The sequence below is a fragment of the Rhamphochromis sp. 'chilingali' genome (genome assembly GCF_963969265.1).
Source record: "Rhamphochromis sp. 'chilingali' genome assembly, chromosome: 14".
Classification (NCBI taxonomy): domain Eukaryota; kingdom Metazoa; phylum Chordata; class Actinopteri; order Cichliformes; family Cichlidae; genus Rhamphochromis; species Rhamphochromis sp. 'chilingali'.
The window spans coordinates 29,178,281-29,466,638 of NC_137941.1; the positions used below are offsets into that span (position 1 = coordinate 29,178,281).

Here is a 288,358-nt window from a genome sequence, read left to right on the forward strand (position 1 = left end):
CATATGAGGATTGCTGTTTACTTGGAATAACCTGAAATTCATTTGTGGTCTGAAATAGCCTCACAGCCAGCTAACTTTACTAACTTCAACTAAGTTAAAGCAAAGTTAGCTATTATACCAATATGACTGTTCTACAAAGAGTATGTAGTGGGATAATTTAATTTAGAGACAGTATAACTGAGTCAACTGTAGAAACAATTAAAACCAACAGTGACAGTAAGTGATGAATAAAATAAGATTGAAAATGACTAGAACAGAGACATGAAAGGCACACATGGGCAAACATTATGAGACACAGAACATGAGCCTGCAAATTAAAGCAGGATCTGGTGCTTAACAATATAATTTCAGATTTAGCGCTCGGTTTTCATGGTTACTTCTTGATTTAGTCGTTCGTTTTTAGGAACTGCACTAAAGAGTATGAATGGCACGCAGATCGTCAGCAGAGCAATACGATCCTAAAAGAAAAAGGCTCCAGAGTCTTGCAATTTTTGAGTTTGTGTGAGCTGATGACAGTTGTGTATTTTTTTCTTTATTTTTTTCAGACCATTGATATCTATCAATGCCTGAACAGTGGAGCAGTGATAATGAAGAGCCTTACATCTACGGCTTAAGACCTATTAAGCTACAACGTCATGATATACTTAAGTATCTTTGGGAGTATTAGTATAGTATTGTGTATATAGTATTATAGTATTGTGAAAAAACTTGTGGATGAAGTTGTGGAATTATTCTTCCTGTCTGCTTCTTAATAGGCTTCGCCTAGAATTGTTCTAAACCGCACAAAAAATAAGAAATAAAATAAGAGCATGTAAAATTACCATCAGATTTATGAAATGTGTTTATTGGTCAGTTTTTTCAATCTGTATAAATCCACAGACTACACTCCCTTCCTACAGTCTGCATAAAGCCACACCTCCATTTGTCTGTATTAGGAGACACGCTGACATCCAGGTGAAGTGATGTCTGGCTGAATCAAACAGGAGGTGAAAGCCAGAAAAGACACATCTTTCTAAAATGTGTTGAAATGTTTAAAGACAGACAGTCCTTCATTATGTGTTTTTATGGTCTAAAGCACTTCTGAATTTGCTAATAGAGTATCCACAAATTCAGGGGTTAATACTGATGAATTAAACCTTCATAAGTATTGTTTATACACACATATGTGTGTTTCAGTGTTTGTGAGGGCCTACCTCTCTCTTTCACACACACACACACACACACACACACACACACACACACACGCACGCACGCACGCACGCACGCACACACACACACACCAGTGTAGGTGAGTTTTCAACATTGAATCACTGCAAATGTGCTGTCAGCATTTCGACTCTGTGACAGCTTTAATTGGCTGAGTGCTCATATTTGTACATATATGTTTATGAGGGAAAAAGATTGAACTGGGGGATGAAACTACAGCAGAGAATCCAGAGATGAGAACTAGAAGCGAGCTGGAGCGCTCCTGTTGCGGTCAAACTAAGACGGAGTATTGATCTTTATAAGTCCCCACTCATAAATGGTAAAAGAACTTAAATGTTTAAAACTGAATATTTTTGACTCGGACCTGATTAGATAATCAAATCATTTCATTAACTTTAATTAAATTAGTATCTGATATCCTAAAATAGTGGCTGGAACACCTGAAAATGGACCAAGACTGTCAGCTACAGATAAGATATCCCACTCTGATGCATCCTCAGTTTTCTATAATAGACTCATATACGCTATCAAACACATTATTTTTATTTCTGTCGTTGTATCTGTGCGAGGAAGTCACGGTTTGACAGTGTTCTTGAACATCTTTAGGCGGTGATGTCTTTTCTATTGTTCAGATAATTGTGTTTCAGATTGTGTCATAAAACCCTGCAGGCTTTATGTGGCAAAAAGTAATTCTTCACTCCAAGTTGTCAGTGTGATGCTGACGAAATAAACAGCCCGTAATGTAAAACGTATTCCACTCAATGAATTAATGACTTCCTTTTCTAAATGTAAACTTGACATGAAATTCTGAATTTTATGAATCCAAACTTGCCGTGGAACTTATATACACATTGAACTTGCTGTGTTTTTGTGGAAAATTTGTCCTCAAAAAACACAATGTGTAAAAAATGAAGTTGACATGAAGTGATTATGAACTGGTCTTCCTGCTCCTAAAGGAGAAAAGGAAAAAAGAGGAGACTCTGGGTTCATCCATCTCTCATGGGAAAGCAGCAGCAGGGAGAATACCATGGTTTGATCTAGGAGTTGAAGCTTTCATACATATGAAAGGATGTGAGTGGGACAGTTTGAACTCTTGTTATTCCCCTATTATTGTACATTTACTGTAGTACTGGTGCAATATTTGAGCTATGAATGCACTTGTTACCAAAAGCAGTGATCTGATTGGTCAAATCTTGGTTCAAATAAATAAATGCCACAAATTCGTCCAGTGAAAATACACTGGACGAATTTGTGGCAGCTGTGTTAAGAGTAAAAATATTTCAAATGCACTAAATATTTTTATTGATTTTACAGGTCAGGTGTGTAAAGGCCTTGAGAGTCTTGGATGGTCACTGTAAACTGGCCTGTCTGAGTTCATTTTAACCAAATCAAAAAGCTAATGGGTAAAATATATAGTGCACATTTATACGCTAAACCGATTAACTTTTTGTGCCACACCTGGCAGCAAGAACTGCAATCAAACATTTCCTATAACTGACAATATGTTTTTCACATCTCTGTGGAGGAATTTTGGCCCAGTCCTCTTTGCAGAATTATTTTAAATCGGAGGGTCTTCAGGCATGAACGGCCTGTTTTAGGTGATGTCAGCACAGTTGATTCCAATTCCTGACTTTGACTAGGCCACTTCAAAACCTTTCTTTTGTTTTTCTTTTTGGAGCTATTCAGAGGTAAACAATCAAATTGAAGAAATATAAACATTTTGTAATTTTACTTGATGTTTTGTCATTGATTTACTATTCTACTGTGGTACGAAAGACCACAATATTCCCGCTTGTTCATGTTGACTGTACTAAACTATATAATCACTTAATTGATTCAATTAAATAGCCCTTGTTTTGAACAGCTTTAATTTGACAGTTTCAAGCTGTCACTCTTTGTCAGTAGGTTGTTTAAAGCTCATCGGCAGCTTCCAAACACAGGAAACAACTGGTGAAATGCTAACAGTGCAATTACAGATGGTGAAAACTGCTTTGCCTGCTCAGATCAGATCTGCTTTTATCACTTTACCTCAGTGTGCACATCAGATGAGCGGTCAGACTGGGCAGCATCACCTCATCCTCCATCACACTGAACACTGGTGCTCCACAGGGGTGTGTACTGAGCCCTCTCCTATACTCACTCTACACCTACGACTGCACGGCCACTAGAAACTCCAACATCATTGTAAAGTTTGTGGACGACACTACAGTGGTGGGTCTTATCACCAACTGTGATGAGACGGCCTACAGGGAGGAGGTCAGCGCCCTGACCCACTGGTGTCAAGACAACCATCTCACCCTCAACGTCACAAAGACAAAGGAGTTGATAGTGGACTTCCGGAGGTGCAGAGAAGTACACACCCCCATCACCATCAACGGCGCTGCTGTGGAGAGAGTGAGCAGCTTCCGCTTCCTTGCTGTACATCTGGCTGAGGATCTTACGTGGTCAGTACACACAAACAAAACAGTGAAGAAGGCGCAGCAGCGCCTCTTCTTTCTCAGGAGACTGAAAAGATTCGGCATGAGCCCCCGCATCCTCAGGACCTTCTATCGCTGTGCCATTGAGAGCATCCTCACTGGATGCATCACCACCTGGTACGGCAACAGCACCGCCTACAACTGCAAAGCTCTCCAGAGAGTAGTGCGGTGCTCTGAACGGATAATTGGAGGTGAGCTTCCCTCCCTCCAGGACATCTACAGGAAGCGGTGCCTGAGGAAAGCGGGGAGGATCATCAAGGACTCCAGTCACCCCAGCCAGAAACTGTTCAGACTGCTTCCATCAGGAAGGAGGTTCTGCAGCATCCGGTCCCGTACCAGCAGACTGAGAGACAGCTTTTTCCACCAGGCCGTCAGTCTGCTGAACACGTCATAGACACCTCACCTTCACTACTGGAACTTCAACATTATGCACTCCATACTGTATATAAATGCCACTTGTTTTGCACAATATCCAACTACCAACCTCTGTATATTTTATATATTTACTTTATTTTTACTCTATTTAATTTGTAAAATATGTATATACACACACACACACACACACACATATATACACACGTAGACATACATATTTAGTATACACATTCAGTAATATGCATACACTCTTATATTGTATATATATTTAGTCATATCATTCTCAGACTTAGCCATTCTTATATTTGCTTGTTCTTTTGTTATTGTACTTTGCACACCTCTGTTGCTTGTGAAGCTCGCACACAAGAATTTCACTCACATGTACTGTACCAGTGTACCTGCACATGTGATGTGACAATAAAAGTGATTTGATTTGAGATGAATAAAAGTCATATCAGTAAAATGTCATAAAATGTCTCAGGATCCTGGAAAAACAAACTTTCCTTTTGCATTTGTCATTTAATCCATTGAGGCTTTGAAAGAACTTGGTGTGCCCGGACAGCTATAGAATTTCTTCACCAAAGAGGGCATGTAGTCCTTCACATCAAGTTTAAATATATCAGCTAAATCAGAGCTGAAAGGATAGAACTCCAAAACTGTCATGCCTGGTGTGTCCCTCCCACGTTTCTTGTCATAGCGGTTTTCACCTTTGCTGTTATTGAAAGAACGCTACAGAAATATCAAACTTGCTCACAGGATCACCAGACACTGAATGGAAGGTACAAAACGTGTATTTTTGTGTTTTATTGTGGGATTTGTTTTCTCTGCATGAGTGCTCATCTGGAGGATTTTGTTATTTATATGTGAAGGATAACAGGTGATCCTCTGGTCCTCTTCATCCCTCTTTATCTCCTTCCTACCACAATGACTCCATCCATGACTTCATGACTTATCCCTGCTGTCCATCTCTCTCTGCTTCTCTTATTGCTATAAAGGCATTTCACTGTGTGTGTCACATTTATTTTCTATATGTTCTACAGCTCTATTCACAGTTTTTCAATTTTAATACTGTTTTTGGTCATGATTTTTTTCACCAATGCACATCCACTCAAAATGTGTGTTTTGATGTGTCAGCAGGAGTGTCTGGTCTCTCCTAACTTGTCTTTTGCCTGCAGTCAAGGGTGTGTTGTAACCCAAACCTCTATCTTTTCCTAAACCAAACCAAGAACCTTTTAGTGCTAAAACCTAAAAAAGTTGTTTTTAAAGCATAAACCCAACCACCCACCAAAGGTGACTGAACGGATGGAAAACACTAGGGTTCGACAGGGATGCAAGCCCCTTCCCCTTTCACATCTGTAAAACAGGGCCATTCAGTCCTGTGCATCAGAGCACTAATGCTAAAGGACTCCTTGCACTTAATGGGAGGATGCAGCAGGGATCTGACAAAGTTGCAGCACACACACATATTTGTTGTATAAAAAGTTGCATATTAAATAGTGAAATGCCACATGCATTTTCTTTTCTCGCTTTTCTAGCAAACATGTACAGTATTATATGAATCAAAATGCACATTGCTTTGTATCTTGGTCTCCCTGACAACACTAATGATGTTTTGGTTTCTGTCACTTCTGCAGCTGATCCATAACCAGGGTGGTCCGCAGGTGCGCATGGGCTGTCAAAATAAAAGATAAGAAGTTGCAACGCGCGTTTGCGTACATAAGATTTTCTGGAGGAGGACAGACATTTGTTTAGAACTCTTAAAGATGTCGAAGAAGCAAGCTCCTTTAAGCAATTACTTTGGTGTTCCTCCACCTCCAAAGAAATGTCAGAAGGAGTCCGAACCACAAAAGAAGCACGTATTCTCGGAAAAGTGGAGAAGGTGAGCTGGCTTCAAACAACTACTGGTTCTTTTTAGAGAACCGGCTCTTTCGGCTCCGAACCGGCTCTTCAGGTTGTTTTGTTGCTTTAATTAATTTATTATTAACAATAATATAAAATTATGCACAAAAAGGAATTACTAATGTAAAAAAAAAGTGGTTTTATTTATATATGTTTATATATAAATATTTACGGTGGCCCCTAGAGACAAAGCACGTACAAACTCCAAAACACATTTCTAGCATGAACTGAACTTCCAAAACAGAGCTACCTAAATCACTTAAATTACACAATTGAAAGCATGAAAGCATATGTGTATTGTTTGTGTATTTATGCACAAGCATTCATATATAGTCAAATAATAAAAAAAATATATGTTCATTTACCTGTTACTACCACACACCAAATCCGGTCGTTGGTACTTGCTGGCTTGTGTAGCCACTAGGTAACAAAAGCTCAACACTGCCCCTATCATCCTGGAGCACTTCTGTTGTCTTTTGTACGTATTTTGAGTTTTTACGTGTTTTTTTATGTGTTTTGGAGTCTGTACGTTTGTACGTGCTTCAGGGTTCATACGTGATTTGAAGTTTGTACGTGCTTTGTCTGTAGGGGCCACCGTAAATATACTTTTATTTATTCACTCCACATAAAATGTAATAAATAAATCGTATAATACATAAATCAACTATTCACATTTCAACTTTTAACTATTTAAATTTTCAGCTTTTTCCTTTTACAAATTTAAAGTGAAACAACACAAAACACTGCAAACCACAACACAAATTAAATTAAAATATGAAAACAAAAAGAACATGCATATTCTCTGTCATGCATGAATAAACTTTCAAAATCCTTTATCATCCGCAACTGAAAATAGTTGTGGATGATTACTAGACCTTTCTAATGTGATATTGTTGTCCCTGGCTCTCTTTCCCTCTCTCTCCCTCCCGCTCTGTTCCTGTGCTACTGAGTGTAACTACCGCCCCTCACCCCTCTGCCCAGCGTAAAGCACAAGGCTCGCATGCTGAGTGAAGCGGAAAAAAGTACGAGAGAGAGGGTGAGAGAAAGAAAAAAAAAAAAAACGGCTCGCGTCGTTCACGTCAAAGACCCGGCTCTAAGAGCCATTTCGTTCGCGACCGACCCATCACTAATGCACAGAGATGTGGTGCAGAATATGCCGTGAAAATCCCACTCTAGCGGACAAAAACGGTGCCTTTTATATGTACGCAAACACACGTTGCAACTTCTTATCTGGCACCCCTGTCCATAACATTATTATGTCCTTAAAAATCTTCTATTGTTTTATTCAACTTCTGTTGTGTTTTGTGTGTTTTTCTATTTGATGGGGTTTTCTTAAGTTTCTTAAGTCTGTTTGATCTTTCAGGGCAAACATAATTGTTATCAGTTTGACCTTCAGATCAATTTACCTTAAAGGAGAGGTCAGAGGTCAAATGCCACAATAATTTAAATATATGTAATTTCTATATGTTGGGAATACATATCACACTTGAACCGAGCCTGAAGACCTTGGTGAATATAAGGGAAATATCAATGTGTTGTTAACATGACCCCACTCAAGACCCTTACAAAGGTTTTATCAGAATTCATTCAAAACTATGGTGTTTACAGACAGAATGATGATACGCACGCACACAAACACTAACAAAAGGAAGTACCACCTTGGCAGAGGTAATGAGAAATTGGGCAAAAAGTGTTTTGTGCTTTGTTGAACTATAAACCTTAGTGTACTGATAAAGTGTTGCAAGGTGCAATTAAATGTGATGTGAAATGGTGAGAGTTAAAATAAAATCAAGAGAAAGTCACATTCTAAAGTTTTGGTGGACATGTGCAAATACACACACACACACACACACACACACACACACACACACACACACACACACACAGTGTCAAACACTGTAAGTCTTTTGGCCAAGGCTTTAGCTGATTGATCTGTCAATACAGGGTTTCTGTTTTTTTGAAAGGCTCTGTGAGGCTGTAATTCCTGCTGTCGCTGCAAAAAAGGGACAGGAAACAAATTAGAAAATGAAAGTGCAGAGCGATGGTTCTGCGGAGAGGTTGACACACAAGCCAGCTAGAAAGAGAATGAAACTGAGTAAATGAAAAAAAAGTGCAAGAGACACTTGGAAACTCAGTGAGTGAACGAGGGAGACAGTAATTACCCTTCTGACTGAGAAGGACCATAAGGTTGAAAGTGAAGATGAGTTAATGTGAGAGACTAGCTGAAAAGGAGGGTACTTTATCTAAGACTCACTGCACCCTTAAAGCCTCTGATGCGGTTTCAAATTAGAAAATTATCCTCAGTGGAAAAAAGTCAACATTTGTTCAAATTACTGTTGTTGAAAAAAGCTGAAACTGACTAAAAACAAACAAAAATCACATCAAACACACCTTTGGTCCACTAATCAAAACCAGTGCTTGAATCAGACTAGAACACATGTATGGCTTGTTTTTCTGTTGAACTGAGGATGGAAAGCTCCCTGGAGAAAACCTTAAGAACATAAAATCTGTGGTATAGGCTCAAAGTTCTGAACAATTAAAGGGAAAAATCATTATCAGTTCAATTCAATTCAGTTTTATTTATATAGCGCCAAATCACAACAAAAGTTGCCTCAAGGCGCTTTGTATTGTACAGTAGATACAGAGAGAAGCCCAACAATCATATGACCCCCTATGAGCAAGCACTTTGGCGACAATGGGAAGGAAAAAATCCCTTTTAACAGGAAGAAACCTCCGGCAGAACCAGGCTCAGGGAGGCCATCTGCTGCGACCGGTTGGGGTGAGAGAAGGAAAACAGCATAAAGACATGCTGTGGAAGAGAGACAGAGATTAATAACAGATATGATTCAATGCAGAGAGGTCTATTAACACATAGTGAGTGAGAAAGGCGACTGGAAAGGAAAAACAATGCATCATGGGAATCCCTATCTCTATTGCAGCATAACTAAGGGAGGATTCAGGGTCACCTGATCCAGCCCTAACTATATGCTTTAGCAAAAAGGAAAGTTTTAAGCCTAATCTTAAAAGTAGAGATAGTGTCTGTCTCCCAAATCCAAACTGGAAGCTGGTTCCACAGAAGAGGGGCCTGAAAACTGAAGGCTCTCCCTCCCATTCTACTTTTAAATACTCTAGGAACAACAAGTAGGCCTGCAGAGCGAGAGCGAAGTGCTCTAATAGGGTGATATGGTACTACAAGGTCATTAAGATAAGATGGGGCCTGATTATTTAAGACCTTGTATGTGAGGAGCAGGATTTTGAATTCAATTCTGGATTTAACAGGAAGCCAAAACAGGAGAAATATGCTCTCTCTTTCTAGTCCCTGTCAGGACTCTTGCTGCAGCATTTTGGATTAGCTGAAGGCTTTTCAGTGAGTTTTTTGAACATCCTGATAATAATGAATTACAGTAGTCCAGCCTGGAAGTAATAAAAGCATGAACTAGTTTTTCAGCATCACTCTGAGACAGGATATTTCTAATTTTAGAGATACTGGGCAAATGGAAGAAAGCAGTCTTACATATTTGTATAACATGTGCATTGAAGGACATATCCTGGTCAAAAATGACTCCAAGTTTCCTCACAGCGTTACTGAAGGCCAAGGTAATGCCATCCAGAATAAGAATCTGGTTAGATACCATATTTCTAAGATTTTCAGGGCAGAGTACAATAACCTCAGTTTTATCTGAATTAAGAAGCAGAAAGTTTGCGGCTTTATGTCTTTAAGACATTCCTGCAGTTTAACTAATTGGTGTGTGTTATCTGGCTTCATAGATAGATAGAGCTGCGTGTCATCTGCATAGCAGTGAAAATTTATGCTATGTCTTCTAATGATACTGCCTAAGGGAAGCATGTATAATGTAAACAGAATTGGTCCCAGCACTGAACCCTGTGGAACTCCATAATTAACCTCAGTGTGTGAAGAGGACTCTCTATTTACATGTACAAACTGGAGTCTGTTAGATAGATATGATACAAACCACTGCAGTGCAGTACCTGTAATACCTACAGCATGTTCTAATCGCTCTAATAGGATATTATGGTCGACAGTATCGAATGCTGCACTAAGGTCTAGCAGGACAAGCACAGAGATGAGTCCACTGTCAGAGGCCATAAGAAGATCATTTGTAACCTTCACTAAAGCTGTTTCTGTGCTGTGATGAGCTCTGAAACCTGACTGAAACTCTTCAAATAAACCATTCCTCTGCAGATGATCTGTTAGCTGTTTGACAACTACTCTTTCAAGGATTTTTGATATGAAAGGAAGATTGGAGATTGGCCTATAATTAGCTAAGGCTGCTGGGTCTAGAGATGGCTTTTTGAGTAAAGGTTTAACTACAGCCAGCTTGAAGGCCTGTGGTACATAGCCGATTATTAGAGATAGGTTGATCATATTTAAGATCGAAGAATTAATTAATGGCAGGACTTCTTTGAGCAGTTTTGTAGGAATGGGGTCTAAAAGACACGTTGATGGTTTGCAGGAAGTGATTATTGAAGTTAACTCAGAAAGATCAATTGGAGAAAAAGAGTCTAACTTAACATCAATGGTACTAAGAGTAGCTCTGGATAATATTACATCTGTGGGATGATTATTGGTAATTTTTTTCTCTAATGATTAAAATTTTATTTGTGAAGAAGTTCATGAAGTCATTACTAGTTAACATTAAAGGGATGGTTGGCTCAGTAGAGCTCTGACTTTTTGTCAGCCTGGCTACAGTGCTGAAGAGAAACCTGGGGTTGTTCTTATTTTCTTCAATCAGTGATGAATAGTAAGATGTTCTGGCTTTGCGGTGGGCTTGCTCATAAAGCAACAAACTATTTCTCCAGGCTAAATGATGATCCTCTAAATTTGTGACATGCCATTTTCTCTCCAGCTTACGAGTCATCTGCTTTAGGCTACTTGTTTGAGAATTATACCACGGAGTCAGGTACTTCTGATTTGACGCCTTAGTTTTCACCGGAGCTACAGTATCCAGAGTCATACGTAGTGAGGAGGTAAAATTATTAACAAGATAATCGACCTCTGTTGGGGTGACGTTCAGATAGCTGCTCTGCTCTATGAGCATTGAAGATGATAACAGTGGGTGGATTAGTGATGCGCGAATCATGAACGAATCGTTCAATACTCGAGAATCACTTTACTGACTCATGAATCATGATTCACAAGCCCAACTGACTCACTAACTCATCCCTGTTGCTGTTAGCAGCGATTTATCTAGCTTATAATTAAAATTGTGGAGAAAAACACAACATCCAGTATCTTAACAAAAAAATTTCTGCTCTGAACTGGAAGAAAAAACCCTGAGTAGAAGCTCACATCAAGACAATAGCTCCTCGGTTCACAGTAGCATCGCTCTGCTAACATGCTAACAGCACATGTGAGCTACTCACCCCCTCCCTTCCTGTGCTGAATCATAGAGCGAACGAATCACTCAGGACTCACTAACCCCCTCCCTCCAAGAGGACCTGGCTGCAGCCACTGTGGAGCTCCACAGTAACCGGAAACACGCGACCTCCACAGTAACCGGAAACACGTAACTTCAGTTAAATCGACTTTGACAGCGAAAACTAAATTGCGTTTTTGTTACTATTGATGCTGCTGAGAAATAAAAATGGTTTTAAGTGGGGGTTTTTAACACTCTGGGTTTGTTCAAAAAAAATTCACCATCCCCTAAATTATTCGTGGCCAAAAGTGACACATTTATGTTTTTTTTTTTACAGTACATCGCGTTGTGCGTTCTGATTGCTGTAGACCATTGTCAATCAATCTAGTCCAGTGTCTCCTGTACTGGAGCGGTCCCTAATAGGCCCACGGACCGGTCCCGGTCCGTGAGTCTTTTGGTACCGTTCCGCGAGAGTTGATCCTCCGGTGTGAAATGTATGGTTGTAGTTGTGTGTCTTATTTTGAAAGAACTATTTACGCGTTACCATAGCGACCAGAGAGCATTAAAAAGCAGAGAGGAGAATGTCACTGTCATTGTTGTTGGCGTACAGCTCAAGTCACGTTTATTATTATATTTACAAAATACCACAGTTTCTTTTTTTTATTCTTTTGTTGTATTTATCCGCGACACCTTAAAGCTCGTTCCCTGAAAATATTGTCTGACATTAAAGTGGTCTGTGGTGCAAAAAGCTTGGGGACTCCTGCTGTACAGTACAGAATGCGTTTAGCTTGTCGAATTTACATAGCAGTGTAACTCTGAAGTGCTGTACTGTATGTTTGTAAGTTTTCTCCCAAACAAACACAACAATGCCGACGAAACGTTTTGCACTGGACTTATGTTTCTACGAAGGTTTGAACTCTAAGAGTGTTTAAACAAAAAAGAAAAGTGTGAAAATATTCATGCCTGTCTGAGAAAAGTGTAAAAAGCATGTAGTGAGGGGTTTTACAGTCTTAACATCTATAATAATTGTAAAAAAAATAAAGTTGGCTACTTCATGGATTTCACCTACCACGGGTTATTTTTTGAACGTAACACCAGCGATAAACGAGGGGCTGCTGTATTAGTAATAGTAGAGTCTGGGACATTTAATTGATTAACATAAACATTGATTATTATGCACTATTATTTTTGTTCAAGGAGAGACAAAAATATAAAACTCTCTCTCAGCTTGTTTGTTGCCAAAAATGGCCACTTTTTGTGTATGTTCACAAAATGCTATAAAATGTATATTTCTTAAAACATTTATCTACTTTTACCGACGTGACTCTTTAAATTAGTACCAGTCCTTTTCATCAAAATCAAAATTGTATATACATTTTTTACTCTTTATAGCCAGTTAGGTTATATATTACCATTAACTTTGAAGATAAAACGGTGATAAAGTCCTAATGTTTTCATGAAACTTCCTTTTTTTCCCCATCTGAGCATCGGGGAAAAGGCTGTCTTGCAATTGTTGAGGTCACTAGTGTGTGCCCCATTTCTTCCAGGATCACTCTCTTTATAGGTTTTAGTGGACTCCTAGTACTGCGAAGTGGTTTCATGGTACAAAGGGATTGTATTCCAAGATCTGGGAGACTGTAGAAATGAGCAGTGATGGCCTTCCTACCATCTTTCCAGAAAAATAAGTGATCTGGAAGCTGTTAGGCTGACTTACAGCAGCAGCACTTTCTGCACCTGCATAAACTCCAGGACACATTTAATAACGGTGTTTGTTGCTGTATGTGCTGCAGCTTTTAAATTTTTAATAATACATATTTTGTTAATATTTTGGCTATGGTGTCTTGTTATGAAATGTACAAGAGTAAAAGTGTTTTTAGCAGGTGCTTCAAAGCTAAGTTTGACTGGGAAACTCAAAGCTCAATAGTCTGTATCAACAGAAATTCTCTGTTTGTTTGTTTTTTTTGTTTGTTTTTTTTTTTTCTCCATACAGGTGACCCAGGAGTTCTTTTTTTTTTCTCTCTCTCTTCCCCCCCCTTCTCACCGTCTCTTCTCCCCTTTGGTTTTCTTTCTTTCTCTCCCCCTCTTTCTCTCATTCATTCCCCCTGTCCTATTTATTAAAAAAAAAAAAAAAAAAAAAAAAAAAAAAGACAAAGGATGAACTGAAGCTCTGCCATCACGTAATGTCGCATACTGCTGTTTCTGATGTCATTTAAAAAAAAAAAAAAAAAAAAAAAGAAATTCCCTGCAGCCTATGTAATATTTCATGCGTCATAATTTATTCTACTCTATCTTGCAAATACATATTTGTGTGGCAATGTCATGCACAACACACACAACTATTAGATCCTTAAGATCAAACCCGTGTCATTCTTTTGGTCCACTGCAGTGCAGTAGTCAAAAAAAAGAATAAGTGAAGTGTCCACAGATGGCCAGGATAGAGCCCAGAGTGTTAATGTTTAAAATGTATAAAAATATTATTGATTACAATTCTTTACTGTTAATATCAACAATAAGCTTTTTATTTTGAAATTACAAGTTTAAAAAAAATGCTGTTACATTTACATTTAGTGCGCATGCGCCAACCAGCGTGCAGCCTGTTACAGTCGCTCCTGCTTTTCTCTTAGTTTAGCTTTTTTTTTTCTACGTATTCTTTTTTTTCCTGACTTGTATTTTCCTCCGTTTTCTATCTCTTACTCAATCATGTGGATTGAGAGAGTTTTTGTTCTTCTGGTGGCCGTGGAACTGTTACTTTTATCAAGGAACGGGACCGCGGCACATCTCCTACACGCACGGACTGTTTACTCCAGAGATCAGCTGATCGCCCTGATGCCGGCCGGCTCGCTGGCCAGGCCCGCAGAAGTACCAGCTGAAATTTGGAGGAAAACACATCGGGGATGCAGAGGTCAAGGACAGAAGAGAAGAAAAAAGGTGACGGTGAGACAGCGGAGGCTCGAAGCGAGGAGGAGGAGGTTTAAACCGTGTCTGCCATCTATCGTGATGGGTAATGTGCGATCGTTGGCAATTAAAATTGACGAGCTCTCAGCACTGGTACGGAGTCAGAGGGAATACCGAGAGTGTAGCCTGATGTGTTTCACCGAATCATGGATGCACCAGGACATTCCCGATGAGAATGCTTCCGTGGAAGGCTTCCACACTGTTCAGGCGGACAGGGACAGCATCGCTAGCGGTAAGCGGAAAGGAGGTGGGCTTGCTGTTTTAGTTAACAACCAGTGGTGTAACCCTGCCAACATAACAATCAAAGAAAGGATTTGTTGCCCGGACACTGAACTGTGTGCTGTTGGACTCAGGCCGTATTATTTACCCAGGGAATTCTCTCACGTCATCTTGGTGGCTGTTTATGTACCCCCCTCTGCTAACCCCACAGCTGCATGTGACACTATCCACTCTGCCATAGCTCGGCTACAGACTCAGCACCCGAGTGCCTTTATTGTGATCTCGGGTGACTTCAACCATGTATCACTGGACAATACACTACCAACATTCAAACAATATGTGGACTGTCCCACCAGGGGAGAGAAAACTTTAGACTTACTGTATGCTAACGTCAAGGATGCATACAGCTCCTCCTCCCTCCCCCCACTTGGTAGGTCAGATCATAACCTGATTCACCTCACCCCCCGCTATGTGCCAATTGTGAGGAGGGAACCTGTGACCACCAGGACTGTCAGGAGGTGGTCAGAGGAGGCCTTAGCAGAACTACAGGGCTGTTTCGAGGTGACCGACTGGGAAACACTCTGTGAGCCTCACGCCGAGGACATCAATGGGCTTACTGAGTGTATCACAGACTACATAACTTTCTGCACCGACTCCATTGTTCCAGCTCAGACTGTTCATTGTTACCCAAATAACAAGCCGTGGGTGACTAAGGACATCAAAGCCCTCCTCAACAACAAGAAGAGGGCTTTCAGAGGGGGCAACAAAGAGGAGGTGAGGAAGATCCAGGTGTTACTAAAGGACAAGATCAGAGAGGCTAAGGACAATTACAGGAGGAAACTGGAGTGGAAACTCCAGCAGAACAGCATGAGAGAGGTGTGGAGGGGCATGAAGACCATCACTGGATTCAGGCCAACCAACAGCAGGGGAACTGAGGGAGGTGAGAATAGAGCCGACGAGTTGAATCTGTTTTTCAATAGATTCGACACCACAGTGTCTGCTCCTACCCCCACAACCTCACCTGTAGTCAGCCTGGAATCCAGAGCCACACCACTGTGCCAGCCTCTCTCTTCACATGGCGCTGTTGCCTCCTGTGAGATTCCTGACACCCCTCCCCCATCCATCACCTTCACTCAATACCAGGTTGAGATGCAAATGAGGAGACTTCACTCAGGCAAGTCTGCTGGACCAGACGGAGTGAGTCCCCTTGTCCTCAAGACCTGTGCCCCCCAGCTGTGTGGAGTCTTTCATAAACTGTTTATGCTGAGTCTGAGTCTGCAGAGGGTCCCGGTGATGTGGAAGACATCATGCCTCGTCCCTGTACCAAAGACGCCACGTCCCAGTGGCCCCCAGGATTACAGGCCCGTGGCATTGACCTCCCACATCATGAAGACCCTGGAAAGGCTCATCCTGGACCAGCTGCGACCCATAGTAAGACCACATCTGGATCCCCTTCAGTTCGCTTATCAGCCTCGTCTCGGAACTGAGGACGCCATCATCTACCTGCTCAATCGTGTCTACACCCATCTGGACCAGCCGGCGAGCACTGTGAGGGTCATGTTTTTTGACTTTTCCAGTGCTTTCAACACCATCAGGCCGACCCTCCTGGGTGATAAGTTAGCAGCGATGCAGGTGGATGCTTCTCTGGTGTCCTGGATTGTTGATTACCTGACAGGAAGACCACAATATGTACGTCTCCCACAGTGTGTGTCTGACAAGGTGATCAGCAACACAGGGGCACCACAGGGGACTGTCCTCTCCCCCTTCCTCTTCACCCTCTACACCACAGACTTCAGCCACTGCACAGAGACCTGCCATTTTCAGAAGTTTTCTGATGACTCTGCGGTGGTTGGATGCATCAGCAGGGATGATGAGACAGAGTACCGGGCTGTGGTCGACTCTTTTGTCACGTGGTGTGAGCAGAATCATCTGCAGCTCAACGTGGCAAAGACCAAGGAACTGATCGTGGACTTCAGGAAGACCAGGAAACACTTGACCCCTGTTTCAATCCAGGGGGTCAGTGTTGACATTGTGGAGGACTATAAATACCTTGGAGTACACATTGACAATAAACTGGACTGGGCTAAAAACACCACAGGAAGGGCCAGAGTCGTCTCTATTTTTTGAGGCGACATGCTGGGGAAGCAGGCTGAGGGTCGCAGATGCCAACAGACTTAATAAACTGATCCGTAAGGCCAGCAATGTTGTGGGGATGGAGCTGGACTCCCTCAAGGTGGTGTCGGAGAGGCGGATGCTGTCCAAGATAAAGACAATGTTGGATAACACCTCCCACCCACTCCATGACATGCTGGTCAGTCACAGGAGCACGTTCAGTGAGAGACTGAGATTACCGAAAAGCACCACTGAACGACACAGGAAATCATTCCTGCCTGTGGCCATCTCCCTGTACAACGCATCCACTTAACACACTGTTTGCTGCTACAACTACACGTTTCTTTTCCAACTATTTATTTATGAGTGACTTATGTATGTATGTATGTATATATATGTATATATTGTACTATTCTTAGTTAGTGTATTGTCTGTCTTGTCTTAATGTTGGTTTAAAATGGAGCACTGTAACAAAAAATAATTTCCCCCAGGGATCAATAAAGTATTCTGATTCTGATTCTGATTTAATGCTGTTACACTGTAATCCTTTATTATAAGTATGGACACAGAATCAAGTGAACAACATTTTGAAATAAGTTTAATTGGAATTTTGTACTACGCAAAACAACAACAACAACATATTAAACAAACAAACAAACAAACACAGCCAGTGCCTTCATTTGTCCATCACATGTCAAACATAGCACTGACCCTTAGTCCCTGCTCATCAGCACATGCTTTCAAAAAGAGCTCCATGTCCTCTGCAAACTGAAAAACAAAGAGGAACAAGTCCCTTGCTCCAGTGTCTTCTTCCTCTGACATGTCTCTTAAGACCCTCTGCTGGTCCCCTTGATTTAAGGACACATATTTGGGCATTGTTACGTGTCCACGGAAAAGTGCCTTATTTTGGACAACCCACTGCACAGCAGGACGCAGATCTTCAACAACTGCTGGCTCCTGTGTCAGGTAAACGGGGATAAAAACATAGTTATTTCTCTGTTGCAGAACAGTTTTTTAACAGTTATTCAAATGTCACTAACCATGTAATTACACTACTGGTTAAAGTGAATACTGACCTGACCGACTTCCTGGAACTTGCGCTTTTTCAGTCTGAAAATGGGCACGTGTTGTCCTTCAAGCACAGCTTTGGCTTCCTCTCTCCAGTGTGCAAATAGCTTGCCAGAGCTTAACAGAAAATGTTGATATTGTTAAGGTGTGTAAACTTTGACACAACATAGAACAGAAGTCAAAATATAAATACCTCCTGAGATCAAAGTTCTCCATCAACAGCAAGCACCACCATTTACGCAAGTAGGGCATGTCTGACTGTAAAATATTAATATGAAACATATTTAACAGCTTTCAAAAGATTCAAGACTCCATTGCTGTGAAAGTAAATAGAATACTTACTATAGTATAGTCAAATGAAGCATCCAGTGCCACGTACAGAGCAGACTATTTGGAAGAAAAAATAAAAATGTCATTTTTTTTACAAGCTTAAATTAGCTTCTGAATCTCAAGAAGAGAAGAGAAAAATTACCATCAGCATGAAGATCCCACAGTCAACTCCATAGTCTTGGCTTGGAAAACCCTGTATTACATTGAAAATAAAGGCTCGTTAATAAAATCCCTTAAAAGAAGACTAGTGTAATTCATATTATTCACCATACACTTAAACTAGCACATACCTTCAAGTCAAAGCTCTTTTTTTCTGACCACTGCCCGGGAATGATCTTCACTGCAAGATTCCTTTTTTTTTTAAAGACAGTTACATTCACAAGTTAACAGATGTCATCATGATGGGTGTGAAATGTTTATTGCTAATAGCACCAACTGTAACTACAGGCCTTAGGAACACAACCTCAAAAAAACAGCATAACAAAATGAAAAAGTACAGTCACATGCTCACAGTTGGTCAAAATAAAGCATTAACAGCTTTAAGTTAAGGTTGGCATATTTTATAAACTAATTTTTAATGGTGTTTTATGTTAAAATAGAACACTGGAAGACCCTATTTATGTCTGAAACTCATCTAAAGACAGTATCACTGACTTGATCATAATTTGAAGATGAGAATAAAATGTTGAAGCATCATGCTGATATATCCATCCATCCATTCGCTTCCGCTTATCCTTTTCAGGGTCACGGGGGGAGCTGGAGCCTATCCCAGCTGTCATAGGGCGACAGACTGGACAGGTCGCCAGTCTGTCGCAGGGCTAACACACAGGGACAGACAACCATTCGCACTCACATTCATTCACACAGTTACACCTAGTGGCAATTTGGATTATCCAATCAACCTATCCCCACAAGCTGCATGTCTTTGGACGGTGGGAGGAAGCCGGAGTACCCGGAGGGAACCCACGCAAACACGGGGAGAACATGCAAACTCCACACAGAAACTTGCTGATATAGTTTATAGAAAAAGCATGTGAGTGTACTGTATGTGTGAACACTCAAGATCAGCAGAACATGATCTGGGATGCACTTAACCTGGAACACTGAACAGGTTCCTGAAAACTCCGGAACAAACCAAAAATGCTTATAAAAATGTGACCTCAAAAGTGAAACATATTGTTGGTCACCAAATCCTGCCTTGGTGTATAATGGGTCAAGAAAGAGGATTTCTCTTTTAGGTGGCTTCAGTACCTAAAAGACAGTTAGCCATGACTTCAAACCTAAAAACAATGTCATTGCAAGCGATCACAATCAAAGACTTTTGAAACTGCGTCATAAAAGCTTGAATACATCTCAGACACATAGCAAAATTCTAACAGTTTGTACGTGTCAAAAAACAAGACTTACACACAACTGGAAATGACCAGGTGTCCAGAGAGGGAGAACTATGATGTCCATCCTCTGAGCATCAGTCTGAAACAGAATTGTATTTTTAAGTATCCTGTATATGAACTCGCACCAAAGTTATAAAAAAAAATCATTTTGATTACTTGCTTGTTTCTTTAAAGGACGGTACACTTATAGGAAAGGACTGCAGTGGATCACAGCCATAGGGTGCAAGCCAAGTCCGGGTGACATACAGATTTTCTATGTAAATGCTTATCCCCTAGAATGTTAAAAAAAAAAAAAAACATTTAAAACAACAACTCTTTCAATTAAAGCTTGACAATCATCATATACAACATACAGTACCTTTGACTGAACAATTTTAGTGATAAGCTCGAAACAGCCATTTCCAATCTGAAACAGAAAAAATCATGATAACAATGAATGTACACTTTATTTTTTCATATTCGTAGAAAAAAAATACTTACAGTCGATTCCATTTCTTTGTTTAAACCCAGTGTCCAAAAATCTGACCGCGTGAGGCATCCAGAAGACGTTTCAACAATCAGCTCATCTTTGGGTCTGCTGATGTCCAGAACATAGTTGAGCTAAAAAAAACAGATAGGTGTCATAGACTGTGGATGACCAAATCAGATAAGCACTAAAAGTTGCACTTTGCGACATCTGAAAACTTTAACATACAAGCTGTTGTTGGTCAGGGTGCGGTACAAAACACCATGATGAACGGCTGGCCAAAATGTTCTCAGGCTTTGTCAGAGCTTCGCACGGTGGTCCACACAGGTCAGGAAAAGTTGCATCTGTTGACCTTCTATTGGCTTTCTTGTTGTCAACTCTTTCCTGAGGTTCTATAGGGATTTCTATAAGGAAATTCATTTGAAACAGCATGTAACAAATTCTTTTATGAGCCATCAACTACAACAAGATAATGAATGCAAGATTATTATTTCACCTATATATGAGAATCACTATTCAAAATAAGAAATTTTACCAGTGTCACCAGACGCTGAAGGTGCTGGGTTCAACACCGTTTCTGTGATTTCTCTGGGTTTATTGCACACCAGTGGGGCTAGGTACACAAAGAAAAGAATATACACACAGATAGGAACAAACCTAACATGTAAACAATGGTAGCGTTCTGGTCATGACACAATGCATGTACTTACCTACGACAGCTTGACCCAGTGCCGACAATGAGATATTGATCTTTCCAAGTCGACCATGTCTTAGCTGCCTCTCCAGAAGTTTCTTGTTGGTGACAGTGTTATAATGATGATTTATATTTCTCATCAGAAACACATGTGTGGATGGACTCATATTACTTAAAAAGTAATTGCTTTTCCTCATGTTTGCAAAGAACTGTTCAACAACTTGACTGTTCAGCCAGCCTTTCAGCTCCGGGACAAGTTGAATTCTGCGTAATATGTCCTTGGGATCTTTTGTATTTCCCTCATGAAATCTGTCATACAGGACATAATGGTCAGATGATCCAGTGACAGGATGAGGATTTTCATTTACACTATCCATCCTTTCATGTAGCCATGGAAGATTCACTTTCAGGCTTCCATCCTGTGCAGCCTTGACATTTTCCTCAGTGGGCTCAGCAAGTCGACCTTCATGTGGATGAAATGGCAGTTTATCAGGAACCCGCAAATTGGTGTGTGCTGCCAAACCCCTCGCAAAATCGTAAACACAGACGTTTGGCATGTGCTTCCAGGACAGGAGAAGGTCAGCAAAATCCCGGGGACTTTCAGCACGAAGATTAAATTTAACACTGTATACAATGCCATGTGGACATAGTATTACAGACCATCCTCCTGCAAGCAAAGATTTAAAAAGTTGTTTGTAATTGTAATTACATTTTTTAATGCTACTTCTAATAATCGCTAAGTGATGCTTACCAGAGGCACCCCATATGCTTTGAAAGACCTTATCATATGTCTGCCTGCTCTTCATCTTCTCCCTCAGTCTGGTGATGAGATCAAAGCGGGAGCCTTTGGAGTCGATGTTGCATGCTTTACACAATTTTCTTACCACTCCAACCTGACAGCAATTAGGGAAAACTGTAAATGGAACAACCCCAGAACTTTATGTCACATATTCTGAAAACTTCAAAGCAATGTTACCTTTTGTTTGGCAAGTTCATCCAACAGACGGTCTTCTGTGACACTGCTATGCTTTGCTACATGTGAAGAGCTTGTTCCTACTTTTTTAAACTCTGTGTTAAGCACAATGTCACTTGTTCGAGTTTCACTCCCGATCCATCGTGCCCAGTGCGTGTAACTTGGTGGAACGGAAAATGGATTCTTCACACCGCCTACAGAAAATGGCATGTTTTTAATTACAATCTAAATTACTTTAAAACACTGAATGACTTTCAAAAAGTTTTTGCCATCACTCACTTGGAAAAAACCCACGGCTTATCATTTCCAGGTGAATAGAGTTCCAAAAACCTTCAATGTCATGTTCACCATTGAAGTCTTCCGGGGCTTTGAGGTCACTCACTATAATAAATTGACTCATAAAAACATGCACATAATGTACACAATGAACTATATACACAAATGTACATTAAACTTACCTGCTAACTTGAACACCCCTTTTCTGTGTAAGTCCATAACTACCACAGGGGGGTGAAACCCACAGTTTATGCAGGAGTACATGTATTCTGCGTCAGTCAAAGCCTCAAAATGGCAATAAGCATGGAAAATGGTATCCCGAGAAGGAAACTTCACTCTTCTTAAGCCCTCCAATGAGTCAATGACCCTTGAAGCAGATACATGGTTCTGTAATATGACAATAGGGTGAAGAAGACTATGATTACACAGATATTTAAATTTGGGCACCAAAATATCATAATGACACAAACACATTTTTAAAGCAATCTTCAGATGAGTATATTTTATTTTTGTGATCCTCACCTGCAGATTTTCTCTCAAAAGAAGGCAAAGTTCAAGAGACAAAACAACATGGTTGTCAAAGTTGTGAAGCCCATCTGTCCACTCCTGGTACCTGTAGACCATGTGGCACCGAGGACACGATCTATGGTGTGTTGAAACATCTGTTAAAGACAAATCACATTAATGTCAAAACATTAGTATAGGAACAATTATAACTAATTATTTCACACTGATGTTTAATCTTATTCATTAAAACTTACTCTCAATCACTCCCATCATGCTGACAATCCTCGCTTTATTGGTAACTAGAACAGCCTCATCAAGTTTTGGGTGCTCTGGGCACACCTGGCACAACGTTTCACATGGAAAGAGCTGTTTCTGATGATCCATTTTCTGTGAGATGACATTTTCTGGAAGAGATCCAGGTATTTTTTTCTCTTTAAAAATATAGCGTATACTCCTTTCGACGGCAGCATTGTCCTCAAAGGAAGAACTCTCCTGAGTCATCTGTGATGGGGTGCCTGATGATAGTGGTACAGTTGATTTGAAGATGTCTCTCTGTGTCTGGAAGAGATGCCATTTAGCTATGTTTTTATGAGGACATGATATTCGAGGCTTTGCACAAGCACAATGCCAGGTGTTCCTCAGAGCATTGTAAGTCACAAATATTCTGCCAAGACGGCAGAAACTGTGTATTTCCGGCTCAAATACAGACAAACAGATCTGTGTTGAGGATCCACCAAAATCCACCCTCACACAAAGTGGAGCATGTGCCATCTGGGCAGCTTTCTGTCTCTTTATGCATGTAGCAGCTTTGGCCTCTCCAAAAAATTTAAGGTCCACCATTTCCATCACGATGTGCTCTTGAAGAAAAACCTCCTTTACAGTTTCTTGGCAGTAATCTAGTGAGCGAAGGTGCTCACATAAACTGAAGCCTAGTCCGCTCCGCTGGGCCAGCAACTGGTATTGCTGACATTCCTCCAGCTCACATCTAATATTGTGAGACATCCCCCATGTTTTCCTCTGAACGTGAACTGGCACAGAAAACCCATGGCCAGTTCTCTGCACAGCAAATAACCCTGTAGTTTCATCTACACAAACACACTGCAGATGACTGGCCAGGCAAACATCTATTGATTGGTTGGAGTGCTTCCTCATCATGTGAGCCTTGTAGTTTTTGGTACGAAGAGCAAGGCCACAGTGAGGGCATGTCATTTTCATGGACTTTCCATCAGCTGCAGTTTTATTGAACACAGAGGGTAGAGCATATGAATGTTCTAACAAAGACTCAGAAAATGGTTCAGATCCCAAAGACAAAACCTTGGGGGGGAGACGGGGCTCCTCGAAGAGTACTGCCGGAGGAATATGGGTCTCCTCGGAGAGTTCAGCGGGAAGCAGTCCTGATAATGGTGGCTGACTTGGTATTGAAGAATGCTGACAAGACAATAAATGCCTTGCCATATCCCCACGCCGTATGATTGTAATCTTACAGACAGGGCAGTGAAAGTGTCCTATTGTCCTACAAGGCAGCCTGCACCGGCATATCATTTTATCTGTAAGAGAAAAAAACAAACAAATAAACAAACAGATGTAATTTAAATGTAGTTGTATAGAATGCAATCAATTTGTCTAACAATCAGATTGTACATGTTAACAAAAACATCCAAGCCAACCTCAATAATGAAAGTTAAATGGTATGGATCACAAAAGTTATGTCTAGGAAAGTGGTGAAAAGTAAATAAAAATATATTTTATAAAAACACTATTTTTGTTGCAGATGAATGAACTGAACTGTACAATATCAACAGCAACTTTTAAGTCAACAAAGATACTGCAGAAGTGCTTAAAAAAGTGCATATTTATAACTATAAAGTATATTTAATACAAACATACCTTTGAAAGGCAAAGCATTTTTTATATGCACACTTAGATGCTCCTCAATCTTTGCCCTGACAGTAGGGCTGAAAGTGGGGCACAGAGGGCAGTGAAAGAGTCCTCTGCAACACGTGTTGCATTCCTGCAATTCTGGCTTTAAGCCCGAATTCCAGATTGATAAGTGCATCTAAAACAGAGAGAGAAACAGATAAACACCATATATACATTTAAGTTAAGGTTTTAGCAGAAATAACAATTTACAGTTGGCATGTAATAGATTTGGGAAGAAAATCCTTGAAAAAAACCCCACAAATATTTTACAAGACACTTTAATTTGTGAGACATGTTTCTATTGACATATAACAGTCAATTGAACAGAAGCTAACTAAAATCTGGGCAATAAAAAAGCTGTACAGAATAGAATGACGAATAGAAGTATTGATAAATATATAAATCTGTTTGTGACGAAATTTACAGTGTTGACGCTAACCAAAGGTGTCACAACAAGTACACACGTTCCTTACTACAGTTTAGATACCTCTGTTTAAAAAGCACCGACTCGACTTTTTAGTCAAGTCGAAGTAAGAAGTACAGGGTCTAAAATATAATTTATGTACAAAATTTTGAAGTAATCTTGCGTCCAAAGCACGCGTGCGGGGGGCTGATTTACAAATGTACGGATTACAAAGTACAGATACGCGTGCTAAAATGTGAGAAGTAGAAGTATAAAGAAGTATACAGTAGGCACAAAAAAGTACAGGAGTAAAGTAAAGATACCAGAAAATTCTACTTAAGTACAGTATTGAAGTATTCGTTATTTCGCATCTCTGACGCCAACAATAAATCATACTCTAATGCAAAATGTGTTTTTTGCTTCTTCTCGCCCACAGAAGCCGTTAATCCAGCTCTCTTACTGAAACCAGGCCCAGGAAAAAGCATATCTGTGTGTTTCTCTGCCATGGAGCACGATGAAAAAACATTAAAATAAGGGGGAATGTTGTTGTAACGCAAAAAAAGTGGCAACATGATCATTGTAAGAAAACTAGACGATTCCTAGAATTATGAAATCACTAACGGCAAATTTATTTAAGAAAGACTTAACCAACCTTTGCGATCAACTTGCAAGACTTCCACGGTATCCATGCGTGTTTACGGCTACTGTGGAGGTCACGTGCTTCCGGCTACTGTGGAGGTCACGTGCTTCCGGCTACTGTGGAGGTCACGTGTTTCCGGTTAGTGTGGAGGTCACGTGTTTCCGGTTAGTGTGGAGCTCCACAGTGGCTGCAGCCAGACCCTTCTCCCTCCCTCCTGTGCTGAATCATAAAGCGAACGAATCACTCAGGACTCGCTCACCCCCTCCCTCCTGTCTCACAGCTTCTTCTTCTTGGTTGGCAAACAATGTTAAGGCGCATTACCGCCCCCTGGCTCACAGCTCAGTGGACATTTAGATGAGAAAATATATATTTAACACATTTAAGGAAAATACTAATAAAATAAAAATAAACAAAATAAATGTTTATTAAGCAATTTTGATAGGAAATTGCTTAATTTTAGAAATGTTTTTGCTCTATAAAATAGTTGTTTTCTTTTAGAATCATTCATCTAAGCAGTAGGATTTACATGAAAAGAGAAACAAATTAAGTTTGAGTGAAAATGTACATTTTCTGCACTCTCTGGTCAACTGACTCAGTGAATCAAATGACTCAAAAAACCCGATTCACTTTGGTGAGTGACTCATTAAAACTCGATTCAGTAAAAAGAATCAAATTTACCATCATTAGGGTGGATTACATTCTTAAACATAGTTAAGGCGCTTTCAGAAAGACATCTACTGTGATAAAGTCTACTCTCCACTGCTGTGTAATCAATTATTGTAAATGTAAATGTTATCAGGAAATGATCAGACAGGAGAGGGTTTTCAGGAAACACTGTTAAATGTTCAGTTTCTATGCCATATGTTAACACAAGATCTAGAGTGTGATTAAAGTGGTGGGTGGGTTCTTTTACATTTTGAGAGAAGCCAGTTGAGCAATTTTAGCATCTACATGGATGTTAAAATCACCCACAATAATTATTTTATCTGAGCTCAGAACTAAATTAGATATAAAGTCTGAGAAATCAGACAGAAACTCTATGTAAGGCCCAGGTGGACGATATATGATAACAAGTAAGACTGGTTTCTGAGTTTTACAGCTGGGGTGGACAAGGCTAAGCATCAGGCTTTCAAATGAATTAAAAGTCTGTCTTGGTCTTTCATTAATTAATAGGCTGGTGTGAAAAATTGCTGCCATTGTGCTTCCAGATTTCTGGTAGTTAGAATGACTCGGGGGTGTTGATTCATTTAAACTAACATAATCATTCTGCTGCAACCAGGTTTCTCCTCCAAGTCTTGTACTAACAGAGACTTGGAGGAGAGAGACCTAATATTTAATAATCCACATTTCACTGTTTTACTCTTTGGTTCAGATGTGGATACTGTATTGTTCTTTCTTTGTAATTGTTTATGTTTAAGTTGTTTGTTGCTGGTTTTTAGTTTGTTTTTTGTCTTTTTGGAAGCTGACACAGTCTCTATGGTGATGGGTTTTTGCAGTGAAATTATTATAAAATTTGTGTGCGCCTAACTTTTGTGCCGGTATGTCTAACTTTTTAAAGTTAGGCGTACCGGTACGCCCATGGCAAAAAGTTAGTCTAGAGCCCTGAATGTGATGGCAGAGGCTGTATCAAGACTAATGTGATCTATTAGATGGTTTTTATATAGGTTAGAATTAAGATTATTTTTATTTTTCCAGTTAATGAGGACCATTTTCTGAAAAGTGCTTGAATTTCAGATGTGGTGCTTAAAAGTGCTTGAAAGTGTAACTGTATTTCATTCACCATAAATAACTATCTAATTGAATAGTTTTCTTATCAGATAGAGAAATAAAACGAGTCGCAAAATGTAGAGGCAAATTTTCCCGCCTGGGCTGCCTTGCGTTTCAACGTGTGACCCCGCCCCTTCCTCGGACAGTCGGGGATGAGTGCGCTAACATACCTGTAGGTTGCCGTTTTAATGAGTGTTTGATGGAAAACAACAATGGCGGAGTTTGCGCTCTCCAGTCGCATGATAGGTGAGTCCTAGTAAATAATTTTCCAGTACGTGTACGTTACACATGCTATTTTTAAAAAATTATGATTATTATTTTGCTATCTGTCAAACTTGCTGGAGAAATGATTGAAATGTACTGAGTGTGATGCAGTATGGCAGCGCTATTATGGAATATGCTGTGAACTTAGCTAACATTACTTAGCAGTAATATGAGTTAATTTACTCAAGTGAAAGCTTTAAACATTAGCCTGATACATAACTAGCTAACTTAAGGCTTTCTGGTTAGCCCTCTGGGGTCAACGGACCCAGAATCTCCATTTCAACTTGGGTCGAACGTGTGGACTTCAAACTATATACCAGTTTTTAAATTGTGTTGATAGGCCACGTAAAACTGGTGTTTTTTGTGTTTAATAAAACAGTGGCGTTTCCTCCGGGAAGAAACGGTAAAAATGGCGTTTTCTAAGGAAAGCGCTGGCAGACACGCTTTGCTTGTGAGTGAAAAACAACAGTTATTGGTGAAAAAAGAAAAAACACTCCTTCCCTATTGTTGGAAAAATGTACCATGTCAACCAATCAAAAAATGATATGGCAACATGTGGCATTTGGTTGTTTGGGAAGAGGGGGAAGTTTTAGGAGTGAGCGAAAGAGAGAGAAAGACAGTTTTGATATATGAGAGATTTGTGACGTTTACCGTGTTTGGAAAAAGCCATCAAAGACAGATTACAGTGTAAACGCTGAGTGACACACCTGCTGATTTATCCCTGTGCTGTTCTCATTAGAGTGGACACAAACTATTTTTTGGCGTTGCATAAATAATTTGTGTGCCTTCTTATTTGATGCAGAACACCTGATTGTTCTGCAAATAGATTTAAATGGTTATATAAAAAAAGTCTGAGCCTTGGCTGCATTTTTAGGTAAATAGTACCATATAACTTTGTTGTTTACAGAACTTGTGCATATTTTTAAAAATGTCTATTTGCATTTCAAGTTATGAAAATGATTCGTTAAACATGCTTGTGGTTTTTACAGTTAAAAATTTCACTTTCTACTTAAATATATCTAAATATTGTCTGAATTTAGATAAATTGTGCTGATACAGTTTGTCAAAATGAGAAATTAACAGATTGGCAAGATAAAGGTGAAATATAGAGGCCAAATCAAAAGTAAGGCAAGGCAAGGCAAGGCAAATTTATTTGTATAGCACAATTCAACAACAAGGTGATTCAAAGTGCTTTACAGAGACATTAGAAACAAAAACAAATAAAAAGCATGATTTAAAATTGATTAAAACAAGTCAAAAACGGCCAATTATACCCTGGACCCCAGATTTTTTGAGTATTTGAAATAATGGTAATATGAGTGATCCATATGGTCACAAAGAATAGCCACTTGTTTCTGTGCTACCAAAGTTCCCCGGCTTTCATTCAAAATGTGTTTATCGTCATCTGCACATTAAACTACTTAAACATTATAAATGTCTTCAAGCTCACACTGAGGCCTGTGGGGCACTATCAGCCACACATTTATGTGTTTTTGTATATGAATATTTCATACTTTAAGGCTGCCTGTTTATTTAAGGGAGATGAACAAAATACATTGGATTTGTACATAATAATATCACAGATGATAAATTAAATAGATTTTAAGTAGATGCTTGTGCATTCTTAAAGTCTTATATGTTGAATTGAACTATGTGATCTGTTCAAAGCCTCCCAGTCAGTGCTGTTCTCTGTGCCTGTCTGACTGTACATGATGTTATTAGCACAAACACTTTAAAGGTGATCATTTAGGACTTCAGCAATAATACAGACAGCAATGTAGTTAGCAATAAAACCGTTTTATTGGGAATTAACTTAAAAAACAAACAAACAACAAACAAATGCCTGTCTCCTATTTTTTGTCACACAGGAAAGAAGCATCAATTTCTGATGAGAAGACTTATGTATTTCTTTATTTTTTTTTTTTTTTTTTGGGGGGGGGGGGGGGGGGGTCAACAGGAGATGAATATCTCTAACAAGTTGATTTGTTCACATTTTCACATCTTAATTTTTAAGTGAAATGTGCATTTTGAGTTTGTACACTATGTATATAAGGTGACAGTTTCCTTTTGCAGTATTTTTGTGTGGTTTGTTTTTCTATTTCTTAACAAAAGGTGAACAAAGGTATTTAAGTTCACCTAGGATGATTTGTTTTAATTTTCACATGGTTTTACTGAGGTGATGTGAATTGAAACATGCATTCTTTTTGGGGGTCGGCAGTGGCAGCATGTGCTGGAAAAGCTTGAAAAGGGACACTGAAAGTGTTTAAAAAGTGCTTGAATTTGACCCTGAAAAAGGCGTATGAACCCTGACTTGCTCATCAGAGGTTATATGATGTTGGGGTTTTCTCAGTTTTTTGTGGGTTCTTCGCCTTAAACCATAAATCACCTTGAGGCAACTTTTGTTACATTGTACAACTTTCCTCTTTATCATTAACCCCATGTTACCATTTTACATAAAATGATCTTGTGCCTTTTCCCCCTAATGTCCCATGTTCTCTTTTCTGTCATTTCCTGTCAGCGAAATTTGGACTTACTGCAAGCAGTGTAAAAACAACTAATGCAATATGATAATTCCAAATGTCACCTAAAAAGTGTAACATATTTCTTTCTAATAAACTTGTTTCACATACATGTGGGCTATTTCTTTAAGATTTTTGTGGCACTGATAAAGTAAATAAACTGATAAACAGCTCGCCTATTTTCCAAAGAATAACAAAGGTGCAGTCCCTCTGCTGTGAAACGTAAACAGTTAATGTGGACAGTAAATCATTCTTCATAATGGATCTGTTCTCTCACACAAAGAGCAGTAATAATGAGTCTGAGCCTGGCTTTGTGGCGTGCTCGGTGTGGTGAGGAGGAAGAGAAAAGAAATCAAGTCCTCGCCCTTAATTCATTTTACGGATGTGCCGCTGTATAGAGTGCAAAATGGACCAATACAAAATGAAGAATACACACTATTTGTTACAATTAGTGAGAAGCATGTAGCACAAAAACACAATTAACACAAATCGAAAGCTGCGTTCACTGCTGTTGTCAACGGGCTTTTCTTTGCCTACAAAGGCTAAACAAAGCATATTGATGAAAAAGAGATGGTTGTTAGATCTGACAGTCATTACGCGCATGAGTCGGAGACAGAAAGAGGCAGTGCAGGAGAAAATGAGGCAAATCGTCGGAGAAAGAAAGCAAATGGTTTATGCTCTTCATTATGATTTTCTGTTAACAGCTTCTGCTTCATTGAAGAGCGTCTGTGTGGTGACGGCCTTTTGTTTCACCAGCTGTTTTGGAGCGTAAAAACACCTTTTTACCTCACCTAAAGGGAAGTGAAAGGAGAGTGTCAGCAGCACAGAGAAATTACACAGAGTCAGATTCAAACATCGCATAAGTGGTATCGCTGAAAAACACACCTGCTGTCGCCCGACACCTATATTACAAGCAGTTGCATGTACCATAAAATCTCAAGTGAAAGCTGGAATTTAAAGTTAAACTGACATGAACAATTTTAAAATGAAAGTTTACAGTATAAACATTCATATTCCCACCTGGTTAATGCACTTTCCAGACTTTAATCGAGACACAGGCTGTTCTGTTATCTTGGTCACTTTAAGTTTAAGCAAATGACAATAAACCTTTTACTTCCTCATATAGTTGCCTGCTGCTCTGTGCAGAAGTCCTATGTACGTTACACACTTCACCTTGTTGAATTCTCCCAATTCTTTGAATCTTTGGGCTGAAGGAAGGACAATACTCGGTGTATAAATGCTCAATCAACAATCATTTATTTCCATACAATTCAACAGTCAGAGCATTACAACGTCCGGACGGGAGAGATGCTACCAGAGGGTCAGGCACATGTCTCAAAATGGTGACGGGTTGCTCAGCTTTTTATAGTCTCTAGTGGCCCCCAGCTAGTCGTAAAAGCCAAAACATCACATTTTTCTCTGTTACAGCGCCTAAGTTATGACCTCGGCAGTTGTTTCTCTGCTTTCTGTAAGGTGGGGGTGTGGAATGTGGTCTATCTATCTCCCCTGTCTTTAGACACAGAGTCTCCTGCTTACAACCTTCTCTTCATGATTCAACAATTAAGCATGTCAAGAAAACAGTGTAACACATTCCCAGCAGATCAAGGATACAGAGTGATGCACATTTATCTAATGAACTAATATGTGAATATGTTCTGTTAACTCAAAAGTATAATGAGAACTAAACTACATACAGCTCACACACTCTATATTAAAGGGTATAATGTGATCTACAGCAGTATTCTAATTCAACTACTTTGATTACATATATAAGGTAACATATAATAACAGAATAATCTAATAACCTACAGCAGGCCTTGTAAGCATTAATAAAATATAACCTGCAGCACAGCTTTCCAGCAGAAACAAAAGAAGAAAAACTGCATGGAAATATCCACAAAGATACACCCTGAGATGTAAATACACGTGTGTGTTAACCAGCTGTCATTTCCAAGGCACTGACGCTCCAAATGAAATCATTATCTCATGATCAAAACATCATCTGACAAAGGAAGAAAAACACAGGTTAATAAGAGCAGCCGTGCTGTGGGATCCGCCATGCTGACATTTAAAATGAGTGATGACAGAAAGTTAGTGGGTTGTCATGTTCAAGTACAGATGTGAAGCATCTCAATGGGCCCCTTGCAAAATGTTTTTATAGCATCATTGAAAACATGGGTTTTAGAAAGTGTATTTAAGCAGTGACTCTGTCCCCAGTGTTCACAAAAAAGGCACTAATTGCACTGCTATCTCTAGCAGCTTATTTACTTGTGAATTTGTAGCACTTAAGTCTTGATGGAAATTTTATTTGATTTTATCATCTTACAAGAGAAGAATACTGCATTTGTGCATGATTATTTTCCTTACTGACAGTATGCACTGTATGTATGCCTGATCTGTTACAGTGAGCGTTATGAGTGACTTGCTTTTGTTTTTTTCGATTTCCTTATCCTTCATCAGAAGTTCTTCAATTGAGATATGAAAAATAGTGAGAGTGTTTTTGTTGTTTCTTTTGTTTTTAGTGAATGAAAATTTCTAAGAATGATTTGGTGATTATGAAGGTGAGTTTCTGATTTCTTCCTCCAACACAGCAAAAAAAAACACTAGAGAAAAAGCCTCTCTGAGTCTCCAGCTGAGGGATAATCTTAATTGTTCCCCTGCCCAGGAGTGAGACTATTTCCTTCTCCTGCAGTGTTGAATTGTGGGATTGTGGAAGCTCAAGCATAAACCCTCCACAGTCCATATGCATTTTTTCCCTATAATTCAGTCACCCTTTTCTGTTATTTTCATTTTGTTGGGCATACTTGTCACTCACTTGCAGCAAACTCAATGTTTTGTTACTGAAAAAAAATCTGTATCCAAGGGTCATTAGTCAACCATAATCATTATGTTACTATCAGGCAGACTTTTTCTGTAGAATAGTCATCAAAAATGGGAATTGTGCAAGTTTTCCTTTTATATCACACAGCAGAAAACTTGAAGAATGGTGTGTGAGTTTGTGGCTTGACATTTCCCTCTTGTATCCAGCCTAGTATACGCCCCAACTGTGTCTTTGTTAATTTGAAAGTTCACACTATGATGGATAACACCAGGAACTCCATTTTTTCATTGTTGTTAGTTTTTACCTCTCTTTGTATTTACGTGTAATTCACATTTCAAATCTGCCGTGTCCGAGCCAACACAACAATCAAATGTTGTTGTGATGACTGAGATACAACAAATTCAGTTTTATCTACATAGCACCAAATCACAACAGTCACTCCAAGGCGCTTTATATTGTAAGTTAAACAAAGACCCATTTGAGCAAACACTTGGAAACAGTGGGAAAGAAAAACAGGAAGAAACCACTGGCTGAACAAGGCTCAAAGATGGCAGCCATGATCTGAATGATGGGATAAATGATTATGTGGCAGTGGTATAGAGCCCCAAATTATTAGCTGTGTGCTGTTGTACAGTATTTATGTCCAGACTTTTATTTCAGTCATTTATGTATTTGTCTGATGACTAGTCAAAGTGGTGGACCCAACACAGACACAAAACACTCACTGATAGTGGTTACAGGCTGAGCTCCTGATTGGAGGTGTTAATAGAAGGGATGTACCAATCTGATATACAGTCCGATCCTGGCCCAAATTACTGGATCGGATATTGGGATGAAATAAGAAATGTAACCTGACCCATTAAATGTCAAAAAAGCGCTTCACAAAACTTGCAACATCGCATGGTCTCACACATGTTGTTGTGTTTGAGACCTGTTGGCATGTCAGCGGTGTGGAGTTACTTCAGAAAAAAAAGAGCAAGACCGCAGAGTCTGACTTATGCAATGCAAATGTTTCATGATGGCAGCAGTGTTGGGAACTTTAACACCACTAACATAATTAAACACTTGCAGAAACACTAAGGAAAGGAATACATGGAATTTATCCAGGCCTCCAATGCTGAGAACAAAAAAGGTACTGTATCAACAAGCACTTTTGGAAACCATTCAGAAGCGTGAGAAACTCCCTCCAGAAAGCAACAAAGCAAAGCTGATAACAGAGAAAATTGTTGATTTTATAGTGCTTGATGACCATACCCTTTCTGCTATGGAAAATGCTGGTTTTCAAGGCTTAATGGAGCATTTGGTGTTGCCAAACTGCCATTTCATCTCCAAGCAAGCTATCCCAGAGATGTACAAGCAGTTGTCTAATTTCCTCTCTGAATGTTTGGAAAGTATTCCCACGTTAAACTTAACAACTGATATTGGGATCTTGGACGTCTGTCCATCGTCATTTCTAAGTCTGACCACACAATTGACAGACTCAAGTTTTACTTTTACACTATAAAAAAGCAGTGTTGCAGACTAAACAGTTTCATGGTTAGCACTCAGGAGAGTCCATCTCTACAGCTATGGAGGAAATGTTGGAAAGAAAAAATTCGAAGAATTAAATCTACGTTATTTTGCAAGACAATGCCAGCAAAGGTAATGGATCAGCAAGGAGTTACAAGTTTGGGATGCTTTGAGCACACGTTGCAAGTCGTGGTGAATGAGGGACTGCTAGCACCAATGTAGTGGATGTGACGCTGTGGTAGTTGGAAGAAAAATAGTGGGTCACCCTCAACACAAGCATATTCACGTTTAGAGGACATTTGAATGGAGCTGAATATGCCACCAAGAGGAGAGTGTGTGTGTCAGAAACGGTGACGTCATTCTAGATTAGATAGACTTGTCGTTCAGTAGATACACCACCAGTGCATATTAGAAAATATGCTGCCTGTGTCATGAACCGAAGTTCCGTGCGCAAGCTGGACCCAGAAGCAGAACACACACACCAGGGTAGGAGGTAATAAAGAAAGCAAATTTATTATAACTAAAGGTGTCCCGTGAGGGTAGCCGAAAAAATAACGTATGGAACCAGAAGAAACCGAGGGACTGGGGAGGTGAACTGCGCAGGGAACGCCGAGAGCGGGGCTGTGAGAAGGGAGGTAGCCGGGCTGAGTGAACCAGAGGGGGGAGGGCTCCAAAAGGGTCGAGACGGCGAGGCTGATAGTGCTTCCGAATCTCAGGCGGACAGGTGGACAGGCAGGTGGCTCGCAAAAACGCCGAGTTGTGATCTGAGTACACAGGGTAAAACAGAGTCAGTTCCAATGGACAATTTGTCATAAGGGGTTTTTTCCCGCAGGTGTACGTTACCGCTGAGAGGCGACTACGGACTGGCGTGGAGCAGCAGGTAGGGCAGGATTAAATAGTCCACCTGGTGATCGCCTGGGATGGGATGCAGGTGTGGGGTTAGCAGCCACGCCCGTGGGCGTGGGCATCCCAACAGCACCCCGTACGCCGGGCCGCGGACCATGACAGCCTGGCTCAAAATAGTACAGCAAAGTATGTTGAGATCCATAAAATGGACATGGAATAAAGAGCAAGAATGAGGGCCCAAGTTTAATCACCCTACCTGATGATACATTTAATATTATCATTTGGCTATTTTTATAATTTCAGGGACTTCACAAGTGCAGAAACCTCAAAACAATCAAAAGCTACTTTAATGGTAGAGGTATGGAACATGGACGAGGTTTTGAGGAGAACTACTCATGAAAGAATAAAGTTACGTTGAAACCAAGCACACCATTGTTTTTCTTGTGACATTACCAATAAGTTTGATGTGTCACATGGCCCTCTTTCTATTGAAAAAACAAAAGTTGTATCCAAGATGGCCGACTTCTAAATGGCCACCATGGTCACCACCCATCTTGAGGAGTTTGCCCCCTCACATATACTAATGTGCCACAAACAGGACTTTAATATCACCAACCATTCCCATTTTATTACGGTGTATCCATATAAATGGCCCACCCTGTACATTAGATTCATCAGAGTGACATAATGTTTGGCATTCTTGGAGTCAGCAAAGAAGACTCCTCGGGTAGAATCTACAAGCCCAAGAGACTTGAAAGTGTTTTGGATAAAATCCCGAAGGAAAACACTGTAAATCCTGTGCCTCAGTGAGCCAACCATTCAGCGTTCAGACAATCCACTGCTGTACTGGAAAGTCAACCAACCTCGATTGCCCACTCTGGTTTCTACAGCAGCTAAATTTCTCTGTGCACCTACAACAAGTGTGGAGAGTGAGAGACTCTTCAGTACAGCCTCTATTGTTATTGATGAAAGGAGAAGCAGCCTGACAGCTGAGAAGGCTGAAATGCAGATCTTTCTAAAGAAAAACCTCCCTCTCATGTTAAAGTGGACACGTTACAAAAGGGTTATTAAAAGAATGAGCTTTTTTTTTCATTCGAGTTTGGGCAGCTAACGTTTTATCATAAAAAAGTGGTATCGTGCCATTCCTAGTTAATAGCATAGGGACTGGGCAGGTAGTGAGCTGAAGAGTGGACAGACGGAAATCGGCCGAAAGGGGAAGAGGAATCAAGAGGGTGTTCTCAAATAAACAGAAGCCTGAGACACATACCAGAGGAACCAGTACAAGGTTGAAATCACCAGAATGCTAAAGACAACTTAAACTAAACTGTCAAAGGCGCTTGCAAAGAAAAGTGTCTGGACTTCTTTAAGTTACTTGAAGACGTTTCACCTCCCATCCGAGAAGCTTCTTCAGTTCTGAGGTCAAATGGTGGAGAGTCCCAGATATAAACCTAGTGGGAGTAACCCCCCACAGAGGGACAAAAGGACCCCCTGATGATCCTCTAATCGCCTGAGCCAAGGTGTGAAACTGGGTGTGGGTCCCAATCAGCCAGAGTATCGGGTGCGTTCATTGTGAAACCTGGCCCCACCTTATCATGCGAATTCCTGAGATCAGATTGCCCAGGATGTGAGTGGGCGTTAAGGCGTCTGGGAAGGGATCTTAAAACTGGATTATAGATGGCAGAGAGTTGGTGTCGTAAACCACCGCCTCTGTTCAAAGATGGTCGCTCACAGTGGACATAGATGGCTTCTTTCACTCCTCTTTCAAACCATCTGTCCTCTCTGTCCAAAATGTGAACATTGGCATCCTCGAAAGAGTGTCCTTTATCCTTAAGATGCAGATGGACTGCTGAGTCTTGTCCTGTGGAGGTGGCTCTTCTGTGTTGTGCCATGCGCTTGTGAAGTGGCTGGTTGGTCTCTCCAATGTAGAGGTCTGGGCATTCCTCGCTGCACTGTACAGCATACACCACATTGTTAAGTCTGTGTTTTGGCGTTTTGTCTTTTGGGTGAACCAGTTTTTGTCTGATTTTTTCTCAATGGGCCCCTTGCAAAATGTTTTTATACCTTTCCACTTCCTCCATGTAAAGGTTGGCTACAATAGGTGACACCTATTGTAGCCAACCTTTACATGGAGGAAGTGGAAAGGAAGGCTCTTGGCTCTTTCAAAGGAAGAGTACCCAGCCACTGGTACAGATATGTGGACGACACCTGGGTCAAAATCAAGACACAAGAAGTGGAATCCTTCACTGCGCACATTAACGCTGTGGATAAAAACATCAAGTTCACCAGGGAAGACACAAAGGACGACTGTTTGCCTTTCCTGGACTGCACTGTGCACATTGAAGAGAATGGCAACCTCAACATTGAAGTTTACCGGAAGCCCACACACACGGACCAGTACCTCCTCTTTGACTCCCATCACCCTCTGGAACACAAACTTGGAGTAATTAGGACCCTACACCACCAGGCAGAACATGTTCCCTCTAAGCCTGAAGGAAAAAAGAAGGAACACACACGTGTAAAGGAAGCACTCAAAACGTGCGGCTATCCTAAATGGGCGTTCTTAAAGTCAGCAAAGAGGCACAGAAAAGAAGACCAGACACCAGCGAGGGAGGATAAGAAGGACAGACGCAACAACATTGTCATCCCCTATGTAGCCGGTGTATCGGAAAAAAAAAACTCAGGAGAGTTTTCTCCAAGCATGACATCCCGGTGCATTTCAGACCAAGCAACACACTCAGACAAAAACTGGTTCACCCGAAAGACAAAACGCCAAAACACAGACTTAACAATGTGGTGTATGCTGTACAGTGCAGCGAGGAATGCCCAGACCTCTACATTGGAGAGACCAAACAGCTACTTCACAAGCGCATGGCACAACACAGAAGAGCCACCTCCACAGGACAAGACTCAGCAGTCCATCTGCATCTTAAGGATAAAGGACACTCTTTCAAGGATGCCAATGTTCACATTTTGGACAGAGAGGACAGATGGTTTGAAAGAGGAGTGAAAGAAGCCATCTATGTCCACTGTGAGCGACCATCTTTGAACAGAGGCGGTGGTTTACGACACCAACTCTCTGCCATCTACAATCCAGTTTTGAGATCCCTTCCCAGACGCCTTAACGCCCACTCACATCCTGGGCCATCTGATCTCAGGAATTCGCATGATAAGGTGGGGCCAGGTTTCACAATGAGCTCACCCGAAACCCTGGCTGATTGGGACCCACACCCAGTTTCACACCTTGGCTCAGGCGATTAGAGGATCATCAGGGGGTCCTTTTGTCCCTCTGTGGGGGGTTACTCCCACTAGGTTTATATCTGGGACTCTCCACCATTTGACCTCAGAACTGAAGAAGCTTCTCGGATGAGAGGTGAAACGTCTTCAAGTAACTTAAAGAAGTCCAGACGCTTTTCTTTGCAAGCTCCTTTGACTACGATGACCTGGATGACTGGGAACCTTCACAGACTTAAACTAAACTGGTTACCACATCACTACAATGTAATAATCTGGCAATCAATGAATGAGTCCTTTTATTCAGGCAGTGATCAATGGATGTTGCAGGTGTGCCAGCGAGAGGCCAGACTGGATAGAGAGCACTCCCTCCTGGAGGACATCACACAGCTGGAAAGACCTGTCTGTATTCACATGCTCACAAAAAATGGGTAAAAGGGGGAGAGAAAGACAAGATGAGAAAGAGGAAGAAAATAAAGAAGAAAGGAGAAGGATAGTCCTGTTAGAGGAGGATAAAAGGGGGAAATCTAGGAGCTGACAGGCACTGATTGACAGCCTGGCTCTAATGGATATCTACTCCCTTTTCAGAGCACAATCAGATGAGGAGAGTGTGAATCATGCAGAACCCAGAGGTTCAGAGGCTACCTTCAGGTCCTGAACACAGGTACTTTCATGCAACAGAGCACAAAAGCAATGTTGGAGGGAATGAAACTTGTCCATTACAAGTCATGGTTGTACATAAGGCATTGTAAAAGGTACCTTTTAAAGTGAGCTGAATGGTTCCTAGTATTCCTGGGTTTTAGTCAGACTTCTACACAGAGATCAGTCCAGAAAAGCAATACTGCAACATCACAAATCATGCTCATGACTTCTTTTTTGGTTAGACTTCCTACTAGTATTAGATATTTAACACAAGGTATTAAAATCTAGGTCGATATGTAATCATTGATGTCACTCATGTATCTGAAATGAGTTTTAAAAATATCTGAATTGTCTGAGTCATGTCCACTTTTGAATAACTAATGTGTTCTTGTACAATCTAACAGGTCCAATTGTACACATAAGTGGGTCTGTATGGAAGACTTTTGTTGTAATGAAGAATTCCTTCTCTGCGCTCCACCTAGGCTGTCAGATGTATCCAGAGAACAGTTGCCTTTCCTCCAAGACCTCACAGTGCCCATCAATTTCTAACAGAAGAGTTTGCCCTGATGTCACAACATCGATTTTCCTTGAGCTCTCTCTCTTTGATCTGAACTGCCATGTTGCTCTCAGAAACAAACACTTGAATAATACCTGCATTTTTATATTGGATTATGTTGGTTAGTATGTTACCCACTCCCTCAAGAGGTGTGCTTATTTTTGATCACCTAATTTGCACTGCTTATGGTGGATGGCTTGCATTCATACATTTATGGATTTAAAAAAAATAGCATCCCAATAGCAGTGTGCTTGTGGCCTCTGTAATATGTACATGACTGAAAAAAATGTGGACAGTTTTAACACAGACTTTCTGTATAGTACAAAGCACTATGAGCTGCTTCCAGATATGAATTTACTTTTTAGATGAATGCCTAATGTGTTTGGAAATGTGAGATTGCTTGTAATGTGTTTATATGAGTTACACTACAGTCTCCTCAGTCAAAGGAGCTTGGAAAGAAAAGCGTCTGGACTTCTTTAAGTTACTTGAAGATGTTTCACCTCTCATCCGAGAAGCTTCTTCAGTTCTAAGGTCAAATGGTGGAGAGTCCCAGATATAAACCTAGTGGGAGTAACCCCCCACAGAGGGACAAAAGGACCCCCTGATGATCCTCTAATCGCCTGAGCCAAGGTGTGAAACTGGGCGTGGGTCCCAATCAGCCAGAGTTTCGGGTGAGTTCATTGTGAAACCTGGCCCCACCTTATCATGCGAATTCCTGAGGTCAGATGGCCCAGGATGTGAGTGGGCGTTAAGGCGTCTGGGAAGGGATCTCAAAACTGGATTGTAGATGGCAGAGAGTTGGTGTCGTAAACCCCCGCCTCTGTTCAAAGATGGTCGCTCACAGTGGACATAGATGGCTTCTTTCACTCCTCCTTCGAACCATCTGTCCTCTCTGTCCAAAATGTGAACATTGGCATCCTCGAAAGAGTGTCCTTTATCCTTAAGATGCAGATGGACTGCTGAGTCTTGTCCTGTGGAGGTGGCTCTTCTGTGTTGTGCCATGCGCTTGTGAAGTGGCTGTTTGGTCTCTCCAATGTAGAGGTCTGGGCATTCCTCGCTGCACTGTACAGCATACACCACATTGTTAAGTTTGTGTTTTGGTGTTTTGTCTTTCGGGTGAACCAGTTTCTGTCTGAGCGTGTTGCTGGGTCTGAAATACACTGGGATGTCATGCTTGGAGAAAACTCTCCTGAGTTTCTCTGATACACCGGCTACATAGGGGATGACAATGTTGTTGCGTCTGTCCTTCTTATCCTCCCTCGCTGGTGTCTGGTCTTCTTTTTTGTGCCTCTTTGCTGACTTTAAGAACGCCCATTTAGGATAGCCGCACGTTTTGAGTGCTTCCTTTACATGTGTGTGTTCCTTCTTTTTCCCTTCAGGCTTAGAGGGAACATGTTCTGCCCGGTGGTGTAGGGTCCTAATTACTCCAAGTTTGTGTTCCAGAGGGTGATGGGAGTCAAAGAGGAGGTACTGTGTGTGGGCTTCCGGTAAACTTCAATGTTGAGTTTGCCGTTCTCTTCAATGTGCACGGCGCAGTCCAGGAAAGGCAGACAGTTGTCCTTTGTGTCTTCCCTGGTGAACTTGATGTTTTTATCCACAGCGTTAATGTGCGCAGTGAAGGATTCCACTTCTTGTGTCTTGATTTTGACCCAGGTGTCGTCCACATATCTGTACCAGTGGCTGGGTACTCTTCCTTTGAAAGAGCCAAGAGCCTTCCTTTCCACTTCCTCCATGTAAAGGTTGGCTACAATAGGTGACACGGGGGAGCCCATGGCACAGCCATGTTTTTGTCTGTAAAAGCCTTCGTTGTACTTGAAATATGTAGTGGTGAGGCAGAGGTCTAACAGTGTGCAGATCTGATCGGGTGTGAAGTTGGTCCTGTCCTCCAAGGAGCTGTCTTCTTGTAGTCGTTTTCTGACAGTCTCCACCGCCTCCGTGGTGGGTATGCAAGTGAAAAGGGAGACTACATCAAAGGACACCATGGTTTCATCTAGATCCAGGGTAAGTTTCTGGACCTTGTCGGTGAAGTCGGTGGAGTTCTTGATGTGGTGTGGGGTGTTCCCCACGAGAGGCGCAAGGATGGTAGCAAGGTGTTTAGCAATGTTATAAGTGGCGGAGTTTATGCTACTGACTATGGGTCTGAGTGGGACAGCTTCCTTGTGGATCTTGGGAAGTCCATAGATGCAGGGTATGGCATCCCCTGGGTAAAGGCGGTGATATGTAAGGCGGTCAATAATTTTGTCCAAACAGTCTCCACAGTTCTCCTGCTTAATATGAAGCTTTGTGTCTTCATTTAGAGTAGACTAGAGGATGGAAACCTGCAGTAAATCTGTAATTGACTACAGATTAAATAAAGTGTAACCTTTCATACACATGCATTTCAGGCTTTAGCACTCTTGGCTCAGCATTCATTTTTTGATGAGTTGATGTCATCCATTGACCAGTTGAAATTGTGAATGCTTTGCTTTACTTGTGATTACGAGCTGAGTGTCCAAACACCAGCACAGATGGCAGCAAACTAAAATGCATCTGTTCAAATGTATCTGCACATTCCGCCAGCCAACCAAATCATGTCGTGATTGGCAGCCATCAAAAATCTTCTGGTATAATTCTGGCTGGATGTTTGACCATTTTTCTTGTCAGAGTTCCTTTAAATTGCTTTGTTTCCTGTCATTTACCCAGCTTTTCAGTGTAGTCCACATATTTTCAACATGATTAAAATCAGGGCTTTGGGAAAGCCTTTCAAGAAGCCTAAGGTTCTCAGTCATCCAGGTCATCATAGTCCAAGTCTAACATTTCACCTCTCATCTGAGAAGCTTCTTTAGTGGTAAGAGCAATTTGTGGAGAGTCCCAGATTTTAAGTCCTATGGAAGTGTCCCCAAGAGGGTCATGGACCCCCTATTGATCTTCTACCTAATCACACAAGCCAAGGTGTGAAAAGGGGTGTGGGTCACAATCAGCCAAGGTTTCGGGTGAACCCATTGTGAAGCCTAGCCCCACCCTATCATGTGATTTCTTGAGGTCAGATGGCCCAGGATGTGAGTGAGCGTTAAGGTGTCTGTGGATGGATTTCAAAACTGGATTATAGGTGGCAGACAGTTTGCGTCATAAACCACCGCCTCTGTTCAAAGATGGTCGCTCACAGCGGACATACATTGCTTCTTTCACTCCTCTTACAAACCATCTGTCTTCTCTGTCCAAAATGTGAACATTGGCATCCTTGAAAGATTGACCTTTGTTCTTTAGGTACAGATGGACTGCTGAGTCTTGTCACATCGAGGTGGCTCTTCTGTGTTGTGCCATGCGTTTATGAAGTCCACTTCAAAAATGTCTTCAAGGAAACTTAAAGAAGTTCAGATGCTTTTCTTTCCAAGGTCCTTAGACCTTTCCAGAAGCCAAATGATAGCCTGCTTTATCCATTTAAAACATAGTTTTGATGTGTGTTTGGGATAACCGTCCTGTTCGAAAACTGAGCTGTGTCAAGTTTCAACCGTCTAGCTGTAGATTTGAGGGTAAGTTGAATCATTTGTAGGTAGTCCTCATTATTCAATCCACTTTGTGCAGTACTACTAGCAGCAAAACAGCCCCAGAGGTTTGATCCCATGATGATTGACAGCTGGCAAAATGGCCATAAAGCTCAATCTTTGACTCATGTGACCAAAATTTTTCTCCAGAAGGCATTTAGCTTGTCCATGTAAACAGTTGGAGCAGGTCCTTCTTTGTTGGTTGGCACCTTCTCATTTCATAAAAATGTAAAACACCTCACTGTGGACAATGATGCTGGTGTTCCAGTGGTTTTCAGGCTTGAGTCCTGGTGGTTCCTGGGTTGATCCTGAATAATTCTCTCATCTGAGGGTGACAACTGATGTTGTTTAGAACATCAGTTGTTTAGAAATGACCCAAAAAGCTCTGACCTCAACCCTATTGAGAATGTGTGTTCTACACTTAAAAGCCCGCTCTGTGCCAGGACATTTTACAAAATATTAGCACAAATGTATGTATACTTTTGACCCCTGTGTGGATTAGAAAAGATCAAAAATAAATTCAAACTTGTGCACCCAATTCTTGTTTTTCTAAGTCATTAAACATGTATGCAATACAATCATTCCACCAAAGAAATCACCCATGATGAGTATCTATCTATCTATCTATCTATCTATCTATCTATCTATCTATCTATCTATATATATATATATATATATATATATATATATATATATATATATATATATATATATATATATATATATATATATATGAGAGAGAGGGCTTTGGCATATTGCTGAATATGGTAATGCTAGTAAAGTGAATTGAGAGAGATGCAGGTTTAACTTGAGTGAGAGAAACACAGAGAGAGTGTGAGAGAGCGACTGAAGGAGGGACAACAGGACTTCCAGATTCAGGAATAAGAAGAGGAAAGAGAAAGCGGCACAATAAATAGAAGAGAACGCTTGAGAAAGAGAGAGAGAGACCGAGAGAGGGAGCATACCAAAATGGTATGCGGGGGAGAGACCCTGGGTAAAAAGGGAGAGAAAGGGAGAGAGCGAGAGCAGGAGATCCAAGTGAGAGAGCTGCAGAGAGAGAGGGAGGGAGAGACAGGCTGCATGTGAGAAGCAGCGTGAGCGAGTAGAAGCAGAATAGCATTCAGCTCCTGTTCACCACAGAAGACGACTCAACAACTTAATGGCACTCTCCTGGAAAGCTGAAAACACACGGAACCTCTTCAGTCTGCTGATGGGAGAGAGAGAAGAAGTTTGCTTTCCTCCTCCTCCTTCTCTTCCTTCTGCTTCTTTTTTAGTTTTTTTTCCTTTTTGGAAAGTGACAAGATATGGAAATGTGCAGAATGAATGATCAAGGTCTGTGAAGGAAGGAGATCTGTGTTTATTCATGAAGGATTTGAAGAGTGACTGACATTTTCCACTGAGGGCTTATGCAAGTACAAGGAGGAAAAATGTAAGGAATATTTAATTCTCTGGAGGTCTGACATTGTTCTTAGTTACAGTGAACAAGGAATACTTTCTTACTATGAGTCAAGAAATGCGAGTGAAGGAAGGAGACTGGAAAGTTAGTGACACATACTCACACATGTCAGATATCATCATGTTCATCATCCATGTCTGTCGGCTGCCGACGCACTCTCACAGGTGCAGGGATGAGTTGAGACGAGAGAGCGAGGACGCTTGAAGATTTCCACACACATTAGGAAACACGCACGTACAGCATAATGACATCTGTGCAGGAGTGTCAGCTAGGATAAACAAATTCTGAACATTCACACGTAAGTCAGGGTTTGTGTAAAACTGATAACACCAGTGTGTCATTATACTGTTTAAGAATGACCATTTCAAGGCTAGAGGATTTTTTTTATTTGTTTGTGTTCTCATACTCCTTAAAGATCATACATTAAAGACTGACTGAAAAGAAACAAAGTTACTGAATAACTGCTTCAACCAGGCCATGAAATTCTGATTTGTAACATTCCCGACTTCACATGGACCTGATATTTTTAACATGAACACAGCCTTGACTTCAAACTCCAAGGAGGAGAAACCTGCAACTGCCATCGCGCCAGCTTTGAGTGGATTCTATAATCAGAAGAGATTTTTTCTTTCCTAAATCACTGAAGACATGGGACCTAAAACAACTCTGTTCTGTTTGGGATATTTTGGGCAACGGAATACTTTTGTTTCTTTGTTTTCACAGAGCCAGATGACGGACTGTTGGCACAGTGAGGTTATTAACCAAGCGAGATATCATTTTTAAGCGTTTGGCATTGTCCTGTGAGATCAAACAGCTGCTCTTCTGGTTGCGCTGAATTCAGCAGAATGCTATTTTTGTTTCCCCGTTGTGGAGATGATTTTTTGATCCTCTGACAGTCAATCCGGGGACTTTTCTTCTTTTTTTTTATTTGACATGATGGAGCAAAGAAGTGGTAAACCATATTGAATTACAGGTTAATTGCTCGAGTGATGAACGGTGTTGTATTTATAATATTCAGAGCAACGGGAATGGAAAACAAGTGAGCGATGAACAGACTTTCCTCTTTTCTCCGCCACTCTGACCCACTTTCCAGGCAGCGGTCCTGAGCATTTATCGAGCTGACACCATGAATCTGCATGGTGGCAATGTGTCAGAGTTGATCTCTAACACTGTCACAGCCGTTACCACTCTGGGGTCTAACCCCTGGCCTCCACGCGAGGAAGGTGGCCTCCAAAGCAGCAATGCCACAAACCTGGGCTGCCAGAGGAACAACGTGGTTCATAATGGCAATGACGCACAGCTGGGGAACTGGTCTCACCATAACGTGGTGGGAGTCTACGGGTCTCAGTGTCCTCCCTTGGAGCAGCTGATGCAGAAAAACTGGGCAGCCCTGCTGATTTTAGTGGTCATCGCTGTCACGGTCATGGGCAACATCCTGGTGATCTTGGCCGTCTCCCTGGAGAAGAAGCTGCAGAACGCCACAAACTATTTCTTGATGTCACTGGCAGTAGCTGACATGCTTCTCGGCATCTTGGTCATGCCGGTTTCCATGGTGACCATTCTCTATGGTAAGCATTGAGTGACACTCATATCGGGCTTCATTAAGTTGACATTTGGTGTGTTGCTGACTCGAGTCCAGCAGGCACAGTGCTTTGTTGTTGTTGATGTGGGCTTTTTTTCTCCTCAAAGAATGAATGGTTACATGACTAATGACTAAACAAACTCCACCTGCCTGCATGTGTAAAGCTTTGTTGAACTGCAAATCATTTCTGAGACATTGGTGAGAGCAGGAAGTGAAGAAATCACATTAAATCTGACGTTTTTCTTTGCATTTTGAAAAACGTATATTTGGTTTTTAGAGAACTGCTCTTGAAAATATGTCTTATGAGGCAATCCCAGTCTGTGCATGTTAGAATTCATGCATGGCTGTGGCTTGAGGACAGATGGAGAGCAGCAGTGATGGAGGTGTTTGGTGCTGTTGTTGTGAGTGAAGTGTTTACTCCAAGTGCTACTTCAGCACGACAAGAAAGGGGCACACAGAGGTGGTGCAGAGACCAAGTTACTGCAGTCCTTCAAATCACTGTTTCACAAAAATACGGTAGCATGCAAAAGTTTGGACGTCTTCAGATTTCTGTTACTGTGATGAACATAGCATGAAGTGATCTTTAAAAGGCATAAAGTTATAGATTAAAAACTTTCCTTTTTTTTTAGAAAAAAAAAGGGAGAGTGACAGTAAATACGAAGAATGTGATTCAGAAGTTTGGGGGACTCTTTAATAGAAATGACCAACTATTACCAAGTTGTGTCAGATTTACTTGTTGTGCTTGGTCACACAGTAGTCATCAGGAAAGTATTGCAGTTTTCAAATCTAACAGATCCCCATTTTCCAAGAGAATGCTATAAGAACAAAACAAAGATGTAGCTGGTCTGAGCTTGGAAAGAAAATCCTGTGTCTGGACTTCTTTAAGTTGCTTGAAGATGCATTTTGGAAACAAGTATTGTAGACTAATATAGTTAAAAGAGAACTTACTGAAAGCCATGAGAAAAATGTGGGGGAAAAACAATGCAGAATTGTTAAATATAGGGCTGATCAGTCACACTTATATATCTGTTCCAACCAGTAACACTATGAGTGAGCAAGAATGAATTTCATTAAATATCAGTGAACAGTAAGATAAATAATAAATAAAACTAAAGATTAAATTAAAATATTTTCTATAATCCATAGGTGGAAGCTGAAGGTTTTACTATGGCCCTCATAGTCACCCTGATCAAAATTTTAGAAATCTGGGGCTTTATTTCAAGACAGCTGCACATGCAAAGCCACCAAGAAATTTAAAAGAACTACAAATCTTTTGCAGGAAGGAAGAAAAGGCAAAAATCCTCCCAAACAAGAACTGAACAAATCTTAGCTGCTACAAAGCTGCAATGATTACTGAAGAGTGAGCTTCTAAGTTCCCAAAGCTTTTCTTCAGACTCCTTTACTTATTTGTTACTTTAAAACTGTTCTGGAAACAGAAAGTTGTTTTCTTTAAATCAGGTATAACATGTTAATCACTGACAGGTGCAGTAGATAACACTTATTATCTCTTCACCATGGCACCTGTTAGTGGCTGAGATAAGTGAACATTGATGGTGAGGGGTGATGTGTTAGAAGCAGGAGAAATAGGCCACATTGTGACAGTTAGATGACTGGGTCAGAGCATCTTCGTTTTCCTTTATATCATATGGAAGGCTGGGTGCATGCGCATCACTTATTTGGAGGACACCTGGCACCATTATGTACTATGGGACGAAAGAAAGCAGGTGGAGGCAGTGTGAGGCTTTGGGCAATGCTCTACTGGGAAACCTTGGGTACTTCCATCCGTGTGGATGTTATTTGACATCCACCACCATCCATTTGAGATCTCAAATCTAATTTAAGCATCTGTGGGGTGTGCTTGACAAATAATTCCGATCCTTGGAGGCCCCAACTCACGTTTTCAATGGAACAAGCAACATGGGGACCAACACAATATTAGGCAGGTGGTTATAATTTTGTGCCTGAACAATGTATATACTACCAGCAATCACATAAAGCCATAGTACTATTAGGTCAGATTCAGTTCAATTTAATTCAGTTCAGCTTTATTAATATAGCACCAAATCACTGTGGCACAGCCAAATAAAGATGTCGAGATGTGAAATGACCACAGTGAAACTCACAGTGGCTGCATGCCTGTTGTGTACTCCCAGCTCCTATTGTCTCATAACCCAAAATGAGGTTATTCAGAATTCAGAGACTGCCATTTAGCACAGCCTCTGGGTGTCTCTAGAAGTGCCTTTAAAGAAAAATGGAGACCACATAAAGGATGAGGGAGGGATGATTATCACAAAAAAAGAAGTCCAATGGCCCAATCAAGCTTTCATATTTGGGGTAAGTAGAGATGGCCTCTCTCTCCATTGTATGTAAGCTCTGCTGTCATTTCTGGTGTTTCATGTGCTGCTGATTAATGCCGCAGGAAGCTGAGAGTTTCCTCTACCCTCCTTCATTTTCTTTGTTGATTTGCCTCTCACTGTCCCACCATACCCAGATAACCTCTCCAAGACATACACACATACACCCACCTTCCACCGTCCTTCACTGTTGCCCATTTCCTGCTGATCCATTCTCATCTTCCTTGAGCTTCCCCGTGTCTCTGTAAATGTCACGAGCTGCTGCTCACATAAGAAGCTTTAAGCCCTAAGTAGCAAATTCATTTGCGTGAGAAGAAGTGCAGCAAATTAGTCAAAAGGAAGAGTGCTTCCAAAAGAACGACCTCCAGTGCCTATTACTCGCCTTCCCTGGTCTTTAATGAGAAGACAAAGGAACTCATTAGCCACACTGATGCAAAACAAACACACACAAAGCAATTATTTTCTCATGTTGTTACACCGTTGCAGTGATTGTGATTTGTTTACCGATTCACTGAGCAAACGCAGCTTTGTTTCAGGGTGAGAAGGCATAATGATGATATTACAAGTGATCTTATGAAATGTGATAGTGACCATGAGTGAGATTTTAAGAGGTTATTATTGATGTCAAAAAGAAGATTATAGGCGAAATCAAGTGGCGAGGTTATGGATGGTTATTAACGAGGTCACGGATGAGTTTGTGCTGCTGAACTTGTCAAGATTATATTTGTAATGGGGTCAGTAATGAAGCTAGGAAAGCCCACATTTTATGCATAATAATAAGTGAGATCACTGATAAAGCTGAACCAGTTGAGAGGCCCTTGGGCAAAAATTTATTGCGCAAGTGCCAAATTACCATTCCAGCCAAACCTCCTGTGCTGAGTCATAAACTTCTAACAGCTAAAACGGTGCAATTAATTAGAGAAAGTGTAGAAGTGAAAGAAGCCAGCTCAAGTTAAAAATGTGGGCTACTTAATTACTTTTGGCAAGTTAGACCTTTCATCAATTAGATGTGTTGCAGAAAACTCATCTAGCTAGCACCTGCTCCACCTGAATTTCACTCTACAATCTGAGAAGGTGCGGAGGTTTTCTATACATACATTGGGAAAGACATGAATTTCTCCTTGAATACTCTACATTTATTCTCCGAGATGTGCTAAAACTTGAGTAAGTGGAATACAAATGGAGATGGCGAACATTCACCGATAAAGTTGCAGCAAACTATAGGTTACTGTGACAACCAGACACAAAGGGAAGGAAGTTTTTGATACAGCACTGTATACCTCGTTACAACCAATTTCTTGCTTGCAACTGCCAGCAACCATTCACAACCCCTAGCGTAGTGGTTGAGGACATTGTACTTTGCTCTAGTGGCTGGTAGTTACCAAGATATCACTGACCAGTGTCTAGGGCTGTGCAAATGTGGCTTTAGCAATCACTTCATATTGACTTCCACCAACGATTTGTAGCCAACTGGGGAATAAAGTTACCAGGGTTCACCAATTGGTCCCTAGGCCTGTGTGACAGTGGCCTAAGATGGTAAGCATGGTAAATAGTATACTGGCCAAGTCAGCTACTATGAGACAGAAAATGACAACAATTAGACACTTAAATACTTCAGAACGATGCATAATAGCAATAAAAAGTCAACATGACTACAGAGAGATACGTCAAAAGACACATAAACAAAAGTGATTACAGAGGTGTGAGCATGCCTAGGCATGCTCACACTGTCACTGTATATGTGTTGACACTCATAGCATGGTGTCTCACAGAGATGCCAGCATAGCTGTTATTTGCCTTGATTTTGGGAGAATCGGATGTACCCAACATGAAAATGCTTTGTCTTTAAAAAAGGCCTCCGGAAGCTTTGTGGAGCAAAAATACGTTTCTTCACTTTTTACACTGTTTTGAAATTGCATTCCTTGAATGAGCCTTGCTGAAGCAGTCAGGTTTCTCTTCAAATATACGGTTATATTACTCAGACAGGAAGCATGGCCATATATCTTATTAGGGAGTATGTTAAACATGCCACGTGCATATCAGCTTACCAGCCAAATGCTAATACTTTGTGGCTTTGGCTGGTGTGCCTGTCTTGTCTGGTCATGTTGGCAAGTGGCCAGGTGATGATTTAGAGATCCAGTTTTGCTCTACAAATCTATTTGGCTAAAACAAACACCCCAAGTGTCTTGGGAAATTGAGGATTAACATAACATTGTGGCTGTGTGAAAACTGTGGACACAGAGCTTGTTTCTCATCCATTTTACATAAAACCACAGGGGGCAAATACAGTTCTTACTGTGCAGTGCTGGTTTGCTTCTCCCCTCTTCCATGCCTTGTTTTTGTCACACGGTCCCTGGAGATGAGCTGTCAAAATATACTTGACAGACTGAAGTGCTCTCACACCTTATAAAACCCTCCTGACACTCCTCTTTAATGCTTTAAAGAGCTTGAATAACTTGGGTTTCACTTGACTAGAATTTGCACCCATGATAGTTGAAGATGTACAGTCATACATCACCTAAAACAGAAAAATAACTGTTGTTTCCTTTTAACAGATGTCTCCACCAAGTTTTAGAGATTTCTTTGGAGACATTCAGGGACTATGTTTACTCTCCCTTCAGAGATTGACTGTGTTTTGTAATATAACTTTATTTCAAAGTGAAGGTGAAAGTGTGGTTTGTTAGACTACATTGGAACTCTTTTGCTGTTCTTCACTACAAAAAGAAGCATTGGAAAACTTGCCATTGGAAAATGTCAATATTTCAAAGTGACCAAGTGTTAAAAGTTTAGGAAGCACAGAACTGGCAGCATCCTCGAGAGAGAAACTTGACTAATTGGCAAGCCTGAACACTAGACAAGGAACTTATATAAATAGAAGTAGTTGTCATGTTATTCTTTGGCCATTGTGTTCGAAGGCCAGTGTGCTCAGTTAGCAGCAGTAAAGTGCAATTCCTCCGAGACCTAATGTGGGTTCGTTAGAAGTCACATTACTTTCTCATTTTGACATCACTTGGAGTTGCAAAAAGAGCATAACTAGAGTTGTTTGACCACGTATACTTTAAGTAGGGACATGATTGCAGTCTGTCGTTATGTCCAGACTGAGATCTCTTGACAGCTACTGGATAGATTATAAAGATCTAAATACTAATCAGCGTCAGTTTCTAGCTGTTATTCTACAAACTGCATTAATTTCTCCAGCATGCTGCCATATACTTGAATCTTCAGAGCTTATATCCATATTTCATTATGTTTTGAGACTGTGTGTGCCAGGAATTTGAAAACATGATACGGAAAAAATGAGCAGTTACTAAGAAACACATGACGAATGAATACGAAACAACCTGATAATTAATGAATTCATATTAAGTGGTTCCTGAGCAACACAAAATTGCAGGGAACTACAGATAATGATGAGTTACCATGGCCCAAATTTTGAAATACTTTAACAATGCATCATGAGGTAGCCTTACTTCTGTAAAACAAAGACAAAAAAGTCAGTTTTGTGTGGCACAAACCACAATCCCTCATTCATTAACTAACAGTTAAATTACTTGTTGTGACTTCCCCAGAAAGAACTCCGTGGCTGTTTGCCATATTCAAATAATGAAAGACTACTTAGTAACTACCCTGTAGAGAAGGGAAACAAGGCTTTCCTGAAGAAACTAGGCTTTATGGGAAAGTTCTCACAGGACTCACGAATTCATTCATTAAACAGCATTCAATGGCCGCTGTCATTACACAAATACCTAAATGTTGGTTTTCCATTGACATTCAATAAGGGTGTCTTCATGCATTTCCATAATCATTATTAAGTGCCACCGACATCATCTGCTGTGACATTCGTAAATAAAGGAAAAAGGACAGACGGCATCAGGAAGAAGATAGGGAAAAAGTTTCTAATACAGAAGGTGAATGGTTAGTAGGGAAATTAAATAATTACTTTTGGCTGAGTAAAACCAAAGCTTTGTCATTATCTGTAACATTGCCTCACATGTAAAGCATTATTATGAAACATGTATTTGGACTGCAGTAAATGGATTACATACTGTGGTCCTGCTGTTGTGGTCAAAACACAAGTTATACAACATCATTCAGAGGATTAGGATAGAGATATAACTGTGCAAGGCAGTTGCACATGGAGACAACATGAAGCATACCATCAGTCTGATATCATTAAGATTTGATTCGTGAACAGTTTATTGAAAGTAAAGATTATGGTTTACATCTGAAGTCATGTGTTTTTGGTGGTATGGCTCTGTTCTGGCACCTGAGCAAGCAGCAAGACCACAGATATGACATTCACTAAGTCAAATACAGCATGAACAGAGGAGCTGTGGTGAAGGTAGGTTCCAAAGTGGTTTGCAGATGTGCAGAAGAGTAGGCACCACAAATAGTGCATTCATTGAGTATCAGCTGATTCAGGTTGGCATTGAGATCAGCTGATCTCCTGGGATTGTGGCTGAGTGTCACTATATGGACTGCCAGAGGTAAGGATAGGCTTGATTTGTGAAATTATTAGTTGTATTGTATACTAAGCTAAAATCAAAATAATTATGAGCTTGCTAAGAGTTAAATTGGGCTGCAGCCCTGGATCAACCTCTCTTGCTGAACTTAAATCCATTCCTGATGGACTTTTAGAAAACTTAGTTTAACTTCTCCTGGTTCTAAATCCTGCAAAGGAGGAATTAGCCATACCATCTGGCATTCACTCTTGCCTTTGACCCAAATTCCAAAAAGAAGAGATTCAGTGTAATAAATAAAAACAGAATGCAATGATTTGCAAATCCCATTGATGCTAGTTTTATTTACTATAGAACAAAGAAAATTTATAAACAATAAAGAAAGAGGTAACATCTGGGGATTGAGGAGAGCAGCTGCCAAACTTCTGGGAGAGAAATATTGTCCTGTTCTTATCCGACAGGATTCTAGCTGCTCAGCAGTCCTGGGTCTTATTTATCTGTGAATACAATCTGCAGTTTGCTGCTGTCTTGCTGAAATGGGCAAGGCTTTTTCCTGAGGTAGGATCTATATGGGAGCACTTGTTGCTCTAAAACCTGAATAAACCTTTTATCAGATAAGATAAGATAAGATAAGATAAGATAAGATAAGATAAGATAAGATAACCTTTATTAGTCCCACACGTGGGAAATTTGTTTTGTCACAGCAGGAAGTGGACAGTGCAAAAGTTATGAGGCAAAAATTAGAATACAATAAGAATAAATACAGTACACAACTGTACAGAATAGAATAAAATAAAATACTATATACAGTAGAATAAAATAAAATAAATATACAATAAGATAAAAATAGAATACAAATACAAATACTATATACAACTGAGTAAAAATACAACGATGACAGAAAGGATTATTGCACTTAGTATTATTGCATATGTATGGATGTGTGTGCTTGATCAGTTAAAGTCTTTATTATGGAGTCTGACAGCAGTGGGGAGGAAAGACCTGCGAAATCTCTCCGTCCCACACCGTGGGTGCCGCAGTCTCCCACTGAAGGAGCTGCTCAGTGCTGTCACAGTCTGCTGCATGGGGTGGGAGATGTTGTCCATCAGGGATGACAGCTTAGCCGCCGTTCTCCTGTCACTCACCACCTCCACTGGGTCCAGAGGGCATCCTAGAACAGAGCTGGCCCTTCGGATCACCCTGTTCAGTCTCTTCCTGTCCCCAGCAGAGATGCTGCCGCCCCAGCAGACCACACCATAAAAGATAGCAGAAGCCACAACAGAGTCATAGAAGGTCTTCAGGAGTGGGCCCTCCACTCCAAACGACCTGAGTCTCCGCAGCAGGTACAGCCTGCTCTGCCCTTTCCTGTAGAGGGCGTCTGAGTTATGAGTCCAGTCCAGTCTATTGTTCAGATGAACACCAAGGTACCTGTAGCTGTCCACAGCCTCAATGTCCATACCTTGGATGTTCAGTGGTTGCAGTGGAGAATGCTTGTGCCTGCGGAAGTCTACCACCAGTTCCTTGGTTTTACTGGTGTTGATCTGGAGGTAGTTCAGCTGGCACCAGTCCACAAAGTCTTGGGTCAGACCTCTGTACTCCTTGTCGTCCCCATCAGTGATGAGGCCGACTATTGCAGAGTCATCAGAGAACTTCTGCAGGAAGCACTGGGTGGAATTGTGGGAGAAGTCTGCAGTGTAGATGGTGAAGAGGAACGGAGCCAGAACCGTTCCCTGTGGGGCCCCCGTACTGCAGACGACCCTGTCCGACACACAGCCCTGAGTCCTCACATACTGTGGTCGGTCGGTGAGGTAGTCCAGGATCCAGGTAGTGAGGTGATGGTCCACTCCAGAGTTCACCAGCTTGTCCTTTAGAACCGAGGGAAGAATGGTGTTGAAGGCACTGGAGAAATCAAAGAACATGATTCTCACAGTGCTTCCAGCGGTCTCCAGGTGAGCGAGGGAACGATGTAGGAGGTGAATGACGGCATCATCCGCTCCAATGCCAGGCTGGTAGGCAAACTGAAGTGGGTCCAGTGATGAGCTTATTAGGCGCCGAAGCTGAGCCAGAACCAACCGCTCCAGGGTCTTCATCAGGTGGGATGTCAGAGCCACCGGCCTGTAGCTGTTGAGGTCCTTGGGGCGTGAAGTCTTTGGCACTGGTACAACACAGGAGGTTTTCCAGAGCTGTGGAACTCTTCCCAACCTCAGGCTCAGGTTGAAGAGGTGCTCCATCACCCCACACAGTTGGTCCGCGCAGGACCTGACGACGTAGATGTATAAGCTGCCAGTTCTTTTTTTTAATAAATAGGACAGGGGGAATGAATGAGAGAAAGAGGGGGAGAGAAAGAAAGAAAACCAAAGGGGAGAAGAGACGGTGAGAAGGGGGGGAAGAGAGAGAAAAAAAAAAAAGAACTCCTGGGTCACCTGTATGGAGAAAAAAAAAAAACAAACAAAAAAAACAAACAGAGGAGACAGCAAACAACAAAGAGTAACATAATAATAGAGAAAACAAAGCACCATCACAATAAACTAGCTAGTCATAGATATCAATATTTACTAAATAATAAACGATATTGTGCAGCACGCAAGATAGACAGCGCACAGTGTGCTTTGAGGCAGCAGCCAAGAAAGCTTTAGTCCGCGTCTGTGAATACCCATGTGTGCATACCTGTGTGGATCAGCATGCTTGCATTCCAAAGGTTTCTCCATGTAATGATCTGCTAGGGAGTGTGGGGGGGCCACAGCCCCGTCCTCCAGGGTGTGAAGCGGGTATGGAGGAGATCAAAACTCCAGACATCCAGAGGCCCCCAGAACACAAGAGACCATGGAAGACCAACAGAGGGGCAGCCGCGCCACTGTTCCAGTAAGAGCTGAGGAGAGTCCCAGATGAGGGCTCGCCCAGCAGCCGCGGAGCAGAAGTCAGGGGGAGTTGCAGTGACGCGCCCGTGAGCTCCGCCATAAGCTGCCAGTTCTATAGGCACTGATGATGCACTGCCATGCCATCAGAGATGCAGGCTGATAATAAGTTGGATATCCCTTCTCTTCTTTAGTCTGGAAGATGCACTCAGTGAAGTTTTCCACGTTCAATCGTCCGTCCACAGAACAGTTTTCCATTTTGCTTCAGTCCATTTTAAATGAGCTTTGGCCCAGACAGGAAAGCAGCATTTCTGGATTATGTTCCGGTATGGCTTCTTCTTCAGAACTGTAACCTGCATTTGTGGACAGCACAGTGAACTGAGCCCACGCAGGGATTTCAATGACAGAATCATACCTGTTTTTAATCAACTGCCTTCTGAGTGCCTAAAGATCACAGGCATCCAATACTGTTTCTTGGCTTTGTCAGTATTAGATGATATTATGTATATGATATTCGAAGTTTTAGGATTTTATGTTGAGCAACATTATTCTGAAACGCTACCTCTCTAAGATGCTCTTTTTTTTTTTATATCCAATCATGTTACTCACATGTCGCCAGTGAATGTATTATTTGCAAAATGTTACATTTTAACAATTCTTATTTTCCAGCCTTTTGTTACTGCATGTTGGTAATATTTTTTTATGAAATAGTGAAATGTCTCATTTTAGACATCCGATATGCTTTCTAGGTTCTATTGTGAATAAAATCTGGGTTTATGAGATTTTCAAATGATTTGCTTTCTCTGTATTCTCTGTCTTCATTTTTATATCACATTTCCCATATACTGTTTCCTACCTCATAATAAATCAGAATTTATGGAACAAACTGATCACCCCAGGGCAAGTACATATCATTCGTCAATCAGCCTGTGCTGACTGATATCAAAAGATGTTGTCTGTAGAAGCATGTGTGTTTAAATGATTTAGGTGTGTTTCTGTTCAGTGTGGACTAACAAAGCTGTCCACACACTCAAACAACTTCTCAAATGGAAGCAGTGTCTCTTCTTAGCATAAAAGGCCAGCCTTCTTTCCAATTCAGTTGGTTGGTAATCAGTGCTTGTTGGTGCTAAAACACTAGTCACTGGTCATTTGGTAAATAGAGACAATAGTGAAAAACAGGCTCTGTGGGAACAGAATTTTCCAGCTTCAAGTCAATGAATGCTTGCCAGGTACTCCAGTTTGCCAACTTCTGCTCCTGCTCCTGTCTCAGTCCAACCTCTGCTGTCTGGATAATTTAATATCATATAGATTTTTTAAATTTTTTTTTTACATTTTAGCTTCAAATGCTCATTTTCTCCCTCTCATCCCTCCCTCCCACTGGGCTTTTGGGCTTGTTGATGTCTTTCCTCTTGCTTTGCAGACTTTAACGCCGCTATTCATTCATCACTTGCAGTGTTTGTTTCCTGTGTTTCTGATTTAAAAAGTTTACCTCTTAGAAGGTCTCTGGTAGAAAGAAAAACAAGCACTTCTGTATCAAAGCCACTGGATTTTGCCCGCTTGTCTTGGATGGGCAGCTGTGTAGAATGAGATTTACTTAAAAGATTAGGCTGTGTTTCTCCTGTGGATTCCCCTGTGATTCTCTGCCAAACCAAGCACTGACTCCAGATCTTGTGCATGTTACATAATTCAATGACGGAAAAACTATAAAGCTAAAAAAGGGAATTCTTTTTTTATTTACTGTCTAGTTTTGGTAATAGAAGTCTGATGTAATATCAAATGTCACTAATATTTTTATTTATTTATTTTTTTGTTAATATGTATTAACCATTCCCACTCATGCTAACTATTAGGGGTGTTATTATATACTGATTCTGATACAGCTAAATATGCTGATTATGAAGGACAGGGAGGTAACAATACAAAAATAAAACCACGCTTAAGAATTGCAAGTAAACATATAAATAAATAAATAAAAGGTTAGCTACAAAGCATGTGCAATGCAAGTGAGAATGGAGCGTGAAATTCTCCAGGTAGATTTGCTTTCATGGTAATGTGGGAAAGCTAGCAGAATGTTGAACAGGAAGCAGAGGCAAAGGCAAATCTTTGATCTTCTTTCCAATGCTCCCCTGTGTTCATGAACTTTGAGGAGCAAACTAAAGGAATGAGAGTGTGAATACAAGAAATGAGTTTCTTCTTTAGGATGTCTCGATTCACCCTTCAAGACAAGGTGAAAAGCTCATACATTAAGTTTAGAGTCAAGCTCATGCTTCTTTAGATTGGAAGGATGCGGTTGGAGACCCAGGAGTAGATCCCGAGTGGGATAAAGAGATAATATAATTCATCCAGCCTGGCATTTCCCAGGATCCCCAAGGAGGAGCTGCAAGATCTGGAACCTGGACTAGCTTTCTTTTCTGATAGCGACCCAATCTTTAGGTCTTAATTAAGTCCTGCTTTGAAGCCTCGAGCTGAGCATTGACAGAGAAATCATGGGGTACTTCACATTGAAACAGTACCAATGGTACTGTTGTGGTTCTTTTCTTTCTTTCTGACTCAAATGAATTCCAAAATGTAAAATAAGACTTGAAACGTGTGACTCAAATAATAAACTCATGAGCAAAGTGTTGTCTGCAATCCCAGTGAAATGAAGCTGGTGTCCATTTTCACAATGACTCTTATGGTCTAATGGCGCCCCCTGTGTGCCATTAGAAAGAATGCAGGTTTAAAGTACTTCAGATTCGTAGAAATCCGTAGGAATACAGCTAGAAAACAGCTAGCTTAAAAACAGGCCTAAGTAAAGAATGAGCCTTTGATGCATAATATTTTTGAAAAAAATGACATAGAACATAGAATTTTCCTTTTTTTCTCTGCTACTGTGGTTAATAACAGAAGATTAGATGTTTGGACAAGCACATTAATGAACATAATGCAGGTTTTTTTTCTTGGCTATAAACCAGTTTACAGACTTTTTAGTCCATGCAGATTTGAACCATTTGACTGGGCATTCACTCTTCTGCAATAAATTGTAGCTCCCCACATTATCCTTTGTTCCTGTGTTTAAAGAACACAAACCTTATAAAAATTCATAGTTTTCCCAGAACCTTGAACTTAACCCTGTCCAGCTCCTCTGGGATGTACTAAAACACAGACTGTGAGCCAGACCCAATTGGATGTTACATTTATTAGCTACCGGAAAGGGTGAAACTAGAATAGTGCATGTCTTTACAGCAGCATAGTGATAATATTGTGATTTGTAATGATTCCCATTCAGGGAACACTTATGGCTATTGTCTTTCTTGCCTATGTTTTCGGTCTTGACTGTGTGATATTATTTCAGCAGCCTCCATATTTTTGTTCGGTTCATTGTTTTATACTTCAGCAGAGTGAGTTCATGATTCATGCAGTAAACAGTCTTATCAAGCAACAGATGAGAATACAGCTGAAGTCATTACAGGCCGGGCTGTTTGTTCTTTCACCTCATCAGGTTTTGTACCATCTACTGAAATAACACTGCAAGAGCAGCTGGGTTCTACACCATCCCGGCCCCCACACATTCAGAATCAAATGGTCCCCAAGTGTAAAAATTGAGCACTGTTATATTCTAAAAATTCTAAATCATAATAGAGGCCTCTAAAGGATGCATTGTTTATTACGTTTATGTAATGTTCAAGTGACATAAAGAACAACATTGTAACTATGACACTTAAAATAAAATAAAAATCACATTGGTCCAGATTAATCTCTAAGGGAAGTGTTGTGTTGCCCTCATAATCCATCATTTTATGCCAACCAAAGATTACTTGATTAATTGCTTAGTTAATTCACCATCTTTGTTTTACTCACTTTTTAGGCACAAATGCCCTAAAAATATGCTTATCCCAGCCTCTCATTATAAATATTTTCTTTCGGTGCAACCAGCTCACACAACCCTGAAGAGATTTGTGTCTCCTCATGGGCTCAAACCTGGCACATGTGTAAATCACTACACTACACTGAAAGTCCAAATACAAATAAAGTTAACAGCTACAACCAACATGATCACATCAACACATTATCCATTATACATACAATTATAAAATACCCTTGCTATATAAAAAGAAATCTGCTATGGAGACGATACCCAGCTTTATTTATCCATGACGCTAGATGATGCAAATCAATTAGTTAAACTGCAAGAATGTTTTAAAGACATAAAGTCCTGGACTTCCTCTAATTTCCTGCTTCTAAATTCAGACAAAACTGAGGTTATTGCTCTCCGCCCTAAATATCTCATAAAGATGTTGTCTAGCGATAATCTAAACATGTACTGGACAAAAGAACAGAATGGAATACAGGTGTACAAGAACAATGAGCAAGCGATAGATAAAGTACAGTGGGGCAAAATAGTATTTAGTCAGCCACCGATTGTGCAAGTTCCCCCACCTAAAATGATGACAGAGGTCAGTAATTTGCACCAGAGGTGCACTTCAACTGTGAGAGACAGAATGTGAAAAAAAAATCCATGAATTCACATGGTAGGATTTGTAAAGAATTTATTCATAAATTAGGGTGGAAAATAAGTATTTGGTCACCTCAAACAAGGAAAATCTCTGGCTCTCACAGACCTGTAACGTCTCCTGTAAGAAGCTTTTCTGTCCCCCACTCGTTACCTGTATGAATGGCACCTGTTTGAACTCATCATCTGTATAAAAGACACCTGTCCACAGCCTCAAACAGTCAGACTCCAAACTCCGCCATGGCCAAGACCAAGGAGCTTTCAAAGGACACCAGGAAAAGTATTGTAGACCTGCACCAGACTGGGAAGAGTGAATCTACAATAGGCAAGCAGCTTGGTGTGAAAAAAATCAACTGTGGGAGCAATCATCAGAAAATGGAAGACATACAAGACCACTGATAATCTCCCTCGATCTGGGGCTCCACGCAAGATCTCATCCCGTGGGGTCAAAATGATCATGAGAACGGTGAGCAAAGATCCCAGAACCACACGGGGGAACCTGGTGAATGACCTGCAGAGAGCTGGGACCAAAGTAACAAAGGTCACCATCAGTAACACACTACAACGGCAGGGAATCAAATCCCGCAGTGCCGGACGTGTTCCGCTGCTGAAGCCAGTGCATGTCCAGGCCCGTCTGAAGTTTGCCAGAGAGCACATGGATGATACAGCAGAGGATTGGGAGAATGTCATGTGGTCAGATGAAACCAAAGTAGAACTTTTTGGTATAAACTCAACTCGTCGTGTTTGGAGGAAGAAGAATACTGAGTTGCATCCCAAGAACACCATACCTACTGTGAAGCATGGGGGTGGAAACATCATGCTATGGGGCTGTTTTTCTGCCAAGGGGACAGGACGACTGATCCGTGTTAAGGACAGAATGAATGGGGCCATGTATCGTGAGATTTGGAGCCAAAACCTCCTTCCATCAGTGAGAACTTTGAAGATGAAACGAGGCTGGGTCTTCCAACATGACAATGATCCAAAACACACCGCCCGGGCAACAAAGGAGTGGCTCCGTAAGAAGCATTTGAAAGTCCTGGAGTGGCCTAGCCAGTCTCCAGACCTCAACCCCATAGAAAATCTGTGGCGGGAGTTGAAAGTCAGTGTTGCTCGGCGACAGCCCCAAAACATCACTGCTCTCGAGAAGATCTGCATGGAGGAATGGGCCAAAATACCAGCTACTGTGTGTGCAAACCTGGTAAAGACCTATAGTAAACGTTTGACCTCTGTTATTGCCAACAAAGGTTATGTTACAAAGTATTGAGTTGTATTTTTGTTATTGACCAAATGCTTATTTTCCACCCTGATTTACGAATAAATTCTTTACAAATCCTACCATGTGGATTCATGGATTTTTTTTTCACATTCTGTCTCTCACAGTTGAAGTGTACCTCTGGTGCAAATTACTGACCTCTGTCATCATTTTAGGTGGGGGAACTTGCACAATCGGTGGCTGACTAAATACTTTTTTGCCCCACTGTAGCCATCCTGAGCCTGTTCGTATCCGACACTGGAGGAGAGGACTTTGGTGGTTTTAGTGCGCAGGAAGATGGTGGTGAATGACTGACTTTTCTTCTTGTTAAAGCCGTGTCACTGCACCTGAGTCTAAAAGGTAGTCCGAATCTATTTTCTGGTGTGCTGTAGGTTATTGTTATGTACTACATTTGTTACTCATTTATGAAGCACAGTACATGTTTCGTAATTGTAATTACCGCTACTTGTACATATACCTAAAAAGTTATGCAAATATGTACCCATAACTTGTTTTTCAAAATATTAATAAAAGTGATGTCTCCAAACAGCCATCTCTTTCCTGACAATTCCCTTTGTGCATATTCTCTTACATATGATAAGTCAACATTGAAACACCTGCGGCTTTTGGTCAGGTGCGGCTAATGTATGTACAAAACAGGATTTTCCCCTGATTTTAGCTTGTGCGGCTAATATTCAGGTGCGCTTTGTAGTCCGGGAAATACGGTATATCTTTTCCATATGGGTAGCCTTCTTTTACAAATTGCAGTCTTGTAGGTGGCGGTGCAGAAGTGAACCTTCAACATAAAGCCTTCATATAGAAAACTAATTCAAATGCCTTTTTAAAGGAATTTCTCAAAAGATATGAATGTATAGCACTACAGCATCTTCCAGCATCCCTTTATGTCAACTTCTTAAGTGCCGAGACCAAATAAAAACCACCTAAGAACAAAAGGCAGAAAAGGTTAAGCAGATCAAACATGGAAATTCTGTTTTATGGTGCTCTGGGGTTCTTTCCTTTTAGAGATAAGGACTTCTGACAGGCTGTGGACACAGTTTGAGCTTTAATATCCTGAGCTCACATTTTACACTGCAAAGTAGGGCGGGTGTAACAAGTCTTATACAACAGCTAAAAAGTCTTCAGACGCTGGTTTTGTGGTAGCATTGATTGATGAGGCTACGCAAAAATACTCTCTAATTCCTCTCTTGATAGAAGTGGGGATAAGGAAGGGATGTAAGCAGAATGTGACTGAAAGTCAGCTGAGATACAACGTCCCATGTGGAAAATATCCTCTGTTGCGCTCATCCATTTGTGCTCAACTGCTCGAGATGGAGGAGATTTTTCTTTTTGTGTCTCTGAGCCGTAGAGCGAAGCACAAAGCAGCCTGAACAAAAACAGAGCAGCAGGCAAGCGTTCAAATCATCCAACATCCTCCTTCTCCTGCTCGCTCGCATGACCAGATGGAACAAAGTGAAACAGATGCAAACAAAAGGGCAGACCCATTATAAGGTTCTGCTTCCCAGATGTGAAACCACAGGGCAAAAGGTAAAGATGTGAAAAACAAAAACAAAAATATGATCATGGGTGGAGGGTAGTGAATAGGTTAACAGATAAACAGAGATACTGTATAGCGAGATGAGAGGAGAGGGGGCAGGAGATGAATGCAGCCTCTGAAGTCATTTAGGGCAAATACAATGGCTGATATCTTATATAACACACTTTATTTACATAGAAAACCCGGAGGCAAAATTCTGCCAAAAAAGATGAGATAACGCTTCATTGTCTGTTAACACGAGAATCTGCCGTGGATCATATGTTCCAACAGTCACCAGAATAATGATGGTAGAACATAAAAGAAGCTCTAAAAATACTGTATAAGAACATAAGCCGAGTGAGCAGAGCAGTCTGCAAGTGCCATAAACAAAGTCACGAAGAAAGAGAGACAGAGTATGTTTAGCAAAATTATCTCAATTTCAAATTTTATTCTACATGAAAAATAATCTCTCCACCAAGCCAAATTTCTGAGATGCATTCAAATATATAGGCTAACAAACAAAAATGATTTTATTATTAATTAAAAATGTCAAAAAAGGTTTCAGGAAAAACAAACAAAAACACTCTAAACTTGTATAAAATGTTCAAATGCAAGAATAAAATGTCCATCCATCTCTAAAAATGTTGGGACAGAAGCAGCACAGGTTGGAAAAGTGAGTGATGCTAAAAAGAGAAAGCTAAAGTAACATTTAACTAGTTAATAAAACTAACTAGTCAAATGTAACATTTAACTAGTAAAAATTATTAGTTAGTAAAACTAGCTAGTTAAATGTTACGGTTTGCCGCAAACCGTCAGGCATCTCAGGAGGGCAAAGCGGTGCTCTACCTGCACTGTGTACAGTGCTGTCAATGCTCTTGTCACATCTCGTCTGGATTACTGTAATTCTCTTCTCTATGGTCTACCTCATAAATCCCTCCATGAATTGCAATTGGTTAAAAATACAGCTGCTCATATTATTTCCAGAACTAGAGCCACTGAACATATAACACCTGTTCTTAAAAAGCTCCACTGGCTCCCAATTCACCTCAGTGTCAATTTCAAGATCCTGCTTCTCACTTTCAAAGCGCTTCATAACCTTGCTCCTCCATATCTATCCGATCTTCTCCATACATACTCACCCCTTCGTACACTCCACTCTTCCTCAGCTTCCCTTATGTCAGTTCCACCTGCTCGCCTGACTACCATGGGACTCAGAGCCTTTAGTTGTTCTGCCCCAAGACTTTGGAATGCACTTCCACTTGCTCTATGGACCACACACTGTCTCACCACTTTTAAATCACTACTCAAAACTCATCTATTTAGAATTGCATTTTTACCTTGCTCAGTTTTTATATTTGCTTTTATACTTTTATGACTGTTTATGTCTAAATTTTATCTACCATGTTTGCTATATATGCATTTTTCTTATGTTTTTTATGATATTGTTTACGTGTTACTGTAAGGTGACCTTGAGGGTCTGAAAGGCACCTATAAATAAAATGTATTATTACTATTATTATTAATGTGGTTTTCGTCCTGGTCGCGGAACATTGGACCAGCTCTTTATCCTCTCGAGGATACTTGAGGGTGCATGGGAGTTTGCCCAACCAGTCTACATGTGTTTTGTGGACTTGGAGAAGGCATTGGACCGTGTCCCTCATGGTGTCCTGTGGGAGGTGCTACAGGAGTATGGGGTGTCTGGCCCATCACTACGGGCCATTTGATCCCTATACAACCGTTGCAAGTGCTTGGTTCGCATTAATAAGTCGGACTTGTTCCTGGTGGGTGATGGGCTCCGCCAGGGCTGCCCTTTGTCACCGATTCTGTTCATAATTTTTATGGACAGGATTTCCAGGCGCAGCCAAGTGGCTTTCACTTCGGTGGCCTCAGAATCTCGTCTCTGCTTTTTGTGGATGATGTGGTTCTGTTGGCTTCATCAGGTGATGGCCTCCAGCTCGCACTGGAATGGTTCGCAGCCGAGTGTGAAGCAGCGGGAATGAGGACCAGCACCTCCAAATCTGAGGCCATGGTTCTCAGCCGGAAAAGGGTGGAGTGCCCACTCCGGGTCGGGGATGAGTTCCTGCCCCAAGTGGAGGAGTTCAAGTATCTCGGGGTCTTGTTCGCGAGTGATGGGAGAAGGGAGCCGGAGATCGACAGACGGATTGGTGCTGCACCAGTCCGTCGTGGTGAAGAGAGAGCTGAGTATAAAAGCGAAGCTCTCAATTTAATGGTCGATCTACATCCCTACCCTCACCCATGGCCACGAGCTGTGGATAGTGACGAAAGAACGAGATTGCGGATACAAGCAGCGGAAATGAGCTTCCTCCGAAGGGTGGCTGGCCTCTCCTTAAGAGATAGGGTGAGAAGTTCAGCCATCCAGGATGGGCTCTTCCACAGCGAAAGGAGCCAGCTGAGGTGGTTCGCGCATCTGACAAGGATGCCTCCTGGGTAAGGTGTTCCGGGCATGTCCCACCGGGAGGAGGCCCCGGGGCAGACCCAGGACACGCTGGAGAGATTATATCTCTCGGCTGGCCTGGGAACACCTTGGTGTTCCCCCGGATAAGCTAGAGGAGGTGGCTGGGGAAAGGGAGGTCTGGGCTTCTCTGCTTAGGCTGCTGCCCCCGCGACCTGGCCCCGGATAAAGAGGAAGAAGATGGATGGATGGATAGTTAGTTTTACTGATTTACAAAAAGCATCTTAGAAAGACAGAGGTTTTTCTGCAAAAAAACCCCAACACAAAAATGCAAAAGAAAAAAAAATTAGTGGAATAACGTTAGAATAATGTTACTCAATATAACATTTTGTGAAGACTTTGAATATCTCAGATTTAGTACATTGTCAAAATCTGGAGAAATCTTTGTGCGTGGGGATAAGACTGGGAATCACTGTTGAATACATTTGATTTTTAGGCTCTCAGGTGGCACTACATTAAAAATAGACATAATTCTGTCATTGAAATCAATGCATGGGCTCAGGAATACCAGAAATCACTATGAGCATAGTGCTATGCTAGCCACAAATGCAGGTTAAACCTCTATCAAATGAAGAAAACACCACATGTAAACATGATACAGAATAAGCTGTCATCTTTTAATTGCCACAGCTCATTTAAAGTGAACTGAGGCAAAGTGGAAAACTGTTCTGTGGTCAGATGAATTTAAATTTTAAAATGTTTTTAGGGAAAAAATGGACACCGCATTCTCTAAACGAAAAAGGCCATCAAGCTTGTTGTCAACGCTCAGTTCAAAACCTGCATCTCTTATTGTATGTGGGTACACCAGTGACTATGGAATTGGCAGCTTGTGCTTCTGAAAAATCACCATCAGTGCTGAAAGGTACGTATATACAGGTTTTAGAGCAACATGTGCTCAAATCTAGATGACACCTTTGTCAGGGAAGCCCTTGCATATTTCAGCAAGACAATGCTAAACTGCATACTGCATCTATTACAACAGTGTGGCTTCATAATAGAAGAGCCAGCCCTGATTGCAGTGCAGACTTTTTACCAACTGAAAACAATTGACATTATAAAATGAAATAAATGCCAAAGAAAAACCAGGACTACTGAGCAGTATTGTTAAAATGACAAATTTTCACATCCTAAACATTTCATACATTAGCTATATTCTATTTAGAGATGGCACGATACCACTTTTTTATGTCCGATACCGATATCATAAATTTGGATATTTGCCGATATGAATCCGATATAGTGTTTTTTAATCAACAAAACAGTTTTTTTAAATATCTTGCTGCATTTTATATAAGTTCATACTCAAGTTTAAAACAACAACTACACTAAAGCTATTCTGTTATACCTGTATGCAAAAAAAAAAAAAAAATTCATAGTTCAGCAATACTGATCAATCTAATAAACTTAAACCTACACCATCCTCCCTATTCTGGTATTTTAAAGAGTACTTAGCGTAAATATTAAGCAACCTAACTAATAGGGTTCCAACTCCCAGCAACAATAAAAATAAATAAATAAAAAATAGGGAACCACCCCTCACGCTCCACCTCATGATGCTTAATCGACGTAATCAACCTTAATTTGATGCAGTGTGAAAAAAAATGCACAGAAATCAATTATTTTTCAAGAAATATTAAATAGATTCAACATCTTTCTTCAACAGAACTGCAGACTGCACAGATGGTACCTTCCCAAAGGAAAAAGTACTATAGCTTACTAGGGTATATATATTAGACTTAATAGTCACTATATACAGTAATTGACTTCTATTCATTTTACATCAAATTAAAACTTTGGGTGTCAGATAATTATTTATTAAAAGCTAGACATTTTAAATGAGAATAAGAAAGAAAAGTATGTCTTTGTGCCCCCTTTTCCCTGTTAATGCCCTATCGGCCCACCTGGCTAAACTTTGCTAGATGCGCCTCTGCACAGTTACCAGCGTCAGCTACGTAGAAAAAGATCCTCGAGTAGAAAGTAATATTAAATAAATTCTAACAACAGCTTATCAAGCTTAAATGTGCTGCTGTTGTTGATCCACTGGTTTCCTCTTTCTGGTGCAAAGTGGGCCAAAAACAAACAAGAGAGATGGAGTCGTGACAGAAAAGCCGATCAGCTGATCATTGATCAGTTTCATGATTGAAGTAGCAGCAAGAAGAGGCAGTCGCTTGTTAAGCGTAATGCAGGAATGCTTTACAAACATTCAGAGATGGACTTACACACTTGCTTTACTTCTCTCGGGATAACTTTGTCGGAGATGAAATGCCGGGTTGCTAGCGAAGCTCCAAATGCTATCCAGACCACCGACAGGTCCCGCATGCCACAGCCGCTCTATCACATGATGCATACTGCTCCGACGTGCTAACGTTCTGAGGCAAGTTACGGCGTGTTGCAAGTTTTGTGAGGTGCTTTTGTGATATTTAATGGATCGGATTACATTTTTTATTTTTCTCCGATATCCGATCCAGTAATTTAGGTCAGTATCGGACCGATACCGATATGTAATATCGGATCGGTCCATATCTAGTTCTATTGTGAATAAATTATGAGTTTATGAGATGTGCAAATTGGGGTTGCACTGCAGGACTGACACAGAGAGACAGACAACTATTCCCAATCACACGAGAGCCAATTTGGAATCAATCGGGCCTAAGAAACAGGTCTTTGGGAGAAACTCTGAGTACCCAGGTAGAGGCGATGCAGGCACAGAGAGAACACGCAAACTCCGCAAAGAAAGGTCCCGGCTGGCCGGTGGATTCACTGGCCAGCCACAGTGATTAGCAATGTCACATTCTTCCTGTGAGGTGACAACATTAATTACCTCAAAAAAATGCTAATTTTGTCAATATTGCAACATAAGTGAAAGTGTCTTGTGAACTGATTCCAGTGTCTATACTACCTTTTAATTTCAATGATAATCTCTATAACAACAGATATTCAAAAAAAGGCACGTCTTTTAAAGTCGTGAACCAAACCTTACATTATTGCAACTTATTGCAAAATAATCAAGAGAGAATCAAACACTCTTATTTAAGCTAGTCGATAGTTGTGGACGTTCACTTCTAAACACTTTTCTCCTGAGTCCTGAGAGCAGCATATAATTAATGTTGAGTAATTAGGGCTTATGATGACACACTGAGGCAGAATGTTGTAATTTGGACTGAGCACGTTCGTTTCTCAGGGGAGGAAAACTCACGTTTCTTTCCAAGTCCACTGAAGATGAAACTCATCAGCTGCCTTCTCACACGTGTAGCCATCTCAGTGCTGTTATGTCACATACCTGTTATAGCGTACATGTGCTCTATAACAGGTAAGTGACACAATCTATAACTCAGACACATATATGCATATGTTGACCTAAATTTCTGTCTTGTTGTTGATTCTGTCACGATCTGCGGAGGCAGACCGTGCGGTGGTGTGTGTGGTGGACCCAGGTGTGAACACACGAGAGTAGACTGGAGTAAACTTAACTGAAAGCGAGCCTTTATTGTGGCTGGTGACAAGGAGTGCAGACAAGGCAGAAACGCAGTGACAAACTAAACTATGACTAAACTGGGAAAGTAAAACTAGGAAAAACTATGAAGACACAGGAAACCATAACTATGAATACTAAGACTGGCTGTGACAACATGGAGGGTGGGAACACAGACGACGCGACACAGACTGCATGAAACACAGAGACTAAATACACATGAGGGATGATCAGGGGAAGTGGCCACACATGGGAGCACAGCTGACACACATGAACCTAACGACAGGACAGGAGAAGTGAAACTGAATACGCTGACAATGAATACAGACTTTCAAAGTAAAACGGGAAACATGGAGATTAGACATGACAAGAACTAAACATAACCACGCAGACATGACACATGAACCAGGGAGACTTAGTACAGGGGGAGATGACATAAACAACTAAGGAACAAAACTAAACTGCAATCTAGAAATTAACTAGGTGAACTAAGCTAGGTGCAAATGAATACAAAAGATACATGAAACTCAAATGCTGGGTCGCTTGACCCAGGACCATGACAGATTCTACTGAAATATGAAAACAACAGTGTTGCATCTGCCAAAGCTGCCCTCTTTATCCCTTCACCTTACTCTTCCTTTAAATAACTTCAAATTGTATTTTGAACGTATATATTGAAACTATATTTTTATACAAATATACTTTTACCAATTCTATATGTATTTTTGCACTCACTTACTGCTTTACATTGTATTGTGAAAAAGCTCAGTCTCCAACACAGACATAATTTCCTTCATTGACTTAAAAACATCTTTTCCGCTGTTATTGGTACTGAAGCTAAAGCCTCACTGTTCATTGTTAACAGTTTTTCATTAAGAAGTTAAGTATTATGTCATATGGTGCATGAGGGCTGAGTCTTCAGCTGATGTAATGTGTATTAAATAAAAGCATTCACTGCTCATATAATTTCTTTAGAAGTATTCATGCTCACATCCACTGGAAACTGTTACTGCTTTCATGATGTTGCATTAGACAATGTTGCATCTTGGAGCTTATGGATGTGTTAGCTGGTCTAAACTGTGGCTGGAAAAATCCATTCAGATAACAGTAGTATTGATTCTTATTTTCTAAGATTCACTGCCTATTGAAAACCCCCCACATTTTTGTAACACCTGAATATAGGCCTTGAGAAAATTACTGCTATATTGACTGGGATCAGCTTTGCTTTAGAGCACAAAGCCTCACAATTCAAACACTGAAACCGTTTAAAATAACCAGCACCACAACAACATCAGGAATGGTCTCCTAAGAGTGTGTCCAACACAAAACTCTACTGTTTAGTCTGTTGAGGTAAATATGTGGAATGTGGGTGATCTTGACATAAAGAAAACTTTCATTGTGGCTTACAGTGGGGCAAAAAAGTATTTAGTCAGCCACCGATTGTGCAAGTTCCCCCACCTAAAATGATGACAGAGGTCAGTAATTTGCACCAGAGGTACACTTCAACTGTGAGAGACAGAATGTGAAAAAAAAGTCCATGAATCCACATGGTAGGATTTGTAAAGAACTTATTCGTAAATCAGGGTGGAAAATAAGTATTTGGTCAATAACAAAAATACAACTCAATATTTTGTAACATAACCTTTGTTGGCAATAACAGAGGTCAAACGTTTACTATAGGTCTTTACCAGGTTTGCACACACAGTAGCTGGTATTTTGGCCCATTCCTCCATGCAGATCTTCTCAAGAGCAGTGATGTTTTGGGGCTGTCGCCAAGCAACACGGACTTTCAACTCCTGCCACAGATTTTCTATGGGGTTGAGGTCTGGAGACTGGCTAGGCCACTCCAGGACTTTCAAATGCTTCTTACGGAGCCACTCCTTTGTTTCCCGGGCGGTGTGTTTTGGATCATTGTCATGTTGGAAGACCCAGCCTCGTTTCATCTTCAAAGTTCTCACTGATGGAAGGAGGTTTTGGCTCAAAATCTCACGATACATGGCCCCATTCATTCTGTCCTTAACACGGATCAGTCGTCCTGTCCCCTTGGCAGAAAAACAGCCCCATAGCATGATGTTTCCACCCCCATGCTTCACAGTAGGTATGGTGTTCTTGGGATGCAACTCAGTATTCTTCGTCCTCCAAACACGACGAGTTGAGTTTATACCAAAAAGTTCTACTTTGGTTTCATCTGACCACATGACATTCTCCCAATCCTCTGCTGTATCATCCATGTGCTCTCTGGCAAACTTCAGACGGGCCTGGACATGCACTGGCTTCAGCAGCGGAACACGTCTGGCACTGCGGGATTTGATTCCCTGCCGTTGTAGTGTGTTACTGATGGTGACCTTTGTTACTTTGGTCCCAGCTCTCTGCAGGTCATTCACCAGGTCCCCCCGTGTGGTTCTGGGATCTTTGCTCACCGTTCTCATGATCAGTTTGACCCCACGGGATGAGATCTTGCGTGGAGCCCCAGATGGAGGGAGATTATCAGTGGTCTTGTATGTCTTCCATTTTCTGATGATTGCTCCCACAGTTGATTTTTTCACACCAAGCTGCTTGCCTATTGTAGATTCACTCTTCCCAGTCTGGTGCAGGTCTACAATACTTTTCCTGGTGTCCTTCGAAAGCTCTTTGGTCTTGGCCATGGCGGAGTTTGGAGTCTGACTGTTTGAGGCTGTGGACAGGTGTCTTTTATACAGATGATGAGTTCAAACAGGTGCCATTCATACAGGTAACGAGTGGGGGACAGAAAAGCTTCTTACAGAAGACGTTACAGGCCTGTGAGAGCCAGAGATTTTCCTTGTTTGAGGTGACCAAATACTTATTTTCCACCCTGATTTACAAATAAATTCTTTACAAATCCTACCATGTGAATTCATGGATTTTTTTTTCACATTCTGTCTCTCACAGTTGAAGTGTACCTCTGGTGCAAATTACTGACCTCTGTCATCATTTTAAGTGGGGGAACTTGCACAATCGGTGGCTGACTAAATACTTTTTTGCCCCACTGTATGTTCACAATTAAACACAAACATGAGGAGCTACGGTATCTTCTGGACAACAGAGCAGCACAACACAAGTGTTCATAGTATATATACGGGTGGCTGATTGGGGATAAGAAATGGAAACGTGAAAGTAATCATACATGGGTGAGGACAATCAGAGAAAAATGAAGGGAGACAGGAATTAAAAACAAGAAAACAAATCACATAAGGAAAACAACTATCAAAGTAAAGTAGGGAACAAACCAAAAAGGCAGATGATTAACAGGAAGAACATGATTAGAAGGAAGACCATAGTCTGGATTTGGTAACTTAATAATTAGCTTCACAAGGTTTGAAAAATTTGTACTCCGTTGACACAGATTAATGTCTGCATCCAACTTCAGAACATCTGACCACACTGAAGCAATTTACAAGTATTTAGCTAATATCTGCAAGCATTAAATATATCCAGCATACAAACACATTTCTTAATGGCAGCAGTGCATTTGGTCATAATTTGGTTGCATAATTTTGTAGCAAAATTGCCAAATGCTAAGCAAACTAGACAGAGGCTTTTCTATAGATGTGGATGTGTTTTACTAATCTAAGTGTGATGTTAGATGAAACTTGGAGTAATGCTATTATAATGCTATTATCAGCATGTTGGGGCCTGTTTGCTGGTCACATCAATGTGGGCAGAGACCCTGAGGCATAACCAGAACATACTAGAGGGATTATATCCCATCTGGCTTCAGTGTCCTGCGCAGTGGGGGCAGGGGGCTTATCCTGATGTCACCCTGAGTTTGGCCTAGTTGGATGGATGGACTTTAAATGCCATTCTTTGTTAGAGTAAGAAAATGAAAAGAATGAAACCTGGACACTCAGGGATCTGTGTCCTGAGGTTTCACAAGCCGTCATCCACGTGTGTGGAAATGAGATCACTTCTGAAAGATTTAATCAAGTTCAGCCTCATGAAACACTGCTTTTCAATGTAGCCATGTACCATGAGTTAACCATTGAGAGTTTGAAATTTATTTTCTGTTATTATCAGTTTAATGAAACAGGATGTTTGAATGGTAATTATCCCTTTTTTGATTTACCTCTGTTTTCATGTGGTAGTGTTTAACTGTGTACATGTCCACTCTGTCTGATCTCACCATGTGCTCATTGCAAAAGCTTTTCATGTGCAAAACAGAGTCTGTCCCAGCTAATTAAATGTCTGTTTAATTCTTTACTCTTTTGCTCTGAACAGTTTGACAGAAAAGACAATTAAGATGCTGACAAAGTTCCCTGCAGCAACAGAAACACACAAATGCAGATAAACTCAGACACACACAGGAAGGTGGTCGATGAGGATTAAATAAATCGCGGTGGGGGTCCCGTTGGTTTATTTACATGCTTTATCTTGTTTGCTCGCAAGCTAGTCACTAGCTAATTAACTGTGTGTTGACAGTAATAAAGCATGGAAAGGTGTGTTGTCAGAGCCCATTCATAAACGGAGATAATTTCCAACACGAGGGAAGTATTGAATGGGCCTACCTAGCAACTCCCCAAGGGGCCTAAACGTTTAGAGCAAAATGTCTTCAAACCAGTTTCACAAAAGAAGCTCTTCAAAGAAGTCATATTTAATGTTTGCATAAAATGATGCAAAAAAAAGGAAAAGAAATCATCAAGAATGTTTCAATTTAAACTCTTCACAAAAATATGCGGCAGTAGCCCTGCTATTTGAAATCTGCTAATATTTCATCCCTTCTAGTGGAATCTTAACTAATCGTTGACGTAAAGCAGAGGTTAAGTCAAGTCAAATTTTTATTTCTACAGCACAATTCTAAACAATGTCAGGTGCTGACCAAAGTGCTGTTCAGGTTGTACATAACAGACACCAAATAATATTACATACAATGCAAATAAAATAAATAAGACTGCATGTTAAAGACAGAGAAGTCTGCTCAATTTAACCTGAGAGCAAGCACACCACTGAGACATTTAAGAACAAGTAACACAATTTTAAACTGGATCCTGAAGTGGACTGGAAGCCAGTATAAGGAGGTCAATATGGGTGCAATGAGACCATGCTGTTTCTTTCCTGTCAAAAGGCGAGCTGCTGCACTTTGAACAGTTTGCAGTCAAAAAAGTAATGACTGATCAGAGCCAACATATACAGAGCTAATCTGTTTTTCAAGAGTCACACCAAGGTTCCTTGTAACTGGATGATAGTAAGAGACCAATGACTCTGTCATGCCAATCTAACAGGCAGTGTTGGGAAGGTTACTTTTAAAATGTATTCCATTACAGATTACAGAATACATGCCCCAAAATGTATTCTGTAACGTATTCCGTTACGTTACTCAATGACAGTAACGTATTCTGAATACTTTGGATTACTTAATATATTATCATGCTTTTTACAACAACGTGAATGTACTATTGCTGTGTGATTTATTACTATTACTGAAGGTCCGCGACTCCGAACTGTAGTAAAGGGACCTCTGGCTAATACGTCAGGTTCCGTGTTGGGCTCGTAGCCGAAAAATAGCTTTACTTTGTTGTCTATGTCAACTTTTCTTGCGACAGACAGAGAGAGGCGTTGAAAGACTGCTCCAACGGAACTTATTGTTTTTGGAGGAAAACACGAACACAGCGTACAGTCGAGTCTTAATAGCTTACTTACAACTGGGCTCGTCAGGCACTCTTCTTGGCTGAAGTGGTTATTATTATATTTACATGCTTCCAGCTCCCGTTTTTCCTCGATGACAACTCGTACCTTTCCACTCCCCTTTTTCTCCCTCCTTGCGCTCACAGACCTATAACGTGTATGGCAGTCCATTCTCCCTGCAACACGGACTACACTGCCCATGATGCTACATTCTTTAGAGCTATGCTTGTAGCATTCTGCCTGTTAGCTTAGCACAACAACAACAACAACGAAAAGGCGCTCTCTCGCCCAGGAAACACACAGTCGCAGAGAGAGAGAGAGAGAGCGTCGCCCTGTAACCATGGCAACCGTAACGCTGCCGCCTGGAACAACAGAACGTAGCTGTCAAACAAAACCCAAACAGTCCTGACCCGCGACAAAATGAAAGAGGAAAGTACCGCCGTGTAATCCATTTATTTCAACAAAGTAACTGTATTCTGAATACCACCTTTTTAAACGGTAACTGTAACGGAATACAGTTACTCATATTTTATATTTTAAATACGTAACGGAGGTACATGTATTCCGTTACTCCCCAACACTGCTAACAGGCTGGGTTGCCCAATAATTTCTGTCTTACTTTTGTTCAGACTGAAGTCGTTTATATCTACAATCATGACATCTCTAAGTATGTCTCTAAGACAAGTCACCAGTACCTGAATAGAAACATGGATGCTGCTTTGTCAGGGCAAATATATCTGTAGGTCATCCAAAAAAACAACAAAAATAAGAAATGGACCCTAATGGAACTCTACAAAAAGAACAAGGAACAGGACCCAAAAGAGAACCATGAGGTACCCCACAAGAAACAGATGACAAATACAACTGGAACTATTTAAAAGCTGTACCTTTAATATCTACATTCAATTCAAGCTGTGACAGAGACAAGCTCTGATCTATATTGTCAAATGTTGCAGTCAGGTCCAAGACCACGAGGACAGCAGAATTACTGGCAACAAAACTTAAAAGCAAGCCATTAAAGACTCTTAGAAGGACAGTTTCTGTGCTATGAGGTTGCCACAGATGTCAACAACGAAACAAAAAAGGCACACATGCAAACAAACAAGAAGGACCACAGGCCTTTGTCAGAGGCCATCGTCAGCTTGCGATAACTGTCTGACTTTTTCTTTCAGGTTACCTGATATCAATCACTATCGACATTTTTGGTTTACAGGTACAAATGTTAATCTCACGCTCTTTCTTTTCTCACTCTCCAACTTACACATATTACACAAGTCTATATACTGTAAATGTATGTGAATCCGTTTTTTTAGAAAGAGAACAGAAGTTACATGGCCACTGCAGCTGTGTGACTCATGGACGCAGGGATGAGGGCTGTGCGCACACATCTCATGTCGATGCCGTTACCATGGGTGATTGTAAAGCCCATCGTGTTGCTAAGTGGAAATGCAGTTGTTAGTCGTCAGACACACATAGAAAGAACAAAAATATATTTAAAAAAAATCCTTGATTATAGCCCACACAAAAGACCTGTCCATATATAACTGCAGGTTTTTGAGCAGCACATCAAAAATGACATAATCATGTGTATACCGTGATAGATACATTTCAGATGTATGTTTAACGTTATATTTCTTTAAGTAACAAGAACATGACAAATTTTTAGTAAACCTGTTTTTGTTTTCTTAAAACTGCTAGAATTTTTCAGTGTGCTTCACTTACTGACTGATTTTAAACAATATCTAAACATGGGGCCTTACAGTACTGCAGTAGTTTGGACTGTTTCACTGCAAGACGCTCCTGGATTCAAGTCCACGGTCCAGCTGTGTGGAGTTTGCTTCTTCTTGTGTCAGCATGGACATGAACTCAGATTCCTCAGTCCAAAAACGTGCATAGGGTAAATCGCCGATTCTAAATTGGCAGTAGGTGTGAATGTGAGCATGAATGGTTGTGTGTTTTTCTGTGATAGACTGGCATCTCTCCAGTCGGTATCATACTTTTTGGACTGGACTGGATAAGCACAAGAAGTTGCATGGATAGAATATGAACTTAAAATTTTACTGTAGTTGGAAACTTCAATAAAATTCATATGCCGCCAAATCACTACACGAGTTACCTCACGGCACTTTGCATATTTTGACCAGCCCAAAAAGAAAAAGTCAGCTTTAAGCTATTATATGGACCTAGAGCTTATCTTTGACAAGAGAATAAAATGCATCAATATATTTAAACTCTGTAATGATAATCTAAGCATATACATTAATTAATAACTGAAGGCTTTAAATGAATGTAGACATGTCCCTGCATGCTGCAGGTATTGTTGCTAGAAAGAGAGCGAGTACTGTTTCTGTCAACCTCAAATAAAAGTCACAGAATTTTAATGGCAAATTTGAAGATTTTTTTTAACAAAGGTAGGACTTTGGCTGTGTTTAGACAATTTTTTTTTTGTAGTGCTGGAGGGAGGGGGGAGGTAAAAAGGCAACATTTTCTATGTTCAGGCTTATTGAAAGATTGGTTTGATAATGGGCATTTAGTAGCCCACGTATGCTTTGGTTGCACTCAGAATAACGAGCATTGCTGTGGTCACTTCTGAGTCATCGAGTCCCCGGTTCTTTTGAACACCAGAGTAATAAAGATATGTTTTTGAGCATCTTTAGACTTAAGCGACTTTGAAATTGTCTTTTGGCTCGTTTGTCTACACTCAACAAAGCCAGAGGAAACTGATGTGATTAGATGAGACAGCTCCTTGACAGACAAATGACTCGGCCTTTTATCAAGGCAGTATAATGTAATCAAAGGAGCAGATTATGTGCTGTCAGAACGTCTCAGAGACTAGAACAACTCTTTAGTGCGACAAGATGAAACCACACATGCATGTCGGCTCTGGTCTATATAGACTGCAAGGCCATTCATTGAGTTACTCTCCTGATCCTAATTTGAAATATTTTCACTTAATTTCACAGATTTATTGTTTTTGCCTCAGGTTTCAGTGCGTGCTACCATAAAGTTCCACTCTGCTGTTGAACGTGTACATTAAGGTCATTGTGGGTGGAAAACGTTAATCACAGAAGCTCGCAGCTCTCATTGTAGAGTTGCTACCACGTCTTTGTTGTGGCTGCACTGACAGATCACTGTTTACTGATTACAGTGATCAGAGCTGTTATTTGTGCAATTACATTAACACCGAGAGAGTGCACAGTGAACTTTGAACACGAGAAGCTTGAACTTCAAATACAGAGCAAAAGAAGGGACAAAATACTAAATTGCAAGTGTTTGACACAGGACTAATCACTGTATGTCTGCTGTATGTAGCTTCCAAACACATCCACTGGAAATTATGTTGAAAAAACACATATTCAAGGAGCTAGTTCATCAGTATAGGGACAGATCATTTGTCACTGCTCTTGTTTTGAAAACTGTAAACATGCTGTCTTTATCATAAAGCTGTGTTTCCTGAATACTCATGATTAACAGAAGGAAAGAGAAAAAACTAAATCAGATTTTCTTTTTAAATTTATTTTGTGAAACTATGCAGTGCAACGGCCTAGGAATCATGCTCCAGGTGAGGCTGCTGGATACTTTATGGTGTTTTGACAGAAATCTTTTGAACTGTACTTGGGGCAGACTGGAGCAGGAGATTGACGGATGAATTTTTACAATCTCTACGGCAGGGGTGTCAAACTTATGGCCCACTGCCCATGATACAATTATATCCAGACTATGAGATAATTTCATACATCAATAATTAATGGCCCATTGGTATGTTGGAGTCAAATCTTCAGTCCTTCTGAGAATCCATGCAGGCAGGGGTGGGACTTTATTTTGATGGGCACACTATGCGGCCAATCACATGCAAAAACAGACTGGATACCAAATTATAAAATTAGGAGCTGGCTAAAGTGATATCTGTTTTTATTTTCAGCCATTTTCCATTGTGGAGGACAAAAGGTTTCTAACTTGTCCAGGCCTTAAACCTGATGTATGTTCTCCCTAGTAAGTGCACAAAAATAAGGCTTTTATGAAAACACTAAATACTGAAATAACACTGATATAATAATAACAATTATTATTATTATTAACTTGTTTGATCTGCTGCTCACCACAAACAAGCGCAAGTACAAAATTTGGAAAAAAATTTCATTCGTTTTACAGCTTTACATACTGATAAAAACCTCCTTTATGGTCGTTCATACTACACAAAATAACTAAGCAAATGACAGAAAAGTTTCTGATTTTTACTTTCTACTATAGAAATTTCATTTTTTTTTCTACTGCAGTCCTAATATAATTATTATAAATGTGTATATATATATATATATTATACTTATAATTTAGTCCAAAGAGTTGTACTGACGGATTTCTTTGTCACAACAGTTTTTCATTATGCTGTACAAAAACAGTTAAATATGTAACTTCTTTACACTGACAGGAGTTTCACTGGTCTGGAATGTAAAATGAGTTTGACACCCCTGCTCTACAGTGATGTTATGGTAAAGAGAGAGCTGAGCAGTAAGTAAGTTGATGCGGGTAGTGATTGATAAAATAAGTCTTGAAGAACAAAAATGAGCTTCCTGTGGTCAGCTTTAAAGATAAGATGAGTTCAGTTTTTCAGAAGGGCTTCAGTGTAGACACACAGTCATACACATTGTAAGGAGTCTCTTGAGGTAGGTTAAGCATCTGTCGAAGCTATGTCCTGCATGCATCCTAGGAGGGGTTTTTGTGTGTGTGATATATTTAACCAAGTGGAAGCGCACACAGGAGTTTAAATCTCTTGTCTGTAGGGCTGCTCAATTAATCGAATTTTAATCACGATTACGATCTGGGCTTTCAACGATTATTAAAAATGACTGAGCCGATTATTAGCCCCTCCCTCGTGCTTTACTCTCACGCTGCTCCGTGTGACAAATCGAGCGCACCTCTCTGCATTTGAACACACCTCACAACAATTAAGAGGACCCGAGGGAAGCTCGGAAAGCTAAGCAGAAGTTATTTGGAGAGGAGAGTGACTGCCGTTGGTTGAAAAGAGAGGTAAAAAAAACTTCAGTGGTGTGGAAACATTATGGGTTTGCGGAGTCAGACGTGGATCAAGTAGACATAGTGTGTAAACTTTGCTATGGTGTCATAGCTGCACCACAGAGCAACACTGCAAAGTTCACTAAACATAGATGTTTACATTTTTTATTTATTTTTTATATTGAAAACATTTGCACTGTTATCAGTATTTGCACACTATTTTATATTGTTTTTTAAAGTCATTATTCAATACATTTTTATTGTTAACCCTTTAAATCCCTGTAGAACCGGAACCGTGTAAGCTAGCGCAATAATTTGTTTTGCATATGAAACCGGAGGAGTTGTACTTACATCTTATGCTATCAGCTTGTCCTCGGTCACGGTTTCCTTCCACATAAAGCTTTGCAAAAATTGCATAAAAAGCGCTTACAGCAACAAAAACATAATATTCCAGAAACACGCTTTGCCGATCCGATCATCTGTTCATAACACTTCCCACATTGAAAAAGATGTCAACTCGAACTATCGCATGTCCGCCATTTCCTGTCCGAAACCAGAAGTGACATCATTTTCACGGAAAATGTAGTTTTTTACTTGTAGGCCTTAAAAGCCTATACTGGTGTTTTTATAAGTCATGTTTGACTTTTCTGAATAGTTTCTGGGATGCTTAGAACTCGAATTGCACTGCTGGAAATAGTTTATTTTGATGCACATGCTGTTTTCTTTGCAAATTTGCATCATAGGATTTGTTTTTCCTGCAGTATATAAAAATTGCTGTATCTCCAAAATAAAACTGTGAAGACACTCAAAATAAATTTCCTGTTGTTGTAAACTATTTTTTGCAACTTTTTTGTATTTAAAGTTTTGAGGGATAAGCCTCTTAAATTTCCCCAAGTAGAAATATATGTAAAAAAAAGCAAAAACGATTTTCAATTTTTTTGTAGTTTATTGCACTTTTTTGCAATTAATGTAATTACTATGGACTTAATGCATACATATTATTAAAATATGGGCTATAACAGTTGTATTGATGTATAGCAACTTGAAATGCTCCCAAAAATGGCACTACAACATGTAAAAAAAATAATATAAGCTCTGGCAGACTTGGTTCTATGGTAGGTCTTAAAGGGTTAAATAAATATCGTCAAATAATCGAGATCTCAATTTCAGTGAAAATAATGGTGATTATCATTTTTGCCATAATCGAGCAGCCCTACTTGTCTGGCTTGGAAATGCCTCAGTATGAGTGACATTTTAATCAATTTAGTAATTTCGGGACAGTTTTGGTCCACTGAAAGGGTTGTTTTGTAACGCCATGGTGCTTCTTTTTTTCTACTTCTACTGAATGTCCAGTGTTGATGTCTGTAGGACCTCCATGTACGAGCTATTTATAATCCAAATGTGGTCGTTGTGGATGTCTTTTCAATGTCAAAAACAAGACTCATTTAAATGTTGTTGTTATACTGCTTCTATAGGCTCTGTAGTCCCGTGTTTTCAGAGGGTGGAGGGCATGTTTTCTATACAGAAACAGTTAAGTGTGAAGGAATGCAAAACATCTGCATGACGGAGCAGACTGTTGATGCTAAAACAAAAAGGAGCAGCTGCACCGTGGATTTGGAGCAGAAATGTCCCCAGCCTCTCTCAGGCAGATAGTCCAGTTCATACATGCACACTCGCACAAACTTCTTGTATTTTCTGTCGCAACTTCTCTCAATCCTGCTACAACACAACCACATTCACTTCCTCTTACAATCAGCTCTCAGTAAAAAAGGTCACTTGTAAAAATGAACCATATATAATGCAAATTCCATTTTTTTTCCAAATGCTTTAGCCATTATTATTTTACATTTTAATATGAATTTCAACGTTTTTACTATTTCAACACATTTTAATAAATGACAGTTTTAATCCAGCTACAAACAATTTTTTTTCCTGTCCCGTTTGGCTCTTTTGCCATCAGAATTATTGTCTAAAGGCAAAGAAAGATGCCCAACGGATTTACTTTACCAAATTGACCATCCCAGCCTTGCCATAATGGTCCATTTGATTCACCTTTTATTGTTTATTTTATTTTCACTTACTGAATACGGGACAGACTTGACTGGGGGAAAGAAGGGGAGAAAGAAAGAGGGAAAGAGAAACAGCTGAGAAGAGGGACAGGGGAGAAGGGCAAAAAACAAAAACCAACAGAATAAGCAGAGAAAAAAATGCATATATCAATCACCTGGATCACCTGCTGAGAAAGAAAAAAGAAAACAAGCAGAAAAAAACGAGAGTAATAGAATAAACAACATCACGATGAGCTATGGGAATGTAACAGTAAATACTAAATGTTAAACATTATTGTGCAGCACGTAAGATCGACAGCACACAGTGTGCTTTGAGGTAGGAGCCAAAAAGGGTGTAGTTTGTGTGTGTGAGCACCCGTGTGTACACCTGTGAGCATGGACGCGTTTGTTTTTAAAAGGTTCCTTCATGTAATGATCTGCTAGAGGGTGTGGGGGGGCCACAGCCCCGTCCTCCAGGGCATGAAGCAGGTATGGAGGAGATCAAAACTCCAGACATCCAGAGGCCCCCAGAACACAAGAAACCAAGGAAGACCAACAGAGGGGCAGCTGCGCCACTGTCCCAGAAAGAGCTGAGGAGAGTCCCAGATGAGGGGTCACTCAGCAGCCGCGGAGCAGAAGCCAGGGGGGGTTGCAGTGACGCGCCCGTGAGCTCCGCCGGCAGCCAGCTGTGCCTGAGTGACCGAGCCCCAGGCCGAGAGGCCGAGGGCACCCCACCTCCGAAGTGGCCCGAGCGAGCCCCAGGCTCCAGGCCCCGATAAGCTGCCACCAAGGAGTGAGCCGGTGTGTACCTGGACGCCCATCCCCGGACACAAAGAACCACCAACACACCGACACCTGAGGGGGTCCGCCACCGGCAGGGGAAGTGTTGGTGGGGGGAGATAGGCCTCCAAACCTTGGAGGGCCTAAGATGTCCCCAGAGAGGTGGCGCCTGACACCCAACCTGACATATAGACACAGACATACAGGCACGCACAGATACAAACATCCATTCCCACCCTCATGCTCTCATATGCACTTACTCCACACTCAACCAACGTGGAGACAGACATAAAGAGACGCTGTACGCAGCAGCAGGGAGGCCCCACATTCCAGACCCCAGTCGGACGGCCAACTCCTCCTCCTAGCCCCCCACTCCAGCAGGCCGCAGTGAATGGGGATGAGAGAAGACTCCAAACCTCCCTCCACCCGCTCATTGTAGTGTTGATGCATGTGTGTTCTAAGGTGCATTTAAAACCCAGGAGGGCATGGAGCTACCTGCCAGAGAGCAGCAGGTAAGCGCATAGCCCCTCCTGCTAGCCCTCAATGTCTACGTGTATTTAAAATTGAGAGGTGGGCAACGACGCCAGGGGTGAGGTTGTACACTCTGATGGTCTTTTGGATTCCGTGTAGCGTGCCCACCCCCAAGATCCTATATGAATGTGTAATGAGAGTGTGAGTAATGTGAATGTCTAAGTTGTGAGATAAAATTGAGACACAGGCAGCCAGAAGGGGACAGAGGGGGGGGGGGGGGTAGCCTCCCCTGCACCCTGGTGACACACCTTTACTCCAAGGCCCTGCATGTGTGGGTGGTTGTGGTGGAGCGGGAAGAGGGAGGCAGCTGGAGATGGGGAGGGAAGGAAGGGAGGGGCAAGTGACCCCTCCCTGGGGCCAGCTCCCCCGCTGACCCCAGTAGGCACCCCCATACTCCGCGACCCGCCAGGGAAAGGGGGCCCAGGCCCATCCAGACCTTCCGAAATATAGAAAAACAAATAAGTCAATAAAATGAGTCAACAACAACTAAAGCAGTTAAAACCAAAATGTTTGGGTCAAAGTGTGTTAAAAGCCAAACCGCAAAAATGTGTCTTCAGTAACAATTTAAAATGTTCAATTGTTTGTGCAGATCTAATATTAAGAGGAAGACTGTTCCAGAGTCTGGACCTGCCATAGAGAAGGCTTTGTCACCACGAGACTTAAGTTTAGTCCGTGGAATAGTTAAGGATAGTTTTGACATAGCTCTGACTTCCGTTTAGTGCCGGTTAGTAAACGAGCAGCTGCATTTTGGACCAACTGGAGATGATGAAGAGAGGCCTGGTCCAAACCAAAGTACAGAGAATTGCAGTAGTCGAGTCTGCGAGTAATGAACAGATGAATAACACGTTCAAAGACATTAGCTGGATGGTATGGCTTAACCTTGGCAAGCTATCTTAAATGAAAAAAGCTGGATTTGACTAATACGTTCACCTGCCTACACAGTTTGAAGGAACCATCAAGGTACACACTGAGGATTTAACATTTGACTTACAATCGGGAGATAAGGGGCCCGGAGGTGTCAGTGTGTTTATTAACGAAGTTCCCAAAAATGACAACTTCTGTTTTGTTTTCATTTAATTTAAAAAATATATAAAGACATCCACTATTTAACGTCAACAAGGTAGCGTAATAACAGCTGAAGTGAGTCGGTCCCTGCTATTAAAGATCTGCAAGTCATCTGCAAAACAGTGAAATGAAAGGTTGTACCGCGAGAAAATCGACACCGGTGGCAACATATACAGTGCAAATAAAACAGCAAGGTGGTCATTACCCAGGTTTTGTTCTTCTCATTCAGCTGACTGCTCAAGAAATGCGTTACTGTTGCCTCCACCCTCCATTGGTACTTCTCTAGCTTCTCATGTTCTTTCCTCCTCATGTTGTGTCATTCTGTATTGCTACGTCTATCATTACGGGTGCCCGGCTCTGCTTGTCTACCACCACTATGTTTGGCTGGTTAGCCTTCACCATTTTGTCTTTCTGTATCTGGAAGTCCCACAGGATCTTAGCTCAGTCATTCTTGACCATCCTAGGGTCCCATTTTGACCTCAGGATTTCCAGGCCATACTCGGCACAGATGTTTCTGTATAGAATGGCGACCACTTATTTATGGCGTTCCATGTATGCCCTGCACTGCCACTGCTGTTATGTGCTGGACTGTCTCAGGGGCATCTTTACACCTGGTGTGGTAGACCCCGAACTCTATGCATCTTGTGCTCAGAGCTTGTTCCTGTGCAGCCATGATTAACCATTTCACTCTTCAAAAGTAAGTTAAAAAAAATAAAATATTTGAACTCCTAAAATCTGTACCTTATCACCAATGGAGTCAAATCTGAGAACGGGGAATGAGAACTTCCAAAATAGTTTTGGGACAGGAGTTGAGGAAATATAGTGCATGCTAAAAAGGAAAACTTTTCTCTCAATGACTTAGAGATCATGAATCCATTCAGTCCTGATTCATTTCTTAAGCTTATGCCTACTAAGTTCTGTCACAGCTTTGGTGATCAGTGTGTAGGTGCTCTTATTTGATAAAGTGAAGCAGAAAGTTTGAAAGCGTAATATGTGATGGAGATGTAGTGCTGCCTCAGTTTCTTGTGATTTTCTTCAATTACCAGGAAAGTATGGGTGTGTCTTGCTGCCTTTCTAGATTTGTTCAGTCACCTCAAACACAATTGTTCTCAGTTTGTCCTTCATCTATTAAATCATGCCACTTTCTCATGAGACCTTGTGTTTAGTATTCAGGAACTGGTTTTATCTCAAGCTGTAAGTCAGAGAGAACCCTCCCGCTGACCTCTTCAGTCTCTCCTGACTTCATATTCACACTGACCTCCTGTCTGCATGCTGAAACACAGACAGCTGGTGTGATGCATTAATGTCAGCTCCTGCAACACAATTCAGTTCCTCAGATATCAAAAGGCAGTAAAAACGAGGGAAGTAGTTCAACCATTTTACGAAGGACAGTGTTCAATATGTGTGAAGGATAAATCTCTTTAACATACAGTGGAGTACAAAAGCCTGAGACCACTTATGAACAGACTTCTCTTTTACATTCATTTCAAATTAAAAACTTAAAATATTTAATTAATTAATTACAAATGATAATGTTCCATTCAATTTTATTTATGTAGCACCAAATAAAAACAACAGGTGCCTCAGGGAGCTTTATATTATAACCCTACAATAATACAGAGAAAAGCCTGCAATTAGAAAACCCCCTATGAGTAAGGACTTGGCAACAGTGGGAAGGAAAACCTTCGTTTGAGCAGGAAGAAACCTTTGACAGATCCAGGCTCAGGAGGGGCAGCACTCTGCCATGATCAGTTGGGGGTGTGGAGGAAGAATATCAGTTTAATAACATGACTGAAAAAATACGTATACATTTCAAAATATCATTATAGGTGGTTTGACCACCTTTTGCTTTACTGACATGACACTGATACCACAAGTATGAAACCTGATAAAAATATCAAGATCCCCTTGTGCATCGGTCTAATGAAAGTTATGAAATAGTCACAAAATTTTATCTGATTTGCTGTGATGAACACATATTTTTCACTTTTAAAACTTTTTTATGTTCCGGAAATGAAATTTATGGTGTCTATCAACATTTATTTATTTATGAACTGCAACCATAACTGCCCAGAGCTGTTACCAAGATAGCTAACAAGTTACAAGACATGAAGGACTTTGATAACTTGCTTTTTTCTGTATTTTGTGTCTCTATATTTGCTGAATGTACAGCTCTTCAGCCCCTGAGGGAGTAGAAGGAGCACATCAAATACTACCCAGAACCAGGCAGAATGTAGGTTTTGATACACCCAATAAAACACCTAGCTGTCATCAGAATCCACCCACCATCCATCTTCTGCTCACAATGAGGGTTGCAGCAGGGCTGGAGCCTTTCCCAGCAGTCACAGGGCAAGAAACACTGCACACTTTAGACAGTTTGCCAGTCTGCTGCAGGGTAAAGTGAATACAGCAGTTCACACTATCCTTCTTTGATTTATGCTTGATATAAATAATGTAAATATCCCTATATAAAAATATTTTAACTTCTAACAGCTGATTAGTCTGAACAGATGTATGGGGATTTGATCCTTGGTTTAAGACAACTTATCTACAGTCAAACAGCTACCGTGGAACAAGTTCAGTATTACAGAATTAACTGAGATTTGCACCACTGCAGTTTGTTAAAGTCAACTTTGAAAAAGCTGTGCGAGATGTTCAGCCAGCACTTTCCCAAAATCAAGGGTGTTTTATTGCAGCAGCACTGCTTTGCTTTAAAGAAATTTGCATACTGGAATTCATTAGCATTCAGCTACAACACATCCCACGAGTGTCAATCGATGGTGCACTGTCACAGCTGCTGAGGTCGAGAGCAAGGAAATACATATTGTGCTTTGGGCACAAAGAGATTTTCCAGCAGCTTCACGCGAAAGAAAAGAAAATAGATAAAAAGTTGAGCTGACAAGCGAAAACGCCGGGTCACAGAAATGAAAACACCATCAACACCCATCACTGAGGAAAATGAAAGGAAAACACAATGAAGAAGTGACAAAAGCCTGACAGCCTCATCTGGATGTACTGTGGGATTCATATTGTAAAGGAGCAGCACAGCAGTGATTAGCCTGACCAGCTCTGGCTGTTTTTGATTGCCAGTGGCAACCTTTCACTTTCAAGGATGACTCAAGGCACAATTTTGTTTGTTCTGGCTTTTTCTTCAATGTTATGGTCTATTTCCACACTCAGTCTGATTCTAATGCTGTAGTGACCCAAGTATGGGATGGTCCTAAATACCATTTGACCCATTTTCCAATATCTGTTTTTCACGGTGAGGAAACACTATGAACCTCTCTCTGAAAGTTCTGCAGAGGTACTATTAATTCAAGAAGTCCTTCATTTTCTAACTGAGACATAAAATGGTAAAAGCCAAGCTACTGTATATTTTCTATAATACATACACTCTCCTTGTATTCTATTATACTCTTGAACCTTAGTGAAAGGAGAGCGTGTGAAAGACGTAATGTGAAAAGGTTTAAATTAGTAACTTCCAGTGCAATCAGCACTTTCATTTTGAGAGCTTTCACATCTTGGAGTTTTGTTTATACTAGTGGGAATAATGATGCTGTCTATGGATTTAACAGAGCGTGATGAATATTTTTCAGCCAGTGATGAACACACAAAAAAAGAATACCACCACCACATTTTGCATGATATCATGATGTTTGCCTTGCTTTGTTCTCAGCTTCCCTTTTTTTTATCATACACTGAGTCACACAAAGTTTGATCTGCTGGAACCCATAATCCTTGATTCTCACCTGCTGCACCATCTCAGGTTTGTTTATTAATGATTTTTCCCACTTTTTCTTGTTTTTTGTCTCCTTGTTTGACGATTTAGAGTTTGATAATACAGGTAGTTGTCTCCATGACTCCTGCTGCTTCCATGATTAACAATCCTCTCAGAGTCACCTGCAGATGAATATGTTGCTGATTCTAGCAGCTTATGGTATAGCTGCAGAAAAAAGTCAGCCAGCTGGAGTTTTCTATATTTTTGCATAAATATGACCTACTTGCATAACATCATGTTATTATCACAGAGCTTTTCAAAGTAGAAAAAGGAACCCAGTAATCCAAATGAAATGAAAATATTGAACCTGATCATCTTTTTAATGAGGGAAATTTTTATACATGATCTTATATATCTGATCACTTTGTTGTTATCGCCTTACGGAGCAGCAAATACAAGCAGGGGCTCTCAGTAACTGACAGCCAGTTGTAGGTATTAGCTTGGGGAGGCTTCAGGCAATCCCTCCATCCAGAACTGGTGGTTTCCTCACATTTAAGGTTTATATTTAAGATGCTTCATTTGTCATTGTAGAAAGATACAACACAATTTCATCTGGTGACTCTATTAACCAAAAAACTTAAAAAGCTAAAGGACATAAACGAATACAAGCTATATATACAAACAACAAGAATATGTACAAACATTGTCTTGATTTTCTTTTTTGAGGTTTTAACTAGACTGTTCCAATAAATTGCCTTTATTTTGCTTTTTTTATACAGCAGCATTTTCACATTTGTATCCCTACCATGCAAACACAACTTAGAGGACTTGTGAACACGGTTCAGTGTGAAGTTAAGGCCTTTACATACCAGGGCCCTATTTCAGGAAGCCGGTTTAGAAAACTCAGAATGAAAAACGATACTCAGGGTTGAGTAACCCCGAACTGTCCAACTCGGAATATTCGGTTTCAGAAAGGCTGATAACAATTAGTTCAATCAACGCGGAGTTGCTTTAACCCCAAATTAAGCGCGCGCACGAGGATACATAAAGCCCTGATTAGTGGAGCACAGATTAAGCGAGTCACCATGGAGACGGAGGGAAAGAAGGCGCGGTCAATGTATTTTACAGCGCTTGAGGCCGAAATTCTGATGGCAGTATATGCCGATAACATGCAAATTTTGCAGAAAAAAAGTAACACAGCCTCAGCTGCAAAAGAAAGGGAGCATGCATGGCAAAACATAGCCGACAGAGTCAATGCGTGAGTGTTAATTTAAACATTGATCTAGGGATTTCCACCCATTTAACACGTTATTTTATTATATTTTATTTTATTTTTTATTTTATACATTTTATTTTGTGATGTGATGTGAGCGCAGGTGCAACCCAACAGGCCCCAAACGTTCCTGGCAGCAAGTAAAAATGAAATATAAAAATATAGTCCAAACAGGTAAGGTGCAATTGTATCATGAGCCATAGTGCTTGGTCTGTTTGTCCCATGTAAATCAATTGCAGTTAGAGGCTACATTAATTTTCTTTCTGTAAGCACTTATTGAAATTATCTGAGCACATTACAAGTACATATTTGCTTACTCTGTATGCTCAAATGTGACCCGTTATGGCCACTAGAAAAAAAGCGGAGGCCCGAAAAACAGGTGGGGGTCCTCCACCACCACCACTCACAGAGCCTGGCCACTTGGCTTCCACATTTGTGATAATGTTGGCAGCATCACATATGATCTTCACAGTGCAGAGAACACAAATTAGCATCCATTACTATGATGAAATAATTTGTTAGTTTGACATGCTACAGGGAACTATGTACCTGTACATTAATGCTGTGGAAAGACTTCCTGTTCACATAGTCTCCTTCATTTACTGAAGGAGCAATGATTGGAATGTGAGTGCCATCTGTACAGCCAATCACGCCTGGGAACCGTGAGAATAAATGTAAAATTTAAGTAGTAGTCCAAGTATCACCACATCATGAATTAAGTTTCGTTCATCCTGATACCTGCAATTTTGTGGCATCCCTCTTTGATGAATCTTGTGGGTCTATGACCGGGGAACACCACAAACGAGTACAGGAGACGTTTCAGTGCAACTGTAACATTCCTGACTGCCCGACAGACGGTAGCCTTGGAAACGTGCTCAGCGTCACCAATATTATACAGAAAGCTCCCGTTTTCAAAAAAACCGAAGTGCAATACAAATAATATGTACAGAACTGAGAGAATGTCCGCGATGTGTCACATGAGCAATATTAGGCCTGAGGATGTTATTCAAATAAATTGTAGATTGTGCTGAAAAACGGTAACGTTCACACAGGAAATCATCAGGAAATGATAAAATGTCCAAACGCGCTCTAATCACTCTCCGGAGAGCTCTGCGGAGAATTTGGGCTTCAACATCTACTGGCTCTTCAAGGAAGGGACACGCCATGTCTGATACTTCCTACAGTCAGGTTTCTGACAAAGAGGCGGAGAACGTCAGGGTTAGTTGAAGTAAACCTGCTAGGGGGCAGGTTAGCTTCACGGAGTGTGTCGTCATAGTAACTCACTCAGAATTAATCTAAACTCGCTTTGTGAAACCGAAAACCCAGAGTTTTCGTTAACTCAGGGTATAGTTACTCAGAGTTTGCACTAAACCGGCTTTCTGAAACAGGGCCCAGATGCGTAAAATTGGTGTGAATGCATTTTGTGCATTAAAAATATTTCTCGACTCACCTGTTCTTAATGCAGCCGTTCACACTGCGTAATTTCACAGGATGACTTTGCAACATTTATTTTTCAGATTTAATCTTGTTTTAAAAAAAAATTATGCAGATAAACAGATCTGACCAATCACAGGGTCATTTAGTGACGATACTATCAAAACATTGTAAACATTCATTCATTCTAGACACAATACTGATTCTAGGCGATGCCCCTTGGTCACTCACCTCTCTGAAATAATTTCTCTGCTTCCTCAGATGTCCTAACTGTCGTAATCATCACCGACATCCTGAAATCTGCATGAAAGCAGTCATGACACAACTTCAACTACTGGATCAAACCATGAAACTCTCCCTGCTGCTGCCTTCTGTTGAGAATTGGATGAACTCAGAATCTCCATTTCTTTAACTTCTTCTTAAACATCAGCACTGACTCATCATTGCTCGATGTCAACTCCATTTTCTTTTTTGTAGTACATCTGGTGTGTATGTACGTACGTTAAAAAGGAAAGGAAAAAAAAGAAACATCGTGAATTTGATGACATTCTTTCGTAACGCTTTTATTTATCACAATACCCCTGATCCTGAGTTGTTTTGAGCCCAGGCAGCTGATCTTTGTTGGCTGATCACTACTGGTGTTCAGTTTCCTTCATATGTCAAGTTAATATTTTCTAAGTCTAGTTAATATTTTTTAATCTCACATGCATTATCAGTGGGCAGGGATAGCTCAGTAGGTAGAGTGGTGGCCCCATGATCGGAAGGTCGGGGGTTCAACTCCACTGAACGGCTACCCTGAGGTACCCCTGAGCAAGGTACCGTCCCTACACACTGCTCCCCGGGCGCTGCATTGGTGGCTGCCCACTGCTTCACTGGGTGAATGGGTTAAATGCAGAGGAACTATTTCCCTATGGGGACTAACACATACACATTAACAACCAGTTTTTAGGTCCTCTGGAATCTCTCTTGCACTCTTTATGTTTTTTCTGAATATTATTTTTTCAATTTTCTTTCCATGACTCGCTTCTTGGAACATACTATGAAAGTTCAGATGTAGAGCCCTCCTCCTCCTCCTCCTCCTCCTCCTCTTCTTCTTCTGGTTGCTCCGTGTAGGGACCTTCAGCTCCTCTTCATGTCTTTGTGACATAGATCCCTGTTGAATTGAAAAATCCCATATGGATAATAAATAGTAAAAATTTATAAAAGACTTGCATAAGATATGGCTACTTACTTCATACAGTGAATCATAGAAGGCTTATATGATTTACTCATGAAAGTGGCCACTTTCATATATTGTTTTAGTAAGTATCCAAAACACACAAGTTTCAAGGGCTCTTATATCTGTTTTCACTCTTGTATGCTTTTCATACAAGTTTCACACAAGACAGATACACACACAAGACAGATACAAACTTTATAAGATTTATATATATCTGGGATACTGTTACTTCCCCCTCACCGCCTAGACCCCTCAGGGGAACGTAACAAGTGTTGTTCTTGATATTTGTACATATTTGCCCCTTTTTGTTATGTAGTATTTACCTGGGGGCTCTTCTTCTACTTTTAGGACTTGAGTGACCAGAGGTGTGGACTCGAGTCACATGACTTGGACTCGAGTCAGACTCGAGTCATTAATTTTATGACTTTAGACTTGACTTGAAAAAATGTTCTAAGACTTGTGACTTGACTTGGACTTTTACACCAATGACTTGGGACTTGAATTGGACTTGAACCGGTTTACTTGAAAAGACTTGATATTTTACCCCAAATATAAAATTTAACATGCATATTATATAGAGATTGAAAATGTGACGTCATTCAGGGGTAGAACCGCAAAGGATTCTGGGAACTCGTGGCAAGCGGTACTAGCGCACGCAGGCTTTCAATTAAAATCAGTTACACAGCGATAAAAAGAAACACAAAAATGGCAAGAAGCTGTTGTATTATTAACTGCAATAGCCGGTCGCATGACAGCCACGGGAAGCCGACGGGTAAAGAGATCGGTTGTTATCGGATTACGTCGTTGAAGAGAAATTGTTCTAGCCATGTTTCCGAAGTAACAAAGACGCGACGGATGGCCTGGATTGCAGCCATTCAAAGATCAAATACAACGTCCCAGAACACTCCAGCTCACAGGTTAGTCTGCTCCAAGCATTTACACGAAGGTCAGTGTTTTTTAGTAGTTAATACGTCATTTTCATAACATAATTAGTGATATAGGTTACAAGCAAGTCTGGCGCTGAACAGAAATTGTCGCGCTATGCTCCTTTATTTATTGTGCATAAATAGTAAATTGTCCTGACACAATATTGCGTTTCGCTTCTGTTATTATGGTACATTGACAGAAACATGTACTTTTATTCACAGGATAAAACAGGTTTTTTGTATCACTAATTGCCCAGTACGATTACAGCATACAGTATTATTGTCACTACTACATTTCTGTGATGGGTACCAGAAATTATTTCCACTACTAATTAATTACCGTTGAGCTCAAAGGTCCTATTAATAAACGGTTAAGGAATGTGTATTTATGACGACAATTTGTGAGACTGGTAAACTTATGATATGTACGATGGTCTTTCGTTCTACACGGTGCATTTCAAGGTCCTGCACCCATCCGTCGGTAAACTGTACCTGGGCTTGTTGCAGTGACCTGAAGTTACTAAACTTCATGAGTGTGTGCACTCACTCCAAGAACCGTATGCTTATAAATATGCATATAAATATGCTAAGATGAGATAGCTGACTTCATCTAACTAGCAAATGTTGTACAGGCTACGTTGGTGATGCAGTTTTTTTTAATATGTATGATATTTTTGTCATGCGATTTTAAAGCCAGTCCTACAACCGCATCCAAGAATAACATGCAGCTTATCTCAGAACTGTCGGTGAAAATTATTCTTGGAGCTAGGTTTAATTGAGCTGCATTTTAAAGAGGTGCAATTTCACAATTTGTGTATATTTTCTAAGTTCACTATTTTGTCATGTGTTGAGAAAAACACAGATTTAAAAACTACATGGTCTAATATTTACATTTAGCATATAACTGCAACATTATTTTTTCGTTGTTTTTTTTTAAAGACTCGAAAGGACTTGAAATTCAAAGTTTCAGACTTGTGACTTGACTCGGACTTTTACACCAGTGACTTGAGACTCGACTCTGACTTGCCTGACATTACTTGAGACTTGACTTGAGACTTGAGGATAAAGACTTGAGACTTACTTGAGACTTGCAAAACAATGACTTGGTCCCACCTCTGTGAGTGACAATCTGATACAGGAGTAAAACCAGTAATAAGTCAGTAATGAAAATAAAATTTAAGACCTCAGTGGAAAAAATAGAAATCTCAGGTGGTTCACCGTCTTTTACTACAAGTGTAGCTAATTTTGTGCTTTATTTCTATTTATACAGTTGTGAGCATTTCCATCTCTCTGCTTCTGATCCTTTCGGTCTCATGCCTCACTCACTTCATTTTTGTTCAACATTGTCTCTTCCTTTTCGTGGCTCTTGTCATCATTATGTTATTTGAGTTTTGACTCCTTTTCTGTGCCTCCATGCAAACCTCCTGCCTCTTTCTCCGCATGCTTCACTAGTGTCTCTGCTCTCTGTTGTTCAGCTGCTGGCTTTCCTCACGTTTCATCTCCCGTGCTGTCATTCTGCTCTTCAAAACTAGCACAATCAACTTATTTTATCACCACAAACATGCTTTAGATGGAGCACTGGAATAATTACTGGCTGAGGCTTTCTCTCAGCTCCGCTGGGTGCTGTGGTTCTCTGGGGGAACAATTTCATTTGCAGCTGAGCATTTTCCACCCTGATTTCTGGAATAAAAAGCAGCATCTGAATATACAGCTCTTTAGACCTCAAGGCAGCGGGAGGGCTGAGTAGAAACCCCGAATTAATGGTTTATAGTCCCAATTTGGGAATTTAACATGATTACCATTATAATTCTCTTCACATTTTCCAGGAGAGTATACATTTCAACTGTTGATGTTAAACCCCTCCAGTGCCGAAGGAAATGATACTTAACCTTTAACCATTGTGTTGATGCTTCCCTAGGTTTGGCATTAAACATTTCAGTGTTGACAGCATGTTTGTCACTAATAAACAACACGTGAGAGTTCTTTTCTAGTTTGAGAAAGAATATATTGTTGGTTTTTAGACATTAAAAGCTGTTCTAGTGGAAGGACATGGTCACTTTACTTGGCATGGATGGCGAGTTGCAAATTCTTCAATGTTGCAAGACCTGTGTCTGAATTTGCCTGTGAAAATGTAACCTGTCAGGACATGAACTCAAAGCCTGTCACATTAATAGATTTTTATATATGTTCTAATTGTGATAATCAACTGTTGCATGGATCAAGAGTTCTGACAGCGGGGCAGTTCACTGCAGAAGGTCCAGGTCACAAGCCTAGACACCAATGGCAGCCATATGAACTTCCTCGTAGAGGTTTGAGTGTTTGGGTTTCTTTGTATTACTGTAGGGCAGGGGTGGCCAACCAGTCAGAGACCAAGAGCCACTTTTTTTTTACTGTGTTACCGCAAAGAGCCACATCATACGCATGGGCACACATGAACATCACCCATCCTTTCCTCCCTCTCTCTCTCTCTCTCTCTCTCTCTCTCTCTCACACACACACACACACACACACACACATCTCTGCTCAGCCAGATTTATTGTAAATGTCACACACCAACATGATAATGACAGAAATGGACTCCTACAGTACTAAAACCACAGGCCAGTCATTTTCAACAATGAACATTGTGTGCACTGTCTCACACACACAAACTCTCAGTTCAACCAAGTCCACAAACAAGAATATAATAATCTACAATAGCATTTACTTTTATAATGCATGTTGTTTAGTGGGACTTCTGGCATTCCTTGCCTTGAACAATCCTCTTTAAATCTGGCTTGTATTCCGTTGTTGTCACTCGAAGCAATTCTTTCACATGAGTGTCAGTCAGAACAGATCGATGCTTTGATTTCACATTTTTTAGGGTAGAAAACACAGACTCGCAGACGTATGTTGACCCAAACATTGACAGTATCTTAAGCGCAGCCCGTTTGACATTGGGGTATTTTTCCATTGGCACACTTTTCCAGAACTCAATGGTCCCTTCCCTTAAAGCAGGTTTCAATTGGTCCTCTTCACAAAGATCGATCATCTCCAACTCAGCCGCAGCTTCATCTGTGACTAGCGGGACTTTCAAACAGCCGGTCTCTGCATTAAATGGGTCGACGAGGAACGTAATCTGTGGCCTTTTCAATTGTAGATCATGGAACCGGGTCACGAAGCTTTCGTGCAAGTTTTCAATCAGCGTTGCATATCTGGCTCTTTGCTTACTCAGGGCAGCACTGGCGACTTGCCCGCTGGCTTTTAGCAGAGTGGGAAAATGCGTTAAATCTCCCTTTTGAATATGTGTCTTGAACAGCTTCAGTTTGTTGACAAACGCAAACACACTTTGCACTAGGTCAGGGAGCATTTTTAACTTACCCTGCAGGGTCAGGTTCAGTCTGTCCAAGTGACACAGCATGTCGACCAAAAAGGCCAGATCCATAATCCACTTGAGGTCCGAGAGCTCGGGATAGTCCTTGTCCTTCTTTTCCATAAACAGTTTCACGGCATCCAAAAGCTCAAAGAAGCGAGAGAGTACCTGGCCTTTTGACAGCCACCTCACAGTGCAGTGCAGCGGCAGGTCACCTGGAAGCCCTTGGTCCAGCTCAGCGATGAGATTCTTGAATTGCCTGTGGTTAAGCGCATGTGTGCTTCATTGTATGGCTTTTTAGCCCGTGCAATGTTCCAAGCCAGCTGATAGGATGCGAGCGTTATGGTCTCTGACCGCTTCGTAAATTTTTGGAAAAACTGTATCTGCTTTTCTGCCTGACTTTTCAAAGTGGCCAACTCGTGCTTGCGAAGTTCAGTCCCTTTTGGAAATTCCTGGTCGATGTTAGCATGGAGTGAGCTGAAGTGGCGCTGAAGATTTGAAGCTTTGAAATGCGCTAATGACGTCTGACATATAAGGCAGAATGGCTTACCATTGCGTTCAACAAAAAAATATAAACTCTCCCACTCTGTTAAAAACGTCCTGTGTTCATCTTCATATTTTCTTTTTGCTGTGCATTTTTTTCCTGCCATTTTAAGGGCGAACTTGCTCCTACTGGGAAACTTTGCGGTATTTTCATCTCACACACATGCGCATTTGATGAAAATACCGTATTGAACTCAAGCGAAGCGAACGCGCACATTTTAAAACAACAACATAAAAAAAATCAAAACACAAACATAAACTTTGATATGAACGTAAGAGCCGCATGAAACCAGGCAAAGAGCCGCATGCGGCTCGAGAGCCGCGGGTTGGCCACCCCTGCTGTAGGGTCTTTACCTTACAGTATAAAAAGCCCTGAAGTGACTGTTGTTGTGATATAGAGCTATAAAAATACAATTGAAATAAACTGAATATGTCAACCACTGGTCATGAAAAATGGGTATTCCAAGACCATTTGCAACAGGTTTGGATGTCGCTAGCTGCTTTGAAGTTCTTTGCCAAAGCATCATTAAAACAGGCCTATTGACCGGTCAGTTACCACCTGCCAATCGGCAGCCAGAAAAGGTTGTCTGTGATAAGTTGAAGGGTGGTGGCAGCTGCTAACAGGAAATTGTTCACAAAGTAGTATGTAGTGCTCTGTGATTACTTTGGTTGGTCACAGGCAGTGTTGGGAAGGTTACTTTTAAAATGTATTCCATTACAGAATACAGAATACATGCCCCAAAATGTATTCTGTAACGTATTCCGTTACGTTACTCAATGACAGTAACGTATTCTGAATACTTTGGATTACTTAATATATTATCATGCTTTTTACAACAACGTGAATGTACTATTGCTGTGTCATTTATAACTATTACTGAAGGTCCGCGACTCCGAACTGTAGTAAAGGGACCTCTGACTAATACGGCGGGGTCCCTGTCGGCTCGTAGCCGAAAAATAGCTTTACTTTGTTGTGTGGGTCAACTTTTCTTGCGAGAGACAGAGAGAGGCGTTGAAAGGCTGCTCCAACGGAACTTATTGTTTCGGAGGAAAACACGAACACGGTGTACAGTCGAGTCTTAATAGCTTACTTACATCTGGGCTCGTCAGGCACTCTTCTTGGCTGCAGTGGTTATTATTATATTTACATGCTTCCAGCTCCCGTTTTTCCTCGACGACAACTCGTACCTTTCCACTCCCCTTTTTCTCCCTCCTCGCGCTCACAGACACATAACGTGTATGGCAGTCCATTCTCCCTGCAGCACGGACTACACTGCTCATGATGCTACATTCTTTAGAGCTATGCTTGTAGCATTCTGCCTGTTAGCTTAGCACAACAACAACAACGAAAAGGCGCTCTCTCACCCAGGAAACACACAGTCACAGAGAGAGAGAGCGTCGCCCTGTAACCATGGCAACCGTAACGCTGCCGCCTGGAACAAAAGAACGTAGCTGTCAAACAAAACCCAAACAGTCCTGACCCGCGACAAAATGAAACAGGAAAGTACCGCAGTGTAATCCATTTATTTCAACAAAGTAACTGTATTCTGAATACCACCTTTTTAAACGGTAACTGTAATGGAATACAGTTACTCATATTTTGTATTTTAAATACGTAACGGCGGTACATGTATTCCGTTACTCCCCAACACTGGTCACAGGTTCCCTGTATGGAAGACGATGACTTGTCTGCAAACACATGCAGGCTGCAGAGAAACTGGAAACAGACTGTTCACCTTCAAAGTAAAAGTTTTTCCTTTTGAAATGTTTGCAGAAGTAAGATACAACTTCCACTCCCTGCTTTCAGTTTGTGTTGCACTTTTTCAGGTTTCACTGCTGCTCAGAGAGTTAATGACAACTGTTTGCAGTCAAGTCAGCATCTTCTAAACTACAGCAGACTGTAGCAGTCAGCTAGCAACCAAAGCAATCACAAAATGGACAGGGCAGTACCGTCTTTTGTGACCAGTTTCAACAAAACAACCAGCCAACTTCAGCAACCACTGACCAATTGCTTAAGGAATGCACTTTTTTACCCTAATGATGGGAGATTGCCAGGGGGTCACCAACCTGTTAGGCCTAAAACAGAGAACCAAACTGTTAGTCGATGTACAGGGCACAGGCACACTAAGCAGATGAAACACTCTGAAAGCAGATAAAAGAGGAGCAGCAGCATTAAAAGCAGCTATTAGATTAAAAATGAAGTCCCCATTAGCTTTTCTAGCATGTGTGTGAGTGACTCAGTCTAACTTGAGTTGCAGCAGTCACAGAAAAGTGAAGCTGTCTGTTTTGCTACCTTGTCTTACATGTTACAGTGGGGCAAAAAAGTATTTAGTCAGCCACCGATTGTGCAAGTTCCCCCACTTAAAATGATGACAGAGGTCAGTAATTTGCACCAGAGGTACACTTCAACTGTGAGAGACAGAATGTGAAAAAAAAATCCATGAATCCACATGGTAGGATTTGTAAAGAATTTATTCGTAAATCAGGGTGGAAAATAAGTATTTGGTCACCTCGAACAAGGAAAATCTCTGGCTCTCACAGACCTGTAACGTCTTCTGTAAGAAGCTTTTCTGTCCCCCACTCGTTACCTGTATGAATGGCACCTGTTTGAACTCATCATCTGTATAAAAGACACCTGTCCACAGCCTCAAACAGTCAGACTCCAAACTCCGCCATGGCCAAGACTAAAGAGCTTTCAAAGGACACCAGGAAAAGTATTGTAGACCTGCACCAGACTGGGAAGAGTGAATCTACAATAGGCAAGCAGCTTGGTGTGAAAAAATCAACTGTGGGAGCAATCATCAGAAAATGGAAGACATACAAGACCACTGATAATCTCCCTCGATCTGGGGCTCCACGCAAGATCTCATCCCGTGGGGTCAAAATGATCATGAGAACGGTGAGCAAAGATCCCAGAACCACACGGGGGGACCTGGTGAATGACCTGCAGAGAGCTGGGACCAAAGTAACAAAGGTCACCATCAGTAACACACTACAACGGCAGGGAATCAAATCCCGCAGTGCCAGACGTGTTCCGCTGCTGAAGCCAGTGCATGTCCAGGCCCGTCTGAAGTTTGCCAGAGAGCACATGGATGATACAGCAGAGGATTGGGAGAATGTCATGTGGTCAGATGAAACCAAAGTAGAACTTTTTGGTATAAACTCAACTCGTCGTGTTTGGAGGAAGAAGAATACTGAGTTGCATCCCAAGAACACCATACCTACTGTGAAGCATGGGGGTGGAAACATCATGCTATGGGGCTGTTTTTCTGCCAAGGGGACAGGACGACTGATCCGTGTTAAGGACAGAATGAATGGGGCCATGTATCGTGAGATTTTGAGCCAAAACCTCCTTCCATCAGTGAGAACTTTGAAGATGAAACGAGGCTGGGTCTTCCAACATGACAATGATCCAAAACACACCGCCCGGGCAACAAAGGAGTGGCTCCGTAAGAAGCATTTGAAAGTCCTGGAGTGGCCTAGCCAGTCTCCAGACCTCAACCCCATAGAAAATCTGTGGCGGGAGTTGAAAGTCCGTGTTGCTCGGCGACAGCCCCAAAACATCACTGCTCTCGAGAAGATCTGCATGGAGGAATGGGCCAAAATACCAGCTACTGTGTGTGCAAACCTGGTAAAGACCTATAGTAAACGTTTGACCTCTGTTATTGCCAACAAAGGTTATGTTACAAAGTATTGAGTTGTATTTTTGTTATTGACCAAATACTTATTTTCCACCCTGATTTACGAATAAATTCTTTACAAATCCTACCATGTGAATTCATGGATTTTTTTTTTCACATTCTGTCTCTCACAGTTGAAGTGTACCTCTGGTGCAAATTACTGACCTCTGTCATCATTTTAAGTGGGGGAACTTGCACAATCGGTGGCTGACTAAATACTTTTTTGCCCCACTGTATTTTGTTAAGTAACGTTAATTAGATGCGATATTGATGCTACAGCCAGTTTCTGGCCACTTATGGAAAACTCTATTAGTCAAAAGGGAGATGTTCCACTATACTGAAATATGGTGGGGGAACATGGCAGTTTTCACAAACTGGTGCCCTGTCCTATATATTTTTAAAAGATTAGTCATACATTCATGAGAATTTAATCATTTGCGCATTTACAATAGCCTCAAAACTTTACTGACTGTATCTTTAACTCTTTACTAACATCATTAAGTTTACGTCTTCAGGAAATTAATGTAGATCAGTGTGAAGTTTTCTAAAATCAAAGACTGTGTGTGTGTGTGTGTGTGTGTGTGTGTGTGTGTGTGTGTGTGTGTGTGTGTGTGTGTGTGTGTGTGAGTGAGTGAGAGAGAGAGAGAGAGAACATGAGTCAGTGTGAAGAATTCATGCTGAGTGTGTTTGTACGTGATCATCTGTCTTCATCTTTCCTGCACAAACTCTCCTCCTTCCTCTCCTCCTCTTTCTTTTCAGCAGATTTCTGTATCTGTCTTTTCTCTCTGCTCTTCTTTCATCAAATCAACCTTTCTGTTTGCAACTCTGCCCTTGTGGGAGCTCATTTTCCCGCTCTCCATTTCCTGTCGCTCTTCTTCTATCAATTATTTTCATATTGCTTCGCTTTTGAAAGCACACAAACCTGGCCAAGAACAAGGTCTTGACTGAGCCTTTGCACTGTTCTTCGCTGTTTGCTCTTGTTGTTGAGATGAAATCCCACCCTCTTAATGATGACAATGTTCTGTTTCTTCTCATCTGCGATCCTTTTCGAATCAAAACCCAGACAACCTTGCACCCTGCCACTCCAAGCCTCTTCTTTGTCTTTACTTTAAAAATCTGCATCTGTTTGCAAATGTTGGCTCTGCATAGAGAAAGTCTGAAAGCGTGTTTGTCTCTTTTCTTCATCTGCACTGATCCAGTTTTATGAGTTACATCACAAATCTCTAAGCTTCAGTATCTGGCTCCATTGCGTTCTGAGTGCTTCGGATTCATTCATTTTCTAGCCAGGGTTTAGATTCAAAACTTAGTAACTGAGTTAGAAATGCATATATACTGTATAAGTAGCCACATATTGCAAGGTTAGATAAAAGTGCTGCAGTTTTTTTCATGTAATTTGCATTTGAATTCCAAAAATCTGATCTGCCTGAACAGAATGATACCTTTCAAAGGAGAATGATGTGAGGACAGCCAGATCTGTCACGAAGACTTCTGAATACAATTTAACCCCATCTATAATGGAGTCAACTCAAAAAGACCCTTACAGACACAAAACTCTAACAGCAACAGTGTCAGGATGGACTATCCATTATCTGTCCATTCTGTATACCCATTTGATCATTTAATAGGAAACTGAAGAGGTAAAGAAGAGGGGTGGAATAATAACATGTAAATAATAAATGTGCATGTAACATAATGGTAATAAAATAATGTCCCTGTCTAGTGAGATAATAGTGCTCAAAATCAGGCCCATTTGAGACCATTTGACCCAAGGACACAACTAGTACAACCAGTACTTTCTCAAGTACTAGAACTTCTGAACTGAGGCCTTTGCTGGTGACTTTTAAGGCGGTGCGTCCTCTAAAGCAGTAAAAAAAAGTCTGGGGGAAAATGTTGACCTAAAGTGGACTTACCATGTTTTTGCCCTATTTTCTGTTATATTATTACTGTTAATTCTATTAATGTCTATAAAACATCACTGCCAGAAATGATCTTTTCTACCCTAATGCTGAACTGAACCGTGAATCAGAACATGGAAGAAAGAAAATAGCGATTCTAAATTTCACACGCAAAAAACTATTTCCATATTTATCTTTTTTTGATACCCCAGAGGCTCGAGTCCATACTAGATCATACTTGACCCAAACAAATATGATTGTAATCTCCTCAAGTAGCCAGGACCTGTGATAGTAAATGTAATGGTTCTTAAATAACGCTTTTCAAACCGACGTGAGAACTCGAGGCACTTTATACAGCATGTCACTTTCTTACAAGCACTTTTTTCCTCCTACATGTAAGTGCTTTCTATCTAACATTCTCGCTTCATCGAACACATCTGGAGCAACCAGGGAATCAACCATCAACCTTCTGATTAGTAGATGACCTGCTCTACCTGCTGAGCCCCATCCATTTGTGGTGCTGTATTGTGCAGACTTTTGTACCCTGACTACAATCTTAAAACTCAAATTGCCTTACAATATAACACACCATGGGGTCACTGCTGTGAGCTGGCGCTATATAAATAAAACTAAACTGAAATAAATAGAAATGTCTGGGGAGAAGCAAGCAAATGTCCCACATCCTGGTGCACATCAACCTGCAAGCTTCATATCTCACAGTTACAGTTACAGAGACACACATCAGTGCATCTTTAAACTTTTTCTAAAATAAAAGCATGTCTGCCAACAGTGGGATTAGTGCGTGCTATGGGGCGAGTTTCCACATAACGTCAGAATCACACTAGCAGACACAGAAGGGCATGTTTAAGTGGCAGAGGAAGCAATAAATTATTAAATATCGGCTTGATTATTTCATTTAGGACAGTGAAGGATCAAATGTTTAATAATTTATCTTCTGGTTTCCCATTTTCACTTTTAATATTCTTTCCTGGTGGATTTATTCCCATGAAGATTACACTGCTGCGAGCTATGAGTCAGACTCCATCATTTTTGTTTTGTCATTCAAGTCTAAAATTTAACAAGCTTAAAAATGCATGAGTTCAGCTTTTGTGTGTGTATGAAAAAGGCATCTGTTAACCAGCAGTTGGCAGATGTTACTCGTAAAACTTCCTGTAACTCGAGCAGTGCACTTAAACAAAAACCTCATAACGAAACACACAAATAAACCCTCCAGAAACATCTGAGACCTGCAGTTAACACAGAGCTAAAAAAAAATGAAAAATAAAATCTTTCACTTATGTTTGTTGTTCTTCCTCAGGGCTCCGACCTGCTGAAGACCTCCAGCTTGACAGCTTAACTGTAGGTTATGTCACATTAAACCGTGCGCTGTGCTTAACGGTCTGAAGGATTCACGCAGCGCAGTCACCCAGATTTAACCTCCCTGAGAGACGACTGAAGTGATCCAATCTATTTACGTCTGTGTCCATCGGCAAATCAATACTTTGCGCTCGGTTCTCCTGCTGTTCAGCTCTCCAGACAAACCACATCAAAACCCCAAAGAAGATTTAAAAGCCTGACCCACTGTTCACCCTAATGGTTTCACAATGAAAACACCCCAACTCATCCCACTATACCTGCTGGCTCTCCAGCTCCACGGTCTCACCCTGTAACCACAGTAAATGTGTCACAAAAGCTTTCATCAAAGTAAAACAAAGACTTGCTGATATTTCTGTCATAAATCTCATTACACTGTGGGTTTTTTGGTGGTCACAGCAGAGAAAGGCAGGAAATATGAGGAAAGATAAGGGGCAAGGTCCCACAATTAAACTGGAGACTCACTGCCGGATGCGTTTGAACCCATGTGGTATGTGCCCTAACTCTGAGCTGGAGGATCTTTTTTGAAAGATGCAGTTCTGTACATGCAAAAGTTTCAGGCCAACACCATCTCTTTATATTTCCAAGCAGACAGACTTTCTTCTATTTTTTTTTTTTACGTGCTCTTAAGTGATAGATATCCAGGGTTTCTGAACCTTTGTCTTTGGACATTGGCTGCTTTTTCACTTATTTTCCATTCAGTCCTTCTACCTGACCTTTTTTTGTCTGCACGTAACAGACAGGTGAACAAGGAACCATGTTTAAATTACATCTTTAGGCACTTTGTTACAAGCAGCATGTCAAAAAAGACATCACTTGTTCCAATTTCTGTAGTCTAATCAACAAAAGATTGCCAACGATAATGAATGTTTGACATTGATAACACTGTATTTTTGCACCAACAAGCCATTCTCAAAGAACTCTTAGCTGAAAACTTGACATATCTCAGCCTAGTCTTGTGTGTCCTTAAAAATTGCGATGATTTTCCAATTTCCCATGATCCCTACAGCCCTCCCCCCTCTTTTTCAGGATTGTCACAAAGTTATTGTGCTGCAAGCCTGAAGTTACAAACAAACAGTGAATCTGAGCAGTGGACGCTGCACATTGATATGGTACTATGGTTTTTAGAGAGCCAAGTAGGCTTTCCCCAAAACACACCCTGTTTTATCCCACTTTGTGACTCCAACAGGGGATCGTAATTTACAAGATGAACAACATGTTTTATTCTATAGGAAACTGGGGATGACAAAGCCCGAAGAACACAACGGTTCTTTGGTCTTTGAACTGTGCTGTGTCACCTGAACAGGCAGAAAATCCATTGTTTTCCCACTGATTGAACCATGGTACAGAGCTGACTGGGTCTAATTGGTGTCAGGCACTGAGAAATAATGTCACAGTCTCCTGCGGTCTGACACCTCTGAAGCTGTTGAGGCTTTACAAGCTGGGGAAACAGCAACATCAAACTACTGGTGGCTCTTTGAGAAAAAGAAGGGTGAGGTGACAATGCCGGAACATGTTGGGTATAACGCGACAGCAGCAGTTTCATGAGGACAGCTCTCTGTGCATCAGCAGGAGGGGGAGCAAACAGCTGCATCTTGGTGGGTCCTAAGAGATTTTTTTTTTAACTTATCCTCTTTTTTTAGGTACATGTGGGGAAGTCTCTCAGAGAGGGATAATTCAATGTGGTTCCAGGTCATTGCTATCAGAAGTTATGGAGCCAGTAATAATGTGATACTTTATAGATCCCTGAGGGGGATTGTCTTTGTGTTGCTCTGTGGGAAAGTGAGAATGGAGGATAAGCCACAGCACAACATCCTTGTTTAAACATAAGATCCAGTGTTAATGCAGGTTTTTCTTCAGTGTATGCAACCCTTTAATTCAGCTCATCTTATGGACATATATGTGCACCTGACAAGAAAAACCGCTTGGTCATCAGAAAAACTATTAATTTGAATGAAACTTGCCCTTATTACCCACTGAGTGTATTTCAGCACAGCTGCCATTTAAAGTTTCATTATCTCATTCAGAAATTAAAAAACAGTTCACTAAATGTTCAATGAATCATCAAATTAAGTTATTAGGAAACACTGTTTGCTTATTCAGCCACACAAATGCTCTGCAATACGGGAAAGATTCACCTTGTGAAAACAAGACATGATAGAGGCCTTTTTCATATCTCTGTATAGGTAATGTGTTTAAAAAAACAGAGCTCTGTCTCATCAAAATGAAAGCTGTGTATACCAGCTGTGTAGAATGACAGCAGGTCTCCACACTGACTTATTTCAAGCTGATGTTCATTACTTGGGTGCCAAGGGCCAAGTAAGGGCCTTTTAGGGACGTTTTGTCAGAGCCTCCAGCATCTGATAGGAACACAAGGTGTCCTGGGGTGACGTAACTGGTTTCCAACTCTTCCCATGTAAAAGCTTGGAATCACACTGAAACACACCCTTAAGCCAAATTTAATTTTTCAGTGTGCATGGTTAATGTTTTGAATTGGCAAAGCAAAGCAATGTGAAAAACGCAGACCTGCTAAATACAAAACAAATGACACTGGATCAATAACTGACGTACAATTTGGGAAGATGTGCTATTCTAATGGGCTGAAAAAAAGCGACAGGCTGAAATAACAGGGTGTTGAAAATAATTTGATCACCTGATCGTTCGGCCTGGAGATGAGAAAAAAATCCAAATTCTCCAGGACCAGGACATTAGACACAAAGGGAATACATTCAGCAGAAACTGAAGTTTTTAATGAATGATAACATGAAGACGGTAGGTCTATTGAAATATATGTTTACATTAAAAGCTTACAGCTTTTCATTTAGTATCTTGTTTTCTTTACATGCCATTCATTTATTTTTATTTTTATTTTTTGACTAATCCTGATTTGGAAAACTGTATATAATAACCAAAAGGAATTTGGTTTAGGAATTATTATCTGTTATTACTATAGTAAATTAAATATATCATAACAATCGCAGCATACATATGTATATATACTATATTGCCAAAAGCATTTGCTCGTCTGGCTTCACACACATATGGACTTGAGTGAGATCACATTCTTAATACACAGGTTTCAATAAGCTTCCTATGAGGTTTACCGATGTGTTTATGTAAACTTTTTAAAATTCTTCCAGAAGTGTATTTGTGAGGTCAGGTACTGATGTTGGACGAGATGCCTGGCTCGCAGTCTTCATTCTAATACATCACAAAGTTGTTCTGTTGGGTTGAAGTTCTTCCACATCAAACTCACTCATCCATGTCTTTGATATAACATTTGGATGCTGCTGCTCAGGCATGGAAACTCATTCTATGACGCACACTATGCACTGTTCTTGAGCTAATCTGAAGGCCACGTGAAGTTTGGAGGTCTGTAACGACTGGCTATGCAGAAAATTGACAATCTCTGTGCATTATGGCCCCAAGTATCTACTGGTATGGCTCTGTTATTGTACGTGGTCTACCACTTAATGGCTGAGTTGCTTATCACTTCCACTTTGTTAGAATACCACCAACAGCTGACTGTAGAAAGGCGAGGAAATTTCATGACTGGACTATTTACACAGGTGGCATCCTATTACGACACCACACAGGAATTGACTGAGCCCCTGAGAGTGACCCATTCTTTTGTATGAATTAAATAATTTGGGTGTTTGAGGGAATACTTTTGGCAACACAGTGTAGGTCTGTAGGTGCCCCGTCACCTCCTTAAAAGGTGGGCCAGTCTGAACTGTTGCGCCTGTGCATTTGCAGAGACATTTGTTTATATCATTTCCTTAACTGTGTATGGGAAAAATTGTATAAAAAGTACAGGAGAGACAGATAAGATATATTTTTTAAAACTAGAACATATAATTGAACTGTAGGTCTAAGGTAAATAAGCAACTAACCAGCAAGTGCTATTAAGAAATATTTCACAACTTCTAACCATTCAATTGATATCCACTTAGTGTATGTTGGTTAATTAGTCAGTTAGACAGAAGATTTGTTTAGGCTTAAAGTGAGAAATGCAATGTTATTGGCCATCAGTAACCTAACACTGGGACAATAGGACAACTATTATCCAGTGGTTATTAGAATTTCATTGATCAAAATTCATGCAAAATCATTTTCATACAGTTGCCACGAGTAGGAAAATAAATAGACACTAAAACTGAATAAGACACAAGGCTGTAAAACCCCTGAGAGTTCTCCTCAAATCTAATACAGCATGAATTATACACATTCAATATTAGTACTGATAATATCAGTAACTTCAAGCATTTATGGTATTCAGAGGACAAAGTTGAAAGCTTTTGGGAAGCTGCTAACTTCTCATGTTGTCGTGTTGCCTCATTAGCTTGCTCTTTAAATCTAATTTGGAAATTGTTTTCATTTATTTAAAATCTCATCTGATAAAATGCAGAATCTGCCCACCTGAAACACAGGACAGCACAAGTGCAGGCCATAAAAGAGAGAAAAGAAAACGGTTTGTGATCAGTGCTGGAGTATAATGGGCCTGATTGAGAGAGAGAGAAGGAGAGCGCAAAAGAGATTCACAAATGTAAAACAAGGTCAGAGAGACAGAAAAGGACATATAGGCAGACAGAGGACAGAAATAACTGTTCAACATGACCATCAGACAGAGACGATGACATAAGCAGCGCGATTAAAATAAAAAATCTACGGGAAAAGAGGAAAGTAGTGAAGTGATGAAGTGATGATGATGGTGAGGAGAAGGCGGTAGAAGAGAGTCTGGCGGTGACCATGGCGACATCGAGCAACGTGGATGAGTCATCTCCTTCCAAATAATAAAAGCCTGGATCAGGTTGTCTCTCACCTGTCGCATGGTGGGAACAACAGAGAATGGAGGTGATGAGGAGGAGGGTGCGTAAACACTCCACCATGATCTGGAATATGATGGTGCTCACGATGATCTGGCTCTAATCCCCTCAGCTATGGATCTATTTTTGTCAACACCCTTGGGATGAGATCCTGGGGGAGGTGGTGACAACTTGGCCACAAAAAATCTCCCAGATACTGACAGGGACTTTTTGTCTACATATTCTATATGGGCTGATGTTAAATTCACATGGATGAGCTGATTTATTCAATCAAGGGCTGGTTTCTGTATGCGTACATTCATTCCGTTTTTCATGATTATGCAAAATTAAGGTCCCAATTGTCCTTAAAGATCTGCATCAAATCCTCAGTGCCATTGTTGACATCTCTTAAAAAAGCAGACATGGTAGATGCATTTATTCTTGCTTTTCTTATGGTCTTTACAAAGAGTAGGAGGGGGCCTGGCTGCAGATGCATGGAGGATTACATTTTGTGAGGACTGAAACTCACCATAATGTCAGCAATTTAGCTGTGAAAATCAGTTTTAAGCAAGCACTTGGCAACAGTGGGAAAGAAAAACTCACATTTAACAGGAAGAAATCTCATGGTTCACAGAGGGGCAGCCATCTGCCGTGAGTGGTTGAGGTTTAGGCAGAGCAAGACAGGACAAAAGGCACACATGAGAAGAATCAGCAATGGTTAAATGCAATACTGGGGTGTAAACACAGAGTGAAAAAGAAGTGAATTAAGAGGAAACACTTATCATGGGAGGCCCCCAGGATCCTAGGGCTATGGCAACTTAACTAAGGGAGGATTCAGAGTAATTAGATTCAGCCTTATAAGCTTCGTCAAAACGGAAAGTTTCAAGCCTAATCTTAAAACTAGAGACGGTGTCGTTGTAGTTCCACAGAAGAGGGCCCTTTCACCCACATTCAGTTTATTAAAACTCCTATTGTGATAATATGGTTCTATGATGTCTTTAACATGAGAAGGAGAAGTTGAGGAGAAGGATATTGAATTCAGTTCTTCATTTAACAGGAACCAACAATGAGAAGGCATTATGGGAGAAATATGGTTGCTTGTTCTATTCTCTGTCAGCATTCTTACTGGAGTGCTCTGGATCGACAAAATCTTTTTAAACAACTTTTACAACCTGATGATAATGAAATAATCCAGGCTAGGAGTAAAAAAATGCAGTAGTTTTAGTTTTTCAGTGTAACTCTGAAAATATTTTTTCTAATTTTAGAGATATTGCACAATATCATATTAGGATATATTTTGGTCAAGAATGAGCCCAAGATTTGTCACAGTGTTACTGGAGAGCAAGTTTATGCCATCTAGAGTAAACATCTGGTTATACACTATGTTGTACGCAAGAAACCACGTTTATCCATAGCCAGCGTGTCAAATTCCTTTCAGTGTCACTTGCTTTGGTGCCTGGAATGCTATCAGCTAAAGTCACTGGAATCTTTAGCTTCGTAAATCTAAGATTGGTCTTGCCAATAACCAGAGTTTGTTTGTTTTTTTTATTTGAGAGATGTGTCTTTGAAGGTTCTCAGTCATCCAGGTCGTTGTAGTCAAAGGAGCTTGCAAAGAAAAGTGTCTGGACTTCTTTAAGTTGCTTGAAGACGTTTCACCTCTCTTCCAAGAAGCTTCTTCAGTTCTAAGGTCAAATGGTGGAGAGTCCCATTTGACCTTAGAACTGAAGAAGCTTCTCGGATGAGAGGTGAGACGTCTTCAAGCAACTTAAAGAAGTCCAGACGCTTTTCTTTGCAAGCTCCTTTGACCATTTGAGAGGTATGTTGCTCTGTGGGGAAAGGGGCTTGGTGGAGTACTGGGTGCTTGCTCATCATAGCCACACAGCTGGCCAGATTTCCCAGCTTCTGGGGTAATATACCAGGACTAGCTACCTTTGTTCCCGCAGGCTACTTGGGCCTGGCTATCTACAGGGTTGTTTAAGGGGGGTTTATGGTGTGGATTAAGTTATCCAAATAAATTAGTCTGATCTCCAAAGCAACCCAATAACATTTATTTTAAGTGCCATTAATGCTAAAAGAGGGCAAAGAGTGAATAAACATTTGACAAACTGAGCAGGAAAGTGCTGCTGCTAATGGTGCAAGAGTATTGATCTAAGCTAGCAGAAGCTAACCTAGCTAATCACTAAAGACACAAGAGTGAGTACCATTCAAAAATTGTTGAGATCTCTTCGAAAAGTGTTTATTGAATGGGACATTACCACATTTTCATCTACAGATGCCATTTATCGATTTATAGACATCTCCTGATGTATTGGGATTGGTGCAATGGAACTAGCGAGCTGCTTGGGGTGACACCCCCAAAGTGGCCAGTGATAAAGAATTATGATAACGTTTGCAATTTCAGTTTTTTAACCCTTTCAGTGACAAAGACTCAATAGTAATCTTCGCTGTTTTTTTTTTTTTTTTACTTTCCGTGTCTGCCATGTAATAGAATTTCTCTCTTGGAAATGAGATTTTTAATCTCAATGAGATTTTTTACCTGGATAAATAAAGGATTAATAAAAAAATTAAAAAAAATAGGTACTGCTGAATTTGCTTTGTAAATAAACAATTTTCTGCAGTCAAAATGTGAGGCTTTTATTTGTTTTTAGTTTTTCACTATTTCTCATTTCATTCCATTTTGATTTTATAGTTTTGATTTTCACTGCTCTGTTTCTGTGTTATGCAGTTTGAACTGCCCTGTGCAGAAACAACCTCTATAAATAAACTAACCTTGATCTATAGAACATAAAAAGCATATCTGCTTCCATTCGTGATAATATTCATAATATAATATAATTTACATCAGCAGCTGAGTAGTTTCAGGACCAATTTAGAGGGCTATATTTAGAAATGACTGCTGCAGGAGCAGCACGACAGCCATGAGGGAGACATGCTGTGGTTGTGTGTGTGTAATTTGAAGATACGTGCATGTGTGTAGAAACATATATTTCCAGCCTGTGCACCTGCAGTTTAGTCAGTGGTGGATGTATCTGGAGCACATTCTCAGTTTGAGGCGGGTCTAAAAGCCTTCGGCCTTGTTCCATCTGTATGACTCATTCCATTTATCACTCTGCAGTGACTGTGTGATCAGCTTTTTAGAGGCTAACAACACACAAGTCCATGAAAACCACCACTACAGCACAGCTAATGTTCTTTATCACAGACACAAGTTAAATTAAATCAAATATGCAGTCTAGAACAAAAACAAATATTGTCCCTGTGTATCATTACTATTCATATTAGAAAGACCAGCTGCAAAAACCTACGAAATTAGCCACGGGTTATCATGAAGCCACCTCCCTTCATGGGAAAATTTCCTGGAGATATAAAAGGAGAAGAGAGACTTCTCTGCTTTTATGTGAACTATGAAATACATTGCTAAGTTTTGAGGGACATAGACATACTTTCAGTACATGAGGTATAGTGACTGTATTTGTCAGGTTCGACGGTGCCCCGACCAGCGACCTGTGTGTGTGTGTTTGTTCTCCCGCTCTGTTTTTGTCTCCGTTGTAGTTGTTACGCGGTTGCGTAGCAACGGGAGATGTCCGACCCGGAAGTTCCGCCACTCTGAGTGGTCCCACCTGCAACTGATTCCTCGCCAGCTGCTGCCAATCATCCACCATTGTGACAGAACTATTTAATGGTGTGGCTGAGTGACAGACAGCGCTGGAGTATTCCACCAAGCCGGGTAGTGACTCGAATTCAGCGAGTGTTAGACAAACGTTTGATAGCGGAGGGAGGCTAACCGCATCTGTTTGCCTTTTTTCCAGGCTACGAGTGAGACGGAGATACGAGAGGAGAGACGTCACTGTTCACGAAAGTCGTATGGACACACGAGGGGAGCACGGAAGGGACTTAGCACTATGGATTACTTTGGATTTGCTTCACTGTAAATAAAGACACTGTTCAATCTTAACGAGCGATCCGCGTCTGGGTTCTCTTACTCATCACCCCCGTAACAGAATACTCCAGCCACTTACATGGACCCAGCGGACGCCGCTCCGGTTCTGCGAGAACTCTCGATTCAAGGTGAGATGTTGGAACGCCATGAAAAAATGATGAAACATGTTGTTGAAGAACAAACTGTGTTACGGCAGCTGGTTGCTGAATTAAAAGGGATTTTGCTAACTCCCCCTGGGGCTGCAGCTGATGCTCCGTCGCCCGGGCCGTCTCTCAGCACAGCCGCGTCTTCTCCTCTGCCTCCTTCCCCTCCCACACTGCAGCGCGAGCACCCGCTGCCGGCCCCTGAGAAGTTTAGTGGGGATCTGGATAAGAGCCGCGGGTTCTTAACACAATGTTCGTTCATTTTTAGAGAACAGCCTCGGTCTTATTTCTCAGATGGAGCCAAGGTGGGGTTAATGGTGGAATCAATGACTGGACGCGCTTTACAATGGGCCCAGGCCGTGGTAAGCATGCAACCTGCTATCTCTTATGAAGATTTTTTGTGCAAATTTCGTTGTGTTTTTGACAAAGGCTCCAGCGCCGACAGCGCAGCACATCGCATGTTTTCCCTGAAACAAGGATGGAGGAGTGTAGCGGACTTCTCGATTGACTTCTGGATTTTGGCCGAGGAGACCGGCTGGCAAGAAAATGCACTACGAGGGGCTTTCATAAACGGCCTGAACGAAAATCTAAAACGTGAGTTGGCCTCAAGAGAACTGCCTAAGTCGCTCAGTGCTTTGGTGAATGTGTGCATTCAGTTGGATGAGCATAGGCGTGAGTTTGGACGGTGACCAGCGGGCGGCAGCAAAACCTCGGCAGGGCCCTCTCTCGAGTGGAGACGGGAGTGGGAGGAACAGCCGTTGGAGGAGGAGCAGCCCATGCAGATCGGTCGAGCCAGCTTTAGGTCTGTGGCCCGACGGAGAAGACCTCAGGGGGGTGAGTGTTTCACTTGCGGAAAGAGAGGACACTTTTCTGATAAATGCCCAGAGTCGGGAAAAGACGCTGCTCGTCAGTAGCCGTGGGCATACTGACGGGCGTTACCGCAAACATCTTGCCCCACCTCAGCTGTCCTGCCAAATTGATTTTCCAGTCCTGTATTCACCCATGTAGTGCTTTAATCGATTCGGGGGCCGAACAAAGTTTTATTGACGAAGCCCTGGCCCAGACGTTGGGCATACCTGTTGAACCCTTACCTGAGGTCCTCCAGGTGGCGGCGCTGAATGGTGCCCCCTTGGCCAGTATAACCCATCGCACTACTGATTTGACTCTTTCTCTTTCCGGAAACCATGTTGAACAAATCAGCCTGTTTCTGTTCAAGGCTCCTCACACTCCGCTAGTTTTGGGCTACCCCTGGCTCGAACGCCATAACCCGCAGATCGATTGGGAGAACAGCAGGATAACTGGGTGGAGTCCTAAGTGTCATGAACAGTGTTTACGTTCTGCTACAGTTAGCCAGACGTCCACTAGCCCATCTTCACCTGACGCTCCTCCCGATTTGACTGCAGTTCCAGCTGAATATCACGACCTAGCCCAGGTGTTCAGTAAAGAAAAGGCCCAGTCTCTTCCCCCCCATCGTCCGTACGATTGTGGGATAGACTTGCTACCCGGCGCTCCCTTGCCCACAAGCCGTCTATACAGTATTTCGAAATCAGAGCGAGAGGTAATGGAGGGCTACATCACCGACTCGCTGGCGGCCGGGATAATCCGGCAGTCCACCTCTCCTCTCGCGGCAGGTTTCTTCTTCGTTGAGAAGAAAGACAAAACGCTCCGCCCCTGCATTGACTTTTGAGGTCTTAACAAGATAACCATTAAGAACAAATACCCGCTTCCTTTACTCACCTCTGCTTTTGAACTCCTTCAGGGGGCTGCCATCTTTTCTAAACTGGACCTCCGCAGTGCTTATCATCTGGTGAGAATCCGCCAGGGGGATGAGTGGAAGACGGCGTTCAACACGCATCGTGGGCACTTTGAATATTTGGTGATGCCTTTCGGGCTCACGAATGCTCCGGCGGTCTTCCAAGCCATGATAAATGATGTTTTACGGGACTTCATTAATCATTGTGTTTTCGTTTATCTAGACGACATCCTTGTGTTTTCTCGGAACCCAGCTGACCATGTCAAGCACGTGAGAATGGTGTTGCAGCGCGTGTTGGAGAACCGGCTGTTTGTAAAGGCAGAGAAGTGTGAGTTTCACGTGCAGACAGTCTCCTTTTTGGGGTTCATCATCGAGGAGGGACGGCTGCGGGCAGATCCGGCCAAAGTGAGGGCAGTGGTGGAATGGCCTGAACCCAAGAACCGTAAGCAGCTGCAGAAGTTTCTGGGATTTGCCAACTTCTATCGACGGTTTATCCGCAATTTCAGTCAGGTCGCCCTGCCTCTCACCAACCTAACCTCTCCTAAGCAGCCATTCCAGTGGTCTCCCGGCGCTGAACGGGCTTTTGTGAGACTCAAGCACCTCTTTTCCTCAGCTCCGGTGTTGGTACAGGCAGACATCAGTCAACCTTTTTTTGTGGAGGTGGATGCTTCAGACGCAGGTGTGGGGGCAATACTATCCCAACGAGTGAATGCAAAATTACACCCATGTGCCTTTTTCTCACGTCGCTTATCTCCTGCAGAGTGCAATTACGACGTTGGAGACCGGGAGCTCCTCGCCATTAAGTTGGCGCTTGAAGAGTGGTGACATTGGCTCGAAGGCAGCGAGCATCCGGTGGTTATCTGGACAGACCACAAGAACTTGACCTACCTCCAAGCGGCCAAAAGACTGAATGCCCGGCAGGCCAGGTGGGCTCTGTTTTTCACTCGGTTTAACTTGACCATCTCTTACAGACCTGGCTCCCGCAATCTTAAAGCAGATGCTTTATCGCGCCAATTTTCCCCGGATCTCGACCCAGACGAGAAGGAGAGACCCATTCTGCCATCCTCGTGCTTCGTGGGGGCTCTGACCTGGGACATAGAGCGGGTTATTAAGGCTGCCCAGTGGTCGGAACCTGATCCGGGCACTGGGCCCGATGGGAGGATGTTTGTTCCCGCGGCGGTCCGAAGTAAGGTCCTTCACTGGGTCCATACGGCCAAGTTTGCCTGCCACCCGGGTAAAAACCGCACTATCGCCTTTCTGCAACGTTTGTTTTGGTGGCCGACTCTAGGGAAGGACGCTCGGGAGTATGTGGCCGCTTGCCCCGTTTGTGCCCGAAACAAGGTCTCCTGTTCACCCCCTGCTGGCCTCCTTCGTCCGTTGCCTGTGCCCAGCCGCCCGTGGTCTCATATTGCACTGGACTTTGTTACCGGTCTTCCCCCCTCCTCGGGTCACACAGTCATCTTGACCGTGATCGATCGCTTCTCAAAGGCTGTTCATTTCGTTGCTCTGCCGAAACTCCCTTCGGCCCTGGATACTGCCAAGATTCTCACGCAGCAGGTGTTCCGTCTCCATGGGGTTCCCCAAGATATCGTGTCCGATCGGGGTCCCCAATTCACGTCGCGAGTGTGGAAGGAGTTTTGTAAGGAACTGGGGGCCCAGGCCAGCTTGTCGTCCGGCTTCCACCCTCAAACCAACGGGCAAGCGGAACGGGCTAATCAAGAGCTCGAAGCGATGCTGCGTTGTGTGGTCTCTTCGAACCAGTCATCATGGAGCGATCAACTGGCGTGGGTCGAATATGCCCATAATGCTAGCACGTCGGTGGCTACTGGGGTTTCCCCGTTTGAGGCCTCCCTGGGGTATCAGCCCCCGCTTCTCTCTGTGTCGGAGGGGGAATTGTCGGTTCCTTCAGTCCAGCACCACCTGCGGCGCTGCCAGCGGGCATGGCGCGCCACCCGGACCGCCCTCTTGAGGACCGCTGAGCAGAACAAGAGACTTGCGGATCGCCGCCGTGCTCCGGCCCCTGCATACCAGGTCGGGCAACAGGTATGGCTGTCTGCGAAATATGTTCCTCTGAGGGTCGAGTCTAGGAAACTGGCTCCACGCTTTATCGGGCCCTTCCCCATCCTGGCCGTGTTGAATCCTGTGACTGTACGTTTGTCTCTTCCCCGTTCCATGAGAATTCACAATGTCTTTCATGTGTCCCAGGTGAGGCCTGTCCGGACCAGCCCTTTGTGCCCGCCCTCCGGGCCCCCGCCACCCGCCCGGATTATCGACGGCTCGCCGGCGTATTCCGTATCACGGATATTGGATGCCCGGCGCCGCGGTAGGGGCTTTCAGTTTTTGGTGGACTGGGAGGGGTACGGTCCGGAAGAGCGTTCTTGGGTGCCGCGGTCCGCGGTTCTCGATGCTGCCATGGTGAGAGACTTCCGCCGCAGGCACCCTGATAAGTTTGCTGGGTCGCCGGGAGGCTCCCATTAGAGGGGGGGTACTGTCAGGTTCGACGGTGCCCCGACCGGCGACCTGTGTGTGTGTGTTTGTTCTCCCGCTCTGTTTTTGTCTCCGTTGTAGTTGTTACGCGGTTGCGTAGCAACGGGAGATGTCCGACCCGGAAGTTCCGCCACTCTGAGTGGTCCCACCTGCAACTGATTCCTCGCCAGCTGCTGCCAATCATCCACCATTGTGACAGAACTATTTAATGGTGTGGCTGAGTGACAGACAGCGCTGGAGTATTCCACCAAGCCGGGTAGTGACTCGAATTCAGCGAGTGTTAGACAAACGTTTGATAGCGGAGGGAGGCTAACCGCATCTGTTTGCCTTTTTTCCAGGCTACGAGTGAGACGGAGATACGAGAGGAGAGACGTCACTGTTCACGAAAGTCGTATGGACACACGAGGGGAGCACGGAAGGGACTTAGCACTATGGATTACTTTGGATTTGCTTCACTGTAAATAAAGACACTGTTCAATCTTAACGAGCGATCCGCGTCTGGGTTCTCTTACTCATCACCCCCGTAACAGTATTTTTCCAGTTAGTCCTCATGTTTCATCTTCTGTGGTGTCATGCCTCCTGCTTTTTCTTGTTCTTGCAGTTATGCACCATGGTTCCATACTTTCCGTGTAGATGCCCGAGCCACATCAGCAGGCTCCAATCTGTGTTAAAAAGCAGAAAATCCATTTCCTCACCCATGTCTCTGAGTCCTGTATGATACAGTAGGAAACAAATTTTAATGCCTCCTTTATCCTCGGTCTGATTCTTTCAAACAGTACATAAAGCTTGCAAAGACGAGAATGCAAACATACCGTTCACTTTGAGGCTCAGCTAATTCTTCAAAGCAGCATACTGGTAAAGCATTAACATTACTTCACTTGGGACAGCAAATTAAATATATCAACAAGAAGCACAAATACCACCTTTTAAGGTATCTTGTGGGCATATTTCTTGCTAAAAAAATACCCAAGCATGAGGTCATTTTACACATATTACAATACTATATTATTCTTAAGATTCCAATGCAGCAGTTGAGGTTTAAACTACCTACATTTCTAAACTGGATTGAGCCATGAAGAAGTAAAACAGTGAGGTCATGACCAGGTTAGGCTTTGTTCCACTAGCTTAAATGCAAGCTCTTGTGGGAATTTCAATGGTCTTTGTGAAAAAGGATAAGCATTCTATTGAGTGTTACTTTGTACTGCTGCTCAGACACATTTTATAACAAAATTAAACCTGGATTCTTGTTTGATAATAATCCAAGAAAAATAGTTTAATTTCATATCATGATCTCTTCTAATGTCAGTTCTCTGAGGACCTTTCAGAGTAAATAAAATAAGATTATTATTCAGTGACAATAATTTATGTTTGGAAGTGGGACTCTGTTCTGAGACCTTCCTGGCCTGCCACTCACAAATGTGCAAAGTCAAAAGGCAGCGAGAGCAGCTGCAGATTTGTCTTATCAGTAACAATGACATGACTTTAATTAAGTGAGAAAGAACATGAATAGCATGATATGGAAGAAATGAGGGTGGAGGTGGCTTTGTGAAGGAGCATGAGCCTGCATACAGTGACAGCTCCCACTGTATGCAGGCTGAAGCAGGTTGTGAGATTTGTGAGATTTGCCAATAGGATGTTCATCTGAGTATCCGCAGAGCAATCAGCTGATGATTTTGAAAACAACTGATCTGCCAAGATTGCTGGCTAAGCTTCAGGCTACGGCCTGCCAGAAACAATGCTATGCAGAGATTTTTCAACATTTTCAGCAGCTCGCACAGTGTTTTTCTCCTCTGTGATTTTGTTAATTCCAAATTTTGTGCACCCAAACTCATTCATGGATTCACCTCATTGGTCAAGCGCTGACAGTTAAGATCAAGAGTGATTTTAAATGAAAGTTGCTTAAAAACATCAGTATTTGAAAAAGTACCATTTCTGAGTGATTTTGAAACACGTTTTTAAGTGGCATGTTCTCAATAAATGGTCTCTACTGAATTTTAATTTTAAGTCTGTGAATATCAGTCAGGTGTAAATAAAGCTTAACTTCGGGGAAAACCTGAAAAATGCAGTTTTAAATAATTGAAGAAAGATATTTATCAGTCAAGTAGCAGAAGATGTAATGTTGACACCACACAGCACTAAAATGCATCACTGTTGATACAATGCAGTGAAATTGCCTTTTGGAAGATATCATCCGGAACACTGAGACTAAAGCACCATTGTTCATCCAGGTAAAGCTATTTTCACAGATTCAACAAATATGTACTCTCTGCCCTTCTGCAGATTACGGTTGGCCCCTGCCCTCTGATCTTTGCCCCATCTGGATCTATCTGGACGTCCTGTTCTCCACAGCATCCATCATGCACCTTTGTGCCATTTCTCTGGATAGATACATTGCCATACGCAACCCAATCCACCACAGCCGCTTCAATTCTCACACCAAGGCCCGCATCAAGATCATGGCAGTGTGGACCATTTCAGTGGGTAAGTACACACATGCAGACCTAAACACCAACTATCTACGGTCTATATATCTGTCAGTAAATTGTGGGATACTGAAGTCTTCACAGGCCAAAAATGCTGCATTAGATTGAATTTGAGATGCCTTCAACACTAACAGAGAGAAAACACCAACTGGTAGCAGCATGCAGTATGTCAGTGAACAGAGCAACAAGGATATGATGGGATGACAGTGTGGGACATTTTGAGTCTTGGCAGAAGAAGCTACGACAAGCAATGAGAATGGACAAGAAATGTTGGAAGTGCAGGTGGATCAAGAATGGATATTGCACTTCACATTGATTTAAAACAGGGAGAATACAACTTTGAAATCTAACCAAAAAATAAAATGGTTCAGAAAAGTGTTATGAATCAAATAATACCACAAAAAATCAAAGCACATTCTTCTGAAACACTGCTTGAAAAGCCTTTAATTTCCTCCAGTATTGATTATTCCCCGGTGAATAAAAAGCCTTCATGTCATAATGCTTACATTATGATTTTATGGCTCTCATTTTCAAGCAAGTCAACAAAACCTGGAGGTGTCCATAGTTTATTTTTTTAGGTTTCTTATAGAAAAACTTGTCTTGTACTGTAGGTATTAAGCATCAGACAGAGAAATGCAAAATCTGTAAAAAATGGCAGCACGGCATAAAATTCAAAACAAAAGACATGTCATGTGAAAAGATCTTGGATCACGTTTGTTTATGTGTACTTAAGACCTGAAAAGATGTTAAGCGGATCTTTAAGGTCGTGATGCTCAAATTTTCTCATTTACAGAGAGGCGACCCTTCTTACTCATGGTCCTAAGTATGTGATAGAGTTAAGACACCAGTTAACAATCCATAAGTAACTCAAAGAGCAAACCTTGTGGGACACAACAATTATTGAAACACAGATTATTTAAAGATTGCCAATTTGTAAATTTAAGCTGCCAAACATCATCCTGGGTAATGCTAGCTTGCCAGGTACAATAAGGCCTCAGTCACACAGGCCTATGTGACCCCCTGACAGCCTCCAGTTGCTAGAGAAAAATGTGTATTCCCTGAAGAGGAGCTGCTGGGTGCTCCTGGCTCTTGCTAAGTTTAAAGAAAAGCAGAAAGCACCCAACATCCCTTTATGGTTGCTTTGGTTGCTGGCACATTGCAGTTTTCACTCTCAGTTTGCATGAAAGATGCACTTGCCAATCATTCTTTGAGCTGTAGTGAAACTTTAAAAAAAATCTGTGATGCAATAAAGAAAGAGAGACTGTTTACAAGTAAACATTTTGTCTGCAATTAACTCATTTGCAAAGGAACATCTTTTACTTTGAAGGCATATGGTTTCTGATTTACATCACACATTTCACAGTTTCAGTACAGCTCTTGGGTAGTTTATTAGTGTTTGCAGGGAAACACAAAAACTACTGGCAACCACGGCAACCTGCTACAGACCAAATTGATTGCAAAGAGGTTGTCAATGCAACACTGTGTATTTCTTTGTAACCAGTTTCTCATTAGGGACTGACAGCAACTACTTGCATTGTAGAATTTACACTTTTCCTTTCCAACTGGTAGTTGGCCTCTTTATATGACTGGGGTCTAACCATGTATATAGCCATCTACTAGGTCATCAAGGTGTGGTCCTTACCAGTATCTACAGAGGATTCAGGCCCGGCTCCTGTCAGAGCGAGAGAGGGTTTTTGAAACCTCTGCTTTGTGCTTGATTTCAAAGGCAATTAATTGAACATTTAAGTTCACTTTGTATCTTATTCTGTTTTCATAGACTGTGGGCTAGCAGTCTTGTGTGGCTTGCCTAAAGCAGCATTCATACAAGGAGTCACTTTTATTGACTTCATTAAAGTATAGAAAAGGTGAAATGAGGATAATGTGCTTCTTGAGGCTAAGAGCCATTTCCCCCAAAGTTTCCCAGCCACACTGTCGAAACAGTAATGGGAATAAGTCAGTACACTGAGGTTTTAAAACAGTGGAACTACACCAAACCTAAATCACTCGCAGAAGCCTTGGTCTACATATTTTACATCTATTATTTCAGTTCAGGATTCTTTTACTTTATTGTTTATGCTGCTGAAATTAAAAGAAGTCTCTGTAAAAATGTAGCCATGTACATGTAAAATGTTGCCTCTCTTAATTCTAAGATGTTATGTGCAAGAGCATCATAAAAATGACCGTATATTTAGCGGGTCTTAAAACTACTTACATAAAAATGAACAGCAAAGCAAGAAGGTCTTTTTTTATTGACCAAAAATGAAGTCAAAATGCAGAAGCAATGTTTGAAAAACGAATTCCATCCTTACTACTTCCACAGGAAATAACAAGGTAAGTAGCAGCCATGTCCTGCTAATCAAATTACTGGATTAACTGATCATCAGCAAATATGAGCACATCTATAAAAATATAGTTTTCGCTGTTAAAACAATGTCAAAGAGGAAATACATCACCAACCTTAGAGAAGCAACTGTTGCTGCCCATAAGTCTAGAAAATATGTGATTTCTTTATCATGTGACTATACTATATATTAACAACACTGTCTTCACCAGATTTACATAAAAAATTAAATATTCACTCAAATATTTGCTAATTTTTCAATAATTTACTGTTGAACTCATCATGTAAACTAAACTTAGAGGACAATTTGGTGTTTGATTTGACACAAGGGTTGAGGCAGTACATCAGTGCTGTATTTTATTTGACATGTGCTCTTTGTAAATATCGGATCTCTAATAAAGGCCAGGATTCTTTTGCTATGATTTACTTGGATAAAACAGCAGAAATTAAAGTTCTCTGAGTTCATAAACAGTTAAACCGAAGTTACCTAAGAGAGAATATAGTGAAGAGGAATAAAAAGAGTACAATCCTATTCATCAAAAGTATTGCAGCCAGCTCCTCATAAGATGCAATTTTCCACAAGACGTTTATGGCTTCATATAATTTTTTGGAAAGGACGGGGAACAATCAAGTCTTGATAATTGGTTTCTGCTAGTCTGGCTGGTCTCCAGCTGTTCAGTTCAATGGACATAGATGAGCAGGAAATGTAATGATGGGACCGTAGTCAAAGACCTGCAACCATAGTGGTGGTTGGATGGGAGTGCATATTAGCTTTAATTATTTACTAAGAAAAACAAGAAACATAAAGATGAAATCAAAGATCTCAGCTTCACGTGATTGCATGTAACTGGCAGTGTGCAAAAATATCATCAGATGTTGGTGAAGTTTGCACTTTTTCTGCTTCAGTTTTTCTGTCCCTCACAGCAAAATCTCCAGTGTTAATTTAACACTGGAGAGTGTCTATATGGGTCCACACCTCTGAGTGTTAAATACAACACTGTTGAGTGTTAAATTAACACTTTTGACAGTGTTATATGTTTAAAAGTAACCTAGTCAGTTTTGAAGATTAACAATGGCTAACACTGAGCAGTGCTGATTTTCTAACACTGGAAAATAACTCAAAATGTTAGAAATATTCCAGGGTTAGAAAATCAGCACTGCTCAGTGCCAGTCCTACTGATTGCCAATACTTTGGGGTGATCAGAACAAGAAGAACCAGAAGATCCCAAAGAGTTAGTGACGTTTTCACAGAGTTACTTACAGAAACCTTTTGCAACGTTTGCATCTCATTGACCTTGTTTACTAAATGAACTCAATTATAATAAATTCATTATGTTGGCTGCAGCCAAATTAATCCGTGAGTGAGTTTGGACCTTTAGGGAGGGTAAGAACTGCAACACCGAAACAAACCAGTGAAAAAAATTTTCCCTGAAAGAAATTCTGATTGTGAATGTAATAATGATTAAGTCTAAAAATCAAGATTAGAAATCAGCATGGTGCTTAGTTAAAAGAAAATAATGTCCGACCTGTGTTACCCTCTTGTGCTTCTATGTTAGTTATGAAAATGGAAATTACTCACACATTATGTTCTTTAAATACAGGGACGATTTAGACAATATAATATTAATATTTCATCAACTGGAGAAACTGTCAGGTTAGCTCTGACCATTTTCTGACCTTGTAGCTGTGACAGATGCAGCAAAAATCACTGATAAGATCTTTTTTCCTCAAAATACTACTGTCAGTAAACACAACATCCACAAAGAAATGTGACATACAAACACATCAGTCCAATCTTCAACACACAGTTAAACAAAAAAAGGTAAGAGGAAAGATCTCGATGAGCTTTAATGAAGCATCTCAGCCTCAAATAAGCACCAGCGTGAAAGACATTAGACTTTCTAATGGTAGAGGTAAAGGGCCTGCATTTGTATAGCGCTTTTCTAGTCCATAGGACCCCAAAGCGCTTCACACTACATTCAGTCATTCACCCATTCACACACACATTCACACACTGGCGATAGCAAGCTACATTGTAGCCACAGCTGCCCTGGGGCGCACTGACAGAGGCGAGGCTGCCGGACACAGGCGCCACCGGGCCCTCTGACCACCACCAGTAGGCAAACATGGGGTTAGTATCTTGCCCAAGGATATTTGACATGCAGCCAGGATGCAGCCTGGGATCGAACCACCGACCTTCTGATTAGTGGCTGACCTGCTCTGCCACCTGAGCTACAGCCACATAAAGGGCACTGGAGGAAACCGCACTACGAATGCATTAATGGTTTTGGTTATTATCCCGCTTTTTATACAAAAAGCATGGTGTACTGCTTTTAAAGAATGACAAAAAGACCATTTTTATCTTCGTCTAATTTATTTCAGTGATCTCAGGGTCTAGTTGCATCTATACCACAGTCTGTATATAAAGAAAAAACTTTTCATCACAACAAGAACTTGAAATATATTACATATATTGCAGTCGTAGCTGGGAGATACAGATGTGTTATTAAGGTCCCACCTAATTAACAGTGTAAAAAGTGTTGTTTTTAGCACATGCTGTAACTCTGTGGAATTCCAGCTCCAAGTGTCAGGAAGAGTCAGTGAAAAAACTGCATTCTGTATAATATGTTTTAACCATTGCTTTAATGCCAGCAGCATTTATCCAGCCTCTCTTATGACGACTTTCCCCAGTGCTGTTTCTGTGAATCTTTCAAATAAAAATATAGTTACATAGTTTGAAGGATTATGAACGCTAGTTTGGTCCCAGGTCTGCAGTTTGTTACATCGCCTGGATCAGTAGAAGGGTTTCTAATCAACTTCAATCAGCAGCTTAAAAAGACTGGTGCATAGCCATTCAATAAAGGTCAGATCTAATGTAGGTGTGTTAATTAGTGCTTCGGTATCCTTGAACACTTTAACTGGCATGGTGTCTAAAAGACATTTGGCATTAAAAGACATAAAGACATTTCCTGTAGTTAACTCCTTAATAGTTAACTCCTTAACAGCCTTAATATGAATTAATCAGGTCTTTCAGATGATTTCAAAGATGCTGCTCTGGATGGTTAAACATGCAGCTTGGAGAGGCCACAAATTTGGACTCTGGAACTTCGGGGAAAAAAAGGTGAAGATATACAAAGTAAATGATAAGCACTAACTCAACAGGCACAAGCCGATGATTGTGTCATGACCTAAACCTAAACACGAAGACAAATCAGTGGAGAGACGTTAAAAGAAAAGTGCATGCAAGCCAAAGCATCATAAAAGCATCCTATGGGATTCTATGATGAAAGACGTCAGTTTCTTGATGCTGTAGTGCGGATGAACTGAAGGGTACTGATGCTTCCAGGCCCAGGTGATAAAAGCACTCCTGCTAGCTAAAGGATAAAACAAAACTGTAACTGTGATCCTAAAAGCTACTGTTGAGTGTGATTTAAAATCTGACAAACTTCCTTTTTGTAACTTTTTGCTGCCTTTTATTCAAATACATTTGATTTGACATTTGTACATTTTCAAATAAGGCTTAGGTGTCCAGATATTTGTTTCAAGGCTAGCGAAGCGATCTAAAGGGAATCTGTACACCTTTATGCTCATCTATAAAAGAACCTTCCTTGCAGTTTGATTCATTGTTGGTCAAGTAGTTGCAATCAAATTCAAGAAGTGATTTATTTCGGTGGAAGAAACTAGCCACAGTTGTTTGTATAATAGCAAATCTAAAGGTCTTAAAGGCCTCACAACATTTACAGATAAAGAAAAAATGAGAAAGGAGTTCAAAGGAGTGAACGTCCTTCCTTTGATGGCTGAGGAGGCAATAAGAGCTGTAAGACGGGAAAAGGTGGATTACAACAATTTAATATTGTTACAGTGTGTTGTTGAGAAATACACAATTCAGCGCTGAAATTATAATAAATTGACAAAGTCTGTTGCTATGACAGGACCATCATAATGAGTCAAATTAAACAGTTCAAAGAAATGATTGTGAATGAATGAATTCAATAGCAGCCTTCACATTTGATGAAGGAGGTGGGGTGGAGAAAAGAATTAAAGAAGCAAAAACAACCATAAAAAAACATTTATTTATTGGAAAACTGAAACAAGAGATAACTTCCCTCCAAATGCTTTGTCCATTAAACCAAATAACATTTTGTCCAGTCATTATATTGTCTCCAAACTTTATTGACCAAAAGCAAAGACACTGATTTATTTAGAGCTGTCAGCCTCCCCTAATGCCTCCGAACTCCCGAATGACCCTGAGTTCCGTGTTTGCATCCTGTTGGCTCCACTTCATTTACTCTGTCCTTCTGCACCGTGGCTGCTAATGACTGACTCATGCCACAGTAGCTGACTAATAATTTAGCCTTCCATCCTAGCCCAGCTCCACAGCACGAAAGCTAAGATTCACTCATCATTTACTGTATAGTCCAAATAAACTGACGCAGGTACGTAATTTCCATAAGATCCAGTTTCAGGTGGAGTTAAGTTTGACTGCTATAAGTGTGCTGTTATACATTTAATGGTAGTGATGTGCAATACCACTGATGTCCTTTTCTAATCTGATACCACACATGACTCTGCTTACAATCAGCCATTAGTGTGAGCTGATTGACTGAGCGCATGTCTGTGTTTTATTGCAATAAAAATAAAATAAATGTTCATATCTCCACTACTCAGAAATTGTAGATGCACCACCAGTTTTCACCTCGCTGCACATTAATTAAAATCAGCTGACTGAAGCTCAGTAGCTCGGTTTGAAAAGGAAAAGCTAAGTAGATGTTGACCGGTTAATTAGTGGATGGCCCACTCTTCTTCCTGTGCTGCATCTCTCCAGTAGTTATTTTGTGTATATTATTCATTTTTCTTAAGCCTACACATTGTCAGTGTAATTTAGTAGCACAATGTAACTCAGTAATAACAAATGCCAAATAATGCAAAAACACAAAACCAACCAAAGAAGAAGAAAAAAAGCCTAATTGCTAAAAAGAAATTCTGCTATTTAAAAAAAAAAAAGTAAAACAAAGAAGCAGTGTACAAATGTTGCTAAGGAGGCACACCTGATTGTCCACTAATGAAGACTTTGTCCACATATTCACATTTTTTGTTGTGTGACTGTGTGTGTGCGACATCACTGTATGAACATGCATGCAGAAAAATACCATAAAATGACAATTTAAGTGAAACATTACAGCAGAAAAAACCTAAATAAAGGACTAAATCTACTTAAAATGGACAGATATATTTACAAAACAGATACAGTGTGAACACAAGATGCAAAAAAGACCACAGACACACAAACAACTAAAAACAAATGTAACCAAAAAACTGAGGTGTGAACTCAACAGAAACGCATAGAGAATGACTTTAAAATCACCCTGAAAAATCAGAAAGGGGTTCAAAGAAAGAGCCACTACTAACGAGAAAGAGGTTAAACTGAAAGCTAAAAGGATAATACACACAGATGTAAAGTAACCACAAAAAGACATGACTGAGAGACTCGACACGACCAGGAAAAGGGGAAAAGAATGAAAACAAATATGTGCAAAATGACCAGAGAGATCAATCAAAATGAAAGAATGAGTGACAAATCAGCCACAAAGAGATTCACAACACATCTCAGTGTCTCGTGTCTATGAGGGGAGAGTGGGAGGGCTTTTTCACATCTGTGCCCAGGAGCTTTTTTCTGATTTTGATCATTTCACCTGTCCTGCTCAGTTTCATTTCCACACTGTTTCCCGAAAGCGTCTCTTGTGCTTGGTTTCTGACAGGAGACATGTTTTCTGTCCTCCAGCCTTGAGGGGCTACATGACTCACAGACATTAAAGTTTGTTTTGGTGATGCAACCTGCACTGGTTAACGTTCGGCTGAGAACTTTTCTTCATTACTCTCGGTTATTTCACGCATGCAGGAACAGTTCTGCCCGTGATTAGTTTTAGCTGGAGAACAAACTTGTCTTTCCAAACATCCTCATTTAAACTATCACCTCACATCTCTTCAGGCCGCTGGTTATTTCCATTAGTTGTATTTCCTGGCTAAAACAGTTTACCTCTTACTTAATATCTTAACATCCACCAGTGAGCATGATGGTGGTTAGCACTGTTGCATGGGTTAAATTTACTGGTCACCCGGGGTCTTTTTGTGTGGACTTTTCTCCTTTTCCCGTGTTGGTGCCCCCCAGGTGCACTGGCTAAAGCTTTAATTATACTTTTGTCCACATGCTAAGGTCTGCTTCGGTCCAACTAACATAAAGTTCATCATCAGACCATGAGCGCAAGAGTCCACGCCAACGTTTGAGTGCCTTCCTGTTTTTTGTGAATGCACAGACTCAAAACAAGACTTACAATATGCCATGCACCCCAGGCAGCAGACCTCAAAGTATAACAGGAATAACTACCCATTGTGTTGGTAGCACCAGAGTGTAATTTCACTAGCTGGGCCCACGTCCTCATTTTAGGTTTGACAGCGTTTTAGTAGGTAAAAGTGAATGCTTTGACATGAATTGAGCTGCGGTTTGGGGAAGGCATCGAAGGGGACTGGTGATGGTTCCTGGGCCTGGCAGATCCCCGTGTACTAAATAGAAGTGAAGAAGTTAAAGAATAGAGAACAAGGAGGGAGGGAGGGTGGGGGAACCTATTTAGATGACAACCCGAAGGAGCGTGTTTGGAGGCGTGGTCCTGCTCCTGAAATTCCAATACATTATCTCCAATAAATATAGTATATTCAAAGTTTATCTCAACAGTCCAACAGTCCAAAAGCAAGCCTGAAGGGTGTAGATGGGAGAGTTTGTGGCTCTACGTCTCTTTGTTTGCCCTGTGGTTGGAGGGCTCTCTCCTTCGCTCCTTGTTGACAAAGCAATTGAGAGTATTAATGGACACCCATCAGGTTACCTACAGCACTCTAAGAGGAATTATGCCAAAGCTGCATTTTCAGCACATGCTAATCAAGAATCATTACAGGAGCTAGAACACGTTCCTGGAAAGTCCATAGAACGTGGATGTTAACAGGTTAATGTCTCTAAATAGTTAATATAATCTGCTCCTGGGACTCTGGGAAGCATTAATCCCCTGCAGCAGAGGGAACTCTTGCTCTTTCTTGGGGCCATCCTCATGTGAGAGTTTCATCACAGTGTTTGATGGTCTTTGCAACTGCACTTTAAACTTTCAAAGTTGTTAAAAACTTTCCAGATGTGTTGGAGTTATTTCTTTTTTTTCTTATTTTGGTCTTCATTATTCTTCCACACTGTAAAATGTAAAACAAAGGGGAAAAAATATTGAAAAATTTGGCTGACTGGAAGGTTCGACATCAGTCTAAAAGCTAAAGGTATTTTTTTAAATTGCTGAGTGGTGACGTGCTGGTAAAGTGCACCGCTGCATATAATGGATAAAACCAGCAGTGTGCTCTTTAATAGCGCTCAGTTTCGATGTTCTTGGTTCCTTTTAAGAGACCGACCCAAGTCTACCTGACATTTTCGTTTTATTTTCTTCCTTCGTTACTCTCGTCTTTCTTTCAAAACATTACTACATTGCATTGACATTGCACTGACTCTTTCTTCAACATGGTTTTTCTAATTCACATTTTAAACTGCACTGACACTGGGTTAAGAACTCAACTCCCTGATCTTCAATGAACTTTTCAGTTTGTTAACTAAAACGAAGCTGCTTGCTGATGAATCGGTCAGTATGTGAAAATGTCGAGATGCAGGGAAACAATCGGCCTTTGCATTAAGTTTGCTCTAAAAGCCACAGACACGTGACTAGTAGGCAGTATGCAAGACAAAATGTGAAATGCACTAAAAATATTTCTATAAATTGTTTAAACAAGTCGGTTTAATTACACAAGTGCAGCCAGCAATCCAACATATGTGAGGAAATGTGAGGAAAGAGATCACAGCATTTAAGTATTATTTGATAAATAGAAACTGTTCCCTGCAGTATATTTGAAAGCCTCCTGTAAGTGCTTAGAACTTTTATGTGTGTAATACACTATGCATGCAAAAACCTCAGGGCTAAAACCTACCAACTAAGCGGAGGATCCACAGAGTCAACATCACGATGAGTTGAATAATGCGATGTCAGTGGGGCAGGCAGCCAGTCCTGCCTTCAGGCACATTGGAGCACCCCGAACACGCCTCAGTGGCACACTACCCCGCCTCGGCGCCTCCTAGGGATTGAGTTTGTCTGAGAAAGGAGGAGAGCGGAGCCCGGTGGCTTCCTTGTCAGAGTGTTGTGGTTGTTGTTAACTCACACCTGCTCAAGCTACTGCAGTGAGCTGAGGTTATAGTCTGATCTGATTGGACCTAGCATCAGGACTTACAGATTCCTGCACAGAGGAGGATAGGAGGGTGTAGATGCTCACACTGACATGCATGAATGCATGCTGATGATGTGCGAGTGTGTGAGATAGTGAGAACATCTCTAGAGTTACATAACTGAAATGTTCATGTATTTCTTTACAGATGCGTTACGCTGCACTCACAAACCACACACACACAGGCCTCAAAAGCACCCTGAAAAGGATTTTAGAATGCGGCAAATGATAAACTAAAAATTATAAACATCCTTCAAGTGTTCTCTGAAAACATCATAAGAACTTGTAGATAAATGTTGCCATTGTTATAAAAATGAGGACCTGAATTTTTAAATTTTTTAGATGTGTTATTTTGACGCAGACCTCTGCATGTGGTGAAGTCGCTGTGCTGACTTAATCCTGAGAGCAGCCATTGAATTGGGCATGAACAGTTTTTTTGAAGAGTTAATGTTAAAACTGAATCACCACATAATCGTTCCTCCTTGATGTAAAAAACCTTAATAATAAATGCATCAGTATTATGTACAGAGGAGAGAGGAGGAGACAGTGTTGGGGAGTAACGGAATACATGTAGAGCCGTTACGTATTTAAAATACAAAATATGAGTAACTGTATTCCGTTACAGTTACCGTTTAAAAAGGTGGTATTTAGAATACAGTTACTTTGTTGAAATAAATGGATTACACTGCGGTACTTTCCTGTTTCATTTTGTCGTGGGTCAGGACTGTTTGGGTTTTGTTTGACAGCTACGTTCTGTTGTTCCAGGTGGCAGCGTTACAGTTGCCATGGTTACTGGGTGACGCTCTCTCTCTGCGTGTTTCCTGGGTGAGAGAGCGCCTTTTTGTTGTTGTTGTTGTGCTAAGCTAACAGGCAGAATGCTACAAGCATAGCTCTAAAGAATGTAGCATCATGGGCAGTATAGTCCGTGCTGCAGGGAGAATGGACTGCCATACCCGTTATGTGTCTGTGAGCGCGAAAAGGGAGAAAAAGGCGAGTGGAAAAGTACGAGTTGTCATCGAGCAGAAACGGGAGCTGGAAGCATGTAAATATAATAATAACCACTGCAGCCAAGAAGAGTGCCTGACGAGCCCAGTTGTAAGTAAGCTATTAAGACTCGACTGTAGGCTGTGTTCGTGTTTTCCTCTGAAACAATAAGTTCCGTTGGAGCAGCCTTTCAACGCCTCTCTCTGTCTCTCGCAAGTAAAGTTGACCCACACAACAAAGTAAAGCTAGTTTTCGGCTACGAGCCGATAGGGACCCCGCCATATTAGTCAGAGGTCCCTTTACTACAGTTCGGAGCCGCGGACCTTCAGTAATAGTAATAAATCACAGCAATAGTACATTCACGTTGTTGTAAAAAGCATGATAACATATTAAGTAATCCAAAGTATTCCGTTACGTTACTTTCATCGAGTAACGTAACGGAATACGTTACAGAATACATTTTGGGGCATGCATTCTGTAATCTGTAATGGAATACATTTTAAAAGTAACCTTCCCAACACTGGGAGGAGAGAGGTACAACACTGAGCATCTACAGCCATCTGTAAAACACCTCGAAGCTCTGTCATAATTTGGGACTGACTTTCAGCCAGTGGTGTTGGACATCTTGTTAAAATTGATAGAATTACAAGTGCAGAGAAGTACTGCCAGATCCACCATGCAATACTGTCTGCAAAGTGTCTGATTGGAATCGGCTTCATTTTTCACCATGACAATAATCCCAAACGCGCTGCCAATCCAATAAAAGCATCACCTGGTTAGAAAAACACACAGTGGGACACTCAGTCATGGCCTAAATCAGGGGTGGTTTAAAACATTTGTACAGCGCTACATATATTTTGCTTGGGAAATTCCTTATATAAGGTAAAATTATTCAAGCTCTATTTTATGAGTGCATAGTTATCTATTTATACCAGAGAGTATCTTGAAGTGGAATCAGAACCTTTTAGAACAAAGTGCCTAGTGTTCTAATTTATGTTTGTCTAACATTTCATTTTCTGTCTGTGAATGGCTACCCAAGCAATATGGGCTATGTAGGTCAGCTGCTAAGCTTGCCAGGGAGAAGGGGAAGCTTCCCTTTATGTGTCACTTACATGGTTCACGAGCATAATATATTCACTCAGTCTGATTTCATTGTACTTTGTCAAAACACTGTATTTAACCAAGCCTGAAAGATTATTAGAATTTGAAATGAAAATACTTTCAGAATCTCAGCATCAGGGTTTGAACTCAAAATGCACCTGAAAACTGGATAGAAAGAGTATTGATATGATGTATAAGCAGGTTACCTTATGCAGATGAGCTACTGCATAACAATCAGCACATTGTTTGTAAGTAAGTAAAAAGTAAAATTTTATTTATATAGCACATTTCTAGATAAAAGATCACAAAGTGCTTTACAAGGTATAAAACAAAAACAGTCAAAAGTTAACAAAATGCAATTACAAAAAGATTTGTGCAATAACAAACAATTTAGGTGCCACAGTCTGTAACATGGCTATTATAATGAAAGTGGAGATTATATCAAAGAGGAGAAATGTATAGAAAAAAGTGTTAGGTGACAAAACAGAAATGAGAAGTGAGACAGGGATGTTGGAAACAGGCCAGATGTATCTCCTTGTAACAGCAGTTGATGTGTGAGACATTCGTAAAAGTGAGACTCCATCTGCTTGTGTGGGACAAACAACTTTAAAGACTCATGAATTTCTAGCATTGCCTGTTAAGCATGAACACCACAAATATTGATTCACTGGGGTGGAAACATATTTTGACACAAACCACATTTATTACAGACCATTTCCTGAGAGGCTTGTTTTCCCTTTTCCGCTCAGTGAAGTCAGAGAGAAGACATCTGCGTCACTCAGTACTGAAGTCTTCTTTTGTTTTTGCTGCTTTACCTCCTGCTGGGGCTCTTACCTGATATTATGTGAATAAATGATCACGAGGCAGAAAGCTTCAGAGTGAGCGGAAGAGACTGCATTTCAAGTAAACAACATACAGTTAAATGCAAAACATTTACATCACTTATAAACAGTTGCTAGTGTCCAAGTGCTCAGCAACTTGGCACAAACTAATTGCATATAGATGGTTAAGATCAGGCAGAGCATCAGAATAGGGGAACGGAGGGGATTTAGGTGACTCTGATTGTGGAATTCAGAGTTACTTAAGAATGTCATAAATTGTTTCAGAAACTGTTGAGCTACTGAAAGTTTCCTGCACAATTATCCGTAGGGTTTACACAGACTGGCCTAATAAAGAAAATATCCTGTGAGAGGCAGTTGTCTTGGCACAAACGCCCTATTGTTACCAGAGCTCAGAGGAGAATTTGGGCTGACAGGAAGGCAAAAGTAATTCAAATAACCACTTGTTGTTTGGAAGAGCATCTCTCAATGCACAACAGCAGAAGACCACACCGGGTCCTTCTCTTTTTATCTAAGAACAAAAAACTGAGCCTACAGTTTGCATAATTTCACCAAAACAGGACATATGCATCTTTGTTTAATCAGTGAGCTTTACTCATGTTAATTTTGTCAAATTTCAAAACCTGCTGCAAAAGAACTGGGACAAAGCAATCACTGAACTGTGGAGAACCTGAAAACCTTTCATCTGTTAAATAGAAAACAATAGAATTTTCAAATTTTCGTTTTTGTAACATTCATGAAAACATTACCCAAGAACTTAGACTTACACTAAGCTCAAATAAGTGACATTTATCTCATTCTCAGTTTGAAAGGGAAAAGCCTCAGTATACTTCCTCCATACCCTTCAACTTTTCCTTTAAGTGCAGTTTACTGTTGTCTTTGTCATATTGCAGCTTACTGTACCAATAGTAAAATTAATTTCATTAAAAAGAGATTATGATCCAGGGCGCTGCAGAAAGATCCAAAATAAACATTCACGTCTGGAGACATGAATGGCACAGTCCCGTGCATGAAGATAGAAAACAGGCCCATTCAAAGGTCAGAATTAAAATGGATTTAACAGAAGAATAACATGACTTGGATGCTGCCAGCTCTTTGTGAAAAATTGACTAATTAAAGCCAACAGCAAAGACCAGAGTCTTTGTCACCACGTCATGTTTGCCAATTTTGTAGCCACTTGTCATCCTGGTGTCTTCCAGTACTGAATGTCAACATATTTACAGCAGGAAATAAGACTCTAATCCATCTAGAGCTGCTGCTGTGATGTGAACAAACCCTCATCTAACTAACAGAGTCTGCTGGCTACAACACAGAGCTGACGGCTGGCAGGAAGAAAAAAACCCTCATGTGGTTGTGGTTGCATTATTTTTCAGTCTCAAGATAATATCTATATTTGTATAGGTTTACAATCTACAGTGGGGCAAAAAAGTATTTAGTCAGCCACCGATTGTGCAAGTTCCCCCACTTAAAATGATGACAGAGGTCAGTAATTTGCACCAGAGGTACACTTCAACTGTGAGAGACAGAATGTGAAAAAAAAAAATCCATGAATTCACCTGGTAGGATTTGTAAAGAATTTATTCGTAAATCAGGGTGGAAAATAAGTATTTGATCACCTCAAACAAGGAAAATCTCTGGCTCTCACAGACCTGTAACGTCTTCTGTAAGAAGCTTTTCTGTCCCCCACTCGTTACCTGTATGAATGGCACCTGTTTGAACTCATCATCTGTATAAAAGACACCTGTCCACAGCCTCAAACAGTCAGACTCCAAACTCCGCCATGGCCAAGACCAAAGAGCTTTCGAAGGACACCAGGAAAAGTATTGTAGACCTGCACCAGACTGGGAAGAGTGAATCTACAATAGGCAAGCAGCTTGGTGTGAAAAAAATCAACTGTGGGAGCAATCATCAGAAAATGGAAGACATACAAGACCACTGATAATCTCCCTCCATCTGGGGCTCCACGCAAGATCTCATCCCGTGGGGTCAAAATGATCATTAGAACGGTGAGCAAAGATCCCAGAACCACACGGGGGGACCTGGTGAATGACCTGCAGAGAGCTGGGACCAAAGTAACAAAGGTCACCATCAGTAACACACTACAACGGCAGGGAATCAAATCCCGCAGTGCCAGACGTGTTCCGCTGCTGAAGCCAGTGCATGTCCAGGCCCGTCTGAAGTTTGCCAGAGAGCACATGGATGATACAGCAGAGGATTGGGAGAATGTCATGTGGTCAGATGAAACCAAAGTAGAACTTTTTGGTATAAACTCAACTCGTCGTGTTTGGAGGAAGAAGAATACTGAGTTGCATCCCAAGAACACCATACCTACTGTGAAGCATGGGGGTGGAAACATCATGCTATGGGGCTGTTTTTCTGCCAAGGGGACAGGACGACTGATCCGTGTTAAGGACAGAATGAATGGGGCCATGTATCGTGAGATTTTGAGCCAAAACCTCCTTCCATCAGTGAGAACTTTGAAGATGAAACGAGGCTGGGTCTTCCAACATGACAATGATCCAAAACACACCGCCCGGGCAACAAAGGAGTGGCTCCGTAAGAAGCATTTGAAAGTCCTGGAGTGGCCTAGCCAGTCTCCAGACCTCAACCCCATAGAAAATCTGTGGCGGGAGTTGAAAGTCCGTGTTGCTCGGCGACAGCCCCAAAACATCACTGCTCTCGAGAGGATCTGCATGGAGGAATGGGCCAAAATACCAGCTACTGTGTGTGCAAACCTGGTAAAGACCTATAGTAAACGTTTGACCTCTGTTATTGCCAACAAAGGTTATGTTACAAAGTACTGAGTTGTTTTTTTGTTATTGACCAAATACTTATTTTCCACCCTGATTTACGAATAAATTCTTTACAAATCCTACCATGTGGATTCATGGATTTTTTTTTCACATTCTGTCTCTCACAGTTGAAGTGTACCTCTGGTGCAAATTACTGACCTCTGTCATCATTTTAAGTGGGGGAACTTGCACAATCGGTGGCTGGCTAAATACTTTTTTACCCCACTGTACTTTATCTACTCCTCTTTTATATGATTGAGAACCTGATCTTCTTCTTTGGCCCAGAAACAGCATTTATTGAACTAGTTGGTTCTGGGTTAACTTCAGGATCACAACTTTCTTGAAATTTCTCAAACTGAAGAAAATTTCGTAAGAAGTCCAAAATAACAAAGGAAAGAAATGTCATGTGCTTTTGATTTGAATGTGTGAGTGTATGTTCATGCCTACAGTAAAACTACACATTAAAGTACTTTTGACTCTATTGTGGATAGTGTGATCAAAATCTATTTTAACTGTGTATTTCAGACCAAAATTAAGGTCAAGTATAAAGATGGGTGAGGTCTGGCCCATGAGTACTCATGTGGTAATGACTACTGATACTACTCATGGCTTTGACTATCACCAGTGATGAATCACTGATTTCATATTCATCACTATATCCTCAGTGGCTCTGATAGAGCAGAGCACTGGATTTTCTCCATTTGAATCATCTCATAGCAGCACTTTAGCCAAAAACAGACACAAACAGCTCAAACGGACGACACATCTGCAAACCTCTATGGCAAACAAATCAAGACTCACAGATCAAAGAAACCAGCAGTAAAAAGGTTGTGTGAGTGTCTTTGAATTCAGCTCTCTGAAGGTTGATCATTTTCACAAGAGAAGAGAAACCCAATATCTTCCTTAGTAGCCCATTTGCGTCGAGGCTGAATGTGTGCTACAGTAGCCTTTCTTTCAGCTCCAGACAGAAAACTAACAAAAGTTTTTTCCATCTGTAGAACTGCAGCTCTATGGACTGCTTTGTAAACACACAAAAACAGTAGAAAATTCACCGAGTTCACTCAGATCACATTCTCTACATTCTCATGATATGAACATAGACTGCAGCTCCTGACCTGCATCTGCAGGATTGTATGCACTGCACTTAATTTGTTTTTCAATGCAAAAATTTCTACATCGTAGGATCAATAAAGTCTTATCTTATCTTATGATTCCCTACTTAGATGAACAAGCAGGTGTTTCAAAAACAGCTGCATGTTGACTGGAGTTAGAGCTTATCCTTGTAAATTTACCCAAGCATTGAGTGAAGATAAATATGCTATCATAATTCAAAATATATTATCCTACAACACAAGTTTGTGGAACATCTGGTATCAAATAATAGAGATAAAACGCATGCAAGTTATTAAATGGTTGTAAATCTGCTACATTTCTTCAGCTCTTTCAGTTCTGATTGTAGTATTCCTGTAGTTTCATCTGTGGTCCTTTTGACGTCTCATCAACAATAGATACTGCCATTCAAAGTTGCCGGCTTTAACCAGAGGTTAGCCAACAGTCAGCCAACAGGGATTCTCCCCTTCATTCCTTGGGGCGTATCTGCTTTCCACTATAAACACACCCCTTTCACTCAACTGCAGAGTGTAACCAAGAAATGCCGCATTCTTCAAAAAACCTTTGACTTGGATTGTCAGCTATAGATGATTTTCTCTGTATTATTGTACGGTGTCTTTGCCTAATAACATAAAGCATTGAGGCCACAGTTTTGATTTGATGCTATATAAATAAAACTGAAATGAATTTCACATTCTGCAATAGCTTTCATTGTGAACCTCTACACCCATTAAAATATTTTTTTTTAAAAACCCTTAAATCAAATGGATAAAACTTTACAGTTAGTTTGACCATTCAGACATTTACTCGCCTCTGTCAGTGCGCCCCAGGGTGGCTGTGGCTACAATGTAGCTTGCCATCACCAGTGTGTGAATGGGTGGATGACTGGTTGTGTAAAGCGCTTCGGGGTCCTTAGGGATTAGAAAAGTGCTATACAAATACAGGCCATTTACCATTTTACTCTGCAAATCACCAAAACTATTTCCAGTAAACAGTTCCTCATTCATAGATACAATTTAAAAGTAAATTAAATACAGAAAAATAATATTCTTGCACACAAGCCTCCTCATAGATCCCAAACCAGATGTGGAGTTTATTTCTGAGACTGGTAGAACTTCATTTTTTATTGAGCCTAAATTGTTGTTTACAATAAATGCAGTCTACTACTATGTGACTTCCATAAATATTAAGGTTTTCCTTCCTGTTATTTAGTGGTGGTTTTTAAATTGATATTACGCTCATCTATCAGCCGGTAATCGGTCAGGACTACATCAGGCATCCATCATTGTCCTGTCAGGGATGAGCCATTTTAAGCGGCTGCATCTGTTAATTCATATAATGATGTTCATATTATGTAAGCAGCTATTAATGGGAATAATTCAAGCAATGAAAAAACTGATTTTTTTTTTTTTAATTTTGTGCTATTTTGTCTTTTCTGTATTTGCAGTCTGTTCACGCTGCTTCCTAAATCCCTCTTCTTCGTTGGTAAATTGATGATTTTTCCTTTTTTGTGTGTATTTGCACCAAACAGATATTATACAATATAACAACACGTAAGAAAGTGCCCCAAGCAAGTTTCCTGTAAGCTTCTTTGTGTCTTTCTATTTCTACAGATCTCAGTTTCCTAATCCCCAGTGACAAATTTCTTATAAAATCTTTTTATCAGTTATGTAGGCCCATATAAATTCTAATGCACATCTAAGCAAAGTTGTTTCTTGGCAGGAAAAATAGTCCCCTGTTCCTTAATCTAACAGCTCATTCCACCTCCACACCTCGCAGTTAAAGCAGGTACAGAGAACTAAAAGAAATCACTGCTTTTATCAGATGAATGCAGTACAATAAAAAGCTTATAGTCATCGTTTTTTTGCTTTCAGAGTTCTAAGCACAAACCAGCTGTTTGAAGCATTTTCCAATCAGATTTCAGGCTGCACTGATTCTCCTAAATGTCTTGATTTATACTTCCAGACTGAAGCATTCTCCATCATCTCTCTCTTCTTCTTCATCTCCTTTGTGTCTCCCTCCCCTCTGTTTTCTCCCACTTGATCGTCTTTCATCTTCTTTTCCACCTCTGATATATTATTTCCTGACCGATTTGTTTCATGTCCTCAGTGTTGAGTTTTCCATCAGGGACAAGAGAAGGAGGCCAAAAAACACAAAAAACAACAACTAGCTTTTGATTTCTGTGATTCTGTGTGATGGATGCTTGAGGGACTTATCTGAAGAACAAAATTAATCCAGGGACTTGTATCACCGTCACCTCGACAAATAACGTTTGATCGGCTGGATATGAAGCAGACAGCAATTTAAAGTTACTAATGATATTTCCTTTCTCTTTGAATCCAGCTCTGTTTTTGAGTGTTTCTTTTTCTTTGACACCTTCAGTCCGTCAGCTGCCTAACCGCTCCACAGTAATGATGAAAAATACGTCTGTGCCTAATCACCTGCTTTTTAAAAACATACAAAGCCACATATCCACAGCAGACAGCCTCTACTCACCTACAAAACGTAATTTTGTAATGAGGAGCTTGATAGCACATCGACATTTAGCCCGAATGTTATCACCATGGAGTTTAATAACGGCACAGCAGATGCCATATCATGCTTGTCTGTGAGCCTCGAGTCTAAAAGCACTCTTCAGCTCTCAATCAAACATTGTGAGCGTGTCTGAGTTTGCATTTGTCACGGAGGGACAGGCCTGCTACGTAAGAGTCTTGGGCCCAAAGTGTCAGGGCGGCTCTGGGTAAAATCCATCTTTAATGTTTCTCATTAGAAGGTTAATCAAGCAATAAGACATGCCAGAAATGACCAAAAGTTAAAGACTCTGACAAACTCAACCTAAACTACATAAAAATTATATGAAGAGATTAAATGGCAAAGAGATCAAAATCAACCACAATAAGACATGACGAGAGTCCAAAACTCCTTTTAAGAGAACAATATCATATTTTATATAGATAGTCTTCATTCTTTTTAAACGTACTTTAAGATGTTTGTAGAGAAGTAAAAGTGAGATAATGGAAGCAAGATTTACTTACTTACTTTACTTTCATTAACCAAACTTTTATGGGAGTAGGCAATGGATAATGGGTATTAATTTGTTAATACCTGGACATGAGTAACTTTATTTGATTATATAGAATAGAATAGAATAGAATAGAATTCAACTTTATTGTCATTGCACATGCACAGGTACAGGGCAACGAAATGCAGTTTGCATCCATCCAGAAGTGCTTTAGTGATATAGGTATATTACAATATATATTAGCAATAATATAGATATGTAAATATATTACAGAAATGGGTCTATTATGGTATGTTATAATGTACACGGTATGAAGTATGTTGTGAATATTCTATAACTATAGGTATGTACAGGCTATGAACAGGATATAAATATGAAAAACTATACAGAATATGAAATAAATAACTTTACAGAATCTGAGATATACTGTTATACAGAAATGGGAACTGTGCAAGTTGTAAACAGTTGTAGGGTTAAAAATTATCATATGTACAGAATGATTATTACAGAGCTATACAGTAGTGCAGTTAAGATAAGTGAGGGTGTAGATAATTTCTACAGAGGCTATATAAAGTGCTAGTGGTTGTGAGTGGTGGTTCAGTCCATGTTATTATTGTGCGTTTGAGGGTACAGTTGTCCATTGTGGGTGTGTGTATGTTCTGTCTATGAGTTTAACGTGGGTCAGATGTCAGGAGGCAGAGTTCAGGAGTCTGACAGCTGTGGGGAAGAAGCTGTTCCGGTACCTGGTGGTCTTAGTCCGGAGGCTCCTGTAGCGCCTCCCAGAGGGCAGGAGGGTGAAGAGTCCATGTGATGGGTGACTGGGGTCTTTGATGATTTTCCCAGCCCTTTTCAGACACCGCTTCCTGTAGATGTCTTTTATGGCAGGAAGTGGTGCTCCGGCGATGCGCTGGGCAGTTTTCACGACCCTCTGCAACGCCTTCCGGTCCGAGGCAGAGCAGTTCCCGTACCAGACTGTTATACAGTTGGTCAGGATGCTCTCTCACTATGGCAACGATAGAAGTTCTCCAGGATGTCTGAGGACAGGTGGTTCTTCCTCAGAGTCCTCAAGAAGAAGAGGCGCTGGTGAGCCTTCTTGACCAGCTTGGAGCAGTTGGTCGTCCAGGTGAGATCCTCGGAGATGTGGACTCCCAGGAACTTGAAGCTGCTCACACGCTCCACAGCCGTCCCCTTAATGTGGATGGGTGGATGTGGGTCAGCATTCCTCCTGTAGTCCACGATGAGCTCCTTGGTCTTCTCGGTGTTAAGCAGCAGGTTGTTTCTGTCACACCACTCAGCCAGACGATCCACCTCCTCCCTGTAGGCGGCCTCATCGTTGTCACTGATGATAATACTACACCACAGTATATTTCCAAATAACTGGTCAGCTTTTGTTTTTAGTGTTTTAGTGTTGTTTTAGTGACGTTGCAAGAATTTCAACATTACATTGTAACAAGTTCAAAAGTTCAAAACAAGGAATCAAAAGCATCATAGTAAAGTCCAGGTGGAAAGAGACAAAAAGGCTGCAAAAAGGCACAACGTCCTGTTGTATTATCATCATAATCACGCTCAGGTTATCACAACCTCTAAAGCTGCCTATTAGACTGCACACTCTTCAAAGATCTTCAAAGCTGTTCAGTCAAAAAACAAACAAACTTTAGTATCTGAAGCAGCTGTAAAAACAGATTTTTTTTTTCATTTCAGATTTTACACAAATAAAACATAAACACTCATGAAATATGTACAGCTCTTTGGACTGTCACCAAATCTTTTACAGTCCTTTGTGCTTTCTAGAGGACCAACAGAGCCAGCAACAGCTCAAAGTTACTACAACTGCTTTAATACAATTCCCAGATGATGTATCTTACTGATTTTGCTGTTGTCATTGTTGTGTTTTGTAATGCAGAGCACCTTCTGAAACTGTACTACAGCATTTGCAGCTTTAAATACAATACCATCGATACTTTTAAAGTAGAAGGATGACAGTCCACCCACCCACGCTCCCTGAAGCAGGCAGCTGTATGTTCCTCTATGTTCCAGAAACACTGTTGTCATGGTGTTTCTGTTTCACGTTTCAAAATTATACATTCATGACTGTTGTCAATAAACTGATTAACTGGCTGATCATTTCTGCACCATCTTTCTCTTGAGAATAAAGCAAGACGAAGGCCGACTGGGATGGGAGTAAATATCTCTTTTATGAGGGCTGCAAAGCTTCACAGTGAAGCACCGAAACCAGTTTTCTGTCAAACCAGCCAAACTTAATGAGAATTATCCATCTTTGACCCTCCTGCTCCTAATGTGCAGCAACAATTTCAGTCTACCTTCGCTGCGCCCGTCCATCTCCAACCATCTCGCCCTCCTCCTCTCCCCGCTCTGTTTCTTTCTGTCACTTTCCTTCTATTTGTTATGAGCCGGTAATGAGAACATGGCGTGTGGGAGATTGCTCAGTTTATCTCCTTCTACCCAGTTCCTGCTAGTATCATCCAAAACCTTTTTTAGACATTTTCTTATTACATTTATCACAACGTGTGACTGCCAAAGCCCCTGCAGACAATTAAAAAGAACAAATAACCCAAAACAATAAAGGAAGTTCACCGTTAAACGTTTTAAAGCCGATGTATATCGGGTAATAAAATGGGCAAGTATGCAAGGTGAACTGCTACTGTCAGCCACAGAGGGAGAAGGAAACACTGTCAAACCTCAGATTCAGCCCACAGGAGTAAGGTGGAGGCAAACCTGCACTTTCCTCCCACACTGTGACAGACAGAAAAATGGAAAAAATTGTTTTAGCTGCAAACTTAATGGAAAATTTGACGCCTTTATTTGGGAACAGATACGGTCCAACTGTTGTGTCCGTGCGGTGAAATAGAGCAGACTGGTGAGCTCCACTCAAAAGAAATATTTAAGCTCAAAGATCTGACTTAAAGTAATTTGATTACATTTAAATGTAATCCATGTAATTTTGTTACATAATTGCAACGTGAAATGTTAAAGTTAATGGAATCTGGTCAAATAAGTGTGTTTGATTGGTATACATTCAGTCTATATTTTACTTAACAAACAATTATTTGACTACATAAACCTTTGATTTAATATATGTGAAATATATGTACACACTGTTTGTGTGTATACAGTACTTCTGCTAAATCAGTGGTTTCAAACTGTGGGGCAGGGTCCTGGAGTGAGACAAGGAGCCACCACAGGTGTAGTTCTATGACGTGAAGTTGGATGTCATTTTCTTAAGGAAAAAAAAGCTGAGCTTTAACCTCCTAGGACCTGGCGTCCACATATGTGGACATCACATTTTTGGATGTCTGGATGAAAATACTTAATTTTTCTCTACAAGGGCCTGATATCCACTTACCAGGACATTATACTGCCACTGTTCTATCAAGATTTAAAACCAATGTCCTCATATGTGGATCTCATTTGTCTCAGAAATAAAAATTAGGTAATAAAACAAAAAATCTGGTAATTCTTTGTTTTTACATTCATCAGGTCCCAATCAACCCAAATAGCAAAGAAAAAATTAAAATGCATGCCATGAAAGAGTTCGGGTCTTAGGAGGTTAAGTAACTTGGATCTTTGTTTTATTGTTAATGAGTGATAGAAACCGTGGGCTGTGGGACGTGAACTTTTTTCAGCGTCTCTATGCCAAAAAAGTTTTGCTTGTTTACACAGATAAAGCCTGCAAATCAGTGTGCTCCGATAATAGTTTTGATTTATGACTATAAAACTTAAACTCATGTGAAAATCCATCCACTGCTGCACAAAGCCAGGTTTCCTCTCACCAGCCGACCCTAATCTCCTCTGGTACAGACACAAACACTAATATCTACATGAATCATAGAGGTTGTTATCTAATTGTAATATTCTCCTCATGTCTCTGCTGTTGTCTTTCTCTGTAGGGATCTCAATGCCGATTCCTGTGCTGGGTCTCAGAGACCACTCCAAGGTCTTCAAAGATGGCAGCTGTCTGCTGACAGATAACAATTTCGTGCTGGTCGGCTCCTTCGTGGCCTTCTTTATCCCCCTCACCATCATGGTCGTCACCTATTTCCTGACCATCAACGCCCTGCAGAACGAAGCCACCCTCTGCTTGGACCAGCTGGTCCCACGGCCCAAATGGAGCACTACCTTCACCTTGAGCTTCTTTCCACAAACATCTTTGTCCTCCGAGAAACTCCTCAGGCGATCGATAAGCCGTGACGCCACAGGCAGAGGGAGCACCGGCGGGCTGGGTGGTGCCCGCGGGAGCATATCTGGCTCTCTCTTTGGGCGCCGCACCATGCAGTCGATCAGCAACGAGCAGAAGGCTTCAAAGGTCCTTGGGGTGGTGTTTTTTCTCTTTGTGGTTATGTGGTGCCCGTTTTTCATCACCAATGTGCTGGTGGTGGTGTGTGAACCTGACGTTTGTGACCCGGGAGTCATGGGAGGTCTGCTGAATGTTTTCGTCTGGGTAGGCTACTTGTCCTCTGCAGTCAACCCACTGGTCTACACGTTATTCAATAAGACGTACCGCGCCGCGTTTCTGCGATACGTTCGCTGCCAGTACCAGCCAGAGAAGAAACCTCTTCAGCTTATACTGGTGAACACCATCCCCCCACTGGCTTACAGCTCCACCCAGCTACCTTTGGGAGACATCGGGAAGTTAGGAAATGGAGTGGCGCATTGTAGCAGTGGAGCAAAAGAGTTCTCTTCTCCTGGGCAGGAGATGAAAAAATCCAGGCAGAACAAAAGCCAGGGAGACAAAGACGAGAGCTGTGTGTAAGAAACTGAAACAAAATCCTGGTTAAAGGCCAATCCAGTGCAAGCAATTTCAGTTTCCCCCCTCTGTGGTTACAGTGTAGGGTCTGAGATTTTAAGTGCCAAAGACAATGTGCCTCAAAGTCAGGGGTTCAGAAATACAGAGGTCACTGAAAAAGCAGAAGAAGCCTTTAAATGCTCAACATTTCCACAACAGTTTCCTCAGATTCACACAGCTTCATCAACAGATCAGGTGAACAAGGTCTGTGATTGCTCCTCAAAAATGTTGTAAACAAGCATGTGCATCACAGATCATCATCCCCATCTTCAGGCTCGCTGCTCTTTCAGAATCTTTTGTACACTGCCGCAAAAGACAAAATTACTCTTGACAAACATATCAATTAATTTTTTTTCACCAAACAATCTTTGAACGTTATCTTCCAGTCTGAGAGCCAAATCAGAGAGATGAAAAGACGGTACCGTCCGTGTGGATGATGTGAAACACAGTTGGGCACATCCCAACAAAACAGTTCTATTTTGTTACAACACTTTGGACAACAAGGGTGAAAAAGTCAGACATTGTTCACATAACTACATTTTCCATGGATGCTCAGCTGCTCTAACCTCAGCTGCCCCTTCATTTTGCCAGCTCCCTGGCATCAGTCATGTGGTGTCTACCTTCTATCATACCTTTGGGTGGATCAGTGGGGATTAGACTGGATTTCCTGCCACCTTATCAGATGATAGTGTTGGGAGGAGGAAGAACCAGGACGAGCCTAAATACACCAGAACTCCAGACACTTGCAGAGGTCAGATGAAGCTGTCAAAAGGGGACGAAAAAAAAACTTCTGCTGCTTCTGTATTTTATGTTGAAAACAACAAAAGGAAGAACATGTCTGAGGCAGACATTCAGTAATTAGAGAGAATCCATAAATGAATCTATATTTGTATTTTGTGCACATTTGTGAATAAATGTATATGACTGTTGAGGTTAAATAGATTTTATATGCAAATGAGAGGATGATTACTGAAGCTGACATGGTGCAGGATGAGTACAGCAGAGTAGGAGACATTTGATTGGCAGGAAAAAGTGTATTTAAGTGCAGTTGTATCCACTGTAAAGGTCATAGTTTATATTATGTTCAAGCCAAACTATCCGTGCACACTGGCATTTTTATGATGACATTTCCAAAAAAAAAAAAATGCTTATATACTATCTAGTGTGTTTTGTTTTTTGTTTTTTACTGTTTTTGCTAATATGAGGAGAAGGATGTGAAAGGAGGAAAGTAGCTGGAACAGTGCATGAAGGTGAGCTTGCACCATGGATTTATTGCCAGGAAATATTTGGAGCGGCGTTTCAGACTCAGTCTCAGTGCCTGACACTTGCATGGGCTTGGTCTAAAATTGTAAAAAATCACTGTCTGCACTATGAATGCACACACCAACCTTGTCTCACCCTTAACTCATCACATAGTGATGTTTGGTCTGGACCACATGGATTCCGATTTTGACACCCTGGATATCCCTTTAATGTTGCTTTTGCAAAGTGCCACCTGGTACGGTTTACCCGGAGTCCATCAATGTATGGATCAGGCAATAATGAGCCTGAAGGTAAAAGTAATCCTGTGGTGTTTAGTCCATTTAAATCCAACTGAAAATGAAGATAAGATGGTGCACCCACTATTAGAATTAGAGTAGAAGAAGTTTCTGACCAAGCATCACTATGTAAGGAGTAAGGAATCAGTTTAAGGTGCCCTGTGGAGTTGTGTTTAAAACAAACACCAGTTATGTTCAGCAGTTCTTACCAAACCCACTCTGTTTATGAGCTTGTTTCAAAGAGGCCAGAATGACACAGTATTAGCAGAACCCAACTTTTCAGTTAGTGCAGGTCCCAATGAGCCTCAGCAGCAGTCACTGTGAGAGCTAAATAATTTCACCTACTGGTTAAAAACCTAGAATATGGGAACTCCCACTGATAGCACGACCATCAGTGTCGTATTACATAGTTATGTATTACTTTACCATGAGCCAAAATCTTTGCAGGGTACCTTTAAGTAAGTCACTGTCTTTTAATACTGCACCCAACATCCCACCAAAAGTCACTAACCAAGTGTAAGGAAAGGACAAAAGGAAAGTAAATAAATGGAATTCGCATGATAAGGTGGGGCCAGGTTTCACTATGAGCTCACCCGAAACCCTGACTGATTAGGACCCACACCCAGTTTCACACCTTGGCTCAGGCGATTAGAGGATCATCAGGGGGTCCTTTTGTCCCTCTGCGGGGGATACTCCCACTAGGTTTAAATCTGGGACTCTCCACCATTTGACCTTAGAACTGAAGAAGCTTCTCGGATGTGAAGTGAAACGTCTTCAAGCAACTTAAAGAAGTCCAGACGCTTTTCTTTGCAAGCTCCATTGACTAAATAAATGGTGTTGCATATGTTATGCAGTTAAAACACACACCTACTCAACAATTTAAATTAGACTAGATGAAACAGATGGCATCGTCATGGCAAAGATTCAATGAATAATGAGAGCAAAAAGAATGCACCTTTTTTAACACATTGCTGTTTCAGTGGTTTTATACACTGAGAGGATGTTGAAAAAACAGCTGTTTAACAAAAATTAAGTCCTTGGAGTTGAGAAGTCATCATCAAAGTAATGAATCAGTTGCAGTTTAACATGTCAGGTGTTTTGTGGACACCTATCTATGCCTCATATGAAAAGCATTATTTTAACCCCTTTGTGGAGCAGATCTTCTGCATCAGACAGCTTCTCTGGTTCTGCTCTGCATTGTGACTAAACAGCCAGTGATTTTTAAAGTGTTAGAAAACCATCAATACCTGCTCATATGAAAACAGCATCATTATACTCAGTGGTTGAAATTTAATTTTAAAGATTACTAAATCTCTATAAAGACAGAGGATATTGAATTTTCTTAGAAGCCCCTGCACAGATGTACAATTCACTTCGTTGTAATAAAATGAAATATGGTGTTGGATGATGTTTTTCTGTGGTACAAAGCCACAGTGAAACAATAAATTTGTTATTAGGCTAAACATGCTCAGCGTTGTGGGACCTGTATGAGACATTGATGTTATCAGCATTCATAAGCAACAACTTTTTTCCTTGTAGACAAATTGTTGAGACCAATCAAATAACAGGAGATGCTGCAGAACAGGGTTAACAAGAGTGCTGGAAAGCAAAGGCAACCCGAAGCAGAGGTGGGAGTAAAAGCTGAATGTATCTGAACTTATTAAAGTTTAATATTAATAGTTCCTCCAAATATTAGCTTGGCTTTTGTAAGTGGACTGTAATAGAAAGTTACAAAATGGTATTGGCTTGTAATTTTACAAGCTAATACGTTTTGTTTGTTGGTTGGTTCATTTAAATTTTCTTCTCTAAGTCATTCCATTCTGAAGAACTGGCAATATCATACTGATGTAGAATTCTTCACATCCACCAAGAAAGTTAAAGGGAGCTCAGAGAAAGAAAAAAAGGTTAAAGATGTGATAGCTGTTGTTCTACATATCACACAGAGTGACTGTCAGGTCTGCTGTTTGAAAGAGGGAAATGATTTTTCTACTAAAGGATGTAGCCGGGTTAGTTACTGTTTGCCTCACCTGTTTTTCCAACAGCAGATGTAAGAGAACCGATAAAAGATTTAGGATCAGAGCAGCGAGGCTGCTTGTAAACAACAGTAATGAAATAAGAGAAGTATGAGCTCTGGAACTGTCAGTTTTGGGCCCCGTGGGAGAGAATAGCTAAGTGGCTAATTAAGCCAACAATAATACAGAAACAATGAATTCCTGACTAAATTCAGTTTGTTTTAAACCCAGGTCTTAATTTAAATTGTTTTGTGGATTCTATCCCAATCATTGTGAAATTATGTTTTCTTTTTATTTGCTAAGGTTAGAGTGCAAAATCAACTGTAGGTACTCAGATGTTAATTATGGTTTAAAAAAGAAAGGTTGGGTAATAATTTCAATATTTTCTTTTCTTTTCTTTTGTTTTGGTGAAAACCTGTTTTAACAAGATTTAATGTAATTTTAATTTGGAAAGACTTGGTAGTATTTTACAAAATTATGTCCCTCCTACAGTATCTCTAACTAGGTTATGTTTAGCAGGTTTTGTTGATGATTTAGGCACAAGAAACGAAGCAGAGGTGTAGTAAGACTAGAGCCACTGACTAAGTAACTTTTCTCTTTGTTCCATTTTAATTTCATGTGAAGGAATAATTTTGTATTCTGTTGTATTTCATTGTTTTATACATGCAACACGTATCGTCCATCTCTCTCTATACACAGAGTTGATGGCTAGGTGGAATATAACAGTCATTTATTTTATCAGGCCAAATAAAAAAAATGGATTTAATTTTGTGATAATAGTTATTAAAGTTTTCTCTGCGTACTTATTTGGTCAGATTGATCAGGCTGCTGTTGGACTATGTTGTGATCATTCACTTTGCAAAAATCCTCATAAAGTTTTAGGAATTTTGGACAAAAGTATCAAAAATAAAAGCCAGGATATATATAAAGAGAATTTTCCTAAAATGCCAAAGTTTTCAGAATCAACTGTCTTTGTATTTTTTGTAAGTGCAGCCATGGTGTGTAAAGGACTCTGTGGTTTGACCATATTGTTTGCCTGTTGTGTTACACATTGTGGTAGCACTCCTGGTTTTGACTTTTTTCAAATCTGGAGTCACTAAAGTAGCTGCTGTCTGTGTAATTCTGTTACTGTTGCAGTGATGTAAAGACCATCGACAAACTTATGCAGACAAACCTGGATCCAGATGTAACTCTGATTTTGAGACGTTTTTATGTTTTATAAACTAGTGTCAGTTTTGGAATTCGATGTTTGACGGTAACAATCACATTTCTTTAATATGTCAACTGTATGGATCTATTTTGTTTGTTTGCTCTTGTTTTTAATTCAAAGTAAAGAGAATAATTGGAGATAATGTCAGAGAGTCATTTTTTTTCTTTAAGACTTCAGTGGGTGAGATAAAGTGGGAACAAGTCCATCCATCTATCTGTTACCTATGCTTGACCCACCCGGGCTCAGTGGCCATTGACAGGAAGTAATACAAAAGTATTTCATATAAATACCACAGAAATAGTTAATAAAGATTATTTCTTTAAGCAGCAGGTGTCCTGAGGCCTGGTTCTGGTCTACAGCCTGGTGCCTCTGAACATTTGCTGCCTGTACTCTGAATCCAAAAACCCTCACAGCACATCTCCCCGACACAGCTCGCTGCGATATGATACAGCATCACATACCAACAGCCAAAGACGCTCCACATTTACATTCACAGAATAAACTGGGTCAGGAAAGAAATGGGGCTAAGGTAAAAAAAAAATAAAAACCATGTTTACATGTGATGCTGGAACATGATTACTATAAAAACCCAGGAAAGGGAATACTCTGCAAACCTCCATGCTTCACTTCTTTTTTTAAACTAAAACTAGTATATTTGCGGGTTATTAATAATGTATGATGCATCAGCCATAAATCAGCCATTTTTCTTTCATCTCTCTTGTTTGTTTTTTATATATCTTGGATGGATCGACAGCTTGGTGAGAGAAAAACTTTAATGTCATTCAAACATTAAAAAAAACAAAAACAAAAACTTTTGGTTTTGTTTTTATGGTTCAAATTTGAAATAACTGACTTTACCAATACATGACCAAGTGAGAGGGGAGGGCCTTCTGCAGTGATGTGCATCCATACCAGCCTATTGTGGGTCTAACTGTGGGTGGTGACCGCAAGAACAAGACCAGCAGAAAAAAGCTTCCTGTTGGGGAAGGAACTCAGTTATTTGGTGGCTGTACGAGCAACAGAAATATATGAATAGCCATATTCATAATCAACAGCTGAGTAATTGATCAAAAAAATCATTTCATTGGCTGTAGCTCAGGTGGCAGAGCAGGTCAGCCACTAATCAGAAGGTCGGTGGTTCGATCCCAGGCTGCATGCCAAATATCCTTGGGCAAGATACTAACCCCATGTTTGCCTACTGGTGGTGGTCAGAGGGCCCGGTGGCGCCAGTGTCCGACAGCCTCGCCTCTGTCAGTGCGCCCCAGGTCAGCTGTGGCTACAACGTAGCTTGCCATTGCCAATGTGTGAATGTAGTGTAAAGTGCTTTGGGGTCCTTAGGGACTGAGTAAAGCACTATACAAATGCAGGCCATTTTTACCATTTCACAGGAAGTAGAACTAACTTTTTCGTTTTTTTTCCAATGTCAGTTTTTATTAGTAGCAGGGACAGCCTAGGGGGATCCGCATGAGTTAATAGCACAAAATATTGAATTTTCTCTTAATTATGGGTCTCCCATCTATCTTCAGAGGGCGACTGAACCGAAAAAAGTCAAAATTAGAAAACAGCTTCAGAAATTTCAGCTTCGTTGGAGAAGATAAATTAGATCAGTTAGAGATCTAACAAAACAAAGTCAGAAATATTTCTCATTGAAGGACCTGTAACAGCTGTAACCGTGGTTACCCCAATCTTACCACAAAAAAGTCAAGCTCTGGTTTTACATAAAACAATTCTCAAACTTTAGCAGTGACTTGATCCCTCTAGTTAACAGTAAACAGTATTCCCGCTGAGGCTAAGCTATCTGTCCAGGAAATCTTTTCATATTTGCTGAGTGTAAGCAGAGTCCTGCTGCTTGTGTACGGTAGCAGCCTTAGAGCGCTGCTCTTTGCTGTCCTTCTTCTGTTAACCAAGCAGCTGCGGCTATTTACAATGCTGCAGTGTGTTCAGTGTGACTCCCACAATTAAAGGCATGTAGGAAGCCACTTTTTGTGTGATGTAGGTCTTTGGGATTGTGTGGTCGCTAATAAAGCAGTATCTTCACATCATAGTTTTCCTTATTTCTCTCTGTGGTGCCACCTCGTCTCCTGTGTCCTTTAAGCCTCAATTCCTAAAACCCTTGTAAAAGAAAGAAGATTGATGACAGAGGAGGCTTGATGAGGAGTTATAATCAAGCAGATACTAGCGACTCCTGGACCTACAAGAAGAGCTAGGGCACACTGCCAATTTACAAACCAGGCCTGAGCAAAAGTCTACAAATAATCCTTCCTTAGCATTAACAGGTTTTGTTAGTAATTTAAGTTGATCATCTGTGTGATTAAACTTTTTGGTCTTCACTATTTGTGTCTGATGGCATCTCAGATCATAAAATAAAGCAACAGGCTGTAACATAACAATGACCAGACAATGCAACCGTGTCACATATTTAAATGACTTCCTAACAAAATGAAGGCTGCAAAGCAAGGATGTTTCATTTTACCAAATACCCGTCATCTGCACTGCTGGAACATCGCTTCTTCTGAATAGATCCACTTGCCTTGACTTCATTATAATATAATTCAGCACCTAATTATAATGATCACAGTGTATGGATGTGAATTGTGTGGATTTGACTGTGAAGTGCAGACCCATCTACATACCTCGCGAGTTTACTGTTGTCATGGTAACGGCCGTGTATGTACCACCCGATGCTAATGCTAACTCGGCCATGGAGGAGCTGCACAAGACAATAAGCAACCAGCAGAACTCCCATCCAAACGCAGTGCACATTATAGCTGGGGACTTCAACCATGCTGATTTAAGGTCAGTATTCCCCAGATTTGAACAGCATATTAAATGTGCAACGAGGGGGAAAAAACACATTGGATAAAGCCTACAGCAACATCCAAAAAGGCTACAGAGCAACCCCTCTACCACATCTAGGTTTGTCAGACCACATGTCCATGCTGCTGATCCCTGCATACACTCCCATTAGGAGAAGAGCCCCCCCAGTCACAAAAACTGTGAAAACCTGGCCAGAAGGTGCATCACATCAGCTGGAGCGTGTTCGAACATCAGGACCTTGAAGAGCACACAACATCAGTGCTCTCCTATATTAACTTCTGTGTCAACAGTGTCACTGTGGACAAACGTCTCCGGGTGTATTCCAACCAGAAACCCTGGATGACTAAAGAGGTCCAGGTCCTGCTGAAGCAACGTGACGCCACTTTTAGATCCGGTGATAGTATGCAGTACAGTGCAGCCAGATCTGAGTTGAAAAGAGGCATCAGAGAGGCCAAGGCAGCGTACAAGAGAAGGATCGAAGACCACTTCAGCACCAACAACTCACGACAGGTATGGTAGGGAGTTCAGCACTTAACCAACTACAAACCTTGCAATACCACGTTGACTGAGCTTGCGGAGGAGCTGAACCACTTCTTCGCACGCTTTGAGGTGAAGGGACCAGAGGCAGCAGCAGCAGCCCAAGCCTCATAGTGCAGGAAAATGAGGTGAGGCGCACACTGAGGGCAGTGAACCCCAGGAAGGCCGCCGGACCAGATGGGGTAACCACAAAGGTCCTAAAAGAGTGTGCAAACCAGCTGGCTGGGGTCTTCACTAAGATCTTCAACACTTCACTGTCCCAGTCCTGCATCCCGCCGTGCCTAAAGTCAGCCACAATTGTCCCACTGCCAAAGCGTACTAACATTAGCAGCCTCAACGACTACCGACCAGTTGCTCTAACACCTGTTATAATGAAGTGCTTTGAGAAACTGGTCCGACGTCACATCATGTCCTGCTTGCCACCCACACTCGACCCGCTCCAGTTCGCATGCAGAGCTAACAGATCAACTGAAGATGCCATTGCTACAACGCTCCACACCACCATCTCTCACCTGGAAGTGCAGGGCCGTTACGCCAGGCTGCTCTTTGTTGACTTTAGCTCTGCTTTCAATACGATACTCCCGGACAGACTAATAGTTAAACTGCTGGAAATCGGACTTCCTTCTACCACCTGCCGCTGGATCAGAGACTTCCTCTCAGACCGTGTACAGAGAGTTAGAGTGGGGCCTCATCTTTCCTCAGCCCTCAGCCTCAACACCGGCTCTCCACAAGGCTGTGTACTGAGTCCCCTACTGTACACTCTGTACACACATGACTGTGTTAGTTCCCACCCAGACAACAAAGTCATCAAGTTTGCAGATGATACCACCGTGGTGGGGCTCATCTCTGGGGGAGATGAGACTGCGTACAGAGCTGAAGTTCAGAGGCTGTCAGATTGGTGTGTAGATAACAACCTGGACCTCAATACCACCAAGACAAAAGAACTGGTAGTTGACTTCAGAAGGAGGAAGTCCGAGCTGCAGCCTGTCAGCATCAACGGGGAGTGCGTGGAAAGGGTCTCCAGTTTCAAGTTTCTGGGTGTGCACATAGACACAGACCTCCAATGGAGCTCTAACACCTCTGCGGTCTTAAAGAAGGCCCAACAGCGTCTCCACTTTCTGAGAATCCTCAGAAAAATGGACCTGAAGAGGGAGCTGCTGACCGTCTTCTACCGCTGCTCCATTGAAAGTGTGCTGACATATTGCATCGGTGTGTGGTTCTCCAGCTGCACCACTGCACACAGAAAGGCACTCCAGAGGGTCATCAATATGGCCCAAAAAATCATTGGACATCCTCTTCCCTCCCTGAAGGACCTGTACAGCACTCGCTGTCTCAAGAGGGCATCCTACGGGACTGCACACACCCAGGACACCAGGTGTTTAAGCTGCTGCCGTCTGGCAGGAGGTTCAGGCTGCTGAGGTCCCGAACAAATAGACTCAAGGACAGCTTTTACAACAGGGCAATAGCCCTGATCAATGTAAATAGCTGACCTGACTGGCTACCTACCTGGACTTTTTTAGGGGGAGGTAACAATGTTTAAAACAATAACAATAATAATATTTATATTTATAACAAGGTGCAATAATAATTAGTGTGCAATACACATACACTTATTCTTCTTTTTTTATACTAAGTTAATATACTGTGTTGTGTTGTTTGTGTTGCGTTGTGATGTGTCATATCGTGTCGTGTTGTGTTATATGTAGTGCCGACGTAGGACAGTTTTCCAATTTCATTGTACTACTGTACCATGTATGACGCCCCTCATGAAGCCATCAGCTGCAGCTGGTGAGGGCTAATGGGCGGCAGGTGCGGCAGTCCCCAGTGCGGGAACACTTCCGGGTCGCAGTCCCCTCAGCGACCCCAAAACATCCGGGAGCACCCAGGGAGAAAGGACAAAAAGGGAGAGAAAACCACCATAACATATGGAAAAACATATACAAGAAATACATGAGCTCTGGGTCATCAGACCCAGACCATGACAATAAATAAAATATACGAAGGGGATAAATAGAATAAATAGGAATAAAAAATAAAAATACAAGTGAATTTCACATTTCAAGTATTGTCTATTGCACTGTTGACTATTTACAAAAGTATTGCACAAAAGGTCCAGAGAAGGTCCACTGCCAGTTCAGATAGAGGGGGAGGAGGTGGAGGTGGTCAACAAGTACAAGTACCTCGGGCTGTGGGTGGACAATAAACTGGACTGGTCATGCAACACAGAGCACCTGTATAAAAAAGCCCAAAGCCGACTGTACTTCCTCAGGAGGCTGAGGTCTTTTAACATCTGCAGGAAGCTCCTGAGGATGTTTTACCAGTCAGTGGTTGCTGGAGTACTTTTCTATGCTGTGGTGTGCTGGGGGAGCAGCACAGCAAAGAGGGACTCATCCAGGCTGGAGAAACTGATCAGGAGGGCTAGCTCTGTGGTCGGCATGAAGCTGGACACTCTGGTGACAGTGGCAGAGAAAAGGACATTAAAGAAACTGATGGACATTATGGACAATGCTGGGCATCCTCTGCACACAGCCATAAACAATCAGAAGAGTCTGTTCAGTGACAGGTTGCTTCTCCCCAAGACAAGAACTAACAGACTTAAAAACTCCTTTGTCCCACACGCCATCAGACTGTTTAACTCCTCTCTGGAGGGGAGAGGGAGGGGAAACAGGAGGACAAAGGAGGGGGGAACAACTAAGCTGTAGTGCCTCTGCACCTCACTGTACAATACCTTGTGCAATACTTTTTGTAAATAGTCAACAGTGCAATAGACTCAATACTTGAAATGTGCAATTCACTTGTATTTTTATTTTTTTATTCCTATTTATTCTATTTATCCCCTTCGTATATTTTATTTATATTTGTCTCTGTATTTATATATGTATGTGTGTGTGTGTGTGTGTGTGTGTGTGTGTGTGTGTGTGTGTGTGTGTGTGTGTGTGTGTGTGTGTGTGTGTGTGTGTGTGTATATATATATATAACAGTTCTGTAACTGTAACTTTGGTCGTTGCTGTGCTTTTTTTGGAAGTCGAATTTCCCAGAGGAACCCACCCGAGGGATTAATAAAGTTCTATCTTATCTTATCTTATCTGTATTGCACAGTGAGGTGAAGAGGCACTACAGCTTAGTTGTTCCCCCCTCCTTTGTCCTCCTGTTTCCCCTCCCTCTCCCCTCCAGAGAGGAGTTAAACAGTTTGATGGCTTGTGGGACAAAGGAGTTTTTAAGTCTGTTAGTTCTTGTCTTTGGGAGAAGCAACCTGTCACTGAACAGACTCTTCTGATTGTTTATGGCCGTGTGCAGAGGATGCCTGGCATTGTCCATAATGTCCATCAGTTTCTTTAATGTCCTTTTCTCTGCCACTGTCACCAGAGTGTCCAGCTTCATGCCGACCACAGAGCTAGCCCTCCTGATCAGTTTCTCCAGCCTGGATGAGTCCCTCTTTGCTGTGCTGCTCCCCCAGCACACCACAGCATAGAAAAGTACTCCAGCAACCACTGACTGGTAAAACATCCTCAGGAGCTTCCTGCAGATGTTAAAAGACCTCAGCCTCCTGAGGAAGTACAGTCGGCTTTGTGCTTTTTTATACAGGTGCTCTGTGTTGCATGACCAGTCCAGTTTATTGTCCACCCACAGCCCGAGGTACTTGTACTTGTTGACCACCTCCACCTCCTCCCCCTCTATCTGAACCGGCAGTGGACCTTCTCTGGACCTCCCGAAGTCCACAACCAGTTCCTTAGTCTTTGAGGTGTTGAGTTGCAGGTGGTTTGTGTGACTCCATGCGACAAAGTTCCTCACCAGACTTCTGTACTCCTCTTCCTGATCATCCCAGATACACCCCATGATGGCTGTGTCGTCTGCAAACTTCTGAATGTGGCATAATTCAGAGTTGTAGCAGAAGTCAGAGGTGTACAGGGTGAAGAGAAGAGGGGACAGCACAGTTCCCTGTGGTGCTCCTGTGCTGCTGACCACTGTGTCAGACGTGATGTCCTTCAGCCTGACGTACTGTGGTCTGTCGGTGAGGTAGTCGGAGATCCAAGCGACCAGGCAGGGGTCCACCTCCATCCTGTTCAGTTTTTCCTGAAGCATACAGGGCCGGATGGTATTAAAGGCACTGGAAAAGTCAAGAAACAGGATCCTGACCGTGCCTTTTCCCCCATCCAGGTGTGAGTGGGCTCTGTGTAGGAGGTACAGGATGGCATCCTCCACTCCGACACCCGCCTTGTAGGCAAACTGTAGTGGGTCCTGGGCATGTTGTACCTGTGGTCGGAGGAGGTTGAGGAAGAGCCGCTCTAGAGTCTTCATAAGATGTGACGTCAGTGCCACCGGTCGGAAGTCATTCAGCTCATTGGGCCGGTTCTTTTTGGGGACCGGGACGATGCAGGATGTCTTCCATAGGGCGGGCACTCTCCCCAGTCGCAGACTGAGGTTGAAGACTCGTTGTAGCGGCTCCCCAAGTTCAGCAGCACACGCCTTAAGCATCCTAGGACACACCTTGTCTGGGCCTGCTGCCTTTCTGGGGCGAAGCTTCCTCAGTTGTCTGAACGAAACTTTGCATCATGCATACCGCACTTATTCACAGCCATATCTTTTTGAAAAAGACCTGTCTATTTCATCTTTTCCCTCCAAATGGGACATTATGTTCTACATTTGTGCTTGTTTCACGTGTCATGTTCATCGTACATAATCGTACGTAATCGCTTTGTCTCCAAATTTTGGATCTGGGACGAAACTTAGTCTGACTCACCACTAAATACAACATTAAGAATGGGAAAGAGTGCTGAAAGGCTGGCAGAACCTCAAATAAAAATATTTATAGTCAAAACACCACCCTGCGTCAGATTGACAACCTGTCCAGGTTTCCGCCAGGATCCCACCCAGTGGTAGCTGGGACAGGCTCCCCCTGCGACCCTGATAAGGATATATGGAAGAGAATGAATGGACAGACAAATACTTACCAAAATAATCTTCTCAAGGGATTGGTTTAAAAGGAGCATCATATCAGATTTTTACAGTTTGTACTCAACCAGACATTTCCCATCATAAGCCAAATACATGGAAAGAAGATTTGGAAACTGAGATCCCATTAGAGGATTGGAGCCAGCAGATCTGGAGTTCAAACTACTGTATACCCTCCTCAGTTTAACAGACTTTTGTTGGTTAATCTGAACATATATAACTCCTGCCAAGGTAAACTGTTTTAATAAAAAAAATACCAGAGGCTACAAAAACACTTTCACTGAGTCTGGCAGAACCATAAAAATATTTGAGTAAGAGCTCAGAGAGATGCTCACACGAAAAAATTAACAAAAAACAAAATAAAAAAAGAACTTGTCTTCTAAATTTCAAAACACACAGGTTTCTCTTCTTGTGAATTCTTTTTTTAAAGTATGTTAGTTGCCATGGTTTGAGCTAGAGCAGAGATGTGAAAGTCATTTTACATCATCGTCCACAAGCAGCCCACTTTGAACTTAAGTGGCTCGGACCAGAACACTGAAACTGCTCTAAATTCTCTAAACCAGCGGTCCCCAACCTTTTTTGCAGCACAGATGCAGATAAATACAACAAAATAAAACCAGTACCGGTATCAAAAAAAGAAAATGTATTCATAATACACAGGAAAAGACCCAGGGAAACGAGTTAACGATAAAAAAGATTTTTTTTTTTAAATTATAAAAACCCTGAAAAAAACATAAATTTCACACTCGAGCCTTAACTCTCGTGGCCCGCTACCAAACGACTGACAGACTGGTACCGGTCTGTGGCCCAGGGGTTGGGAACCGCTCCTCTAAACTCTTTTAATAGTAGATAGTGGACAAACAGGGACTGTTTTTACGTTTATTTTTTGTCTAATTGCTTTGGTGTTTAAACGAATGTGTGTGAATGTATGGGCGACCGTGGCTAAGGGGGTTGGGAAGCATATCTGTAACCGGAAGGTCACCGGTTTGATCCCTGGGCTCTCTGTCCTGGTCGTTGTGTCCTTGGGCAAGACACTTTACCCTACCGCCTAGTGTTGGCCAGAGGGGCCGATGGCGCGATATGGCAGCCTCGCTTCTGCCAGTCTGCCCCAGGGCAGCTGTGGCTACAACCGTAGCTGCCTCCACCAGTGTGTGAATGTGAGAGTGAATGAATAGTGGCATTGTAAAGCGCTTTGGGTGCCTTGAAAAGCGCTATATAAATCCAATCCATTATTATGTATGAATGGCCGTCCAGTGGGCCGGACTGGAGTCTTTGCTGGACACATTCTGGCCCCTGGGACATATGTTTGACAATCCTGAGCTATAAAAACATTTTTTAATGTTTTTTTTTTGTTGAAGAAATAAAATATTGTTGAGCACTAGGTTACACAATGATTAATTGTCAGTTTTGTTGATTATTTGTTATTTGCATTAACTGTTTGTTTTTGCAGTATCTCCTTTACTTTAATGAACATTGCTTCAGTGCTTTCTGTGCAGAAGGATGTGATACAGGAAGCACTGAAGCACCTTTCCGTAGTGTTTAGAGGATTTGAATGTCTTATTATGGCTGCCAGATATTTCAAGGTAACTTCACTCAGTTAAAGACTTTCTTAACAAAATGGACTTTTCAACCGTGGTTTCCTCCTCCTCTGTGTATGTGTGTGTCTCATTGTCTATCTGACTACAGCAGTGGTGTCAGATCTTGGGCTTAGCCTGCCAACTGCACCACATTTCAATAACAACACTCTCTGCAAACACACAGTTCTGCCCCAACCATGCCGCTGTAATCTACACTCCACAAAAGCTCACTGCTGCAATGTTTCTAGCATTTTAGTATTTCTGTGCAGCTTTGGGTAACTCTGCTCATTCCTTACCCACCAGTAGACGTCTTCTCCAACTCCTGTGCAGCTTTGTTGGCGCTGCTTCTGATCCTCAGTCCTCTGCAACCTGTCAGCTAAACCTGCATACCTCTGTCAAGCCAGCATACTCAACAGCCTCTAAACTCTGCTTATCTCTCTCAGAGACAAGCAGGTTTCCTCGCCAGCTGTACAGACTTTGTTCAACTTTTCATCTGCCTCTGAGTGTTTCTCTGTGCTTGGGATCACTGCTGTGTAACACCCTGTCCAAATAAAGTATTGCAGCCATATTATTATTTTGTCCTCTTCTTGCATGTCTGATTCTACAGATCCCATATATATATATATATATATATATATATATATATATATATATATATATATATATATATATATATATATAGTTTTAAAAGGGGTTTTGTCTGATGGCATTACAGCTCAGAAATAAAAGCACATGTTTACACATAAATGTGCCTTTTGTAATTGTAGTCAGTGCTTTTTGAGCCAATAGGAGTTTCTTGGTTGCTGATTACTGTCCAAACACATGAAGAATCAATTCTATATTTGTTGTTTTCTGGATTTCATATAAATTTTTAAATGGTACAAACAGCTGCAACTATAATTAAGACAGCTGCAGTCATTATTCAAATTAAAGGATCATTTCCAATTTAGCATTTTACTGCCAGGCAAATCAGAGATCACAGAGGGAGCTCCACCACTCCTTCAATTTCAATGCTTTTACTAAAATAAGCTACTCTTCCATTTGATTCAGTACTAATGATTCAATTTCAGAGTGAAATAAATGTGGAGCACTACTGGAGCGCAAGGTGGAACTTCTGATTTGCAAACGGAGAGAGAGCGAGAGAGAGAGAGAGTGTCTCATATTGTATTAATCTGATTCGCCCACAGCAAGTACGGTTCAACCATCCAATTTGTCTTTGTGAAGAATTTATCTCTGCCCCATCTGTCTTCTGCTGTTTAAAATAGTACAAGCCAGGAGCAGTTCAAACACACATGCAGGCAAAGTACGTCTAATTTTAAAAAGTGTTTCTATCCGAGCATGAATGACACAATCTGCTCTTTGTAATGCTTTCCTTTTTTCTCCCCAGTTTGCAACATCAATCAAAATGAATCACATGAAAAATGGAATTAAAACTTTCAGTTTCTAACAAACAGTCCCAGATGTCCTGAGTCGAGAGACAGGATACAACCTGTACAGGTCACCAGTCTGACACAAGGCGAGACAAAAAATACAATTTAGACTCAACACTTAAGCCATGACCATGTCTTTAGACTGTGGGAGGAAACGTAAGCACCTGGAGGAATCCCACCCGGGAACAAAGACAAACCATAAACCCCATACAGAAAAACAGGGGGTTTGAAAGTGGAAACTTTGTGTTGTTTCATTAAAACAATTCAAGTATCGTGAAAACAATAACTGTGTTTGTTTGAATTTTAACTTTTCACTTTAGGTTGTTGCAAAGGTCCACAGTAGTAATCATTTACTGAAAGATGATCTCTATAATTGACCCAGATTCTCAGTTCAGAGGATACATTATTACATTATGTAAAGTATGGTTACATTAGTAATGCCTCAAGATGTGTGTAATTGTGCTACATTTGTCATGAATCGCTGTGCGGCAGGCAGGAGTTGGACCCAAAGTGCAGGACTCACAGACTCAGGGAGGTGAACTCAAAACTCAGCTTTATTTGCTGGCAGGGAAAAAACATACAAACTAATCTAAACTGGGAACTTGGAAAACTCACAGAGAGACACACAGGGAGATCCACACAGCAAGAGGGACGACGCGACACTGACTCAGAGAAACACAGGGTTTAAATACACTGGGAAGTAACGAGGGGAATGAGACACAGAAGGAGGGCACAGCTGGGAGAAATCAGGACTGACGAGACAAGCAAAGCAGGACGGATTCACATGAGACACGGACCATCAAAGTAAAACAGGAAGTATCACACAGAGACGCGAACTTGACACAGTGGAGACAGCAACTAAGAAATACAGAGACATAAACCATAAGGCAGAGGTCTAAGAACCAAAATACACAGGGAAATACTCAGCTGGGAACACAAGAGACTAGACTAGAGAGAGTAACAAAAAACCAACCATGAGAACATAATGCACAATGCAGAGTGACAGAAAACAAGAAACTCAAACATGCAAAGACACACAATTACACAGAACAGAGGGGACACAGAGAGACACAGAGGGCAAGGGATCAAAACTAGAAGCCATAGAATAAATCACACACAAGTACAATAATACAAAAATCACAAAGAACTAAAAACGCTGGGTCAGGAGACCCAGGACCGTGACAACATTGTCACTTAGTTTGTAGAAAATGCACAAACACACTTTTTTATTTTTGTTCTGATTTTGGTTTGTTTTTTGTTTTTTGATATATCAAACATGGACAATATGGACTAACGTCTTCTGCTATTTCATACAAAGAATATTCAATGGGGGAAAAAAAATCTCACTTTGACGGGCCCAAAGACTAAAATGCTTTCAAATTGTACTTCTTATGCATCCAATTGTGCACTTTTCGAATATCATATTAAAATTGATCAATTTTGAAATATTGGTGATATTAGAAACAGCCATGAGATCATACTGAATGTTTTAACTTGTGTGACCTTAAATTCATTATTTATTGTTGTCTGCTTCACATCAGCTGTATTGTAGGGTTTTGTTTTGTTTTTTTAATCATTTTAAATAATTAACAGACAAACGCAAAAGCCTGAAATTAGAGGCGCAACCACTGATTTAAGTCAGGATTTTTGGGCTGAAATTTTCTTTGGCTGTAGGTGATGGTGGAAGCACCACAGAAGTCACTCCATGAAGTGAAGCTTTTAGTTTATTACATCTCCTTGTTTGCTGTTTGATTATTTAAAAATCTTCAGATTCATCTTCGTGCCATGTGTAAATAATCAGTCAATTATAATTTTATTTATGAAATTGTATGTATTGATTGTTTGAACCTTCAATCCCTGTCGTGGGCATCTCACTAAAATAATGAACCTCATCTGCGAGGTCAAACTCTGAATAGAAAAAAGAAAATAAAGTGATATCCCATTAAGTCCGTATCATTGATTTTTTTAAATCCACAAAAGTCAACATGAATTATACGAAATAATTACAACGGCAATTTTTTTTTAATATGCTACCCACAATCTCCACCCCAACACCCACTCACGAGGCCATGCTTCCCTGAAGTCTCAGATAATGATGTTGTGTATCAGTGCTGAGGAGATTGTAAAGGGTGTGATATCATAATCCTCTGGGAGGGTCACAATCTATCACCCTTCTGTTTGTGCAAGTAGTAGTCGTGAAATGTCAGTAAGCATGACTGCTCTGATTGGTGCACCTGCTGTTCTGCACACACATCATTACCCTTTAAATACATACTTATAGCCTCTTTTTAGGCTTGTTCCAGTTGAGCCATAAATTATTCAAACACTCCCTGGCTTACAAAAACACTGAGATGAGGCAGAGTCAGCCACAGAGAAGAATTTTTAAGAGCATAAGTAATACCTTACTTCCTGGGCAAACTTTGAAGCCTACAAATATTAACTACAGTAATGACTGCTAATCGAGATGAAGAAGTACTAGTTGGTGTCCAAAGTGCAGAAATCTAAATGTCCTTCTAGGCGTTTCCTCTGAGGTTCACCATTGGAGAGGTTGTTATTGGTTGTAGAAGTTTAGTTTTTAAGTGGTTTTAGTAAGCACAGGGTAATTAAAGGATTCCTCGCAAATCCCTCCGGAGATAGGCGTAGGCAGAAGAGGGGATTAATTACAAATCAGAGCAGGGAGGAAGAGAGATGAGGCATGGATGAAACTAGAGAGGTTTCGGAAAAAGGCAAACTTCACCCATAAAAAGACAAACAGAAGAGGAGGAAAGGAGACAGAACAAAATCAAAGTAGTAGGAGGTGAGAAAAAGAAGCAAAGATGATTAAGAGAGCACAGGAAAAAAGTCAAACAAAGACAGAAAGAAAGAGATGTGGGAAAGAACAACACTGTGTTAATATTAGACAAATTTTGGAGTGAGGGTTGCTTTGCCTCTTTCCATTTTTACCAAATCGATCTTCTCGTTTTTCCCCCGTTCATGCTCGTGTCCTTCCATCCCTCCTCACTCCCACATGATGAACAGACTGTGACAGAGATGAGACACAAACAAGCTGTTTTTTGCTTTTTCTGTTTGTTTTTTTTTCTGTTAACATTTCTGTAAATATTCTTTCCCTGCAGGAGACTGATGAAAATGATTTCTCAACATTTGCTTTTTAGTCTCTTAACAAAATCTTAGTTAATAAAAAATAATAATAGTAACAATAAAGATATTTTCAGTCCCAGTCAGACAGGATTACATATCAGATAAAATATTCACTGTGGTGCCTGTTAAATAATAGCATATGGTCTGTAATAGACATTCTGCGTGACAAATAAAGAGGAAGTATGAATGAAAGAAAGAAGTACTTCAGAACTTTTAGGTTTTCTTCAGTTATACGATGATAAGTCTGAATGTCCATTGATACGTTTTAAGCAGGTGCTTCCAATTGCTTAATAACAACAACAATATATAAAATTTGTAACACATTCATATATATGTAAAACTGGAAGCAAAAGAGAATAGTCAGGGGAGAGCTCAACAGGAAGTCACATGCCAACTCCACACAGACAGGCCTAGCGAAGGTTCAATCTCAGATAGAGCTAATCACTACCGCCATGCCACACATTTGTACACAATATCTTAACAATCAGAAGACTCTTAGGTAAGATTCCCTCTTTGTTCATCAACTCAATGTGAACTTCATTGTGAGTATCCAAGCAGTCCAGTGAATAGATGTCAGTGCACCCAGCAGAACAGAGCAAAAAGGGAACTGTTAAAAGTTCATAAGGTCTTTTTGCTTAATCCAACAAATTACAAAACAAAAATTAAAATAGTTCACTGAAACTTTCAATCAAGGAGGTTATGCGAATGTAAGTGAAGTCCAAAGAGAATAGTCAGTCCCTTTGAGTCTACTCCCAGACTGTCAAAAATCAGGTTGGTAGAAGATCATACCATACATCCACACATCTGTGTACTTCCCTCTTAGTTCTACATTCACAAGGATTTATTCGGTCCAAGTGGCAATGAAAATCTGTGTTTGGGAACTAATATTAGCATGTGTTTCATCTCACTCACAACATTTGACAGCAATGGGGCTGTGTAACGCTTGGCATAAATCTCTTCAGTCCACACTGAAATTGGCCTTCATTCCTCCGTCTATCATCCAAGCCACCCACCAAGCGGTCTTCACTGAGCTGTTGAAGACCGTTATCCATGAGGAAATATGATTAGAATATGACAAGACTACACAGAACAAACAACACTATACCTTCAATAATTTTATTTTCCCCTTCCACCTGTAGCATATGAGGACAATCAGTCTTTGCAGATGCTGCACACAAGTTCCAAAGACAAGTGTGACATGTTTTTAAAAAGATGTCACACTTGAAAAGAACTGGACTTGGATTGGCAAAAAGTTGGAACCAGGAGGGGTTTGATACATTTCATAACAAACTTCTGATTGATGACTCAAGGAGTGACAGACGTCTTGTTTTATCTGAAAATCGTAGTTTTCAGCAAAAACATGTCAAATGAAACTGTAAAACACAAAATATGCATTAGGAAGGCCTGATTCTTTCAACGTTTAGAGGCCCTCCCATTAAAATCCATAGTTTTGCTGTCACTCTTCCAACGCTGGCACAGTGGCACTTTGTGTCCACTGATTACCCCTCTCCTTATGCTCTGTGACAGGCCTCTATTACATCCTGAAACCACACAGTTGGTAATCAAATGTGTATAATTACAGTCTTTCGATTTACTTTTTTTTTCCTCCCCTCACACTATTTTACATCTTGTTTTCTTTATTTCAGGCAACTTCGTCTTAGCTCTTTTCTCAGAGCCTGCTAAACAAATCAAACAGCACTTTAACAGCTTTTGCACCAATGACATTAGTTTGAACCACTTATTGCTCTTTTGTTTCCATTTCAATCCCAGGTGTCAAATAAAATTCATGAATTTGACTTCACTGAACACACACAAGTCAGTATTGTACCTAGGATTATAACTTTATCTAGCTTTTTTTTTAGGTTAAATATTGACTTTGAGGATCTTTCGCGTACTTTCAAAGATTCCCCCGAGGCCGCGATTTCAGAGTAAACAATATAACAAGAGCAGCAGATATCAAAATAAACCAGAGGGAATGTTGGCAGGAGAAGATACCACAAAATTGATCCCAAACATTTCACTCATTTACCGCCTCCTGATCCTTCCATCACTGCCATTTCCCCAAGGAGATCTAACAGGGATTATAGTTTATCTCTGCCTCAGCCTTCAGGCCCTGCAGGTTTATTGATCATCATCATCTGCATGTGTGGTTTCCTTCAATTCTTCACAGTGTTTAGATGCTGCAGCCACTTTCCTCTGCAGTTTTCTTATTCAATTTAAAGTATTTTTCCTGAGTGGTTGTTCATCATCTGGCTGACAGATTGAGCTCCTTCATTGCTCACAAAGGAAGGCAGATTGATCCCTGACTGTCATTAATTCATTCACTGATGGTCGTACTTTGAACTGAAAAGGAAACAAAAAGAGAAGTTAGGTATGAGTGAACAAAATATTTCCAGTTCAGTCAGATTTCAAGTCAAAGTTGAATAAAATGTTTAAAAAAAACAAAAAACTTTGGTGTCAAAATTATAATCAAAATGTTAAAGGCTCAAAATTAGTAAAAAAATTAATACAAAAGTAAAAAATTAAAGGTTTGGTCAGACTTGTAAGATCAAAAGTGACAAGGTCAACATTTTCAGGTAAATGGAAAAAAGGCTGTGTGTGTCTAATAAAATATGTAAAATATGTAAGTCAGAATGTAGCCTATAGTGTAGTAAATAGAAGACTCAGAAATCTGTATAATACTTAAAAAATCCTTGGACACATGGACAAGTTAATGAAGATGACTGGATACAAAAAGAGCTTGTTAGAGAGTTTTTGAATGTATGTAGAGTTTTGTTTGTGAGCAATCACTTAAATCAAATAGTTGAACTTAATATTTCTCAATATAAAATTGCAATGAATTTTGCAATTTGGTCATCCACAGTAAATAACTTTAAAGAATTCATAGAGTCCTAAGAAATCTCTGTATGTAAAGGGCAAAAGGGTGATAACCAACACTGAACAGCTGTGATTGCTGAACACTCCAGCACCAATGCATTAAATACATTCTGTAGTTAGAAATGCAACATGGCTCAGGAACACTAGTTCATCTTTGAATTCCCAGTGCAGTCACTGAAGTCACTGAAGTGGGCATGAAACAATAAATATATGATGGCTAATTTACACCATGGAGCCTTTAAAAAATCTAAAAATGTCACAGATTTAACATTATTGTAAAGCTGGCTATTTTTTTTTTAGGCCATATGTAGCAACCACCTTTTGAATACAGTATGTGACATCAGTGTCTTGGTTTAACCCCCAGTTATATCATAGTTAAGACTTTCTTTTCCATCCATCCATCTTCTTCCGCTTTATCCGGGGCCGGGTCGGGGCAGCAGCCTAAGCAGAGAAGCCCAGACCTCCCTCTCCCCAGCCACCTCCTCCATCTTATCCGGGGGAACACCAAGGCGTTCCCAGGCCAGCCGAGAGATATAATCTCTCCAGCGTGTCCTGGGTCTGCCCCGGGGCCTCCTCCCGGTGGGACACCTCACCCAGGAGGCACCCAGGAGGCATCCTTGTCAGATACCCAAACCAAATTCAAATTTTATTTGTCACATACACAGTCATACACAGTACGATATGTAGTGAAATGCTTGGGGCAGGAACTCATCCCCGACCCGGAGTATGCACTCCAACCTTTTCCGGCTGATAACCATGGCCTCAGATTCGGAGGTGCTGATCCTCATTCCCACTGCTTCACACAGCCAAGTGTGGAACCGTTCCAGTGCAAGCTGGAGGCCATCACCCGATGAAGCCAACAGAACCACATCATCTGCGAAAAGCAGAGATGAGATTCTGAGGCCACCGAAGTGAAAGCCCTCCGCCACTTGGCTGCGCCTAGAAATCCTGTCCATAAAAATTATGAACAGAACCTGTGACAAAGGGCAGCCCTGGCCGAGCCCATCACCCACCGGGAACAAGTCCAACTTATTGCCGGCAATGCGAACCAAGCTCTTGCAACGGTTGTATAGGGATTGAATGGCCCGTAGCAATGGGCCAGACACCCCATACTCCTGTAGCACCTCCCACAGGACACCCCAAGGGACACGGTCGAATGCCTTCTCCAAGTCCACAAAACACATGTAAACTGGTTGGGCAAACTCCCATGCGCCCTCAAGTATCCTGGAGAGGATAAAGAGCTGGTCCAGTGTTCCGCGACCAGGACGAAAACCGCATTGTTCCTCCTGTATCCGAGGTTCAACTAGTGGACAAATTTTCCTTTCCTTTCCAGCACCCTGGCATAGACTTTTCCGTGAATCGTTACCTTATCGTGGTGGAGGGGTTTGTTGTCCGGGGGCTTTTGCCCCCTGGTAAATTGGTCCGGGGTGAGGGACCAGACAAAGAGCGATTCAGAAGATCCTTATGAGGAAAACATTGAGGGAACAGTTTACTATGCCCGGGATAGGGTTACCAGGGCCCTGCACCAAGCGTCTGGTGGCTGGGCCTTAGCCCATGGGGCCCGGCCAGGAACGGCCGGGCACAGCCCGAAAAGGGGACATGCTGAAGTCAAAGTAAACTTTATTGTCATCTCCGCTACATACAGTCCAGTATATAGAGAGACGAGACGACGAGGCTCCAGTTACAGCAGTGCAAGTAAACAAACAATAAATATAAGAAGAGTAAGAAAATAAATATACACTTTAGGACCAGGGATAAAGGGATCAATAACAATTTAAAATTTATAATTTACAGTTTGATGATTTAAAGTCTCACACACAAGCCGTCGAAAGGGGAGGGGGGCCGGCTGCTTCCAAATAGAGCACATTTCATTCATAATGATGTAAATCCAAGTCCATTATGTATTCATGATTTGAATCCTGGGTTGTGTGAAATCCCAAAAATAAACCCTAGACAAAGTGAATCTTTGAACTATGGTGTAGGTCTATTAGGTTATGTTGTGGTGATCCTCGGGTTGGGGGATTTGTGTTCATACTGGAGTGCAAAATTAAAACCAATGTAAGATGGACAAGAAAAGTTCAAAGCCATCAGGTCCTCAGTTTAGAAAAAATAGAAAAGAAGAGGAAGAGAAACGAGCAAAAGATACAGGTAAGCAGATGGCAGGTCATCCTGAAACAATCAGAGTCAGAATCAGAATACTTTATTCCCTAAGGAAATTATGTGCGTTACAGTTGCTCCAAGAAGAAATGGTAAAAGTAGTAACAGTAACAGACTAAACTCCAAACAATACATTATGTTACAGATTTTAATATTAATTATCCGTTTGCATACAATGCATACTCTCTCTCCATACAGTGGGGCAAAAAAGTATTTAGTCAGTCACCGATTGTGCAAGTTCCCCCACCTAAAATGATGACAGAGGTCAGTAATTTGCACCAGAGGTACACTTCAACTGTGAGAGACAGAATGTGAAAAAAAAATCCATGAAGTCACATGGTAGGATTTGTAAAGAATTTATTCGTAAATCAGGGTGGAAAATAAGTATTTGGTCAATAACAAAAATACAACTCAATACTTTGTAACATAACCTTTGTTGGCAAGAACAGAGGTCAAACGTTTACTATAGGTCTTTACCAGGTTTGCACACACAGTAGCTGGTATTTTGGCCCATTGCTCCATGCAGATCTTCTCGAGAGCAGTGATGTTTTGGGGCTGTCGCCGAGCAACACGGACTTTCAACTCCCGCCACAGATTTTCTATGGGGTTGAGGTCTGGAGACTGGCTAGGCCACTCCAGGACTTTCAAATGCTTCTTACGGAGCCACTCCTTTGTTGCCCGGGCGGTGTGTTTTGGATCATTGTCATGTTGGAAGACCCAGCCTCGTTTCATCTTCAAAGTTCTCACTGATGGAAGGAGGTTTTGGCTCAAAATCTCACGATACATGGCCCCATTCATTCTGTCCTTAACACGGATCAGTCGTCCTGTCCCCTTGGCAGAAAAACAGCCCCATAGCATGATGTTTCCACCCCCATGCTTCACAGTAGGTATGGTGTTCTTGGGATGCAACTCAGTATTCTTCGTCCTCCAAACACGACGAGTTGAGTTTATACCAAAAAGTTCTACTTTGGTTTCATCTGACCACATGACATTCTCCCAATCCTCTGCTGTATCATCCATGTGCTCTCTGGCAAACTTCAGACGGGCCTGGACATGCACTGGCTTCAGCAGCGGAACACGTCTGGCACTGCGGGATTTGATTCCCTGCCGTTGTAGTGTGTTACTGATGGTGACCTTTGTTACTTTGGTCCCAGCTCTCTGCAGGTCATTCACCAGGTCCCCCCGTGTGGTTCTGCGATCTTTGCTCACCGTTCTAATGATCATTTTGACCCCACGGGATGAGATCTTGCGTGGAGCCCCAGATCGTGGGAGATTATCAGTGGTCTTGTATGTCTTCCATTTTCTGATGATTGCTCCCACAGTTGGTTTTTTCACACCAAGCTGCTTGCCTATTGTAGATTCACTCTTCCCAGTCTGGTGCAGGTCTACAATACTTTTCCTGGTGTCCTTCGAAAGCTCTTTGGTCTTGGCCATGGCGGAGTTTGGAGTCTGACTGTTTGAGGCTGTGGACAGGTGTCTTTTATACAGATGATGAGTTCAAACAGGTGCCATTCATACAGGTAACGAGTGGGGGACAGAAAAGCGTCTCACAGAAGACGTTACAGGTCTGTGAGAGCCAGAGATTTTCCATGTTTGAGGTGACCAAATACTTATTTTCCACCCTAATTTACGAATAAATTCTTTACAAATCCTACCATGTGAATTCATGGATTTTTTTTCACATTCTGTCTCTCACAGTTGAAGTGTACCTCTGGTGCAAATTACTGACCTCTGTCATCATTTTAAGTGGGGGAACTTGCACAATCGGTGGCTGACTAAATACTTTTTTGCCCCACTGTTTGTGTGTGTGTGTGTGTGTGTGTGTGTGTGTGTGTGTGTGTGTGTGTGTGTGTGTGTGTGTGTGTGTGTGTGTGTGTGTGTTTTTCTCTGGCGAAATTCAGTATGGTTCCGACAACATTTTTATGTTAGTGCGCCAAAACAGGCTAGGACCACTGCTTTAATGTGCCGATTTGTGTTTACCTGCAGAGATGCTGATGGATGGTAGGATTCCCTTTCATGCTTTGGGAAGAAATGTCAGTATTTTTGTGCTGTGATGTGCAGATAGCAACCTGTTGCAAGTTTTAAACTATATGCAGCATATTGTAAACTGTTTGGGTGTGATTCTGAAAAGAAATACTTAACCCCAAGATCACTGGGGGTTCCATAAAGTAGTGCTGATCGCATCTTGTGAACACCCGCTCTGCCAGCTGATTGCATCGCTTAGTCTACAAACCTGAAAATTACCACTAACAAATGGATTTTCCAGTTGTAGTGCAGCTAGCCAAACAATGGGGAACCATTGGAAACGGCAAAAGTAAAGAGTAAATCTTTTGTTTTATAGCATTAAACTCATTATTATAGCCAGGGGCAGCAAAAAAGTCACCCCCTTGGCTTTTCAGTTTTAGAGTCTTTGTTTTCCATTTTGTTATTGGTCCTGTTTATTAGCAGTGATGTCACAATGTGCACTGGTACAAGATATCACAACACATGCTCTTAGAATTTTAACCATAAGCACTTATTTCTTAAATTCAGCTTCACAATGTTAAATCTATGACAGGTTTTAGAGTAGGGCTCCATTGTGTAATATATAAGTAATATTTTCCACATGTGGTATTTCATGTACACTTTAAGATGCATGTTGTACAATCATTCCAGCCTTGAAAAACATTCATTCAAAGAAATGATTAAAAGCTAATAATTACCATGACATTCATGCACACATGCTGAGTGTATCCAAACCTCTGGCCACAATGTACTATTAAGTAACATTAGATGCTATCCAGGTTAGAGGCTCTTATTTCAGCAAGACCATGCTAAAACAAATTCAACATATATTCCAACAGAACAGCTCTGCAGTTAGGGCTCAGGTGCTCAACTGACCAGCCTGCAGATTAGTTCTGTTACCTACTGAAAACATGCAGCATATTATGACACAAGAATTTAACAAAATGTAACAAATTTTATAACTGCATTGTTAATTTAGACATTTTTGTAGACATTTGGCATTGCACAAGTCGAAACTAATCATCGCATGTAAAACTCTCCTACTTGTAGGTGCCAGTTTTTTCCTTGTCTGAATGTTTCTTAGTGCAGACTAATATTTAGCATTTTGTGTTCATCCTGTCTTATCTTGCAAACAGTCTGCTGTACTGATTAATGAGTTATATCAGTCAGCTCATTAATCACAATAATCTGCTCATGGCTACTGCAGCCACGCAGTGCACACTGCTCCCTTCTTCCATGGCCACACATCAATTGATGGTTCAGGCATCACCACTGTTTTCCCACAAGTTCTTCAGCTAAAGTGGTTCTCAGCAAACTAAAAAAGGTTTTGAGCTTCAATCTGTTTTTGGAGGCTATGACACCTGTTTTTCTGATCATTCCTGTCCTGCTTTTAAACGACCTGTTAAATAAAAATCATTAGCATCTGAGGTACATGTGGAGCCTCCAGACTATTGTTAGAAATTCCATTATTTCAACACACACTCATTTAAAATTTTTAATATCAGAATCAAAATTGAAACATGGTGTACCATGAACTGTGATGGAAGGAGCCCAAGGACATTTTAAAGTGTTGATTATCACATTTTTATATCAGAACATCTCTTCATTTGAACACGCTTCCCCGGAGAGACCTCCTCTTCACACAGCCCAACTTTTTATTATCCGAGGAGAGAGAACGCCGAGCAGGACGAGGTGGGAGGAGAAGGAGGAGGAGAAGGACAGACTGACATGTGCTTTAATAAAACAACTCATAAACACGAGAAGAAAAAAGAAAGAACTTGCTTCGCTAAACTGAATCTCTCACGCCCACATCCACAAACCCACAGGCAAACACAAACTCTGTATGTGTGTGTATGTGTGTCTGTGTCCCTAAAAATAAGGACATTTTAGTCATTTTCTTTTAGCTGACTTTGATTTCAGCTCTACCCAGCAGTGCAAGAACATTTCTGTTTCTTTATTGCCACAGCTGGTAAAGATTTTTGATCCACAATGTATAGGCTTTAGACTTTATGGATGTAATTATAACGTCATTTATGTTTAAGCTTTACAACATTAAACATTCAGAGACTGATTTAGTCCCTGAATCAACATAATAGCTCACCTGCTCAAGTATCTTCTATGACAGTTTTCATTTCAGTAGCAGAAAACAAATTAGTACTAATTTGACCAAACCTGACTTTCATGTATCAGGTACGTGTGTGCATAAGTAGAAAAACCAATGAGGCATAACATTATGACTGCCTGCCTAATATTGTGCTGGTCCCCCTTTTGCTGTCAAAACAGTCCTGACCCTCCAAGCCATGGACTGCCCTATACCCCTCTTGTCTATGAGAACAACTGCAAATTTCAGTCACGCTTGAAGGTGTTGGGGATTCTTTCTTGGTCAGCACTCTTTCATGGACCCACTCAGTCCATGTAAAACTCGCTTCACTGTGGGCAGTGACACAGATTCCAGTTTCCAGTACATGACAGGATTGGGCCTTGGTGGTTCCTGGGTTGTTCTTGAACATCCTAACCAGGTTCTTCTAATCTGACAGTGACAGTCTGGGTCTTCTTTCAGGTCTCAGTAAAGCAATGACACATCCAATTAACTTGTACTTATGTACAGTTGATCAAACTGATGATCTTGGAATCTGCAGTTGTTGTGAAATGGCTCCAAGAGACCTTCCCAACTTGTGTAAATCTTCAATTCTCCTTCGATCTTGACTGAATTCCTTGAACTTTTCCACTGTTCTGAGTATTGGTCAGTGTGTCAAAATAACCTGCTGACAAAGAGACACTACCAGTTGTAGTCAGGCATCGTCATTAACAACAAGGTAATAAGCCATACCACTGTCATATTACGCATTCAAAAGCATTTTGAAGCATTTGACTTTAAAAGGTTTAAGTGAGTGTATGTATATATTTGGTTTGATTACCACTCCTGTGGTAATAGGAGTGGAAAAAACCCAAATTCAAAGATGAGGAGGTGCGGTCAGTACTTCTGTCTTTGTTTTGCATGCTTTTCTCCCCCTTTTACCCACATAGCTAACACATAATGCAGATTCAGTGTCAAAGCCTGCCAATTTCTGGACTCCTTAGTCCAGACTGTTTTGATCAGTGCTAGTCTCACTTTGGTGGACTGACATAGTTCATCTTCAGCCACTAATACTAAAGGAACAGTTGGTGTGTCACTGCAAGTACATTTACACGTGAAAACAGCCACTGATAAAATCTGGTTATTTTAATATTGTTACTTTTAAAGTTCCTATTGATGACAAATTGTTGACCAAACAACCAAGCTGCCTCCTTCACCATCATCGGCCTCTGTTTAGTAAAAAATGCAGCTCCTGATTTAAATGGCCTTCAGTCTCTTTAGATTCCTGCTGGGTTTTCACTTCACTGTCCGGAGGCATACTGAGTCTCTTTCTTTCTTGCCTGCCGAGCCCCTGCTGTGACTTACCACCGATTACATTAATCCAACCATCATTACTCCCTATTTACCCACAATTCATAGCATTACTGCATCCCCGTGCCTTTTCAGCACTGTCCACGTGAATACCGCCCTGCAGAATCCAACAGGCCCCCATGCTGACTGACAAAGCGTAACAATGTCTCACGCTCACAGACACAATGTGCTGTAATTTTCGATATACAAAGAATGAAAGAAAAGTTCAATCAGATGACAAACAACTCAAAAAGCAGGAAAACCATTAAGCAAAATCTTAATACTGAAATAATATAAACTTTGTATATGTAAATGCTGATGTCATACTCTCATAGAAGAGAGAGAGAGGTTGACATGGTGACTCTTTGTTCAGTATCTCAGTGTGCTGCTTGGAGATGCAGAGATAATTGGATCATAAATAAAAGGGAATCAAAACAATGAATCAGGTGAGAATTTAGAGCAGACACGCATACAAACAGGTCAAAAAGTGGTGGAAAAATGAGGGCTGGGTGCTCGTATAAATGATTTGGTTTAATGAACATACTTGTGTGCTGTAGTGAGCCACTTTCAATTTAAATGGTGGCACGCTGGTGACACCACCTTTAGACTGAGATTTATTCTACACCCTGATAAATAAGAAAATGGTTTTTTATAGCATGTACATTGTATAAAGTTTCTATTAACCCTAACTATGATCTTTTCTTTGTTATTTCTTTCAATTTCTTCCCTGAACCTTTACCAACTGACCCAGTGGCCATAGATACTGTAATTACTTTTGAAGTGACTTACTCCAACATTTTAGAAATGTTTACATGGACATTTCCAATGCTAGGAACTGTAGCTATCACTATATCATGGCTTCATCGCTTTATTGTTGTCCTATAAAAGGTTACAATATATCATCATATCTATAGAAAATACAAATAAGACAAATAAGTTTCACCATTACAAATGCTTCTTATAAAATGTGCAAAACAGTAGTACAGTTTTACAAATAGCCAATAGTGTACGGTTAGTAGTACAGGAAAACAGTGTTGTTGTCTAATTTGTGTTGTACAGTTATTTCATTTTTAACCTTAATTTATATTTTATTCCTTCCTAGTTAAATTTACCCTTTTTAATTTTTCATATTTATTTCCTATCTTATTCATAGCCTTTTCCTTTTTTGTTTTCTTTAGGTCACGAGCAGTTGTCCAAGCATTTCACTACATATCGTACTGTGTATGACTGTGTACGTGACAAATAAAATTTGAATTTGTTGTTGAATTTGAATTTGTTGTTGTTTTCACCTGTTTCAAACCAAGACTACCGTAATTGTCGGGCTATAAGCCGCTACTTTTTGCACAAGCTTTGAACCCTGCGGCTTTTAGTCAGGTGCGGCTTTTCTATGGATTGTCCATGATTTTTGTCATATCGTAAGACGATTCCCAGATAGCAAGGAAACATTGAAACAATGTTGAGTCAATATCAGGCGATGTCATTGAATCAACGTTGAAGTGTGACGTTGACCTAACGTCACTCTTGCACCCTTTTTTAACATTGAAACAACGTCAGGTTTTGATGCTGAATCAATGTTGAAACCTGACATTGCTTCAACGTTATATTTTCTAATACTGTTGACATTGAAACAATGTCAGATTCTGATATTGAAACACTGTTGAGCTATGGTGTTGATTTTCCACCTCTTTCGCACAGTTGCTTTTTATTAAAACAGTTAAATCATGACTGGAAATCTACCTTTCTTTATAGGTATTTTAACCAATACTAAACTACTGCATGTTTCCATCAATACTTAAACCACCTAAACACATAATTGTACTTATTCCTCAAATTGGAAACCCTTTATAAAAACAAACACAAAACAAATGTCTCACAATGTATCATGTCAATATTAATATCCTAAAATAAGAAAGCATTGCATGTGATGTAACAGAGAAAAAAAAGGTCAATAGGCATGTTTCGTTTGCTAAATACTTTATTAAAAGACAGTTTCCTATTTACATTTATATGTTTCACAGAAGTTTGTAATTTTTTACTCTGGGATGGGGATGCATGATGTGTGTCCTGCACCACCCAAACGATCTGGGGCGTATCGGAGCCATTTCTGCACTGCTTGTGCAAAGACTAACTCAGACATAGAGTTTGCCCCTAACTGCTGCAGGCCATCTAGGACAAAAATACACACACACACACACACACACAAACAAAAAAAGTGAATTAGAGCACATGAATAAGCTCTTGTTAACTGTCTTCAGCGGGGAGAAAGTATGTAAACTCCTAGGCTGATAAACATGAAAGTCAAGAGGCGTAAATCTGCAAACTGCCGCATTTGATTCCCAAAGAGCTATGAGCGGAAAAAGTGATAAGTCTTAGCATGGTGTGCCATGTATCCTTTAAAACAAAATAAACATGGGGTCCTCGGGCTGTACAAACTACAGCCCGAGGACTAAACAAGCCAAAGACCAAAGACTCCATCTCCAGATTAACCGGACATGAAAGTCTTGTTATTAAGAAAGACAAAGTAATATAGCAAAAAAACAGTAAAACTTACCAAATATGTATTTGCAGAGCGCTGTAGCTTTAAATGCTCTTTTTTGCTTTGTCTGGTCCTTGGTTTTTTTCCCTGCCCAAGTACCGAGGCCAGCTCGTTTGTAATGGCATTTACACATTTAAATCACATCTGACAGCTATTACACTTTATAGTTACAAAGTGTACATAACCTTTATATACTTACCATTGCCTTATTTGCCTCTTGTGATTGAAGAGCTGCCTCTGCATTGTTTAGCTCCTCAATGTTGTGCAAGGGCAAATCCAGAGGCAGTACCCCAGCATCTACCGATTCATTGCAGCCGGTATTGCGGATGGCTCTGACCTCCTCACGGAGTTCGTTAACAGCTCTCGTCAGGTCTGACAGAAAAAGATAATTTTTTTTAAGTATTTAAGAATACAGACAACTTGTCAAAAGTTTCCTTGTGTCACACACAGATATATACAAAGACACTAGACAGTATTTTATTACCTGGTATTTTCACTCGAGGGGCCTGGGGAAACCGTTTTTTGGTGGGCTGTTCATCCTCTGAGTCACTATATGTGTACAGGGGATTTGGTCTAAAGAAAAAAAGTTGAAAATGGTCATAAGTAATTACAAATGTGCTTTTGGAATATTATTTCCTAAAGTTACAGTTTGATTTATAACAACACACACAGGAAACGGAGATGTGCAAGAAGGTACAGTATACAAGGAATTTTTGAAGTGCACAAGTGTACACGGCTTTGCATTTATAAAAAAGTTTACAAGCTTCCACTTTTTGGACTATATTATGTGGTGATATTGCAGTATGCAAGCACCACAGATATGTATAAAAGACAAGATCATAAATTCTTAGCAATCAAAGATATGTTTATGAAATAAAAAAAGTTTTACTTGTGCTTTCTTTTATGACTGGTCTGAGTTTCAGCTTCGGACTGAAGGTCAAACGTATCACAGTGTTCACTTAGATATTTCTGAAGACTGCGTTCTGCTTCGTGAAATGTGTCTGGAAGTACAAACACAATGTATGGCCAGACATAAATTAGGACACGAAAAACTTGTTATTGTTACATTTATACAACACCAATCCAGATGATACCCACCATGGCTTATTAGAAGTCGGACTGGTGCATAGGTGAGCCATGTTGCACCAGGATGAACTCTCCTCTTTACTGCGGCGTGGATCCTGAATGTGTCTCATGGAGGATATGGAGGCCATGACAATTTCTCCCCATTTATCCATGAACTAGGGACTATTTCTGTACCACCAGTGTTAAACTGGACAATGCACCAGTCTTTCATTTTTATCTTTTTTTTTTAATTTGGAGTCCTTTTTTGCCCTGTCTAGGATAAACAGGAAACAGATAATTACAATATATTTCATAGTCACTACAAAACTTGATCTATTGATTGAACTAAATAATAAATAATAGCTTAAAATGTATATAGGCAACAATTACAAGCAAACCCGATAAAACATACTCTTTTTTTTTTCTTTTTTTTTTACATACAACTGCGTGTGTATATGTAAGCATTTAAACACTGCCTCCCCCCACCGCAGGGAAAAGGGAAACACCACCTGGGTCTGGGTGCAGTTCCCCCCCTCCAGGGGCGGGGGCACCTAGACCCGGTTTGTAGAGTACGCTTGGGGAGTGTGATCGTGTGTACAGTGTCTCTTTATGTCTGTCTCCACGTTGGTTGAGTGTGGAGTAAGTGCATATGAGAGCATGAGGGTGGGAATGGATGTTTGTATCTGTGTGTGCCTGTATGTCTGTGTCTATATGTCAGGTTGGGTGTCAGGCGCCACCTCTCTGGGGACATCTCAGGCCCTCCAAGGTTTGGAGGCCTATCTCCTCCTACCACCACTTCCCCTGCCAGTGGCGGACCCCCTCAGACATCGGTGCGTTGGTGGTTCTTTGTGTCCGGGGATGGGCGTCCAGGTACACACCGGCTCACTCCTTGGCGGCCGCTTATCGGGGCCTGGAGCCTGGGGCTCGCTCGGGCCACTTCGGAGGTGGGGTGCCCCCGGCCTCTCGGCCTGGGGCTCGGTCACTCAGGCGCAGCTGGCTGCCGGCGGAGCTCACGGGCGCGTCACTGCAACTCCCCCTGGCTTCTGCTCCGCGGCTGCTGAGTGAGCCCTCATCTGGGACTCTCCTCAGCTCTTTCCGGGACAGTGGCGCGGCTGCCCCTCTGTTGGTCTTCCTTGGTCTCTTGTGTTCTGGGGGCCTCTGGATGTCTGGAGTTTTGATCTCCTCCACACCTGCTTCACGCCCTGGAGGACGGGGCTGTGGCCCCCCCACACCCTCTAGCAGATTATTACATGAAGGAACCTTTTAAAAAAACAAAAAACAAGCGCGTCCATGCTCACAGGTGTACACACGGGTGATCACACCCACAAACTACACCCTTTTTGGCTCCTACCTCAAAGCACACTGTGTTCTGTTGATCTTATGTGCTGCACAATAATGTTTAACATTTAGTATTTACTGTCATATTCCCATATATCATTGTGATGTTGTTTATTCTATTACTCTTGTTCTCTTCTGCTTGCTTTCTTTTTTCTTTCTCAGCAGGTGATCCAGGTGATTGATATATGCATTTTTTTTCTCTGCCCGTTCTGTTGGTTTTTGTCTTTTGCCCTTCTCCCCCGTCCCTCTTCTCAGCTGTTTCTCTTTCCCTCTTTCTTTCTCCCCTTCTTTCCCCCAGTCAAGTCTGTCCCGTATTCAGTAAGTGAAAATAAAATAAACAATAAAAGGTGAATCAAATGGACCATTACGGCAAGGCTGGGATGGTCAGTTTGGTAAAGTAAATCCGTTGGGCATCTTTCTTTGCCTTTAGACAACAATTCTGATGGCAAAAGAGCCAAACGGGACAGGCCAAAAAAAAAAAAAAAAAAACACTGAAGATAATAAAATTAACTGTATTTTGTCTAAGTCTGCCATTGTAGGAATTCATGGCACCAAGACAAAAACTTGGCGCACAGTGTGGCGTCAAAATAGGCGCACACCTTTGACGCTGCGTTTTCTCTGTCTTCCTCGTCCACACGTAAATACTAAAACGGAGTTTTCGAAAATATCCGCCCTGGCAGGCGTCTTTAATAATCTCAGTTTTCAGTTAACAAAAACGCAGTTTACCTGTGGACAAAAGGTGCAAACGCAAGGTAGGTGAGCGTGCAACGTAAAGTTAGGTGAGCGTGCAACGTAAAGTTTGAATTGAGTGCAAATCGAAGCGGGTGCTCCAATCATTAAAAGTAACAAAGTCATTGAACACATTTATACAGTTACCTTTACGTTTATCAATCATATTTACAATTTTTTGTAGTACTATGCTAAAAAGCAACTACAGAGCGAAAGTCTGGGTCAAGCGTCGAGGCGACGGCAAGAACAAAGGAACCCTCGAAGCGTTAAAGCTAGCTTTGTAAGGGAATATAACGGAAAAGTATGAAACAAAAATGTTTTCTTTGTTGATAGACTTTGTTCGCAGTGCAATTTATTTGTTGCCGGATTGTAGATTAAAGCTTTGTAGTCCGGGAAATACGGTACTTGGATCATCTGTCATGGTGGAAAAACAAAGATATAAAGAGAAAGTATGGATTTGGGGGAATTCTGATCCATATTCTACCTCAGCAGCTTTATTTAAATCTCTGAATGTGGTGAAGAACAAGAAATTGTTCATCCTTAAAGGTTAGTGCTACATAGCTAGCGCAAACTAATTACAAACATGTAAATCTTAAATTTTTCTGACTTGGACTTTGACAGTGTAGAGCCAGAAAAGTTCCTGTAGTATTAGTTTGTCACATTAATGTCTCACCATAACAGTGAAGCTGAGTATTTTTCCAGTGTCAGGTAAATAATTCCTACAATTTAAATGACCCCCTGTTGACAGCCTGGGTTGCATTAGTATCGAATAAATGCTGATTAATGCGTCCAAGTTAAACTCGAAGACGTTGAAAAGATGGATGCAGGGCAAAAAACTGCAGTAATGTTTTTCCACCAGGTGTCCCAGTATTCTGACCACAAGTGAAAACTATCAATAGACTGTTTAGTCAAATGTACTTATAAACAAGAAACATGTACACATAATATGAACCTACATGTAACCTAGGTGCAATGCTGTGGTTTGTTTTGATTTCAGCTGTTACACATAATATTTATAATAGGACAATTCACAGAAACGCAGGAATGCACATGTTACCATTCATTTTGAGGTTAACTACTACACATAATATAACTATTAAGGATTTGAGTATTATAAAAATAATTCCCCAAAACTAATATGCCTAAATAATGATTCTTTGACTTCATAAACATATAGCAGCAATTATGAGTAAAATGCAACTGAAATATAGGATCCAAAGGTTTACCACTCCAGTAAATTTAATCTGAGTACATTACGTTATACTTAACGTTTCAAATTGTACTTGTGTATAAAAAAAAAACATTACGTGAAAAATATAAATAGAATCATATTAATTCGGGCATGCATATTTTTTGAGTGTAAATGTTGATAATCCTGGTACCCTAAGCAGTTGGATTAATTACCACATCTAGGAGGAGACAGGAAACACAAGTATGCTACAATCATTATAATAAGATGAAAAACAAAACATGGTGATTAGTAATTAGTTATTGAAGTTATTAAATTAAGTACCGTTGAAAGTGGTCTTATTTTTAGACCCAGTCTCTTTTTCTATATAAAATATCTGCGATATTGTGTAAGATAAAAAAACGCCGCAGTAATATGTTTTTTTATATCAACAAAGAAGTCACAAATTTCATTTTCTTTTTAATTGTTTATGTCTCCAAATGAAGCTTTGTGTCTTACAGTAATTCCTTTATAATAGTTTTTGAACTAGTCCAAAGAACCTGGATATGTCTTCAGGGCTGGACACAACTGTAATATATTTAACATGTTGTTCCTGAACGCAGCTCATTGCTTTAAGGAAAGTCGGATTGGTCCTGATGATCTCACCCTGGTGCACTATGGGATATGTCTCAGGGAAAGCTAGGCACTGCCCAAGATTTTGCTGTAATGACTGCCAGTGTTAATAAAAGTTCAAGCTTGGTGCATTTGTGCATACCAGCACTAGTTTACAACACAAAATAAGACAACCACCACCCAACATATAAAGATTTATCACACCAGTTGTTTTTCTGTTGGTGTACTCACACCAGGCCTGTACCCTACGACTGTCACCCTCAGCCCTGCTATGCAATGCTCACACCGCCTTCAACAATTTGGGAGCACTTTCTAAGCTCCTTTCTCAAGTGAGTGGAGCCACATTGGCTGATGAAATGTTTCAAGGCATTCGTGGATGCTGTACTGTTTTGTGACCACATTTTTACCATGAAGATAATCAAGCTAACATGGCTGGAAAAAAAAATCACACGAGGACAAAAACAGACCACAGAGACAACAGTACCAATGTAATGCTGACATAACAGGACATGAGCTCATGATGCTGAGTGACGATTCCTAAAAAGGTCTTTTCTGTATGCTGGCTGGAGGACGTGGCTCTGAGGGATCAATTTAAATTGTAGGACCAGCAAGTTTGCTGAAAATCCCCACTTTAGTAATTACTGGAGAGAAGGTGAAAAATAACATGCACTCCAGACTGGATTATAACCACTGACATGAAAAGGTCATGTTAAAATACCCTCTAGAGAAATAAATCTCATGCAAATTGGGGTTAAGACTAAAACAAAAAGACAAAAGAGAGGGAAAGTAGGTGCTGTTATGAGAACTGAGATGTTCCCATTAACTACAGCTGACCCAATGACCTGCTGACCCAGCTGATGTCATCAGCAATCAGTATTCTACTACAGAGGGACGCTCACTGCTGTGCCAGACTGTGTGCTATGACTGTGGTTAGTCATTTCTTGCTGCCTTTTTTACCTGTGTTCCCATCTGATTCTGCCTTCCTGTCCTGGCCTGTGTCATTAATCAGTTGCTCATTTGCACATTACTGAACACTCAAACCAAAAGGAGGCTCAGTAATGAGCCAGAGTAAAATTGTTGTTGTGCCTTCCACCTTTCTTCGTAACAGTTTTATCTGTTATTATATTTAGCATCAAAGTATTTTACTTTAGAGTTATCTGAAGCTAAGACATTGGTAACATTTTTTTTCTCAGTCTCCCTCTACTCTCTTCTTTTCGTATCACCCCCAGTTGGTTGCAGCAACTCCTCTCTGAGCCTGGTTTCTTCCTGTTAAAAGTGAGTTTTTCCTTCCCACTGTCGCCAAATATTTGCTCATATGGGGTCATCTGATTATTCAGGTTTTCTCTGCATTATTGTAAGGTCTTTAAATTACAACAAAGTCCTTAATGCAACTTCTGTGTGTTTGTTACACTCGCTTGGATTTACTCCTTGCCAGTCTGCATCTGTTGTGTCCTGCATTCAGGACAGCATTAAGATCTTCTCAGTTTGGCAAAGATCCTCTCCTCTGGCTGGAAATGATAAGTAAGGTGATGAGTGTTATGTTTTTCCCTACCCTTTTCTACTACAAAGTCAGCATTTTGCCCTTGAGCTGAACTATTTTAAAGAGTACCAGCATTTCATGAAAATTACAGAATCATTAAATAATGGAAATACTGTCGATTTGTATCATTACATTTTTTCCACAAGGGTATTTGGGGGTGATAGGAGGAATTTCATTAAATCCTTTGTAAAGCCGGTTAAAGATGACTTTCAAAGTTTTGTTGTTGAACGGGTCACTGGCAGCAAGATTCAAGATTCAAGATTCAAGATTGTTTATTTGTCACGTGCATAGTTATACAAGTACAACACGCAGTGAAATGTGACCTGATATGCTCCTCAACTGTGCATAAAGAGAGAGAACATTATATTCAGTGAGTCAATATATACAAAGAGGACATTATGAGCAGTAATATTATATACATTATATAAATTAAATTAAATAAAACTAAAAGATTTTGGAGTGTCTGACAAAGCAATAAATAAGTAAACAACTAAAAAGGTGCATAGTCTGTGCGGAGAGGTCAGGAAGGCGTCTGGACGTGGCCGCGGCATCTTAACATCTACCTATGTATCTAGAGTTAAAGAAGAGAAAAGACACAGAGGTAGGCACAGTGAACATGAAGTGAACATTGATTTGGCTGTTGCATTCACAAAACAAGAAACCAAAAATCCAAAAAAGTAAAGAAAAGCAAAGAAAAAATGGGGAAAACAAAGTGTGAGAAGCATGAGGAACATGAGGGGAGAACACAGAGGGCAAATGAATGACAGATACAAGCGAGAGGCGCTGTAACTGGACTCTGACAGAGGGGAGCCTAATTTTTCAGACTGACAGGTAACAGGAACTGTGTATTCCATCACACTTGAGCAGTGCAGTGATGCTGGAAGGCAGAGCAGCTGAGGTGAAGATGTGGAGAGATGAACAGCTGCAAAGGATGGTGACAGCAACAACCAACAGTGGACCAAACATTAAAAGGGCCACTTGAGAATCTGACAGTGAGGTAGGGGGCCACACTAATAAGCTTGTAAAAAGGGAAAATTAACACTGTGTGGGCATGGACCCTTTTAACCATCATTTGCTGTATGCTTCCTCACGTGACATATTCATTCAGACTTCATGTACTCTTAATGTGGCCTGTAGCACCACACCAGGGAGTAAAATAATTATATCCCTCCTCAGAACCAGCGCCTGCACCGCTTTATTTCAGCTTATGGTGACTTGCCTTTACTTTCCTCAAGTATTGAAGATAATTGGCATTTTCTAATTAATTATTTTTGATAAGTATAAAAGTATTTGGTACAAATGATTAGTTCCAACTACATTTAAGCTAATTAAACTCATTGTTTTTGGCATCAGATACGAGCTTCCTGCCTTGTTACTGGTGGCCACCAGTGCTACCCCTCAGCCTCCCTAGTAGAAGCACCTATGGTTTAAGTTTGAACATCCAAAGTGATTTTCTTCTTCAGTTATCATTCACAAGATTTTCAGAAAAACTTGTCCTCTGACATTGACCTCATGGTCACTGAGATTTGACCTCATCTGAGATTTCTAATAGCACCTATAATAATAATAATGGATTGCATTTATATAGCGCTCGTCGAGACCCTCAAAGTGCTTTACAATTTCACTATTCATTCACACACTGGTGGAGGCAAGCTACAGTTGTAGCCACAGCTGCCCTGGGGCAGACTGACAAAAGCAAGGCTGCCATATCACACCATCGGCCCCTCTGGCCAACACCAGTAGGTGAAGTGTCTTGCCCAAGGACACAACGACCAAGACAGACAGAGCTGGGGATTGAACCAGCAACGTTGTGGTTCCAAGATGAGCTTCCCAACTCCCTGAACCACGGTATCAGTTTAAAAACCTTACAACACCTTGTTCTTGAGTTATTGTGTTCAAGACGTTGGGTATCTGTGCTGCCTGCCTGCATGGTGTGGTGACGACAGTAGCTTATTTAAGGGATAAAAACAATTAATTTCTTAATAGGCATTTATTGTAAAAAATTACAGCTAGTGTCACTAATGTATCCAAAGTATACAGTGGGGCAAAAAAGTATTTAGTCAGCCACCGATTGTGCAAGTTCCCCCACTTAAAATGATGACAGAGGTCAGTAATTTGCACCAGAGGTACACTTCAACTGTGAGAGACAGAATGTGAAAAAAAATCCATGAATTCACATGGTAGGATTTGTAAAGAATTTATTTGTAAATCAGGGTGGAAAATAAGTATTTGGTCACCTCAAACAAGGAAAATCTCTGGCTCTCACAGACCTGTAACGTCTTCTGTAAGAAGCTTTTCTGTCCCCCACTCGTTACCTGTATGAATGGCACCTGTTTGAACTCATCATCTGTATAAAAGACACCTGTCCACAGCCTCAAACAGTCAGACTCCAAACTCCGCCATGGCCAAGACCAAAGAGCTTTCGAAGGACACCAGGAAAAGTATTGTAGACCTGCACCAGACTGGGAAGAGTGAATCTACAATAGGCAAGCAGCTTGGTGTGAAAAAATCAACTGTGGGAGCAATCATCAGAAAATGGAAGACATACAAGACCACTGATAATCTCCCTCGATCTGGGGCTCCACGCAAGATCTCATCCCGTGGGGTCAAAATGATCATTAGAACGGTGAGCAAAGATCCCAGAACCACACGGGGGGACCTGGTGAATGACCTGCAGAGAGCTGGGACCAAAGTAACAAAGGTCACCATCAGTAACACACTACAACGGCAGGGAATCAAATCCCGCAGTGCCAGACGTGTTCCGCTGCTGAAGCCAGTGCATGTCCAGGCCCGTCTGAAGTTTGCCAGAGAGCACATGGATGATACAGCAGAGGATTGGGAGAATGTCATGTGGTCAGATGAAACCAAAGTAGAACTTTTTGGTATAAACTCAGCTCGACGTGTTTGGAGGAAGAAGCATACTGAGTTGCATCCCAAGAACACCATACCTACTGTGAAGCATGGGGGTGGAAACATCATGCTATGGGGCTGTTTTTCTGCCAAGGGGACAGGACGACTGATCCGTGTTAAGGACAGAATGAATGGGGCCATGTATCGTGAGATTTTGAGCCAAAACCTCCTTCCATCAGTGAGAACTTTGAAGATGAAACGAGGCTGGGTCTTCCAACATGACAATGATCCAAAACACACCGCCCGGGCAACAAAGGAGTGGCTCCGTAAGAAGCATTTGAAAGTCCTGGAGTGGCCTAGCCAGTCTCCAGACCTCAACCCCATAGAAAATCTGTGGCGGGAGTTGAAAGTCCGTGTTGCTCGGCGACAGCCCCAAAACATCACTGCTCTCGAGAAGATCTGCATGGAGGGATGGGCCAAAATACCAGCTACTGTGTGTGCAAACCTGGTAAAGACCTATAGTAAACGTTTGACCTCTGTTATTGCCAACAAAGGTTATGTTACAAAGTATTGAGTTGTGTTTTTGTTATTGACCAAATACTTATTTTCCACCCTGATTTACGAATAAATTCTTTACAAATCCTACCATGTGGATTCCTGGATTTTTTTTTTCACATTCTGTCTCTCACAGTTGAAGTGTACCTCTGGTGCAAATTACTGACCTCTGTCATCATTTTAAGTGGGGGAACTTGAACAATCGGTGGCTGACTAAATACTTTTTTGCCCTACTGTAACTGATCAGATCATCAAAAAATCACTACATCCAGGTTTCCAGTAGGTTAAATGTCATTGTCCTGCGACCATGACTCAGTGACTTTATGTTTATGTTCTTTATTGTTATTACTTTCATTATTATTCATGGCTGTTTTGGGATGGTTTGTGTTTGGGATTTTAGACACTGGGTTCTGGGTTTGTGCTCCCTCTGTTGGTCCCTGGTGTTAGTGTTCCCCTGTCTCGTCAGGTTAATCAGGTCCAGCTGTTTCCCCCACCTGTGTGTGATTTCCCAGTGTCTCTTTGTGTATTTATAGTGTGTGATTTCCTCTGCTCCTCGTCGCGTTGTCTGTGTTCATACCTGGTGTAATCCCCTGCGTGCTCTCCCTGCTGTTCTCCCTTCATGCTCAGGTTTGCTATTTCTTCGTGTAGTTTCTCCCAGTTAGTTCATCCTTAGTTCTGTTTTACCATCCCCACTTTATATTTGATATTATCAATAAATCACCCTCACACCTGAATAAGTGCTGCGTTTTGAGTCCTCCTTCCACTCTCCCCACGGCCGCTGCCCCGGACCGTGACATTAAAAATGGGTTAGACATACCAGCAGCTGACATGAGGAAGACTGGACCAAATTTGACATTTATCGAAATGACATCTAAAAATAAGTATTAGTGTGTGATCGTGTCTGATATTGCATTTTTATGTGCAAACTCAAAAAGAGTCTGAAAATCTGTAGTACAGTTATGAACATGATGCCATACTGCTAGCCCTAATGAAAATATTAAAACCACATTTGTCAACATCATGGTCAACATGAATAAAAGTCATTTATACTGTAGGAATCAACGACTGCGCAAAATGTGTCAGTCGATCAGCAGGACTTCATTCCCATCTGGACCAAAGAGGTGGATGAAAAAATAAAAAATTTTAAAAGCTGCATTTAAAAAAAAAAAAAAAGAAGAAGAAGCTGTGATGAAGTGAGGGAAAAGATGATTTTCCTGGTTACTGAGGCCTTGTGGAGATGCTACAAAACTTCTAGAGAAGCAAAATTGTGTTTCAGTCAGATCCTCTTAACTCATACAATTCTTCATGATGATCAGGATCACATAAATCAAGCTTGGCTTACTTTCTGGGTGCCCAGATTTCCATAATAATAGATGCAGTGTGAGGAGAGACATCAGATTCTACGTTTGTGGGGAAAATGTGAAAGTGTGGAAATCTTCAGCAGCAACAGATTTAGATGCAGATAAGATTAATGCATAAAGAGTCTGAATAGAAAATCAAAGCCAAAAGAGCATGAAGAGGGCACCAGGAGATAAGGCAGTAAAAAAGTAAATAATACAAAGACATGGCATCTTTATCAAGATCAAAAGTCCATGTAGTGTGTTTGCGTACAAATTGATGCTGCATCATCCACTGGCTGATTCACTGACATCGCAGAGTATTTCCACTTTGTACTACTTTATATTTCTACTCCACTAAATTTCAGAGGGATGTGCTCAAGAAAGAAAGAAAGAAACACTTTTTAATCAGAATACATCATTGAGTCAGTTAAACCTCTGGGATATTGGTCTGGTCAATTAAGTAGCAGAGGGGATTATTGATAAGTTTTTAAAAATAGGTGCACTAGAGTGACAGCAGTGAGACAACCCCCAAAACATCAATAGTTTTGCAGACGGAGGTTCCCTCATCATCTTTTCTGACAGCTGGCAGCATGAGCCGATACCAGGACCCTAAAAACGTTCCACAGGTACTTGAATTCCTCCAGGGTGGAACTTCAAAATCTGCCATTGCCAAAAGGTTTGCTGTGTCTTGCAGCACAGAATCAATAGCATGAAGGAGATTCCAGAAGACAGACTGTTACTCTAGGAGAGCTGGACAAACTGGAACTGATCAAGGAAGCTTTATGTCAGGAAAAAGGGCTGCATACAGGTAAAATACTAATGAAGGTGTCAGTTTTTGCTGAGTTGCTGAAAAAATAGTTTGTTTGTATGAACAGAATAAAACATTTCTGGCAGGATGTCAGGATCTGTGCGACTTCATAGTACTACACTAACACAATAACACACTCTGCAACCTTGAGCATGATCATCTTCTACGTGTTTTCTTCCAGAGCTAGTTGATTTGGTACGTTTCACCTCTCATCCAAGAAGCTTCCTCATTTCTAAAACCAAATAGTGGAGAGTCCCAGGCATTTAACTCCTAGTGGGAGTTGCCCCATAAGAGGGTTGTTGACCCACTATTGGTCATGTGCCGCATCACATGAGCCAATGTGTAAAAAAAAAAAAAAAAAAGGTGTCACCAGAGATTTCAGGTGAAACAATTGTGAGACCTTACCTCACATTTTCATGTGACCTGTTTAAGAATGTTAATGCTGTAATGCTAACATGATAGCAGCGGTAACATGTTAGGTAATGATCAAACCAGACAGAATGATGTAGTTGTGTCTTAAAACACAATGCAAATGAATACATACCACCTCAATGGAGATATTAACAATATCAATGTTTTAACACTTAGGCCACAGATGTGTAGGGATTATGACAGCAACAGGCTGCCAAAAAATCTATGATATACAGGGAGTGCAGAATTATTAGGCAAATGAGTATTTTGTCCACATCATCCTCTTCATGCATGTTGTCTTACTACTACCTACTACCTTACTACTACCAATTAAGCATATTAGGTGATGTGCATCTCTGTAATGAGAAGGGGTGTGGTCTAATGACATCAACACCCTATATCAGGTGTGCATAATTATTAGGCAACGTCCTTTCCTTTGGCAAAATGGGTCAAAAGAAGGACTTGACAGGCTCAGAAAAGTCAAAAATAGTGAGATATCTTGCAGAGGGATGCAGCAGTCTCAAAATTGCAAAGCTTCTGAAGCGTGATCATCGAACAATCAAGCGTTTCATTCAAAATAGTCAACAGGGTCGCAAGAAGCGTGTGGAAAAACCACGGCGCAAAATAACTGCCCATGAACTGAGAAAAGTCAAGCGTGCAGCTGCCAAGATGCCACTTGCCACCAGTTTGGCCATATTTCAGAGCTGCAACATCACTGGAGTGCCCAAAAGCACAAGGTGTGCAATACTCAGACACATGGCCAAGGTAAGAAAGGCTGAAAGACGACCACCACTGAACAAGACACACAAGCTGAAACGTCAAGACTGGGCCAAGAAATATCTTAAGACTGGTTTTTCTAAGGTTTTATGGACTGATGAAATGAGAGTGAGTCTTGATGGGCCAGATGGATGGGCCCGTGGCTGGATTGGTAAAGGGCAGAGAGCTCCAGTCCGACTCAGACGCCAGCAAGGTGGAGGTGGAGTACTGGTTTGGGCTGGTATCATCAAAGATGAGCTTGTGGGGCCTTTTCGGGTTGAGGATGGAGTCCAGCTCAACTCCCAGTCCTACTGCCAGTTTCTGGAAGACACCTTCTTCAAGCAGTGGTACAGGAAGAAGTCTGCATCCTTCAAGAAAAACATGATTTTCATGCAGGACAATGCTCCAGCACACGCGTCCAAGTACTCCACAGTGTGGCTGGCAAGAAAGGGTATAAAAGAAGTAAAACTAATGACATGGCCTCCTCCTTCACCTGATCTGAACCCCATTGAGAACCTGTGGTCCATCATCAAATGTGAGATTTACAAGGAGGGAAAACAGTACACCTCTCTGAACAGTGTCTGGGAGGCTGTGGTTGCTGCTGCACGCAATGTTGATGGTGAACAGATCAAAACACTGACAGAATCCATGGATGGCAGGCTTTTGAGTGTCCTTGCAAAGAAAGGTGGCTATATTGGTCGCTGATTTGTTTTTGTTTTGTTTTGAATGTCAGAAATGTATATTTGTGAATGTGGAGATGTTATATTGGTGTCACTGGTAAAAATAAATAATTGAAATGGGTATATATTTGTTTTTTGTTAAGTTGCCTAATAATTGTGCACAGTAATAAGATAAGATAAGATAAGATAAGATAGAACTTTATTAATCCCTCGGGTGGGTTCCTCTGGGAAATTCGACTTCCAAAAAAAGCACAGCAACGACCGAAGTTACAGTTACAGAACTGTTTTATATATATATATATATATATATATATATATATATATATATACAGAGACAAATATAAATAAAATATACAAAGGGGATAAATAGAATAAATAGGAATAAAAAATAAAAATACAAGTGAATTGCACATTTCAAGTATTGAGTCTATTGCACTGTTGACTATTTACAAAAAGTATTGCACAAGGTATTGTACAGTGAGGTGAAGAGGCACTACAGCTTAGTTGTTCCCCCCTCCTTTGTCCTCCTGTTTCCCCTCCCTCTCCCCTCCAGAGAGGAGTTAAACAGTCTGATGTTGTGTGGGACAAAGGAGTTTTTAAGTCTGTTAGTTCTTGTCTTGGGGAGAAGCAACCTGTCACTGAACAGACTCTTCTGATTGTTTATGGCCGTGTGCAGAGGATGCCCAGCATTGTCCATAATGTCCATCAGTTTCTTTAATAGTCACCTGCACACACAGATATCCCCCTAAAATAGCTAAAACTAAAAACAAACTAAAAACTACTTCCACAAACATTCAGCTTTGATATTAATGAGTTTTTTGGGTTCATTGAGAACATGGTTGTTGTTCAATAATAAAATTATTCCTCAAAAATACAACTTGCCTAATAATTCTGCACTCCCTGTAAAAGCAGAACTGCATGGCTGTTTCTTCGAATCCAAGATCACTTAAGTTTGTATAACAGTTTTCATTGAGAAATAAACTCAATCTGCCCATATTTCACTTTATTACTAACTGCTGTTGTGCATCTGGTTTAGTAACATTACTCATTTAAGTCAGAAGAATCGCACACTGTAGCGCTCGTGAGAAAGCCATTAATCTTTCAGGAGATAAATACAGCGTCCCATTCCACTGTGAAAAAAGCCGACTGGGCTAGTAACCATAATGTGTTACGCAATGTTAAGAAAGAGATTGGTGAACAAAAACCATCTACAGTCCAGTGAGAACTGCATGTAAAGCAGCAACAAAACAGCTATAACAAACTAGGAAAACATGCAGGCAGTTTTCTGGCATTTTTTTAACTATTTCTAGTGAAAAACTACTAAAATTAATTGACAAATTTAATCAAAAAACAAAAATATCAACACTACAGCTACAGTATGTTGCCAATTAAGCATCTCTGTTTGGAGCTTTACAACACTGTGCTGAGATTTACATGAGGTCACCATGTAATTCAAGATTAAGTTGTAATTACTCCTGAGCGATAGTTTCTTTTGTAATATCTTGTAATGTCAGATGTAAAACACTATTATCTTGCATGAGACCTCAGGGCCTTTTGGGGGGAAGGCTACTCTTACTCTGTTATGTAATGAGCGCTATTTGGTTAGAAATATCATCAAACTCAAACATTTTGAATACCTGACTTGTTAATGGAACTCCACAATTAATTTTTCTATAATTTGCAGACAAATAGGTCACAGACATGTAAACATTGCTGTTAGGAGTAAAACAAACAGAAAGAGATGACATCATCACAAACACATTTCTAAATCAATGGTTCTTGTTGCTTATGTAGGTTTAGGTTTAGGGTTTCATATAAAATCTAATTCTTTTTCTAAATGAAAAAGTTGTAAAAGGTAAAAGTGTCACGGTCCTGGGTTGGTGATCCAGTGTTTTGATTTTTGTATTATCATTATTGATCTTTGGTTTCATCTTGGTTTGTGGCTACTTGGGTTTTGGTTTCTGTTTTGTATTTCTAGCACTCCAGTTCCTCTGGGTTTGTGATTTTGCATTTTTAGGTTTAGTTCTGTCCTCGTGTTTATTCGCTTGTTCCTCAGTCAGTCGTGTCTCATGTCTCTCTCGTGTCACTCCTGTCCCTGTACTCCGCGTTCCCTCTGTTCCCTATCAAATCCGTGTCTCTGTACCTGTCGTGTGCTTCCTGTTTTATTTTGATGGTCCCTGTTCTGTGTTCAGTCTCTGTCCCCACGTTTTCTCTGTGCCTGTCCTGGTCCCATGTCTCTTGTCTAGTCAGTCCTATTACCATGTCAGTTATGTCGTAGTGTTAAGCTCATGTCTCTGAGTCAGTGTCTGCGCCTACGTGTCGTATTTCCTGTTTTATTTTGATAGTCTGTCTCCTACGTCAGTGTAGTTTTGCCTTCCCTCATCTGATTATTTCTTATTTGTCCCAGCTGTGTTTCTTCCCATTCCCAATCCTCTCGTGATCCCACCTGTGTATTTTAGTCCTCAGTCTTCCCCTACTTGTGGTCATGTCATTAACCTTCACATTCCCTCCCGTAATGTGTTAATATCCCTTCGTGTTCAGAGGATTTCCTAGCTCATGATTCCTACTTTCTAGTTTTCATGTTTGACATTTTGGTTTGCTTTTGTGAAGTTCATTTTTATGTAGAGTTTTTCCCAGCAATAAAGCTGTGCCCTAAGTTTAACTTTCTGCATTTGAGTCCTTCATCCTGCCTGCCACACAGCACTCGCCATGACAAAAAGACTGGAATCCACAGCCGTCTTGCAGCAATGACAGATGAAGTTGTTGCTTAATGTTGTGAGATCTGAGTACATGTTATATCATGTGGTATGTGCAGCAGGTCTTTGATACAAGCCAATTAGGCTGTATCTCTTTCCTCCATCCGCAGAAAGACATCTGCCTCACTTTAAGGTGACACTTCACAGTCCTGCATTTGACAGCACTTTGATCTCAGGGTGAAACTTTATAAGTTGCACACTGCACGACGTTTTCACCTCCACACAAAACATGATTATGTTCCTTTACCATGTGAGCTTCACATAATATTAGGCTTAATCTTTATCAAAGGCACACCACTGTTCTTTCAGGGTTATTGCTCACTCATTGTGAGCATCTGAACAAGAGTTCTGTCAGTCTTCTTTCTGCCCTTGAACTTTTCCTTACACGAACAAAACAAAGAAAAACATACCATATAAGGCTACAGCCACACATGCAGAGTAGTTTAGTATCACCGAAAACTAACTTTTTAGAAAATTTCTGACAGGATTAAGATTATAAGAAACATTGTTTTTACGTACAGATAAGGAAACCAGAGATTTTGTTCTGCAATAGCAAAGGTGTGCACTTTCATGTCTTTGTTTGCATCATGTTACTGTTAATTGGCCAGTATTTCTTTACAATGTGGGTTACATTGTCACCTGTTGCTCTGGCATGCTCATGACATCATGATAGTTTCATATAAAAACACCTGTGCAAGTGTGGACATTACTGAAAACATTGAAGGTTTCACAACACAATAGTATAAATAAATTATATTGGTATAACACCTTTCACTTCTAGGAAAAGAAATTGAAAGTAAGACCTAAAGAGCAAAAGGTTATGAACACAAAAAGTGCGAAAGTGATGGTCCATCCTCCCCTCCTACCACAGAAATAAGATAAATTTTTATGTACTTTTGTGTAGCATTGGCATCTTCACTCCAAAAAATGTTATGAATTCAAAATTATTTCTTGCATTTATTAAAAGTAATGCAGTAAGCTACTTAAATACACATCTGAGAAAGTAATGCAGTATATTGCAGGATCCATTACCTTACCTTACAATATATAGCATCTCAAGGTAACTGAATGAACATAAAATCAATAATAAAAAACACATTTGAAAAAAGTCCAAAGCTACTTCAACACGTTCAGGTGATTCTACTATAGAAATATGTACAGGTAGAAATGAAGGTTACAATGCTACAACCCTGAGTATCACTGCCTTTGTTACTTATTGAAGGCTTTGGCTGCTCGGCTGGGGTCAAAATGCACTGGATTATTTTATTGTTTTTATTGGTGCTGTCAGCGTTAATCTTGTTAAAATGATGTTAACGCCATAACCACATTAACGCGGCAAATCTCCATTAGCGAGATACTGCGGATCGCCCCTTGCATGGCGCGGTTAGCTCGTTAAAGCGTTGACGCTAACAAGATTAATGCTGACAGCACTAGTTTTTATATAAAAACACTGAGTTTGTATTTTACCAAGAACAGCCCTCTGGGTTCTTGGCTAGCCTTATGTTAGCATGCTGTCTGTGCAGATGCTTGCAAAGACTCAAAGTTGTGTTTTTCTCATGGAAGCAGTTTGCAGTTTACCACTGAGAAAGTAACGTCCATATTATCACTCCTGAAAAGCTCTAGATCAGGGGTGTCAAACTCAAATACACAGTGGGCCAAAATTCAAAACTAAAACAAAGTCGCGGGCTAACATTAATATTTATTGAAATATATTTATTACTCCAGATATAAGAATGAATCTTTTCTTATGGACTCAAACACGTTTTGCTGAAAAACTGAATATGGAACAAGCAAAGCTTAATACTAAACAATATATATATTAGCTGTATAATACCAGTAGGCCAGCTCTAATAGTAATTTGGTATGGCTTCGCGGGCCAAATGTAATTAGGCTGCGGGCCAAATTTGGCCTGCGGGCCAGAGTTTGACACCTATGCTCTAGATCAACATTTTCTCCTCCAGCACATGAATCAGATGACTGTAAGGTACAGGAAGAACAAAGTGTGTTTGTTTTATGTTTTCCTTTCCCTTCTGTCTGCCCAGCAGGTTGAATTTAGTGCAATAGCACTGTGGCGGGGCGGGGCCTGCGGTGCCGTGCAGGGAAGTCGGACGCACCTGCACGGCACCGCAGGCCACGCCCTGCCACAAACACATGTAAATGTAATGTGATTACAGTGACTTACTACTTTGGAATGTGTTATATCCAACACTGCCTATGTACAATAACTATACAATAAAACAGTACATTTAATCTCATCTCCTAAGTATAGTTAGAAGTTACAAGTCTTTATAGCTCATGTGAGTAAAACATTTGGTAAATATCTATAAATGTTTTTCTCCAGCGTTAGTGTGCCCTGATAACATCATAAGTCCAGCAGAAAAGGAGCTGAAAACAACATTTAGGCTCAGTTAAAACAGCAACCAAATCCATTTTACACCTACTCCAAGTGTCACGGTGTAACATCAAAATCTCTGTTTTTTGATGGTAGCATTTGTTTCTACTGCCAACGGTAGGCATCAGTATTGTTACTACAACTACAACATTTACATTTTTATGATGCAACATAATTGAAACAAGCATTCATATCCAGGATGTTTTCTCTGTTTTCTGATAATTCACAGGAGAACACTTCAGAAACTGAATTTTTGTTCAGTTTTAGTAGATAATATTACCATGGCCAGTAGGTGGTCTAAATACATTATTTCAAATTATTGGTCCAATTTTTATGTTCATTTGAATACCAGGCTTATTTTCTAGTTGTAATTCCTTGTGTGACAAAATGGTTTTCTGATTTATTTTTCTAAACCATCACAGGGGGAAACAACATTGCTATTTATATGGTCTGTAAAATATTTTGGACATACAACATTTTGGTCAGCACTGTTTTAATGGCACACCCCTGAAAGCACTCACTCTTTGCATATAGGCAGTGTGGTTGGTCGGTTGGCATATAAACAAAATCAAATGGCCAATATAAATCAATGTAAAGCTAAATCAGCACAAAGCAGCACAAGCTCAAATAAAAATGGAACTTGATTGAAGATGCTAAGATAGACTAGCAAAGAGTCTCTCTGGAAAGCTGATGTACTTGTGGTCCTGGGTCAGTGACCCAGTGTTTTCTGTATTATTATTATTATTATTATTATTATTATTACTACTGCTATTTTGTGATTGTTTGTCTCCCATTCCCTGATTACTCCAGTGTGGATTTAAGCACTGTCCGTGCTCTGTGTCGTGTTGTCCTGTGTTCCCCTCGCTTCTCTCGCTTGTGTCTCCTACTTTCTAGCTTCCAGTATACAGTTTACTTTCTCGTTGTCGTGTTGAGGTTTTGGTTTATTTTTTAAAGTTTGTTTCTGATGACAAGTTTTTCCAGCAATGAAGCTGCCGTTTTAAATTCATCTCTCTGCGTTCTGCGAGTCTTTGGGTGCAATCTCCTGCCTGCCACATCGCACACATCATGACAGCTGATGAGAGTGGAAACAGATGAGTTTAGGGTCTTTACCCTATAATATAAACTTGCCTGAAACTATTGTTGTTGTAATTGTTGTGTAAGTGAATTTGGTGTGGTAGAGAGAGAGAAAACAGAAAATGTATATCTTTTCTTTTTTATTTTATAGAATATTATAAATATTATTAATATAATATAAGTGTAGCTTTTTTACTTCTTTTATAATATTAAAAGGCAAATGTGCCGCCTTCCTGGTTGATAGTACAGTGCTGTCACACTCCATTTTCCTCCAATGTTATTTTTCACGGTGCTCTACCTGGGCTCTGGATGCCAGAGGGTCTGACTTTAATATGGCACAGACACCAAACTTCTCTTCCAGTGACAAATTAACATGAGGGGAAAAAGCATTATAATCCTTGAGCTGCAAGATAAAGAAACAAACAGCGAGTTTAATGGCCTGTGCAGCTGTTACAGACTCATATTGTTTTTTGACAAACACAGAAAATGATGATAAGCAAATTACTTTGGCATTACAAAGTCTGCACCTTGTTATGAAGATATGGAATTACGGAATTTCCACATGTGGAGATCACACTGTCAGACCTTAATTAACAATGTCACCTCACCTCCATCAACAAGCACTGAAGCATGATTGAAGGTTAAAAGTTTCTAAATGGTAAGACTGACTGTTCAACCTGGTTTAACAAACACGGGTTTTAGGATTACAGTTGTTCAAAATTAGAATAAGCTAGGGAGCTAGTAAAGGTCTAAACATTCAATTTCAATTTATTTTATTTATATAGCGCCAAATCACAACAACAGTCGCCTCAAGGCGCTTTATATTGTACAGCAGATTGTACAATAATAGATACAGAGAAAAACCCAACAATCATATGACCCCCTATGAGCAAGCACTTTGGCGACAGTGGGAAGGAAAAACTCCCTTTTAACAGGAAGAAACCTCCAGCAGAACCAGGCTCAGGGAGGGGCGGCCATCTGCTGTGACCGGTTGGGGTGAGAGAAGGATTCAGGGTCAACTGGTCCAGCCTTGTCCAGCTCAAAGTTCAGAGAGGTTTATCTCGAGATCTGCCCACTTCATGTCACCAGAGATGTGTTTGCCCATAGTTCTGTTGAGGAATATCTTTCTGTAGTAGGTATCTCTGCAAATCACTTCCTGTGTCAATGTAGCTTTAAACGTTTACGTATTTTGTCATAGTCACTCCTGTTAAATGGTACTGCTACAGAAATCTGAAATAAATCAATTTACTTAAATAACTTGGGATTTCAATTTGATTTGAAAATAACCATACACAGTGGCTCTGCCACACAGATTTCTCTTAGCTGGTAACAAAAGCACCACTTAATCTGGAGACGTAAGCTTCTCTCATCAGTTAATCATGAGCACCACATATATTATGTGGATAAATAACATACGCTTGACTCCAAGAATTGAGTTGGACCACCATAATGAAGACACATCAAAAGTATGGCTTCAATACTGCCTATGAAAATGTTTTAGCTCCAGTATGGCACAGAGAAAAGCTTCAAAAGATCTCTAAAAGGTAGAAAAAAGTCAAACTTATTTGCACACACAGCGTTTCTTGAATTTAACTTGCAGCTTATTGTCTAAAGATGCTAATTCAGATTTCAAGAATTTGCCGAGCCAGATCTTCTTAATAAATCCAGCTGGGGCTGAGGTTGAGAGAGAATGCAAGATGGAAAGATGGCACTGGGGCATGATTAATCATGAAGATTGCATTATTGCCTGGCAGCTAAGTGTTAATTCTTAACAGTAAGCTGCTGCTACACTGATTCATCTCTGTCCATGTTACAGGTTCAAAGGTTTCCTCCATGAGGCTGTTTCACTAAACTGAAAGCCCACAGAGGAAAATTTGATTAGTCTTGTATATTCAAATTAATTAATGACTTTGGTTATTTAAAGAGGTATTTGTACTTCTAAAGTGATTTCAGAGCAGACTTTGCTATATTATCTTTTTTAAGAATGTGGCTAAATTGAATTAAATGATATACTTTTAGAAAGCATCTACATCACATCACAAACAGCCAGTGGATGAAACACGTTTAGGAGTTCAAAGAAAGACGTGTTAGTTGGGTGGGTGGAGGTAAAAGTGATTCGTGTTCCTAAACAGAAAGTGTTTGCTGCGATTTTCAAGCACAGTGTATCATCCAGAGCTGTGGGAATGTGACTGAATGCATGCTGCAGACTGTTTTCACATCTGTGTCCATTTCCACAGTTGATGAATGTGTTTGCCAATTCACTCCTGCAGTGACCCACAAAAAAAACTTGGAAAGGCGATATAAAATCATCTTCTTAACCCTAATACACAAGAAATATGACAAGCTGACACATGGTTGTTGCAGGAAATGCGAGGAAACAATGTGTGCTACATTTGAAATAGACAGTTTGCTTTTCTTCACAATACTCTTTCCACATTATGATTTTTGGTGCTTGCTTTCCAGAGAAAAGCTGACAGACTAGCAATGCTTCTTTTCAGCACTATTTTGTATTCAGACACACCTTTACACCTGGAAGCAGTATTGTACACATAAAAGCTTTGACGTGAAGAGAAAAGGGTTCACGATTGCTGTAAAAACTACTAAAAGAACAATATGTCCACACTACTATTTCTGTGAAGGTTGTCAGTCATCCAGGTCATTGTCGTCTAAGGAGCTCAAAAGAAAAGCGTCTGGACTTCTTTAAGTTTTCTTGAAGACATTTCACCTCTCATCCAAGGAGCTTCTTCAATTCTAAGAGCAATTGGTGGAAAGTCCCAGATTTTAAGCCCTATGAAAGTGTCCCCAAAAGGGTCATGGACCCCCTACTGATCCTCTACCTAATCACACAAGCCAAGGTGTGAAAACGGGGGTGTGGGTCAGCCAAGGTTTCAGGTGAACCCACTGTGAAACCTAGCCCCACCCTATCATGTGATTTACTGAAGTCAGATGACCCAGGATGTGAGTGGGAGTTAAGGCGTCTGGGAATGAATCTCAAAACTGGATTATAGATGGCATACAGTTGGTGTCGTAAGACACACAGTGGGCATAGATGGCTTCTTACACATCTCTCAAACCACACCTCTTTCAAACCATCTGTCTTCTCTGTCCAAAATGGGAACATTGGCATTCGAAAGAGTGACCTATACAGATGAACACCTGAATCGTGTGCCGAGCTTAAAATCTAGGACTCTCCATCAATTGCTCTTCGAACTGAAGAAACTTCTCGATGAGAGGTGAAACATCTTCAAGAAACCTGAAGAAGACCATACGCTTTTTTTTCCAAGCTCCTTAGACGTCTAAATTAGTAATGTCAATGTCACCTTGATTGCTACATTTCAAGAAGGAAAATGAATTTACAAGCAGTTACTTCTTAGTTGAGAGATGGGTAATCAGTGAACATTACCCTTCAGCACTGAAGTGTTTGAGTTTAGTTTTAATCATCTAGAGCGGTATTTGTAGTTTTGACTGGACGTACTGTACGGCTGTCAACTGTCACCAGGGGTGCAGCTGGAAAAATAAAGCAAAATCTGCCTCACACCCCATAAGAATACATCTAAGCAACACATGAATTACATAGAATACATTCTTGAAATAATACATGTTTCTGTGCCTTAATGATGATGCAGTTTTACTGGCAATCTGGGGTTATAAATGGCTGAACCTTAGATTCAGACTGATGACTTCTAAAAGTACCAAAGTTCCTATAGAAGCAGGTCCTGTTTTCACCAACCAAACTGAAAGACACCTTGGAATATATATGTGCATTTCAGTGATCAACACAGAATATCCAGTCATATCGTATATTGAATTACTGAGTTGATAGCCATCCTTATGTGATTGCTTATCCTGATTGCCAGTGTCAGGGTAAGTGAAGTCAGATATCAGAAAAATATCCCGGACATGTTGAGCTTGATGGTGACACATGGAAAACAAAAGATTGCTTCTAGCTAAACTGTTACAGGAATGTCACCTGAACTGAAACTAAACATTTTTAGTGACAGTAGTTTGGAGTACAATGCAGCATTTTAGGACAGATGACACTGACTGGATGTTTGGATGATTTTTGTTTTTTGTGCATGTTTATTTACATTTTAATATATCAACTATGCCAATTTACGTCTAAGATGAGCCGATTTACTATGTGCTGACAACTATGAATGAATTACTCAGTGACATTGGGAGAAAAAAAAAGAAAAACATCTTTGTGATTACTATGACCTTTCATTAGGTCTGTGAACACTGGTGTGGATGCTGATTGGGCTGAACTTTTTGGCTGCTTCTTCCTTTAGAGTACATTTTTAAAAGAGGTTAAATGTTATATCATTTGAATATTTATTAAAATAAAACCATTTGAAGAGCTTCATAAAGTGAAAAATTGCTCTGTAATGGAACTGTTAACAATTCATTAACCCTGGCTACACACAGCTTTTTACCAGACATTAGAACAGAGATAATGAGGAAAACTCATATTTGTTGTGGTTAAAAGCTTTGAATAAAGTCTTTGCCTTCAGACTAAAAACATCTACATTTATATCTGCCATATAAATGTAGGGTGCAGCGAGTACATCATTTCCATCTATAACTAGTGATCAACTCGTACATGTAGAAAATAATATAGTTAATCTGCAAAGTCCTCTAACTCGTCCAAACACTTGATTCATTTGAAAGGTTTTCGAGTTTTATTCCAAAAAATAATTTCAACATGGTACTGCAAGGTTGTGTAAAGGCAGTGAGAGAGCTGGTCTACAGGGAGTCCACAGGTCCACAGGGATCATTGAATTCCTGTGACTGAGCAGGTGAGTGCTGAATGGTTCAGGGAAAAATTGGGTTTTAGCATGGTCCATAATGCGTGAGACTAAGCAGCCAGGGTAGGGGGGCTACACTGGGAGTCCAGGGCTGGAGGCTGTGGTTGGTGCTTGGGGGAGTAACTGTGAGGAATGAGGACAGGAAAATGTTAGAACGGCACAGCAGACTAGACTGAACAAAGAAATTCTAGGTATGAAACTGAGTATTTAGACTATACAACACATAGGTGGGCTGATGATCTGATGGTGAGTGAAGATCAAAACTGGAGCTTTACACAGTACTTTATATTACTGGAATCTTGAAACATTAATTCTAGTAGAGTTAGCATCAGCAGCCAGTTCACAGTCAGACATGGAGATGATCTGACATTCAATAAAGGTCAAGGGAAGCAGACATGGCCCACAATGAGGACTGCTGTGTAGTTTGCAGATGCTTATGTTGGGGGCATTTTTCTCTGCTTCTGTCTTGATTTTGATGCCTGGTGCCTTTTCAAGGGGATTGTAGGGTCAGGGTCACACAAAATGTATATATTTATTACAATAAGTGAATTAGAAGAGGAAAGAAATGGCAATGGGAAACGGTGAATATTCAAGGAAAAGAACAAAAATGACCGATCCTGTGCACATATTAAATCATAAGCAACAGACACCTGTAGTTTAGACTTCCAAGAGCTCAGTCACACTAGAGTAAAAATAAGATGGCAACGGGTGGGCCGAACATACAGCACCCTCAACCTCTGGGAGATCACTGAGGTCACAGGGCGATTGTGTAGATCACCCTGTGGGAGGTGAGCTGCCTCAGTCTGACTCAGACTTATTGCAGTTAAACAGATTGGTGAAAGCACCACTTTTTGCTCAAGGGACTTCTATGTGATGTCATGTCCTGTGCTGGCTCATTTTTAGCCAAAAAATATGAAAGATCATTTTAATAAGGAATATGGTCATGATCATTCTGATTATATATATGCTCTTTAGCTTTATTGTTTTTTAATATAATTTTTAGTATAGACACTCATCCTTTGTTAATCTCCAAGAAGTTACTCTCACATAAACATCAGCACTGTCACTGTGAGCATCAAGCTGTCTTGCCCCCAAATTTTAAAGTTGAAAGCTTTACTTTCTTTTTGTTGTCTCCAGGGCTGAACATATCTCCATGGGCTTGTTTGGGGTTCTTCTTGAGGAGTGGCTCTTATCGTGGGTCCCCTGGTCATTTCTGACACTGCTGCTGCTGCTGTACTGCAGCAGCTTGTCATTCTATTTCTTGGATTGCCTCACTGTTTTTTAAATTTGGCAGTAGTTCTTTCACACTTTTATGGTAGAAAACATGGACATTTAGGACAATGTTCTGAAAGACTGCACACCAGTTATCACCACATGTTGAGTAGTAGTTTTTTGTGTGCTGCATCATAACCACAATGACTGCTGTGTCACCTGAATAAACATAAGAAAGGAGGAGAGGAATTAGAGCTGCTAGACTTCCTTGATGGACAGGAGGAACATGATATCATTCTTAGCTTTAATTGAGTCATTTTGTTATTCTAATCTGTGTTACCACCAGTGTTGGTCAAGTTACTTGAAAAAGTAATCAGTAACTAATTACTGATTACTTCCCCAAAAAAGTAATCCCATTACTTTACTGATTACTTATTTTTAAAAGTAATTAATTACTTAGTTACTTACTTTTTAAAAACACGATTTACAACCTGAATAGGTGATAAAGCGATAGATCTTTCAGCCCAATTCTACTTTTTCTACATAATCCATCATACAAAATGTAATCATATGGAAAAGTCTCCTTTTAAAACTTGTTTTATTAGTTTTAATCTTTTAACTTTATGCATCAAGCAAAAATTTAATTATATGCAACATTCTCTGACTGGAAGAAATTAGTTTAACATTTAAACCTATTTTCTGCACATTCCAGCACATAACATAAAATATTTTTTGTGTTTACACTCACTCTTTCAAATAGATGCAAGTAAAACACAGCAGAACATAAATAAAGTCAAAGACTCAGCGGTCCTGTTGCTCTATTTTCACCTGTAAAGCAGGAGTGGCGTAGGCGGAGGTTTACCCTGGTGCAGGTGTGCTGCAGCGGTCAGTTGAAGAATCCACGAGTTTCTCTGTGAGTTTCCCATTACGTCGTAGCGCACTCGGTGCTTGCTCGGAAGTTTAGGGGTTTTTTTTCACTGTAAAAAGAAGTTTTCTTCCCACGCAGTGAACAGCAGACGCGAATGTTTTTGTCACTTTTTATGGAATCAAACATAAAGTAAGGTCAGTACTTCCACGCTTTAAACGCTGCACGCTCATACTCTCTCCAGCACTCGATATATTATCCATTGTTGATCTGCACACAGCTGTTGTCACGAACGTTGCGCTCACTTACGTCACTGTCATGAGACATTCTCGCAAAAAAATCACGGTGTTAGTAACGCAGTAACGCAGCGTTCCTACGGGAAAGTAACTGTAATCTAATTACCGTTTTTGCAATAGTAATCCCTTACTTTACTCGTTACTTGAAAAAGTAATCGGATTACAGTAATGCGTTACTCTCTGGTTACCACTGCATTGACTCCTTAAGACACAAACAAGTGAAAGTGGAAGAATAACCCACCCCACCCAGTCTTAGATTCAGTAGATCAGAGAAGCTTGGAGCACCACTAAGACTTGCTGGTCTAAAAATCCTTAACTGTAAATACACAGGAGCTGCTTAATGTTATTTCACAGTCATCACATCTGAACGCTGTCTTGCAAATTTTACTCACCAATACTGACCCTCAATGACCAGCTGACATCACAGTTTTTTAATAATCTTATATTTTTACAATCACGTTGAAACTAAGCTACAATTTAACATTGCAGACGCAGGAAGCTAAATTTTAAAACCTCTGTTTGAAGCAGAAAGACTTAAACATACAGCTGAAACATATATGCAGTGTTGGGGAGTAACGGAATACATGTACTGCCATTACGTATTTAAAATACAAAATATGAGTAACTGTATTCCGTTACAGTTACCGTTTAAAAAGGTGGTATTCAGAATACAGTTACTTTGTTGAAATAAATGGATTACACGGCGGTACTTTCCTGTTTCATTTTGTCGCGGGTCAGGACTGTTTAGGTTTTGTTTGACAGCTACGTTCTGTTGTTCCAGGCGGCAGCGTTACGGTTGCCATGGTTACAGGGTGACTCTCTCTCTCTCTGCGTGTTTCTTGGGTGAGAGAGCGCTGTCACTACCCGATCCGTACCGGAAACCCGATCGGTACCCCGCATGCGCGAAAGATGTCTACTTCCGGTCGAAGCATTTTACGATAGTTACATGTCAGAGTATCTGTTAAGATGTTAAGAATAACAAGTATCTCTTAAAATGTTTCCGATAATGAAACATTTAATATAATGTAGAGAAAAACAAAAAAATAAAAAGATAGTGACAGATCAGAACTCCCGATCCTTACTGCGCATGTGCAAAGTCGGACCGTACAAATCGGGTCTACCCAATCCGTACCGCACATGTGCAGGGGTTTTCTTCTTCTTCTGTTCGTTTAATGGCAGTTTACTCCCCAGTATAAGAGGATACTGCCACCTGCTGACTGAGTGAATGAACCCTATTGTAAACTGAATTAGCGTCATTACAAACGTGTGTTAAATTTGATTTAGTGATAGTCGAGTGTGTTTATGCTTGTCTGTGCGGGAAGATTGATTGGAATAGTGATGATGATGTCCGCTATCACTGTCAATTGTCAGTAAACACTTAATCTGGCTGATGAATCTACACGTGAGATATTACAAAGTCTGTATTATTAACTCTGTAATTAGGCACCATTCTTCTTATTTTACAGCGCTGTTGTTCAATCGGGGGACGCTCTCTGTTGAGGAGAAAAGCTTGAATTTGTTTGTAAACTGATTATCCATTGTTTAAATGTCCCGGTAGTCGAAAAGGAGGCAGAGCTGCTGAGGGAGAAAAAGGCGAGTGGAAAAGTACGAGCTGTCATCGAGCAAAAACGGGAGCAGAAAGCATGTAAATATAATAATAACCACCAGTGTTGGGTAAGTTACTTTAAAATAGTAACTTAGTTACATTACTAGTTACTTCTATCAAAAGTAACTCAGTTACTTCAAGTTACTCGTTACTTTCAGAGTAACTAGTTACTAGGGAAATTAACTTTGGTTTTACTCAGAATTCTCTTGTTAATGTGTTGCTTCCGTAACTGGATATCCAGCCAGATTGCCAGTCTTCTAGCTTGCTTACTTGCCACAAGTGCACTGTGCCACCTACCAATAGAAAGGATATGATAACGTGCATATTTCCACAAGAGAAATCCCACGCCTGGACCGTCATTGACTGCTGCCATGATTCTAGCCTACGTCACAGCGTCATGTGCGCCTTTTACATCCGACTCAAAAACTGCAGTCGTGGTGCTTTCGATTGTACTCAGAACTCGGAAATTCTGTCTTCTGAATAGGAAGATGTAGGTAACACCAGACTGCAGATGAGCTGCATACAGGGCTGGACTGGGACAGAAAATTGGCCCGGGCATTTTGACTAGAGACCGGCCCACCATTATAGGAAAAATAATAAAGCCTTTGAATGAAAACAAACGCTGTTGTGACAGTGATGTACACTGTTTTGATGGTATATACTGTATACTCCAAAATCATGTCCAAAACTCGAAAACGGAAAGATGGCATTAAGTTACAAAGCGCAGAAGGTGGGAACACTCACCGCTGTTGTGTCATAAAAAATCTAATGATCAATTTTGACGTTTAAAGCGTTTAAATCGATCAGTTGTTTACATCACTCAACATAAGCAGAACTGCATTACTGCAGCAGAAGACACATCGTCCACATTCAGAAGCACATCTCTGTATAGTGACTGGTCTTATGATTTAAACAGGCAAATGTTCAGCATTCAAACTACAGGTGAAGAATAGTCAAACCAGATGTTTCCCCCGTTATGTCGAGATCAGCTAGTCAAGTACACACCTACACAGCATGTTAACAAACCGTGAAAAAAGCCACACAAAAAATGAATGATTGCTGGTAACGGTTTCTATGCATTAGTATTTACGAAGGGTATGTTGTGACTTACCTTCAAAATTACAGCGGTCCCTCGCTATAACACGGTTCACCTTTCCCCTCGCTGTTTCCCGGATTTTTTAGTGCAAGTTTGCATGCTTTTTTTTTACGTCACATTGTGTCCTGCGTCCTGATCGCTGCAGACGATCTCCTCCGTGACGTGACAGTACAGAATCGCTGCATCGATCGCTAGCAGTGTGACTCTGAAGTGCAGTGCTGTATGTCCACGATGTCCACCAAACGTTTTGCACCGTCAAAAAATAAATTTGGCTACTTGATTTCACCGATCGCTGGTTATTTTTAGAACATAACACCCGCGATAAACGAGGGACAGCTGAGAAATATAACATTTGAATCCCTTTTCTCTTTTGCTCTGAGGCGCGGGGGAAAAATATTGACAAGTTGATGAACATCATTTACAGATATATTGGATAAATGCCCAAGACATCTATAGAAATGTAAATCGCCACTTGATTCATTTGCTTAACTTGTTTTGGACCATAAACCAGGTGCGAATAGGACACCGGAAACAAAGCTCCCCACAGGAGTTTCCGCACCGGAAGTAGCATATGCTAACGTGCACATAGTCAATCGAAAGCCTGCATGCGCTAGTACCTCTTGCCACAAGTTCCCAGAATCCTTTGCGGTTTTACCCCTGAATGACGTCACATTTTTGGTGGGCCGGTCTCTAGTCAAAATGCCCGGGCCGATTTTTTGTCCCAGTCCAGCCCTGTCTGCTGCCACAAGCATATACTATGTTAGTTTTGCTATTATGTGGTATAAGAGATGCCATTAAAACAATGATTACAGGCAGAGGTAAATGTAGAGCAGGCTGTTCTGCAATACTCGTTAAATTAACACACATGAGTTTACAGAGCATTTAGAAAAAATTCCTGGATGTTATCACAGATTTTAAAATCAGCCGGAGAAGCGCAATCTCCTCTTGATTTGCTACCAGCTACCAGATATTTACATTCATGAGTGACCTTTGTTCTGAGGGAAGTCGCAGAATTACAGCTAGAAAAATGTCTGTGAATAAATGTCAAATGGAAAATAAAATAAAAAATTCTACCTACATAGAAAGTCTTTCTCAGTTTTACAAACTCACATATCGACCAAGATTAAGTAAGTTTAAGTTGGAAAAAGAAGTAAAAGGTCACCAAAGGGCAGAATGTGCACAGAAAGTAAGCTTGATGTCGCCTAATAAGGACTCCAGGGAATGCTGGGAGAGTGAGTTTTGTTGTGGAGGCTTGCTGACATGGGAGGAGCAGCACCTCTGTGGATCCTCTTGATTTCTGTACATAGAGAGTAATTTTTGTTTAGTGATTCCATGTCGATATCTTTTTACCTTCATGATGCTGTCTATGTAGGCTTGTTGTTTGACGATTCAGTCACTCACACCTACTGTCAATTTGGATTCCCGATTTAACCTAGCCCCACTGTGTGTTTGTGGACTGTGGTAGGAAGCCAGAGTTTCCAGAGAAGAAAGGCCCTGGCCAGATGGTGGACTTAAACCCAGGACCTTCTTGCTGTGAGGCAACAGTGTCACCAGGTTGTCATTTAAAAAAAATAAATTAATAATAATAATAATAATAATAATAATAAAATAAATATGGATTACATACATCCAATTTGGATTTCTCAGCATGGGCACTGAACGGCTGAAAGGCCCTACAACACAGAAATGAAAGAAAGTAGTCTAAGCTTTGGCTAACTCCAAAACCTCATCTCACGATCGCAAACACAAAGCTTTTGTGATGGGGTTATACAGCAGCATCAGTGAGTTCTGGGACTACACCCATGTGTACGTGCTCCTTTGCCCCATGCTTCCTGTGTTCTCTACTCAGTACTTCCACCTGAGGTAAGGCAGGAGGCTGACAAATCTGGAAGTGTCACGGTCCTGGGTCAGTGACCCAGTGTTTTGAGTTTCTTGTGCCTCTGAGTTTTCTGTATTATGTTCTTAGTTCTCGTTGTTGTCCTAGCTTGTTCTTTAGTGTAGTGTCTTAGTTTGGTGTTCTTGTGTTCTGTTTAGTTCTCTGAGTATTGAGTAGCTGCCCTCTGTGTTTCTTAGTTGCTGTCTCCCCTAGTCTAGTTTGTATCTGTGCTAATTCCTGTTTTACCTTGAAGGTCCGTGTCTTATTTGAATGTGTCCTGCTTTGCTTGTCTCGTCAGTCCTGATTTCTCCCAGCTGTGCCCTCCTCCTGTCTCATTCCCCTCGTTACTCCCCAGTGTATTTAAACCCTGTGTTTCTCTGAGTCAGTGTCGCGTCGTCCCTCATGCTGTGTGGATCTCCCTGTGAGTTTTAGTTCATTATTTCCCAGTTTAGCTTAGTTTACTTTGTATGCTCGTTTTTCTGTGACCAGCAAATAAAGCTGTGGTTTTGAGTTCATCCCCTGAGTCTGAGTCCTGCACTTTGAGTCCTCATCTCCTGCCTGCCACACAGCGTTTCATGACAGAAAGAGAATTAGGCTTTTCTTTGCAGCAGTTTGACAAGAACTAGTCACTTTTTATTGCTGCAATGTGAACGTGGTTATCTGCTTGAGCCCTGTGACTCATTCATTTTCTGTTTATTTTTTCAAATACAAATAAAGAACATGTAGAAAGCCTTGGGCCAGATGAGAACTACAATCACAAAGGCCAGCATTGTATTAGTCCCAGAGAGAATTCGAGTGGAATAGGTTGTTGTAAGATGAGTGTATAATTTCTAATTGAAATTCAAATGTAATATTAATTACATTTAAAAACAAGTGTGGACAACAGTTCATCTCTTTCTTACCCACTGAGTGTTCAGCTTTTGAGTCCCTCTCGGGATCTGTAACAGCCTCCCAAACACTTCCAGGCAGCAAAGCTTTTGACCCAATAAACAACGTCTGATCCTGACATCCGAAACATCAGCAGCCAATCTGCTGAGAGGAACAGGAAGCTGAAACATGAAATCAAAGATGGGCAGAGTGCCGTAGGTTATTACAGTCCAATATCTCATGTCAGAGACGCACACCCCGAGAATAGACACAGCACTATTACATTTGTGATGCGTCTCATTGAGAGGAGATAGAGAAGGGAGGGAAGATAAGAGCCTCAGATGGGGAAACAGAGCAAAGAGTCCAGATACAGCAAGGAAGACACGCCATCAGGAAGCTAAATGATTTGTACACACACACATACAAGTCAGCTCCACAAGAAGACACAGTCCATTCCCCCTCCCCTTCATCTTAGGTCCACCACATTATACAAACACTCGACTCCAGGTAAATGTTTTGCCTGTTTGAGTTTTATTAGTGACTTTAAGTAAGCAGCATTGTGAGATGGATTATGTCCTACATTTACATTCAGTGTGTGTGTTTATTCTTCTTTCACAGATGACTGTTTGCATTTCCCACACGTTCTTATTAAATGACTCAAAATTTGAAATAAAATCCCACAGAAGAAAAATAGACTTTATTAATCCCACACTGGGGAAATTAACATCAGGACAAGGGTCAGGAAGGAAAAACAAATTAGTAGAAAGAAAATACCATACAAGAATGATTTGTATAAAGCTTGTGTCTTGATTTTGACCCAGGTGTCGTCCACATATCTGTACCAGTGGCTGGGTACTCTTCCTTTGAAAGAGCCAAGAGCCTTCCTTTCCACTTCCTCCATGTAAAGGTTGGCTACAATAGGTGACACGGGGGAGCCCATGGCACAGCCATGTTTTTGTCTGTAAAAGCCTTCGTTGTACTTGAAATATGTAGTGGTGAGGCAGAGGTCTAACAGACATCCCAGTGTATTTCAGACCCAGCAACACGCTCAGACAGAAACTGGTTCACCCGAAAGACAAAACGCCAAAACACAAACTTAACAATGTGGTGTATGCTGTACAGTGCAGCGAGGAATGCCCAGACCTCTACATCGGAGAGACCAAACAGCCACTTCACAAGCGCATGGCACAACACAGAAGAGCCACCTCCACAGGACAAGACTCAGCAGTCCATCTGCATCTTAAGGATAAAGGACACTCTTTCGAGGATGCCAATGTTCACATTTTGGACAGAGAGGACAGATGGTTTGAAAGAGGAGTGAAAGAAGCCATCTATGTCCACTGTGAGCGACCATCTTTGAACAGAGGCGGGGGTTTACGACACCAACTCTCTGCCATCTATAATCCAGTTTTGAGATCCCTTCCCAGACGCCTTAACGCCCACTCACATCCTGGGCCATCTGACCTCAGGAATTCGCATGATAAGGTGGGGCCAGGTTTCACAATGAACACACCCGAAACTCTGGCTGATTGGGACCCACACCCAGTTTCACACCTTGGCTCAGTGGATTAGAGGATCATCAGGGGGTCCTTTTGTCCCTCTGTGGGGGGAAACTCCCACTAGGTTTATATCTGGGACTCTCCACCATTTGACCTTAGAACTGAAGAAGCTTCTCGGATGAGAGGTGAAACGTCTTCAAGCAACTTAAAGAAGTCCAGACGTTATATTGTCATGTTTTGGCTGTGTAGCAGGCAGGAACTGGACCCAAACGCAAACTCACAGGGACAGAACTTGAACTCAAAAGCACAGATTTATTGCTGGAAAACAGATCACAGACAATACAAAACTAAACTGGGAAAAGCTAATTATAATGTACACCAGGAGACACAGGCAGAATCACACACAGCAGGAGGGAGAGCGCAACACTGACACAGAGAAACACAGGGCTTAAATACACTGGGAAATAACGAGGGGAATGAGACACAGAAGGGGAGCACAGCTGGGAGAAATCAGACGTAAGACAGAAGTGAAGCGAAACTCAATACATTCACGTAGGACACAGACCTTCAAAGTAAAACAGGAAATGTAACAGACGCAGACTTGACTAGGAGAGACAGAGCAACTAAGAAACACAGAACAATAACAGGGAGACACAGAGGGCGGCTAACTAAATACTCAGAAAACTAAAGAGAATACAATAAAGCCAAACTAAGACACTAAGCTAAAGAATAAACTGGGGCAACAAAGAGAACTAAGATCATAATACAAAAACTCAGAGACACAAGAAACTCAAAACACTGGGTCACCGACCCAGGACCGTGACATATATACAGTAAAATACACTACACACAACTCCAAGACCGTAATTTACATAAAGGTCATCCGTCCACGTAACTCGGTGTCACAGGAGCTCTGCAGCTGTTTTAAACTGTTATAGCAAAAAGTTGCCAGTCCATCGAGAGGCTGACACAGACAGACATTACCTTCACTGTGACTGAGACCTGTCACTGAGCATTTACTGAGGTCAGCAGCAGAGCCATTTTCTTATAGAGTGCTATAGGAAGCACTTCTTTTTGCAATTACTGAAATCACCCTCTGCTGGCTATTAGAAAGTGTGCCTGTTTGAGGCTGATAAAATATAGATTCATCATTATCTCATGTGTTAGTGTAGCTTAGATATAAAAAGGAGGACATTCAGAGTGACTTAAATTGTGAAGTGTGTGTGTTCGTCTGCCTGTGATGAGTGAATGGTTTGTGTACTGTGTACTGTACCACTGCACATGGTTGAAATGTCAATAAAGCCACTTGACTCGACTTGAAATTGGCTACAAAACGTCCTGTACCAAAAGCACACTACACATTGGCTCCTGGAGTTTTCATCAAACACTCACATACTCACTAAGCAGCTGTGAAACTGCGAAGAGTGTGACTGAAAGCAGAAATGGAGATTGTTTGCTTTCAAAGTGAAAGCTGCACCTCACAGCTTCAACCAAACAACATGTTTTAAAAGGAGTTCTTTTTAAAAGCCTCTGAAAGCAAACACACTGTTTCTTTTAATCTCACTCTTTACAACTTCTCAACTCCTTATCAGGTAGTTTGCAAGTGTTTAAAGACATGTAGGTGTCTTCCATATAAACTACAGGGGGCTACAGCAGTGATCAGTTTCTCATAGTGATAGTAAGCAGCCTTCAGCAATCCTTTGTAAATCAGTCAGGCATTACTAATTCTTTCCTAGTGGCCATGACTGCCAGAAAGTTATCAGTCTTCTCTAGATCTGCAAATTGTTTGGACAAATGGATCAGAGTTTGTGCAGATCACAAATAAGCCTGATTCAAGCCTCATTTTGCATAAGAAGTGATCATAACTGAGATCTAAGCTTCTATGTGCCGGTTCATATCAGCAGAGTGTCACCCTCACGGATCATCTTCACATCGCCCTCACTGAGCTCAAGACGCATTCAGCTGCTGTAAGAGTTTGTGCTTCTAAATCTAGAAAGGCAAATACCTTATCAGAGTCTGAGAGCAGCTCTGACTTACAAAACACACAAATCCACGTATGTATCAGATTTTTATGACATTTTTATTCCAAGCAGGTCTTTGACAAATCCTCTATGTCATCTTTATTCCCCGGCGTCTGCGTTGTACAAAAGGACTTTCTGTCTTTCCTGTCGACTTGGTGAGCAGAGCTGCTTCAGGGTGTAATAACTTCTGAATGAAGGGCTGCTGGGTGCCGGTGAGCTAATTTTAACTCTCCCCAAAATGGCAAGAATTTAAAATGGTCCAAAATGAGCAGGGGCTGCACTGCCCTGCTGAGGAGCTGTGACAGAGACACAGCGTGGAGCGGGGAAGCGACTGCGACCACAAAACTCACAAAGCTCACAGCCGTTTGAGTGATGGGCACTGATATAGAAAGACTATTTCTGGAGGCCATGGGCTGAGTCATGCCTTAGAAAGATTATTTTTCTTTCCTTCCATTTTTTTCTCCTCCTAAAAGTCACCAATGGGAATAACACAGGACCTGTGGGATATGTTGTTTCTCTATTCTGATCTTTACCCGGTCCCTTCACTCCAGCCCTGAGATTTGTTCAGCTAAAGGTTTCTTTGTGTTTTACCCCATTATAGGGGACTTTTGGGGGGTTCTCTCCACCTTACAAATAAAATAAAATAACATGACTGTTGTAAGTTATATCAATAAATTGAAATGATCTGAGTTGTATTGAAACTGACCATAGGAAAATGGTAGAAAAAGGTTTACGTGTATGTGAATTTGAGATTCAATAACAGGGTTTCAACTGGTCAAACCAAAAGAAAAACAATTAAATAGAAGCTAAATAATAAAACAGATTTGTGAACAACACAAGGTCAGGAAAAAAATTAACCAAGTTCTAATAAAAATTACACCCCTATTCTGCCTTTAGCTTTTTTTATGAAGCCTTTTCTCATCACCTTTTCCAATGAAAAATGGCAATTAGGGCAATTAATTCCAGAGATTTGGAACTATAACTCCAAAGACCTGATCTCCATGTGTTTTAAAATGAGTGGCACCAGTACTGATCTCTGCTCTGAAGACCTAAGTGACCAGCTTTAAAAGTTAAAGCAAGAATTTTAAAACTGACTTCTGGGGATTTTAAAACTGGAGAGATGTGACATCTTTACTGGAAAAAGTTAGGAGATGTGCAGCTGCATGTTGGAGACTTTGCCCAATTTAAAGAGGTTACCATCTTCAAATAGGTGCTAATTCCACCTTGGAGATAACACAACTTAACTTAGTAATATTCCTGATATTTAAAAAAAAATTAAGATCAAGTCAGCTTCCTGTAAGACAGAGAAGTTACATTAGCATGATTTAACATAAGAAGTTAGCATTGTTTAATCCCTGGGATGGCCCCATCCTCAGCAATGTCTCTTAAATTACCATTTAACAAGTTAAACAGGTATTTACATCATCAGATTTGTGTTTGAGTCTCAGTACAGAGTACAGAGATATCAGCAGCCTGCAACTGATATTCTGATGACCACAAACTGTTGAATTAATTACAAGTATTTTCACCGAACTCACCTATCTGAACTGGATTTCAAAATGTATCCTGTGTGTGTGTATGTGTGTGTGTGTGTGTGTGTGTGTGTGTGTGTGTGTGTGTGTGTGTGTGTGTGTGTGTGTGTGTGTGTGTGTGTCTCTCACTGTATACAGCTAGTGTTTCCCATGCCACATGTAGGTAAGAACATCTGTCTGTCCAGTTGTCAGTCTGTTTTCCATTCCCACCTGCCCCCTCAATGGTGACTGGGATCAAAGTAACCAGAGATACATGCTGTGATCTGCTAAATATCCACTGCAGATATGGATATTTTTTTTGTTACTAGCAGTATCAACACTTATGACTTATCATTCACTCATAGGTACCCCTCCCAATGCTCTTCCCTTCTACTGTGGAAACAATTCCCAGTTTGGACTTGATAGCCAGACAGCCTCTCTACTTTCAAGGTTGAACTTAAAACTTTCCTTTTTGTGACATGTATAGTTAGGGCTTTTTCAAGTGACCCTGAAAGATTTCATAGTTATGTTGCTATAGGCATGTCTTTCAATCTCCCTTAGTCTGTGGTTTGTCCTGTCTTCCTATTCTCTATTTTCCTTTTTTTTCCCAGTCACCCTCAAACAGTCTGGCTGTCCCTCCCTGAGCTTGGTTCTGCTGGAGGTTTCTTCCTTTTAAAAGGGAGTTTTTCCTGCCACAAAGTGGTTGCCCACAGGGAGTCGTTTGATTGTTGGAGTTTTCTGCAGAACACTGTCAGGTCTTTAACTATAAATTGCCTCGAGGTGACTGTTTGTGTGACTGGTGCTGTATAAATAAACCTGAATTGGGGAAGTTTGGGATTATTATTTACTTTGTGATTTTCTAATGGTTATTAATTCATTAATCTATTCCAAAAACATTTTTTAAAATTTCAATCAGAAGGTGCAGGCTTGATCTTTATTGTTGCTGTACATAATGTATGTGTTTTCTGTTGAAGTAGCCTATGTCATGTTGTGATAACCACAGGCATGTGATTACTGTGGTAGCAGTGTGCAGCATAAAATAGTATAAACATGAAATATAATATAATCATGTATATGCAACATATAATCTGTCATGATGGGAAAATATTCCTCTTCTTCTGCCCTTTTTCGCTGTGGTGTGCCCCAGGGCTCGGTATTGGGTCCTGTGTTGTTTTCTCTGTACATGTTGCCCTTGGGCTCCATTTTTGAAAAACATAATGTCTCTTTTCACTGCTATGCTGATGATATTCAAATCTACCTCCACTTGACTGGGGATGTTTCATCTTCACTACAGCTTCTGTTTGATTGTCTGAGGGATGTCAAAGACTGGTTATCACGTAAATGAAAAGAAGACAGAAATTATTGTTTTTGATAGAAATATGCCTCTGGGACAACTGACTGGCACATTCGGGCCTGTTGCTAACCACCTCACTGATGCTGCTAGGAATCTTGGAGTTTTCATAGATAGTTCCTTCAAACTAGATAAACAGGTCTCTACTGTGGTAAAAACCAGCTTTCACCAACTACGCCTAATTTCTAAGGCTAAACCTTATATACCACACAAAGATCTGGAGAAACTCATTCATGCTTTCATCACTTCAAGACTGGATTATTGTAATTCTCTCTACTTGGGCCTACAATCTTCTCTTCTTCAGCGTTTGCAGCTGGTCCAAAATGCCGCTGCACGTCTCTTGACCGGCACTAGAAAGTACGATTCTATCACCCCTGTTCTGGCAAATTTACACTGGCTTCCTATTAAATACTGTGGGAGTATTTAGGGGGTGTTTTTTCTGCTATTTTAGTATCGGCATTATTAGTACATCAGAATCATATGACCAGCGTTGCATTGAACATTTATTGAAGCTTTTGACATTACATTAACATTTGTATTACAGTGATTGCTATAACCTCAGGTTAATCTTCTATTTACAGGTGCCAGAATAATCATATGATCTTTCATTGCAGGTGTAAACATGATCATCTCATACATGTTGCAGTTTGTTGCTCATTATAGAGTTGTGCTCAAGTTAATAAGGGTTAAAAGCTACAGTCAGCGCGAATGTCTGGCTGATCTATGGAGGGGAAAGGCTTCGAGCATGGAAGGCCGCACGCGCTTACACAACACTGATATCATGTTATTTTTTGTGATTTTACATTTAGTTATATCTTTTTGTTATGTTTTAAGTAGTCGCAGTTGATTAAACAACATTTATTTAATATTACATACTTGATTCAGAGCATTACACACTGATCGCCTTAACAAATTTGGAAATCCTTGTAGCTGCAATGTTGTGTCTCCACAGGGGACGGTTGGCTCCAGGAGAGAGGCGGGAGTCAGTGCCTGTCCTCAGGAAGGAGAGAATGTTCCTTTGCTGTGTCAAATAACTGTCAATATTGATTGTATTGTACCTGTCTTACGCATGAGGGGGCGTTCTAATACCCTGATTTCATAAAATTATTGTGATGTGGTTTTTGAGGTGAGATCTGATGCTGTCTGCGTACGGTGTCCATCTCCCACGCGTGTGATCATTAAAATCATCGTTTGACTCAACCCGGCCGGACCAGTGTTGTTATTTTGGTTTTTCCTCTTGTATCCATCCCCAATATTTGAATCCGTAACAATACCGAATTGATTTTAAAATTTTATTGTTTACTTATAAAATCCTAAATAATATGGCACCTGACTACCTAGCTGATCTCCTCTGTCTGTATAGCCCTAAGAGAGCACTACGATCATCGGGCCAACTGCTCTTAGTGCAACCTAGGTCTCTGCTGAAGACCAGAGGAGGCCGTGCCTTTGCCGTTGCTGCACCCAGGTTATGGAATACTCTTCCTCTTCATATTCAGTCTTTTAAATCACGTCTAAAAACGTATTTGTTTAACCTGGCATTCAAGGCGAATTAGGGTAATTTACATCTGGCTTTGCATTTAGATTATGTAATTATTTTATTTTTATTTATATCTGTAATTTATATTTTATATTGTGATTTTTATCTGTATCATGATTTTACTGGAAAGCACTTTGGTGTACTTCAGTCTTTAAAAATGTGCTATATAAATACATTTTGATTGATTTTTGATTTTGATAATCGTGTTTCCACAGGACTCTGTGTAGTCCATGACTCAGTAGCTTGTAGAACCACCTTTAGCAGCAACAACTTGATGTATTTATTTTCTGTGTGGCTGTGTGAGTCACTCACAGTGTTGGGGAGTAACGGAATACATGTACTGCCGTTCCGTTACAGTTACCGTTTAAAAAGGTGGTATTTACAATACAGTTACTTTGTTGAAATAAATGGATTACACGGCGGTACTTTCCTGTTTTATACTGTGGCGGATCAGGACTGTTTGGGTTTTGTTTGACAGCTACGTTCTGTTGTTCCAGGTGGCAGCGTTACGGTTGCCATGGTTACAGGGTGACGCTCTTTCTCTGCGGGTTTCCTGGGTGAGAGAGCGCCTTTTTGTTGTTGTTGTTGTTGTTGTGCTAAGCTAATAGGGAGAATGTAGCATCATGGGCAGTGTAGTCCGTGCTGCTGGGAGAATGGACTGCCGTACCCGTTATGTGTCTGTGAGCACGAGGAGGGAGAAAACGGCCAGTGGAAAACTAGGAGTTATCATTGAGCAGAAACAGGAGCTGGAAGCATGTAAATATAATAATAACCACTGCAGCCAAGAAGAGTGCCTGACGAGCCCAGTTGTAAGTAAGCTATTAAGACTCGACTGTACACTGTGTTCGTGTTTTCCTCCAAAACAATAAGTTCCGTTGAAGCAGCCTTTCAACGCCTCTCTCTGTTTCTCGCTAGCAAAATTGACCCAGACAACGAAGTAAAGCTATTTTTCGGCTACGAACTCGGAGCCCGACATATTAGCCAGAGGTCCCTTAAATATGGTTCGGAGCCGCGGACCTTCAGTAACAGTCATAAATCACAGCAATACTCTCATTGAGTAACGTAACGGAATACGTTACAGAATACATTTTGGGGCATGTAATCTGTAATCTGTAATGGAATACATTTTAAAAGTAACCTTCCCAACACTGGTCACTCATATAGGAATTTTAGTCCACTTCTCTTTACAATGTTGCTTCAGTTCAATGATGGTTGCAGATGCTGCCGTGCTTTGGATCATTGTGCGGTTGCATGGCTTTAGCTGTCAGACAGACGGCTTCACATTTAGCTCTAGAATACTGTGATCAGCTCATTGGCAGCAAGGTGTCGAGTTCCTGTGGCTGTAAAGCAAACCCAAATCATCACGCCTCCACCACCATGTTTGATGGTGTACAGATGGTGTCCTGATATGCCGTGTTTTGTTTTCTTTGATCATGGTGTTGTGTATTGTGGTCCAACATCTCCACTTTGGTCTCATCTGTCCAACACACATTGTTCCAGAAGTCTTGTGGTTTGTTCAGATGTAACTTTTCAAAGCTAGGTTGTGCTGCCGTGTTCTTATCAAGGACGATTTCTCCTGGTCGCTCTTCCAAACTTGTATAATTTTCTTGTTCTGTCATGAACTAACATTTAACATGCTAACGAAGGCCTGTAGTGTCTCACATGTAGCTCTTGAGTTTTTTGCAATTTCACTGATCGGTTTTCATGGTCTGAGCGTGGGGTGAGTTTCCTGGCATGTCAAGAGCAGCCAAGTGCATTTGATTAGCAATGCCTGGCTGCTATTAACTCTCCTAATTCCTGTTGAGGCAGTAAGGGTATGCTTCATTTTTCACAGGACTGCATAGTCCTTTGTTTTCCAGCTTGTATTCTTTGCTCATTTGTATAACTGCCATGCTTTCTTTGCTTGCATTTGTCTTTTCCTTCCTAGCGTGTGTGTATTCCTCATGTTTGTTTTGCTAGTTGGTGTTCTTTGTTATTTATTGTTTGTTTGTTTTTAGGTTTCCTCATGTGTATTTGTTCATTCAAAGTTATCTCCTTGTGTGCGAGCTCTTGTACTGTTTTTGGACTTTGCTCTATCCTCAGCACCTTCCTGTCTTGTTTGCCAAAACCGCTCCCGGGCGATGAAAGTTTCAGTGCTTGAATATTACTTTACCTTCAGGTGTGTTTCGTTTCTTCCTTAGGCCCCATTTTTGTTTCACTAATGATAACTCAGGAACAATGCATAGAAGGTAATTAAAACCATATTAAGCACACATTTGAATATTAATGAGGTAAATTAAGAGTATTATGATCACATGAGTTTTGGCCATGGAGATCGCACAGAGACATAAGGCAGTCCTTCTTGTTAACTTTGGTTTGAAAGTCAGCATAGTCCTGAAAGAAGGACATGTGCACACCCATGTGTATGTGTGTGTATGTGTGCACATGTGTGTGTGTGTGAGAGACAGCTCTATCAGCAGGCAGCCTCATTTATCTATATTTATGAAGGCAGGGTCCGGTCACCCCTTTCTTCTCTCTTACACTGAAGCTGAGAGAAAAACAGTGCAATGACTCATCACACACTCCTCCACCTGCAGAGATCCAGAGAGGATGAACAAGCTTCCCTGATGACCAGTGAAGGACAGCGTGTAATGGCTTTTTCATTGAAGAAAACGGCTTGCTGTTGTTGAGGATGACAGCTTATCACGAATCACATTACGATCAAATACTTGAACCTTTATTGGCCAGAGACACACTGAATTATGATATTGAACAGCCTCCTTTTGTTGCTTTCAGTGAGCGTCCAGGTTGGAAAGCAGCTACTCGTCTCACAGGCCAGAGTGCAGAAATATTTTGTGTGGCCTCAGGGTATATCTAATGACTTTATCGATCCTTTGAGTTTTATGTTCCTGTGCTGTGGACAGAATCATTAGGGTCTTTTCGGATTGGTTATCTGTCCCACGCTTGTGGATGTGCTATGTTTTAAAAGTCTTGAGGGAATTTGTTCAGATTTGGCAAAGACATTCATTGGATGACAAAGATGATTTGAGGACAGCTGTTAAAGTTGTTAAAGTTGTTAAAGGTCAAGGTCACTGTGGCGTTATCACGTTTTAAGACAAATAAATAGACACGCTAAAAATGCATTTCACACAAAAGTTAATTGGATGAAATATTACTGTGATATCGTTTTGGCATTGTGGTTTTTTTAGGTCATTGTATGTTTTGCAACTTGATCTGTATAGTTTCCAATAAGATCGACTATTGTAGATAAATGTAGCGAAGTTAGAAGAAGAAGATTTTTTTTTTAAATCTTGGTAGATTAAACAAAAATGTATTTAATGAGATTTTTCCAATGCCTGACTAAAGCTGGCAAGGAAACAAAAAAAATTGTCTGCAGTTTGTGGAAAATTGTTTATTTATAGAAGTGTAAATGGAAAACTAAATGGAAACTTCAGAACCTCCAGTCCATCTGGTCTTCTAGCAGAGCCCTGGGAGTTTGAGGGTTTGTCAAAGTATTTTAGCTGTTTCTAGGTCTGCCTGTCAAATGCGGTCTTCTGCTCCATGTCAGCCACCACTATGTCTGGTTGATTAACCAGCAGCTGATTGTCTGTCTGGAACTTCCACAGGATTTAGCCCTGCTATTCTTAACCATCTTTTGTGGGATTCCCCCATCAGGACTTGGAGACTTCGAGTCCATACGTGCCGAAGATATTTCTGTACATTAGTCCAACCATTTGGTTGTGACTTTCACTGTACAATGTCCCATCTTATATTCTGCTACTATGTGCCGGATAGTCTCCGGTGTAGCTTTTCATAGTCTGCAATTTGGGTCCTGTCGGCTGTGGCAGACTCGTTCCTCTATGGCTCTGGTGCTTGAGGCCTGTTCTTATGTTGTCATGATCAGAGCCTGTACTGTCCTCTAAGCCACCCTTTTTTAGCCACTTGTAGGATTTCTTTATGTCAGCCACTTTCTCTAGCTGTCAATGGAAGATCCTATGTAGGGACTTGGTTGCCCATTAGAGGTTCCTCCACCTGTTCCTCATCACAGTCTATCTTCAGCAGCCTTCGGTATTCTTAAAGCAGCTCATCTCAGGGGCCGTCTTTCTGATGTATTTGCAGATGCTCTGATTTTCATCCTGTGTGTGTGTGTGTGTGTGTGTGTGTGTGTGTGTGTGTGTGTGTCTTCTACTTCCCCACACCACTCTTGTGCGCCATTCTCCAAAATGTCCTTTTCTTCTAAAAATAAAGAAAAATCAAAGCACTGATGCATTCAAACTCCTACAGGTCCATGATCTAAAATTATGTTTTTAGGTATACAGCACATTACTGGAGCCTGGATTATTATAAATTATTCAATACAGCCTTTTTAAATTAAAGGAGTTTAGAAAGTCTGGATGCAATAACCCAGGGGAACCAAGAGCCTCCTTATGTGACAGCCACTGACCTCTCCACACACTTTGAGGTAGACAGTAGAGATGGACCGATCCGATATTACGTATCGGTATCGGTCCGATACTGACCTAAATTACTGGATCGCATATCGGAGAAAAATTAAAAATGTAATCCGATCCATTAAATATCACGAAAGCACCTCACAAAACTTGCAACACGCCGTAACTCACCTCAGAACGTTAGCACATCGGAGCAGTATGCATCACGTGATAGAGCGGCTGTGGCATGCGGGACCTGTCGGTGGTCTGGATAGCATGTGGAGCTTCGCTAGCAACCCGGCATTTCATCTCCGACAAAGTTATCCCCGAGAGAAGTACAGCAAGTGTGTAAGTCCATCTCTGAATGTTTGTAAAGCATTCCTGCGTTAAGCTTAATGAGCGACTGCCTCTCGCTCTCCGGCTGCTACTTCAATCATGAAACTGCTTAATGATCAGCTGATCGACTTTTCTGTCGCGAGTCAGTGTCTCTTGTTTGTTTTTGGCCCACTTTGCACCAGAAAGAGGAAACCAGCGGCTGAACAACAGCAGCACGTTTAAGCTTGATCAGCTGTTGTTAGAATGTATTTAATATTAGTTTCTACACCAGGATCTTTTTCTACGTAGCTGACGGCTGGTAACTGTGCAGGGGCAGATCTAGCAAAGTTTAGCCAGGGGGGCCGATAGGGCATGAACAGGGAAAAGGGGGCACAAAGACATACTTTTCTTTCTTATTCTCATTTAAAATGTCTCGCTTTTAATTATTTAATATTTATCTGAATCTTACACCTAAAGTTTTAATCTGATGTAAAATGTATAGAAGTCCATTACTGCATATAGTAACTGTTAAGTCTAATATACCCTAGTAAGCTATAGTACTTTTTCCTTTGGGAAGGTACCATCTGTGCAGTCTGCAATTTTGTTGAAGAAAGATGTTGAATCTATTTAATATTTCTTGAAAAAGAATTGATTTCTGTGCATTTTTTTCCACACTGCATCAAATTAAGGTTGATTACGTCGATTAAGCATCATGAGGTGGAGCGTGAGGGGTGGTTCCCTATTTTTTATTTATTTATTTTTGTTGTTGCTGGGAGTTGGAACCCTATTAGTTAGGTTGCTTAATATTTATGCTAAGTACTCTTTAAAATACCAGAATAGGGAGGATGGTGTAGGTCTAAGTTTATTAGATTGATCAGTATTGCTGAACTATGAAATATTTTTTTTTGCATACAGGTATAACAGAATAGCTTTAGTGTAGTTGTTGTTTTAAACTTGAGTATGAACTTATACAAAATGCAGCAAGATATTTAAAAAAAAACTGTTTTGTTGATTAAAAAACACTATATCGGATTCATATTGGTATCGGCAGATATCCAAATTTATGATATCGGTATCGGTATCGGACATAAAAAAGTGGTATCGTGCCATCTCTAGTGGACAGTAGACAGTCTATCCAGGATCTACTCTAAAATGAACAAAATCAGCCAAAAATACACTTACTGCCACTTCATATAACCGAAAAAGCAGGTATATTTAAATTTTAATGCATTTTTGTCTCCAAATTCTGCATGTCTACATTTTTTTTAGACATTTCTTTTTTTAATTAGTGAGTGATGGTTTACCTGTAATTGCATTTCATACATAACGTAGGCATCTTCATTACTGATCTTCTTCATCTCACTGTCTTTCACCGTCTTTAATAAATTCAAACCAATGTGACACTATTAAATATGATTTAATGAGGCACCGTCTGATGAGGCGATGTTAAACAGATGGTTTTACAATCCCATCAGCGAGGAAACATCTGGCGCAGTGTCTGCTTTCTCATCCCACCGATCACTGTCTGAATGTTGGCAGAGAGCTGATGAGAAGATGAAACAGAGTCACGCGAGCCATGGCATCTGCGTGAGCAGAGATGCTAGCATGAGATGGAGTCATCATGGTAGCTGGTCAACCGTCGGCCAAAATCCTGCACGTCTGAAATGCAAATCCACCTGTGTATTAATTCTAAATAGAAAAGTAGAACTAGTGCTTTCTATTTATCAGTCACGCTCCGATGGATGCAACAGAGAGCAATTTGGAGTATTTTGCCCAAGGATATTTGGCACACAGCCTGGAGCAGCCAAGGATCAAACCACCAACCTTCTGATTAGTAGGTGACATGCTCTACCTCCTGAGCTACAACCTCCTCCAAAACGGGGAAAACTGTAGCTCATACTCTGCGAGTTTAAATCATTATACAATTAGATCCAATAGAAGTTCAGACTTTCAGTTTGTTTGCCACTTTTTTCAGCTGTTCCTCTCTTCTGTACTTTTTACTTTTTTCCTGGGTTTGATCTGTCCTAACACTTCTTTGTCACAACAGGGTTGTTTAGATGTTTTCTACCAGTCTGCTCTTCTTGTTCTTGAATCTTGTAACCCAATTCATTCATGAAGATGTCTTTTGAACGTAGACTATAGACTGTAGATATGTTTAGCTTGGTTTTATTACAAGTTTTTCTCACAACCATGGAAATAATGTAATCATACACTTTGTTGTTTTGTGTGGTCTGTCATGGATTGCTGTGTGGCAGGCAGGATGAGGACCCAATCGCAAAACTCACAGACTCAGGGGATGAACTCAAAAAGCAGCTTTATTGCTGACAAAAGATGACCGGAAATACAAAACTAAACTGGGAAAAACTAACATAAAGCTCACCAAGGAACACAGGGGAATCACACATAACATGAGGGAGAACGCGACCCAGAACTGAGGGAGACGCAGACATAAATACACAGAGGGTTAACGAGGGAAGTAGGAGCACATGGGGAACACAGGTGACACTGATAATCATAACGAGACATGGCAGGAGTGAACACAACACTGACGGGAGACGGGCAAAGTAAAACAGGAAGTACAGAGGTTCAGACAGGAGGAGAGAGAGCGCAGGGAGAACACAGACATAACGGGCTGGGGAAAAACATAGAATAAACACAAAGAGAGACGAGGGCTCATGAATACCCACACTGTAAAAAAGAAAAAGTTGAGAAAACTTTAAATTTCAAGGCAACATGATGCAAGAGATTTTTGAGTTTTCTCAACTTCTGCCAACTGTAGTTGACTTAACTAATATTTTCATGTTCTGCCAACTTGGATCTACTTGTTCACCTAATTAGGATAATCCTGTAAGTCTAACAAAGAAATTCTGGTTCTAATGCCATGTATTTCTGCCTTCACCAAACAAAGATATTCCTGTTGAATTAACATACAATTATTCCCTCCAAGGCCATGTATTCCTAAATTCACAAAACACAGATATTCTTGTTGAATAATCATACAATTCTTACTCCAGTGAGTTGAAAATTTACCAATATTAATAAAGAAAAATGTATGCTGTTATCGTACTTGAAAAAACACTCAAACAGATATAGAATAAAACAAAGCACAACTGAATGTTATGTAAAAACATATTTATTTTTTTCAACAGTGCTTTCAGTATATTTCAGAAGGTCATGGGCAGTGGGGTGAATTTCTGTAAAAAAGCAAACAAACAGAAAAAAACGTGTTGCCAGTTTCTTTAGGGTGCTTTGAGCACCCCAGCAGAGACATTAAAATTCCAGAGTCCAGAAAAAAAGAAAAGTGTCCAGCAGCTTAGTCATTCACGTTCACACCCTGACTGTCCTGTAAAAGCTTAACTTAACTATTGCACACTAAATAGGGTAGTGCAACAAACAATTGCCTATGTACCCAGACATTGACATTTTACATGGGCTTACGATGATGAACTACAGAAGTCAAAAGTCATTAGAAATGTTACCATCAATGAACAGCGAACTATCAGGTAAAATACCAGTTCCATGCTTCAGGTGGAGTGAAAAACACTATAACAAATCTTTTAAAATCCTACAAGACAAAATTTCACCATAGATTCTCAATAATACAGATTCATCTGACTAATATTTACATTTCAAATAATCACTTATTCACTTCACCTTCATATTGACCGACCAGGTCAAAATGAACCATTCTGTTTTGACTGTTCCTTCTTTTCTCCCTTCTTCCTTTCCTCCCTCTTTCCTTCACTTATTCCTAATTAATTTTAACAGTTCAAACACTAAATATGCAACTCTTTGTAACAGGTGAACGATTATATAGAGGGAAAGGGGTTGAACTACTGGTTTTTTTTTTTGTTTTTTTTTTTACATGACTCTACAATGCACTTGAACATGTTTAAGAACAAGTTAAACTCATGTCTGGCTTCCCCATTAACAGACACAGCAAAAGCTTTGTTTTTAGAGACCTTATGCGCTGTGAGCATCGAGAGCCACCGAGTTCAAAAAAGATGCCCTGAATTGCTTCAAAGGTAAACTCATCTGCTTTGGATAATCAATGTTGAGGGCATACAGAAGGCCAAAGAGGTATGCCAAGGCAGTAGAGAGGTCTGGAATGTTATGTAGCACGATGTCCCCTTCCAACACAACAGCCTGTTCTCAAACAGAAGTATTGGCATCATCATCTTGCAGGATGGTCAGGATGGCAACTGATGCACCGTTCAACACTGGTTCCAAAATGTCAGTGTCCTGAAGAGAAGAAAAGTAAAATATGAATTATTGAAAGCTAAGAAAAATTAAAGACAAAGTACATTTCTAAAGATCTTAACTTTAACCTCTATACCATGATGCTCATTTGACTCATGGAGGTTTTAAAAAGAAAAAGCTTATTTTCCTTTAATTAACGGCACAATATCTTTCACCAACCAACCTTGTGCTTGTGATGAGTTTTGTACAAAAATATTTTCTGCTGTTGAACTCCCACTAAAAATGCCCAGGTGCTCCTCAGCAGAAAAAAAAGCAGCGAGAGTTATGACAACTGCAATCCTCACCATAAAATTATCTGGACTGCACTGAGGAAGTGGACATTTCCATTTTGGATTAAATCATCTTTTAAAAACATCTCATAGCAATTAGTTTTGCTTGCATTACTTTTTTGTACTTACTAAGCACTTCAGGAAAACCTGTGTTGCATCCTCTCCGAGGAAAATGGGCAGGCCTCTCAGTGCTGCTGTCTTTCGGTGGGACACAATGTCAGATATCTAAAGAGTATTCAGTGGAAAACAAGCATTTAAATTAGTATAGTAACATGGTGTACCTACACACAATGCAAAATCAGAACTCTTATAGTAATGAAAATAAAATACAGATCAGGCCCAGCAACATGTAAAACTTAAAAAAACAAAACACCATTTTAACGATTTTACTTTCTTTTTACAAATTAAATAAAATACCGCCAAATAAAAACAAAGTAATGACTGATGACATTCATTTCCATTGATGTGTTTTGGCTGAAGCCAACATTTTTTTCTGTTATGACCAAGGTATACTCTCTTCTAAAAATGTCAGGTAAAGGAGCACTTACCTGTTCATCAAGTTTATCCAAGATGTCTTCCATGTCCTCACCAAGAGCTCCCTTCTTAGACCGGTATAGTTTCAGCAGGCCAGGCACAAATTTGTCGAGGGATGCATTGAACGTCCCCAGGAGGTCTTTGCTTGTGATCCGATGAAATTCTTCAGATATCTAAACAAGACAATAACCAAAATATTGCCATTTATTCAGCACAGAAAATTTCTGGGTAGCTGCCTTGTACAGTCTGCACCATGTTGTATGCCTGACTGTGTTATCAACCGCAAAATCTACTTCAAAAATCTCTCATGAATACACATTTTTCACAGGAATAGAAACACCCTCCACAAAAAACAGTATCAATATGCAAATACATATTATGTTCACACTGAAATGTGGAATTTTTGTGGATTTTTACTATTGAGTGTGACCTTGAGAGGTGTGATCGTAATGCTCCAGGTGTTTTAAATACACATACACAGTCTGTGTGAATGCATGGCCAATGTGCACCTTGTCCGTGATGAAGGCGGAAATGTTTCAAAAGAGTCTCTTGATTGGAGCTTGTGAATTTGCAAAATCGGCATTGCATGAAACCCACCCCTGAAACACAAGAGACATAGTCAATTTTGCCAAAAGCACTTTTGCAATGGGATAAAACATCCATATCTAACACACAGAAGGAATCCATAGATGCAGGAGCTGAATACATCAACAAGCCAAAACCAGAGACATCATGAAAAAAATATGTAAGGAATCATATTAACTTACATATAACCACTTGTCTACTATATCAAGTATATGATTGATAACATACATGACATGTAACATAAATGCAAGCTTGAATTCAAACATTTGTTTTGTTACTATGTTAAAAAAATGCAATAACTCTAGAAAAAATAATACTATCTGTAACACAATATACATCAACAACACACAATCATTCCTTAAATATTGTCTCCTTCCCCATTATGTAAAAAGCTCTGAAAATGTAGCAATCTTATAATATAGAGCATGAAGTACAACTTTAATTTGCGTGTGACAATTAACTTACAGTACATTAGGCAATCTTACACCAGCTGACAAACTGTCAAGTCAGCTTTAAACATTACTTTAAAGTAACAGTGCTATTGAAAAAGTGAAAAAACAATATTAGACAATATGCAAGTTACTTATATCACTGTCATATAATTGGCGCACATATCCTACACCGACCCATGAACGCGTCTCCATGACAACGCGTGCTTGGCCCAGTTTGTTGTCAAGGTTAACATAACGTTTTCATGCAAAGATAACATTGAAACTGGTTACAAAACGGGTAATAAGCTAATAAGTTTTACCATGGCAGAAGTGCTGTAAAAAGCCAGTGTGAGATACCGTCATTTAGTGATGTCTGTCTAAATATCAGAGTGTTTAACATTAAACATTACTTTTTGCGCTGGGCCACTACTCTGAGCTAAAACCTTCAGAGGCTGCTTGTAGCCCGATTACGACACAGCGGCGCCACGAAGGCTGCCCAAATTCATAGTGGACTCCTCTAAATGTGTCCGAGAAATACGTCCTCCTTACAATAAGCATCACTTAAAATGTTTGCAATATTGAAACATTTCAATATAATGTAGAAAAAAAACGAGAAAAAAAAAGTACGGATCGGACTCCCCGATCCTTATTGCGCATGTGCAAATTCTACCTGTGGAATTAGTTTTAATATTACTCTTTCTGGGTCACAAAATAAACTTTTAAGATATTTTCAGGCGTTAATGTAGCTGTGTAAATTGCTAATATCTGTTCAGTTTATTAAGACAACATATGCTTGCAAAAGCGCTCCGACGTTTTCGGAGACGTCTGTTACCCACCAGCTCGATAGCTAGCCGGGGGGAAATCAATTAAGTCACTTAGATAACTTAAAAATGCTATTGTTGGCCTTTTTCAGTGTTTTACTAGTTCCATCCTCCCGGGTCCTCAGGAGGATGCAGCCTAGGAGCTTGTAGAAAATCTTAATAACACATGTAGTTAGCTTACCTGCTAGGGTAAATGGTCGGAGCTCCAGCACCTGTCCAAAAGAATTATACACTCCAACTGCAGAAGTGAAAATCCTCAATGGTCGAAAAATTGCAATTTACATCCAAATCTAGCCACGATGGTTCAAATTTTCTTAGGAGGTTTTTAGTCTAGAACACATGGTAAACCACTATCACACAGCTCAGGTCTGCTCAGGCTCAGTTGAAAGTTCGTTTGGTTTAGTTCAAACTTGTTCAGACCACATGTGCCAGTCATCTACGGGGTTTCCCACTGGTTCCCAACTTGACTCAGAAACTCTGCTCAAAAGTTGATAATCTTTGTTATGCTGTCTAGAAAATCTTAGTTAGGACAACAATGAAAGAAATTTGTTGGGTAGACAAGCTTTTTTAGGTTGTAAATGGAAAGTTTTATTTCTAAGTCAGTTTAATTTAAAAACTTTAGTGAAATCAACAATTGCTAGTTATCGTTTTTACAGTGCAGAGGGGCACACAGGGGGTAAGAGTCATGAAGGGAAAACACTTGGGGAACAACACACCAGGGCAACTCAGGAAACATGGCCTAAATAAGGAACAAAATACAAAAATACATGAGAACTAAGAATACTGGGCCAACATGGCCCAGGACCATGACATCACCCCCCCCCCCCCCCCCCCCTCTCAAGGGCTGGCCCCCGACAGCCCAAACCCGAGAACCGAAAGACAAGAAAAAAGAGGAACAACCCACCCAGGGCGGGAGGCGGGGGACCAGGATGGAGGGAACGAAACCAAACAAAAGACAAGGAGCACGAGAACAAAACTGAGTCCACAAATACACAAAACAGGGCAAAACAGGGAAGCAAATGTCCAAAGAGGTCAGAAGGTCAACCCGGGAGGTGACAGCGCAACAGTTCAGTTCGGCTGTTCCGGGGGCCGGCCACGTGTAAAGTGGCAGTGGCAGCAGAGCAGGTCCGGAGGCCGGCCGCGGGGAAGACTGCGGCGGCTGTAGAGCGGGTCCGGAGGCCGGCCGCGTGGAAGACAGCGGCGGCGAAGGAGACGACGGAGCAGTTCAGGGGGCGTGGAAGACAGCGGCGGCGGCGGCGAAGGAGACGACGGAGCAGTTCAGGGGGCCGGCCGCGCGGAAGGCAGCGGCGGCTCTCCAGTGTCAGGCGTACTGGCCGAGGCCCGGTGGGCACAGGACCAGTCGAGGCAGGACCAGACGAGGCAGGACCAGACGGACCAGACGAGGCGGGACCAGGCGGTGGCGTGGCAGCCACAGGCGAAGCGGTGGCGTGGCAGCCACAGGCGAAGCGGGGGCCGGACCAGGCGAAGCGGGGGCCGGACCAGGCGAAGCGGAAGCAGATGCTGGAGCTGGACCAGGCGAAGACGAGGCTGAAGCAGATGCTGGAGCTGGACCAGGCGAAGCTGAGGCGGAGGCCGGACCAGGCGAGGATGCAAACTCTGATGAAGCTGGACCAGGCGAAGACGGGGCCGGACCAGGCGAAGACGGGGCCGGACCAGGCGAAGACGAAGACCCGGCGGCGGCCGGACCAGGCGGAGCTGCAGAGGCTGGACCAGGCGACGGCGAGGCGGCCGCAGGTGGCAGCTGGACGGGCTCCTCGGGCCCTCCAGCCGACGTGGCGTGGGGCTGAACGGGCCCCTCGGACCCCCCAGCGGAGACAGGAGGCTGAACGGGCCCCTCGGACCCCCCAGCGGAGACAGGAGGCTGAACGGGCCCCTCGGACCTTCCAGCGGAGACAGGAGGCTGAACGGGCCCCTCGGACCCTCCAGCGGAGACGAGGAGGTGCTGGCCGGGCTGACCAGAGCCACCAGCGGAGACGAGGAAAGGCTGGAGAGCTTCTCCTGAACCCCCAGCGGAAACGGATGCAGAACCAGCAGGTGCGGGGACCTCTGGCTCAGCGGACGCTAACTGTGGCGGCACAGGGCACGCAGTCGGCTTAGGATGCAACGGCTGGGGCTGTGCAGGGCAAACAGTCTGTCCAAAGTGTGTCAGCACCACGCAGTCCCCAGCTGGCGGAGAAAGCTCACCAAAGCTTCCAGCTGAGGTGGGCAGTGTCTGAATGGGTTGCTGAGCAATGAACTGAGCTGATGACTGTGCTATCGATTGAAGTGCAAGTTGTAGTTGTGGTTGTAGTGATGGTGGGACAGCAGGTAGTTGAACCGGTGACTGAACAGGTGACTGACTCTTGGCTGCTCTCCTCCGAGGAACAGGAACGGGTGCTGGGCCTGGCCGAACACCAGTCATCCCCACCCGAGAAACAGATACGGTGCAGGGACGAGATGGGCTCTGGCTGCCTTTACCCTGGGGGCCGGTGTAGGTGCAGGAGCTAGCTGGACCTCTGCTGCTCCCACCCGAGGGACTGAGACGGGTGCAGGAGTCGGCAGGGTCACAGTGGACCTCGCCCAGGGAACCGGAACTGGCGCAGGCATAGGCTGGGCGTCCATCAACCCCACCCGAGGGGCAGGTACGGGTGCCGGGATGAACGGCGCCTCTGCCAGGCTAGGGACAGAAGCAGGGACCAGCGGGACCTCAGCCACCCTCACCCGAGGAACTGATACGGGAGCAAGGGAAAGCCAGGCCCGCGCTGCCCTGGTTACAGGAACTGGAGGCGGAGAGCGGAGTTCGGGAGCAGTAACAGACACTGGGAAAATCAAGTTAGTGGAGCCAAACACAGTTTTAGCAAACAGAGACTTATGGTGGGCTGGTTCTAGCAACTCTGCTGTACTTAAGTTGTCCATGTCATGATTAGCAGCCTTAGAAAGAGTGAGTTTAGGAGCAGTCACAGGTACTGGAGAACTCACACAAGCAGCATCTGGATAACCTGGATGTGAAACAACACTACACACAGTTGTACAGAATGTAGTCCGAGACGTAGCACACACAGAGTCCATGGAACTTGGCGCACAGAGTCAAACTGACATGACCAGGGAACAGAAAAGTTAACCTGTGCAACCAGCTCTGCAGTGCTCAAACTAAAATCCTTTGCCAGTCTATGTATAGCAGATGAAACCTTGCGGCTCTTAACCTTAGCAGGCATTGAATACACAGTTTCAAGGAGTCCACGAGGAAAAACAGAAGCAGTCTCCTGCTTAGCAGGCACGAGAGAAGGTGAGGTTACACAGGTAGCGTCCGAGTTAGCACTTTCAAGTTGTGGCACAGAAAAAACCACAGCCTGAGAAACTGAAGGAACAACACTGGGAGTCACAGATACAAGAGCTGGTTTAAAGAGTAAACTGTTCATAGCAGAGGAATGGCTAATAGTCTCTGTGTCACCTGGCTCAGGCAGAACGCTAGGCGTAGACTTTAAGTTGGCTGGCTCAGCAACACAGGTCTCATTCTCAGTAACTCTTTGAGGAGCTGCGAAAGCAATGGCTGGTTGAGGAGTTGGCTGAGAAATACCAGGAATGTCTAAAGACAAAATAGGCTGGAACATGAAACAGTCACTAGGAGGAGCATTAGCTATAGAACACACGGTTTCAGGGGGTATGTGTTTCTCAGCATGCACTGTTACATCTAGAGCTGATGATACTGGTGGTGTGTGGCTGAGCTCAGACTGGGAAACCTCAGAATCCAAAGGCTGAGTAAAACAGTTCTGCGGGGCTACAGTGCTAGTAGCAGTATGTACAGTGGGGCAAAAAAGTATTTAGTCAGCCACCGATTGTGCAAGTTCCCCCACTTAAAATGATGACAGAGGACAGTAATTTGCACCAGAGGTACACTTCAACTGTGAGAGACAGAATGTGAAAAAAAAATCCATGAATTCACATGGTAGGATTTGTAAAGAATTTATTCGTAAATCAGGGTGGAAAATAAGTATTTGGTCACCTCAAACAAGGAAAATCTCTGGCTCTCACAGACCTGTAACGTCTTCTGTAAGAAGCTTTTCTGTCCCCCACTCGTTACCTGTATGAATGGCACATGTTTGAACTCATCATCTGTATAAAAGACACCTGTCCACAGCCTCAAACAGTCAGACTCCAAACTCCACCATGGCCAAGACCACAGAGCTTTCAAAGGACACCAGGAAAAGTATTGTAGACCTGCACCAGACTGGGAAGAGTGAATCTACAATAGGCAAGCAGCTTGGTGTGAAAAAATCAACTGTGGGAGCAATCATCAGAAAATGGAAGACATACAAGACCACTGATAATCTCCCTCGATCTGGGGCTCCACGCAAGATCTCATCCCGTGGGGTCAAAATGATCATGAGAACGGTGAGCAAAGATCCCAGAACCACACGGGGGGACCTGGTGAATGACCTGCAGAGAGCTGGGACCAAAGTAACAAAGGTCACCATCAGTAACACACTACAACGGCAGGGAATCAAATCCCGCAGTGCCAGACGTGTTCCGCTGCTGAAGCCAGTGCATGTCCAGGCCCGTCTGAAGTTTGCCAGAGAGCACATGGATGATACAGCAGAGGATTGGGAGAATGTCATGTGGTCAGATGAAACCAAAGTAGAACTTTTTGGTATAAACTCAACTCGTCGTGTTTGGAGGAAGAAGAATACTGAGTTGCATCCCAAGAACACCATACCTACTGTGAAGCATGGGGGTGGAAACATCATGCTATGGGGCTGTTTTTCTGCCAAGGGGACAGGACGACTGATCCGTGTTAAGGACAGAATGAATGGGGCCATGTATCGTGAGATTTTGAGCCAAAACCTCCTTCCATCAGTGAGAACTTTGAAGATGAAACGAGGCTGGGTCTTCCAACATGACAATGATCCAAAACACACCGCCCGGGCAACAAAGGAGTGGCTCCATAAGAAGCATTTGAAAGTCCTGGAGTGGCCTAGCCAGTCTCCAGACCTCAACCCCATAGAAAATCTGTGGCGGGAGTTGAAAGTCCGTGTTGCTCGGCGACAGCCCCAAAACATCACTGCTCTCGAGAAGATCTGCATGGAGGAATGGACTATGGATCAGGGACTATGGATAAAAATGACTCTAATTCCTAAACAATCAACACAATACTTTTATTAAAGCCCTTGAATTAAAGCTGAAAGTCTGAACATCAATCACAACTTGACTATTTAATTTATCCACCAAATCACCAGTGGTGGTGTAGACAGGCAAAACTAGGGGGGGAAAGTGTCTTTGATCAACAAATTACTGACTTATCTGTAATAAAAACACACCAGACATATGTATAATATGTACAGGAACACTGTGACACATATGGAAGATGAATTTAAAAAATACCTGCACAAATCATTACTCGGGTATGTATGAATGACATCACAAAGCCCTTTAAATGTCACAGGTCTTAAACAGCTGATCAAACACACTGTACAAGATCAATGATGTCTTGGCTGGAGAACTTCCAGCCTTACTTCATACTTTTGATAATCACTGCTGACACCTTTGTGGTTAAATGTATTTAATGTATTTTCCGCATTATAAGGCGCACTTAAAAACGTTTAATTTTCTCAAAAATCGACAGTGCGCCTTATAATGTATGAATTCTGGTTGTGCTTACTGACCTCGAAACGATTTTATGTGGTACGCGGCGCTCAAAAATCTGTCAAACAATGTTTTAGTATGACTTTGTTAAGATACAAAGCCGCACAGCTTGATGGATTGTCGGAGCATTATGGCTACTGTAGTCAGGAGCCTCACGGAGTAATCTGGGTCCAAAACACTGTTAACTTCAGGTCCCAAAGTTAAACAAACACTGCAGCATCACTGAGAGTTAAAAACTGTCTAAATTCTTTCATCCTTAATAAAATAATCAGTGTTGCTGCTTTACCAGGTGTAACAATTAAGTTAAAACATCCAATCATCCATTAAAATAGAACTTATTAAATTTAACAGAGTTAAAAGTTAGCAGGAAGTTAGCTCGCTAGTTTCCACCTATAGCATGTTCTGACTGAGAGATTTCTGAAAAAATTAAAATGTGCAGCTCTGCTATCACTTTCAACATGAATGAAGACAGAAAACTAAACAGCAGTGACGTTTGTAGGGTTACTGAAGTTGGGCTAGCTGGTATATAATGATGTGCTACATGATCACTAGCGACACAGCTATGTTAGCATAACATAAACACAGTGGAAGGATGCTAACTTTTTACCATTTGATAAAAGTTAACGTGAGGGTTCCCGATGGTTAGGGACAAATGCAATCGCATGGCAGGATGCTATAAACCACATGTGTCAAAGTCAAGGCCCGCGGGCCACATCCGGCCCGGCGTACATTTATATCCGGCCCCGAGATCATTTTATATAGATGTACTAATATTGTTATGCATGGCCCGGCGATATGAGGCGCTAATAATCAGTGTTGGGACTAACGCGTTAATAAGTAACACGTTACAGTAACTACGTTATTATTGTGGTAACGAGCACGGTAACTAGTTATTATGCCAAAACCAGGAACGCGTTACTCGTTACTGGGATTTAGATAGGGTCGTTACTCGTTACTTCGTGTGGTGGCTATCGCGGAGCTTCCACAGATTCAGTAACATTAGCAAGTGGTGGAAGCCAGCAGGTGGATGAAGGAAAAGGGACACAGAAGGAAAAGAGACCCGAGGCGGCCGCCGGTCCAAGTGTGAACTGAACTTCAGGTAAGAAGTTATGACCTGCAGTCTCTCTGGGTCAGATATGAACCAAGTTTAGGTGGAGTTTATTTTCGTTATTCTGACTTTTTCCGTACTGCGTGCTAGCTAGCATGACGGAGTTTCTATACAGCTGGGTGGTGCTATGAAGTTAATGATGTTGAACTTTATTTTGTTCATAAGTTATTAGAGTTGCCAACCGTCCCGTCTGGTATTCAGAGAAAATATTACGCGTTTCTTATTGAGGTGAAAAGGAACAGTTTGTCCCGTAATTCAGCTACAATGGAAAAGGCACAAAGCTGGAGTTATTCTGTGTTTACGCTGCACAGCTGCCTCTTCTTCTCTCATTCTCTCCCCCTCCCTCTCCTGTTTCTACTTCAATCATTAAACTGATCAATGATCAGCTGATCGGCTTTTCTCTCTTGTTTGTTTATCGCTCACTTTGCGCCGAAAGAGGAAACCAGCGGATGTCGCGCTAAACAACAGCAGCACGTTTAAGCTTGATCAGCTATTGTTAGAATTTATTTAATATTAATTTCTAGTATCAGCTGATGTTTGCTGGAGCCACAGCTGCAAAAAAGCTGCTGGTCAGGATGTCAGTTTGGATATGTGGTGAGAGGGAAACATGAAGATGAAACCAGGAGATGTCCTTACTGGATCATCAGAGCTGAACAGGTGATGGAGAAACAGGTTTACCTTTTAGGTGACATGAATGAGTTGAAGGGAAGTTATGAACTGTTTCTGAGAGACAAATAACCCCAGGATCCTTTTTTAGGTAGCTGACAGCTGGTAACTGTGCAGGTGCGGATCTAGCAAAGTGTTGCCAGGGGGGCATGTAGGGCATTAACAGGGAAAGGGGGGCACAAAGAAATACTTTTCTTTCTTATTCTCATTTAAAATGTCTCGCTTTTAAAAAATAATTATCTGAATCTTACAACAAACGATTGATAGATTGATGCATATATACCATCAAAACAGTGCACATCACTGTCACAACAGCGTTTGTTTTCATTCAAAGGCTTTAAGGATTTTTCCTATAATGGTGGGCCAGTCTCTAGTCAAAATGCCCGGGACGATTTTCTGTCCCAGTCCAGCTCTGTATGCAGCTCATCTGCAGTCTGGTGTTACCTACATCTTCCTATTCAGAAGGCAGAATTTCTGAGTTCTGAGTACAATCGAAAGCACCACGACTGCAGTTTTTGTGTTGGATGTAAAAGACGCACATGACACTGTGACGTAGGCTAGAATCATGGCAGCAGTCAATGACGGTCCAGGTGTGGGATTTCTCTCGTGGAAATATGCACATTATCTTTTCCTTTCTATTGGTAGGTGGCACAGTGCACTTGTGGCAAGTAAGCAAGCTAGAAGACTGGCAAAGTTATGGAAGAAACACATTAACAAGAGAATTCTGAGTAAAACCAAAGTTACTTTCCCTAGTAACTAGTTACTTTGAAAGTAACGAGTAACTTGAAGTAACTGAGTTACTTTTGAGAGAAGTAACTAGTAATGTAACTAAGTTACTATTTTAAAGTAACTTACCCAACACTGCTAATAATATACAAACTACAGATCCCATAATGCAGTGCTGCAGCCTCCTTACTGAACGCTAGGCAAACTTGGAACAGTCCCGCGTCAATCAAGTCAAACTTCTGTTATTAGGAAGCTAGCTGCTCACAATGGTGGAGAGAAAAGTTGATTCTGAAAAAAGAGCCTTTCAGCGCCAGTGGGTGACTGAATATATGTTTACAGACATTGCTGGTAAACCATGTGTCTTATTAGTGGAGCTTATGTGGCTGTAATTAAGGAATTTAATCTACCAGACAAAACGTCAGGATCAGAGGTGGGTCGAGCACCCAAAAATTGTACTCAAGTAAGAGTAGCATTATTTTAAAATATTATTACTCAAGTAAAAGTGAAAAGTAGTCTTCAAAAAAGTTACTCGAGTAAGAGTAAAAAAGTACTTGGTGAAAAGACTACTCAAGTAGCGAGTAACTGTTTGAAATGTCCGATTTATTTTATAAATAAATGCTATCAGACAAACAAAAATAAATAAATATACAAATTTGAGTATTTTCAAAAGGAATATATGTAAAAAGATCAACAAAATAAGGCACAACAATTCTAATTTCAAGAATTTTACAACATTTTTTACAACAGCTGTAACTGTTTAGCAGTGAACAGGAGTCCTGCATGACTGAGAAGTCCTTCACAAGCTCCAGATGCAGGAAGAGCTATTGATTGTGATGGACAGCTTCTTGATATGAGGAACGCCATGCAATAGATCCACACCTCCAGTGAATGGACATGAAAGGTACCTCTCCAGCTCCCTTGCTTCTGGCTTTCCTGACCCCATGGATCCATCATCTTAGTTGGTTAGGCCGCTGTTTGTGCTGGCCTCATCCAGCTCTGTGTCTAGGTGATGTCTGATAAAGTGGAGACCTGTGGAAAGATGTAAGGTTTTCAAAAGAATTAGGTCTGGTCATTATAGTGCTGTATACACTGCAAAGCTGCGGATGTTTGGCAAGAAGATTTGATCACACTGGAGATATTTTTTACTAACTCTTGTAGAAAAACAAAATCTTGTCATTCATATCCCGCACAAACAGTTTGCAATGAATTCCAGATTAAGTTTAAAATAAGAATGCGTGCAAGGCTAAGCAGTGCTAGCCAATAGATCCTCCTGTTTGGCTGTTACTCTGTGAAAAGACAAGAAAGACGGTGATGGAAGCGTGACTGGAGCTGTGATGTAGCCTATATAATATTTATATTGTACGAACGTGATAATTCTGTATATTGTAATAACGTGATATTATATTGTTCAAACGTGAAAGGTATATTGTTAGAACAATATACTTTTCACTTTTCTATTTATCTTTTGCCTGGGTGGCAGCTCTATGCTTCCGTACTACGCTTCCGTATCCAAGGCTTTTCAATGTGGCCTCACAAAATTATCATGACTACAACAACCATGAAAAGAGTTGGATGGACATTGTTGCTCAATCACAGCTGCCTGGTCAATGTTTTCCATTAGTAATTTGGCAAAGTTGACGGTGGTGGTGTGTGTGTGTCTGTAAGACAGAGAGAGGGAGAGCGAGAGACAGATTTTGTATGATAAGCTTCATGTTATGAATGCACAGTTTGAGCACTCAGGTCGCATCAGAGCATCAGGCCGTGTGAGACCCTGCATCGTGACCTATGAGCTTCTAACCCCTGAGATTCAATTGTACAGTTTGAGCAGGAGCTGAATAACGTGACTGAAAAAAATCGCACAGTGTTTGCCCAGCTTAATGCAGACTGTTTAAACTAAACAAGCTGCTCTTTCACATAACAAACCCTGTCACCCGCAGTATTGCCTTGTGTTTTAACAGTTAAAGCAGTAGAGACGAGCTGTTTGCATGTGCGTGGAACTCTAGCGTCATTAACCATGCTAGCTGTTAGCTTATAGCTCACGCTAGCTAACCAGCGAGCAGTTAAAAGATCGTCCTCAGATCATCTCATTATATTAGCCCCGAAGCATTGCTTGGAGTTAAATTACATCTACCTGATGTGGATGTAGCCGGATGGGCTACTCGCCCTTCTTTTTCTCTCTTTCTCGCTCGCTCTACCACCCTCGTTCTCTTTCCGCTGCACTCGCTCCTTGTATCCTTGTATGGTTAATTAGGAACCCACCTGCATATTGATTACAGGGTGGTGTTTACCTGTATAAAGGGAAGCCGGTTTTTTTGTTGGATCATTCCTCCCGAGCTTCTGGTGCGATACAGCAGTAAATGCTGGCCTATTGGTTAATTTACCGATACGATCGGATTGTGTGACTGCTACAGGTAGGCCTCCTTTCGACCTCTGATTTGTCTCAAAAGTCGGTAACTAGTAGATTAGATTAGATTAGATTAGATAGAACTTTATTAATCCCTCGGGTGGGTTCCTCTGGGAAATTCGATTTCCAAAAAAGCACAGCACCGACAGAAGTTACAGAGTTACAGAATATTATATATATATATATATATATATATACACACACACACACACACACACACACACACACACACACACACACACACACACATATATATAAATACAGAGACAATATAAATAAAATATACGAAGGGGATAAATAGAATAAATAGGAATAAAAAATAAAAATACAAGTGAATTGCACATTTCAAGTATTGAGGTCTATTGCACTGTTGACTATTTACAAAAGTATTGCACAAAGGGTATTGCACAGTGAGGTGAAGAGGCACTACAGCTTAGTTGTTCCCCCCTCCTTTGTCCTCCTGTTTCCCCTCCCTCTCCCCTCCACAGAGGAGTTAAACAGTCTGATGGCTTGTGGGACAAAGGAGTTTTTAAGTCTGTTAGTTCTTGTCTTTGGGAGAAGCAACCTGTCACTGAACAGACTCTTCTGGTTGTTAATGGCCGTGTGCAGAGGATGCCTGGCATTGTCCATTGTCCATAGTAGTCATAATTCTCCGGCCCGCTACAGCGCGGCTGTTTCTCTTTTCTTTACTCCAGCTGTGGTGGAGAGACGCGTGAGTTGCGTTCACCGTACAGTACAGCGCCTCCAGTCTTGGAGTAAGCCGCTTATATTATAGCTGCTAGTATTTGTAAATTAGAGACGATTAAGGTTATCTTTGCCTTTTTTGTTTGTAGGGTTTGATTGCTGCCGCACCTTCTCAGGGACCAACTGCCTGATTTTAAGCAAAGAGTCGAGACACCTGCCTAGCTGCTGTCTTGTCTTGCCCTGTTTTATCTTGTGTTCCGATCTGTTGGCCGTCCAGTTTTGTTCCTGCTGCTGGCCTCGCCTCGCCCCTGGGGGCTTTGGGTCTCACGCTAAGCCCCTTTTTGGACTATCGTTTTACTCCAGCTTTCGCGGCTGGTCGAGGCGATCTTCAGCTGCATATAGAGATTGAAAATGTGATGTCATTCAGGGGTAAAACCGCAAAGAATTCTGGGAACTCGTGGCAAGAGGTACTAGTGCACGCAGGCTTTCAATTGAAATCAGTTATACAGTGATAAAAAGAAACCCAAAAAATGGCAAGAAGCTGTTGTATTATTAACTGCAATAGCCGGTCGCATGACAGCCACGGGAAGCCGACGGGTAAAGAGATCGGTTGTTATCGGATTACCTCGTTGAAGAGAAATTGTTCGAGCCATGTTTCCGAAGTAACAAAGAGGTGACGGGTGGCCTGGATTGCAGCCATTCAAAGACAAAATATAACATCCCAGAACACTCCAGCTCACAGGTTAGTCTGCTCCAAGCATTTCCACAAAGGTCAGTCTGCTGTTGTAGTTAATGCGTCATTTTTCTTAACATAATTGGTGATATAGGTTACAAGCAAGTCTGGCGCTGAAAAGAAATTGTCGCGCTATGCTCCTTTATTTATTGTGCATAAATAGTAAATTGTCCTGACACAATATTGTGTTTCGCTTCTTTTATAACCATGGTACATTGACAAAAACATATACTTTTATTCACAGGATAAAACAGGTTTTTTGTATCACTAATTGCCCAGTACGATTACAACATACAATATTATTGTCACTGCTACATTTCTGTGATGCTACCAGAAATTATTTCCACTACTAATTAATTACCGTTGAGCTCAAAGGTCCTATTAATAAACGGTTAACGAATGTGTATTCATGAAGACGACTTGTGAGACTGGTAAACTTATGATACATATGATGGTCTTTCGTTCTACACGGTGCCTTTCAAGGTCCTGTACCCATCCGTCGGTAAACTGGGGCTTGTTGCAGTGACCTGAAGTTACTAAACTTCACGAGTGTATGCCCTCACTCCAAGAACCGTAAAATTATAAATATGAGCGTGGTGAAGTTGGGCAGCACGCTAACGTATTTTGTCTCTCTGTGTGCTCATAAGGGTCTGACCCTTTCACTGGTTTGATTTTTTTCCTCATATCTTTTCTTTGACTTTTCATCAAGTCTGTCTTTGTACGGACCGGCATTGTTCTCCTTCGTTTTGTACATACCTTTTTGGGGGGCAAAGAAAAATGTAACTCGTTACTACCCACCTCTGGTCAGCATAAGCTGAAAAACCTAAATGCAGAGCAGAAACTACAGAAAGTAGAAGAGCTAAGGAAGAATCTAACATTTCAGCAGACTTTTTTTCACCAGAGCAAAATCACAACGTGAAGCTGTTGTGAAAGCAAGTTTTACTGTAGCAGAGGAGCCAAATCAGCCACTCTGAAGAGCTGCATGATGAAGCTGTGCGACGTCTTGTGTCCAGACAAAACGCAGATTTTGGCAAATGTGAGCCTGAGGAGAAATACGATTGCTGATCGGGTTTGTGAGATGGCCACTGATTTAAGAACACAGTTGTGTGAAAGAAGCAAAAACTTTATTGCATACTCTCTTGCTGCTGAAAGTATAGACATGATGGACATTGCACAGCTGGCCATCTTCATCCGTGGAGAGGAAATATTGAACATTAAATCGATGCACGGGACAACGATAGGAAAAGACATTTTTTAAAAACGTATGTCAAAGTGTAACTGACATAAAAACTGCCCTGGGACAAACTTGTTGGACTTACAACAGATGGAGCGCCAGTGTTATGCGGTGAAAAAAGCAGACTAGTCAGCAGGATGCGAGTAAAGATGCAGGAGGAGAACTGTACCGGTGAGTTAACAGCATATCAGTGCATCATACACCAGGAAAGGCTGTGTGGTAAACAGTGTTGGTCAAGTTACTTGAAAAAAGTAATCAGTAACTAATTACTGATTACTTCCCCAAAAAGGCAATCCTGTTACTTTACTGATTACTTATTTTCAAAAGTAATTAATTACATAGTTACTTAGTTACTTTTTAAAAACACGATTTACAACCTGAATAGGTGATAAAGTGATAGATCTTTCAGCCCAATTCTACTTTTTCTGCATAATCCATCATACAAAATGTAATCAAATGGAAAAGTCTCTTTTTAAAACTTGTTTTATTAGTTTTAATCTTTTGACTTTATGCATGAAGCAAAAATTAAATTATATGCAACATTCACTGACTGGAAGAAATTTATTTAACATTTAAACCTATTTTCTGCACATTCCAGCATATAAAATATATATATATATATTTTGTGTTTACACTCAATCTTTCAAATAGATGCAAGTAAAACACAGCAGAAAATAAATAACATCAAAGACTCAGCGGTCCTGTTGCTCTATTTTCACCTGTAAAGCAGGAGTTGGGTAGGCGGAGGTTTACCCTGGTGCAGGTGTGCCGCAGCGGTCAGTTGAAGAATCCGCGAGTTTCTCTGTGAGTTTCCCATTACGTCATAGCACACTCGGTGCTTGCTTGGAAGTTTAGGGGTTTTTTTCACTGTAAAAAGAAGTTTTCTTCCCACGCACGATGGACGCTAATGTTTTTGTCACTTTTTATGGAATCAAACTCAAAGTAAGGTCAGTACTTCCACGCTTTAAACGCTGCACGCTCATACTCTCTCCCACAATCGATATATGATCCATTGTTGATCTGCGCACAGCTGTTGTTACAAACGGCGCACTCGCTTACGTCACTGTCATGAGACATTCTCGCAAAAAATCAGGTTTTAGTAACGCAGTAACGCAGCGTTCCTACGGGAAAGTAACGGTAATCTAATTACCGTTTTTGCAATAGTAATCCCTTACTTTACTCGTTACCTGAAAAAAGTAATCAGATTACAGTAACGCGTTACAGCCCATCTCTGGTGGTAAAGTCCTAAAAATGGAGCATGTAATGATCACCGTAACGCAAACGAAATTTTATCTGAGCTAAAAGTTAAATCACCGTCAATTTCAGTCTTTTATGTGGGAAATAGATTCAGAGTTTGCCAACATTCCTTATCATACAGAGGTCCGTTGGCTGAGTAGGGATAAAAATTCTCAATAGAGTTTTTGAGCTCAGCAAGGAAATCTGTCAGTTCATGGACATGGCATGTATGAAGGCATTTCATGTGTAGCTGTCACAAATGCACCAGTACAACCTGCCTCACTTTCCCTGTTGCCAAGTAATGCTGAACCAAGTCAGCGGACTTTGCTGAAACTTAATATTATATCCACTCAGTCGAGCAGGGATGGCATCAAACATGTGCAAAAACTATGGTCATTTCTGAATTTGGTGTAATTAATAGAAATTTCTAAGAAATATTTTGGCATGTTAAACATTTACTTGCTCATTAGGCACCCTGCCTACAAGCTTTTGAAAAGCTGTTTTGCTCTGCGGCAGTGGTTTTCTTGCAAATTATAAACTGCTCATTTCTCACAGGCATCTCTCCAGCATCATTAAAAACTGCAGGCCACTCCTGAAAAAGAGAAATCTGGATGCCCCACTAATAGCATCCTTGACAGATTTTAATCAGGTCTCTGCTCATATTATTGTAAATTCTGGACTTACTTACCAAGGTAACACATTAATGCTTCCTACAACCCAAAATCACTTCAAAAGGACCACGTGGTTATCATTTATTTTTACCTCATGCTAACATGCTTTCACCTTGTCTCATCTTGACTGTTGTAATCATGGCACAGCCAGAAGGTCGTATCCAGCTCTTGCTCATCCAAAAATCAACTATCAGACTGTAAACAAATTTAAAATGATCTTTTGAGGTTATTTAATAGGAAAATGACTAATAAATATATATACAATTTTCATATATGATATATATATATATACATTTTCTAACAAACAGATGCATTTTCATAAGTTTATAACTAATTTATAAAAATATATAGGAACGGGTTTGCAATTTTTGAGAGCCTTCCCCATATTTTAATACAGTGGCCGTGAAGGACATCTCCCTTCAGATTAATAGCAATTTAAACACATGGCTAGAGGCCAGCAACAGATGGTCACAACAAAGATGGAAGAGAAGCTGTAGGCATTCATGTGCACTGGCAGACCGTTCTCACTCCCGAGGCGTAACATCCCGACGTTTTGTCACGTCCCGCGTCGTTCCTGAGGAACGCGAAAGGTGACCTTCCGCGTTCTTATGGTACGCGCCGGGTTATGGCAGAAATCCAGTGGAATGACGGTCCCGCGGTAATAGACGTTCCAGCCCTGTATTCCAGCCCTAAACCTAACCTTCTCCCTAACCCTAACCATAACCTTGTTCCTAAGCTTAACCACCACTTTAATGACGTTAAATAGTGTTTTCCCAAGCGATTTGAAGGAGAAGAGTAAACATGTGTAGATTGAGTCCAAACGGTTGTCATAGGTCCTCAGTTTTCCGATGTCGTCATGTAGGAACGTGTTGGGTGCCCGAAAACGTAATATGTTGACGATTTGTCACCTAGCGTAAAATGTTACGCTTTGGGATGAGAACGTGTTGGCACTGGAGGGGCATTTAAATGAATGCCCGAACCTTCAACCTCAAGATATGTAGGTCTCCTTGAACTAAGAAGCAAAAACATGAAGAAAAGTGACAACGCCACTGACATCTTCATAAAACTCTTCCTCCACTCCTCAAGCCTAATGTGCTGGATTAAAGTCATAGCTCTAACAGAAAAAATTGCTTAAATATGTTCATTTATTTCCAATGTTGTCACAATTATGTCTCATCAGTAGATTATACATGTGACCCTCCCACCTCCGGACAGCTGACAAGAGCCAAGCAAACAACAACAAAAGGAGGTTATAAGCTAACATTAGCCTAAAAATCCCAATTTCCCTCTGATAACAGTTTGTTTGCATTCTTGCATCATATGAGAGTTTATTAACTAAGCATCAGAGTTCAGCTATGTCACATCCACTTCAAAGACAATTTCACTAACGCTAACAGCGGCTAACATAGGCCAACAGCAGCTAACCGAGGCTAACAGCAGCAAAAATAGCAGAGCTACCAAAAGTTCACCATATCCACAATCCGATCCTGTCTGGTCAGTATTGGATGTAATGACCCAGCTCACATTGCTCAAAAGGATCAAGGCTCTTTGTCTCTAGTCACTCGAGCTCGGCAAGCTCAGGAGCTCCTGGATCTCTGTAGCTTTTTCAGTTCAGAGATACTTGGGGGCTCAGGATACTCAGGGAGCTCAAGAAAAACAGTCAGCTAGAAAGCTGGCACAGTAAGCATGGGGGCTCAGGCAAGCCAGTCTCTTAGAGGGTATTAATACTAGGTGCAGGAACAGTCTGGGCCCTAGTGACCTTCCTCCTCAGAGTGGGGAAGAATTTAAGAATTTAGACCCAGCCCTGGCTGACCCAGGCAGAGGAATAGACGTGGACCTGGCATCAGTTGTCCTCAGCAGTAGAGATAAAGGGGTGCTGGGACAGGCTTCAAGCAGCTCAGACTAGGCTTGTGTGCAGGGTTGCTGGGCTGCTGCACTAAGGAGGAACAGCACTGCCAAGGATGCTTCATCCTGAAGAAGGTGAAACAGAGGAAGTGGGCTCAGGCAGGCAGGGGCACATGCCTCAGTAGGTGGCTCACTGACTTCATGCTTAACCAGCCCACACTGACATGTGAGGACAAGCTCCCAGTGTAGAACATTAAAGCCAAAATGGTTGCTGCTTAACATCCTGCAGTATTTCATAAGACTGGCTTTATCTTTGATGATATTTTGGTAAATTTATGCAAGGTCACAACTTTTAAATCCATCCAGACATTACATGAATTTTTTACAAAAGTCTGGGTGATGGGAGAGTCAGACCACTGCGTAAAGTCATCTTTAGCCCATCCCAAAGAAATCTTGATTATTATTATTATTATAAATCTTTATTATTATTATTATTATTATTATTATTATTATTATTATTACAATTATCCCCAATATAAAGATTCTTTAAGAGTTATTCCTCCAAATCAAAGGTCATGTGCTGTACAGATGATATTATATTATGATATTAATCAGAAGTCACTTGCATTGAAATATATAGTTATATATGTGTGTGTGTGTGTGTGTGTGTGTGTGTGTGTGTGTGTGTGTGTGTGTGTGTGTATATATATATATATATATATATATATATATATATATATATATATATATATATATATATATATAGAGAGAGAGAGAGAGAGAGAGAGAGAAAGAGAGAGAGAGAGAGAGAGAGAGAGAGAGAGGCACCAGATCTGATTATTTATCTCCTTGCTGTTTAAAAAAAAAAGCCTGTTTCCAATTAAAACTGGGTTGCATAGCTGTGCTAATGTGCAACTTTTATGTTGTAAATGTGCCTCGGGTTCCCAGAAGGTTGATTCTGTTCATCTGGACGTAGCGTTTTCAGTAGTTTCTTTAGTCTGTGAGGTCTTCAGTGTGACTGAAGAAGTCACTTGGATGAGTGACAAAACATATCTTCCACTGAAAATGCTACGTCCAGATGAACAGAATCAACCTTTTGAGATTTACATACCTTGATGATTGAGCATGAATCAAGACGTGCCTCGGGTTGTTTGAGGTTTTTTGTGTATCAGCTTGTATTTTCTGACTGTGTGTCAGTATTCAGGGCTTTCGTCATCAGTGAGGCCGTGTACTGTGAACTAAAATGAACTGTGTCCTTTGTCTGCAGCAAATGTTCTGATGTAAAACAGTTTTCACTTTAACATCTCAACTGATTCCGGCTGAAAATGATGAGCCTCGCTTGAATTTGATAGTTTTATTAGGTCACAAAAACTCAGATAAACAGTTTTCTTTCCATCTGTGCTTCATCCTCCTCTCGTCATCTTGCTCACTTCCTTCTCTCTCCCTGCTATCTCCACGCTGGGTGCAGACAGTGATGGAGTTCCAGCAGTGTGAATACAGGTGGCTTGGCTCCCTGGCTGCTTGCTCTCAGCTGGCGTGCTCTGATAAGGTTCAGAGTTTACAGAAGTTGTGCTGCTGCTGCTGCCAGTTCATTTACTTAACTTGTGATAAGGCCAGTCAGCTGCAGCGAGCTGGGTGGGATGGAGGTGGCAGGCAGTTGTTGGTCAATTTAGTCCATTCATAAAAAAAAAACACGCTGTCGTTCTGTGATGAAAATGAGTATATTTCACCAAGTTTCCAGACTAAGCCAAAAAGAGAAATCGACAGTGGAGTGTGTGTGTGTGTGTGTGTGTGTGTGTGTGTGTGTGTGTGTGTGTGTGTGTGTGTGTGTGTGTGTGTGTGTGTGTGTGTGTGTGACTTAGAAGAAGTACATTTCAAATTCACTGGAAAAATAATACACATGTATCAACACAAATAAACATATAATCAGAGCAAAATCAAGCAAATTGCTTTGGATTCCACTTTATAGTAGGAAGTTATAATAAAACATTACAAAATGTTGCCCACAGTCACAGCCGCTCTGTAATGCAATGCACGATAATCATCTGCATCATGAAATCTGTGTGTTCAAAATAGAAAAATTAACAGCTTAAAAAAAGGCGAAGGCAAAAATGGTTTTTTTCCTGCATTGTAGTGTGATTGACTTTTCATTATCCAATTAAATCATTCATTGAAATCAAGGTTATGTTTGTGTCTACTCTTATTCAACTGTCCAGTGTCCACAAGTAAATTGTGTTCCTATCTAAGTATATGAAATTTAAACCTTATTGTAAAATAATGATCAATTTTCTTTAAAATGTAGGTTTTTTTACCAAGAGGAAACCTCAAAAAGTGGCCAGCTATCACTCACCTCATGTCTAGCCCTACATAGATATCCCATAATGCCAGTTATTTATTAACGGGCGTCTTAAAGCAGTGAGGGTTCACCTGAGCAGTCAGCCTTCTTTCTCCATTCTCTCTCATTTCTAATTAAAAGACCCTTTTCTTCATCATTTATGGCTTATGCATGCTGAATGAGTGACACTTTTATTATGACTTTCCTCTCCTGATATAAGGGTCTCCCCATCACTGAGCCCTACAGGAGTCTTTAAGTTTTTTTTTTTAATTTTGAATTTAACAATAGAGTACAAAGGTGATGCAAAGTTTTTCTGGTATTTTGGAAGTGGAATACTGTGTATTTTGCACACAGCGATCAGTATCAGGCAATAATAAATAACTCTGCTGCCCAGAGTGACAAACCAGTCAACCAAAGTCTTATCATGCTTTACAGCATTCACTGAAATAAGACTTTAAGTAAACATGTGGTGCAAAACAATTTCTGTTTCAGATTTTAGCAGTGACGTCAGTGGCAGATTGACCATCAAAATACTAGCTAATGTTGGAAACAGTGACAGACTAGAAGTGGATTTGTGGCTGAAATAAGAGGTTGGACCGTTATGAACCCTATATGTCTCAGATACACTTATGTGACAACTGGGGCAGAAAGCAATCATCTACCGGTAATAGATAATATGTAAAGAGAAAAAAACCCACTTGAACTAATGGTACTGAAAGTGATATCTTTGGATGAAAATAACAGGTTTCCCACCCAGCAAGAGGTCTTTGAAAACATGTGTTTGGATTTGACTGAAAATTGAAAGTTGAGAAGATGGATTTCTCAGATTGCTGTAGAGGTGTCAGGTTTATACACATAAATGCACTCAAATTCGACAGCTTCCGAATAAAAGAGATAGGCCAGATCGGCACACTTTTTGTTTTTGTGCTTCTACACAAATACTGATAACTGTAAACCTGTGGGGGGGTTTTTCAGGCTGTTTTGTTTACCAGAACACTAAAAAGTCAAGATTAATATCACTGTGTAGTTTATGTCAACCATTTTTACTGTAACAGTTAAGAGACCCATTATTTATGCTGTAAAGCTGTCAAACCAATGAATTTCCTAAATAAAATACCTTTACAAAATTTAGTTGAAAACAGTTAGTTGAAAACAACTCATATAGGTCTGCAAACAGTAGTGCAAGTGTATAAACCATGAAAATACCATTAAATAGTAATTATGATAACTTAGCTTACGTAGCTGCGTCCTCCATTGGTCCAACAGGCAATCACACACTAATATAACAGCATGTGAGTTCTAGGATTCTGACATGGGAATAGATAAACATTGTTTCAGCACCACTGACTAGCCTCCACATTTCGCTATCCCACTATAACAATTTCAATTCAGTTTTATTTATCACAACAACAGTCACCTCGAGGCGCTTTATATTGTAAGGTAGACCCTACAATAATGCATACGGAGGAAAACTCAGCAATCACATGACCCCCTATGAGCAAGCACTTTGGCAACAGTGGGAAGGAAAAACTCCCTTTTAACAGGAAGAAACCTCCGGCAGAACCAGGCTCAGGGAGGGGCGGGGCCATCTGCTCCGACCGGTTGGGGTGAGAGAAGGAGGACAGGATAGAAGATGACATAAAGTTATGAAATATAGTCTGTGATAATCACTGAAGTTCTTTTGTAAAATGAAAAAAATATGTAAAATTCACTTTTTCCAATAGATTTGGTCAACAAACACACATTTCCCTGATCAAAGACAAAGCTAAAACCTTCATTGATAAATATATATATATATATATATATGTCCAGCATGAAGGAAGCAGACGTGGGTTTTTTTATAGTTTTTTAAATCTTTCACAGCATTATTTTACAATCTAGTTGTATAATAAGGTTTATTGTTTTTATTCTTTAATTTACAAACTTTCATCAGGCTCTGTTTTAGTTTACACACGGTACATGCATGCAAGATTAAGGACACATTAAAAATCAACCCGGACTCTAAAGGGTTCCTTCCTGCTGCTCTTCCCTCACTTCTGCTGCAACAAAGTGAGCAATGACCAGCCAGAGGCGTCAGGATTCACGTGTGAGCAGCAGCACGGTCGCCTCTGCTGAGAGAGTGGGAGTCCCTGATGTGATCCGTGCTGACACTTCAAATATCAGTGGTGGAGAAGCCTTTTATTTTAGGCCATGGCATAATGTGTAAAAATAACCCATTGTAAGAATTAAGATTTTCACAAATTTCGTCAGTAAAATGCATCATGTCGGTGCCGGTTTTATAGTATTTTAATACACTTAGGCCTGTAGGTTTGGGGACAGTGACAGTGTTTTTTTTTCTGTACACAACCACAGTAGATTTTAAATAGAACAACTGGGATGTGATTGAAGTCACAGCCACTGTAGGAGGGAAGAAACAGTTGGTTTTGGTGAAAAAATAATTAATAAAACTAGTTTAAGCATAGATAGCCAAGCTATCATCTGTAGATCATATGACCCACATTCATTCTTGAAGATCTAGCTATAGACCTGTTAATAGAGGAAGTGTGGTTTTGTATAAGGAAGTCAGGTGTCAGAGAAGTATGTGAAGCTGGTGCAGCACATGTTGAGAAGTGGCGGGATTGTCCACCCTGAATGACTATGAGGTTTGCAGATGATGGTGAGCTCTGTAGTGAGAGTAGGAAGCAGGTGGGAAAGAGCCTGGAGAGGTGGAGGTATGCTCTGGAGAGAAGAGTAATGAAAGTCAATGAATAGCAAATTCGTCCTGCAGTCACTCTATGGAAAACAGTGGTTGGAGATTTTTACTGCAGCCATGTGCAGTGAAGTTCTTGTTGCTTTTCACGTGGTTTGTTCAAAACAAACAAACAAACAACCTTTATTTGTCACGTACACAATTATACAAAGTATAACATGTAGTGAAACGCTTGTGTCCGAGCTGCAGACATAGCCGCACAATTCCAGGGCTTGTTTTTTTTTTTTTTTTTAGCATGGGGGTCGAGCCAGGACCCTTACTGGATACCAGGTGGGAATCGAACTTGTGATTCCTGCTCCAAAGGTGTGTAGTCTTACCACTACATGGAGCAAGTCTGCAGCCAGTTGCACTCAGCTGCTGTCTTCAAAGTGTCTTGTTGTCTTGTTACAGCAAAACGAGTGTTAAAACAGCAATAAGACACCTGATCAGTCTGCTATCACGCTGTGATTTAGCTTACATAGGGTACATGCATGCAAGATCAAGGATAGATTAAAAATCAACATGGACTCCAAAGGGTTGGTGGCTGTTTTCAATTAATGGGGTCAAATTGCTTATTGACTGTAAAAAAAAATCCTCGAAAGTCATAAATCTGTTGCACTCTTCATACACAGAAATTCAAAACAATTACAGGAACACTTTTTAATCAGAGTACGGAATCAAGTCAAGTAAACTTGTCGGATATTGATATTGGGTTAAGTAGCAGAGGGGTTGTTAATGAAAATGTTGATGAAACTATAGCAACAGGTGCACTAAAGGGACAACAATGGCACAATCCCTAAAACAGGAATGGTTTTACAGGTTGTACAGGTAGTCCAGTTCTTCCAGGAGTTGTCTATGTACACAGAAAATCACATTATATAATAAATAAATTAAATTAACATGTGCTACTTACATCCAAAGTCTAGACACTGATGTACAATACTGATGTTGTTGCCACAGGATGGTTAGTTGACAGGAAAATGGCATAAGCACTTAGAAACATTGCTTTTTTATAGGAATATGACCCATTGGCAAACAGTTGAGTCGTCCCCCATAGCAAACAGACAAATTACAACATGTTGGCAACTTGTCTATGTTAACAGAATAGTCCGCAAGTACCAGTCTGTGTGAGAGTGACTGCAGCAATTGTTTGAAGACACATCTCCATCTCCACCAGGAGATGTATGCAACCCTTTGGGTGATGTTATTTTAATAAAACACAGGGTTTTAACTTTTCTGTTTCACAATAATTTAAAAAGATAAAGGCAACAATTTAGAATTTTTGAATGCAATGTAATCCAGCAGGAAACAGACAAACTCTCAAAGGTTATAATCTCACAGAGAAAAAGCCAGAAAATATAAAATGAGTTTGTGGTTCATGCAGGGGTTTTTCTCTGGCATTTCTTGCTGTAATTTCTAACTGTGATCTCCCAGGGCTGGATTCAGATGATGTTTTCTGCTCATGCCAGGAACTATGAAGAATTAGAAAAAAAAATCCTTCATGTTTTTCTGTGTTCTATACTCAGCTACTTTGATACATGTGTGATGGTTACACCTATGATTAGGTCTCGCAAGTGTTTGCTTTATTTTCATACCAAGATGCTTTACACAGAGTTTGTAATTATACAGCAAAAATAAATTCATAAATGATACATGGTAAAGTCAGACATTCCTTAATCATTCTGACCGAGCACTTAAAGCTTCTCCCCCTCAGACAAGATCTGGGCTACACCGTGTTTAACTTCTCCATTGAAATATCCATGTCAGCACAGTACAAACTCACACCAAACTCAAGAACTCAGGTATTAGAAACATTTCATTCTGATGATTATATTCTCATTCATCTGATTAGATTTTGATTAGATCTATTTTTGTTTCTGAGCAGATTTAAGCATGATTCATTATTAGCATAATCACATACAGATAAAATGCTGTAGCACTTTGTATCACTTTAAATAAAAAAGCTGGATATTAAGTCCTTTGATCCTCTCTCAGATGTAATGAAAGATAAGCTGGGGGACTTCCCACCCCTCTCAACACTTTCAATCTGTTACTGAAAGCAAAAAACTGAAATGAAATGCCATAATTGTGTCTTCCCTGTCACAAGGAAGTTACTGCCCCAGTTTTTTTCTCATGTGAATGAGCTTTTCCTCATAACCCACCTTTTCTACCGTTTGGTCTCACTGATTATGTTGCAATTCATATATGTAATGTGTTTCAAACCTACAATATTACTCTTAGAGACTTTGGTAATCCTTGCGTTTAGTTTGTTAAAAGTTGCTGTACATCTGCAGGCCACTTTGGAACCCACCTCAAGCCACAGATGCCTGCTCCATGTTCTGCTGGGGTCTGTTCTCCATACCAAAGACAAATATAAATTATGCACAGAGTTAAAAAAAAAACCAATCTTCTCCTGGTTGAACTGAATGACTTAGCAATAACCCACACACATACACAAAAAAGGAAAAACAACACCAGATTAAAAGTGTTGGTTTGGTTTTGAGATGAACAAAGCTAGACTTAGATCGTAGAGAGCATTTGTTTTACTTTGACCACCCGCCGTAAGTTTATTAAACACTGCACAAGTGATTTTAGTAAGGTACTGCTACATTTTTCCATTACAGCTAAAATTACTCATGACACAGATTCAGTGCAGTTTGTCCCGGCTCCAGCACAGACGCTGTGCCTGCCACCCACAAACACACATTTAGAAAATTAAAAATGTGTCATCGAGTTTCATATTTTAGTTCCATATTGCATACAGTGCATCCATGACAAATCAGAGCCCAGCTTACCCCTCCTTTCCCTCTTAATTAGTTTTAGAAATAAAAAAAGGTCCATTTATCACAAGATTTTTGGCCTCCGCAGACTTTTCATCTCTGGAGAAACATGGCAGGGAGAGATATAATGAAATGTCTTGTGTACAATCAAAATCATCTCTTCTACCCACAGGGTGGAGATTTGAGCCTGGTGCTACAGCCAAGGAAATCGTAGAAAAAGAGGCTGGAGCAAAGACTTCACAACACAAAGCGCAAACACACTGACCTACACCACCAAACCATCGCACACACCAACCTGTAAATGCTCTTTTGCACAATATTATTACTAGATATATTATATTTTTTTTTTTTTTTTTTTTGCACTAACTTGTCTTGTAGCACCTTGGTTCCTGGAGGAACGTTGTTTCGCCTCACTGTGTATTTTTAAACTGTATATGGTTGAAGTGACAATAAAGTTGAACTTGAACTTGAACTTGACTTCAAAGCTCAGTGTGAGTGTGTGTTGTGTTGGCAAGGTTTAATTTGAGTGAAGATGTGAACTCAGCAGGGAGTCCTCTGATGACTTAACCCAGCTTTTCATCTCTTCTACAGTGACACGGCCTTCCAGCGCTCAAAGGCCATATCCACATTCAGCTTTAAAGCAGTGACTTCATCTCACCGTCCATATTAAAACAGTGCTGCCCTTGTGGATTTCAGCAGCAAAGAACTGCTAGAGCTTGTTGCCTGAACTGGAAGAGGGCACGTGTGGCTGTGTGCAGATTGACTGATTGGTAGATCTGCTGCTTGTGAACGTCAAGCACCTGCATTTTAGCAGCTGTCTGACCAACTGTATAGTAAATGACTTCACACTGCACATTATGAATCAGTGTGTCATTCTTTAAGAAGTGATTTTATATTTTTTGCTTGTTTTGGCATCTTTCACAGATTAACTGGTGTGTTCCTGTAGAGGTTTTATTTAGATTCGTTACCAGCCAGAACACACTCAGACACATACATGCACACAGGAAAATGAACTCACAATGTGACAGTACAAACTCTTGCTTGTAGTTATTGCGGTTATTCTTGTTGTATCGACTGATTGGAAGATATTACTACCCTTGTTTTTTAAATATGTGTTCATAAAAATATAACAGAGGTTGTCCAAATTTGCTGATTGAAGATCTGGTGTCAGTAGTCCAAAACCTTTGACGCTAGTTTATATGAATTGCAAAGGAACAATAGTCATGTAAGAAAGAATGTTTTCACCAAACTCTATGCAGTCCTGCGAAAAACTAACTACACCTTATGATTCAGTATCTTGCAGATCCTCGTTGAGCAGTAGTACCCTGAAATAATTACTGGCCCACTCTTCTTTACATCATTGCTTCAGTTCTTTTACAAACATTTCTTTCTGCACAGGTCACACTACAGCATTTCAATTCTCAATTGAGTTGAGGTCTGAACTTTGATTAATATATTGTAAAACCTTGATTCTTTCCCTTTTCAACTGTGATGTATGTCTACGATCTGTGCTGCACGACCTAATTTGGGTCAAATAAATGACTGCAAGGTCACCAGGGCCTGTGGCTTCAAAACAAGCCCAAATCATCACCCTTCCACCACCATGCATTGCAGTTGGTATGAGGTGCTTGTGCTGATATACTGCGTTTGGTTTTCATCAAACACGGTGCTGTGCACCATAGCTAAACAGCACTACTTTGGCCACATCTGTCCTAAGTCTTTCTAGAAGTCTGATTTATTCAGATGCTGCTGTGCAAAGCTAAAAGCTGTCAAAATTTCAGAGGTGAACACGCTCACTGATAATGAATTAATGAAGAGCATTTGATTATTAGCACCTGGCTGTTACTTAGTTGCTATGGATACAATAAGCATGAACTTACATAACTATCATTAAATAAATAGATTTGTTGATCTTAAACATGGGCGGCACAAAACACAGGATGGTTTGAAGTCCCATTATAAAGCCTCAAGCTGAGTGTTTCGACTTGTGATTGGCAAGCCATTAGCCAATGAGCCGGCATAGTTTACTGGGATAAGAGAACAAGGAAGCTGAGGGTCGTAGACTTCTATAAAACTGGAAGGCTTTCTGCAACCCACTGCTGGTCATTAGGAAGAATGCAAGTTTAAGGCTTTTCCATGTTGGCTTCAGTTTTCAGACCCATAAACTTCATCCATCTTCTATACCATCTATGATTTAAACTTGTATCATCTGGCATGTTATTGTAAACCTATTCAACAGTTGATTGGTCAAGCTTTGACTATAGGACACACTCTTTCTTTTTTAGTTCCATTTTGGGTCTTGACCAACTCAGTGTGAGTGTGTGAAATATCTAACTCCTTATCCGTTTCGTGTCCTTCTACAATCTCAACTGGTCTCTGTCCTCTGACCTGACTGATGTTTGATTTTCTCAACTTCAGAGCAGGGTAGCTGAAAGACGACAAAGTGCCCACATTAAACGTCTTTTCTTTTTAAATGCATTTGGAAAACTTCTACCTTGTTAAAAAACTAAAACAGGGTAATCTTCAAATGTTAACCATGTGTGAATGTTCCTCCAGTTTTTTGTTTTTTTTACTTGACCAGAGTTTGAATCATCATGTGTTGTTTTCCATCAACATAGTCAAAAGCATTTTAACCTGCTGTCAAGAAACACCCACTCAGGTAATCAACCTGCCATTACAGCCAGCGTGGGTGACTCTGACAGAACCTGCAATCAGAGAGCGCTCGCTCAGTCGTTACAGGCCCAACACAAATGGAAATATGCTTACAAAATTATTATTATTTAAACACCAAAATGATCCTGCTACATACCGAGCAGAATTGTTAGAAAATAGCATCAAACAAAGACCATAGTTTAAAACACCATTCAGATGGGACTGAGATTACACAGGTAAACATTAGAAAACATATTCCCTGTTGTTTGTGATAGTTTAACTCATTCTGAGAACATTTTTAACCTCAGCAAAATTACAGAAAAGGGTTTGATTGATTGATTGATTGGTAATTTATTTCAACATGTGAACAATATACAAGTACATTTAGAAAAGAAATGAGAGAAAAAAAATATACTATACAAATTACATACAAAAAAACATTCTGATTAATTTACATGTTGAAAGGGAGTGGGAAGAAGTATACACTTATTTAATCCCACCCCTGTCCCATAAATTATCAGTCAATATTTAGTCAGCTTCCTTACTGATATAATTTGTAATAAAAATAGTGAACAGATTTCTGATATACTATATACTATAATATCACATCATGAATTTTTTGTTTGTTTGTTTTTAAATAGAGACATTCACTTAATTTAAATATTTTCCTTTTCTTTATAGATCGAGAAGATCATATTTTTATAACTCTTTTTGAACAGTTTTATGTTTGGACATTGCTTTAATTCCATATTCAGTTTGTTCCATAGTTTCACTCCTTGAACAGAAACACAAAAGCCTTTTCTTGTAGTACGTACCTTCATTGTTTTGAAGTTACAAAAACCCCTTAAATTATAACTTCCTTCTTTCAAAAAAAACATACTCTGAATATTACCTGGCAGTTCTTTATTTTTTGCTTTGAATAGAATTTGTGCTGTTTGGAATTTCACTATATCGTCAATTTTCAATATTTCAGACTGCAAAAATAGTGAGTTTGTATGTTCCCTATAACCTGCATTGTGGATGATTCGAATTGCTTTCTTTTGAAGAGTAAAAAGTGAATGTAATGTGGTTTTATAGTTATTGCCCCAGACCTCTGCACAATAGCTTAAGTATGGTGAAACCAGTGAACAGTAGAGAATATGAAGTGATGTTCTGTCGAATACCTGTTTTGCCTTGTTTAGTACTGCAATGCTTCGTGATACTTTGGAATGAATATATCTTACGTGAGCTCTCCAGTTAAGTTTTTCATCTATTATTACCCCCAGAAATTTATTTTCACTGACTCTTTCAATATCAACACCATTTATTTGAATCTTTGCATTTGTATTTAAACTACTATTTCCAAATAACATAAGTTTAGATTTATTCAAATTTAATGATAATTTGTTTTTATCAAGCCAGAACTTCACTTTACTTATTTCATTAGTCATACCCTCCAATAAATTCTGCAGATCATCACCAGAGCAAAAAATGTTTGTATCGTCAGCAAAGAGAACCATTTTTAATACTTTGGACACTTTACAGATGTCGTTAATGTACAAGTTGAAGAATTTTGGACCCAAAACTGACCCTTGGGGTACACCACAAGCAATGTCCATACATAAGGAGCAACCACCATTTATTTTCACAAACTGCTTTCTACGTAACATTAAAACAAAAAAAAACAAACAAGTAAAAAAGTCTTTTTTTTCCTACTGACAGTAATCTGTATATTCATGAATAGAGGCTGTACAGCGTGGGTAATTCGATAAATTTAGAGTGAATATTAGTTGTTTTCTGTAACTGTGACTTACTTGGTGTCATTTGTCCTCTGTTTTCCAGAGCAGTGCAGAATCTTTTTTATTTTTTCTGGCAAAGTCTAATCCTCTGGTATCCTTTGTAACCAGTGGTTTGCACCTTGTTGTAAACCCTCTGCATTTCCACTCATGAAGGTGTCTCTTGACAATGAGCCACCTGCAGTTGCGACAGCTGTTGACTGGGCTGTTTGTCGTGGAAGGTTTTATCTTAACCCAGGAAAGAATTCTGCAATCGTCCAATTCATTGGTCTTCCAGACCTTTTGATGTTGCTAAACTCACCAGTGCATTCATCCTATCCAACACTGATTTGGCCACTCTTTTTGGTATACTTGGAATCAGTTCAACAAAGACTAACAAGGGAACAGGTTTTACCTCTCCAAACCGCTTGATCAAACCAACACTCATCTAGAATGTCATCTCTGCGTTTTGCAGTTGTCCTGCTGGTTTGTTCAGGTGGTGGCCTCCAGCGAGCACTGAAGCAGTTTGCAGCAGAATGCGAGGCGGCAGGAACAAGAATTGGGACCTCCAAACCTGAGGCCATGGTCCTCAGCTGAAAAAGGGTGGAGTGCCCACTCCGGGTCAGGAACAAGTTGCTGCCCCATGTGGAGGAGTTGAAATATCTCGGGGTCTTCTTCACGAGTGAGGGGGGAGGGGAGATTAACAGACACTTTGCAGCCATGCCTGCAGTGATGTGGATTGTGTTCCAGTCCGTCATGGTAGACAGAGCTGAGCATAAAAGAGAAGCTCACCATTTACCGGTCCATCTACAACCCTACCCTCACCGATGGTCATGAGCTTATGTAGTGACTGAAAGTACGAGATGGCAGATATCAGCAGAAGCAAGCTTTCTTCAAAAGGTGGCTGGACTCTCCCTTAGAGAAAGTGGTGAGTTCACTCATCTGAGTAGGGCTCAGAATAGAGCCTCTCCACATCGAAAGGAGCCAGCCTAGTAGAATGCCTCCGGCTGTAGGTGTCCCTGGCACACCGAGGACCTCCTGCCAAACTAAGCTAGAGGTGGTGGCTGGTGAGAGGGAAGTCTGGGCCTCTCTGCTTAGGCTGCTGTCTCTGTGACCCATGCCCCGGATAAGCAGAAGAAATGGGTGGAGGCCTGGATGTATGAATAGTATTCTCCACTATCTCACAAGACTATTGCAGGTTCTCGATTTCAAACTCATACAAAACATTAAACAGTTGCTCTTTAACAGGAAACTAAATAAAGGCTTCTGAGGCTTTATGGTGCCACTACATTCAGCACCAATTAGGCATTTTTTGGTAAGAAGATTAAACCAAAATAAATGCTCAGCTTTGTACAGTGTCCAAGACAAAACACACCGGAGACAAGAAATTCAACCAGGGAAAAGTTGGTGTTCTCTGTATTTATTCTTTTCTTTTTCTTCCTTTGCTGTGCTCTTTGTGAGGAGCATAAATATTTTACAGAGCGAGAACATCAGTCTGGTTATTTACAAGATAAAATAAATGACGTACAACTCACAATGTCGGCTTGTGTTTGGAGAGCTGGAGGAGGAGGAGTAAAGGGAAGGAGGAAAAAAAACCTACAGCCGTTTTACAGTTTGACTTGGAGTACCCCAACCTCGACTCTGACTTCACAAACAGAAACAAAAAAAGGAGCTAATAGACTGTGGCGCGATGGCACGACTGAACACACGGGAGCAGCAACTGCAGAGGTCTAAACCAGTGAATTATTCCATAGAGAGAACAAAGCAGATAAATAAAGAACGACACAAAATTCCAGTGTCTTCAGCAGTCATCAGTCCATTTCTGGTGACTTTCATGCTCCGGGGGGGGGGGGGGGGGGGGGGAATTATGGCAGTAGTTCATTTAACAAGAAAGTTGCCTACAATGACCACTTTGAACACGGTGATAAACCTGCAATCGGAACCAGTGACTTTTCTGTCCTCTTCAGTTTGAGCTCAACCGGAAAAACTTGTGACTTGTGAACGTCAACCTTCAGACTTCCTGGCTGCCCCCTTTAGACAGTATAAGCAAGTACTGTTTGGATGACAGTGGAAGTGCTTGCGTCCTCCTGTTTTGTGCAGTTTCAATTTGGAAAATAATCTCAATATTAAAACACGAAGACTGCAACTGAGAACTTTTTGCATTTTCTGTTTAATTATTTTCACACTGCCCGGGAATACTTCAAATTCCTTATTTGGATTAATTAGCAGCTCAAAACAAAGATCTTAAAAGTATTGTCATGAAAGACATCAAAACAACGGCCTTTTTGATTTTCAGATGGTCACAAGATGTGAACTCCATCTGGTTGAAACCTGGCAGGTAAGCAGGAGCAGTTTCCATGGGCACAGGAACGTACACCAAGCTCTCTTGATTTACTTTGAGATCATTCAACTTTTGATCTCCATGTTCCTTCCTGGCAAAACTTGAGGTGCCCAACACATTTATGTGATGTATCACCTGTGTTCAACATACCCACACACGAGCTCCACCACAGCTGGGGCACAGCCCAAACGCCAGGCCCGCTCATCAATACTCGCTCAGATCCTGACGTCGATCGATACGCCCGCAGGTCTGGTGTCTAATAATTCAGGCAAACAAATGCGACTCGTTCAAACCCGGGTTAAACCGGATTGAGCCGTTCAAACCTTCAGGTAAAGTCAGAGATGAACCCGAAGACCGTCCGTGCCGAGTGTGCAGTTTTGAAAGGAGGAAACATCTGCTGTGTCAGGAGTAATGAAGGAGGCTGAGGAACTCATGCCTACAGGAGGTACAGAAATAACACTGAGGCCTGCATGGAAAATAAACCCCACCAATATTAAATCAATGCTGCTGATTCTCCATTAAGGAGAAAACTGAGGTTGTTTCCTCATGCCAGTGTCAAGCTTGCCAGCAAGTTGTTTGTGTGTTTGTAGCTCTTCACTCACACACAAAGAAAATCGTGAATGGAGGAATACATTCCTATTTAGAGATTGAAAGGCACTCGTGCTAAACCGTGTAATGGACAGCACTAGTGGGTCCCAACTCACAAGCATTCAGCTGGAAACAGGAAATGATCCGACTCAAAAGAGCCCCAACCTGAACACCGAGTAACAAGACAAAGCTACTGTTTTTATTCTATTATTGTTTCAAAGTAGGTCAAAGGAAGTGTTCGCAACAAGTACCAAAGAAGACAGAAAGGCTCACCGCGAGTCTCCCTCTCAGGGTGGAAGAGAGTGAAAAAGAACGAGGAGGAGAAGGGGGAGGTTTGTGCGTATCGACTCAAGTGCAACTTAAGGGTATTCTCTGGGTTTGAGACTTTGAGTAAAGGGGGGGGGGCTGTTCAGAGTCGTGTCATTGTGCCACAGAGCCAGAAACAGGTTCAACAAAGGGCTAACCTAATGTGTCTTCTCTCTAGCTCATGTTGCTGTTTGATTGGGTAGTGGAGTGGCGTGTTGTTGATAGGCTGACCCAGGGGTGTGAGAGAGGAAGTGCTTGGAGGAAGAGATCTGAAAGGTTGGGTTTCTTAGATGGGCAGCTGGAAAGTGATGTCCACTTGAGCTTCCTTTGCAAGGGAGACGATTTCAGAAAGCTTTACAACCTGTGGACAGAGCAGAGTGGGCTCATGAAATAAAATTTAACATAACATACTTTTACAATTGACCTTTATTTAACCAACAAACCCGTGTTTTTAAAAAGGAGACCTTTTTTTTAAGACAGTCAATACAGAACAGATGACACAAATGATACAGGTCTCTGAAGTCATGCAACTGTTTCAATGGGATCCCAATCCTCCTCCTGACTGTGCTTGAAAAGTCTGAAATTCAGGTGTTATGCAGGTATTCTGCTTTCAATTTAGGATTGAGACATAGTGCACTTCAGGTTTGACAGCTGACATCCCCATCACTCACAGCAGTCATGCTTCACTTCACATCATTACTACCAACTTAGCCGCTGACGTTCTACGTTTCTAAAACTTTTTCTAGAACTTTTACCGTGGGAGTGGGCCGCCCAAGTGTCATCTAGAAGACGCATATTTTTCTCTCGACACACGCACACCTCAAACTCTACTTGAACAGTCACAGAGCAGCTGCACATGTTAATCAGCTGATTGCACATGTGCAGTCTTGTTCTTGTGGTTTGTGCACTGAGACACACGCTGCAGTTTCATGCCATATCATGTCATACTTGTCTAGTAATTTTCTCCAAAATCATATTAATTCTAAAGTTTAAAAAAAATTTTTTTTAGTTATTTTGGCAGAACAAAAATACCAAACACGACAACTACTAATACAGGTGACTGATACACGTTTCTTTTCCTAATCTAACAACAAGGACTCTCCACTCACAACAATCTAAAGGGTTTTCATTCTTTCTCATCTTTCCTGAAAATCTTTTGTATTCTAACTCCAGAAGAACAGAACAAAGGCTTTCATTTCCTCGCTAACTCACATATCTAACAAAGCTGATCCTGCTCATCACTAATATCCTGTTTTTAGATCAAATACAACCATTTTCCACATATATAATCATTACATGAAAGCTGGAATCAGTCCACTTTTAAGCAATTAATCAAGCAGCTTAATTGGATGTGAAAAGTGTTTAGAACAGAGTAAGATTTAATAAAATGTTATCAAACTGCCTCCCGGCACACCTGCTCCCCAACCCTGTTCTCACATACGCTTTCACACTGTTGCTGCTTTCTGGTTACTTTGTGCTATAAATGTAAAGTGACGTTTTTCCTCACATTGGTTCTCTCACACACACACACACACACACACACACACACACACCCTCCGCCTCCTCGCATACAGCGACACATCTAAAGGCAGGTACATGTCAGCCCTGCTCTCCCCATTTATGACGTGAGCATTTGAGTTGAACGTGGGTCTTTGTGCGTACCATTTTTGCAGCTTCGTCCAGGTCGTCGCAGGCCAGGATTTTCAGCGGACTGGCAGCAATCAGAGCTTTGGCGTCGTCCACTCTTGTTCCTGAGAACAAACAAACAAAAAAAATAAATGGAAAAAAAGTCAGTTTTTCAAAACAGCAGTACCTTTGGCCACCCTACAGCTGTGTCACTGTCAGAACTGAGAGTTTCTTGATACGGCAAACATTCATTTGGATGCTGTTGAATGTTTTTGAACCTCGAGGAAGCTAATAACCTCCTTGTGGTTTTCTGTGGATACCTGTGCCTCCTGTACTGTCCACCCTCAGACCACAGTTTCCATTTGCACACAGGAAAAACAAAGCTGAATATCTAAAAGGTCTTTCCAGAAGTTTGGAGAGCTGATGAAGTTTCTTTGATGAAAAAGAAAATGTTCGCCGGACCAAAGTGAAAACTCAATTTCCCTAAAACTGCCCTATAACCTCCCAGCAGACAGTTTTTATTAAAGCTGCTGTCACACAGCAAGCCGTTGCCTCCTCCTTTGTTTGGTGGATGCCTTCACACTTCATGGTTCAACTTTTTTCAGCTTGCCTCTGTGGCTGGTGTGCAGCCATGGCAACCACAGATACAACCATAGGGGAAAAATGGTAACGGAGGCTTATTTTACAAATCAATGGAGATCAACAACATCTGCTTTAATGCCTGATTATACAGACAGACCTCACAACCCAGAAAAGAATTACAAACAGAGCAAAGCAGACACATTACAGAATTAGCCACTGACACAAATACACAAACCCATGAATCCAGGATAAACCAGGAAGCAGTCTTAGACACGAAAGAGCATGTATAAACATACCAAAGTAACTTGTCAGTGTGTAGACAGACACACACAGTATATTTATTATTTTTAAAAAAAAAACATTAAAATTTTAAAAAAGAGCATGTTCCTGTTTTGAAAGGAGAACGTGGTCCAGTCAAGTTTCCAGAGTCGAATTAGGAGCTGTGACCCATCTGATGTATCCGAGTCCGGCCCCGATTAACAAGTCATTTGGTCACACGCACATTTGTGGATTGGCTCACAGGAAAAGCGTCTTTGTGCTGATGTAGAGCCTTACAGAGGTGCTACTTGTAGCTCTGACTTAAAATCCATGAAGCATTTGAGTTTCAAGCTCATCAGTGTGATGCTTAAAGTTTATCAAAGTTAAAAACACCGCAGATGTTTAAGAGGTTACAAGACAGAATTTAATAGCTTTGGAAAGTTATTCCAACTACTTTCTTTTACCCTTTACCACTAACTTTAGAAGATAAAAGCAGATGAAGCATACATGAAGGAATTCTTGCCAAATGAATCAAATGCATCTGCTGCAGTCCATCTTACCCTGTACTGCAGGGTGTTAAAATTCAAATAGTCTTCAGAGTTTTAGACTAACAGCAGAGTATTTAGTTTCAGATGACTGAATGACTGAGTACTCTGAAGCCTTACAGTATCAACCGCACTCAGTCAATTAACTTCATTTTGAAGGTAGAAAAACAAACCACAGTATTTAATCACATCGCTATAGGTTATCAACAAAATCTCAGTTACATTCAACCATGTCCAAAAACTTTGTGTGTGAAAATACTCCCTGAAGAAAATATAAAATACACAAAGTTTCTGCTATGGCCAATATTAATGAGCAATTTTTTAATTGTGCAAGTATGTTAAGTATGTCCAAACCTCTAAAGAAGCACACATCACTACAAAGGAACTGAAAACATCTGCTGCAAACCATGAACTAGGATGTACTCTGCTAAAGAAGGCAACTTCCTCTGTTGTTGAACCTTTCACCCATATCTTATTTTCTCTTTGAAACAGATTTTATACAAAGTGACCTTAAAGCAGCCCAAGTCCATCTCTGTTCAGGTGACTCCAACAAGGAGTCATCATCCAAAGCCTTGTGACACTGCTGATCATAACATCCTATAAAAAAAATAAAAAAATACAGCATGCAAGGAGCAGCCAATCAAAAGAAAAGGAGGGTGGCATTAACTTTTTAACCTTTGAAAGCCAATCAGCAGTAACAATTGAAGCTTTTCAGAACTGAGTCATTTCTGTCATATTTCAGGCTTATAGAACAAAATGAATGGGTGTGCATCAGAAGTTAGCAAGGGCCTGGGTCTCTGACTATGCAGCTACCCAGAAACTATTATAATGGTGATCAAACCATGTCTTTGACATATACTCAGTCAAAACTCAACATGCAAAGCTTCCCTAAAATAAAAAAAAACAAAAAAAAAAACACCAAAACTACCTGCCCTGTTCGTCACCAGTGCATTTACACTTGCAGACAAGACCACAGAGGTGCTAATTGAGATATAAGACAGAACTACCTAATGACTCCAATCCAACTTCAGAAGCGCTTCTACATCTTAGATTATAAAATGTGTAAAGAATAACTTTTAAAAAACTGATTAAACATGTAAACAGAAGGCAGCGCTCCTGTTTAATTCACGTAACGTGTCTAAAGCTGCAGTGCAGTTACAGTCTTGGCGCTGGAACGCAAACCTCAGCAGCAGCATTTTGAGGTGACATCCTCTCGTTTCCAAAATAGAAAACAGGAGCAGAAAATGTTACCCTGAGGAAAACTGAGAAATGTCAGCTCTGTTTAGGCTCCAAATACAAGCATGCACCATTTCTTTGTGCTTGCAAATTTCACTGCCTTGCACTGACGAATGAATAAAGATGAGAAAACCAAATTGGCAGAGGAATTTCACCCAGTGAGGGATTCAGCTCTCTGGAAGGCCACAAAGGACCAGCAAGTCTTTGTATTCAACACTTGGCCTCCTTTGATAATATAGAGTATGAATGTACATATGCATATATCACACGATATCACAATAATTCACAGCTCATTTGTGTTTGTCGTTTTCTGCGCGTTTCCAGGAGCCAGACTTTGAAGTAGGAAGCATCAAATGAAACGGACACGAGTCCCCCCCCCCCTCAGCACTGCCAGCTGCTGCCAGTTAACCCGCCTGACAAGGTGGGGGAGAGTGTGTGTTTCCACTGGAGGGGGAGCCTGTGGCTGTGGTTGATCCAGAACATTACAACACTGTGTTTGGGCCCAAACCCCTGTCTATTTCCATTTCCTTTTAAAACAAGGTTTAGGCTGTTGGTCAGGTTGGTAATGAAATCTGCGTTACAAATATCTGTACTTGTTTTCAATCTGAGATACTGTGCTGGAGAGTTGTCGGGATTTCCTTGCATTCCATAGCTCACTAAGATCAGACATCCCTGAATTCAGCAAGATCTTCTCATGGAGGGATCCTGAGGGGCTCCTAGTGCAGATGAGATATATATAATCTCTGATCCTTTTCCCAAATCACTTCAACTGGCTGCTACCAGATGTCTGAGGTCGTCATCCTTTCGTTCAACATTCAGAAGGAGGGAGGCATCAATCCCCCATCAAATTCATGGGAAATTATTTAACAACAGTAAAAATTCAAATAAGGATAAAGTCAAAGCTTCAATTTAACAAGTTAATGAATACAATGCCACATTTTAAATCCTTTTAAGAAAATTAAAAAAAAAAAATAGTTTGTTCCTCACCTTGTAACCGCACAACGATGGGTATCTTGAGGTCCAAGTCTCTTACAGCCATGATGATACCCTGGGCGATGACGTCACACCTCATAATTCCTCCGAAGATATTGACCAGGATAGCCTGAACCTGAGGAAAAAAAGAAAAAAGAAACAACTTCATCAAAAACTGAATGTTGACGAGCTCAGAGGGGTGAGCTACATCGGGCTTCAACAGTTTCCTGTTTAAAACCATGAACAGCCTTTGGAAGCTGGCATCTTCTTACCCTCCTGTCAGAGGTGATGAGTTTGAAGGCCTCCGTCACCTGATGAGCTGTGGCTCCTCCTCCTACATCCAGGAAGTTGGCTGGTGTGCCGCCATGGAGCTTGATGATGTCCATGGTAGCCATGGCCAGACCTGCTCCATTTACTAAAACAGACAAAGCCACTGGTCAAATGATTCAGGCAGAGGATTTTCTTCTTTTGCACTGAATATGTACTGGAAAAAAAAACAACCCAAAAACACTCATTGATAATAAGACTGACATTAAATGGAAACGCATTACATTTAAATCACAACTAAAAGAGCTCCTACTACGACAGTGCTGTCTTTACACTCAAAGTCTGGTCTGATAGTCGTTATAAAAAGCCAATTGGTGATAGGCTGGTAGGTTTTAATGGCTGATACTGATGCACCACTTTGAACTAAAGCAGCTCAGGTGTGTACTTCTAGGTCTGAAACTAACTGTACTTCTTCCTTATGTTATGTGAAAGTGGTTGGAAATGGTTTAATATCCATTTTGAAATCTTTAAATGATGACAAAACATTACAGACTCTCACTAAAAATAGTTTTTACACATGGAAACAAGACTTGGGTGCCACTGTGCTGTAAAATACCACCCCATTGTATTTATGAGTCCCTCGCACTTTGAGCCAGTAGAAAGTGTTAGAGCCAACAACAAGCTACTGAGTTTGGATATTTTTAAAGACATAAGAAAGAGGGGAAAAAACACAGTGTATGATCTGCTTTTCATTGTTAAGAGACAGAATTGTGTCAGATAAGCTAGCACAGCACTGGACACAACACAGCAGCTCAGCTGGACCTGTGAACTGTTTCTGAGACATTGTTTAAAGTAAGTCAAGAAAAACAAACAGTTCCACTAAAAGGCCACAAGGTGTCTTATTTGGTGGCTTTATGTTGTGGGATGCCGTGTATGGAGTTGAGGTGGCTAGAAAGTTGAGGGAGAAAAAGACAGTAAACAGGAGACTGACAGACTGCAGGATATCGCAGACAAATTAGCAAGCTCCTTTTTTTAATCTATAGATATTCATATCTTGTCCAGTTTGGTCATATTAATATCTCTGGGTTACCATTATAACCTATAACGTTCATTTTCTGTCTGGCATAACCGAGCATTATGGGAAATGCAGTACCCAATCAGGATTACAACTGAGAACATATCTCAAAATGACCACCAAATAGGTTCAAAAGCTATAATAAACACAAAAAATGAAACTACTAAATAGCTTTTCTGACATTTCGCTTGGACTGACCCAGACAGCCGATGGTTCCATCAAGACCGATATAGTTGAGGTCAGCCGTGGCGGCCTGCCGGTCCCGCGGGTCCTCTTGAGTCCAGTCCCGCAGTTCGAACACTTTCTGCTGGCGGTACGCTGCGTTGGAGTCAAAGTTGATCTTGGCATCCATGCACATTACTGTTGACAAGGAGACACATAAGATTTTGACATTAGAAGAAGATCAATGTCAGCTCATCTCTCCATCTGCCAGAGAGCCATGCCATGGGGCACTGGCACCAGGAATGTAAATGTGCAGCTGAGTTCTTTTTTTCTAAATGCATATCACCTCAGAAATGATCAAATAATTGAATATGTTGAGGAAAGAGTTTTGCTTATTAAAGAATAATTCAGGAGGACAACTTATTTCTGGCTACACTTTGTTAAAATGTCTGCCTTTGATTATGAGTACAAGGAAAAAGAAACACTCTGAGCTTCACTCAAACTACAGTGAAGGAAGCTAAGGAGCTTTTTTTATATATATATATATATATATATATATATATATATATATATATATATATATATATATATAAAATCATGCAGAAGGAGGACCTAACAGCTCATCAGGCACTCAGCATAGTGTTTGGCACAAAGGTCAGCGGTCTCCTTTCCTCACAACTGTGTTTGAGAGCTGTGATTCATGCCTGAGGAGCTCATCACTGTGCATCAGGCAAAGCCATTAACTCTGACTCACTGACAGAACAACACGCACACCTCAGACTGAAATCAATCTCCTCATCATCTCCAGGATGCTTTCATGGACAAACCCCAGTGCATTCCTCCTTGCCAGAGACCCATAAGTCCAGCTAAATTAGTCTGTTCCGCAAAATGAAAATGACCTTTAGAGGCCAAGAGCTGCACAAGCATACCAACCACATCTCAGTCAGCAAGACTGCAAACCTGGGCAAGACTAGCATGGCTCCATTTTTCTTTAATGTCAACTAGGCCTGGGAAATTAAAGAATCCTGATATTTGTCAAGTGGTAAATTCCCCAACTAACAATTAAACTGACAAGTCGTGTATGGTTAATGTCTGTCAGGGTCAACCCTCTTGAGCAACATGACTGTGCAGCTGAAAAAAAGTGCAACTCCAACCAATCTTCCGGAAGATTTGGAAAAGTGAAAGAGTGAAAAATGCAGCAAGAAGCTGATGCTGCTTCTCACTTATATTTAGTAAAAAAAGAGAGCCTAGGCACATTCATGTCGACAAAAATGATTACACAATTCAGTCCAAGTACATATTTTTCTGAACAACATGACTGATAACACAACAGCAGTGAAGAGTTGTAGTTTAATGTGGAAGTAAAGCCTCTCTTTGCTGTGTAGCATTCACAGCAACAGCGCTTGTTACTATAATCACCATGAAAGCATTTCCTGGTAAAACAAAAGCTAGCAGAGCTTTTATGATCAATCCACCTGTGCAAAAAAAACATATAAACAAAAAATGGTGGTTGCCCAGTGATTGCATTGAATATTTTACTTTAAAGAAGGGTTGCAAACATTTGCCAAAAGATTTGGTCAGTCTGCCAATGAGCTGAACTCGCTGATGAGTCTCTTTGCAGTAGGAGACTCAACTGGTCACCGGGCAGCTTGTATTCTGGTTATATTAAGGTTACCAAGCACCAAGTCACTTCCCAACTAAACAGTCGTCCTGAAGCAACTATATCACTATTTATTAAAGGTGATTTCTGTGCATGGAGATGACCACAGGTCTGTGATTCCCAGGGATTTATCACAGTTAAATGGCATACTATCACAAAACAACCCCATTCAGTTGCAAACTGATAGCAGTGTCTTGATTCAGTTTTATCACCAAAGGTCTTTAATGTGACAGCCAACTGTGACCGGTCACAGGTCTGATCCTCATCTTCAAAGCAACCATGTCCAAGGTAATCATCATATGCTACTTCATTGCAATAAATGTGGTTTTGCAGCAGCCTCTCACCACTGTTTTCCTTAATAATATTATTTTTGGATTAAGACATAAAAAAAATGTAATTAATTTTTACGAAATGCCATCAATGAAATGAATGGCCATTTTTTTAGATTACCAGATTTACAAATCCTTAAAAAAAAAAAAAATTCCAAAACTAAATTTGGGCACCTGCATGCTTTTCATTTGAATACATGCTGAACTGTTCGGTAAGACCAAACTGGTTTTTACTAGGGGTGCAACGATATTCGTATCGATATTGAACCGTTCGATACAGTGCTTTCAGTTCGGTACGCATATGTATCGAACAATACAACATTTGTAATTTATTTTATCAATTTTCCTTCTGACGATGCTGTCTGTGTTGAGCGCTCAGTGAATCTGTGTTCGACTACTCCGCCTAGGCTGCACTGTCCAGCGCAGATCCACTGAGCGCTCAACACAGACAGCATAGTCAGAAGGAAGAGCGCAGGGCAAGCTAGCGAGACAGAAGTTAAGCTCTCCTTTTAACATGGACCTCCCCCACTCTCATTCAGATCTGGCGTTTGGAATTATTTTGGTTTTCATGTGACGTATGACCCTGAAGGTAAGCGAGTCATGGACTAAAGTAAAACAGTATGTTGGATGTGCCGTGCAATGCTCAATTACATTGGTGTGAACTAGTGTGTTAGCGCAGTTAGCTCGTTAACGTGTTGGCCGTCTAGCCCCATGCACGGAGCGATCGGCGGTAGCTCGTTAACGGAGATTTGCCGTGTTGTGGCGTTAAGGTCATTTCAACGAGATTAACCTGAAAGCACTAGTGGGAACACAACGAATATGACTGCACATTTACGCCGACATCATCCTAGTACAAAGACAAAAACAACAAGCATGCTACTAACTTTAGCCGAGTCATTTAGACAGCTGTTAGCACATGATTCTCCTTATGCTGCTGAGAATATAGCCCAGAAGAAGCGGATAGTATAGCTTTTATTTTGGAAAGAGACATTTCTCTGTAATAAACTCTCTTTTCCAAAGATGAGTGATTCCTCAATCAGATACAGGGCTCGCAATATCGCTAGCCCGACGTCCCGGGGCTAGCGATTTTTTCAGTCGAGCTACCAAAATCTATCTCTTCCCTGCCCGTCGGGCTATTGTAGGAAAAATATATGTCAATGCTTTTGCATTCTTTCAGAAATGTAGCTGGGTAATTATGTCATTGGCATCGGTGAGCCACTGTCAATATGTGACATATTGAAGTCGCGTTTGAATTTGCGCTTGTTTTTTTGCTTTCACTTTGCAATCGTGTGAACTGTGTATAGAGAGCGACAGCACTGATCTGTGAGTGATGATAATTTGTGCACCAATTCCTCTGACATCGTCTTATTAATCGTTAGCTTACTATGCAAACATGACAAGTGAAATCTCCCGCAGCTTAAACATGTGAGAGGTTGATCGCGCAGAGAATCGCTGAGCTTATGTGAGTGAGCGTGTAAAAGCATTTCAGTTCTGCTGAGCCAAATAAGACAGGTCAGGGTGAAGAAGTGACAGCCAAAGAAAAGCTTACCACAAAACGGAGAAGTTATGACAAATCAGACTATAAGGCAAAAAGAAAGTGCAGCTTTATGGTTTCATGGACAAAATAATTTCTGTGGCTGCGATATGATGAGCTAAATAACCAGGGCTGCACATAAGTGGTCCGCAGGTGCGCATTCGCTGTCAAAATAAAAAACGCGCACAAGGGTTAGGGTTCAATTTAAAAACTGTACTTTTGAGTTAAAATATATATTTATAATTTTAATAAATGACAAATTAAAAAGGCATGAACATTTTTTTTGTATCGAAAAAATATCGAACCGTGACACCAAAGTATCGAACCGAACCGTGAATTTTGTGTATCGTTGCACCCCTAGTTTTTACATTTATTAAAATACCATAAAATAATGCCATTATATTCCTTTTTCAAGCTGTATTTCCTAACCTAACAGTGACTCTGACTTCATCTCTGTGTTCAAAGAGGATGTTTTCTTTTTTGTTCTCCAGACCACATGATTAAAAATTCAATGAGACAGAATGTGTGTGATAGAGAGTGGAACAGTGATGTTATGACTCAGAAGGGAAAGATTAGTCTGTTCTAACTCAGGTTGCATCTCTGATGGATTTTAACAGTTTCCTGCTACTGAAAGCTTAAAATGTGCTCAAAACAACTGTAAACACATTTGTTTGCCCACATGATCAGGCTATACATCACTCCAAACAGCTGGGTTAGGTTAGGGGAAAAGGCTAGACAAGACCCAGCACCACCCTACAAGGACAGAAACAGACAGGTGCATGTGTGTGCGCCTACCAATGCCAGAGGAGTCTTCCACCATGGGATTGATCTCGACCATTGACGCGTCATACTTAATGAACAGATTGTACAGTTTGACCATGGTCTCAGCTGCCTCATTCATCAACGCTGGAGGGAAGCCCATCTTCTGAGCAACCTGCAGACAGATGTACTTTGTCAAAAAAAAAAAAAAAAAAAAAAAAAATCAGCAGCGAGCTATTTTCAAACAAATGGCAGAGAAATGCCCAAAGAATACATGTTTATAGCCGCGATCAGGGGGTCAAACATAAAGCCCAGGGGCCAAAATCGGCTTGAGAAAAGACTGTACTCCGGCTTTGGAGAATGTGAAGGAGGAATTTTATACTTTTAGGTTCACAGCATTCGCTACAAAGTAATTAAGTAATTAGAAAGAAATAAACTTTCAGTATTTTCATATTTTTTTGAATGATCAAATATCTTCTGTTTTATAACTACGAAGCAGCTTAAATTAAAGTGTACAGCTACAGAAAAAGTTCTGGTAGGTCATTGCCGAAAAAGTCTTGCTGACAGATTTACTTACCACTGCAGCGTTTCTTTATCACGTAGAAACACTGAGCTTGTGTGGTTTACTTACATTAAGATTTGTCAGGAATTAAATGAGTAGTAAAACTTCTGTACACTGAGAGAAAGGGAGTTCTGATCATTATCAACAATGGCATAAGAATTATAGCTTGATTTAAGCATCTCCTCTAACTGTCCTGATATCTTTAACATCTTTCAGCTCATTGTTTTGGTTTTCTTGGTCACATATGTAGCACTTTGTCTCATTCACTGCTCCCACAGAGCTTAATCCTGTCGACATTAAGACAAAAGTGAAATTTCAAACAGAAACAGTAGCTTCGACAGGTCTCATTAGAAGCACGGAAAGCCTGCTGGGTCTGTAAGAACATCACGTTGTTTGAAAAATGTGGTCTTGGCGGACAAAAATAAATGCAGCGAAGGAATATCAATGCCGCTCCATCTAGTTTGAGAGCCCTGCAATCAACACCTCTTCTCTCTGTCAAATATATTGAGTCTCTGCTTTCACTATGACAACCAACATATTCAATATTCAGAGCCAAAGAGATGTGCAGCAACAGGGGAACAGGAATAAAGTGGAAAGGAAAAGAAAGACAGTCAGAAGTGAGACAGGGTGGAGAAATGAGTACATCTGTAAACAAAATAAATCAAGTCCACCAAAAACAAGAAAGAACTCCAGCATTAGCTTCTGAAAGTCAGCTGATAGAAAAATAACGAAATTCATGTTTCTTTTAAAGGTGATTAGAATAATTTCTTCATGAACTGTGTTCTGTTTGAATGATTTTCTTATTACTACAATTCCTCTAACTTTGCTTTTAGAGAACTCAAGTCTAGAATCAGTGCTTAATGTTTCTGAGGGGAAGAAGCCATTGTTACTTTCATTTATACCAAAGCAGGTGACACTGGGTCTGTCCTGTTGTGCATCCTAACTGGACAGACTGATGTCCAGAGGTTTAACCGACTTGGTGTAAGACTGCGATGACCAAGTGTTCCCTTCATTTTATTTTGAGCAGTACATATTTACAGTGGTAAAAGACTGATGGCAGCTTCCGTGAGAAAACCCAACAAGAGCCGTCCAGATACAGCTTGCAACTGTGAAAGCACTCCTGCTGATGTAAGAAGAAACAGAGGGAGAACCTGATGAAGCCTTCTGTAATTATGAATTCCAAGTTGATTTATGTCAGGAAACAAGCAGACATAACGTGTCATGGCTACAGGGCGATCACTTCATCTTTGTAGTTTGTTTTTTTTTTTTTTAATTGAAATTATTATTAAGATCATGTTTCTGTGTTAAGCGCATTTTTTTTAAGATCGGTCAAGAAGAAGCTTTTGCAACGTGCAGATGCCGTGATAATGATTATTAAACATGATAGTTTTGTGAAAGCTGTAATGTTTTGAGTTTGTTCAGGTGATCTGGAAATAAACTACAGTTAATGGAGTTCATGATCCAAGTGTGATTGAGTGAACACACCTGAGCGCTCAGCTCAAGAGTGCTGAATTTTCCCCCTAGTGCTTTTTACTTGTTCGGTACATGTAGCAGGAACATTCTCACTCTCTCACAAGTAGCTGCTCAAGTAGCTGTAAAGTACAGCAGCTACATTACAAACACTGCAGCATCATCTTGTTGACAAAAGGTAGACCACAGTGCATCAGAAAGTATTTGCAGCGCTTCACTTCTTCCACATTGGCCCATAATGACAGCAATAGTGATGATGAAACAAACATAATGACACAATTACAGCCTCAAGTCATTTGTGTGTGTGTGTGTGTGTGTGTGTGTGTGTGTGTGTGTGCTTTTTTTTAATATGATCTGCTTCTTTGCAGAACGTCTCAGGCTCTATCAGACTTTATGCAGAGCGTTGGTTGGCAGCCCTTTTCAGATCTCTCCAAGATGTTGAATTGGGTTCAACTCTGGGTTCTGGCTGGGCCACTTGAGGATATTCACAGAGTGCTCCTGATGCCACTCCTTTGTTATCTTGTCTGTGTGCTTAGGGTCATTGTCCTGTTGGAAGATGAACCTTGTCGCAGAGCTGAGCGCTGGATGTGTCTGTACATTGCTACATTCATCTTTCCCTCGACTTTGACTAATCTCTCAGTTCCTGCTGCTGAAAAACATCCCAGCATGATGCTGTCACCACCATGCGTCACTGTAGGGATGGTATTGGCCAGGTGATGGGCAGTTATGAGCGTTTGATCTTTGTTTCCTCAGACCAGACGATTTTGCTTCTCGTGGTCTGAATCTTTCAGGTGACTTTTGGCAAACTCCAGGGGGGCTGTCATGTGGCTTTTACTGAGGAGTGGCTTCTGTCTGGCCACTCTACCATGCAGCACTGATTGGTGTAGTCCTCAGAAATGACTGTCCTTCTGGAAGGTTCTCCTCGCTTCACAGAAAAATGCTGGAGCTTTGTTAGAGAAACCATCAGGTTATTGGTCAGCTCCCTGACTAAGGCCCATCTACCCTGATGGCTCAGATTAGTCAGGCGGCCAGCTCTAGGAAGAGTCCTGGTGCTTCTTCCACTTACAGATGATGGAGGCCGCTGTGCTCACTGGGACCTTCAATGCTGTTTTCTGCACCCTTCCTCAGATCTGTACCTCAATACAATCCTGTCTCAGAGGTCTACAGACAATTCCTTGGTTTGTGCTCTGATATGCACCTTTAGCTGTCGGACCTTATATAGACAGCTGTGTGCTTTTCCAAACAACGTCCAGTCAACAGAATTTACCACAGGTGGACTCTAGTAATGTTGTACAAACACCCGACAGGCGATCAGTGGAAACATAGTCAGAATCAGAATCAGAATACTTTATTCATCCCGAGGGAAATGCACCTGAGCTCAATTTTGTGTGTCACAGCAAAGACTGTGAAAAATTCTGTACATGTTATATTATTAATAAACTTGCAAGAATTGCAAGAAAATGTTTTTCACTTTGTCATTATAGGGTATTGTGAATAGAATTCTGAGGTAGAAAATGAATGTAATCTATTTTGGAATAAGGCTGTAATTTGACAAAAGTGAAACACTGGGGATATTATCCTGATGCACCGCAGGAATACCCAACCCTACCTACACAACCTGTTGTCCTTAAAAAACAAGCTTACTCCTTCATAAGGACTAGAGCCAGTGTCTTATTGAGACTATTTTAAAATTAACTGATAACATTTCTTTCTTCATCGCCGTTATTGTTTGTACATCTCATGTGAAAATCTGATTCTGTAAAAAGCTCCAGCTGAATGTTTGTAGAGTCATCTTTGTAAATAAAGCACAACATGGAGCATTATTTATCTTGCTTGGCACATCATCTAAAACAGGATAAGGGTTTTTTTTCCCTCTAACAGATTATTTTAAAGGCAAACATCAGACTGAAAAATAAAAAAAAGTATGATTATTCTAAACCAGGCACCAATTTCATACTGTAAACATGAGAAAATATCAGTTGTTTTCTATAAGCCCTGGAAAATGATTATAACTTAGGCTCAGAGGAAAATTTGGGATGATGGGCGGAAATTTGTCATTAACGGATAACAAACTAAAAATTCGAAAAACCTTAATTATATCAAAAATAGGTGCAAAAACACGCTAAGAAGAATGCAACAATTTCTCCAACCAATGACCTTGTTTAGATAAGAGTTAACCTTCTTTAAACAGCAAAGAGCCCCTTCTGATTTAGACATTTTGGCACTCACTGCAGCATGAACGCACACAAACACACTCCCCTTTCTCTTCCTCCAAGTCTTCCTGCAGCCCAAACTACAAAGTGGGTGCACCTCAAGTCTGTTTCGTGACTTATTACATCTACCATTGATCGCACCTTGACAGCCTGCTCCATCTTAATACCCTCCACGATGTCGATGGGTTCCTTCACAATGGCATCTGGATTTTCCGCTGCAACATCTTCGATGTTCACGCCACCCTGTGAGCTGCCAATCAGCACAGGGCCCTGTGGGACACAAGTGGGAGGGATGGGGATTTAAAATCTTAGAGTTACTGCAACATTTTTGTTTCGAAATCTGTGAAACCTAAGCCCCGGATAGACACCTTTACAAAGAAAACGGGTGATTTAATAAGAGTGATTTTATGCAAGGAGGTTTTGACTATCCTCTCCCAATAATTACAATCAAAATTACCTTCTGTTTTTTTACTGACCTGGCTGCTCTTCCTGTAATTTAAATCAAATCTGAAGCCACATCCTTCAGACTTCCTATTTTTCTGTGTAAAAACTAAAAGATGCTATTGCCATGAAAAAAAAAAATAAAAAATTCCAATGTCTTCAAACCTCTCATAACAAAAGCAACAAAGTAGTCTGTGCCTGCACAGTAAAATCACCGTCCTCATAATAAAATGCAAAAGACAACAATAAACAATTTTATAATCATGTCATTTATCTTCAGATTATTTTCTCAAACCCTCAGATTTTCTATTTAAAGTCGTGTAAAACAGGAAAAAGAAGAAACTCTCAGACCGGAGTAAGTAATTTTCATTGTTGTTAGAAAAGCAACACTAAATAGTTTATAAAATATGAAAATACTTATTAATTTCACATTCATCTGATTGTCAATAGGCTAATCACTGAGCGCGCTGATTGCTTGCAGCAGCTTCATAAACACAGCTGCATAGAGAGAAAAAAATAAAAAGGTTATCCACACAAGTCTTCATGACTGCACATCCTAAGGAGGCTCCTCAGATCACAAACCCTGTTTAATACAAGGTTTTGTTCCAAAGACTCCTGAGCTGAGACCTCCTTATTTCTGCTGTGATGACGGCAAAATACTAAGAAGGAATTTCTGTGGTGAGCAGCATCTTTATCCCTTTCTCCATACAGTAAGAACATGTGGAATACATTACAATAAGAATTTTATATACTATATACAACAGTGTGAAAACGTTTTAAACACATAAAATTCTTGCTCACCGCATAGTTCATGATCTATAATCAAGTTATAGACACAATAGACTCAAATGTTAGCAGCTTTGCCTAATTATGAATAAAAACCTGAACATCCAGTCAAGCATACAGACTCACTGAACCCTGAAAAAGATCCAGTGAAAGTGTTAAAATTCTTAACACATGTAAAAACACTGACTTTATCTTCAGTATTGTGCTGCCATCTAGTGGACAAAATCTGTTAACTGAATCACAACTTTGTTTTTTTATGAGTTCAATGAAGATGAGTCAAGATGCATTTAAGCACTGACAGATGAATCTGTGTGTGCTTTGCTTAATTTAGTCATCTGAATGAAAAGATGTGGAGGGGAGGTGCGATGTACAGTTACATTACAAAAACAACAGTTAATCTCATCTAAATCTTTAATTTCACATCTAATTTTTGTAGTTTATAAATTGCCTCTAATTTTTTCAGAGCTGACTTTTCTTATGATACAGATCTTAATTTAAATGAATGAGTAATGTGTTTAATGTGTTTAAGTAAACAAACAGCAGCAGCTTGAGCTTTTCACACTAGGCTTGCAGACTGTCAACAGCTCAACTAAAATGATCTAGAGCTCATTCAATGCCACGCAAAAACATCATGAGATTACTGTAGTGTAAGTGTACCTTCCCTAACACTTAGACTAATACTAATCACCTCTAACAAATCCAATCCAATTTTATTTATAAAGCACTTTAAAATACCCAGCACAGGAACAAAGTGCTGTACAGAAAATAAGTTAAAACAATAGAATAACAAAAAACAGCAAAATAAATAAATAAAACACATAAAACATAAAATTAAAAACAGCCCTATGTTAAAACAAAAACAAGATAAAACAGCATCGAATCACCTAAAAACAACTAAAATAAAAAACCAACATCTCACGTGGTGTCAAAGGCCAGGGTAAAGAGGTGGGTTTTCAAGAGTGACTTAAAAACAGATAAAGAACTGGCCTGTCTAATCTCTAAAGGAAGCTCGTTCCACAGTTTTGGAGCTGCTACAGCAAAAGCACGATCTCCTCTAAGTTTACGCCCAGTCCTGGGTATCTTCAGGAGCAGCTGATCAGCTGACCTGAGAGAGCGGGTGGGTGTATAAGGCTGTAGCAGCTCAGAGAGATAAGATGGAGCTAGGCCATGGAGAGCTTTAAAAGTAAATAAAAGAATTTTAAAATGAATCCTAAAAGAAATGGGCAGCCAGTGAAGTGAAGCTAAAACAGGGGAAATGTGCTCAAACTTTCGAGTGCCTGTTAAAAGACGAGCTGCGGCATTTTGCACCCTCTGTAGATGACTAATATATAATGCACTGAGCCCAATATAAAGTGCATTACAGTAATCCAGCCGAGTGCTAACAAAGGCGTGGATCACTGTCTCAAAGTGCTGCCGTGAAAGAATTGGCTTTATTTTTGCCAGCTGCCTGAGGTGAAAGAAGCTAGATTTTACCACTGCCTTAATTTGATTATCAAACTTCAGATCACAGTCCACTTTGACCCCCAGGTTTGTGATCGTTGGCTTAACATACTGTGCCAGGGAATCTACATACACATTGGGGGTCTCAGTGGAGCTACCAAAACCATCACCTCTGTCTTTTTATCATTGAATTTTAAAAAGTTAACAGACATCCAAGTCTTAATGTCATCGAGACACTGAAGTAATGGCTGTGTAAGGTATCTGCCTTTTTTCTTTAGAGGGACATAGATCTGACAGTCATCAGCATAAAAGTGGAAAGGAATGCCGTGCTTTCTCAGTACAGAACCAAGAGGAAGCAGATATAAAGAGAAGAGGAGGGGGCCTAGAACTGAGCCCTGTGGGACACCACACAAGAGGGGAGCGGAGGACGACACATAGTCACCAAGGCTGACACAAAAAGTTCGCCCCGTCAAGTAGGACCTGAACCACTCCAGTGCTGTGCCCCTAATGCCCACCCAGTGCTCCAAACGAGAGAATAAAATGGCATGATCCACGGTATCAAACGCAGCTGTCAAATCTAAAAGCACAAGAACAACACAGTCCCCAGCATCAGTCGCTAAAAATATGTCATTAAAAACTTTTAAAAGGGCTGATTCAGTGCTATGAAAGGGTTTAAAACCAGATTGGAAAACCTCTAAAACATTTTGCTTTTCCAGGAAGGCCATTATTTGGCTGTAAACTACCTTTTCAAGAATTTTGGAAAGAAAAGGTAGTTTGGAGATAGGCCTGTAATTTGCAAGAACCGTAGGATCAAGAGCAGGTTTTTTAATCAGGGGTTTGACTACTGCATGTTTAAAATCTTTAGGGACAATACCTGACATCAGACTATGGTTTACCAGCTCAAGAACCAAAGGACCAACTGTAGGTAACACCTCTTTTAAAAGTCGAGGAGGGACAGCATCATTTGGAGACCCTGCAGGCTTAAGATGACCAACAGTCTCCTTTAAAAAGGACAGAGTCACAGGCTCAAACCTGTCAAAGACAGCAGAGCAGGAAACAGAGAGTGAGAGGTCATGACCACAAGGAGAGATCTGATCCCTTGTGGAGGAGACCTTCTCAATAAAAAAGTGTAAAAAAATTTGACAGGCTTCTGATGAGGGCTCAATACAGTCAGTATACGGTGCATTAAGAACAAAGTTAATAGTTTTAAATAAAACACGCGGGTTGTGGCAGTTTGACAAAATAATGTCAGATAAGTGTTTTCTTTTGGCATCTTTTACAGTTCTTTGATATTGACGCCAACAGTCCTTCAGCATCTGGAATGACACTTGTAGTTTGTCCTTTTTCCACTTGCGCTCAGTTCAATGGCAGTCGCGCCTGACAGCTCGTGTCAAGTCGTTCAGCCAGGGCTCAGGGCTCTACACAGAGACTGATGGGTTATTAGTAACACTAAATCTGTGATTTTTTGGGACCATTTAGGGGAGGAGCAAAGCCTGAACACCATTCAACATAAAAAATTTATCATCTCCTCTAAAGGTTTGTTTGAAAGGTTAATGCATGATTTACAAAACACAAAGAAATGGGCATTAAGAGCACTCCTTTTGAACTTTTCCACCTTTGTTGTTTTTTTTTTTAAGGAAATTCATTTCCCGTGAAAGCATCGTTCTCAGCTGAGCAAACACATCATTTGGCTTCTTGTGGGTGCGCCTGTGTTCCCTCACCTGAAAGGACCTCTCCATGGTGATGGCAAAGTAGTATTCTCTGCGTGGGTACCTGCGCTCGCAGATGAACACCTGGTTGCAGATACGACCCGCCTCCCCGGTCTGCTTGGTGTACAGCTTTCGACCAATCATCTGAGATGAAATGTCTCGGGCTTCCTCTGGCCTGGAGATGAGGAGAAGACAGGAAATTGAAAACTTTTTAATGCATAACAAGTTAATTAGAAAACTTATGAAACAAATAGATAAAAACCTGTAAGGACAATACAAACTAAAATTATTAAACAGATACTTGAGTTTATTAACATTTAAATCATATCTGTCAGCACTACTTTCCTGAGCTAGTCAGTAAGCAGGAGAATGAGGATGGACACAGTTACCAAGGTTGTAAGTGTAATCTGCTCCGTGTATTGTACGGTGCAGAAAAAGTTAATTTCCTTTCTTTACAGCCTTTGTCCTCTAAACAACAGTATGCAAAGTCTGTGCAGTAACTTCTGAAAACAGACAATAGAACAGGCTTGTCAAACTCATTAAGAGGAAATGAATAGTCCAATTAATTATTTTGTTCTTCAGATGAAGTCTGGAGTTCATTTTCATCCATTTTTCAGTATTACTGCAGTTTGTTGCTGCCATACTGGAGACACTTTGCCAAGTAGGCAGCATTTTCCAATTACACAGCAGTCAGCTGTGCTAAATAAAAATTAATGAAGCACTTTGATGACTACAGCAGCTCAGATATTCAATCAGCTCTACAATCTGTAGGCATGAGAAAGACCCCTCACAATTTTCCAGCAGTGGAAACAGCCCAGAAAATCCTCAGCAAGTGCAGACTTAGCAATGCTAAGAAACTACAAAAAACACAGGAGCTACATGTCAGACCCTACAGACCGTAGCTAGCATGTCAAAGTTCATGATAGCACAGTTGTGATGACTTCAAGTTTTTTACGTTATTGTTGCTAAAGATCTTTTTATAAGCTATCGAATCGCAGGCTGTTTTTCACAGAAGTGCATAGAGTCGTGGGAAAACATTCTTCAAATGACTGCATATTCACTACTCAAGGTAGGGTAGGTTAAATTGATTAGCATGTAAACATGGTCAAACATCATTAAGGTCTCTAAACACAGCACTGTTTCTTCATACAGAAGGAGCTGAACTCCCTGGTGTCTTCCACCTCCCTCTTCATGTATGTGTTCTCCTCTCCTCCTTTCTGTGCCACAACATGATGAGGAGCTAGGGTGATCGTTATTTACCGTTATCTCTCCTACAATCTTTCCACTCCCATGGCCAACACAAACATTTCCTGCTGATCCTGTTTCATGTTAATAATCTTAAACATGGGTTTTACTGTGAAGCAGCAAAACATACTCTTTGGTACACGCGTAAGTGAGGACAGGATTTTATCTAAGATGTGTTTACATATAGACAATCGTAATTTAGCCGATTTGTTGCCAGTAACGACTTATTTTGTTTAATTATAAAGGGTGGGTTACTTACGAGTAGACGATCCTCACTCCTCCCTTTAGTCCACCTTCAAACGTCCCTTTTCCTCTGCCGCCAGCCAGAACCTGAGCTTTCACCACAAGGTCCTTCGAACCTAACACACACACATTCATCAATTACACACTGTGATATTAAATGCACTAAATGTCATAGTAACTAATCAGTTACATGATAGACCGGCCAGAAATGAAGTTTGTACATTGTTAATATCAAGTAAAAAAATATCCTGGTTTTCTGTTAATATTTACACTCACATATTACAAATGTGTGTTTGCTGCTTTATACATAGATGTACCAATCACTGCTCTACTTCAATTTTGATATTAACAGAAACAGACCTCCATTTGTATGTTTTCTTTAGTGACACAACGTTTAGATGGACTAATTTGATCTTATTCTCCTGTCACGCATAAACAATATGGCCAGAGGCTTACAAGACACCATGAGGCTTTTGCAATAATGGCTGAGTTTAAAAGTGAGAGGAAGGACTCCAGTTGGCAACTAACGCACCCATGACCGTTTCAAAAATATGCAGTGACACAAAGCTCTGGGTCATAGTTGAGTTTTATTTGAAGGTTTGTTCACAAGTTTGGCTTTTGAACCAGTTTTCTTCAAATCTAGGTGGCAACTTATCACTAACTGTGCTAATGTCTCATGATAATAGTAAATTATATACACATTTAGCTTTAACTTCTTTAAGAACAGCATGGCATGCTGTAGCACACAGCATGTTTCAGTTTTTTTCCATTAATTAGTACTTTTGTTCATTTTCATCAATACACAGTTTCATTCTGGGACTGAGGGTGGAGGGGGGGGGGGGGGGGGGGTAGCTCAGTTTAATCATTTCCTTTTATCTTATACTTGGCCTTGGCCACACCCTATCACAGTTCATCCTCTGTCTCAAACAAGCTCTTTAGAGCAGTCTGTAAAATTTCTTAAAGATTTTGATGAAATTAGAAAAGTGGAGGACAAAAGAAGACGTGGCAGCAGCCAGTGGAACCACTCAGCCTCCTAGCAGATACACCTATCGTATAAAAATTTTACATCGTCTTATTCTTGAGTTAGTACATTCACAAATGTGGGCGTGCAAGCCTCCTCAGAAATGGTCTCAGTCAAAGGGGTAGCTGTCAAGGAGTCATTCTTAAAGAACATAAACAGCAAAATCAGACAAAAGCTGTACTGAAAATCAGCGGCACCAGGTCTTATGGAGAGATCAGTCCAGATTTCACATATTTGGTTCAAATCATCATTAATATATACAGGGGAAAAATACAACAGTGAATGTCTACAGCCATCTATAGAACATAGTGGAGGCTTCGTTCGTCATGTTTTGGAGCTGAATTTCATCCAGGGACGCAGGAGATCTTGTCAAATTGGTGGAATCATGAAAAAGTACCATCAGATTTTGATCCACTGCAAATTAACATCTGGAAAACATCTGACTATCAATAGCTTCATTATCAGCATGACAATGACCACAAACACACTGCCAATCCAGTGAAAGCATGCCTGTATGGACAAACAGACAGTGGCCTCCCAAGAGCACAGACCTTAAAATTACTGAATCAGTGTGGGATCATCTTGTCAGAGAACAGAAAAAAAATGTCAGAAGACATGCAAAGAAGAGTTGTGAATGTCCTTGGACAAACCTGGAGAACAATTCCTGAAGACTACTGAAACACATGACAAGCAACCTTCCTAAGAGAGTTCAAGCTGTGCTGAAGAATAAAGGTCTTTATACCAAATTTTGACTTTCAAGCTTCTTATTTTTGGCTTGTATACTGTATTTCCATGTATGATTGAACATGTGTCAATAAATAACTGCAAACGCTTCCCATTTTCCTAGCAAAATAAAGAAATTAGGGGTGGCTAAAAACTTTTGCAACATACTATATATGCCCCCCCCTCAAAAAAAAGCAGTAGAGGACCAGCTTAGCTAAACAAGTCTTATCATATCACATGTCTCCTTACTGATAGAGGAATATAACTTCACACTCAGGCAAAGTAGGAGTAACATATGAGGAGAAAAAAAAAAACATGGCATGCAGCTCCTTTCATGTTACTTACAATGAACAAGAAACAGGGTGTGTATTGATTCCAACAGGTGCATCTTCTTTCTATCCAAGAATTGTGCACGCTGAGTGTCAACTGATACCACTGAAGCAGGAGATGGCTATGTATAGACTGGGTGTGCGAGAGTCTTTCTCTGTCTGTCTCACTCTTACACTCACTCACGCGCACGCACGCATACACACACACACACACAATGTTAGAAAAGCCTCCAAGTGGCATTCAGGTCCAGAGGGGTGATGAAAGAGTTAGCAGCATAAATGGATAGTCACGCCACTGGGTTTGTCAGAGAGTAATAGCGTGGTTAGAGTCAAAACTTTCATTCCATCTCTTTAAATGCTTTCAAGTCTAATGCAGAGCAATGGGGTCAAAATGTTTAACACCTGCATCTTTAAAGTTTTTCATTTCAAACATAGCTCTAAACAGTGTTGGTCAAGTTACTTGAAAAAAGTAATCAGTAACTAATTACTGATTACTTCCCCAAAAAGTAATCCCATTACTTTACTGATTACTTATTTTCAAAAGTAATTAATTACTAGTTACTTAGTTACTTAGTTATTTTTTTAAAAACACGATTTACAACCTGAATAGGTGATAAAGCGATAGATCTTTCAGCCCAATTCTACTTTTTCTGCATAATCCATCATACAAAATGTAATCAAATGGAAAAGTATCTTTTTTTTGTTTTATCAGTTTTAATCTTTTAACTTTATGCATCAAGCAAAAATTTAATTATATGCAACATTCTCTGACTTGAATAAATTAGTTTAACATTTAAACTTATTTTCTGCACATTCCAGCACATAAAATAAAATATTTTTTGTGTTTACACTCACTCTTTCAAATAGATGCAAGTAAAACACAGCAGAAAATAAATGAAGTCAAAGACTTAGCGGTCCTTTTGCTCTATTTTCACCTGTAAAGCAGGAGTGGCGTAGGCGGAGGTTTACCCTGGTGCAGTGGAAGAATCCGCGAGTTTCTCTGTGAATTTCCCATTACGTCGTAGCGCACTCGGTGCTTGTTTAGGGATTTTTTTCGCTGTAAAAAGAAGTTTTCTTCTCACGCACAACAGACGCTAATGTTTTTGTCACTTTTTATGGAATCAAACTCAAAGTAAGGTCAGTACTTCCACGCTTTAAACGCTGCACGCTCATACTCTCTCCCACAATCGATATGTGATCCACTGTTGATCTGCAGACAGCTGTTGTCACTAACGGCGCACTCGCTTACGTCACTGTCATGAGACATTCTCGCAAAAAAAAAAAAAAAAATCACGGTTTTAGTAACGCAGTAACGCAGCGTTCCTACGGGAAAGTAACGGTAATCTAATTACCGTTGTTGCAATAGTAATCCCTTACTTTACTCGTTACTTGAAAAAAGGAATCAGATTACAGTAACGCGTTAACGCGTTACTGCCCATCTCTGGCTCTAAAGTCCTCTTCTTGCTCATATAAGACCAACCAAAGAAAATCACCACTAGTAAATCCACAACAGTGGCTTGGTGGTGGACCATTAACAGATAAAACATTCATAACACTACTAAAGCCCACTGCATTTAACATGGTAGCTAAATTCAAAGGTCTCCAGACTGAAGTTTGACAGAACAGAGTTTAACTACAGCAACTCTAAATGTAAGACTTCTGTACTTAAGTCAAGTTTGTGAAAGTGATGGCTTATACAATATGAGATTGTTTGGAATAGAAACAGTACTAATGTAATTTGGCTTCTTACAGACAAGGTTGTATTATGATTTATTTAAAACGTTAATATTGCCACAGTCAGTTCACAATCAAAGCATTTGAAGTTTAGCCTGCTGGGCTTCTCAAGGCTTCTGTAATTAAATGCATATACAACATCTTCAAATGTCAGTGCCTCTTTATCCATTAAAGTGTGAAGCTGTGCATCTTGACTGAGGTTGGACATTGTCTTTAAAAATCACTTAAACTGTTCTAATAACAGAACTACTGTTTTTGGTTTTTTTTGTCCTTTAGTAAAGGACAGTGAAAGTGAACTTGCTTGTTAACGACTTGTTCAGCCTTACCAATCTGCTTGGCCACAGCGTACGCCTCCTCTGAGGAGTTAGCCACCATGCCGGCCGGCACAGAGATACCGGCCTCTTTCAGCAGGCCGATGCTCATGTACTCATGTAGTGAGAGGTTCCTCTGCTGCTGCTGCACGTGAGGGGGCTGGGGCTGGGACACATGGCCGCCAAACAGACCTGAAGAACCACCAAGAACCTGAAGGGACAGAAAGAACAAGCACAGGAAGCAATGAACTTAAAACCAGTACATCTACCATCTTCAAATGTCAATCTAACCTACAAATAAACAATCTCTTTTAACTCAAAACAAGCAGACACATCATTGTGTTGTCTTTTGCTCAATATTGCTAGAGCAACATGTGAAAATCGCAGACACTAAACCCACGAGATAAAATTCCTACAACACAAAACATAACCATCCTTGGAGGAAGAGAGAATCGTTCACAGTCCGTAGGACCACAAAAGCAACACTGGAAACTTCAGCAAGGATGTGAAACAAAGTGTTACTCAAAGCATATCAGCTGGGCATTAGACAATCACGTTTATTTCCTCAACTAAATCAGTGGACCAAAAGAAAAATCCAACCTTTCATTTTTGGTCAAGAAAAAAAAAAAAAAAGAAGACAACTGGCTGCTTTATTAGGCACACCTGCTTCACATATTTACTTATTAACACAAATATCTAATCAGCATTTAGGCAAATAGGCATGGTCAAGACAACCTGTTAAAGTTCAAACTCAGTATCACACCAGAGACACAAAGCGATTTAAGTAACTGTGACGGTGGAGTGGTTGCTGCTACCAGACAGGCTTTGTCTGAGTACCAGAAACTGCTGATCTGCACTCTAGGGTTTACTGAAAAAAGAAAACATCCAGTGAGTGGTGGTTCTCTGGGTAAAAATGCCTTGTTGATGTCAGAGGTGATAGGAGAATGGTCAGCTGCTTTGAGCTAACAAGAAGGCAACAGTAGCTCCAATAACCACTCAGACTAAAGCAGCAGAAACTCACACCAGGTGCCACTCCTGTCAGATAAGAACAGGAAGTGAAGCTCACCGAAAGCAGTCAACAGAATGATGATTCTGGATTTTTGCTGTGATATTCAGATGATAGCATCAAAGCTAACCGTAACAGGCTCCATCCTGCCTTGTTTCAATAGCTGAGGCTAATGAGGTGGTATAATAGTGTTGGGAATATTTTCTTGGAACATTCTGGGGCCTTAAGTACAAACTGATCACCATTTAAAAGCTCTCACTGTACTCAAATGGCCTCCACGGTCACCAGATCTCATTCCAACAGAGTACCGTTAGGATGTGATGGAACAAGAGACTCACACCATGAATGTGCAGCTGACAAATCTGCATCTGTGTGATGCTCCATGTCAATATGGACTAAAATCTCTAAGGAATGTTTCCAGCCACTTGTTAAATCTGTGCCACAGACAATTAAAGCAGTTCTGAAGGCCAAAAGGCCCCCCCCCCCTGGTACCAGTATGGCGTACCTGTGACTGAAGTAAGTGTTTAGCTAAAACAGAACAAGAAGAACTAAACCTGTTGCGGTTTTTGAGGTTTCAGATACCAGACAATTAGTCAAACATTACTTTGTTCTGTTACCTTTACGCACTATATAAAATTATATCACAAGCAAAAGTGTGTGTAAACAGACATTATTAACTCTAATAGGTGTGCACACACTATCAAGATTATAATGAACAGAAAAAAAAGGGAGCAACTGAAGACTTTTTGTTGGCTACTCAAGTAAGACTTTTAAAGTCCCTCTTGCAACCACATAAAGTGTAACACATGTATTATTTCACTGTTACACCATCCAAAATGAAAACCCAGAACAATACTGCAATTAAAATATACATTATATCACATTTCCAGATGGATAACTCAAAAATTCCTATTGATGAAT

At 40.8% G+C, this 288,358-nt stretch overlaps 7 protein-coding genes across 7 annotated transcripts in view; 3 read left to right on the plus strand and 4 right to left on the minus strand.

Moving 5' to 3' along the window:
- Positions 1 to 17,308: 17,308 nt before the first annotated feature.
- On the minus strand, positions 17,309 to 19,378 carry LOC308410454 (uncharacterized protein; the record flags this gene model as incomplete). The annotated part of the gene is made up of 6 exons (XM_080903788.1): positions 18,310 to 19,378; positions 18,162 to 18,212; positions 18,032 to 18,076; positions 17,883 to 17,947; positions 17,698 to 17,806; positions 17,309 to 17,578 (listed from the first exon to the last, which is right to left on the minus strand). The coding sequence occupies exons 2-6, from the start codon at positions 18,168 to 18,170 to the stop codon at positions 17,309 to 17,311; spliced, it is 498 nt and encodes a 165-aa protein (XP_080759914.1). The 5' UTR covers positions 18,171 to 18,212; positions 18,310 to 19,378.
- Positions 18,221 to 25,489, minus strand: LOC308410455 (uncharacterized protein). The gene is made up of 16 exons (XM_080903789.1): positions 25,305 to 25,489; positions 24,217 to 24,385; positions 22,584 to 23,876; positions 22,345 to 22,484; positions 22,005 to 22,209; positions 21,826 to 21,927; positions 21,550 to 21,740; positions 21,325 to 21,466; positions 20,590 to 21,240; positions 20,415 to 20,492; positions 20,108 to 20,283; positions 19,894 to 20,013; positions 19,772 to 19,819; positions 19,570 to 19,685; positions 19,427 to 19,492; positions 18,221 to 18,370 (listed from the first exon to the last, which is right to left on the minus strand). Exons 2-15 carry the CDS (start codon positions 24,383 to 24,385, stop codon positions 19,465 to 19,467), a joined length of 3,459 nt encoding a protein of 1,152 aa, XP_080759915.1. The 5' UTR covers positions 25,305 to 25,489; the 3' UTR covers positions 18,221 to 18,370; positions 19,427 to 19,464.
- An 18,637-nt stretch (positions 25,490 to 44,126) lies between these two features.
- On the plus strand, positions 44,127 to 149,098 carry htr2aa (5-hydroxytryptamine (serotonin) receptor 2A-a). Its single transcript, XM_080903973.1, has 3 exons — positions 44,127 to 45,995; positions 118,801 to 119,001; positions 143,399 to 149,098. Exons 1-3 carry the CDS (start codon positions 45,554 to 45,556, stop codon positions 144,259 to 144,261), a joined length of 1,506 nt encoding a protein of 501 aa, XP_080760099.1. The 5' UTR covers positions 44,127 to 45,553; the 3' UTR covers positions 144,262 to 149,098.
- LOC308410569 (uncharacterized protein) lies at positions 114,295 to 114,866 on the plus strand. Its single transcript, XM_080903974.1, has 2 exons — positions 114,295 to 114,712; positions 114,794 to 114,866. The coding sequence occupies exons 1-2, from the start codon at positions 114,310 to 114,312 to the stop codon at positions 114,856 to 114,858; spliced, it is 468 nt and encodes a 155-aa protein (XP_080760100.1). The 5' UTR covers positions 114,295 to 114,309; the 3' UTR covers positions 114,859 to 114,866.
- Positions 149,099 to 225,023: 75,925 nt separating the features above from the next.
- Positions 225,024 to 227,657, minus strand: LOC308409851 (uncharacterized protein). The gene is made up of 4 exons (XM_080902852.1): positions 227,409 to 227,657; positions 226,946 to 227,104; positions 226,527 to 226,622; positions 225,024 to 226,110 (listed from the first exon to the last, which is right to left on the minus strand). Exons 1-4 carry the CDS (start codon positions 227,637 to 227,639, stop codon positions 226,021 to 226,023), a joined length of 576 nt encoding a protein of 191 aa, XP_080758978.1. The 5' UTR covers positions 227,640 to 227,657; the 3' UTR covers positions 225,024 to 226,020.
- Positions 227,658 to 229,658: 2,001 nt separating this feature from the next.
- LOC308410200 (uncharacterized protein) lies at positions 229,659 to 231,831 on the plus strand. The gene is made up of 2 exons (XM_080903371.1): positions 229,659 to 230,203; positions 230,251 to 231,831. Exon 2 carries the CDS (start codon positions 230,287 to 230,289, stop codon positions 230,884 to 230,886), a length of 600 nt encoding a protein of 199 aa, XP_080759497.1. The 5' UTR covers positions 229,659 to 230,203; positions 230,251 to 230,286; the 3' UTR covers positions 230,887 to 231,831.
- Positions 231,832 to 259,368: 27,537 nt separating this feature from the next.
- The window catches only part of sucla2 (succinate-CoA ligase ADP-forming subunit beta), a 30,300-nt gene continuing 1,310 nt past the window's right edge, over positions 259,369 to 288,358 (minus strand). The window contains exons 2-11 of the mRNA XM_080903101.1: positions 286,447 to 286,642; positions 282,330 to 282,429; positions 280,838 to 281,000; positions 276,591 to 276,719; positions 272,241 to 272,379; positions 267,959 to 268,120; positions 266,691 to 266,833; positions 266,434 to 266,554; positions 262,862 to 262,950; positions 259,369 to 261,560 (exon numbers count right to left, since the gene is read on the minus strand). Of these exons, the coding sequence (XP_080759227.1) occupies positions 261,486 to 261,560; positions 262,862 to 262,950; positions 266,434 to 266,554; positions 266,691 to 266,833; positions 267,959 to 268,120; positions 272,241 to 272,379; positions 276,591 to 276,719; positions 280,838 to 281,000; positions 282,330 to 282,429; positions 286,447 to 286,642 (1,317 nt within the window). The 3' untranslated portion in view covers positions 259,369 to 261,485. The remainder of the gene's footprint in view (positions 261,561 to 262,861; positions 262,951 to 266,433; positions 266,555 to 266,690; positions 266,834 to 267,958; positions 268,121 to 272,240; positions 272,380 to 276,590; positions 276,720 to 280,837; positions 281,001 to 282,329; positions 282,430 to 286,446; positions 286,643 to 288,358) is intronic.

Coding starts and splice junctions, on each gene's coding strand:
- LOC308410200 (XM_080903371.1), top strand. CDS start 230,287: ATGCTGGAGCTGGACCAGGCGAAGACGAGGCTGAAGCAGATGCTGGAG.
- LOC308410569 (XM_080903974.1), top strand. CDS start 114,310: ATGGTGTTGCAGCGCGTGTTGGAGAACCGGCTGTTTGTAAAGGCAGAG. Junction 114,713..114,793: donor GGTGGATGCTTCAGACGCAG/GTGTGGGGGCAA, acceptor TATCTCCTGCAG/AGTGCAATTACGACGTTGGA.
- LOC308410455 (XM_080903789.1), bottom strand. CDS start 24,385: ATGCACTTATCAATCTGGAATTCGGGCTTAAAGCCAGAATTGCAGGAA. Junction 23,877..24,216: donor AAATGCTTTGCCTTTCAAAG/GTATGTTTGTAT, acceptor TTTCTCTTACAG/ATAAAATGATATGCCGGTGC. Junction 22,485..22,583: donor CATGATGGGAGTGATTGAGA/GTAAGTTTTAAT, acceptor TGTCTTTAACAG/ATGTTTCAACACACCATAGA.
- htr2aa (XM_080903973.1), top strand. CDS start 45,554: ATGAATCTGCATGGTGGCAATGTGTCAGAGTTGATCTCTAACACTGTC. Junction 45,996..118,800: donor CATGGTGACCATTCTCTATG/GTAAGCATTGAG, acceptor GCCCTTCTGCAG/ATTACGGTTGGCCCCTGCCC. Junction 119,002..143,398: donor AGTGTGGACCATTTCAGTGG/GTAAGTACACAC, acceptor CTTTCTCTGTAG/GGATCTCAATGCCGATTCCT.
- LOC308409851 (XM_080902852.1), bottom strand. CDS start 227,639: ATGTATTCAGCTCCTGCATCTATGGATTCCTTCTGTGTGTTAGATATG. Junction 227,105..227,408: donor CATGCATTCACACAGACTGT/GTATGTGTATTT, acceptor TGTCTTGTTTAG/ATATCTGAAGAATTTCATCG. Junction 226,623..226,945: donor TGGATAAACTTGATGAACAG/GTAAGTGCTCCT, acceptor AATACTCTTTAG/ATATCTGACATTGTGTCCCA.